This window comes from Abramis brama (genome assembly GCF_963993115.1).
Source record: "Abramis brama genome assembly, chromosome: 16".
NCBI classification, from domain to species: Eukaryota; Metazoa; Chordata; class Actinopteri; order Cypriniformes; family Leuciscidae; genus Abramis; species Abramis brama.
This window is the reverse complement of record NC_139978.1, coordinates 6,790,816-7,079,173: the sequence shown is the minus strand read 5'-3', so window position 1 is coordinate 7,079,173 and position 288,358 is coordinate 6,790,816. Positions and strand designations below refer to the sequence as shown.

The following is a 288,358-nucleotide window of genomic DNA, read 5'->3' as shown; positions in this document are numbered from 1 at the left end:
CGTCACATTACAAACAAACCATAGTTCAAAATAACAGCATTTATCTAAAATAGAAAGCTTTTTTAACATTATACACTAGGCTTACAGTTCAAAAGTTTGGGGTTAGTAAGATTATTTTTTGGGGAAAAAAATAAAGAAAGTAATTGCCTACTTTTATTCAGCAAGGATGCATTACATTAATCAAAAGTGACAGTTAAGATAATGTTACAAAAGCTTTCTATGTACTTTCTAAAAGCTTTAAAACATTAATAATAGCCTAATCAGAAATGTTTTTTGAGCATATTATTCCCTCAGGTAGATTACATGTTTTCTTGCGTGGCTGGATGTTAGACTCATGAACAATAATCACGTTGTTTGCATTCGCCAAAATTGATTAGCCGAAATCAAAACGTGGACAGTGAAAGGAAATTACCGTTAGCGCGAGACGAGTCCGGCTTGAAGCGGAAGCGACCAGACGGCAGAGGATGTTCGCAAATCAAACAATGATTTGTCTCAAAACAGTGATTAAAAAAAGCTGTGATTGGATGATGACAGGTGTCGGTGATCATTCTCAAGTGTCGTGGTCAGCACTGCTGCTGTTGCTGTTGTATCAGTCAGTGGTTTATCAGCTTGTCAAAAAACGGGACACGAGAGGTCACGCACGGGACAAATAAATTAGGCCCAAAATACGGGACGTCCCGCCTAATTCAGGACAGTTGGCAACCTTAGTGACAGTATCATCCTAAACCAGCAATACTTCGCTCAACACCACCATCTACAGGCCGATGCGTGTACAGTCACTAAATGTGCACATAAATGAATTTATTTTATACCCCCCCATGGATGAAATTCTACGAAACTTAGCATACCCCCAGAGGATGTCAAGTTAATCATACACATGAAATATGGTGCAGTTCTGAACATCTCAACTGAAGATAGGGGCGATTAAAGCAGAATAATATTGCATTTTCATTTTTTATGGGAGGGGCGCAAATCACAAATGAGTGATTATGGGCTAGGTTGATGTGGGCCCTTAAGAGCAACATACCATAAAAATGTCTTCATCCTCGGTGCCACGGTTCAGGTAGTTATTTAGGAAAAACTGCATTTTTTGGGTTTGGGGGGGCCCAGCGCTAGCAGCGGTCATAATAATGATTGCAGTTAAACTCTGCAGGACAGTGGCCATGCACAAAGACACCCTTGTTTTATGACCTCTAATTAATTGAAAAACTACTTTTAAAAATATAATACTGATTTGTTACAGGACAAGACTGAAAAATAAAATAGAGGAACCAAAAAGATGATTAAAATTGTAAAAAAATAATAATAATAATAAAACAAATAAAGATATTGTGTTAATAGTTAGGGCATTATAGATACAGTGTCCTTTAAACATTTATCAATTTTGATATTTTACCTAAATATTTGTTTTGCTGCAAAACAACAGAGTGATGAGTAACTCATGATGCTCTAATGAATCATGCACTTGTATTAAAAATGTTAACTTTCTGTTGATATTAAAATACTCTAAAAAGTCTCAGTAGTGCATAACTTATTTTTTCACAATTTGTGAGGAAAAAAATATGGTATTAAAGTATTCGTATTTTCATTTACCTGCTTTTGGAAGTTCACGGAAACAGTAAGAATCGCTTAAAGAGACAAAGGCACAAAACACCAAAACCAGAGCCAAATATGTCTGTAAAAAGAAAACTAGGAACTTATTATAAAAACAATGGTATACAACAGAAAATGTTTATGTGTAGATTGAAATTCTGTATCGATTTGCATATCGATTTGCATATCTATATTTGAAATATAGATATGAAATATAGATATACTCAAATATATATTTCATCACGGCCGGATGAAAACGCTAAATTATCCAAATTGACAGAGTGTGTTAAAGATATAAAAGATTGGATGACGCGTAATTTTCTATTATTAAATCCAGACAAGACAGAGGTAATACTTATCGGTTCAAAAAACCGCCCACAGAACCTCTCACAATACAACTTTGACATCGTAGGATGTCCTGTTACTTTATCCTCTACAGTAAAAGACCTGGGTGTTATATTAGACTGCAACCTGTCTTTTGAAAATCATATTTCGTATGTTACAAAAACAGCCTTTTTCCACCTTAGAAACATTGCTAAGCTACGTAATATGCTATCAGTTTCTGATGCAGAAAAGTTAGTTCATGCATTCATGACCTCAAGACTAGATTACTGTAATGCTTTGTTGGCCGGTTGTCCTGCATCCTCAATAAACAAGCTACAGTTAGTCCAAAATGCAGCTGCTAGAGTTCTTACTAGATCAAGAAAATATGATCATATAACACCAATTTTATCATCACTACATTGGCTACCTATAAAGTTCCGTATTAATTACAAGGTATTGCTACTGACTTATAAAGCCCTAAACGGCTTAGCTCCAGTCTATTTAGCGGATCTTCTATCACCCTATAATCCATCGCGCTCTTTAAGATCAATAAATTCAAGGCTTTTGGTCATACCTAGGATATCCAGATCAACCAAAGGAGGGAGAGCATTTTCACATTTGGCTCCAAAACTCTGGAATAGCCTTCCTGATACTGTTCGTTGCTCGGACTCACTCTCCCAGTTTAAAACTAGATTAAAGACGCATCTTTTCAGCCAGGCATTCATATAATATTGTTAATCTCACAGTTTCAAACTACAATCCGGCCTCTAGTTCATAAATGCCAGAGGAGAACTGGCCCCCGACTGAGCCTGGGTTCTCTCAAGGTTTTTTTTTTCTCCATTAGGTCACCTGATGGAGTTTTAGGACACCATTAGGCCGCTTGATGGAGTTTTTTCGGTTCCTTGCCACTGTTGCCTTTGGCTTGCTCAGTTGGGGATATTTTGGGGATATTTAATTTTATTCTATCAATCAATAAATTCCACTAGAAACAAACTTTGTTGTATTATTTTATTTTAATACTGTGAAGCTGCTTTGATACAATCTGTATTGTGAAAAGCGCTATACAAATATACTTGATTTGATTTGATATAGATATATTGATTTTTACTATATTGAAATTCAGTAGCATTAAACTCACCATTTTTGCAAGTTTAGCAGATGATGGTCTGATGAAATGCAGTCGTAACACATTGGGTCTTTTTAAACAAAACAGAAGAGGGGCGGAACATCTGGCCAAACCAAATGATCACTGATGATCAGCTTCCATGATTATCGATTTTAAAAAGACCTTTGCACTTTTATGCAGCATAATACGTTTCAAGTCTTCAATGTAAGCGTGATGGGCCTCTAAGTTCCTTTACGGATAGGCTATAGAGTATGTGAAATGTATTTTTGTGAATATTTGTAGTGTTATTGTATGGTTATTGGTTGCTGAATTTGTAGTTCATTGTGAAATCGTTATCTAAAGCTAAGTATTTTTCATTGTATCAACAGTAACTTATCATAAGCAGTTTCACAATCTCTTTCACAACACCAGATGTTAACTTCTTACATATTTCTCAATTGTATTATGATTGTGTCAACCCCATGTGATTTCCTCACTGTGTATTTTATGCTCAACTCTTTTTACTCTTTGCATATTCAATAGCCAACATTATGACCTTAAACACAAGCTAGCCCAACCAAGCCAGTCCAAGTTAGTATTTTAATGCTCAATATATGAAAGCAAAACGATGAATACAGAGATAATGTTAGGAAAGTGTCCATACCTAACAAAGGAAAATACACCAGTTCAGTGTAACCCTGAGATCTTAGTACATTCTGCAAAATTTCTCTTCTGTGATCCATGGGAGAAGAAAATTAGGGTAAGTTAATCATGACAGTTTTCATTTGTGAAATGGTTTCCACTAAAGATGCAGAGTGGCATATCCTGGCAAAGCTTTTGGATCTGGACCTCCTTGGCCTAAAAAAATAACTGGAGTGGAACAAACCAAAAAGTAACCTTTCATTGGCCCTCAGGACTGTTGTAGTCAGTAAGATGATTTTATACAGTTTATAAAATAGATTTAGAGGCTTTTAGTGGTGAATAACAAGTATTTTTGATGAATGTTGATTTTTTTTTTTTTTTTGTGACATTGTATGTGTGTTCAGACTGATTACATGTGCTTGACCCTCTGCCTGGTATGGACTATGACCTTAGGTTATGATTGTCAATAAACTGCGTTTGGATTCTCACTCTCTCTGCTGAATGCTGTCATTCCACCAACATCAAATCATTACAGTAAATTGTATTTTGTAAATATAAACAAGTTTTGATTTTGGAGAGTTCACACTTACAAATCCTCAGATAGAGTAAAGAAGTATGCGTATATGCCGTGCTGTCTGAGGAGAGGTCTCTGAGCTCTGTATTTTGGCCCGAACCCAGAATACTTCCCCTATATTCCTGGCTGTTGCAGGAACCAGCCAAGAGTGAGGAGTCGGGGTGGTGGAGGGATGATGAAAACTGTAGAGGAACGTAGATGAGTACGATATTATTGCTGAATATTAAGGGCCTTTCCAAAACCCACACTTGCAGTCTTTGCAAATGACTACTTGTCTACTTACATGATGTATTTCCTGTATTTGGCCCAAGTGTTCAAGTAGGCGTGAAGACTGCAAGTGTGTGTAGAACTTTTCATTACCCGATTGGACACACTTATGGCGCTTTTTCACTACACAGTACCAGCTCGCCTCGGCTCGACTCGGCTCGGCTCGGCTCGGCTTTGTTTGGTTTTCCACTGTGTAAAAGTTGTACCTGTACCTGCTTCCAGGTACTTTTTTTCATACCACCTCTGGCGAGGTTCTAAGTGAGTTGAGGCGATACTAAAATGTGACGTGAAAACACGGCAGACTGCTGATTGGTCAGAGAGAATCGTCACTATTCACTTGCGTCATCATTGCACGCGCCAGACGGAGTATCCTGAATAAAAAAACAGCAAAAACAAAAACAGCATACACTCGATTTCCTCCATTGTCCTGTGTGTGTGGGTAGGGCGGGTGTGTCTCGCGCATAGACAGTAAAATAAAGGTCTCGCGTAGAAAATTAAATCACGGAAGTTTCCTGCGGCGTCACTATGACGACCAGGTACTATCTGCAATGGAAAACGGAGCGAAAATCGAGCGGAGCCGAGACGAGGCGAGTCGAGTTGAGCTGGTACTGGTAATAGAAAAGTGCCATTAGTGGGCCCTATCACACACACGGTGCAATGCAGCGTCAGGCGCGTCACAAGTGTTTTTGGCTAGTTTTAGACCAACACAGTATCATTTTCACGTCCTGCGCCACGTTGTTTCAATAGCAAATGCATTTGCGCCCATTTGTGCACCCATGGGCACTGGTCTGAAAACGAGGTGTGTTCAGACACATTATTGGCACGTTGCTATTCTGAGGCAACTGAAATAGACTGCGCTGAAACTGAAACCTGAAACCTGGTCCAAAGTCAATGGCGCAATATTTTGTTTGGTATTTAAAGAGCATGTTAGTAATGTGCGCCTATATGCGGGTCCACAGCGCGCACACTTTGTCCCTTGTGGCGCGAGCGCAACTGGCTTTTAAAGGGAATGGGAGATGAGACTCTGATCGGTTTATTTCATGTTACGCCTAAAACACACCCATTACTCATTAAGATAATAGGGACAACCCTTTTAGACCATGCGCGGGGTGCGCCGACCATTTTTCCAGTCATTAAACTAGCAAAAGTGGATTTGGACACACACTAAGTGCACTTGCGCCATACGCTTTAGACCATGCTTAGATTGTTAAAATAGGGCCCACTGTGTTGCAAAAATGCAAGTGTTTACAGAGCTTTATTTTGATTTTCAATACTTTGCATTTTAAAATAAACTTCGACATGTCCGTTCAGTAGTCCCTATGTAACAGATATATTGATTTTTACTATACTGAAATTCAGTAGCATTAAACTCACCATTTTTGCAAGTTTAGCAGATGATGGTCTGATGAAATGCAGTCGTAACACATTGGGTCTTTTTAAACAAAACAGAAGAGGGGCGGAACATCTGGCCAAACCAAATGATCACTGATGATCAGCTTCCATGATTATCGATTTTAAAAAGACCTTTGCACTTTTATGCAGCATAATATGTTTCAAGTCTTCAATGTAAGCGTGATGGGCCTCTAAGTTCCTTTACGGATAGGCTATAGAGTATGTGAAATGTATTTTTGTGAATATTTGTAGTGTTATTGTATGGTTATTGGTTGCTGAATTTGTAGCTCATTGTGACATCGTTATCTAAGTATTTTTCATTGTATCAACAGTAACTTATCATAAGCAGTTTCACAATCTCTTTCACAACACGAGATGTTAACTTACTTCTTACATATTTCTCAATTGTATTATGATTTGCATATTCAATAGCCAACATTATGACCTTAAACACAAGCTAGTCCAACCAAGCCAGTCCAAGTTAGTATTTTAATGCTCAATATATGAAAGCAAAACGATGAATACAGAGATAATGTTATAAAGTGTCCATACCTAACAAAGGAAAATACACCAGTTCAGTGTAACCCTGAGATCTTAGTACATTCTGCAAAATTTCTCTTCTGTGATCCATGGGAGAAGAAAATTAGGGTAGTCCCTATGTAACAGAAGACACAATTTAAAATTGTGGTGCTTCTAATTAAGTGACAAAAAGCAGTTGAAAATGTTGTACACAATACACATAGCCTACTCATCTTTGCACCAATAAAAAGACACTTTATTTTTAATTTTTTTCTACCAAATTATTATTCTTTTAATACTTTGTTTATTAAGATGCAACAACCTATGCCAGTATAATACAACAATATCATACTTTAAAAAAGTTAGATCTCTTTTACATAATAATAATAATAATAATAAAAAAACAAAAAAATAAATAAAAAAACAGGCAGAGGTCAATTAGGATAGCTACACATTAAGAAGAGTTGGAAATAATCATGCATACAAGAGAAGCACATCATGATATGAGAGTGGGTAATTTAGGAAAAATAGTAAGTGATTAAATGACTAATGATTTAGCAGTAATAAAATGCGAGTGAAAATAGGTTGAAAATCAAGTTATCTCATCTCTTTCTACCTCATTCATTATATTACTAAAATCAGAATTGAAATAAAGGATATAAAGGGTTTCCCAATAGTCTTTAAAAAAGACAATTTACCTCTCAAAATATATGTAATCTTTTCCATCGACAAACAAAAAGACATATTATTGATCCACTGTACAATAGGTGGCTTTTCCACTTTCTTCCAATCCATAGCTATTAGACACTTTGCTTGAAGTATACACGTCAATGAATCTACGAGTGTACAATATTCTCAGGACAAATCCCCAAAATAAAAATTTCTGGTCTCATTGGGAGATTGACACATACCATCTGAGAAATGAGTAAAATTACCTCTTTCCAAAACTGCACCTTAGGACAATTCCACATGCAGTGCAACAGTGTGCCTGATCAGTTGAGCATTTAATGCATGTGTCTGGAAAATTCTGATTAATTTTATTTAACCTAACTGGAGTAAAATACGTTCTCATAATCCAGTTGTACTGCATTAATTTGATATTACTGTTAATAGTTTGCGATTGAGCATTCATACATATATTTTCCCATATATCTAAGGAAATGTTCATTTTTAAATCTTCTCTCCAGAAGAACAATTTGGATTCTGAAGATTCTTTAGAGTATGACTCTAACAATTTATAAAACATCGATATTAAGCCTTTAGATTGGGAAGACTTTGATAGTAAAATCTCAAAAGAAGTCTTAGTACGTATTGTAAGCTTTGTACCTTGGCAGGAAGAAACATAGCTCCTAAACTGAAGGAATTTAAAGAAATGTTTTTTGGGAATATCAAACTGTACTACAATCTCCACAAAAGATATTAACTCATTTCTATTATAAAAATCCTCAATTTTGCAGCCCTATATCATACCTATAAATTTTGCAGCCCTATATCATACCACAGCTTATATCCTGGGTCTGATGTAGCTGGTTTGAAACTCTCATATTGGGGTATAACATGATAAAGTATTTGACTGACCTACATAATTATGCACATCGCACCAGACTTTAATTGTATTAATGAGAATAGGGTTATGAGATATAGGGCCCTATTTTAACGATCTGAAACGCAAGTATCAAACGCGAAACGCAAGTAACTTTGTGGGCGGATATTTGTGGGCGTAACGTGCAATAAACCAATTAGGGGGCGCAGCGGGGTACAGGAGCTGTGGCAACGAAACGTGGAGTCTCCATTCCCTCCTTCAGGGAACCAGGGTTACCATACGTAATCGAGAAGTTCCCTTTTAGTCAGTCACGTTCGTCACAACGTCGGAGTCCCTACCAAAGTGCCACAGCTGCTGTCAATTTCCAGTGCCCTATGCAAGCCTTCTACCCCTTCTTGCCTGGAAGGACAATAGTAGAGGGCTTACACAGATAGTGTCTGTCACTGTTTTTCCGTGGTAACCCATACAGCAAGACTTTGGATAACACTGGGAAAGCGTGCCCTTTCCATTAGGAGAACGCTGCAGAAGCCACATTCTTCCCCGAAGGAATTATGTGGAGATATACATATGGACAAACCCAAAGGTTGTACTGCATATGAGATACGGGGTGACTTAGGAATGACACAGGCTTCCATTTAGGAGCAACCGTGGAAGAATACACATATGGGATCCCCGCAGGGTCGCACATATGGAACCCAGTCTAAACCTGGTTCAACAGATAAAGGATTCAACAGATAAAGGCCTGGCGCCAGACACTCTCCCACGTCCGGCTCCGAGGGTGGTAGAGGACTCGACAGGTTTTTCACTCTGAAGCAATAAAAGTGCACAGTAGGGCGCCGCAAGCCGACACAGCCAGCCTCTCATTGCTTCTACCAGTTTAGGGTGAGAACACGGGAGGAGACTGGCTCTACATGTAGGCTGTAGAACCTAGTGAACGTGTTAGGTGCCGCAGCTCTACAGATATCTGTTAGTGAGGCACCATGTCCCAGCACCTAGGAAGATGCAATGCCTTTCGTAGTGTGAGCACGCAACCTGAGCGGGCAGGGCACGCCTTTTGCTCTTGCCTTTGACTTTGCCGCCCCTTTTGGCTGGGGCCTGGACAGGCTGGGCGGACAGCCTGTGGCTGGCTCCTTGGCGCCGCTTGGGTGGAGGCTGCTACTGTGGCACGGGAGCAAGGGCAGACGCAGGAGGATGCCCTCGGCGACGAGAAGACTGAGGTGCTGAGGTGCTGCGGGCGGCGGATGGGTGGAGGCAGCAGCTGACCGCTGAGGCAGGATGTGTTTGATGGCCTCAGTCTGCTTCTGTACTGCCAAGAACTGCTGGGCAAAGTTCTCGACCGTGTCGCCGAAGAGGCCGGTCTGGGACACGGGAGAGTTAAGGAACCTGACTTTGTCGGTCTCCCTCATGTCCGCAAACACAGCCAGAGATGGCATTCCTGGACCACCATCGTGCACATCGCACAATCCACCGACCGTGCAGGCACCTTCGTCGCTTGAAGCGCGACGTCCGTCGCGGCACAAAGTTCTTGGAGAACTTGGGGATCATGACCACCCTCGTGCAGGTCCTTCAGTGGCTTGGCCTGATGGACCTGCAACAACGCCATGGTGTGTAAGGAAGAGGTGGCTTCCCCACAGGCCTGGTAAGCATTGCCGGTTAAGTCAGGCGAGTGCTTACAGGCCCGGGAAGGGAAACACGGCCCCCCCAGCCAGGTGGAGTTAGGCCACAGTTGCATAGCAACAGCCCGTTCCACTGGAGGGATGCGCGTGTAACCCTTAGACAGCCTGCCATCGGGGGTGGTGAGGAAGGAGGAGCCACTGAAATGGTTTCTGGCAGTGAAAGGTGCCGTCCATGAAGCAGTGAGCTCCTCATGCACCTACGGGAAGAAAGGAACCGGGGTGGGTGTCTGAGAACCTGCCGTTCCCGAAGGAGGCAATGCAGCCAAATCATCATCCCTGGAGAAGTCTGATTCACCCTCTATCTCACCCTCGGACACCCTCTACTGTTTTAAAAACTTTTGATCTGACTCAGCATGTACATGGACCCACACACAATCGTGGACACACTCTAGATTTACTCATCAGTAAGAGTCTAAACATTTCATCGATTGTTATTAAGGATGTAGCACTGTCTGATCATTTCTGTATTTTCTTTGATATATTGATCTCTCCTGCCACTGAAGCTAGATCTGTGTCTGTCAAGAAGAGATGCTTAAATGAGAACACTAGTGTACTATTTATGAAGGCTATATCCTTAACACCAAGCATATCTGCAGACTCTGTTGATTTTCTCCTTGATTCCTTTAACTCAAAAGTTAAAACTGTAATTGATGATATTGCTCCTGTTAAAGTCAGGAAGAAGAGTGGCAGACAAAAAGCACCTTGGAGAAACTCAACAGCAGTGCAAACTATGAAAAGACAATGCAGAAAAGCAGAGCGCATGTGGCGGAAGACAAAACTTGTAGTCCATTATAACATCTACAAAGACTGCATCCATGCTTTTAATATGGAACTAGGCAAAGCTAGACAGACTTTCTTCTCAAATATTATAAACAGTAATTTAAACAACACACACACTCTTTTTGCTACTGTAGAGAGACTGACAAACCCCCCAAGCCAGATTCCCAGTGAAATGCTCTCAGACAACAAGTGCAGTGAGTTTGCTTCTTTCTTCTCTGAGAAAATCAGTAATATCAGAAAGGTGATCAGCACATCCTTGAGTTGCCCTGGGGTTAGACAGATCAAACCACCTGAGAAATTAGTTACTATGTCTGACTTCAAAGAAATTGATGGCAAAATTTTGGAAGAAACCGTACAGCACCTTAAAACATCAACCTGCGCTCTTGACGCACTTCCCACATCATTTTTCAAAAGTGTGTTAAACAGTTTAGAAGCAGATCTTCTAGAAGTGGTAAATGCCTCACTACTCTCTGGGAGTTTTCCAAACTCCCTGAAAACTGCAGTTGTCAAGCCCCTCCTGAAAAAGAACAATCTGGATAAGACCATATTAAGCAACTATAGGCCGATCTCAAATCTTCCTTTCATAGGCAAGATCATTGAAAAAGTTGTCTTCAATCAGCTGAACAAATTCTTATGCTCGAATGGATACTTTGACAATTTTCAATCTGGTTTTCGACCGCACCACAGCACAGAGACAGCGCTCATAAAGATAATAAACGATATTCGCTTAAATACTGATTCAGGCAAATTATCAGTGCTGGTACTACTCGACCTCAGTGCTGCATTTGACACTGTCGATCATAACATACTTCTGGACAGGCTGGAAAACTGGGTGGGGCTTTCTGGGATAGTCCTAAAATGGTTCAGGTCATACTTAGATGGGAGAGGTTATTATGTGAGTATAGGAGATCATAAGTCTGAGTGGACATCCATGACATGCGGAATCCCTCAAGGCTCAATTCTTGCGCCACTCCTGTTCAACCTGTATATGCTCCCAATGAGCCAAATAATGAGAAAGAACCAAATTGCTTACCACAGCTATGCAGACGACACACAGCTCTACTTAGCCCTATCGCCTAACGATTACAGCCCCATTGACTCCCTGTGCCAATGCATTGATGAAGTCAACAGTTGGATGTGTCAAAACTTTCTTCAGTTAAACAAAGACAAAACTGAAGTCATTGCATTTGGAAACAAAGATGAAGTTCTCAAGGTGAACCCATACCTTCACTCTAGGGGTCAAACAACTAAAGTCAGGAATCTTGGTGTGACACTAGAGTCAGACCTTAGTTTCAGTAGTTATGTCAAAGCAATAACTAAATCAGCATACTATCATCTAAAAAATATTGCAAGAATTAGATGCTTTGTTTCCAGACAAGACTTAGAGAAACTTGTTCATGCTTTCATCACCAGCAGGGTGGATTATTGTAATGGACTCCTCACTGGCCTTCCCAAAAAGACCATAAGACAGTTGCAGCTCATACAGAACGCTGCCGCCAGGATTCTGAGCAGAACCAGAAAATATGAACATATCACACCAGTCCTCAGGTCTTTACACTGGCTCCCAGTTAAATTTAGGATTGATTTTAAAGTATTATTACTGGTATATAAATCATTTAATGGCCTAGGACCTCAATACATTGCAGACATGCTCACAGAATATAAACCCAACAGATCACTCAGATCATTAGGATCATATCAGCTAGAATTACCAAGGGTTCACTCTAAGCATGGCGAGTCCGCTTTTAGCTATTATGCCAGCCGCAGCTGGAACCAGCTTCCAGAGGAGATCAGATGTGCTCCTACAGTAGTCACATTCAAATCCAAACTCAAAACACTTCTGTTTAACTATGCATTTAATGAATGAGCACTGTGCCACTGTTCGTCCGAATGTTTGTACTGTACTGTATTTTATTTTTTTAACTGTTTTAATTATTCTTATTTCTTTTTATTATTTTAATTATTCTTCTTTCTTTTTATTATTTTAATTTCTTCTATGTAAAGCACTTTGAATTGCCACTGTGTATGAAATGTGCTATATAAATAAACTTGCCTTGCCTTGCCTTGCCTCTAATACAGCGATCGACATCCGGTCATCGGGAGGAGCGGCGAAAGATATGGCTGGTACACACCTTGTGGATGGTCCAGCATGCTCTCTCAGTTGCTCAGCTGGCTGCTGAGCACTGGAGGGATGAGGGTTCCTAGGAGGTTGGTTCCCCAAAGGTAGTGCGCTCACCGTAATCCTCAGGTCACCTGCACTACTGCCTGAAGTAACCCTCTGAGGAGGGTTAGATGGCGGCAGAGGCACAGGGACTCCACCCCTTTGCAGGAACAAGAGTCTTGACCGCAGTTCCGAGATGGTCATCCTTCCACAATGGGTACATGACTCATCCATGAACGCTGCCTCAGTGTGTTCAATGCCCAGACATGTGAGGCAGCGATCGTGACCATCCCAGGTAACAACCGCATGCAGAAACACACAAGTAGAATGACAAAAAGATGCAGCACTACTTGTGTATGCTCTTTCAGTGAACTGCTCTCCTTGGTGCTGAAGCATTTGTAATTTTTTTGACAAATGAAAAATAAATAAACTTTTTTTTGTCTTTGCTTATCCCGTTCACTATCAATGTGGGTCATTTGACCCCAAACACCAAGAGTGTGACGATTATTATAATTTTTTTACATACCTTTAGACCAGACCTGGGCATTGTATGGCCCCCGGGGCCACATCAGGCCCTCTTTCTATCCTTGACCGGCCCGCGTGAAGTATTTGGTAAATTAGAGCTGGAGTCCATAACTTTTTTGTTTGTTCAAAATGTACAAAAATTATAAATTGAGCAAGTATATCATGAATACATTTTCCAAACCGTGTTTTTGTCTTATTATGAATAACTACGGTACACCTATAATCATATTCAGACTATTTTAGGCTGGTCGGGTTAACCGCTGCAGAGTAGCCCAGTGCCTGCGTGACTCGTCATAGACATGAGAGAAGTAGCTCCGGCTGCAATGTTCTTCCGCTAGACGCATGCAGTTCTGTTTATTAAGCGCTAGAATACCAAAAGTTATGGACTGCTGCTTTAAAAGTCAAGGCAACTGATTTTTCAACATAAATGCCAACACTGGGGACATTTATTGCTTTTTTATATAGTTATTGTTATGCTGGTCTTTGAAATACTTGCTTTTTTGTATAAAGTTGTGATGCTAGTTTTTGAAACAGCAAAAAAAATTCAAAACTGTTTTTGTGAATGTTCATTAAATAGTGATTGTGTGCTCCACATTTTCATTTCATTAATTTCCTGTTTTTATATAAAGAGAAATAATATATTGGGAAGAACTGAGTTAAGCGTATTGGTCCGGCCCTCTACAACCGGCCAAGTTTCTCATGTGGCCTCTTGGGGAAATTAATTGCCCACCCCTGCTTTAAACCAACCGAATCAAGGCCAGGTTTTTTTTTTTTTGTTTGTTTTTTTGCGTTTGTGTGTGGATAAAAAAAAAAAAAAACAACTAATCTGAGCAACTGATTAACTAAGGAAAAGTCAACTGGGGTTTTACTGATCCCCAAACACCATGAGAGTTCAACAACAACAAAAAAAAAACATCCTGACAAAACCACAGCCCTCTTCACAGTGAACAAATACTTGCAGATAAATAAACAGAACAAATGAAATAGCTTTATTATAAGTTGCATTAATTCAATAGAATTATATAATAGGAAATGGTAAAAGGATACTTTTTCATTTATCAAATTTGAATGGCAATATCAAACCAAAATCAAAACCCGTATCCAAGTTAAGAGAGTGGATCAAAATGTTTTAGATTAGTATGGTTCAGTTGGCTTGAATGCCAAAGTAAACACAGAGACACGAACACATACATTTTAGCCCACATAGCAAAAATTAAAGTTAACTTATTCGATTATATAATCATATTGTTACAGAATAGAGATTTGCATTTAGAAAACTGTAAGTTAAAGTCCCCCTGTGGTGAAAATCAAGCTTTTTATGTTGTTTATATGTCTATGTGGTGTTTTAATGTGCTTTAAGACAAGCCATGTGCAAAGTCATAAGTCAACACCAAAGACAGTCTCAAAAACACGGTTTGAAATCACTAGTGTTTCTGACATCACAAACTACCTTGTAACCAATCAGGTCAACGTGTGCTCGTCAACGAGTGGATCTCTGAGCTGGTGTGAGTGAGTGGAGGCGGGCTAATATGCATATTTAGAGATCTGCATATACTAAATGGTGTACAAATCTACAATGGTGTAGAGTTATATTCAAGCTATTTGAAGGCTTGAAGACATTTTTTTCAAGAAAAAACATTTAAATATGTCATTTTGGTGATCAAAGATAAGTTTTAAGGGATAAAATTATTGACAATAGGGGGATTTTAAGTAGGCTAAGCACGTTTTGGTGCTATTTTCACAATTTCACTATAAGTACTATTTGTATTTTTTCAACTGACTTACCTACTGTATAATACAGTTGCAATCAAAATTATTCAACCCCCTTAACCTGCAAGACATTTTGCTGCCGAGAACAACATTATGAAAACAATTTAACAAAGGCTTCAGTAAACTATTATAGAAAGTTAAATAATACACATTTGAGTTTTTCCGAAAAAGTAAAGTTGATGAAAAATCAAATTGGCTCTAAACATTCATGTACAAAATTATTTAACCCCCAAAAGTCACATTTTGTGCAGAATCTTTTATTCTTCATAACCTCCAATAAACACTTCCTGCAAGTGCTTCTGTCAGCTGTCTACTGCAATCTGGCCCATTCCTCGCTTGAAGAAGCTTCCAGATCACTGATAATCTTTGGTTCCCTTTCGTCAGCAGGGAACTCCGACGCCTCGTCGGGGGAGTTCCCCTGACGAATTGGGATCACGCTAGGGAGACCAATTGCCTTCGAGTGAATTAAAACGAGCCAATGAACATTGGCATGCAATATTTGCATTCCGCAGCCCGCCTACCAGCGCGGGTATAAAGCTCGGAAGCAAACATTGCATCATCGCTTTTTGCTTCGGAGCCGACCAGTTGTGTCCTCTCTGAGTGAATGAGCTTAAGATTGTATCTTTCTTACGCTCTACGAGTCTGCTGTTTCAGGAGGGGATCTCTCTGTGTTGGTGAGACGGCGCTTCAGCGACCACGCGATTCCTGTCTGCCGGCTGCGTCTACACTGTTAATTCAAAAGCTGTTTTCACAGCTGGTAAACGGTTGAGTGCGCACAGCGGGCTTGCAGTTTCCCCGCTGTGTCGCCGCGTTGGATCCCTGTGTGCTTCAGCACAATAAAGAGAGTACTTTCTTCCTGAAAGAGCAACACGAGTGAAGATCGCGTCCTTTTCAGGATGACGTTTCACTCGTGTGTTTCTGGATGCGATCGTTTTCTGTCCTCATTGACGGCCACGACCGCTGTTTCACATGCCTAATCAGTGTGTTGAGGCTGCGTTCGTGGGTGGTTCATGTTCTCTCATGAGTGCATGACCACGTCGGCACGTTGTTCGTCTCCCCTTTTTAAAGGATCGAGCCGTTCAGCGTGCCGTGTGCCGTCGAGCGCCGGCTGACAGCGCGGGTTGTCACGGCAACTCAGCGCGCGTCATTCGGCGCTCTAGATGCGCGGCCGAGACTCGTGTACCTCTACGAGGTTGAGTCCCATTTGCTTGTTCCCCAATTTAGTTCCTTTTCTAAAAAGAGGACTACTTTGGTTAATGAGCATTTGGTGGTCTGAGGGTTACAGTGTGGAACGTCTCGCCAGGTGAAAGACCCTCACGAGCTTCCTACTCCTCTAGCGCGTCACAAACATGCTGAGACTGTGTTCGTGGGTGGTTTATGCTTTCTTATGAGAGCATGACCACGTCGGCACGTTGTTCGCCTTGCCTGCAGGCTTGAGCGCTCAGCGTGCCGTGTGTCATCGAGGCGATGGCCACGTTCACTGTCTTGCATGCCTGGTTGACGGCCACGATCACTGTTTCACATGCCTAATCAGTGTGTTGAGACTGTGTTCGTGGGTGGTTCATGTTCTCTCATGAGTGCATGTCCACGTCGGCACGTTGTTCGTCTCGTCTTTCTCGTAAAGACATCAGCCGCTCAGCGTGCCGTGTGCCGTCGAGGCTTTCGAATGGGGTTCTGGTCCTTCTCATAAGGGACCGAGCATTTCATTCGGGGCTCCAGGGAGGACAGATGTCGATTGCTACATCGGAGAGAGGGCTGTTATACTCTGAAAATGATGCTGAGTTCCTACTATAATGGTGTGTTCTCGTGCTGAAGGTTCAGACTTGACAGCCACACTTTCCTGGGCTATTCTAAAGTGCCTGGATGTGTGTGAAAAATTTTGGCAGTACGGAAGCTTTTTGGTGCCAATATGGCAAGCCAAACATGCCTAAATCTGCAAAAGTTTTTCCTCTCTCACTACCCCTGCACTTTCACTGCACGTGGGTAGTTCTGACTCGGGGTGGAGCTGCGCTTAGTGACTGACCGTGATTAGTCACAACGCTGGCCCTCGGTCAGACGATGTCCACACTAGTGGTCCAGGAGCGCCTCAAAACCAGCCCGCTCAGAGTTGTTTCCCCCTAGCAAAAGGTAGGGAAATAACTCTGAGAGAAGCGACCAGAGTATGTGACGTTCTGCTCTTCCGGAGTGCGTGTCATCACCACTCCTTCCCCCGGGGGAGGGCCGGGTGGAGAATTTTGTTCTGTTCCGCCGCTGGTCATCCAGTCAGCGGTACCCAGTTTGAGCAGTCCACTTCCTCTAAGTCGCTCACGGGCCCCAGCGCTCAGATGGCAGTGAGGGCTTCGGCCTTGTCACTCTCGTCTCTCGCTGGGTGAGGCGGAAACCAGGACTCGATGCCCCCGGGCCTCGCTCCTCGTTTCCCCTCACGGTCGAGACTGGCAGTAAAATAAGACCAGTCTCTTCCGTCCGAGAGGGTCAGAATGGGCATGCGCGCCGCCCCTGAGCTGCGCCGCTCTCGTTCCCCTCTCCCCAGCTCTCAGATAGCAGTGGCGCCACCCCGGTCACGTCACTCCTGTCTGCCGCTGGGCGGGAAGGTACGGAGACCAGCAGCCGCCCTTGGGCCTCGCTCCTCGTCTCCTCCCCTTCTCTCGCCAGGCGACAGCCCGCAGCAGAACACTCTAGGGTCTTCTCTGCCGTCTGTCCCCGGGTGGAAGCAGGTAGGTGTTGTCCAAGCACACAGCCAGGCCCCGCTCTCGGCTGCTACAATGCCACCGGAGCCGTGTCCCTGCCTTCCGCCTCGCTGCCCCTCCGCGGGTACGCCGGCGGTGCGGGTGGGCTCGTTGCGGCGGTTTCTCGGAGCCTGGTTAGAGCTCCTGAGTCCGTCGCGCTGGCTCATCCGCACCATCCGGCTCGGCTATGCAATTCAATTTGCACGCCGGCCTCCCAAGTTCAGGGGCGTCCACTTCACCCATGTGCGTCCAGTGGATGCTCCGGTCTTGCGGAAAGAGATCAACGTCCTGCTGGCGAAGGACGCGATCGAGCCGGTCCCTCCAGCCGATATGAGGTCAGGGTTTTACAGCCCTTACTTCATTGTACCCAAGAAAGGCGGTGGGTTACGGCCAATCCTGGATCTGCGAGTATTGAATCGGGCCCTGCACAAGCTCCCGTTCAAGATGCTCACGCAGAAACGCATTTTCGAGTGCATCCGTCCCCGGGATTGGTTTGCAGCGATCGACCTGAAGGACGCGTACTTTCATGTCTCGATTCTTCCTCGACACAGACCATTTCTTCGGTTTGCTTTCGAGGGTCGAGCATATCAGTACAAGGTCCTACCCTTCGGGCTGGCCCTGTCGCCCCGTGTCTTCACGAAAGTCGCGGAGGCGGCCATTGTTCCCATGAGAGAACAAGGCGTTCGCATTCTCAACTATCTCGACGACTGGCTCATTCTTGCTCACTCGCGAGATGTGTTGTGCGATCACAGGGACATGGTGCTCCGTCACCTCAGTCAGTTGGGGCTTCAGGTCAACTGGGAGAAGAGCAAACTCTGCCCCGTGCAGAGGATCTCTTATCTCGGTATGGAACTGGACTCGGTCGCTCAGACTGCGCGCCTCACAGAGGAGCGCGTCCAGTCAGTGCTCACCTGTCTCAAGTCCTTTCGAGGCAGGACAGCGGTCCCACTGAAACAGTTTCAGAGGCTCCTGGGGCATATGGCAGCCGCAGCCGCAGTAACGCCGCTCGGTTTGTTGCATATGAGACCGCTCCAGCACTGGCTTCACGACCGAGTCCCGAGGTGGGCGTGGCAGAGCGGCACGTTCCGGGTCAAAGTCACCCCGCACTGTCGCCAAACCTTCTCCCCTTGGTCGGATCCTGCGTTTCTACGGGCCGGAGTGCCCCTAGTCCAGGTTTCCAGGCATGCTGTGGTGTTCACAGATGCTTCTGCCAAGGGTTGGGGGGCCACGTACAAAGGGCATGCAGTCTCGGGTCTGTGGACGGGGCCCCAGCTGCATTGGCACATCAATTGCCTAGAGTTGCAAGCAGTACGCTTGGCCTTGTGTCGCCTCAAGGGGTTTCTCAGACACAAGCATGTACTGGTCCGTACGGACAGCACTGCGACCGTTGCGTACATCAACCGACAAGGTGGTCTGCGCTCCCGTCGTATGTCGCGACTCGCCTCCCACCTTCTCCTATGGAGTCAGAAGCATCTGAGGTCGCTTCGTGCCATTCATGTCCCAGGGGAGTTCAATTATGTGGCCGACGAGCTTTCACGTCAGCCTCCCCTTCCGGGAGAGTGGCGACTCCATCCCCAGGCGGTCCAGCTGATTTGGCGAATCTTCGGAGCCGCACAGGTAGACCTGTTTGCCTCTCCGGACACGACCCATTGCCAGTGGTATTACTCCCTGACCGAGGGAACTCTCGGCACGGATGCCCTGGCACACAGCTGGCCCCGGGACTTACGCAAATATGCGTTCCCCCCAGTGAGCCTTCTTGCACAGACACTGTGCAAGGTCAGGGAGGACGAGGAGCAGGTCCTTTTGGTGGCCCCGTATTGGCCAACCCGGACTTGGTTCCCAGAACTCATGCTCCTTGCGACAGCCCCTCCCTGGCCGGTTCCTCTGAGGAAAGACCTTCTCTCTCAGAGACGGGGCACTCTATGGCACCCGCGTCCAGACCTCTGGAAACTCCATGTCTGGTCCCTGGACGGGACGCGGAGGTTCTAGATGGCCTGCCACAGGCAGTGGTAGATACCATCTCTTCAGCTAGAGCCCCCTCTACGAGGCGCCTCTATGCTCTGAAGTGGAACCTGTTTGTCGGCTGGTGTTCTTCCCTTGGGGAGAACCCACGAACTTGCCCGATCAGAGTCGTGCTCTCCTTCCTACAACAGGGGTTGGAGCGAAGGCTGTCTCCCTCCACCCTTAAAGTGTATGTTGCCGCAATAGCCGCACATCACGATGTAGTTGAAGGTAAGTCCGTGGGGAAGCACGACCTGGTCATCAGATTCCTCAAGGGTGCTAGGAGGCTAAATCCACCTCGCGATTTGCACCCTGTACCCTCTTGGGACTTAACTTTAGTGCTTAGAGCGCTCCAAAGTCCTCCTTTTGAGCCTTTGACGACAGTTGAGCTTAATATCCTGTCCATTAAGACAGCGCTCCTGTTAGCATTGGCTTCCTTCAAGAGGGTAGGGGATCTGCAGGCTTTTTCGGTCGACGAATCGTGCCTAGAGTTCGGGCCTGGCCTTTCTCATGTTACATCGAGACCCCGGCTCGGATATGTGCCCAAGGTTCCTACCACTCCCTTCGGACCAGGTAGTGAACCTGCAAGCGCTGCCCCAGGAGGAGGCAGACCCAGCCCTAGCTTTTCTCTGTCCCGTCCGGGCCCTCCGGGGTTATATAGACAGAACGCAAAGCTTCAGGACCTCAGATCAGCTCCTTGTTTGTTATGGAGGCCAGCAGAAGGGGAAGGCTGTCTCCAAGCAGAGGTTAGCCCACAGGCTAGTGGATGCTATTACCAGGGCTTATGAGTCCCAGGGTGAGCCCTGCCCACCCAGGTTGCGGGCTCACTCCACTAGGAGTGTTGCCGCTTCCTGGGCTCTGGCACAAGGCACCTCGCTAACAGACATTTGTAGAGCTGTGGGCTGGGCGACACCGAACACGTTCGCTAGGTTTTATAGCCTACGTGTGGAACCTGTTTCCTCCCGAGTACTTGCTATGGCCAGTAATTAGAGGGAATAGGTGTGTCGGCTTGCGACGCCATTCCGTGAGCGGATACGTGCGTCTTTTTGCTCCGTTGGTTACCCAACAAACGGCTAACCTCGTGAGTTCCTCCATCACCCCCTCCGGTGCCAGGCGTTGCGGACCGCCCGCCACCAGGTCTGCTACCTTCAGTAAGGAGTTGCTAGTAGACTGGGTGCTTTTTCCAGTGGTCCCTGCGGTGACCCGTGATTGCCACGTGCAGTTCAGCCGTGTCTTCCCCTTGACAGACTCATTCTGTCGTCCCTGTTGAGTACGCTCCTCACTCCTCCGGACTGGGACTACCTTCATGGACTGCCATATGTTTCACTACCCTACGTGGTTAGTACATGTGTGTATTTGAGGGCCTTCCTCTAGGCTGCCTCAGCTTCCGCAGCGTTCCCCCCCCCCATTATTTCCTTGGGGTCGGGCACGCTTTCCCAGTGTTATCCAATATCCACTGATTGGGTCTTGCGGAACAGCAGTGTGATTCCCTAGCTAGCTCCCGCAAAATTTCTGAAACTGCTGCAGGGCTGTAGCTTAGCTGGGCGCTGGAAGGGGCCAGCACCATGGCGTTTTGGTAGGGATCCCAATTCGTCAGGGGAACTCCCCCGACGAGGCGTCGGAGTTCCCTGCTGACGAAAGGGAACGTCTCGGTTACGTATGGTAACCCTCGTTCCCTGAGTCCAGGGAACGGAGACGCCTCGTCCCGTCGCCATGTTGCTGTACCTTCGCGGAGGGCTGGACACTGTTCGGCTCCTCAGCGAAAAGCGATGATGCAATGTTTGCTTCCGAGCTTTATACCCGCGCTGGTAGGCGGGCTGCGGAATGCAAATATTGCATGCCAATGTTCATTGGCTCGTTTTAATTCACTCGAAGGCAATTGGTCTCCCTAGCGTGATCCCAATTCGTCAGGGGAACTCCCCCGACGAGGCGTCTCCGTTCCCTGGACTCAGGGAACGAGGGTTACCATACGTAACCAAGACGTTTTCACATTACCACTGCTTTCTTCAAATTCCACCAAATATTTTCAATGAGATGTAAATGTGAAGACTGTACAGGCCACTCAAGAACACTCTATGACTGATCCCTGACCCAAGCTTCGGTAGATTTGGATGTGTACTTTGGGATGTTTGTTCTGCAGGAAAGTCCATTGATCATCAAGCTTCGGTCTCTGCACTGAAGGATCACCATCTTTGCCAAAATGGCTTGATCCTTCAAAGAATTCATGTTGTCCTTCAAAACATTTTAAACTTTTGAATAATGCAGCCAACTGAGTCTAGGGACTTTTAGTGTTTTGGAAATCTTCTTGTAGCCATAGACTTTCTAATGTATAAAACAATTAGTGAGAGCTCTCTTGACTTGGCCATATTTGCTACTCAACTTTAGGGTTAAATGTATGTATGTGTGACAGAACGTACAGTTTTGTTATATAGTTTACAAAGGCTTAATTGTATTTTAACACAATTTTGTACTATACCATACAAATAAGTGACTTAAAATCAACATGGCTGAATAATTGCAGTATATATAGCTGTATTACAAAACAAATCCTATAATTCAAAAGCATTACATTATATATTGACATTATCACTTTTAATTGGACAATAAACTGTTATAGATGCAATTAAAAAAAAAAAAAAAACTGTATCTTTAGGAAAACTTATACATTTGTAAATCATTACAATCCCTGTCCAACTATTCCCATATACAGTTGAATCATTTTGATTGCAAATGTACAGAAAATTACCATGTAAGTTTGTGTAAGTTTTCATTACAAGCGTGTAAAATACCTAATTGTACTTCATTTCTTAAAGTACGTCTTTTTTTTTCTTTTTTTTTTTGGTTTTCAAAAGTGGGGTTAAAAATATTCCTTTCACACAAATTTATTGTGATGTGTAATAAGAACATTTTATTTAATCATTAGAAAAATCAACAATCAAATCATAATTTTACTGTAATTTTACAGTAAAATTGTTTTCCAGCATGCATTGGCCTCTATACATGGACAAATGCTAATGTATAAACTATTTCTACTGATATAAGATGTTCTCTTATTAGCTTTACTTTAAAATAAGAACTTTTTAGCGATACAAATAAGAAGGAAAGCCTTGAATGCCAGACTTTTTGGTTATCAAGATTGAACCTTTTTTAGTTGTTTATTAATTTCAGTTGGCAGCGTAGTCCGGGTTGGATCCAAAAGCAGTTGATATTCATTTTAGTCTAAATACGTACACATCACTGATTTGAATTTTCAATCATTGGAAATTATTTTCCAACAGCAGCATAGGAACAATGAATATTGGGATCATTTGGATGAAACACTTTAAATGTGCATGTGCTGTAATCATACGTCACAGTGCAGCCTTCAGTCTGGGTAATTGCTCTGTGCATCCTGTAACAAAAAGCACATATTACTGTATGGGAAATTTCTTGCCATATAAAACGTTCAAAATACTATCCATAATCACACCAAATGAAATTTAAGCCCATCCCTCAGTTTGCAAACACATAAATGAAAATAATGTGTAAATTCAGCACCTGAAAACTGTGATATGAAGCTGTTTTAAATACAAAAAGGTAAATGCAACATGAACTAACCATGAACAACACTTGTGAAAAGTAAATGTTATTTTGTAATTGAAATGTGTTTATGTTAAAGTTGAAACTTGTATTCAAATATATTTGTAATTCCACATTTGTAATGATGAAGATGCAATTTATATTCACTTTAAATGTAATATCAAATAACACACTACAGTAAACATTATAATCAAGTACTTTACATTTGTTTTAGTATGTTAGTCAACACATTAAAGTGTACTTCTGCATATCAAATGATTATTGAAAGATTGATTTAAAATGTACTTTAAGGTACGAATTACGAAGTGCACTTTTTAAATGTTTATTTAAGTGTGTACTTAAGACAACACTTAAGTTGTCTTTTATTTCATTAATATTATATACAGTATATGCAAGTACAGTTTGTAACAATATACTTTTAAGGTTTGATTCAATATACTTAAGCACACTTATATTCAACAATAAAATAATTTGCCGCATTTTTTAATCTTGGTTATTGTTACTTTTTACATATACCAACACATTTTAAACATTTCAAGTTATTGATAAATTACCAGTTAATGTAATATGAACAATTATGAATAAACAATACATATTAGTATCCTAAATTAATACATTAACATACCCTTGACTACTAAATGATGTTAGTTTGTGATACCAAATGCATTACCTTATGTTCATGAATTAAACCTTGGATTTTTTTAATTCATGTTTTTGATAGATGACTTTCATGAATTTTATTGTTATTATTATTATTTTTTGTTACTGTCTAAAGTTTCCTCTGTGACTGAAACTGAGGGACATGTCTAAATTTGATTTAGTTTTAAAGAACAACATATTTGGTTTTGTAAAGTTTTCACAATAATTAACATGTAAAAACATATTTACCTGTCACAGCATTCCATTCCATTGGAGGCGCACTTGCATCTGATACATCTGTCATTTGTCCAAGTACTTCCAAATGCATGCTTGGATTTATCATGGCGATCTATACAATATGTTGCCCCTATATGAATTCAAACAAATTAAAAGAGTTGTTAATTAGAAATACAGTGTTTATTTACCTAATACGTACATACACCATAATTTAAATAATAGTAGCTGTCGGTGAGTGAATTACAAACATGGTTTATTACAACCTTGTTATTGCTTCAGACGTGCTACGCTGGGGGCATTCCCCAAAGTGTCGTAATCGACGCAGTGTCTCGTTCCCTTCTCAGGGAACATGGGTTACAGTCGTGACCCGAGACGTTTTTTTTCTCAATACTACACATAATAATGATTGCAGTTAAACTCTGCAGGACAGTGGCCATGCACAAAGACACCCTTGTTTTATGACCTCTAATTAATTGAAAAATTACTTTTAAAAATATAATACTGATTTGTTGGGGACAAGACTGAAAAATAAAATAGAGGAACCAAAAAGATGATTAAAATTGTAAAAAAAAAAATTATAATAATAAAACAAATAAAGATATTGTGTTAATAGTTAGGGCATTATAGATACAGTTTCCTTTAAACATTTATCAATTTTGTTATTTTACCTAAATATTTGTTTTGCTGCAAAACAACAGAGTGATGAGTAACTCATGATGCTCTAATGAATCATGCACTTGTATTAAAAATGTTAACTTTTTGTTGATATTAAAATACTCTAAAAAAGTCTCAGTAGTGCATAACTTATTTTTTCACAATTTGTGAGGAAAAAATGTGGTATTAAAGTATGCGTATTTTTATTTACCTGGTTTTCGAAGTTCATGGAAACAGTAAGAATCGCTTAAAGAGACAAAGGCACAAAACACCAAAACCAGAGGCAAATATGTCTGTAAAAAGAAAACTAGGAACTTATTATAAAAACAATGCAACAGTAAATGTTTATGTGTAGACTGAAATTCTGTATCGATTTGCATATCTATATTTGAAATATAGATATGAAATATAGATATAGATATATTGATTTTTACTATATTGAAATTCAGTAGCATTAAACTCACCATTTTTGCAAGTTTAGCAGATGATGGTCTGATGAAATGCAGTCGTAACACATTGGGTCTTTTAAAACAAAACAGAAGAGGGGCGGAACATCTGGCCAAACCACATGATCACTGATGATCAGCTTCCATGATTATCGATTTTAAAAAGACCTTTGCACTTTTATGCAGCATAATATGTTTCAAGTCTTCAATGTAAGCGTGATGGGCCTCTAAGTTCCTTTACGGATAGGCTATAGAGTATGTGAAATGTACTTTTGTGAATATTTGTAGTGTTATTGTATGGTTATTGGTTGCTGAATTTGTAGTTCATTGTGAAATCGTTATCTGAAGCTAATAATTTTTCATTGTATCAACAGTAACTTATCATAAGCAGTTTCACAATCTCTTTCACAACACCAGATGTTAACTTACTTCTTACATATTTCTCAATTGTATTATGATTGTGTCAACCCCATGTGATTTCCTCACTGTGTATTTTATGCTCAACTCTTTTTACTCTTTGCATATTCAATAGCCAACATTATGACCTTAAACACAAGCTAGCCCAACCAAGCCAGTCCAAGTTAGTATTTTAATGCTCAATATATGAAAGGAAAACGATGAATACAGAGATAATGTTAGGAAAGTGTCCATACCTAACATAGGGAAATACACCAGTTCAGTGTAACCCTGAAATCTTAGTACATTCTGCAAAATTTCTCTTCTGTGATCCATGGGAGAAGAAAATTAGGGTAAGTTAATCATGACAGTTTTCATTTGTGAAATGGTTTCCACTAAAGATGCAGAGTGGCATATCCTGGCAAAGCTTTTGGATCTGGACCTCCTTGGCCTAAAAAAATAACTGGAGTGGAACAACCCAAAAAGTAACCTTTCATTGGCCCTCAGGACTGTTGTAGTCAGTAAGATGATTTTATACAGTTTATAAAATAGATTTAGAGGCTTTTAGTGGTGAATAACAAGTATTTTTGATGAATGTTGAATTGTTTTTTTTTTTTTTTTTTTTTTTGTGTGACATTGTATGTGTGTTCAGACTGATTACATGTGCTTGACCCTCTGCCTGGTATGGACTATGACCTTAGGTTATGATTGTCAATAAACTGCGTTTGGATTCTCACTCTCTCTGCTGAATGCTGTCATTCCACCAACATGAAATCATTACAGTAAATTGTATTTTGTAAATATAAACAAGTTTTGATTTTGGAGAGTTCACACTTACAAATCCTCAGATAGAGTAAAGGAGTATGCGTATCTGCCGTGCTGTCTGAGGAGAGGTCTCTGAGCTCTGTATTTTGGCCCGAACCCAGAATACTTCCCCTATATTCCTGGCTGTTGCAGGAACCAGCCAAGAGTGAGGAGTCGGGGTGGTGGAGGGATGATGAAAATTGTAGAGGAACGTAGATGAGTACGATATTATTGCTGAATATTAAGGGCCTTTCCAAAACCCACACTTGCAGTCTTTGCAAATGACTACTTGTCTACTTACATGACGTATTTCCTGTATTTGGCCCAAGTGTTCAAGTAGGCGTGAAGACTGCAAGTGTGTGTAGAACTTTTCATTACCCGATTGGACACACTTATGGAGCTTTTCCACTACACAGTACCAGCTTGCCTCGGCTCGACTCGACTCGGCTCGGCTTTGTTTGGTTTTCCACTGTGTAAAAGTTGTACCTGTACCTGCTTCCAGGTACTTTTTTTCGTACCACCTCCGGCGAGGTTCTAAGTGAGCTGAGACGAGTGAGGCGATACTAAAATGTGACATGAAAACACGGCAGACTGCTGATTGGTCAGAGAGAATCGTCACTATTCACTTGCGTCATCATTGCACGCGCCAGACGGAGTATCCTGAATAAAAAATAGCAAAAACAAAAACAGCATACACTCGATTTCCTCCATTGTCCTGTGTGTGTGGGTAGGGCGGGTGTGTCTCGCGCATAGACAGTAAAATAAAGGTCTCGCGTAGAAAATAAAGTCACGGCAGTTTCCTGTGGCGTCGCTATGACGACCAGGTACTATCTGCAATGGAAAACGGAGCGAAAAGCGAGCTGAGCCGAGACGAGGCGAGTCGAGTTGAGCTGGTACTGGTAATGGAAAACTGCCATTAGTGGGCCCTATCACACACACGGTGCAATGCAGCGTCAGGCGCGTCACGAGTGTTTTTGGCTAGTTTTAGCCCAACACAGTTACAGTGAGGAAAATAAGTATTTGAACACATTTTTACATTTACATTTAGTCATTTAGCAGACACCCTGCTAAATGAACACCCTGCTATTTTGCAAGTTCTCCCACTTAGAAATCATGGAGGGGTCTGAAATTGTCATCGTAGGTGCATGTCCACTGTGAGAGACATAATCAAAAAAAAAATCCAGAAATCACAATGTTCTTTTTCGGACTTCCTGTTTCGAATGCGCATGCGTCGCGTCTGAACGCGTTGTTGTCTTTGGAGCTCCATCGATTGATTTATATCGATTGATTTATAATTCTTGATTTCTCTTTAAACTCACTTACAACGAACATTTTCTATTTTCCTCACCTCATAGTTACAACGCGGACTGTTGAGCAGACGCGTCTCAAGCCTATTAGTGATCCAACGTCGGATACTCTATAGGTTACTCCTGTGGATCACGGCTGAACGCGTCTTCTCCACACTCACTTACAAACAAACATTTTTTTCGCCTATCGTGCGTCTACTCTACACCTGTACCACTAAAAAGACGGATTATATCCAAGACTTCAGTCATAAATTAGTATTAATATTGATAGCATCACTGGTAGCGTCGTTGCTAACTTAACTTACTGTCCATCTGTTAAAATGGCGAATATATCAGATGTAAGTAGTCTACCTTTTGGTGCAGGTGAGGACACATTTGAGCTACACGCGTTGCAGTCTGAGCTGGAAGCTGTTGAGAAACAGATCCACGACCTTTTAGTGAGAAAAGCCGAGCTGATAGACCGGCGGTTAGCTCTTGAAACATCACGCGCCGATGAACACAAATCAGTGATCAACGTTACTAACCCGCTGACTTCGACCTCGTCTACTCCGTGCGTTACTCAGCATCGGTCACGAGCGTCGAGGCCGCGATCAGCTATGGTCTCGTTTACGCCGGCTCCAACATGCCACCACGAAGCCTGGATATTTCCGCAGCGGAAGACGCGAGTCAGGTCTAGACCAAGAAAACTCTCTCCGACCCTCCCGGTTTTCGAGATATCCACACAAAACCGCTTCTCCCCTCTTCGCGAAACAGAACGCGATGCTGTGATCATCGGTGATTCCATCGTTCGACACATACAAGCTACGTTAAATAAAAGTAAGGTGCATAGTCACTGCTTTCCTGGTGCTCGTGTTTCTGAAATCGCTGCTCACGTTCCCGAGATTCTGAACGAGCGCGTCGGAACTGTGGTCCTGCACGCGGGAGGGGCCGACATCAGGCTGCAACAGACAGAGGTTCTGAAGAAAGACTTCAGGAATCTGATCGATACGGTACGCAGCACATCGCCTGATATAACGATCATTGTGTCAGGACCGCTTCCCACGTACCGACTAGGTCATGAAAAGTTTAGTAGATTATTCGCGCTAAATGAATGGTTAATATCATGGTGCAATGAGCAGAAACTGCTCTTTGTAAATAATTGGAATCTGTTTTGGGAGCGTCCTAGGCTTTACCGTGCTGATGGCTTACACCCAAGCAGATTCGGATCGGATCTTCTGTCAGATAACATCTCCAAAATGTATACCTTTTGACTAGTAACCAAAAGTTCAAATCATAGTCTCTGCTGCACAAAATTAACTGATATAAATAGTGTACAACATTGCATAGAAACTGTGTCTATTCCTCGTTTAGTGAGATTAAATAATAAATCTACTGCAGGATCTAGAAAAAATCTAATTGTTATTAAACCAGAAAATGTTGCTATTAGTAACCAAAAACAATTTCTAAAGCTAGGTCTTCTAAACATTAGATCACTCACACCTAAGGCAGTTATTGTAAATGAAATAGTCACGGATAATAGCTTCGATGTACTTTGCCTTACTGAAACTTGGCTTAAACCTAATGATTATTTCGGTCTTAATGAGTCTACTCCATTAGGATACTCCTATAAGCACGAACCCCGTCTGATTGGTCGTGGCGGCGGTGTTGCAGCGGTCTATAGAGATATTCTCAATGTTACTCAGAAAACGGGTTATAAGTTTATTTCGTTTGAAATACTTGTACTAAATGTTACGCTCTTAGATGTTAGAAAAAAATCCATATTATCTCTAGCCTTGGCTACCGTATATAGACCGCCTGGGCCTTACGCTGATTTCCTAAAAGAGTTTGCAGATTTTCTCTCAGATCTATTGGTCAATGTAGATAAAGCATTAATTGTTGGAGATTTTAACATACACGTAGATAATCCAAATGATGCGTTAGGGGCTGCGTTTATAGATTTATTAAATTCCTTTGGGGTCAAACAAAACGTCACCGGACCAACTCATCGTCTTAATCACACACTCGATTTAATTATATCATATGGATCCGATCCAACCGATATAGATATCATTCCACAAAGTGATGATGTCACTGACCATTACTTGGTAACTTGCATATTACGTACTGCTGTAATATGTCATGCGGCGCCGCGTTTTCGACCAGGCAGAACAATCCTTCCATCCACCATAGATAATTTCTCGAGTTGCTTGTCTGATCTGTCTCAGCTGCTGCCTGAACCCAAACAAACAGATGAACTAGAAGAACTAACTAGCACTATGAGCACCATTCTCTCTAGATCATTGGATGTTGTTGCACCCGTTAGATTAAAAAAGGTCACAGAGAAAATTAAAGCACCATGGTACAATAATACTACGCATGTTCTAAACAGAGAAACCCGTAATTTAGAGCGTAAATGGAAACAAACTAATTTAGAGGTCTTTAGAATCGCGTGGAAAGACAGTATGTCACGTTATAAAAAGGCCCTAAAAGCGGCCAGGGCTGAGCACCTCCGCAAACTAATAGAAAACAACCAAAACAATCCTAGGTTTTTATTTAACACCGTGGCTAGACTAACAAATAAACAGACGTCACCCGAACAAAATATCCCGTTACAGTTTAGTAGTAATGATTTCATGAACTTCTTCACTGAGAAAATAGAAAACATCAGAACCACAATTGTAAACGTTCAATCCTCAATCGCACCTTATAATTCAGCCTCAATTTTCCCCCCGCAAGAACAATTACAGTGCTTTACAACTATAGAACAAAAAGAGTTAAATAAACTTATCACTTCATCTAAAACAACAACATGTTTATTAGATCCTATACCAACTAAACTACTGAAGGAAGTGTTACCTGTAGTGGAAGAGCCTCTCCTCAATATTATTAACTCGTCTTTATCTTTAGGTCATGTTCCAAGAACATTTAAACTGGCAATGATAAAACCTCTCATTAAGAAACCACAATTAGACCCGCATAATCTAGCAAATTATAGACCCATTTCAAATCTACCTTTTATGTCTAAAATACTAGAAAAAGTTGTGTCCACTCAACTGGGCTCTTTCTTGCAAGAAAATGATATCTATGAAAAGTTTCAGTCAGGATTCAGGCCGCATCATAGCACTGAAACTGCGCTCGTTAAAATCACAAATGATTTACTCTTAGCTTCTGACCAAGGCTGCATCTCAATACTAGTTTTACTTGATCTAAGTGCTGCGTTCGATACTATAGATCATACAATACTCTTAGATCGACTACAAAATTATACTGGTGTTCAAGGACAAGCATTAAGCTGGTTTAGATCATACTTATCAGACCGCTACCATTTTGTCTATTTAAATGGAGAAAAATCGATCATAATTCCAGTAAACTATGGAGTGCCGCAGGGATCTGTGTTGGGCCCTCTGTTATTCTCAATATATATGCTGCCACTTGGAAATATTATAAGGAAACATGGAATTAGTTTCCATTGTTATGCTGATGACACTCAAATATATATTTCATCACGGCCGGATGAAAACGCTAAATTATCCAAATTGACAGAGTGTGTTAAAGATATAAAAGATTGGATGACGCGTAATTTTCTTTTATTAAATCCAGACAAGACAGAGGTAATACTTATCGGTTCAAAAAACCGCCCACAGAACCTCTCACAATACAACTTTGACATCGTAGGATGTCCTGTTACTTTATCCTCTACAGTAAAAGACCTGGGTGTTATACTCGATTGTAACCTGTCTTTTGAAAATCATATTTCGTATGTTACAAAAACAGCCTTTTTCCACCTTAGAAACATTGCTAAGCTACGTAATATGCTATCAGTTTCTGATGCAGAAAAGTTAGTTCATGCATTCATGACCTCGAGACTAGATTACTGTAATGCTTTATTAGCCGGTTGTCCTGCATCCTCAATAAACAAGCTACAGTTAGTCCAAAATGCAGCCGCTAGAGTTCTTACTAGATCAAGAAAATATGATCATATAACACCAATTTTATCATCACTACATTGGCTACCTATAAAGTTCCGTATTAATTATAAGGTATTGCTATTGACTTATAAAGCCCTAAACGGCTTAGCTCCAGTCTATTTAACGGATCTTCTATCACCCTATAATCCATCACGCTCTTTAAGATCAATAAATTCAAAGCTTTTGGTCATACCTAGGATATCCAGATCAACCAAAGGAGGGAGAGCATTTTCGCATTTGGCTCCAAAACTCTGGAATAGCCTTCCTGATACTGTTCGTTACTCGGACTCACTCTCCCAGTTTAAAACTAGATTAAAGACACATCTTTTCAGCCAGGCATTCATATAATATTGTTAATCTCACAGTTTCAAACTACAATCCGGCCTCTAGTTCATAAATGCCAGAGGAGAACTGGCCCCCGACTGAGCCTGGGTTCTCCCAAGGTTTTTTTTTCTCCATTAGGTCACCTGATGGAGTTTTAGGACACCATTAGGTCACTTGATGGAGTTTTTCGGTTCCTTGCCACTGTTGCCTTTGGCTTGCTCAGTTGGGGATATTTTGGGGATATTTAATTTTATTCTATCAATCAATAAATTCCACTAGAAACAAACTTTGTTGTATTATTTTATTTTAATACTGTGAAGCTGCTTTGATACAATCTGTATTGTGAAAAGCGCTATACAAATATACTTGATTTGATTTGATTTGAATGTATAATTTTTTTAACTATTTATTTGTATGATACAGCTGCTAATAAGTATTTGAACACCTGAGAAAATCAATGTTAATATTTGGTACAGTAGCCTTTGTTTGCAATTACAGAGGTCAAACGTTTCCTGTAGTTTTTCACCAGGTTTGCACACACTGCAGGAGGGATTTTGGCCCACTCCTCCACACAGATCTTCTCTAGATCAGTCAGGTTTCTGGGCTGTCGCTGAGAAGCACGGAGTTTGAGCTCCCTCCAAAGATTCTCTATTGGGTTTAGGTCTGGAGACTGGCTAGGCCACGCCAGAACCTTGAAATGCTTCTTACAGAGCCACTCCTTGGTTATCCTGGCTGTGTGCTTCGGGTCATTGTCATGTTGGAAGACCCAGCCTCGACCCATCTTTAATGCTCTAACTGAGGGAAGGAGGTTGTTCCCCAAAATCTCGCAATACATGGCCCCGGTCATCCTCTCCTTAATACAGTGCAGTCGCCCTGTCCCATGTGCAGAAAAACACCCCCAAAGCATGATGCTTCCACCCCCATGCTTCACAGTAGGGATGGTGTTCTTGGGATGGTACTCATCATTCTTCTTCCTCCAAACACGTTTAGTGGAATTATGACCAAAAAGTTCTATTTTGGTCAAGTCAAGTCAAGTCAAGTCAAGTCATCTTCATTTATATAGCGCTTTTAACAATGTAGATTGTCTCAAAGCAGCTTTACAGAGATAAATGTATAATTTAACGTAAGATTGTTTTGGCTTTATAGCGGTTCTTTAATAAAGTTATTTTCCAGCTAAAGTTAGTTTTGATTGATTCGCTTCCGTCGCAACGATCATTTGTTTTTAAATTAGGGCCGCCAAGACGACACCATTCTCTCTACACAGACTTTAAACGCGAACCTGTGAGAAACGCTGATGGCGTTCAGATGCGCATTAAGAACAGGTTCTATAGTTATGTGCGTTGATGTGTGCAGGTTTGGAATTCCCTAAAAACCAAGCCTAAACAAATTACTGGTGTTTCCTTACAGTTTTGATTCAGAATTTTATTTTATTTTATTAATTCGGGGTAGATACGCAAATTGAGTTTTCCGACGACGGTTTATCTGTAGAGTGGGAAAGGGATCCTCCATAGGGAGAGACTAGTTGGCACTTCAGCACTGCACTGACATCGGGTCCAGGCGAAGGTCCTTCATCAGATCTGGAAACGGCCTGGATCCGGCAGGCTGCGGGAAAACCTTGGGATAAACAAAGACACTAAAATTAGCGTAGATGCCATTCTTCTCATGATGTAACAAGTACATCAGGATTTATGGGAAGTGTTCCCAGTTCCAGCTGACCTAATCTATGCAGCCTAATATTGAATTATAGAAGTCTATAATGTATTATGTGAACGCTATGTCAAAGAGATGTGTCTTTAATCTAGATTTAAACTGACAGAGTGTGTCTGCTTCCCGGACAATGGTAGGAAGGCTGTTCCAAAGTTTTGGTGCTTGCAATATACGTGAAGGACTATAATGCGTTAAGAGCTCGCTCAAGTACTGCGGAGCTAAACCATTTAGTGCTTTGTAAGTAATCAGCAATATTTTAAAATTGATGCGATGTTTAATAGGGAGCCAGTGCAGTTTTGACAGAACCGGGCTAATATGGTCATACTTCCTGGTTCTGGTAAGAACTCGAGCTGCTGCGTTTTGAACCAGCTGTAGTTTGTTTATTAAGCATGCAGGGCAACCACCCAGTAGAGCATTACAATAATCTAGCCTTGAGGTCATGAATGCATGAACTAATTGTTCTGCATTTGTCAATGAGAGCATATGGCGTAATTTAGATATATTTTTAAGATGGAAAAATGCGGTTTTACAGATACTAGACACGTGACTTTCAAATGAAAGATTGGTATCAAAGAGCACACCCAGGTTCCTAACCGATGACGAAGACTTAACAGAGCAGCCATCAAGTGTTAGACAATATTCTAGGTTATTACGTGAGGAAGTTTTTTGTCCAATAATTAGAATCTCTGTTTTTTCAGAATTTAGAAGTAGGAAATTACGAGTCATCCAATTTTTTATATCAGCTATGCATTCTGTTAATTTAGTGAATTGGTAAGTTTCGTTAGGTTTTGAAGAAATATAGAGCTGAGTATCGTCGGCATAACAGTGGAACCTAATTCCATGTTTCCTAATGATATCTCCTAAGGGTAGCATGTACAGAGTGAACAGCAGCGGTCCTAGTACTGAGCCTTGTGGTACGCCATACTGAACTTATGATCGATGAGACATCTCTTCATTTACTGCTACAAACTGATAACGGTCAGATAAGTATGATTTAAACCATGCTAGTGCAATTCCACTAATGCCAACATAGTTTTCTAGTCTATTTAAAAGAATGTTGTGGTCAATGGTGTCAAACGCAGCACTAAGATCGAGTAACACTAATAGAGAGACACAACCACGATCGGATGATAAGAGCAAATCATTTGTTACTCTAACGAGAGCAGTCTCGGTACTATGGTACGGTCTAAATCCGGACTGGAAATCCTTGCAGATATCATTTCTTTCTAGAAAGGAACATAGTTGTGAAGATACTGCCTTTTCTAGTATTTTTGACAGAAAAGGTAGATTCGAGATCGGCCTGTAATTGACTAATTCTGAAGGATCAAGTTGCATTTTTTTAACAAGCGGTTTAATCATAGCCAGCTTAAAGTTTTTTGGTACGTATCCTAGAGACAAAGACGAATTAATGATATTAAGAAGAGGATCTAGGACCTCTGGAAGCATCTCTTTCAGTAGCTTAGTCGGTATAGGGTCTAACATACATGTTGTAGATTTAGATGATTTAACGAGTTTAGTAAATTCTTCCTCTCCTATAGCAACGAATGAATCAAATTTTTCCTCAGGGAGGCTACAATGCACTGCCTGATGCGATACTGTAGTAGACGGTTGCATAGTTATAATTTTATCCCTGATATTATCAATCTTATAAGTGAAGAAGTTCATAAAGTCATTACTGCTGTGCTGCTTGGAAACTTCTGGGCTTGAAGCTTTCTTTTTCGTTAGTTTAGCCACTGTTTCAAATAAATACCTAGGATTATGTTTATTTTCTTCTAATAGGTTTGAAAAATAAGCAGATCTAGCAGCTTTTAAAGCCTCTCTGTAAGCAATCGAGCTCTCTTTCCATGAAATGCGAAATACCTCTAGTTTTGTTTTCTTCCAGTTGCGCTCCATTTTTCTGGCTGCTCTCTTAAGGGCCTGAGTGTGCTCGTTGTACCACGGCGTTGGATTATTTTCTTTAATCTTCTTTAAGCGCAACGGAGCAACTGTGTCTAAAGTGCTGGAAAAGAGAGAGTTAAAAGTTTCTGTTGCAATATCAAGTTTTTCTAAGCTATCCGGGATGCTAAAATTATGAAACTGATCAGGAAGATTATTAATAAAGCAATCTTTAGTAGCAGAAGTGATAGGTCTAACATATTTGTAACACGGAGTTGGCTTTGCAGCCTTGGCTAAATGTAATTTACACGAGACTAGATAATGATCTGAGATGTCATCGCTCTGCTGCAGAATTTCAACGGCATCAACATCTATTCCATGTGATAATATTAGATCTAGAGTATGATTACGACGATGAGTAGGTCCTGACACGTGTTGTCTAACTCCAATTGAGTTTACAATGTCTTTAAATGCCAAACCCAATGCATCTTTTTCATTATCGATGTGTATATTAAAATCACCAACAATTAGTACTTTATCTGCAGCCAATACTAACTCTGATAGAAAGTCCGCAAATTCTTTGATAAAGTCTGTATGGTGCCCTGGTGGCCTGTATACAGTAGCCAGCACAAATCTCAAACGTGATTTATCATTTATACTATATATTTTTACATTAAGCACTAACACTTCAAAAGAGTTATATTCGAAACTTGATTTCTTAGTGGTTTTGAAAATATTACTATAAATTACAGCAACACCACCCCCTTTGCGTTTAAGACGAGGTTCATGTTTATAACAGTAATCTTGCGGGGTGGACTCATTTAAAGTAATGTAATCGTTTGGGTTTAGCCAGGTTTCTGTCAAACACAGCACATCTAGGTTATTATCTGAAATCATATCATTAACAATGAGTGCTTTTGAAGTAAGCGATCGAATATTCAGCAACCCAAGCTTTAGCATTTGTTCATCTGTATTATAGCTGTTTTTTAATTGTTGAACATCAATTAAATTTTTAACCTTAGATAGGTTTAAACATTTTTTGGATTTCCAAATTCGGGGAACAGACACAGTCTCTATATGATAATAGCTAGGTGAAAGAGGCTCTATGTGATAGGATTTATCTGACCTTGGTGACGTGAGGCCGCTAGCAGACGGTCGGTTTAGCCAGTCTGTCTGCTTCCTGACCTGGTGCCCAATTTGTCATGTTTGAGCTCTAAGACTATGAGCCATATTACTAGAGAGAAGAGCAGCACCATCCCAGGAGGGATGAATACCATCTCTTTTCAACAGGTCAGGTTTGCCCCAAAAACTTTTCCAATTGTCTATGAATTCTATATTATTACACGGACACCACTCAGACAGTTAGCGATTCAGTGAACACAATCTACTAACTATCTCATCACTCCTGCGAACAGGAAGGGGGCCAGAGCAGATTACAGTGCCTGACATCGTACTTTCAAGTTCACACACCTCTTTAATATTAATTTTGGTGATCTCCGACTGGCGGAGTCGAACATCATTAGTGCCGACATGAATAATGATCTTAGAGAATTTACGATTAGCATTAGCCAGCACTTTTAAATTTGCTTTGATGTCAGGCGCTCTGGCTCCCGGCAAACATGTGACTATGTTCGCTGGTGTCTCTATTTTCACGTTCCGTGTGATCGAATCACCAATTACTAGGGCACAATCAACAGAATTCTCAGTGGGTGTTTCACTGAGCGGGGCAAATCGATTTGTTGTGGTAATCGGAACGGAAGAGTGTTTTTTTTGATCCGCGACTAGAGCGATCCCTCACTGTCACCCATTTGCCCGGCTGCACAGGCACTACTTCAGCTGGAACCGAATCATGTAAAGAGTTCACTATGCTAGGCACATCCAAAATAGTATCTAAAGCTCTAGCACTCTTACTATCCTCAATTAAGGTTTGGATGCGTGTTTCTAGTTCTGAAATCTTCTCTGTCAGCCTAACTGACTCCTTGCATTTATCACATATAAATCCTACATTGCCAACAGAGAAGCCTATGCTAAACATGTGGCATGAAGTGCAGGTGACAATAACAGGACAAGACATTACTCACCGTGTTTGTTGACTGATTATTACTTACCTGAGCTTTTATTAACTCAAAGGCGCGAGCGCGCGAGAGAAAAATAAATAAATAAAACAGTTGAGCGCACGGGTGGCGCGTTAACAGGCTAGCAGTAGCGAATTAGCGTGTTGTGCTAGTAGTAACGGAAGCTAGCGATGTCAATCTGAGATGTATTTAAACAACTACAAATTGTAGTAAATGATGGTTCAAAACAAAGAAATATGAGGCTAAGACGGAGCTTACAGCACCGAAGCAAACAAACTCACAGCAGGCAGAGAGGCAGACAGGAGCAATCGATCAGCAGAGTTTTGGTCTCATCTGACCACATGACTTTCTCCCATGACTCCTCTGGATCATCCAAATGGTCATTGGCAAACTTAAGACGGGCCTTGACATGTGCTGGTTTAAGCAGGGGAACCTTCCGTGCCATGCATGATTTCAAACCATGACGTCTTAGTGTATTACCAACAGTAACCTTGGAAACTGTGGTCCCAGCTCTTTTCAGGTCATTGACCAGCTCCTCCCGTGTAGTTCTGGGCTGATTTCTCACCTTTCTTAGGATCATTGAGACCCCACGAGGTGAGATCTTGCATGGAGTCCCAGTCCGAGGGAGATTGACAGTCATGTTTAGCTTCTTCCATTTTCTAATGATTGCTCCAACAGTGGACCTTTTTTCACCAAGCTGCTTGGCAAATTCCCCGTAGCCCTTTCCAGCTTTGTGGAGGTGTACAATTTTGTCTCTAGTGTCTTTGGACAGCTCTTTGGTCTTGGCCATGTTAGTAGTTGGATTCTTACTGATTGTATGGAGTGGACAGGTGACTTTATGCAGCTAACGACCTCAAACAGGTGCATCTAATTTAGGATAATAAATGGAGTGGAGGTGGACATTTTAAAGGCAGACTAACAGGTCTTTGAGGGTCAGAATTCTAGCTGATAGACAGGTGTTCAAGTACTTATTTGCAGCCGTATCATACAAATAAATAGTTAAAAAATCATATATTGTGATTTCTGGATTTTTTTTTTTTTAGATTATGTCTCTCACAGTGGACATGCACCTACGATGACAATTTCAGACCCCTTCATGATTTCCAAGTGGGAGAACTTGCAAAATAGCAGGGTGTTCAAATACTTATTTTCCTCACTGTATCATTTTCACGTCCTGCGCCACGTTGTTTCAATAGCAAATGCATTTGCGCCCATTTGTGCACCCATGGTCTGAAAACGAGGTGTGTTCAGACACATTATTGGAACGTTGCTATTCTGAGGCAACTGAAATAGACTGCGCTGAAACTGAAACCTGAAACCTGGTCCAAAGTCAATGGCGCAATATTTTGTTTGGTATTTAAAAAGCATGTTAGTAATGTGCGCCTATATGCGGGTCCACAGCGCGCACACTTTGTCCCTTGTGGCGCGAGCGCAACTGGCTTTTAAAGGGAATGGGAGATGGGACTCTGATCGGTTTATTTCATGTTACACCCAAAACACACCCATTACTCATTAAGATAATAGGGACAACCCTTTTAGACCATGCGCGGGGTGCGCCGACCAGTTTTCCAGTCATTAAACTAGCAAAAGTGGATTCGGACACACACTAAGTGCACTTGCGCCATACGCTTTAGACCATGCGCTTAGATTGTTAAAATAGGGCCCACTGTGTTGCAAAAATGCAAGTGTTTACAGAGCTTTATTTTGATTTTCAATACTTTGCATTTTAAAATAAACTTCGACATGTCCGTTCAGTAGTCCCTATGTAACAGAAGACACAATTTAAAATTGTGGTGCTTCTAATTAAGTGACAAAAAGCAGTTGAAAATGTTGTACACAATACACATAGCCTACTCATCTTTGCACCAATAAAAAGACACTTTATTTTTTATTTTTTTCTACCAAATTATTATTTTTTTAATACTTTGTTTATTAAGATGCAACAACCTATGCCAGTATAATACAACAATATCATACTTTAAAAAACATAAAAATAATAATAATAATAATAATAAAACAAAAAAATAAATAAAAAAAACAGGCAGAGGTCAATTAGGATAGTTACACATTAAGAAGAGTTGGAAATAATCATGCATACAAGAGAAGCACATCATGATATGAGAGTGGGTAATTTAGGAAAAATAGTAAGTGATTAAATGACTAATGATTTAGCAGTAATAAAATGCGAGTGAAAATAGTTTGAAAATCAAGTTATCTTATCTCTTTCTACCTCAATTATTATATTACTAAAATCAGAATTGAAATAAAAGATATAAAGGGTTTCCCAATAGTCTTTAAAAAAGACAATTTACCTCTCAAAATATATGTAATCTTTTCCATCGACAAACAAAAAGACATATTATTGATCCACTGTACAATAGGTGGCTTTTCCACTTTCTTCCAATCCATAGCTATTAGACACTTTGCTTGAAGTATACACGTCAATGAATCTACGAGTGTTGCTACATATTCTCAAGAAAAATCCCCAAAATAAAAATTTCTGGTCTCATTGGGAGATTGACAGATATCATCTGAGAAATGAGTAAAATTACCTCTTTCCAAAACTGCACCTTAGGACAATTCCACATGCAGTGCAACAGTGTGCCTGATCAGTTGAGCATTTAATGCATGTGTCTGGAAAATTCTGATTAATTTTATTTAACCTAACTGGAGTAAAATACGTTCTCTTAATCCAGTTGTTCTGCATTAATTTGATATTACTGTTAATAGTTTGCGATTGAGCATTCATACATATATTTTCCCATATATCTAAGGAAATGTTCATTTTTAAATCTTCTCTCCAGAAGAACAATTTGGATTCTGAAGATTCTTTAGAGTATGACTCTAACAATTTATAAAACATCGATATTAAGCCTTTAGATTGGGAAGACTTTGATAGTAAAATCTCAAAAGAAGTCTTAGTGGGTATTGTAAGCTTTGTACCTTGGCAGGAAGAAACATAGCTCCTAAACTGAAGGAATTTAAAGAAATGTTTTTTGGGAATATCAAACTGTACTACAATCTCCACAAAAGATATTAACTCATTTCTATTATAAAAATCCTCAATTTTGCAGCCCTATATCATACCTATAAATTTTGCAGCCCTATATCATACCACAGCTTATATCCTGGGTCTGATGTAGCCGGTTTGAAACTCTCATATTGGGGTATAACATGATAAAGTATTTGACTGACCTACATAATTATGCACATCGCACCAGACTTTAATTGTATTAATGAGAATAGGGTTATGAGATATAGGGCCCTATTTTAACGATCTGAAATGCAAGTATCAAACGCGAAACGCAAGTAACTTTGTGGGCGGATATTTGTGGGCGTAACGTGCAATAAACCAATTAGGGGGCGCAGCGGGGTACAGGAGCTGTGGCAACGAAACGTGGAGTCTCCATTCCCTCCTTCAGGGAACCAGGGTTACCATACGTAATCGAGAAGTTCCCTTTTAGTCAGTCACGTTCATCACAACGTCGGAGTCCCTACCAAAGTGCCACAGCTGCTGTCAATTTCCAGTGCCCTATGCAAGCCTTCTACCCCTTCTTGCCTGGAAGGACAATAGTAGAGGGCTTACACAGATAGTGTCTGTCACTGTTTTTCCGTGGTAACCCATACAGCGAGACTTTGGATAACACTGGGAAAGCGTGCCCTTTCCATTAAGAGAACGCTGCAGAAGCCACATTCTTTCCCAAAGGTATTATGTGGAGATATACATATGGACAAACCCAAAGGTTGTACTGCATATGAGATACGGGGTGAAGACACAGGCTTCCATTTAGGAGCAACCGTGGAAGAATACACATATGGGATCCACGCAGGGTCGCACATATGGAACCCAGCCTAAACCTGGTTCAACAGATACCGTAAAGGATTCAATAGATAAAGGCCTGGCGCCAGACACTCTCCCACGTCCGGCTCTGAGGGTGGTTAGAGGACTCGACAGGTTTTTCACTCTGAAGCAATAAAAGTGCACAGTAGGGCACCGCAAACCGACACAGCCAGCCTCTCATTGCTTCTACCAGTTTAGGGTGAGAACACGGGAGGAGACTGGCTCTACATGTAGGCTGTATAGTGAATGTGTTAGGTGCCACAGCTCTACAGATATCTGTTAGTGAGGCGCCATGTCCCAGCACCTAGGAAGATGCAATGCCTTTCGTAGTGTGAGCACGCAACCTGAGCGGGCAGGGCATGCCTTTTGCTCTTGCCTTTGACTTTGTCGCCCCTTTTGGTGGGGGCCTGGACAGGCTTGGCGGACAGCCTGTGGTTGGCTCCTTGGCGCCGCTTGGGTGGAGGCTGCTACTGTGGCACGGGAGCAAGGGCAGACGCAGGAGGACGCCCTCGGCGACGAGAAGACTAAGGTGCTGAGGTGCTGCGGGCGGCGGATGGGTGGAGGCAGCAGCTGACCGCTGAGGCAGGATCTGTTTGATGGCCTCAGTCTGCTTCTGTACTGCCAAGAACTGCTGGGCGAAGTTCTCGACCGTGTCGCCGAAGAGGCCGGTCTGGGACACGGGAGAGTTAAAGGAACACTCCACCGTTTTTTTAAATGGGGCTTATTCACCTTCAATCCTACATTTAGATAGATGGGCAAATGCATTTTTGTCTTAGTGCATGCATTGTTTTAGTTTGACAGGGTCGGCGCTAGCTTAGCTTAGCATAATGAATGGAATCCTTTGTTGCCAGCTAGCATGTCCTGAGTAAAAGTGATATAAAAAATAAAAAACCCCACCTAATTACTTCTTGTGGCCTGCGTATTCACAACGAGTACAAATAGCGATGCAGATTAACACTAGGCGATTTCCTAGGCAGATATTGACTTATATATTAAGGACTATATTAGGGGGAAGCACAGGCGAAGCACTGCTACATGGGCGTGACATCTCTGCGTCCAAGTAGCAGTGCTTCGCCTGTGCTTCCCCCTAATATAGTCCCAAGTCAATATCTGCCTAGGAAATCGCCTAGTGTTAATCTGCATCACTATTTGTACTTGTTCTCAATATGAAGGCCACAAGAAGTAATTAGGTGGGGTTTTTTTTTTTTTATGTCACTTTTACTCAGGGCATGCTAGCTGGCAACAAAGGATTCCATTCATTATGCTAAGCTAAGCTAGCGCCGACCCTGTCAAACTAAAACAATGCATGCACTGAGACAAAAATGCATTTGCCTACCTATCTAAATGTAGGAAAGAAGGTGAATAAGCCCTATTTCAAAAAACGGTGGAGTGTTCCTTTAAGGAACCTGACTTTGTCGGTCTCCCTCATGTCCGCAAACACAGCCAGAGATGGCATTCCTGGACCACCATCGTGCACATCGCACAAGCACAATCCACCGACCGTGCAGGCACCTTCGTCGCTTGAAGCGCGAGGTCCGTCACGGCACAGAGTTCTTGGAGAACTTGGGGATCATGACCACCCTCGTGCAGGTCCTTCAGTGGCTTGGCCTGATGGACCTGCAACAACGCCATGGTGTGTAAGGAAGAGGCGGCTTCCCCACAGGCCTGGTAAGCATTGCTGGTTAAGTCAGGCGAGTGCTTACAGGCCCGGGAAGGGAGACACGGCCCCCCAGCCAGGTGGAGTTAGGGCACAGTTGCATAGCAACAGCCCGTTCCACTGGAGGGATGCACGTGTAACCCTTAGACAGCCTGCCATTGGGGGTGGTGAGGGAGGAGGAGCCACTGGAATGGTTTCTGGCAGTGAAAGGTGCCATCCATTAAGCAGTGAGCTCCTCATGCACCTACGGGAAGAAAGGAACCAGGGTGAGTGTCTGAGAACCTGCCGTTCCCGAAGGAGGCAATGCAGCCGAATCATCATCCCTGGAGAAGTCTGATTCACCCTCTAATACAGCGATCGACATCCGGTCATTGGGAGGAGCGCCAAAAGATATGGCTGGTACACACCTTGTAGATGGTCCAGCATGCTCTCTCAGTTGCTCAGCTGGCTGCTGAGCACTGGAGGGATGAGGGTTCCTAGGAGGTTGGTTCCTCGAAGGAAGTGCGCTCACCGTAATCCTCAGGTCACCTGCACTACTGCCTGAAGTAACCCTCTGAGGAGGGTTAGATGGCGGCAGAGGCGCAGGGACTCCACCCCTTTGCAGGAACAAGAGTCTTGACCGCAGTTCCGAGATGGTCATCCTTCCACAATGGGTACATGACTCATCCATGAACGCTGCCTCAGTGTGTTTAATGCCCAGACACGTGAGGCAGCAATCGTGCATGCAGAAACACACAAGTAGAATGACATCTTTAAAAAGACGCAGCACTACTTGTGTATGCTCTTTCAGTGAACTGCTCTCCTTGGTGCTGAAGCATTTGTAATTTTTTTGACAAATGAAAAATAAATAAACTTTTTTTTTTCTTTGCTTATCCCGTTCACTATCAATGTGGGTCATTTGACCCCAAACACCAAGAGTGTGAAGATTATTATAATTTTTTTACATACCTTTAGACCAGACCTGGGCATTGTACGGCCCCCGGGGCCAAATCAGGCCCACTGTCTATCCTTGACCGGCCCGCGTGAAGTATTTGGTAAATTAGAGCTGGAGTCCATAACTTTTTTTGTTTGTTCAAAATGTACAAAAATTATAAATTGAGCAAGTTTTTGTCTTATTATGAATAACTACAGTACACCTATAATCAGTGTTTATATTCAGACTATTTTAGGCTGGTCAGGTTAACCGCTGCAGAGTAGCCCAGTGCCTGCGTGACTCGTCATAGACATGAGACAAGTAGCTCTGGCTGCAATGTTCTTCCTCAAGACGCATGCAGTTCTGTTTATTAACCGCTAGAATGCACAAAAGTTATGGACTGCTGCTTTAAAAGTCAAGGCAACTGATTTTTTGACATAAATGCCAACACTGGGGACATTTATTGCTTTTTTATATAATTAATGTGATGCTGGTCTTTGTAATACTTGCTTTTTTGTATAAAGTTGTGATGCTAGTTTTTGAAACACAGCAAAAAAAATTCAAAACTGTTTTTGTGAATGTTCATTAAATGGTGATTGTGTGCTCCACATTTTCATTTCATTAATTTCCTGTTTTTTTATAAAGAGAAAGAATATATTGGGAAGAACTGAGTTAAAGGGTTAGTTCACCCAAAAATGAAAATTCTGTCAGTAATTACTCACCCTCATGTCACCCCAGAAAAGTTATTATACACATCGTTAATATAGTCCAAGTGACTACAGTGGCTCAATCTTAAGTTTATAAAGAGACGAGAATACTTTTTGTGCGCAAAAACAAACAAACAAAAAAACAACTTTATTCCACTATTCATTTCCTTCTCTCTGGGCCATTTTTTTTTGCGCACAAAAAGTATTTTCGATGCTTCAAAAACTTCTAACTAACCCACTGATGTCACATGGACTACTTTGATGATGTTTTTATTACCTTTCTGGACATGGACATGAGGGTGAGTCATTAATGGCATAATTTTCATTTTTGGGTGAACTAACCCTTTAAGTGTATTGGTCCGGCCCTCTACAACCGGCCAAGTTTCTCATGTGGCCTCTTGGGGAAATGAATTGCCCACCCCTGCTTTAGACCAACCGAATCAAGCCCAGGGTTTTTTTTTTTTTTTTTTTTTTTTGTGTGTGTGTGTGTGTGTGGATAAAAAAAAATAAAAAAAACCCTAATCTGAGCAACTGATTAACTAAGGAAAAGTCAACTGGGGTTTTACTGATCCCCAAACACCATATGAGAGTTAAAAAAAAAACATCCTGACAAAACCACAGCCCTCTTCACAGTGAACAAATACTTGCAGATAAATAAACAGAACCAATGAAATAGCTTTATTATAAATTGCATTAATTCAATAGAATTATATAATAGGAAATGGTAAAAGGATACTTTTTCATTTATCAAATTTGAATGGCAATATCAAACCAAAATCAAAACCCGTATCCAAGTTAAGAGAGTGGATCATAATGTTTTAGATTATATGGTTCAGTTGGCTTGAATGCCAAAGTACACACAGAGACACGAACACATACATTTTAGCCCACATAGCAAAAATTAAAGTTAACTTATTCTATTATATAATCATATTGTTACAGAACAGAGACTTGATGATTTATTATAGTCAGATGGTTGCAAGCATAAGCGGGTGCAGATAAATGAGAATGTCTTTGAGAAATGGTATAAAGACCAAGAAACGCGAGACCACTGTGACTGTCAATATTTTTATTTAATCCAAAGAAATGCATATACATATTTTTTTTTTATTACAGTGTAGCCAATATGTGTTGACATGTTTGAAGTCCCTTTGACCAGACCTGAAGGTTGAGGGCTTAAGTAAATATTTTGTGCTTGCTAAAACTGTTTTGGAGGTTAAGTTTTTATTTTTTTCTCCTGGTTAAACACATGCCTAATTGGAAGATATCAACAAATCACTAAGATTTATGAAAAAAAAAAAATAAATAGGATCTGCATTTAGAAAACTGTAAGTTAAAGTCCCCCTGTGGTGAAAATCCAGCTTTTTATATGTCTATGTGGTGTTTTTAATGTGCTTTAAGACAAGCCATGTGCAAAGTCATAAGTCAACACCAAAGACAGTCTCAAAAACACGGTTTGAAATCACTAGTGTTTCTGACATCACAAACTACCTTGTAACCAATCAGATCAACGTGTGCTCGTCAACGAGTGGATCTCTGAGCTGGTGTGAGTGAGTGGAGGCGGGCTAATATGCATATTTAGAGATCTGCATATACTAAATGGTGTACAAATCTACAATGATGTAGTTACATTCAAGCGGTTTGAAGGCTTGAAGACATTTTTTTTTTTCAAGGAAAAAACATTTAAATATGTCATTTTGGTGATCAAAGATAAGTTTTAAGGGATAAAATTATTGACAACAGGGGGACTTTAAGTAAGTACGTTTTGGTGCTATTTTCACAATTTCACTATAAGTACTATTAAAAAAAAAATCTTCCAAACAGATCACCAAGTTGTTTAGTATTTTTTTCAACTGACTTACCTACTGTATAATACAGTTGCAATCAGAATTATTCAACCCCCTTAACCTGCAAGAGAACAACATATTATGAAAACAATTCAACAAAGGCTTCAGTAAACTATTATAGAAAGTTAAATAAGCTAATACACATTTGAGTTATTGCGAAAAAGTAAAGTTGATGAAAAATCAAACTGGCTCTAAACATTCATGTACAAAATTATTTAACCCCCAAAAGTCACATTTTGTGCAGAATCTTTTATTCTTTATAACCTCCAATAAACACTTCCTGTAGGTGCTTCTGTCAGCTGTCTACTGCAATCTGGCCCATTCCTCGCTTGAAGAAGCGTCCAGATCACTGATAATCTTTGGTTTTCACATTACCACTGTTTTCTTCAAATTCCACCAAATATTTCCAATGGGATGTAAATGTGAAGGCTGTACAGGCCACTCAAGAACACTCTATGACTGATCCCTGACCCAAGCTTCGGTAGATTTGGATGTGTACTTTGGGATGTTTGTTCTGCAGGAAAGTCCATTGATCATCAAGCTTCGGTCTCTGCACTGAAGGATCACCATCTTTGCCAAAATGGCTTGATCCTTCAAAGAATTCATGTTGTCCTTCATACAGTCAAAACATTTTAAACTTGTGAATAATGCAGCCAACTGAGTCTAGGGACTTTTAGTGTTTTGGAAATCTTCTTGTAGCCATAGACTTTCTAATGTAATAAAACAATTAGTGAGAGCACTTTTGACTTGGCCATATTTGCTACTCAACTTTAGGGTTAAATGTATGTATGTGTGACAGAACGTACAGTTTCGTTATATAATTTACAAAGGCTTAATTGTATTTTAACACAATTTTGTACTATATAATTATAATTTTATAATTTATCAATGTTATAATTTTTCAATGTAAATTATTTAATTTGATTGGTAACAGCCTAGTGTCTTATTATTTTAATTGAATATATTGATCAAATTTAAGACTTTGAAATGAAAGATGGAGCAAACATTTAGGAAAAAATTAATGCAAAAAATTATTCCAAGTGTTTTCAAACAGTGATGTAATGAAACATTGACAATTTAAGTTTGAAGGGAGTAAAGCCTCTGTTTAGGCTATTAAGGAAATGTAATTTTGCCAAATGAAGAACTTTTATTTTAAATAAATGTTCTTTTTTAATTAGCCAACTTCAATGTGATATGTTACCATATTATCATGCTTAACACTGAGAATTTGAATAATTGTAATGTGATGATCAGATGCAGATATCTAAATCAAAGAATATAGGTGGTTTGCGGGTGGATTATTTATTTTTAACAGTGGATTCGGGTGACTCAAAGTGCACCAGATTAATGAATTTATCTTTAAAATGTACAAAATTTTCTTACGGGGGGGCATGCCCCCGAACCCCCCTAGGGGTACCAGGCTCCACCCACAAAAATGATGTGGGAAACACATTAGACTATATAATGATCTACGAAAAATACTAATTTAATTAACGTTATTAGGATATACCACCTCCACCTCATTTTGAGCCAGGAAAAACCCTATCCCATACAATTGTTAAATTTGCTACAGCAACACGGTTGTTGCCATGTGTCCTTGCTTGCTCCAGCTTGAGGTGATGCTTCCCCCATAAGATTGGGTCTATAGTGCTCATCATATGCCTCTAAGATCAGGATGTAACCATTCTATCAGCCTCAGTCATGGTTGGGGTAGTGTGTAAAAAATATAATAACAAAATGTATATATTTTTTTCCCCTCTTTTCTACAGAAGTAAACTACAACCAAGTATAACAAGGTTATGACAGGTGACAGTGTATGCAGTGCACGTCAACAAATAACTTGTCTAGTGATTGATTCAAATCTACACATTTGTGACTAAATATATCCAAGCATCAGCGTCACACTTGTTACATTAATCCATCCAGCTGTATTAATGACATGTGTTGCTAATTCTGTGTGAACCAGAAGTTTCCACCAGGATTACTTCAGTATTGTGTACTACTTATTTCCAATGAAAAAGATAATTGAAAAATTAAATCTCCATCTCTCATCTCTAGCTCACAGGCGTCACTCAAAGAAACTGGAACTGGACTGCGAATATACAACAAGCAAGCAGCTGATTCATTTTGATATCTCAATTTTCACTTCTTCATTTCAGGTGGTATGTCATTGCAATATGCATGTTTACTGCTAAGCATTTCGGGTATTGACAACATGCTTGTTGCTATGGCTTATGTGGGTATTGGCAACATACTTGTTTAGGCCATCTAGGTAAGGGTAACATACTTGTAAAGCTTTCTGGTATTGTTGGTAGCATGCTGTTGCTCAAGCTTTTCAGGTATTGGCAACATGCTTGTTGCCTTGGCTCACTCAGGTAACTACAAAAGCATCCAGATTGCGCTGTCAGCTGGATTGGATTGGCATATGGTTTTGTTTTGGGGGGTTATTGCTGCTCTCCCTGCTCTTATCCATGCTAGGCTGAATGGATGTGCAGGGAGTTCTCGCCCAGAACGGAACCATACCGCCAATCCAAACTGTATGCTAATTGTCAATCGTATTTGACGGTAGTGGTCGTGACAGAAATAAAGATTAAGTGGTAATTTTGACTTTATAAAGAAAGATTCAATGTCCAGCCATGATTGGGGTGTTATGAACGAAAGAGAGAAGGCAAAAGCAGGTCAAATCACGTTTATTTGACACACAGGGGCGGGAGACTGACGCAGGGACTTCGACGGACAACCGGGCTGAAGGTGGATGGTGGATGAATGACGAGTCCAGTTCCAGAGAGTGAAGACAAAGAACGGAGATGAAGACACAACGAACAATCCAACAGGAACGGAGACCATGAGAGAATGCCAAACGGGAACAGGAACAAACACCGGAAACACCTCAACGATCTGACAACACAAGACACCAGACACTGAGAATATATATAGCTGAGTAGAGTGGGATCAGCTGGCACTGATGATCAGCGGTAATCAGAGGACACACCCACACTAATCATACACACTACACAATCACACGAGACAAGGAAGAGACGGTGAATTCATGAACCGTGACATGGGTGGGGGCTTCAGAAGAAAAATAGTATGAAGTAAATTGCAATTGTGCTGCCCAATAATACCACTCTAAGTTAGGAAATTGGAGACCACCTTTTATTGTATGGTAAATATAACAATGACAGACGAACACGTGCTCGTTTATTATTCCAGATAACATCAGTGAATAGTTTCCGAAGTGACGTAAAAAAGAAGGATGGAGGACACAGGAATATTTTGAAAGAGGTACAGTATTTTAGGTAATACGGTCATTTTTTATTGCGTTAATACGTCCAATTAACGAAATGGGTAGACTTCTCCATCTGTCTATGAATTTGGAGATGTCGTTTAAAAGGGGTTGGTAATTTACCGAAGATCAATATCTATATTAGCTGTGATTTTAATTCCTAAATAAGTGAAGGAGTCTACTACATTAAAATGAGCAAGAGCTGACAGTTGACAATCAACCTTATTCAATAAAAGAATACAAGATTTAGATTGATTGACTTTATATCCAGAGAAGTTACCAAAAGTTGAAAGACGTTTTATTAGGGAGGGGGTGGAGTGTGCAAAATCTGTTAGGTATAATAAGACATTGTCTGCGTATAAATAAATACTTATATCTGTGGTATTGAATATGATGCCCCATATGTTACTATGAGACCTTACTGCTATGGCAAGTGGCTCGATTGCAAAGACAAAAAGAAGAGGTGATAGGGGGCACCCTTGATGAGTGCCCCTTTGAATATGAAATGTCCTGGAAACTATACTATTAGTAAGTACTTCAGCCAAAGGACGCGTGTAAAGTATCTCAATCCATTTACAAAAAAAAATAAAATAAAAATCCAAATCTTTTCAGGACCTCAAATAGATAGGGCCATTCCACCCTATCAAAGGCCTTTTTTAGCGTCCAGGGATAGAATGGCCGTATCAGAAGCTCCCTTTTTTAAGCTACAAAATGTTAAGCAAAGTTCTAACATTGTGAAGACCTTGCCTACCCTTAATAAATCCATTTTGGTCTTGATATATATTATATCGGGTAAAAGTGCCTCCAAACTCCTTGCCAGAATTTTCCTCAATATCTTGACATCTGTATTAAAAGTGCTCTAAGTTATGTTGGGTGATGTCAGTTCTTGTTGACGTTTATAGTATTGTCAAACAAAACGGAGGCTAGCTAGACCCTCACTCCTACTCATCCGCACACTAACCCCCCAAACCCCACCCCCAAATCCTTCTTGTCTGTTATTGGCTGAAACAGTTTGTTATGTTTCGTGGTGCGGTTTAGCCCAGTTTGTTTTTCTTTCCATATGTGGAGCCTGGGCTGTCTACAGAGACCGCGTTTTTTTACAGTGTGTTCAGGGGACAGGCAGCTAGTGGATGGTGAGAAGATGTTTGCTGGATGTGACAAAAAAAATGTTTGGCCTAAAAAACATGTGACATCGCTTAGAGCACCTTTAAGTAATGAAATCGGCCGGAATGATTCGCATTTGGTATTTATTTTATTCGGTTTAGGGAATAACGTAATGAGAGCGTTTCTTAAGGAGTCTGGGAGCACACCATTTTCAAAAGATTCTTTAAATGTGTCTAAAATTGGTGGAACCAATTTTCATTACATTTTTTTGTAAAAGTCTACATTACAGTTTTTTTACAATCGCTATGACAGTTTTTTCAATACATTTAACAAGTTTCCTAAACTCTTAACGCACCAACACACCTAATGCCGAGTTCAGACTGCACGATTTTAGCCCCGATTTGGGCTCGCCGACAGGTTTTGAGAAATCGCAGACGAATGCCCGAAATCACAGGCAAATCGGAGCTCGACACGCGAGTGACAATCACGCAGTGTGAATGAGCAAAGACGCGATCTGAGAGAATCACCGACGAGTCGCCGACGCTCGTGAGATATTTGGCATGCTAAATATCTGGACCTGTCGGTGATTCAAAATCCTGCTGTGTGAAAGTGTTCTGACTGAAAACTACATCGGCGATGACCGACAGCCAATGAGAGAGCAAGATACAGAGCAGCGGGGAGTTCGGGGAGGAGTTATAGGTCACAATATCAGTATTTTAATAGATATATTTACAATTATATCAAACAGAAACAAAGCACAAACATTTGCTTGACCAGCAGCAACAGCAGCACATTGCAAAATTATTAATTTACCCCCAACTCTCTTTGCAGAACACACAGTCCTTGCTCCCCTTGTCTTCCCAGCCATTTCCTCATACATAATATGTTTTTATTTTTCTCCTCTTCGCTGCAAATCAGTGCACAGACAATTTGGATCGCAAGCTTCTTGCAGGCTATAATTTTTAATAATTTCAATCACGCGCGAGAACTGCGGTCTTACGCACGCGGGATTTTGCGCTATTACCTTATCACTTCTCGCGTGTGTTTGGTTGCGAAACGTAGTTTGCGGACCAGACAGAAGTTGTCGGCGATTCTTCCTCCTGAAAGTCATGCAGTGTGAAACGTCTCGGTTACGTATGGTAACCCTCGTTCCCTGAGTCCAGGGAACGGAGACGCCTCGTCGGGGGAGTTCCCCTGACGAATTGGGATCACGCTAGGGAGACCAATTGCCTTCGAGTGAATTAAAACGAGCCAATGAACATTGGCATGCAACATTTGCATTCCGCAGCCCGCCTACTAGTGCGGGTATAAAGGCGGAAGCAAGCGCATACACAAATGCTTTTCGCTGAGGAGCCAGACGGTGTCCAGTCCTCCGCGAAGGTACAGCAGCATGGCGACGGGACGAGGCGTCTCCGTTCCCTGGACTCAGGGAACGAGGGTTACCATACGTAACCGAGACGTTCCCTTTCGTCAGCAGGGAACTCCGACGCCTCGTCGGGGGAGTTCCCCTGACGAATTGGGATCCCTACCAAAACGCCATGGTGCTGGCCCCTTCCAGCGCCCAGCTAAGCTACAGCCCTGCAGCAGTTTCAGAAATTTTGCGGGAGCTAGCTAGGGAATCACACTGCTGTTCCGCAAGACCCAGTCAGTGGATATTGAATAACACTGGGAAAGCGTGCCCGACCCCAAGGAAATAATGGGGGGGGGGGGGACGCTGCGGAAGCTGAGGCAGCCTAGAGGAAGGCCCTCAAATACACACATGTACTAACCACGTAGGATAGTGAAACATATGGCAGTCCATGAATGTAGTCCCAGTCCGGAGGAGTGAGGAGCGTACTCAACAGGGACGACAGAATGAGTCTGTCAAGGGGAAGACACGGCTGAACTGCACGTGGCAATCACGGGTCGCCGCAGGGACCACTGGAAAAAGCACCCAGTCTACTAGCAACTCCTTACTGAAGGTAGCAGACCTGGTGCCGGGCGGTCCGCAACGCCTGGCACCGGAGGGGGTGATGGAGGAACTCACGAGGTTAGCCGTTTGTTGGGTAACCAAACGGAGCAAAAAGACGCACGTATCCGCTCACGGAATGGCGTCGCAAGCCGACACACCTATTCCCTCTAAATACTGGCCGTAGCAAGTACTCAGGAGGAAACAGGTTCCACACGTAGGCTATAAAACCTAGCGAACGTGTTCGGTGTCGCCCAGCCCACAGCTCTACAAATGTCTGTTAGCGAGGTGCCTTGTGCCAGAGCCCAGGAAGTGGCAACACTCCTAGTGGAGTGAGCCCGCAACCTGGGTGGGCAGGGCTCACCCTGGGACTCATAAGCCCTGGTGATAGCATCCACTAGCCTGTGGGCTAACCTCTGCTTGGAGACAGCCTTCCCCTTCTGCTGGCCTCCATAACAAACAAGGAGCTGGTCTGAGGTCTTCTGTCTATATAAACCCGGAGGGCCCGGACGGGACAGAAAAGTTAGGGCTGGGTCTGCCTCCTCCTGGGGCAGCGCTTGCAGGTTCACTACCTGGTCCGCGAAGGGAGTGGTAGGAACCTTGGGCACATATCCGAGCCGGGGTCTCAATATAACATGAGAAAGGCCAGGCCCGAACTCTAAGCACGATTCGTCGACCGAAAAAGCCTGCAGATCCCCTACCCTCTTGAAGAAAGCCAATGCTAACAGGAGCGCTGTCTTAATGGACAGGATATTAAGCTCAACTGTCGTCAAAGGCTCAAAAGGAGGACTTTGGAGCGCTCTAAGCACTAAAGTTAAGTCCCAAGAGGGTACAGGGTGCAAATCGCGAGGATAGATTTAGCCTCCTAGCACCCTTGAGGAATCTGATGACCAGGTCGTGCTTCCCCACAGACTTACCGTCAACTACTTAGTGATGTGCGGCTATTGCGGCAACATACACTTTTGAGAGTGGAGGGAGACAGCCTTCGCTCCAACCCCTCTTGTAGGAAAGAGAGCACGACTCTGACCGGGCAAGTTCGTGGGTTCTCCCCGTGGGAAGAACACCAGCCGACGAACAGGTTCCACTTCAGAGCGTAGAGGCGCCTCGTAGAGGGGGCTCTAATTGAAGAGATGGTATCTACCACTGCCTGTGGCAGGCCATCTAGAACCTCCGCGTCCCATCCAGGGACCAGACATGGAGTTTCCAAAGGTCTGGACGCGGGTGCACTAGGGTGCCCCTTCTCTGAGAAAGTAGGTCCCTCCTCAGAGGAATCGGCCAAGGAGGGGCTGTCGCGAGGAGCATGAGTTCTGGGAACCAAGTCCGGGTTGGCCAATACGGGGCCAACAAAAGGACCTGCTCCTCGTCCTCCCTGACCTTGCACAGGGTCTGTGCAAGAAGGCTCACTGGGGGAAAGGCATATTTGCGTAAGTCCCGGGGCCAGCTGTGTGCCAGGGCATCCGTGCCGAGAATTCCTTCGGTGAGGGAGTAATCCCACTGGCAATGGGTCGTGTCCGGAGAGGCAAACAGGTCTACCTGTGCGGCTCCGAAGATTCGCCAAATCAGCTGGACCACCTGGGGATGGAGTCACCATTCTCCCGGAAGGGGAGTGAACTCCCCTGGGACATGAACGGCACAAAGCGACCTCAGATGCTTCTGACTCCATAGGAGGAGGTGGGAGGCGATTTGCAACATGCGACGGGAGCGCAGACCACCTTGTCGGTTGATGTACGCAATGGTCGCAGTGCTGTCCGTACGGACCAGTACGTGCTTGTGTTTGAGAAGCCCCTTAAGGCGACACAAGGCTAAGCGTACTGCTTGCAACTCTAGGCAGTTGATGTGCCAATGCAGCTGGGGCCCCGTCCACAGACCCGAGACTGCATGCCCTTTGTACGTGGCCCCCCAACCCTTGGCAGAAGCATTTGTGAACACAGCATGCCTGGAAACCTGGACTAGGGTTACTCCGGCCCGTAGAAACACAGGATCCGACCAAGGGGTGAAGGTTTGGTGACAGTGCGGGGTGACTTTGACCCGGAACGTGCCGCTCTGCCACGCCCACCTCGGGACTCGATCGCGAAGCCAGTGCTGGAGCGGTCTCATATGCAACAGACCGAGCGGCGTTACTGCGGCTGCTATATGCCCCAGGAGCCTCTGAAACTGTTTCAGTGGAACCGCTGACCTGTCCCGAAAAGACTTGAGGCAGTTGAGCACCGACTGGACGCGTTCCTCCGTGAGGCGCGCAGTCTGGGCGACCGAGTCCAGTTCCATACCGAGATAAGAGATCCTCTGCACGGGGCAGAGTTTGCTCTTCTCCCAGTTGACCTGAAGCCCCAACTGGCTGAGGTGCCGGAGCACCATGTCCCAGTGATCGCACAACACATCTCGCGAGTGTGCCAGAATGAGCCAGTCGTCGAGATAGTTGAGAATGCGAACGCCTTGTTCTCTCAAGGGAACAATGGCCGCCTCCGCGACTTTCGTGAAGACACGGGGCGACAGGGCCAGCCCAAAGGGTAGGACCTTGTACTGATATGACCGACCCTCGAAAGCAAACCGAAGAAATGGTCTGTGTCGGGGAAGAATCGAGACATGAAAGTACGCGTCCTTCAGGTCGATCGCTGCAAACCAATCCCGGGGACGAATGCATTCGAAAATGCCTTTCTGCATGAGCATTTTGAACGGGAGTTGTACCACCTTTCTTGGGTACAATGAAGTAAGGGCTGTAAAACCCTGACCTCATATCGGCTGGAGGGACCGGCTCGATCGCGTCCTTCGCCAGCAGGGCGTCGATCTCATTCCGCAAGATAGGAGCATCCACTGGACGCACACGGGCGAAGTGGATGCCCTTGAACTTGGGAGGCCGGTGTGCAAACTGAATTGCATAGCCGAGCCGGATGGTGTGGATGAGCCAGTGCAACGGCCTCGGGAGCGCTAGCCAGGCTCCGAGAAACTGCCGCAACGAGCCCACCCGCACCGCCGGCGTACCCGCGGAGGGGCAGCGAGGCGGAAGGCAGGGACACGGCTCCGGTGGCATTGTAGCGGCCGAGAGCGGGGCCTGGGTGTGTGCTTTTGCTAGGGGGAAACAACTCTGAGCGGGCTGGTTTTGAGGTGCTCCTGGACCACTAGTGTGGACATCGTCTGACCGAGGGCCAGCGTTGTGACTAATCACGGTCAGTCACTAAGCGCAGCTCCACCCCGAGTCAGAACTACCCACGTGCAGTGAAAGTGCAGGGGTAGTGAGAGAGGAAAAACTTCTGCAGATTTAGGCATGTTTGGCTTGCCATATTGGCACCAAAAAGCTTCCGTACTGCCAAAATTTTTCACACACATCCAGGCACTTTAGAATAGCCCAGGAAAGTGTGGCTGTCAAGTCTGAACCTTCAGCATGAGAACACACCATTATAGTAGGAACTCAGCATCATTTTTCAGAGTATAACAGCCCTCTCTCCGATGTAGCAATCAACATCTGTCCTCCCTGGAGCCCCGAATGAAATGCTCGGTCCCTCATGAGAAGGACCAGAACCCCATCCGAAAGCCTCGACGGCACACGGCACGCTGAGCGGCTGAAGTCTTTACGAGAAAGACGAGACGAACAACGTGCCGACGTGGACATGCACTCATGAGAGAACATGAACCACCCACGAACACAGTCTCAACACACTGATTAGGCATGTGAAACAGTGATCGTGGCTGTCAACCAGGCATGCAAGACAGTGAACGTGGCCATCGCCTCAATGACACACGGCACGCTGAGCGCTCAAGCCTGCAGGCAAGGCGAACAACGTGCCGACGTGGTCATGCTCTCATAAGAAAGCATAAACCACTCACGAACACAGTCTCAGCATGTTTGCGATGCGCTAGAGGAGTAGGAAGCTCGTGAGGGTCTTTCACCTGGCGAGACGTTCCGCACTGTAACCCTCAAACCACCAAATGCTCATTAACCAAAGTAGTCCTCTTTTTAGAAAAGGAACTAAATTGGGGAACAAGCAATTGGGACTCAACCTCGTAGAGGTACACGAGTCTTGGCCGCGCATCTAGAGCGCCGAATGACGCGCGCTGAGTTGCCGTGACAACCCGCGCTGTCAGCCAGCGCTCGACGGCACACGGCACGCTGAACGGCTCGATCCTTTAAAAAAGGGGAGACGAACAACGTGCCGACGTGGTCATGCACTCATGAGAGAACATGAACCACCCACGAACGCAGCTTCAACACACTGATTAGGCATGTGAAACAGCGGTCGTGGCCGTCAATGAGGACAGGAAACGATCGCATCCAGAAACACACGAGTGAAACGTCATCCTGAAAAGGACGCGATCTTCACTCGTGTTGCTCTTTCAGGAAGAAAGTACTCTCCTTATTGTGCTGAAGCACACAGGGATCCAACGCGGCAACACAGCGGGGAAACTGCAAGCCCGCTGTCCACACTCAACTGTTTACCAGCTGTGAAAACAGCTTTTGAATTAACAGTGTAGACGCAGCCGGCAGACAGGAATCGCGTGGTCGCTGAAGCACCATCTCACCAACACAGAGAGATCCCCTCCTGAAACAGCAGACTCGTAGAGCATAAGAAAGATACAATCTTAAGCTCATTCACTCATAAACTCAGCAAAAAGCATTTGTGTATGCGCTTGCTTCCGCCTTTATACCCGCACTAGTAGGCGGGCTGCGGAATGCAAATGTTGCATGCCAATGTTCATTGGCTCGTTTTAATTCACTCAAAGGCAATTGGTCTCCCTAGCGTGATCCCAATTCGTCAGGGGAACTCCCCCGACGAGGCGTCGGAGTTCCCTGCTGACGAAAGGGAACCTCCTGTCGCCGATGCATCGTGCAGTGTGAACACACCAGCAACTGAATGTTACCCCAGATAGTCACGCAGTGTGAAAAGAACAGTGACCCGACTACTTTGAAAATCGTGCAATCTGAACTCGGCTTTAAACACACAATTGGCAAAACGGTTAATTTCATGCTCAAAATCACATTGTAAACTAAACTCCAAAAATAATTTTCAAAATACAATAATACACTAACACAATACACTATGTCTAACAAAACACTGCAAACATGTTTCAAAATCAAATAATTATTCAAAACAGTAACACATGTTCTCTTCCAACAGGAACATTTAGTCAATCATAACACAATGACAAAAAACATTATCATCAGCTGAAATTACAGAAACTGCATTATTTTATGTGTCAGGTATGCCCTTATACAACAGACAGTATACACTGTTAGACTTTTCAAGGGTTTTTTTACAGTAACTTACTGGCAACACTGTTGCCAGTAAGTTACTGTAATTAAGAGTTACAGTACCAAACCGTATTTCAGTTTTGTGTAATACAGTGCATTACTGTAAAAACGAAGCTAATCAGTACAGAGCATTACTGTAAAAAATGAAGTTAATCAGTACACTACTGTAATTATTTTTATTTGTACTAAATATAAATTAGATTTGATAATTTTGATATATGATTCATTTTATTTTTTATCCTACATAAGTACTACTTTCATACAAACCAAATACCATTTTTTTATTTAAAACATTTCATATATATCACAAAATAAACATGCCAATGCTGGAAATGATGTGTGAAATTTTTACACATTAATGGGTGAGTTTAGAGACAACATTTTTTGTGTTAATTTTAACTCATTCATTGTGTTAATGATTTTAACAAAGTAAATATGTCAGAGAGGTTAGCACAAAGATGTGTAAACGTGTTAAATTAACACATTATGTGCTGTCCTTCACTGCACACATTTTTGAAAACATACATAAAACCATAAACAAAACATTAGCATTTGACTAAATGAATGTAGAGTCATTGGTTGTTTAGCTTATACAAGTATTATAATGAAATATCAACCATTACATTCATAAAACTGCATAATATAAATACATTAAGCATTCAAAAAGGAAATGTCCAAAACAGGACAAAACAGTTCTTTTCACAATACAACCCCACCTTAAAAATAATTTCACTTATTTCCATAAATGTGTTGGATTCATGTACACTGGTGGCCAAAAGAAGTATTTAAGTGTCTTAATGTTTTTGAAAGAAGTCTCTTTGATGCTCAAGAAACATTTCTTATTATTATCAATGTCTGACTGTCTACTCCTCCATCTTTTCTACAGCATAGGAGTAAAAGTCATCATCAAAATAATCTTTAAAAAGCCAACACAATGTTTTTGTCCACCTTTGTGAATAAATGAACTTCTCCAAAGATTGGTTCCTGTTCAGAACTTGATTGACAACATCAGAGTGTTCCCTGGTCTGCATGCGTGCCCACAAACACAAATGTACTCAGTCCTTCAGAGGAGATCCCGGTTCCAAAACTATATGAGAGAGAGAGAGAGAGAGAGAGAGAGAGAGAGAGAGAGAGAGAGAGAGAGAGAGAGAGAATATTAGTGTCACATTATTTTTAACCTCCTTTTTTGTTAATTTTTATTATTATTTTCTCAAAAACTTATATATATTTGTAAACAGCTTTTGTCAATAAATAGCATACAAAAGAACTAAATTAAATTATGCCAGATTAAATTTTAATACTTACAAATCCTAAATTCTGTCCAAAAATGCTGAGATCCATAGAAAGAAAGACTGAAATCGATGATTTTAGCCCATTTCAGCTTGTCTGCAGTGAAGGAGTACCTGTTTGAGACAAATACACAGTAAGATACATGCAAGAAATCACTGAGTGATGATCGTTCTCCTTCCTACAGTAGTTAACCCACCTGTGCGCTGATATTAGGACCTTCCTAGTCAGGTGGGACTGCAATGGTAGAGTCTTCTGGCTAATAAAATATCAAAATAATGCAAAATATAAACTTAAGTTGTTTAGAATGCTAGATTTGGTATGAATTAATTAGTGAGAGTTTTACTGCAGTGCTTACATTACATTTAATCTGGTGAGACTGAACAAAGATGGTCCATCTTCTGACTGGTTCATTTGCTGTGTAATAAAGTTAGACATAATGCAAAGGTCACTTATTTGATATAAAGTTAGCCAATTTTAAAGAGATTTTATAAGATATTGTAAGCTACCTAGTCTGCACCAGTGGCTCAAAAGCAATTTTCACATAGCGTATGCTAATCATTTCAGCAAACTTATCTCAAAATATATCACAAATGGGCTGGCCTACCTCTGGAATCTTGCTAGAAGTCACTGGCGCGAATTGGCACTTTGTTGCAGTTGCCTTTAAAGTCCCCATGAAATCAAAATTGACCATACTTACTTTGTTTGCCTAAATTGATCGTTTTGTGGTGAACAATTCATCCATGCAAGTCAATCCACACAAAAAAAAATTTTTGGCTTCGTAATCTTTAATCAAAATCTGAAAATGCCCCTCCCCTCTGCGTTGGAGGACCTTCCCTGATGACGTAGGTTTGAGGACTTGGGTTGGGAAACGCTTAACCACTCCCCTCAAACCGTAGTTAGTCTGCTATGAGCAGAGATGGAGAGGAGGAGCGCTAGAGTAAAACCCTGCCCTCTGTTCAATATTCCGTTTCACTGGGAAACACGTCACAACACTGGAGAAAAGTCGTTTGCAACTTCCGGTTCACGGGGACTTTAAACACAAAAAAGGAAGTAAATATTAAATTCCATTAAAAAAAAAAAAAACTATAATATGTTATAGTTTGCAAACTAATGCTAAAACTATAAAGGTTCTCATCAGTAGGCCAACATTAGGCTATAAAAAGAATTTCACATTAGTTTATTCACATTTATTGTTAATGTAAACGCGTTGCTCGTTGGCATATTTTAACTCGACAATTCAATAATCTAACAAAGTGTGTAAAATTAAACGTTAGCTCAGTTTACCATGGTAAAGTTCGTTACCGCCATGTTGACGACGAGTAACGTTAGGCTAACGTTAACGTTATAACAAGGTTAAACTGGGCACAATCCTGTCAACACACACAGAATGTTTTTTTGTTTTTTTTACCTTGCTTGCCGGTCGCTTCGTTGTAGACACGCGGTGTAAGGCAAAAATTAGAAAAAAAAAGCACGGTGGAATGGTGCCAGCCAGAGAGGCAGTTACGTCAAATACAGTATACAGCAAATTTAAAAAATACAGTAAGTCCCAATTCGCCTATGTGGTGTTAGACGTCACAGAAAATTCCCATGATGCAATGGGAATCACAGTTATTTACTGTAAAGAGAAATAGCAGTATAATACTGGGGGATTTGAAGTAAATAACTGTAGAAATTACAGAAAAGTCTAACAGTGTATTGTATTGATCATAGATTGTGTTTTGCACTGCAGTTTTTTTTTTTTTTTTTTTTTTTGAAGTCTCTTTACATTTTTGTTTTGTTTGTAATGTAAATGCATGCATTTTGTTGTTGTTTTTTTGCAGCAGAAATTCAATACAACAAAATAAATGACCCTTCTTAGAGTAGCTTTATAGAATGTATGGTTTATGAAAAAAAGAAGACAGAGACAGAATTGCTGCAGTAACGGCTTTATTTGCAACAGGACATTTCTGCAAGATAACAAAAATATGCAATACAGCTGCCATTTACAGTATTACTGTATGTGAAAATACAAAATATACAAACAGAAAAAGCCATCTTCTAATCTGAGCGGTCTTCTGCATTTGTCCATGTTCTCATCCTCATCACACCTGATATCTTCCCTGGTAAGACATCTTGGGAAGAATCTTTTGGCTTGCCTTAACCTCGTAGTGTTCAGCTGTGATGTCTTAGTATGCAGCATCTTTTGCATACAGGAGGGACATTTGGTCCTGTGGACTATGGTCAAAAACCTTTCATCTCCAGGCTGAGGAAACTCCTCAATGGGGTTGAGGAAAGGGAAGTAAGGATGCAAGGAAAATGGACATCATCCTCTGATGGGCGTCAAACCAGGCTGTGACTGCACGGGAATGGTGGAATGCCACATTGTCCCGTACGGTATTTGCATAACTTCAATCAGCTGTTTCTCAGTAGCAATGGAATAAAATACAGGGGATATATTTGTGTTTCAATTCACAATATAAACAGCTGTTTACCTTGACTTTACTGTAAGGTTAGGTTTAGAACATGGTGTTACTGTTATCTGTTCTGACATACAGTGTTAAAGCATTGGTAAATTTGGCAGTAAAAATCCATTGTTTTGGTCTTGTTTGAGCTCGTGTGTAAAAGAAGTTCAAGCATTTGTATGCATTTTGTGTTAAAGCAACAATAAATGTGTTAATAGTATAGCTTACACAGACGGATGTAGTGCTAACTGTGTTAAGAGTTTTGGAAAATTGTTAAAAGTATTGAAAAATCTGTCATAGCAATCGTAAAAAACTGTAATGTCTATACTCTTTGATGCGTCTGTGTAGATCTGAACATAGCTTTGTACTCATTAATATATGTCTGCACATTACATGAATTAAACTCCTTATCCATGTTTTTTTTCTTTCTTTTTTTTCTAACAATGTAAAATCTACTGTGGCGTCTGAAGTAACAAAGGTTTTATTACTGGTTGGGGTATAGTTGGATTAACTTTTAACTGATTAACTTTAAGTTCTGTTGCTTTCTGTATTACTGTCCATCAGAAGCTTTTCGTTTTCCTCCTCTCTTTTTCCCAACAGGGCTTTAAGGAAAGGTTGAAGGTAAGGTGGCAAAAACAATGGGATATGGAGAAGAAAGGTTGATGGTTTTACAGAATTCAAAGGAAACTGGGAGAGATGAGAAGTGCAGGAAAAAACAGGAGAGATGAGATATTAATATCAAGAATGAGATTTGGACATACAAGACTCAACAGTAGCCTACACTTTATAAAATGGGTAAACATGATATGGGAAGGTGTGAATTTTGTGAGCAAGAAGAAACTGTGGAATATGCTATAGCCTACTGTCAGAAATACGAGCCTGAAAGAAGGATTCTAATTGCAAGGAAAAAAAAAAAAAGCAAAAAAAAAAAAATGCAATTTATACTAGGAGATATTTTACAAAATAACTCGGGAAATGAATGTTATAGTTTTATTTTTCGGGAGAGGATTCTCAGTCCGGGTTTCTCGTATAGTCTCAACAGCTACACTGACTCCGACTGCACTCCAGTCCGTGTTTCTCGCAGTCCCAAACAGCTACACTGACGCCGACTGCACTCCAGTCCGTGTTTCTCGCAGTCCCGACAGCTACACTTACGCCGACTGCACTCCAGTCCGTGTTTCTCGCAGTCCCGACAGCTACACTTACGCCGACTGCACTCCAGTCCGTGTTTCTCGCAGTCCCAAACAGCTACACTTACGCCGACTGCACTCCAGTCCGGGTTTTCCGTTGAGCCGCTGTGGCGCGGTAGTACAACAAAAGACAATCGTCTTAAGCTAAACCTTTATTAGAGTGGATTGGAGTTGATTGTTTCCTCGTCTCATGATCCCGAGTTCTTCAGTATTATTTACAGAAGATTCCGAAGATCGTCCTTTGGACCGAAATGACATGAAAGGAGCCTGATAGCGGACAGTGAGTATTGTGTATTGAGTTAGCCTTAAAGCTAAGAGCCTACCAGACCATAATATAACACCGTAATGACCACACGTAAACGTTTGAGGGTTTCCTACGTATTGCTTCATTGGTCAAGTGACACAGGGGATATTTCAGGTATATTATTGCGATTTAAAAACTCAACTGTATCAAACTGGCATGAATGTGACGGACTGTGTGGCGCGGGCCCTAAACACGCCCATGCGTGAAGCTTCGCGACTGGCGTTGCCACTCATGCACGCGCGTCAGCCACCATCTAAAACTGTTACATTAAATTAACATTTAACGTAATTTAACGAAGCTAAGCACTGCAACACCGTCATCATCCGTATGTTGTATATATTTGCAGCATTTTAGTGGTTGCAACAGTTTATGAGGCTTTCTTGACGTTTAAGAGGCAGGGTCCCCTACAAATTGTATAATAACCTACAAAATTTGACATGATAATAGTTTTCTTCATTGTTAATACATTGTCATTTGAAAAAGTGCAGATTTCACTAACAACATCACATGAGTGCAAATTGGTCATTCCATGTCAAATCACCTAACGTAAATTTCGGAAACTTTATCGTCTCAAATTTTTGATTTTGTTAAGATTTATTTTCTCGAAGAAAGACAAACATAAATAGTCATGAAAGCCAAAATATGAAATGTCATGAATGTATATTGACGGAGTAATTCACTATTTTGTCGAGGGGGTCAAAATGACAATTTTCACCTGAGATTTGGAGCAAAATTTATTCTTCAGACATTCCCCTTTAAATGCAACAAGTATCAGCTGTGTGCAAAGTGTGCCACGTTTGTTTTTTGAAATGTGTATAATTTTTTTTTTAATTAAAAGCCAGAATCTAAGAGGATATTAAGACATCTTTAATAATTTTTGAGTTACAGATGGGCAAAAGTGCTTTTTCCCATTTTTAACTGTCACCGTTGGCATATAATGCAACAAAGATGGCTAAAATAAACAGATTTTACTAATAGACCTACCAGTGTCTAAAAATAAAATAATGATGCTGCTGCCATGCTATGTTTCTAAAGTCATTTTTACCTCCTGTAATTTGGCTCTTATTCTCAGGTGAAAATTGTAATTTTAACCCTCCTCTACAAAACAGCAGATTACTCAGTCAGTGTACATTCATGACATTTAATATTTCGCCTTCCATCTTTATTTATGTATTTATTTCACTAGAGAAAAAAAAAATAGAAATAAATGTTTTTATCCAGGGACCTCTGTTCGAGTTGACACGGAATGACCCAAGTGTTCTGTTTATCAGCATGCTTGATACTGATAGGTTGTTTAATTCTAGGGTTCATGTTTACGGTGCAAGCGTCCCTTTTTTGCGGGAACCGCAGAGCCTCCGTGTGGGGCTAGAGGACCATGTTCCGCCCTGGAGGAGAGAGAGACTTCCAGACGTCGGCCCGAAGGATGGGAACGTCCCTGCTCTTCCAGCTGTCGGTTCATGAGCGCGAGTTGGACCTCGTGTTCCTCGACCACAGCTATGCCAAACCCTGGAACGCCCACCCGGATGCCAGCAGTGCCCGGCCCACCCGCATGCTGTTCGTCACGCCTCGACGGCAACCCGACCCTTCTGTGTGAGTATTCTCTTCTAGAAGATTGCCAGAAGTAGGGATGTGCGCAGCAACTGATTTGACAGTCGTTTAAACTGAAGTTTTGTAACTGAGTAGTCGACAAGTCTACAAATAAGAAACTCTTTAAAGACTTATGTGTATGTATGATCCATTTGAGCCCTTAATCTATGAATCAAACAGTCAGATGCCATAATAAATGCAGCTGAACGCCGCACACTTGGTGAATTATTGAGTTCTTTTTTCAGAGTTGAAGTAAATGCATGACGGGCATTTGCTTGCGTGTCCTGAATATGGTTATGCGTGGCTCTAGTGGAATTGTGCCAGTTTGAAATGGCACAGCTTACATAAAACATTTCCGTTTTATAAAATACTCCCACACCCCGTTTATCTTTTGGTCATTTCTGTGCTCTCTGCGACTGACATGAAGAAAATGCATATGAGGTCAAATAAGTTTAGGCCCTACCTCTTAAGGTATTATTTTTTCTAATGTTTTATTTAAAATGCTTTTAAATATAAATGTAACAAAGTTCAAGGCTCAGGGAAGAATGGGGAACCGGTGAACTGAAGTTTTAAAATAAATAAAACGAAACTAAACGGCAGGTGCTTCATAGCTGACTGCATAGACAAAATTAGGGCTGGGTATTGACACAAATTTCACAGTTTGATTCGATTCCGATTCAATTCAATATTGATTATTTTGGATATCAGGTTCAATGCATGGCACATTTTCTCAAGGAAAACAAATCTCTTAATTAATGTAAACTATGGGAGTCAGTTGTAGCCTATAGGCTTCATTAGCCGACTATAATATTGAAGGTATAAATTAACTGATTTGTATACAAACACTTAAATTACACTTATTTATTTTTATAATAATAAAGTTATATGAAATATAAACATTTAAATGGTGGCTGTCATAAAAACTTGCCAGATTTATTCAAACATGCATTAAATATTGAAGAACATAAAATGAATATGTAATATGGTGCATATTTAGCAAAATGCTCCTCTCTAGAGTTAATTTTTCTAGCTGACTAACGAGTTTATGATCACTGGATATGGTTTTTCTGAGGTAAATGTGACGTTACATGACATTGGTTACAAGCTGTTTTACTGACGTCTTTCCACGGTTGAAACACTGATTGAGTGATTACATGTGACATGATACAGATTTCCATAAGTTGTACTCTACCTTTTAACACACTTTCAGATCCTCATTCATGTTTATTTCGCGCTGTAACTGGTATTAAGGCGGAAGAGAAGGTCATGTGCTGCTGCTCATCTTGAGCTGCGCCAGAGCGATCTCACGCCGCGTCGCCAAAACTGTATTTATGTTTTTGAATTTCGTAAGAAAATGGACGTAATTTGAAATCTTAGACTTTGTTTCATATCAATAGTGACAAAGATTATTGCGATTTATTGGATGGGATGCGCGCTACAATGTTCCGTTCATTCATCAGCTGAAAACAGGATGACTAGCCTAATCGATTCTTGGGATTTAAGAATCGATATCGGTTCGTAAAAATGAGAAATCAATATTTTTTTACCCAGCCCTAGATAAAATGCAACTTAAATGTCCCAAGCCTAGTCTTCTCTCGTCTTCCACTGTCGTCACTCCTCCTCTTATCCTTCGAAACTCCTGGGACTCCAGACTGGTGCAGCGTGCACTGACGTTCATTAACACTCGTGCCACCGGCCTTATTGCTTGTGCCCTGCTCTTCACCATATCATTAAAACGACAGTAATTTGAACGATAAAATCTTGTGTATTGTTGTCAGTGTCGATTAGTAGCAGCTGTACCGTTTAGTCGACTAGCCTTGCACATCCCTAGTCAGAAGCACGGTCTCTTTTACCTTGTTTACACTGGAATTGACATGCGTTACGGGTACATCTCAGATAGCCTGTTTCTTCTTGTGTTCAAATGTGACTGTTAATGGTTTAGCACTGTCCGCTTGTGATCGGATTGCCTGAAACAAATGTTACATCACTGGCTTGTGAGAGTGACATCAACTGTGCAGCAGATTGTCCCCCATTATTATTTAAACATTTTGGGCTCTATCATTTTTTTTTTTCCCTCAAATTCTATTTTTCTGTTATTATAATTTTTCCAGAAATAGTTGTAATCAAATGAAGGCATAAAACAATTTCATGAATATTAAAAAAAACAAACAATTATTCTAGGGCTGTCACGATTCCTCGATTAAATTTGAGAACTCTATTTTTAAAAGAACCTCGATTGCAATTTACTCGTGTCAATGAACTGGCAAAATCCTGTAAGTTTTAATTCCACGGACGTGAATCCATGAACTGCATCATTAAACCATTTTCTAAGGCTGCTCAATGTCTTAAAACCTTTTAAAAACTATTCTATAGCATAGTGCTATTGTGATTTCACAAAGACTGCGATTCAGTTTAATAATTCTATGCCCTGTGGGTTTAATATATATACACTTTAATTATTTTAATTAAAATATTTAATATTTAATTCATAATAATTTTAACTAAAGCGTGTAGTTTACGTGTGTCTCAGAGCGGCTCCGTTCACAGTAAATGCTGCTCCACATGAACTCATTTACACAAGTGAAGCGCGTCTCAAACTCCATCTCTGTGTGCTGTGAGTTTGGGTCGCTTGTTATAACATTAATCTGGAAACGCAATATGCGCCATTTCATCAAAGTTTTAATGTAAAGAAGTTATAAACCTACGCCAACACAGGAGAATGCATCAATGTGTCATATAATATATGTATTTTATAGTAGTCCAGGGCCATTGTTTGCTTAGGTCTATTTTTATTACTACAAAAAAATAATCTGATTACTTGAGTAATCGTCAAAATAATCGACCGATTACTCGATTGCCAAAATAATCGTTGGTGACAGTCCAAAAAAAAAATCCTTTTGTTTTCGAGCAAACGAGGTGCTGCACAGTAGAGGTTTTACTGAATCATAAGACCCTAGACATTTCAAAGCTAGTTATCTATTTATCAGTAAACGTATATCACGTCATAAAATGTATAATTGGTTGTGATGTTGTCCACTACAGTGATTCGGACATTTCCATTGATGTAGAGACGGTCAAACCCACTCCAATGCCTCTCTATGACAATCAGAAAGCTCGTAGTGTGATGAACGAATGTGAACGGCACGTTCTGTTTGCACGAACCGTCGCTGATGGACCACCACCTCCCGATGATTGGGAAGAACACATCAACAAGTAAGAAAAACTTCTCTGTTAATTACAACATCACAGAAGTTTGAGAACGAGGATGTTCATATTTTTGTAGGGTCTTTCAGCAACACAGATCTCCAGTTCTTTAGTTTTTATACGGTCTGACTGTTGCAAGAGATTTACGTGTTCAAAGAAAACGTTTTCTTTTGGCATGGTCATGTTTGAGAGATTGCTGACACGACTGTTTTTGTTCTGTTCTGTTCTGTTCTGTTCTCTTTTAGGGCTGGCTGGTCGTTGGCTCAGAACAAGCTCTTCAATAAAGTATTAAAAGCCCTACAGGCAGAAAGACTCGGCAGACTGGCCAATGATGGTGTGAGTTTTCAAAACTGGGTTTATCTTGCAAGCTCTGTTTTATAATCAGTCAAATCCACGAGATGCTGTTTCTTAAAGATGCTCGCAGTAGTATCATCACTGACAGAGGATAGTAGTCTTAGACTTGCATACTGCTTCATCCTACTTGTATCTATATATATCACAAGGCTTATCACTGAGCAGTAATTTATGCCAATGTTTCTTAAAGTGATACTGTAGTTCACCCAAAAATGAAAATTCTTCCATCATTTACTCAGCTTTATGTCATTCCAAACCTGTGTAATTTTCTGTCTTCTGCAGAGTATAAAAGAAGATATTTTTTAAGCATTTTGGAAAGCACACAGTTTTGGTTACCATTGACTTTGATTGTATGGAACAAAAAAAACAAAAACAAAAACAGAGACATTTCTCAAAATATCTTCTTTTGTTCTCCATTGTAGAAATGAAAATCATAAAGGTTTGGAACAACATCAGTTTGGACTAGTGTTGTCAAAAGACCCGGTACTTCGGTACCAAGTCGGTACTAAAAAAACGTAAACGTCACGGTACCAAGTTTTCTTAAGTACCGGTGGTACCGAGGACCCGTTCAAACCCGGTTCCTTGATGCGCATGCATGCACTGAGCGCGTGCAGTTGCGCGTCCTCTATATTAAAGCGCTGAGACATGGCGACCGGAGGTGCTGCTGATGTGGTGGCTGTAAATCCACTTGTTGATAAAAAAGGAGGAAAGAGACACTTATGGAAATATTTTGGATTAGGCTAATGTCACGTTGCCATAAGTGGCCGTTCACATAGCGCGTTTTTTGCAGATTCGTTATTCCAAATCTCTCATATTAGGAGCGACGCGGAGCGCTCGTTTTTCCCGTTTATATACTGTCTATGGTTTTTCCAGGAGCGCCTATGTTCATGTTTGCATAGCAACGACAGACACCACGGGAGAGAAAGCGCTTGTGGAAAGGAGAAACTTGTCGATCTCCGAATGCAACGTTACGTTACTGTACATGAGGAGAGTAAGATGGAAAGCTTGTAAAGATTATTTCCATATAAATTCACGGATAATTTGTTGTTTTGTCGTTAGTGAAAATCAATATTGACCTTGTATTTGAAAAAGGATCCTCATATAAAAACAATAGGCCTACTAAAATTCAGAGTAAGTTCGTTCGCATTCGGAGATCGACTATTTTTGAAACGGTGCGAACTGCGCTCTCCATGATGACGAGGAAGTATCAGCAAAGAATTTATCGATTTCTAGCACTTTGGTACCGAAATTGGTACAGAGAACCGTGGATTTTCACTGGTATCGGTACCGAATACTGACATTTTGGTACTGTGACAACACTAGTTTGGACTAAAGGCCCCATAATCACAGAGATGCAAACTTGTCACCTTTCGACAAAAATCACTGTTTTGATCCCAAATTTGGTAATTTGTGTAAATACGATAAGTTTTTGAAATTGGCAGTTCATATTCTGGTGTTTTCAGTGACTTTGAGTGGCTCTGCTGCACCACATGAACTCCATCTCTGCATGTGCTGTGAGGTCGGGTCACTTAACATCTTCCCAAATTTGTAATGAGAATCAGTCTCTCTGTGAATTTCCACCAAAATAAAAGCCCTGGTTTAACATTTGAATGCAAATAAATTAGGATACCATAAATATTAGTATTATAATTTTAAAGTAAAATAAAAAAAAATATAGAGAGTATTTAGAGTGACTTTTCCCTCTTTATCCTAATGCTGTAATCGGCTGTAAATCCACGTTGTAAAGCTGATATTTTAAAGTTTTGGACCCCCCTCCCCAGAGGGGTCACGTGTTTGTCACCTTTTATATCACTGATGAGTTTGCCTTTTAAAGATAAGCCTATCTGTTTTTATCATAGCTATATTGTTAGATTTAATTATTTGCATTTTAGCAATGTTTTCTCCCTGCTGTCCACTAACCAATCAACACAACCCACCAGTTTGACAGTTTACTCTTTTATTGATGCATATCTAGTCTAGTGACAGTCTATTAGAGAGAAATAGTTCTGTGAAAGTTGTCAGGTTGTGCTCTCTCTCAGTCTCTGTGTCTCTGGTCTCCACAGGCCTGTAATGAACCTGTCTTACGCAGGATAGCTGTGGATAAATGTGCTCATAAGGTACGCCACGCTCTGTCCAGTGTCAGCTGGGACATAAAGCTGACACAGTGGCTGCATAGCACACTTGTGGAGTCTTTGAGTCTTGCTATGCTGGCGGCTTACCTTGATGTACTGCAAACACTCAAAAGCAAGGTGGGATATCTTATTATCATACCACTGTGTGTTTAGAGTCCATAGCAGGAGGTTACAGGAGACTGTTTCTATTCTTCTCTTTTAGGTACCATCCCTGATTGACCGGATGCTGCTGTCATCCTCTGTAAAAACAGGAGCTGCAGGGGCTGAGGCTCTTTCTCTGCTCCTTAAACGCCCATGGGACCCTGCTGTGGGTGTACTCTCACACAACAAACCAGTACGTACCAGGCTTTATTTTGTTGGTTTATTCATTCCTATTGAGAATGAGAGAGATTTGATTGTGGTAATATTTCTATAATAAAAAGGTCTTTTACAGAAAATGTCTGGTGATGGTCTCTTGATGGACATCTTGATTGCTGTCTGAATCAAATCTGAGTGTTCATGTTTTTATTTTCAGAGTAAACTTCCTGGATCTCCACTGATCCTGTTAGCTCCATCAGGGCCAACCAACCCTGCCTTCTCCACCTCTCGGCGAATGAGATTCTGGCAATCTCAGCTCTCCTGTCTAGGGAAGGTATGCAAAATCATAAGCGAAACACTTTGATTTTAGTGTTCTCCACAATCATTTCTGATGTTGGCTTGGTTACATTGAGAGTAACGGCATTTTGTGAATGAACTATTGCATTAAATGTATCATTCATGCATTTATAGAGTCCCTTCAGTTTCTGATTCCAATAAAACTGCACTTTTCAAAAGGCTGTATTTTGTGTCTGTTTGTTTTGTGATTCAGGTCATTCCCATAAACGTTCATGTGGGCAGTGGAGCCAACATCGGAATCACGCAGTGTTTAGAGCACATGATCGGCACAGTCAGAGGAAAGGTCATTGAGGTACGAAACGACACACAGCACTAGCTAGAAAATGGCACTTTCGCTTTACAGAAAATGATAAATCAGGGATGCGATTTTTGTGTATCTGACAGCCGTAAATATTAGCATTATAATTTTACAGTTGTTTAAAATAAATCATTATTGTATTGTTGCATTGAATGTTCATTTAGATATCCCAAATCCATATGATGTTCTTATAAGAAATTAAAGGGTGTATTCTTATATTACTTGAATGTTTGTACACACAAATGTCTATGGAGAGCATTTATTTGTGGCATGGTGTCACGTACCACAGAAAATAATTTGGACACATACCACAGTTTGTGAAGTGTGAAAAATATGTTTACATAGCAGAACACTAGACATATTTCATATAATGCTGTTTAATATGTATTTATTTTTAGTATCTTTTGTAATAAAATGAGTCATATTTTAACATTGTTCTTCTTTTAATATCACTTGGGAAAACATTTGATTTTAGAAAGTTTTTTAAAAAAAAAATTAAGAAGGACTCACCAGGATTTTTTTATTTTATTATTATTTTAATTGAAAAATTTAAGAAGTATCAAATTAAGGTATCTTGTGTAGTTTCTAAAGTGCTTCAAGTTTTTGTTTATCATTTGCCATTTGTATTGTTAAATGATCATGTTCTTGCCATGGATATTAATCTTTGGTGATGACAGGGAATAAAATTGATTAATTTTTTTGATAAGAATATTTGAAGGTAAATTGTATGTATTTGCTCTCTAGGTTCATAGTCACTTTCCCCATAAACCGATCATCTTGGTGGGCTGGAATTTGGGGTCATTGATCTCTTGTCATGTAAGTCTCTCTCAACAACAGTTTTCTAATTTCTTGTCTATGGTCGGCTTTGAACTGATGATAGATGTCTATTTTTGCGTCCAGGTTTCCCTTATGGAGTACATGACTGCTGTTGTGTGTTTGGGTTTCCCTCTGCAAACTGTCAGCGGGCCACGAGGGGTAAGAGGAAACAGTCCATAGTTTCTCATTCAGTGTAAAGCGCTCTTTGTCATGATGAGCTTCATGAAATCATTTAGCAGATACTTTTAAAATTGCTGGCTGAAATGTAATGTTTGTATTGTGTTTGTCAGGATGTGGATGATCCGCTGTTGGACATGAAGACTCCTGTGCTGTTTGTGGTTGGTCAGAACGCACTACAGTGCAGTCCCGAGAACATGGAGGAGTTCAGGGAAAAGATTCGAGCTGATAACAGCATGGTAGTTGTCGGAGGGGCAGATGACAACTTGAGGTTTGTGTCTTCAGACATTCACTGTGTTTCTGGGGAGTCCCTCTGTATAGACTAGTTGAAAACACTCGGCTTTGTTTACAGGATCAACTCCACTAAGATGAAGACAGAAGGCCTGACCCAGACCATGGTGGATCGCTGCATTCAAGTCAGTACTTTTCACTTGTGTTCCCCACATCGTGATCATTTAAAGGCAAAGTCAATGAAGCATGACTTAAAATCAGTTCCTTGAGAGGGATTTCTTAAGACATTCAGGGAGAGAGACTAAAGTCCAGCACAAGACAAAGTCTATTTTTAGGGAAAGCTGACCTTAAACGTTAGCTCTGATAAATTCATAAAGCTCTATCTTGTGTGACCTCTTTATTCTTTAGCCTTAATCTTTTTTTCCCCCTTTTTTTAGGACGAGATAGTTGATTTTCTGACAGGTGTTTTGACCCGTGCTGAGAGTCATGGTCATGGCTCTGGTGAAACACGAGATTTGGATGCCGAGAAGAAGAAGAAACCACGCCGTGAGCTGCCCTTTGACCTTGAGAGGTCACGACCCTCTTCACCTGCTGTGAGGGTACCCATCTCCCCATCTGGTTCAGAGGCAAGACAAAAAAATGCTCAAACATGTAGGATATAAAGTGCTGAAATAAGGTCTGAGGTTAACACAAGCTTAAGACATTTTCACATTTTATTGAAGTCACGTGACCGTAGTGTAGTTCGTTAATAGCTTACATTTAGCTTTTTGCTTCTGCCGATTGGCTTCAAAATACATAAACGTTAATTTGTGAAGATTATCTTGTTAGTCACAGAACTTCTTTTCTACAATAGTCCAATATATAAAGCCAATGGAAAAAAAAACATATGGGCTTTGTCTCATGGGAACCAGGGTGATGCTAACTTTAAATACATCAGCACTCTATAGCAGCAGATATAAAAGGTTTATCTGTACCTACGTAGAAAAATGAAATGCATAATAATATGGCTAAAACCAATCAAAACATGTAGATAATTAAGTTAATCGAAAATCAATATTGTTTCCCCTCTAGGATATGTCCAGTGTCTGCAGTAGTCCTACCGCCAGTCCCAAACCCAAGACCGTCGGGCTTTCTCCAGCTCAGAAATCCAGTCTCATTACTGCCACACAGCTTCTGAAGACCCACATGCAGCGCTCAGGAACGGTGCTCACACACAAGCAAGCACAAGGTGTGTATCTTTCCAGGTGCAAGTTCACAGATTCGGCCCCAGAACCCTAAGAGAGCTTACATGCAGGATGCTTTTTCATGTTTTGTCTGTGTTGTTATTAATATGCTAAGATTATTTATGCCTTGTGGGAGACAACTGCACGTAACATAACTCGTAACAAAACCAGCAGGGTCATTCCGTGTCTCGTCAAAAATTTTGGAAACTTCCCCGGCTCAAATTTTTTATATGGTTAGTATTTTTGTCTGTAGAAAGACAAACAATCTAGACAGATATTAAGACATCTTGAATACTTTTAGAGTTACAGTCATGATAACTTTAGAAAAATAATATTTATGGCACTCATACATTTGTGTTCTATGCAATTGAGCTGATGGAGAGAAAAAAATAGATACATTTCTAATTTTATCATTGTTTATTCTTTAGATATTGCTAGAAAAAAGTCTCTGCTGTGTGCAAAGTGACCCACATTTGGTTTTTGACCAGTGACAATGTGTACAATTGACCAATTTACTCATGGAGCCACATTAAGATCTCCATATCTCTGGGATTGAACCATCGAGGGCTTTTAAAGTTAAGATACCAAAAGGAAAGTTTAAGAACCAGAATCTAAAAGAATATTATTAAGATATATTTAATACTTCTTGAGTAACAGGCATCCAAACTTGAGGCAAAAAAAAACATAAGAAGTGCTTCTTAGTCACCATTAGCATTTAATGAAACAAAGATTGCTAAAATAAACATATTTTAGTAACAGATCTACCAATCTCTGTGTAAAAATAAAATAATGATGCTTTCTAAAGTCATTTTTACACCCTTCTAATTTTGCTCCAAATTTAAAATTTTGACCCTCCTCTACAAAACAGTGTATTACTCATTATTATACATCCATGACATTTACTATTTTGGCTTTCATCACTATTTACGTTTGTCGTTCTACAGAAATAAATGATCAAAATCATTTGAGCCGGGAAACTCTGGTTGAGTTGACACGGAATGACCCAGTAGTTAAAAATGTGCCTCATGACCCCTGTGTGCTGTTCCATGCTGTTTTTGAAGAGCGTGTCTTATGTGTATCTGCATAACTTGAACACTAAATCATGTTTAAGCCTGATGGGCCTCTTTTAACCCTGAGCTGTTCTGCTGATGCCTGTGCATGTTAAATGACAAGGTCTACACAGTTAACTATCTGGGAATATGTAGTCACATCATCCTCGTATTGAGGAGAATCCCAGATCCCATCAAGCAGTAATGTTGTGTGTGATTCCTGTCTTCTCTATCCCCTGTGCTTTCCTTCTTCACTCTCTCCATCTTTGTCTTCCGTTCGCCACAGCTCAGTTCGCTGCTTTTATGAAACATAATATGCTGGTGAGGAAAAGCATTCCTCCTGGCAGCCCTTCATGTCTCTTTGGTGAGTATCTCTCCCTCTCTTTTTCCTTCATTCTTTTGTCTGTCTGCCCCTTTCATGTCTTTCTTTTAAAGTTGTCTGTCATGTCTGTATCACATACGTCCCTTTAATGTTTCACCAGCTTGTGTTTACAAAAGGCAATAACAATAATTAATGCTTCAAATAATGACTGCTTGCAAATGTATGTTCTTCCTGGCAGAATCCATCTTAAATCAGTGTACATTTTTTCCTGCGTAATAGTTTTAATAATAGTTTTCCCTAACAGAGTAGGTGCATTGTTTACCTTTTCACACGTCAACACAATTAAGGCATTATTTGATCAATACATTGCCTAGGCCTATATTTATTTTTATTTTTTAATTATTGGCATCTGTGCTGAAGTGGAACCTGGAGGGGAAACAGCTTTGAGATCCCAGATTGCCTTGGTTATATTATTTACAGTAATGTTGCAATTGTTGTTTTAATTGAGAATCAAATAAATAAGCATAGCAAATATTAATTTTAATGTTAATACATCATTTTAATAGGCCTTTAAAATCCAAGCTTGCACAAAACATTATCCATATTAGGATACTTTGACTTATTAAAAAGCCAGCAAGGCTTTAAAACTGAACATAATTGCAGGCTGACAGTCAGTGCAGTTACATTGTTACGCCAGCAGGTGGCGGCAAGGGACCGTCGTTATGAGTGCGTCATTATTAAACCATTAATCTAACTAATATGCTTAAATGCTGATTCATTCATGAATTAAACAATGAAATGAACTTTGAGCACCACTTTACAAGGCTCAATCGATGAGCGACACCACCTGGGTAACGCTGATGTTTCATGTCAATAGCATTGATTCCATGCACTGGGCTAAAAATTTGATTTATTTAGATTGAACTTATTGGCTTTTTAATAATATACTAATAAGCAAGAGAGTTTGCCTCACTACTGAGGATGATGCAGAATTACATTATTTGTTTGTAAAAATCGCTTTAGAATTTTTACCACGCTATTCTTCCAAACTCTTTTTGTGTGTGTGTGTGTGTGTGTGTGTGTGTGTGTGTGTTCAGTTGCACTTGCTTGTATGGATTTCTCACCACAAGCTTCTCATCTGAAATCGCAGCCTTTGTTAGTGTCAATATATCATCCATTGATTGTAATTAAACCAGAATCATTTCACGTGAACATTGTTTCCCCATAGCAATGTTCCTTTTATAGTATTTACAATTTCTACTACCAAAACCTAAAGGATCAGTTTGTCGATTTTTAAACCAGGAATGTATTGTTCAAATATCGGTAGTATGGGTAAATGGGGAGATTTTGCACTCATTCTCCATGTTACCTGCATTCAGATATCACCATTTTTATTTGTCAGCAAAGCAAACGTCTTCTGATGAATGATCATTTTGCATTATCTGGCAGAGTTTTTTCCAGCTCCAGGTCTTTTGTTATAACTACAGAACTTTCACTTCTTTAATCCCTGCCGGCGGACAGTGGGATTGACAGAGGGGTGGTGGCACAATCAAAAGTGCATTATGGGTTTTTCGTTTTGAGTTTCTACTGCATAGACAGACCAGATCATCATCAAAGGAAGTTTCTGTCAAGACAAGCAGCAATTAGAAATAAATTATGCTGTAATGGCTAAATTGTACATCATCAATTCCGGTTCACTTTTGCAAATAAGGACAGATTATTTTCATACTATAATTACATATTTATTAGTACTTACCCCTAACCCTACCCCTGTTGTCAAGCTGTCTTCTGTGCGCCTAAGTTCAAAAAGCATCTTTCACACAAACCAAACACTGACGTCAAAATAATTTTGGTTCCAACTCTTTTGCAAGCGTCTTAATCTGTACCCATAGACCTCTGCAGCATTTCATATTAACTGTATCGGCTCCTTGTGAATCCCTGAGTGACCTTGAGACTATAGGAGACTGTTGGAGCTTAACCCCCCCAGCATCATGTGTTTCAGTGCCGGTGCCCAGTGAGCAGGTGGAGGGTTTGGACCGAGACGACATGAGGCTCCACCTCAAGAGAAGACAAACTCCCAGTCCCACTCCCAACAAAGCCTCCAAAAGAGCCAAGATCAAAGTGACCATCGTGTCCCATGGAGACGCGTCAGGAAGTGCTGGCTCCACTGCTCAGGAAGGTACTGAGAACACAACCCGCTCATTAAACAATCTGTGCCACATATTGATGCATTTAGGCGGAAGGAGGAACGTTTTCATTTAAGCAATTTTCAGCCAGATTGATTACTTTAATTTGCTTTATGAGTGAGCCTGTTGTTAAGACATTTCTTTAACTCTTTCCCTGCCAGCATTTAAAAAAAAATCATTTTCACAAAAGTTTCATGGCCCCCAGAATATATTTTTGTATGAACAAATATCTGAACATGCTTTGTAGGAAGAAGGCATTCTGCTTTTAAACAAAAAACTTGTTTTATTCTAGCTTCATGCATCCTTTTTTTTTATCGACACTTGAATGTTTGTAAGCTTCTTTAAAGGTCCCATGACATGAAATTTCTACTTTCTGAGGTTTTTTAACATTAATATGAGTTCCCCTAGCCTGTATATGGTCCCAAAGTTTCTAGAAATTGTAATCGGTGTAAATCGAGCTTTTGCTATTTTTTCTCTGCCTTTGAGGAAATGGAAGCTCAACCGGGCTGATCTTGAATCTCCTCCTTATGACGTTATAAGGAGGAATGTTTCCTCCCCTTTCTCTGGCAACGCGAGTGTTGTACATTTCTTTGTTATTTGGATAACCGTTTTCCTGTTGGTTATATGGCGCACGCGATATCCGCATTTCAAGATCGCAGAGCTTGATGTAATTGTAATAAGATAAATTACAGACGTTACAGATCTCTCATGAAAAGGCAACAGTAGGTTTGCGTTAGCTACATGATAATAACTGTAAACCATCCGAATAAAGTACCGTATCCAGACATAATATTTTAAACTAACCATTCGGAAACGTCCTGCTGGAGCCGCTGAGTTGCAACTTCTTCATCCGTTGCTTCTCCATCTGGATCAGATTCTGGGTCAAACTGAAATGCTTGAACGACTGCGTGTCTTCGTGCCATTGCTATATCCAACATAAACAAACATGCATGGTACCGTTGCGCAAGATGGTCATAGGCCACACCCACCCTCCACCTTGCGCCGCCTTTCTCCTCCTCATTAGTATTTAAAGCTACAGACACCGAAACGCCTGTCTGAAGGAAGCTCATTCTGGGACTGGCTTGTAGTGGCTATAATTCTGCACCGAGGCTGAATTTTTGGAAAGAGATTTCAGATACAGTACTAAGGACCACTAAGGCCTATATTAAAGCCTACAAAAAGTAGCATGTCATGGGACCTTTAAAGCAACAATTTGAGCAAAAAGCTGTTGCGTTAATGGCATGTGAATGTTCATGTCATTCTGAACAAATGCATTAATATTCATTCAAAACATTGCACTTATTTTTTGTTGTTGCATTTTTTCAACTTTATATGGACAGGCTTTTAATCTTGAAGAAACAAGTTCTACTTGTTGTGTGATGAGATTGCTTTCAACCCTGCCCAACGGTTAGCTTTAGATCTGTGTTGTGACATTTGCATGATTTATGCAATATCATGTTGTATCAGATAATGCCCCCACACTTGCATAACTTCATTACCCTGCATTTGCACTATATTTTGTAAGTTTCCATGTATACGTAGAACCTTGTTTTTGTCAAAGACTACGTTAGATCAAAACACAGATGGAGTAGATCGAGTCCATCAACACCCCCAAAGCTTCAAAGATTCAGGACTCTTTCAGAAGATGCCTTGATAGCGCCTCCTACCGTATAACGGTGAAAACACGGAAAGCTGGAAATGTCCGTCAATGGCGGGGAAAGAGTTAATCATTGATGCTTGTATAAGCTAGGTTTAGATATCAGATCCACACAACATGCTAAAACAGTAACTTGTATTAGTTGGGCTGGTTGATGCAGTGACACAACCATTCAAAAGTTTGGGTTAGGGGAGATTTTATGCTCACTAAGGCTGCATTAATGTGATAAATTCATGAAACAGTAATATTTTGAAATATTGTTACAATCTAAAATAACTGTTTTCAATAAATATATATTTAAATTTAATTTGGTCCTGTGATCAAAGCTTTTTTCCCCAGGATTTTTGAAAGGAATAGAAAGTTCAAAAGAACAACATTTATTTGAAATACAAGTCTTTTGCAACATATGTGACCTGATCCAGCAAAATGAGTCACAGTGACCCAAATTTAAAAATTGAGATTTTGGTATTAATGGAAAGAGGAGACCATAAGCTTTCAAATGATATCCAAGTCAAAGTCATACCTTGAATGGTTGTAAAGATATACACATTTGAATTATGGTCGTCTGTCCTCTTTTTACAATTGAAAACCTGAGAAAATCGCTTTTAAAGTTTTTTGCCTGTTTTTTGTTGATATCTTTCAAAATCCATTGCATTTAAAGGGATAAATTATTTATTGTACAGCTTAATTTGACCAAAGACATTAATATATGCTAATAAACCAGGCTGAAGCTCAAATTATTTTAAAGTTTTTATTTTAATAAATAATTTAAAAGGCACTTTTACAAACATTTACTAAAATCAGAAAGATTGAACAGAGGTGCTACAGTTTTCCTTGAGAGAGGGGGTGTGTGTGTGTGTGTGTGTGTGTGTGTGTGTGTGTGTGTGTGTGTGTGTGTCTGTGTGTGTGTGTGTGTGTGTGTGTGTGTGTGAGAGAGAGAGAGAGAGAGAAAAATTGAGAGAGGCAGAGAGACAAGGAAACAGAGAACAAAATAATGTTAGCCTATGCAATCATATCTTTGTGTAGGCTAGTTGACAATAACAGTTTAACACATTCATAACGGAGATACCAACAGTTAAATATTGGGTTAAAATAAATCAAACACATTGTAATGGATTCTCCTTGCAGATAAATACACTCACAGAATAATTGCACTCACTCACATCCATACACAATAAATACCACAAGGCTGTCACTGCTGTCGCTGTCATCAGAGGATGACACGTCTCCATATCCAAAACAATCACTGACTAGCCTTAGCCACTCTTGTTGACCAGCAGCAGAGCTTAGGTTAGAAGCCTCTAGTGATTTCAACGCTTTTGGCGACTTTTTGGCGACTTTGCTCTCTTTTGACAGCGACATTTCTCAAATTAATAATATTAAATCTTTCTGAGGAGATCTGCTAGCTTGTTTACACATAGCGCTACGAGTCTGACAGGAGGATGGCTGGACCAATCGCGTGCCGGTCAGTCGAAACGGGGCTTCCCATTGACAAATGATCAGCGTTTGTGTACATTTCTAAGCTCTTTGATTGGTTCTATACAACGTGAAACACCATATTTGGAGAGCAGAGACGTTTGAGGGGATTCCCGGGAAATGCTCAGAGGTGACGAGACGAGAGGAGTTGAGAAAAGCAATATTCATTTTCAGCGAATTTAGTAAAACTTTGTAAACTTTAATAGTCATTTAAATACCTTTACTCAATTATCTGGACTACGAAACTTTAGGAGATTATTTTTGGATGTCTGTTCTTTGGATTTTAGCAAAAAAAATATTTTTTTTTTAAATCTATTATTTCATTGTTTTTCCACATAATCGGCCTATATCTTAAAATGGAACGTTGCGACTTCCGACTCATTTCGCCAGATCGGGTCACATATGTCTTTACTGTCGCTTTTGATCAATTTAATGCATGCTTGCTGAATAAAGTTATTCATTTTTCAAAAACAACTTACTGACCCCATAGTTTTGAATGTAATGGCTCGTTTCCACTGAGCGGTACGGAACGGAACAGTACGCATTTATTTGCGTTTCCACTATCAAAAGTTGTGAATGGTACCAAAATGTCGAACCGTACCGTACCACTTTTTAGGTACCCTTCCATTGGGGTACCTAGCACAGTGGTACGGTACTAAAAGGTGGAGCTAGACTCACTGCAGGACGTTGATTGGTTGACAGAGAATCGTCACTTGCGCGTGCCACAAGGGGAATGACAACATAATTAAACTTTAATATAGAGTTTAATATAATACTACTGTTACTGTGTCACGAAATGTAATTTTAAGAATTTTTCAGGCGAGAATGTAGTTGTTAAAAGCTCAAATCTGTGGTTTATTTATAAAGATTTTTTTTTTTTCCCGGTTGTGATCCATGGGATCAGCGGGCGCTCGGCGCTCATGTTTCCCGGCTGGATGAGCCTTTCCTCGGCTAGTTCTTCTGACGTTCGCCGCTGACTCCGACGGTAGTGGTTAAACATGAGATATAATTCGTCTTGTGTAGACCTAACGGGCGATCTTTGGTCTCGTGAATATATAATTCGTTCCCTGTCAATCGTTTTGGCTGAGGGCTAAGTTTAGTTTCATATTAACGTTATCTATTTGTATTTAACTTTACTGTTGTAATGTTAGACTAGAGCGCTGCATTTGGATATTTGACTGAATTGTTTGCTTTATTTCTTATTGTATAGCTTCTTGTACCTTTTACTTAAACTTTTATATTGGCTATTATTGATAAAACTGAAATTTTACAAAAAGAAATATGGTTTCTTGTCATTTTTTATTACAAGATTATCACTGATGTTTATTGCAACATTTGTCTGGAATATGTTTAATTTTTTTTTATTTAAACGAAAAGAGGTAACGGTTGTGTTTTAAATTTCGTTTTGTTATACACTGTAAAAAAAAAATTACATCCCCAAGTCAAAAATTTCAAGTGACCGATAACATCTAAATTTTTCAATTAGTCTGACGTATTATTTCTCATTGAGCCAATGTTAACAGACGATTGCAACAAGAATTTCACTTGGGCCAATTGAAAAATTTAGATGTTATCGGTCACTTGAAATTTTTGATTTGGGAGGGTTAGAAATTTTTTACAGTGTAAATAGAATAACGTATAACGTGCAGTGAATAATCAATATGCGTTGCGCATGAACCACATTTGTGTCCCTATAATGTTTAATTTATTTAAATGAAAACGAAAAGAGGCAGAGTGGTGTTTTATAACATATTTCGTTTTATTGTTGCTTAAAATGTACATACAGAGTAACAGAGATAACCGGAGTAGCAGAGCGAGCTGAGCGACGCTTTTAAGAACGCGCTGTACCATTTGCATGTAGGAGTCGCACATGGCATGTACAAACTTTGCGTACTTGATATTGAGAAAAGCCTAATGTCGGCGCTTGCGTCTTCTTGTGACAAACATGTCGAGGAGCAAGAACAAGATCTGCTGTATGTCATCCATTGTAGTTTACTATGTTCTTCTTCGCGCGAAAATGACGTCGATCGAAACACCACGCCTATCAAGTAAGGGCACTGTTGGCAGTGGAAACGCTAGCCAGATCATGGTTAACAGACCCAAACCGTACCGTACTGTCCCGTCCCGTACCGTACCGTACTGCTCAGTGGAAACGAGCCAAGTGTAAGTGTACTTCTCCAGTAAAGCCATTATATAATTAAATCTCGTAATAGCCTACATAATCCCACGTAAAATTTGAAAAAGGTGTCTCTTGCCACCTCACGGTGTTTACGCTTGTATTCCTGTTTTTCTGTGCAGTGGGTTTGTCAGGAAAGCCCCTCGGACTCACAGTGGGCCAGACGGTATCGGGGGCCAAAGAGCTGTCTGAGCTTCTCAGTGCACAAAGGTACCTTTATCTAACACACCAGATAAATTGTACAGAAGAGAAAAAAAGCCTCTTAAGACCTGTTCATACAAACACGACTGTTCAAAAACAGTGCTGTGGCTTTGGGCGTGTGACCAAAAGCGTGAATCTTTCTGGATAGTCAGCTTTATTCGCAGTGTAATTGAAAAGAGATATTAGAACCACAATTTTTTTTTCATGTCATTAATGAACAAATGCATTAATAGGCATTTTTCCACTTCATTTTTTTTCTTTTCTTTTCTTTGTGCATTTTTTTTTAACTTCGTATGGACAGGCCTTTAATCTTTAAGAAATGAGTTCTACTTCTATTCTTGTGTGATGAGATTGCAACCGTGCCCAACGGTTAGCTTTAGATCTGTGTTTTTGTGACATTTGCATGATTTATGCAATATCATGCTGCATCAGATCAGATAATGGCCCCCCACTTGCCTGACTTCATTACACTGCATTTGGACTATATTTTGTACATTTCCACTTTCCAACCTTGTAAACTTGAGGAAAAAATAAATAAATGAATGCTACAAAAGTGTAGAATGTGATTGGTTTAATTTTTTTCTTTTTTTTTTCTTGTGAGTTCATGTCAGCATCTGTTTATGGTGGCTTGATTCTGATCTGGTATCCTCTGCTCTTTTAGGTCAGGAGGTTTGGCAGATGTGTCTGGAGTTTTGGGTTCCAGCGAGGGGTCATTTCACAGCCTTCAGGGCAGCGTGATGTCGGGTTCTTCCTCTCCTGTCCAGGCTCAGGCCCCCGCCACTGCTCAAGGTACCACCACCTTCGAATTCTGCCAGCAGAGGCTGCGTTCACACTTGGCATTAACATGTGATCACCGTGACCTGATGAAGCAGATTGGATCATCAGCCAATCAGGGCACCGTGTGTTTACACTTGGCAGCATCAAGTGGCTTGTCTACCTGGATAACTTATGTGGGCCTGAGTCTTACGATGCGCAGCCCAGATCTGTAATGGTAAAATGACCCCTGTACAAAGTTCAGTGTGTATGTGGACAACATCCGGATACAGGTCGCATGTTAATGCTAAGTGTAAATGATTCCACAGTCATCTGCAAGCTCTTTGTTTAATAAAAATGAGTGTTAATTTTGTTAATGAAAACTGACACAAATGTTTGATTACCTTTTTTTCCAAGACTAAGACGAGACATCAACATTATTGAACATTGACTGTGACTATATCAACATGCAATATTGTTGACCAAAAAGGTGACACTAAAATGCAGTTAAAAAAATACAAATTCAAAATCTCTATCAGGGATGTGATTTTTCCGGATTAATCCGGAATTCCGGATTTTCCGACCTGAAAATGTGACCTACGTGAATCATGCAGATCTGTAAAAAAAAAAAAAAGGGGGGGGGCGGGGGGTAATCTCACAGCCGTCACCATGGTAACCCGGGACGGAACCTCAATCGCCGCGAATCGCGGCCACACCGGGCGGCACGTCAACATGGTTACAGATGGCAGAGAGATGCAATCTTTCCCCGCCCAGCGAGTGCTTGAAGTGCGTCAGAAACAGAGCGCTGCGCGCGATCAGTTGTTGGTAATTTGTTCGACGCCGCATCCAATGTAGACAGCATTGCTTTTTTTTTTGAGGGCGCTTAACACACAGGCTCGTAGAAACGGGCCTGGCAGCTCGCGCCAGTTCTAGACGCGGTGAAAGTTTCCTGATTGTGACGGATGGCTGAATTTACATGACACATTATAAATGAGCATTATAGTCTGCTATAGATACAGTGCCAAAAAGAAGAGAAGAGGATAAAAGGGGATAAAGACAGAGGTAAAGTGATGTAGTGAATGAACAGTTTATCTAATTGCATAGGAGTGAGATACTATAATTTCATGGCAGTTATTTTTACCTTAAACTTAATGTTAGCAGTTGTTCTGACTGAGTTCTCCAGAGTCCCCAGACTGTGTGATTTTGTTACAATCATGTCAGTTTTAAGACGCATTTTTTATTATCACTTTTTTATTAATGTTTTACCCTACAGTTGTGCAGTTTTGGGGGGGATACAGTACAGGCCAAAAGTTTGGAAACATTACTATTTTTAATGTTTTTGAAAGAAGTTTCTTCTGCTCATCAAGCCTGCATTTATTTGATCAAAAATACAGATTTTTTTTTTTTTTTTTAAATTGTGATATATTATTACAATTTAAAATAATTGGTTTTCAATTTATTATACTTTAAATTATAATTTATTTCTGTGATGCAAAGCTGAATTTTCAGGATCATTACTCCAGTCTTCAGCATGTGACATCCGGTCTATCACATGATCCTTTAGAAATCATTCTAATATTCTGATTTATTATAAGTGTTAGAAACAGTTCTGCTGCCTAAAATATTTGATGAATAAAAGGTTAAAAAGAACTGCATTTATTCAAAATAAAAAAAAATATTTTCTAATAATATAAATCTTCTTTACTATCACTTTTTAGCAATTTAACACATCCTTGCTGAATAAAAGTATTGATTTATTTCAAAAAAAGAAAGAAAAAAAATTACTGAACCCAAATTACTGACCAGTAGTGTATATTGTTGTTACAAAAGATTTCTATTTTTTTTTTTTTTAATTCTTCTTCTATTTTTATTTTATTTTAATTTTATTACTTTTTATTCATCAAAGTATCCTAAAAGTATCACAGGTTATTAAAAAATATTAAGCAGCAGAACTGTTTCCAACTTTGATAATGAATCGTCATATTAGAATGATTTCTAAAGGACTGGAGTAATGATCCTGAAAATTCAGCTTTGCATCACAGAAATAAATGATAATTTAAAGTATAGGCTAATAAATGGAAAACCAATTATTTTAAATTGTAATAATATTTCACAATATTGCATTTTTTTGTTATGTTGTTATGTGTCATACTCATGACATAAGTTGGATATTGCACATTAAGCAGTTTAAGTTTGGTGTAAAATTTTTTAAAAAGATATATTTTATTTTTTAAATTCAAATAAGTTGTTGTCATGTGTCATAAAAAGTTGGATGTAGCGCATTTAGCAGTATAGGTTTGGTAAAAAGATATTATTTTTTAAAATTCAAATAAGTTATTGTCATTGTTGTTATAATTATTATTACTACTATTATTATACTATACTATACTATACTATTACTATAGTATAGTAATTACTATTACTATATTACTATACTATTATTATAGAATGGTGTTGATGGCACAGTGGATTAGACACTTGGCTTTGATTTCCACTGCAACACATCCACCAAATAAGTTGTCATTTGTCATACTGTACAAAGAAAGTTGCATGTTGCACAACTAGTTGTAAAATAAATTAAAATGTATTTTTTTTTGGGGGGGGGGGGGGGGGGGGGTCTCTCAGTATATTTTCCTGCTTTTTTGTCCTTAGCCAATCACATGCCTGCTCTATATATTCAACCAAAAAAGGGAGAAGAAATATTAGACAGTTTTTTTTTTTTTTTTTTACAATTCTCCACTACCGTTCATACATGGGGTTGCCAGATGTCAAGAGTTTAAATCCCCCAATCAGAGCGTTTCTCTTAAAAGGGTACATTTTCTGCCGTCTTTTTACTTGATGTTCGCAACCTGCACAATGTGCATGGGATGAAAAATCGAATTATTTTGTATAAAAAAAATAACAAATATAGTGAATGTATCTATGTAGGTTATGCTGTATATGTGCAAAAAAGGGTTAAAATATGAACATTCTAAACCAAAAAAGTGCATTACCGCAGTATGTTAACTTTAGTTTCCTTATGTGTGCTGTGCCAGTACATAATACATTGATTTTATTACTTTTAGTGTTAGTGGCAGTGGATAATAATATATAGAGTCAGTAACGTGTTTTGGTGATTTCCTAGTTAGGCCTATTCATTTTGTTCTGCAGATGAAAAAAGTGAATCTGCATTCAGTTCAAAAATAATAGTATTCTTTTATTTTGATCTGTTGTCTACTAAAAGAAAAATAATGGTAGCTTATACAACTGCACTCATTTCTGAATATTTAATCATTTAAATTGTCTAACGAATAAAACAATTACAAACATAACATTTGTAGATAAAATAATTTTATAAAATTGACGTATTTGAATGCCATTGCAACAGCTGTTTTCTGTCATTTATTATTTTTTTCAACTGATCTCCACACGCCCCGCAAGTTAAGAAACCACTGCTTTAAAGCGTGATGGATTCTGAATGGCTGTTTATGTCCGATTCCAACAACATTGTTTCTCTGTGCCGTTATTGTTATAGTTGTGGTGTGGATTAAATCCATTCTTGTTATAGTTATCGTCCTTTGTGTGAGCAGACCTTTAGACTAAATGGAAAAAATTGCTGAGAAACGTAACTCTAGTTTGAATCCTTTTTGACTGTGTGTGTGTGTGTGTGTTAGGTCCCTCTGCCAGTAGTCTGCTTCAGGGCCTCAGCCTCAGTCTGCAGGAGATCAACACCAAATCCCCAGGCGTTCCCTCCACCACACAGGTGCCGGCCCAGTCACACAGCATATGCTTCTGAAACGCACGTCTTTGTCTAAAATCACCAAGGTTTTGCATCCTTTCTAATAAACATGCTTGTGTGATTCCATCTTGTGGTGTTGTTCAGGTGTCAGGAGGGAAGGCCCAGTGTCAGGGGCAGGTGTTGAGCTCTCTCAGCTCGGGAAGCGGGACGCTAGTGCGCGCGGTGCCGGTCGTGTCTACCAAAACCACAGCGATACACCAGCTCCTCACCAACGGCGGCCTGGCCAAACTAGCCAATAGCCTGCCGGGACTGGCCCACGTCTCCAGTCAGAGCACGGGTACGTCCTCGTCGCCACTGATGACACAGCGCTCCAAACAGAGGCGTCCGCGATGAGTAGCTGACTAGAGTAGCAGTAAGGTCAAAGGTCAAATCCATGAAAAGGATTAGCAGAAAAAAGGTGTCGGACAGGTAAATGTTCCGAAAGAGCAATAAACATCCAGCTGAGCATGTAAATATGTACCATAAACAAACATTGGTGTAGATTTGCAAATTTTTTTATGCATGTAAAAAGATTTATTTGGGTGATCTCCTACAATTATGGGGTTGATTAAGTTCCTCTTTGCAGACTAATGTACTTTTATACAAGTTGTTCATTTGAGTGCGTTCTAGGGGTTGACCTTTAACTCAAACTGCTGTTATGCACAAAGGACCAAAATATTTCTATGGCAGTGCTATACAATGACAGCTGTGATAAATTGCCACATCACCAGCTTCATTCAGTGTGCTTAATGTGACCGCCTCACTGTTGTTTTATGTTTCAGTTTTCTGTTTGCTTTTCTCATTTCTGTTTTTGTTCTGTTGGATGAGGTTTATGTAAATCATAATGCTTGCTCTACTCACAAAGACATTCATTAAATCCCCGACGGCAAAGTATTTCCTACCTCTTCTTTGTGTCATTATTATTGTTTTCTGTTTTCATCTTCTCCCAAATTGCATGCATTAATGTTCTTTATTGTTTGCTGAAGTTATTTAAATGCAGTGCAAATAAAAAACAAAAAGCAAATTATGGATTATTAATCCATAATTGTTTGGTCAAATGCAATACTGGGAGTATTTCTGCAGCGTGTAAACTGTATAGAGTATATACATGTTCTGTAAATTGTATAATTTTTTTAAATGTTAGGCAGTGTCTGCTGTGCATTAAGCAGAATTCTGATTTAGAGAGCTACTGATTTATCTGATGGACAAGATTTAAGGCTTTTTTTTTTTTCTTTTTTTTTTACAATCAGATATTACTAGTGTGGAATTATTCTACAATATTCACTAATGACAGTAAAATAGACCATCCTAAGTCAATTTACTGCAGTAATTCCTCTCTCAACCAGTAGAAAATGCATTGAACACCTGATTATGCATGAAAAAAAAAAAAAAAATGTCATAAACCGGAAAACCGGCATAATTTTGAAAAAAAACCTTGATATTAATTTTTGGTCAAACCGCCCAGCACTAATCGGATTGCAAAAAAGTATTAATTAAATATGCACACTAAGTTTGTGCATACTTAATCACTATTTTAGTAGTATCTAGTATCCAGTATATTGTCAGGGTTTCTGTGGGGCTTAAAGTCTTATTTTGCATGCATTGCAAAAAGTGAATATCTTCCTCAGTATTTTTGTCCTGTTTTCCAACACTAATATTATATTAAGTCTTGAAAAATTAATTTTATCAATATTTTTTATGAAAACTTCCCTTTGAATTAAGTTGATTTTGAGCCCGTTGGCAGGAATGTTTTAGTTAGTTTCAATCATAAACTCAATTCATTTTGATCAATTTCACAGAAAACAAGACTTAAATTTATTTGAAATGCAAAATTACAAAATATTATCTTGATTTAAAGGGATGGTTCACCCAAAAATGAAAATTCTGTCATTATTTACTCACCCTCATGTCATTCTAAACACGTAACACTTCAGTTCATCTTCAGATCTTTATAATGAAATCTGAGAGCTTTCTGTCCCTCCATTGACATTTGAGACATTTGTACTGGAAAACAAGACAAAAATACTGAGGAAGAACATCACTTTTTGCACTGCAATCAGAAGATAGAGTAGAAGTTATTTCCATATTTTACTGTTTGGTAGCAGAGCGGTTCAAGCTGTGTGTGTAAAATGAATTAAAAAGTAATGGATATCTGTTGGAAGTTATCTGTTGAAGAGATCTCTGAAGTGTTGCTAATACAACTCATTGTGTTTATCCCTAGACATTTACATTTAGAGATCATATTGTGTTCCTTTCCATTTATTCCTTGAATTTTCTTTACTTGGTCTTTAAAAGGTCTTTAATGAATTAACTTTCATAAAACCTGCAGAAACCCTGATTGTATGCTATAGGATTCCTTTCCATACACTCATTATTCAACACAAACGTTAGCGCTCCCAGCTGACACCTCATCACAATGCAGTCACACACCCACACATACACTGCTTTATGTGGCCCTCGATTGTTGTTCACAAAATGGTTTATTATACACAACATGAAAAGATAAAAAAATGATGAATGAATGAATGTAATGTAAAAATTCACTGTGATGCCAAATATTATTTTTTAACATTTATTATTTTGCATTTGCATTTCTTTTATGCAGCACACACACATTTCTGAGGTCCGTGGCCATTTAGACCATCGTTTGATCAAGTTTTGGAATGTGATGGATTATAAACTCTAAAATAACTACAGCAGCGCGGATGTATTTTTATTAAGTAAATATTTCAATATTGCTGGAGAATAACTATAGCATTTTTTTTTTTAAATAATAGGTTTGTAATAAGGTGTTTTGTAGTGCGTAGACTAATAGCAATATTTACAGTAGTTCGGTACTTTAATGAGGGAAAAAAATAGTTTGCGGGGTTCCTTTGTAGTAAACAAGATTCATGGCATCGGGTCTTAATATTTTCTTTTTTAATACAAAGGGATTTTTAATGAGGAACAAATGGCCTCATGCACTTGGTGGCTAATTAGTATTCATAAGATCTCATTCATACGTTTTTTTCGTATGATCTTAGGCCTACGCCCGGTGACGGTTATACACTGCCTGGCCAAAAAAAAAAAAAGTCGCTGTTTGGATTTAAATAGGTAAATGCTTAAGAATCATTATTGCAGTGATTATTATGTTTCCATCATGTGATATTTTTGGCAACAGTTCTTCTAACCCGAATTGAGGAGTGTGTAGCTTTTCATTTCTTAAACAACCATGTAGGAAGAAACATCATGGCCATATTCCAGGATGATAATGTACAGATTAATCAGGCTCAGATTGTGAAAGAATGTTTGTGAGGATCATGAAGAATAATTTCCACACATGAATCGACTCCTCTGAGTCCAGATCTTAAATTCATTGAAAGTCTTTGGGATGTGCTGGAGGAGACTTTACAGAGAGCTGGACTCTTGCATTGACAATACAAGATCTTGAGCAAAAAACGGATGCACCTCTTGATGGAAATAACATCACAACAATTTTTACCAAATCACCCCCCGTAAATTAGTTACTTTTTTCATGAAATCGAGTTCAGAGTCACCGCTACTCGGGATAAAAGTGCATATGAACTATGAAATGCATCTATTTAGATAAACAAAAATATGAATGCTGTTATCGATAATTTTGCTTTTGATTATAGGCTTTATAGGAGGTGAAAAAATCTGATTTATTCACCTGCATCATATATAGAGTCATTTTATTCATTAGGCTACTTGTTATCATAGTAAATCTGATTCATCATATAATAAATTATGGACAAAACATAACAGGTTGCATTAAATTGCAATTAATAAGCAACACAGTATAACATGTCTGCATGTATAATAGCAATTATAGCCACAAAATAAGTATTCCACAATCTTACATGTTTCCAAACAACCTGTGATTGTAAAATTGAGGGACAAGAAAAGGCTAACAATATTTCTTGTCTTCAAATATTTTTTCCTGTAATGTGTGTGTCATCTGCAGGGCTGAAAGCTCCCACCACCATCACAGTGACGTTGCGAGGGCAGCCCAGCAGAATTCCCTCTCTCAGCCACACGGGGGCGACAGTGCCCTCTCACAGCGCACCTGACCACCAGGTGTGTGACCCGCTGTCACCAAATTATATTTCACTTCTTTTGCTTGATGTACCAGAACTGAAACAGAACAGTTGGCTTTAGGCTTCTCTTTGTTTTAACTCGCACTCGACAAATTAGAAGAGCTCATCAGTCTTTTAGGATTTTCATTAACATTGATTTAGTCCATTTAGGGTTTTTTCATCCTAACTTTTTTACTCGCAGCCACCACAGTTGGATCAGTGCCTTTAGTGCTCTGCAGTGCGAGCAATCAGTGTTGCTGCAGTAACCGTCTCATTGACCATGCAGAGAAATGAAGTGTAATTATTTGCTTAATCACTCTGAAGAGTGTAATTATATGCTTGTCATTTTTGATTTGGATCACTTAGGTATTAGTAATGGTTTAGTTCATTTAAGAATGCTTATGATTCATAAAAACACTATTGACTAATTGTGTCTAACGTTACTAATTAAATAAACTTAAATAAGCAACATCACACGAGCAAGAGTGCATAGGTTTGGGTGTCAGTAATATATATTTTAAAGAAATGAATACTTTTATTCAGCAAGGATTAATTAAATTGATCAGAAGTGACAGCTAAGACATTTATAATGTTTAAAAATTGCAAACAAATGCTGTTCTTTGGAACTTTCTGTTCATCAAAGAATCCTGGAAATAAATGTATCATGTTTCCCACAAAAGTATTAAGCAGCACAACTCTTTTCATCACTGATAATAAGAAATGTTTCTTGAGAGGCAAAATAGGCTTATTAAGGATCATGCGACACCTGGAGTAACGATGCTCAAAATTCATCTTTACATCACAGGAATAAAATGCATTAAAATATATATTGTAATAATATTTCACAATATTCCTATTTTACTGTATTTTGATCAAATAAATGCAGCCAGATTTTGAAAAACATAAATGGTGGTGGACTTTCTGCAAGTTGCATCTTTGCACCAGTAGGTGGCGACAAATGACTATCTTTATGGGTCATTTCAATAAAAAAACATTCAGGAACGAAACAATCCTGTTTTTAGTGAGCGAGACATTGGGTGCATCTCAATCAGCTCTGTAGTCAGTGCACTGATCAGGGAGTCGGCCATTATAAGGGCTCTCAATCGCAAAACCCATCCAGTGCACTTAGACAATCCCACAATGCAACGCAAAAACTAGGGAGCATCAATGCTCGCTATGCTCCCATTCCTTACATCACATTTCTGAAGCATGAAACATAACACACATGAGCCAACTCAAAAAAATATAATGACAAGCGATAGAAGATTTGAAAAGACAAACTTTTTTTATTATACACAAAAGTATTGGGACACCCCTCCAAATCATTGAATTCAGGTGTTCCAATCACTTCCATGGCCACAGTTGTATAAAATCAAGGACCTAGGCATGCAGACGCTTCTACAAACATCTGTGAAAGAATGGGTCGCTCTCAGGAGTTTAGAGAATTCAAGCGTGGTACGGTGATAGGTTGCCACCTGGGCAATAAGTCCATTCATGAAATTTCCTCACTACTAAATATTCCACGGTCAACTGTTAGTGGTATTATAAAAAAGTGGAAGCAATTGGGAATGACAGAAACTCAGCCACGAAATCACAGAGTGGGGTCAGCGCTTGCTGAGGCTCTCAGTGAGCAGAAGTCGCCAACTTTCTGCAGAGTCAATAGCTACAGACCTCCAAACTGTGTGTGTCCTTCAGATTAGCTCAGGAACAGTGAGTAGAGCTTCATGGAATGGGTTTCAATGGCCGAACATCTGCATCCAAGCCTAATATCACCAAGTGCAATGCAAAGTGTGGGATGCAGTGGAGTAAAGCAGCCGCCACTGGACTCTAGAGCAGTGGAGACGTGTTCTCTGGAGTGACCAATCACGCTTCTCTGTCTGGCAATCCCATGGACGAGTCTGGGTTTGGCGGTTGCCAGGAGAACGGTACTTGCCTGACTGCATTGTGCCAAGTGTAAAGTTTGGTGGAGGGGGGATTATGGTGTGGGTTTTTTTTTTTCAGGGATTGGGCTTGGTCCCTTAGTTCCAGTGAAAGAAACTCTTAATGCTTCAGCATACCAAGACATTTTGGAGATTTCATGCTCCCAACTTTGTGGGAACAGTTTGGGGAATGGTGCCTTCTTATTCCAACATGACTGCACACCAGTGCACACAGCAAGGTCCATAAAGACATGGATGAGCGAGTTTGGTGTGGAGGAACTTGACTGGCCTGCACAGAGTCCCGACCTCAACCCGACAGAACACCTTTAGGATGAATTAGAGCGGAGACTGTATCTAGAAGAATGGTCAAAAATTCCCATAAACATACTCCTAAACCTTGTGGAAAGCCTTCCCAGAAGAGTTGAAGCTGTTATAGCTGGAAAGGGTGGGCCAACTCCATTAAACCCTACGGGTTAAGAATGGGATGTCATTAAAGTTCATGTGCATGTATAGACATACCAAAACTTTTGCCAGTATAGTGTATCTCAGCATAAACACACATCACTAGACAGGTAGTGAACACATGTAGTTAACATTTATAATAAATATTCAGCTAAAATTTTGTAAGGGTATGTAACAACAATGTGTTTAAAGGGTTAGTTCACCCAAACATTTTAATTCTGTTCATCATATAAAGCGATCGAGTCTCTTCAGAAAATTTTGGACTAAACCGCTCAATTCATATGGATTAGTTTTATGATCTCCTTATGAACTTTATGAAGCCTCAAAGTGGTAGTTTTGCGGATGGTCAATGGAAGGACAGAAATCTCTCAGATTTCATTAAAAAGATCTTCATTTGTGTTCTGAAGATGAACAGAAGTCTTATGGGTTTGGAACGAAATGAGGGTGAGTAATTAATGACAGAATTTTCATTTTTGGGTGAACTAACCCTAAACAGCATAAAAAATGATATAAAAAGATATAGGTCTGCCTGTTTGATTAATACCAGCGGTAACGTTCTACAACGTTGTATGTTGACGTCGTTCGTAGTCATGTTGCTGGAAATTGAGTAATCAATGTGCAGTGAACCAAGGTCCTTACCAGTGTACACCATATTGATTGAGACGCACACATTGAATCATTCACTCAACAGATTTGTTCGAAAATCAAATTCATTTGAAAACGAATTACCACTACTGTGTGTTTCTCTGAGATGTGCAACAGCTGATTGCATTGGCTTCATTTAAAACTGTTTGTTGGGAGAGTGAAAACAAAGTGACGATACTGTCTAAAAATCTAAGTAGGTATATATTTAAAACAAAACAATGCATTGCCATCATAAGAAATATGAGCACTTTTGGAACACTACTCATCTAGAGAATTGTATTGTATGTTATGTTCATGTGTTCAATTGATATTTATCTTGCAGTGACCAGAAGCTCATTGAAATGGATATGTGAAGCTGAAATGGCCATCACTGAAATCCAACAGCACAAACAGATGAACCCAGAGGAATCAAATGGATTTAAACCCGGTTTAAAGACTCATTTGCCTCACAACCTGCAAGAGCGCCCTCTGTAGACACTGTCTTGCACACATGGACTGAAGACGTGACTTCACACTCATGCATTTGTCTATTTGTATTATTTTCCTTAATCTGCAGCACTTTGACTGTGCAGTGTCATGAGCAATGTTCCGTTTGTATTTTTTATATTTGCCCCCCCCCCCCCGTTATATATATATTTTTTCCATACAGCACTTCAAAATATATTTATTTGGAAATTTCACAAACACTGTTATTGTTCTTTAGATATAACAGGCTTTTTTTCCCCTTGCCGTCTACTTTAACAAAAAAAAAATGATGTTTTGCCAGTACAGAATATTTGATTCAGTTGATTTTGCAAAAAAATAGTTTGTTGTTAAAATGTTTTGCACAAAACCCCAGCAGAGCCTGAGCGTTATTTCCTTACAGCCATAAAGCGCCTGAGAGAAATGGATCATTAAACTGTAAAAAAAAGATAATAAATTCAAAACGTTTAAAAGATGATGTGAGATTTTTAATTGTTTTTAGATTAACCATGCATCAATCATCCAATGCATTTTTGCACGGCTTTCCTTGTGACAGCATATCGCTGTCCTTCAAATAACCGTTCTGATTATGCCAACAGGGATAATAATGTGTCTGCCTGATTAAGTCACAATTGTTTTGATTGCTGATTGCTGTTTTTGCCTCTAATGAGGGAAACCAGTAGAGGTTGAAACGCTTGAAACCGAATGATAGACACTGATTAATGCAGCGATTTGTGTCCTCAAAACATTATGTTTCTAGAAAGAAGAACAATGCATGGTGATTGTGAAGCGCTTGAACTGATTACATGAGGATGTTCCTAGTTAGTTGCTGGAGGATTCGGAAGGTTCGTAGGGCAGAGGTTAATCATGATGTTTGTTAACGCAAAAGTAAGCTATTTCATGTGAATGTGCAGGCAGGGTCTAAAACTAACTCCTAGGTGGTTGCTAGGCTATTTTGGGTGGTTGCTAAGGTGTTCTGGGTGACGCTTAGGTGGTTGCTTGGGTATTTTGGTTGTTAGATGTCTGCCTACTGGCTCAAAGGTCGAGAGTTTGTTTAACCCTTGTGCACTGGGTTGCACAAATTCATTCAAAGGTGAATTACCTTTGTGTCAATAATAATGACCGTAGCTTTTCAAGAAACTAATACAAATATAAATTGAATAAAATATCAGTGAAACTGAAAAAACAAACAAACGCAGGCACATTTTTTGACTTTGTTTTTAATACACTGCATGTTTTGCTAACTGTTTTCACATCTTTTTTCTTGCACTGATCTGAACTAACAAATGCCCTTTCAGACTTTTAATTTATGCTTCTGAAGTTTTCGTTGACGCTCCCTGAGTTTTCATTCGCCATTCTGGCACATATCTCTCGCGGGGTTGGGGCTAGCAGCAGCGTGTTCTCATTGGCTACTGAGTTTTTGATTGACAGCTTCTTGACCTGGAAGTGAAGACATCAGTGTTGTGTTTACATGTGTGGATGTAAGCATCTGTAAGCACAGTTTTCTATTTCATTTTAGTGATATAAAGTTTATATCTGTATTTATTTGCTGCTTCACTACATTGTTGAGATGATTTCTTATAGAATGAATAGTTCAGACGAATGAAATCATTATCATCAGTCATCGTCGCTATCAGGATACTGGTCAGATTTTTTAAAAAGTTTTAATATACTAATACTATTTATAATACAGTACTCGTTTTTTCAGGTGGAGAGGTGTTTTAGAGCTCAGTGAGAGCCCATAATTATACAGCAGTGTTGTCTTGATTTAGCCCAATCATTACAGGGCCTGTTTATTTACATACGGTTAGGCCGTGTGTCCACCAAAGCGTTTTTTCACGCGGCTGGCGTGTTTTTTCACTTGTTTTCAATGGGAGCGCCACGTTTTTAAAACGCCATGAGCGTAGCGAGGCGCAGAGCGTTTTTTACAGGTCGCCGAGAGTTGAAGAATGTTCAACTTTGGGTAAAACGCAGCGCTCATCACTGTCACTTTTTACCCAACCATCCAATCACAGTGGAGGAGGGGCGGGACTAATACCACACCGACCAACCGCCACATTCTGCTTGTACAACGTCAACAGATGACGTTGTACAAGATCATTTAAATTTTAAAACAAGATAATGGAACAAAATAATTTAAAACAAGAGCCAGAGAAAATACATTACATTGTATCGACATTGTTATGTAGAATCAACACAGAAACAAAATATGTGTGAAATGAGATACTAGTAACACTCACGCGGATATTCCGTATCATAACAAGCAAAGTGTCTCAACTGAAAAAAAATGCAACGCTGCCAAAACGCTCTCAAGCGCCCACAGATAGGCGTTTTCAGCAGAGCGCATAGCGTTTTCAGCTGGCTAAAAACGCTTTGGTGGACACACGGCCTTACAGTCTTCTTATCTCGCGAAACAATCGGTCATTTTCTATAAAAATAAATAAATATATATATATATACTTTTTAACCACAAATGCTCGTCGTGTACCATCTCTGAAATGTGCCACGCATTGCGTCATCACGTTGGAAAGGTCACGCGTCACGTCATCTATCTAAGTTATTTGTCTGTGTACTCCGGTTCAAAAAGGAAGGGAAGGGCGAAAAATTTCATCTCATTTTCTCCTCCAACTTCAAAATCGTCCAACATCTTTGTTTTAATTTATTATTATAAAAAAAAAAAAAAAATTGTGACCTTTCCAATGTGATGACGTAATACGTGGCACATCTCAGAGATGGTACAAGACGGGCATTTGTGGTTAAAAAGTATATATATATATATTTATTTATTTTTTTGAAAATGACCGATCGTTTCGCTAGATAAGACCCATATTTCTCGACTGGGATCGTGTCGAGACTTTGAAGCTGCATTGAGACGGACATTTGAACCTTCTTTGAACATTGGTATAGTGGGTTGCCATTGAAGTCCATTCTGTGTAGAAAAATCCTGGAATGTTTTCCTAAAAAACCTTAATTTCTTTTCGACTGAAGAAAGAAAGACATGGATATCTTGGATGACATCGGGGTGAGTAAATTATCAGCAAAAATTATTTTGAAAGTGAACTAATCCTTTAAGTGGGAATTCAAAGCAGTTTGAATTGTTAGATTATAATACATTTCCTTTCTCATTATCCAGGGAGTGGAGAAACGTACTCGGTTACCTAATGTAACCTCGGTTCTCTCTAGAAGAGGGAACGAGTATTGCGTAAGTAGCTTACGCTTCGGGAAAGTTCTCTTTCTTCGAGATCTGAAGCCAAAAAATTATCCTTAATTTTGCATTTATTGTCAACGCAGTGCAGCGGCAGGCAGACCAAAGCAAGCTGTATAAGCGTGCTCATTGGCTGCCAGGCGGCAACTGCTTAAGCCTACCAGTGAGCCCGGCGTGACGTCACACCCAATGAGGGCGCTTCGCGCCCTCCACACCCTTCTAACCGTCAAGAAGGGTGTGGCCAGTGTGTATATATTAAGGGCTCACAGGCTGAACTCTGGTTTTCATAGTCTGAAGCGCAAAAGCTCGTGGCGTGTCACGGCAGGTTACGCAATACTCGTTCCCTCTTCTAGAGAGAACCGAGGTTACATTAGGTAACCGAGTACGTTCTCTTACGAGAGGTTCTCTCGTATTGCGTAAGTAGCTTACGCTTCGGGAACCCATTGTCAACGCCGTGCGCGCCGAGCATCCAACACATGAATCCCAGGGAGACCGGGGAAAAACATAACGTTGAAACAGGTGGCCGGTCGGGCCCACACCTGTACTAAGCACTTCACTTCACATAAATGATAGAGCGGCATAGCCGGTCTGTATACATTAGTGGAAATGGTGTGGCCGGCAGCGCGGGCCCACACAGTGCATAAACACGTATAGGGAAAGGGAATAGAGCAGAAACACTGGTCTATTTGTGGAAAAGAATCCTTCCCCTGGTGCCAACCAGAAAATTAACCAGTATGTGGACATAGTCTGCGCATAAGCGACTGGGCAGCATACATGCCACTTATACTGATAACAGTTTAGCCTGCAGGGCGGGAACTTCCAGGTTATAAAACCTCACGAATGTAGATGGGGAGGCCCAGCCCGCCGCCATACAAATATCGTGAATAGAAATTCCGCTGGACCAGGCCCACGAAGAGGCCATGCCTCTAGAGGAGTGGGCTCTGACACCCAAAGGACACTGCAGGTGTTTGGAGGCGTAAGCTGCTGCAATCGCGTCCACTATCCACCTGGGCAGGCTCTGTTTCGAGGCGGCGAGACCCTTGGTGCGTCCGCCAAAAGAAACAAAGAGCTGCTCGGACCGCCTGAAAGCGGCGGAACACGTGATGTAAACTCTCAGCGCCCTAACAGGGCATAGGAGGTTATCACTGTCCCCATTATCGGATATTGGCAGAGCCGAGAGGGAGATGATTTGTGCCCTAAAGGGGGTACCAATCGCTTTGGGAATATACCCGTGTCTCGGTCTGAGAATGACTTTAGAGTCATTCGGTCCGAACTCAAGACATGCAGGGCTAATAGATAGCGCGTGCAGATCCCCCACGCGTTTTACTGAAGACAGAGCTATCAGAAAAACGGTTTTGAGCGAAAGGTACTTAGGATCCACAGATTCAAGCGGTTCAAAAGGAAAAGCCTTCAGGGCCTCCAGGACCAAGGACAGATCCCAAATAGGAACCGAGGGGGGCCGCGGGGGATTCATCCGGCTGGCTCCTTTGAGGAAATGGATAATAAGCTCATTCCTTCCGATTGCCCGGCTGCGCGTCGTCTCAGCGAACGCTGCAATAGCCGCCACATACACTTTGAGCGTGGAAGGGGACCTGCCCTTTTCCAACAGCTCCTGTAGGAAGGAGAGCACTTGCGGAACCCCACATGTGGATCAAAGCTCTTAGTAGCGCACCATTTAGAGAACACAGACCACTTAGACGCATAGAGCCGTCTCGTGGAGGGGGCTCTAGACTGCGTGATCGTGTTCACGACCCCTTCTGGCAGGTCAACGGGTATCCGTTGATTACCCATGCATGCAGAGACCATCGCTCCGGATGGGGATGCCAGATTGACCCACCGGCTTGAGAGAGGAGATCCTTTCTCACCGGGATCGGCCATGGGGGTGAGTGCGACAGCCTCACCAGCTCTGGGTACCAAATCTGGTTCTCCCAGCGCGGGGCTATAAGGAGCACTGGGTGCTGTGTTACCCTGATCCTTGTTAAAACCTGTGGTAACAGGGAGATCGGGGGAAAAGCGTACAGCGGGAGGCTGGGCCAGGTCTGGGACAGCACGTCCTCGCTTTTCGAGAAAAATTTCGAGCAATGAGCGTTGTCTCTCGACACAAAGAGGTCGACCTCCGCTCTGCCGAATAGGCGCCAGAGAAACTGGACTGTCTGGGGTTGCAGGGACCATTCTCCCGGGGGAATGATGTCTCTGGACAGTCTGTCTGGACCGACATTCAGGTGGCCCGGCACGTGCGCGGCTCTCAGCGAGCGCAACGAGCGGTGAGCCCACACGAGAAGGCGTTCTGTCAGCTTGCACAGGTTCCTGGATCTGACACCGCCCTGTCGGATCACATAGGATACCACAGACATGTTGTCCGAGCGGACTAGCACATGGTGACCCTGTATGAATGGGAGGAAGCGCTTGAGCGCGTTCTCGACCGCTATCATCTCCAAACAGTTTATGTGGAGGCATTTCTCCTGGTCTGACCACAGGCTAAAGACCGGTTTGCCCTCGAAAGAGCGCCCCAACCTGAGGTGGAAGCGTCCGTCGAGATAACTTTGCGGTGTGAGATGGCTCCCATTGTCACTCCCCACTGGTACCAGTCGGCCGCTAACCAGGGCTTCAGTGCTGAAAACGCAGCTCTGAGTCACTCTGATTCGAATGCCACCGGAAGCCCAGGCTCTGTGAGGCACTCGGGCATTCAGCCAGCGTTGTAGCGGGCGCATACGTAACAGACCCAGCTGAAGCACTGCTGCAGCTGAAGCCATACAACCCAGCATCCTCTGAAATGTCTTGAGAGGTGCGGTGCTGCCCGGCTGGAAGGACGCGGCCAGGTGTCGAATGCAGCGCGCGCGCTGTGTCGACAGGCGGGCCGTCATTGCCACAGTGTCCAGATCCAAACCCAGAAAGAGGTTGATTGACTGGGCACTAATGAGCTCTTGGTCCAGTTGATTGTGAGCCCCAGGCTGTCCAGGTGGCTTAGAAGCACTGTTCTGTGGGCGATGAGTTCGGCCTCTGACTGTGCTAGAATTAACCAATCGTCCAAGTAGTTCAGAATTCGCATTCCCCGACCCCTCAGGGGAGCGAGAGCCGTGTCCATGCACTTCGTAAATGTGCGGGGTGCCAACGACAGGCCGAAAGGCAGGACGGTGTACTGATATACCTGACCGTCGAAGGCGAATCAAGAATGGCCAGTGACGGGGTATTATCTGGATCTGAAAGTACACGTCTTTTAGATCGAGAGATATAAACCAGTCCCTCGGGCGAATTTGCGCGAGAATTTGCCCGGTTGTGAGCATTTTGAACGGTCTTCTCATAAGAGCCTTGTTCAAACATCTTAGATCCAAAATTGGTCTGAGAGCTCCGTCCTTCTTGGGAACGAGGAAATAACGGCTGTAAAAGCCCGACTCGCTCATAGAAGGGGAAACCGGTTCTATAGCCCCTTTGCACAGAAGTGTAGCTATTTCTGCTCGAAGTAGATGTGCTACTTCTCCATTCACTCTCGTCTCGGTACGCGCCAGCGCTTTTGAGTGTGAAGCCAGGGGCAGAATGGCCTCCGGGCTCTGATCGCCGCGCGTCGCGGGCTCGAGAGCTCGAAACGGAGGGGGGGGCGCAGCGCGCGCGCTCTTGGTGCTTAGATACGGCGGATCGCACGCAGCGATAGCTGGCCGTTTTACACACGGTGTCCCGGTGGCTTAGACGGGGAACATATAGTGTGAGGCGCGACGCGCGAGGGCGGCGTCGGGGCGAAATGTTCGTTAGTATGTGTGAGCGCTCGAAGGCGGGCACAGGACTTACATTTAAAACATGACCGGTCGTGAGAGGCCGTGTGACAGAGCGGGCAGTGAGTAGGTGTGGGCACGGTGAGGTGGACACGTGACCTACTTTTAACACTCGAGCGGCTTCTGCCTGCTTTGTGAGAGTGGGCTCTGTGAGAAACACGGGATTTATAGTGCTTGTGTGCAGGGGTGAACACGGAAACGTGGGCACATTCACTGCATTTGAAACACATACGGCGTGAGCCGTGCAACCAGACATAATGCTCATTTGAGATTTCTCTGGGTCGCCGTGAGAACGGTGGTTGCGCGCAGGCGAGCGGGTAGATATACCGGCTCGATGACTGCGAAGTAAACATCTGCAGTAGCCGTGGCAACGGGGACTGACAGAGCGTGAAGCTTATCATTCTGCCACTGAACCACAGGGGAGAACACATTACCTTTCAGTTAGCGCGAAGATATAAGAGAGCGACCTCATGTTCGTTTGCAGGCGTGCGTGTATAAGAACAGGCTCGTTTACTGCAATAGTAATATTTCCAGCCGCCTGAACTTAAGAGGGGACTGAGAAATGTGTGAGAATTGGCGGTTTGTCCGGCCACAGCGGGACTAAAACACTCTCTCTCCTCTTTTCGCCGGTGAGTGAGGCGCGCGCGCTGAACGTTGCTCATGACCGTCCGCTCTGTTATCCCTTGTGAACGGCGCAATCTGCGCGGCCCAACAAGGGGGAGAGCGGGTTCGCTTTCTGTATGTAAGAAAAGCTGGCCGCGAGCTCGGAGAAGCGAACAGCATAAATTATTGACTGCCGCGAGAGCCGGGATCGAACACGGGTCTCTGGCCGCGAAAGCCTAAGATTCCGCCACTGAGCCACAGGGGAGAATACAAAAGCTTTCGGTTAGAGCGAGCATATAAGAGAGCGTCATGTCTGTGACGGCGTTTGCTTGCAGGCGTGCGTGTATTTATAACAGGCTCGTACACTGCGATATGAACAATTCCAGTCGCCTGAACTTAAGAGGGGACTGAGAAATGGAGGTAGGTCCGGCCACAGCGGGACGAAAACACTCTGTTCTCCTTTTCGCCGGTGAGTGACGCGCGAGGACGGAGTAGCTTTCTTGTAACGTAAAGAGAGCTCCAAGACCGTCCGCTTCTGCCATCCCTTGTGAGCGGCGCAGTTTGCGCGGCTCGAACAGAGGGAGAGGAAGCTCGCTCCGAGACCATCCGCTTCTGCCATCCCTTGTGAGCGGCGCAGTAGCGCGGCTCGAACAGAGGGAGAGTGTCTATCTCATTCGCCTCATCCTCTGACGCGGCGGCGGCGCGGGCGAGAGCCGGCGGTCGAGCGGCCGGGAGGGGGGGCGGAGAGGGCGAGAGAGAAGCTCGAGGGAGAGGTTCCGGCGAGCTCCTCAGTCACAACAGTCTCCGGTGGTCTCTGCGAGCGGCGCTTCTTCTTGCGCGGCCCGGCAGGGACAGGCGGAGCGACAGCTTGGTCGAAAACTTCAAGTCGAGCCCGCAGGGTCGACATTGAAAGTTCCTCGCACTCGGGGCAGCCGCCCGTAGAGAGTGCGGTGGCGGCGTGCTCGCGGCCCAGGCAGAGAGCGCAGAAGAGGTGGCGGTCTCCGTTGCTGAGCGGGGTGCGGCACGAGCCGCAGGAAAAACGAGGCATTTTGACAAAAACGCCTCGTGCTCTTTTAGAACAGTGAGAGAAAGTGTGTGTCGCAGTAGGCGAACACACACAGCAGTAATAAAAGGATATGTCGCCGGATAGCGTAGCAGGCACGGATGGCTGAAGGCGGCGAAGGCGGCCGGCTTCCTCAGGCGCTGTCCTAAGCTTGCTGGTCGCTGGTTTCGACGGCGGCGGCTTCTCAAGATCCAGCGATGCGAAGAGCTTCGCTGAAGACAAGAAAATCAGAGTTCAGCCTGTGAGCCCTCAATATATACACACTGGCCACACCCTTCTTGACGGTTAGAAGGGTGTGGAGGGCGCGAAGCACCCTCATTGGGTGTGACGTCACGCCGGGCTCACTGGTAGGCTTAAGCAGTTGCCGCCTGGCAGCCAATGAGCACGCTTATACAGCTTGCTTTGGTCTGCCTGCCGCTGCACTGCGTTGACAATAAATGCAAAATTAAGGATAATTTTTTGGCTTCAGATCTCGAAGAAAGAGAACTTTCCCGAAGCGTAAGCTACTTACGCAATACGAGAGAACCTCTCGTAAGAGAACTAAAAATTCTGATGCCGTCAAAGAGGATGGAGTGGTAGTACTAGAGATCCACTGTTCACATCAGACAAGAATCTTACTTTGTTCAGACACATCATCTTTGAATGACTGGAACCTTGATCTTCAGACACCTGATATTATGCAAATATTTAAATTTCTTTGGAGCTCTATATTAAAACAAACACAGTTCACAAGTACACAAGAGGTTGCACTTTATTCGTATTAGTCTGTGCTGATCTCGGATTAGCATACCAGCACTGAATAGATCTCTTGCACTTGCAATGATGAGAGAATGTTTAGGGGATAGTTCACCCAAAAATAAAGATTCTCATATATTTCACTCACCCTCATGCTGTCCCATATGCATTGTACTTTCTTTTTTACAAATAAACACAAATTAAGATTTTTAGGAAAGTAATCCATCTCTGCAAGTGTGATGAAAGAAAGTCATACACATCTGGAATGGCATGAAGGTGAGTAAACGATGAGAGAATTTAATTTTTTTTGGGTGGACTATCCTTGTACCCACCCAGTCACTGTTTTGTTACTTTTACTCTACCAGGAACTATTTAAAGGATCATTGCATCATTTAAAGTATATGAATTTTAAATATGTATTTTCTTGTTCATTTTGTATAGTAATGTATATCATGATAATACTGTGCATTACATGTATTGTATGCAGTGAATGTTTTGTGGATTCTGGTCTTTCCTGTCACAACATAATTGCATCCAAGACTTTCACTTTGATACTTTTGTATATGCTGTAGTGACAATAAATGTATTTGAATTAATTCATATTTTCAATTACATTCATTCAACTGGTTTTATAAGTCACAATTTAAATTGATGATGATTGTTAAACATGTATTTTCAATTTTAAATGTTAGAAGATAATATTAACTAAATGAAATAACTAAATAAAATTATCGGTATGATAAAAAATGGCAACATGAACATTCTTTGTGTGAAATATATAGCCTAATGAAATGCCCTTAGAGGTATGTGTCATCTGACAGCAAGCCACGATTGTAATTTTCATATTGTTTAAATTCCTCTTAATTAAGTGATCATTAATTGTGATGGTGTAAATGCATATGCTAGCAATGTGTTGTGTGATGGCCATGGTTGCCAACCTTGATTACCTGGCTGAAGTAAGAATTTCTTGACGAATGAATATATCACACACATACTAGTATTCTCTTTTAATTGTAACAGCTCAACCTAATCAGAGCCTACAATGCAGAAGAATCATCAGGAATAAACAAATATTCTCCGAAAACATTGGACACTACACAATATTTTCTGTATTTTATCGAGTACTTTAATGTACAATTACATCTGATGAATAGATCTCTTGCACTCCTAAAAGCTTCTGTTGACAAAGTAGTAGCAGCAGGTAAATACAGATACAATTTTAAAAAACAAAACTCATAACTTAATATCACTAAAATTAAATAGAAAGCTGTGCTTACAAACACTTATGTCCACACATGTAAACACAACACTGACGTCTTCACTTCCAGGTCAAGAAGCTGTCAATCAAAAACTCAGTAGCCAATGAGAATACACTGCTGCTAGCCCCGCCCCCGCGAGAGATATGTGCCAGAATGGCGAACGAAAACTCGGGGAGCGTAAACGAAAACTTCAGAAGGGTAAATGAAAACTATGGGAGCACAAGTTCAGATCAGCGAAAGAAAGATGTGAAAACAGTTAGCAAAACATGCAGTGTATTAAAAACATAGTCAACAAATGTTTCAATTTATATTTGCATTAGTTTCTTGAAAAGTTACGTTCATTATTATTGGCACAAAGGTAATTCCATAGTGCATCCTTATGGACAAATTTGTCTTTTTCAGTTTTTTTTTTAATGCCATTGTGTTAATACCAACTGCATGAATTTTGGCACAGGTGTGTATTTTTATTGGAATTTTACTATTTCACCCCCATTTCCAAAATCTATTTTGCACTAGGTACATAAAACACTTCCTCTCAGCACCATTTGGACAAAAATGTCAGCATTGAAACCCATTAAAACTGCAATTTATAATCCCAGGGCCATTTAACTATAAAATGATGCAATCTTTGTTAAGAGGCTTTCATTCTGTTGGCAGGTATTCAAAATGTAATTTTTTACTATTTTTTTACCAGATGGTGCCATTTTTTCAGGTTTGGCCTATAAAGCAAATACTCGCTTTATTCCTGTTTTCTGCTTCGGCATATTATAGAGCCAACTGGATAAATCATGTAGCAATAATTGTGTGGGTGTGTTGGTATGGATGTCAGAGTGTGGTTTGTATGTGTGTAATAAAAATAATTTGTGTGCTTGTAATATTTGAGAGAGAAAAACTCAACTGCAAATCACAAATCCAACCACTGTGTGCACCAGTGGAGTTTTGCTGGCATCTAATGGGGAAAATTTGGTATTTTTTGAGATATCAATCTCAAATTTGCAACACAACTTGTTTAGATTTATGGCTTTGATTTCAGACCAACATGTTTCATAAAATATTTGAAGATTTTTTTATTTTTTTTTACTTCAACAATAATCTGCCAAGGGTCTTCTTTAAAATTAGACCAAACTTATGACAGTTTTTTGTCTAGGACATTGTTGCCCACTATGGTCCTATTTGTAACTTTTTTTAATTGATGCACGAGTGTGTGTGTGTGTGTGTGTGTGTGTGTGTGTTCGTGTGTGTAGCATCATCCCTGTGTTCATGTTCATGCTTGCATATTCCCTGTTCTCTTCCATCTCTTCAGTCCACAAATTCCCGTGGGCATGCTACTATTAAAAACACCTGTCCTGGTTTTCCATCATGTCCCTCTTAAGTAAATTGAAAGGATATGATATAATGGTGCCATTGTTTCATTTCCAGTCTCTCAACACAGTTTGCCTAGGGACATTTCCGGATGGTCAGGGCAGGACAGGACAGTTTCTCTTCCAAGCATCATATATCCAGTTTGACATCCAGTGATTCTTCTAAGATTATTTACAGGATTGTGTACATAAAAAACGGATTAAACTTTTCAAAGAATTCCTAGTCGTGTTTCCAGTGGGGGATTTGCATAATGAAATTCGAAATGTGACACAAAGATGGTTTTAATCTCAGAAATATCGCAGTCCTTCCTGACTAACAGAGCTTTCTAGACATGAAATTTCCACCTGAAGGATAAAGACGAAACATAAATCAAATCACATGCTCGGTTTGCGTGTGAGAAACGTAACAATCTTTCAGAAGGGGAATAAATCACTATTTTGCTTAATCCTCTGACTCATATCAAACAGGATATACATACTTGGCTACAATCACAAAAAACAAGTTGGGTTATTGTCCAAACACGGACTCAAAGTGGGAATACGCAGAAAACACAAATTGTTTACAATGTCTTTCTTTTCACATCTTTAAAGTCAGTGACATTTCTGACGCACTGAAATCATGATAACATGTTTTCACATTATGACCACGATTTTCCGAGAATTCAAGCCCTTGTTTTGATATCAACTCTATTACACTCGGGACAGACACTCATAAAGTAATGGTTAACTGGCTTTATTTATTCCTTATTCTTCTATGTTCAATCTGAGCTCTGATGACTCTGGGGTAAAAATAATATTTATTTTATTTATATATAGTATTTAATATATTTTATATTAATAAATACTATAATTTAATATTTATGTAAAATAAAAATATATCTGGTTCTACATTTAATAAAACAATCAAAGTGAGTAGCTTAATTTAAGTTTGAATTTTTAATTGATGTATATATATATATATATATATATATATATATATATATATATATATATATATGGTATTATATGGTATATTATGGTATTTGAAATTGATTGGCCAGTAGGTCGCAACAAGGGACTGTCATTATGAGCGAGTCATTGAATCATTCATTCAGCCGATTGGTTCAAATAACTGATTTATTCATTTGTGTGCAGTTTTCTGTGGAAGCTTAAAAAATTAAAATAATAATAATAATAATTGCGACTTTTTAATCAGAATTGCTTGATATAAACTTGAAAACTGCGTGTTTGCGAGTTCTATAGCCAGAAGAGTGATGTCACGGTTGTTAGATCCGCTGTCTCTCTCTCTCGTCTGGTGTGTTTGTGTGCGTACTGATTGTTCGTGTGGGCGTTGCCGCTGATTTGATTCCCTCATCAGCGCCAGCTGTATTCCATCAGACAGCCTATTTAATGCCTTGTCTTTCGTCTTGTGTTTGTCAGATCGTTGTTAGAGCTTCCCCGTGTTGTTTCCTGTTCCTGTTCTCCTCGTGTGTTCTCCATTCTGATTTTGGGATTATCGTGTTGTGCTGTTTCATGTTCCAGTCTCGTTTATGGATTCTACACTTTGATCATCACTCATCACTCCGGAGATTTCAACACTCACTTCACCACTCAGCTGTCCAGGGTTGCCCATCGAAGTCCCTGCGTCACCACTCTCCTGCTGTCTGCAACGTGTTGGACTTTGTTATCTTCTCAATAAAGAGATTTTACTTGCAACTTGCATCCGCGTATATTTACGTAACAGAACGATCTGACCATCATTATGGATGCAGCGAGTTCCGCTTCACTGACTGAGTTCATCAACCACAGTATCTCCCGTATGGATCAGCAGCAGGAGAGTATCACCACCACGGGGCGCACTGTGCAAGTGCTCGTGACGCAGGTGTCCGAGCTCTCCCAACAATTCCAACTCCTGAGAAATCCCACTACGCCGCCCACACCGCCCGTTCCCCCCACACCACCGGAGCTGAGTAACCAACCTGAGCCACGCCTACCTGTTCCTCAGAGCTATGCTGGTTAGCCCAATTTTTGCAGAGCCTTCCTTACACGGTTTTCTATGCACTTCTCCCTACAGCCTAGGACCTTTGAGAGAGAGGAGTCCAAGGTGGCGTTTGTACTCACCCTTCTCATGGGTCAGGCAGCACTATGGGGGACGGCGGTGTGGGAGAACCAAGATCAATGCTGCGCCTCGTTCCAGGCACTCGCCGCTGAGATGAAGAGGGTCTTCGACCGGGCAGTGGCAGTCAGGGACGCTGCAAGACTCCTCGCGGATCTAAGTGGATGCTCGTCTTAATCGCCTGGAGCGGTACACTCGTCCTACCCGCAGACTCGGAGGCGCTGAAGACCGATCGACCAGCGAGGGAGACACGGTCGGCCCCGTCGCTGATCACGAGCCCATGCAGGTAGGGAGAACTCGGCTTGCCCGGGAGGAGAGAGAGAGGCGGAGATCCCGAGGACTATGCCTTTACTGCGGAGGAACGGGCCATTTCTTACATTCGTGTCCGGTAAAAGAGCAAGCCCGATAGTAATGAAGAGGCTACTATCGGGTGGAATCTCCGCCGAGAAGTCCTCACCATCCACTCTCCTTCCGGTAAGACTGAGATGGGCCAACCACACACACACCTGCCAAGCCTTACTGGACTCCGGAGTCGAAGATAATTTCATGGACATTCACTTCGCTCAGAAATTTCATCTTCCCATCACGTCACTCACCAGTCAGGTCTCCGTTAATGCTCTCAATGGACAGGAACTCCCCAGTATCTCCCTTACTACCGGTCCCATAACCCTTATCACGTCAGGCAACCACACAGAAACCATCACGTTTTTCCTCATGGACTCCCCTCTGGCACCCATAGTTCTTGGTCACCCCTGGCTCAATCAACACAACCCCAGGGTGGATTGGCGCCAGCACTCCATCTCCAAATGGAGCACTCAATGTTATGAGTCTTGTCTTGTGTCTGCTTGTCCGTCTGTGTCTGGTTCTGTGTTTCAGGAGAAGGCAGCGGATTTATCAAACGTGCCCGTGGAGTACCTTGATCTGAAGGAAGTGTTCGGTAAGTCCCGTGCTGCTTCTCTTCCTCCGCATCGTCCCTATGACTGTGCTATAGATTTAATGCCAGGTAAGTCTCCGCCTAAAGGCAAACTTTACTCTCTTTCTGTTCCTGAGAGGGAGGCCATGGAGAAATATATTTCTGATTCTCTGGCAGCGGGGTTCATTCGACCTTCCTCTTCTCCAGTGGGGGCGGGGTTCTTTTTTGTGGGGAAGAAGGATGGTTACTTGCGACCTTGTATTGATTACCGAGGGCTGAACAACATCACGGTAAAGAATACCTATCCTTTGCCGTTGATGTCTTCAGCTTTTGAGAGGTTGCAGGGAGCATCCGTTTTCACAAAATTGGATTTACGTAACGCCTATCATTTGGTTCGCATTCGGAAGGGGGATGGATGGAAAACCACCTTTAACACCCCCAGGGGACACTTCAAATACTTGGTCATGCCTTTCGGGCTGTCCAACTCCCCAGCGGTTTTCCAGGCACTCGTTAATGACGTGCTGAGAGATATGGTAGATCAGTTCATATATGTCTACCTGGATGACATATTGATTTTTTCATCTTCTCTCCAGGAAGTACAGCACGTCAGACGAGTGCTTCAGAGACTGCTAGAGAATGGGCTTTTTGTCAAGGCGGAGAAATGCGATTTTCATGCACAGTCTGTTTCTTTTCTAGGATACATCGTCTCATCTGAGTGAGTACGTATGGACCCTGACAAGGTTAAGGCTGTGGTAGATTGGCCAAGTCCAGATTCCCGTAAGGCCCTACAGAGGTTTCTGGGGTTCGCCAATTTTTACCGGCGTTTCATTCGCAATTTCAGCCAACTAGCCGCGCCTCTGACCGCCTTGACCTCCCCCAGAACGACTTTCAGGTGGTCCGATACAGCTGAGGCTGTATTCGCTAAACTTAAAAGCCGCTTCGTTTCGGCCCCCATTCTCATAGCCCCTGATCCTTCACGTCAGTTCGTGGTGGAGGTCGATGCGTCAGAGGTGGGGGTAGGTGCAGTTCTATCCCAACGTTCTTCCACAGACGACAAGATGCATCCCTGCGCATTTTTGTCCCATCGTTTATCACCCGCCGAACGTAATTATGACATTGGTAACAGAGAGTTGTTGGCAGTCAAGTTAGCATTGGAAGAATGGCGTCATTGGTTAGAAGGGTCGGGGGTACCTTTTATCGTTTGGACTGATCACAAGAACCTGGAATATATCAGGTCTGCTAAAAGACTTAACTCCAGGCAGGCTCGGTGGGCACTTTTTTTTCATTTGATTTTTCTCTCTCGTACCGCCCGGGTTCCAAAAATGTCAAACCCGATTCTTTGTCACATATTTTTGATCCTTCCGAACGCCCGTCTACTCCCGAGTGTATTTCACCCGAGACATTAGTGGTCTCCACTCTGACATGGGAGGTCGAATCGAGGGTCAGAACGGCCTTAGAAGGGGTAACGCCTCCGCCCGGTTGCCCACCGAATCGATTATTTGTGCCGGAGGGGTTACGGTCCGACGTTATTCAGTGGGGGCATTGTTCCAACGTTGCGTGTCATCCAGGAGTTAATCGCACCAGTTTTTTGGTCAAGCAATGATTCTGGTGGCCATTGATGGCTCAATTTTGTTTTGGCTTGTTCGGTTTGTGCCACTGGTAAGACTTCCAATCGACCCCCAGATGGGTTACTCCAACCGCTGTCTGTCCCTTCGAGACCCTGGTCCCACATTGCGCTAGATTTCATTACCGCCTCAAACTTCCTCCGGCGTACAGGAGAATACATCCCGCCTTCCATGTATCAAAAATTAAACCCGTGTTTCATTCACACATTAATCCGCCGGCCACGGTTCCCCCACCGCCGCGACTCGTAGATGGGGAACCTACTTATTCGGTAAACCGTATTCTGGACTCGAGACGGAGGGGACGCGGATTCCAGTACTTGGTGGACTGGGAAGGTTACGGTCCGGAGGAGAGAAGTTGGGTGCCTGCTTGGGACATCCTGGATCACTCCCTTATCGATGATTACAATCGGCAGGTAGGTTTGTCGGGGAACGCCAGGAGGCGTTCCTAGGAGGGGGGGTACTGTCACGGTTGTTAGATCCGCTGTCTCTCTCTCTCTCGTCTGGTGTGTGTGTGTGCGTACTGATTGTTCGTGTGGGCGTTGCCGCTGATTGTTTGATCCCCTCATCAGCGCCAGCTGTATTCCATCAGACAGCCTATTTAATGCCTTGTCTTTCGTCTTGTGTTTGTCAGATCGTTGTTGGAGCTTCCCCGTGTTGTTTCCTGTTCCTGTTCTCCTCGTGTGTTCTCCATTCTGATTTTGGGATTATCGTGTTATGCTGTTTCATGTTCCAGTCTCGTTTACGGGTTCTACACTTTGATCATCACTCATCACTCCGGAAATTTCAACACTCACTTCACCACTCAGCTGTCCGGGGTTGCCCATCGAGGTCCCTGCGTCACCACTCTCCTGCTGTCTGCAACGTGTTGGACTTTGTTATCTTCTCAATAAAGAGATTTTACTTGCAACTTGCATCCGCGTATATTTACGTAACAAGTGAGATATAAAATGTCAGAATTGTGAGCTGATTTTTCCCCCGCAGAACTGGACTTTATAACTCGCAATTGCAACTTTATATTTGAACTCGCAATTGTGAGAGTAAAAGTCAGAACTGTGAGATAAAAAAGTCGCAATTATCTTTTAAAAGTTTCCATAGTTTTCTGTTTGACTTCACTTTAAACTATGATCGTGACAGAACAGAAATAGACACCTGGCAACATTGTAACAAATGTAAGTTACTTAATATTAATTTCCTGTTTATTAAACTGTTGTGTAAAAAAAGCAGGGTCACACTTGCAATTATTGTTGTTCCTTTAAGTTATTTTCAAGATCCAAGGTAAATCCTTTGCCACTATTAAAGTTACAAAAAAAAAATGTTATTCGAACTCAAACCTGTGATAATCATTGAGCTGTCAGCCGTGACTACGCAGAAAAAACACATTAAATCCTAATGGAATATATATATTTTTTTTTATCAGCTAAATGATATTACTGTCTTGTTGCAATACTGTATTGATTTCAGAGAGGCAAACATATAGGAATATATATTTTATATATACACACTATATATAATAATAACACTTTTTTCATGGTAAAGGCTACTGGCTATACTAGGTTTGCTCCTCGGGTATCAAACCATGACCTTGCTGTTGTGAGCATGTAGGTCAACATATAAATATGGCAAGATTAACAACATCGATTCTCGAAATATCGATTCTTGACATGAAGTCAAAGGCAGGAGGGATTCTCCTTTGAGTTTCATTATTTTCAAAGAAAGGAAGTGACTAAAGACTTATTTAATGTCATCTGGGATCTCATATTACATCAGATCCATGCAACAATACTGTGAACTCCTTCTGGATTCAGTGAGTAAGCAGAAGTTAACATCATCATTACATTCATAATAGAGAAACTGCAATTATAGCAACAGATGCATGCAGGGGAATTCCACTATTCCACATCACTAAGGCCCAGAGGTTCAAAAAAACACGGAATTCCCCTTTATTAAAAAGAAAAGAAGTGGATACAAATGTAGTAAAGAACACCGTATTCCACTACAAAATCAATGCTAACCAGAGTGTTTATTATATGATAATATGAAGAAAGACTGGAAGTATTCATAACTGTGACTTACATTGTGAGAAAAGCTGTTTAGTGACAATATCTGAACTTGTAACCCTAAATCATTCAGGTTACTACATGAGAGGATCAAAATAAAGAACGGTATTCCTAGACAAAGAGCCAAAGAGGCAATACTAACTAAATGGATCATGTAATATCTGTATAACAAAACAACAAAATTATTGATGGCAAAGACATTCTAAGTAATGGAAAACAACATTCAGCTGGAACAAATTACATGCTTCCCTCCACAGTATGAAATGTGCTGTTAGCTTGTATGTGGACTTGTGTGCTGTTTATGCATGTAATGCCTACTATAACATTGATCACTGAGACGGATCTGCACTGTGATATTGTCAATCTATAGCAATGATTAATATCGGCTAAGTCATTATTTACAAATAAATCAAATGACATAAAAACAGAAATGAGCATAAGAAATAGTGCAAAAATAATTGTGGCTGTGAGCCTTCCACATTTCCCACATTACCGATATCGTCACCCTCTTTCTCCCCCCTTGCGATGGCCCTGGTGACCAGGATATCGTCCATGATGATATACATGAAATTAATTTGCATGTGTCAGTTTAACTATTGACAAAATCACACCGGAACATTCAAATCTGCGTTTGCTCTGCCACTGACCCAGAGAAAGCAGTTTCAAATAACGATTGTATCAATTACATTATTACGTCACTAGGTGGCGACAAGTGACTGTTAAAAATGTGTTCGTCATTGAATCAATCATTCAAGACATTTGTTAAAAATCACTGATTCATCCAGTAATGAAACAGGTGAAGTATTATTGAATCATTCATTCAAACCGACTTAAAAAAAAATCACATTTAAATACACTGAAGCAATTAAAATTTCATCAGAACCTCTAGTAAAATGTTATTTTGTTTAGTTTGTCTGTTCGGAATCATGGGAGAATCATCAAACCAAAAAATGGTGGTTCTCAATTTATCCAGAATTGTGCGGCTCAGCCTATATTTCTTATTCAGAAATATATAGAATATATTCAACATCAAAAACACATTTCCATTTAAAATATTTGCTTTAGGCCTACTATGAATTGTCTACATTTTGTATGTGTCTACACCTTCTTGCCTATGATGTATAGCCTACTAAATATAGATATACCCACAAGTAAATTCAGAAGAGATTTTAGGATAACATCCTGCCATAGTTAATGTTTTTTCACATTAGGCTATGTGAATCGATATTCATATTAAAATAACCTATATTGCTTTGGTTTTTCCACAAAAAGGGCACATTTCCTGAAAAGGAAAATATCAGGAAAATTAAAGATACTTCTCATTTTTGGTAATCACCCTATTGTGGTAAAAATCCATTCACTCCGTTTGTTATTATTTTCCCCATAAATCTAAACAGGAATGTGCTCCAATGTGACCTCACACTGGAAGAGGATTCTTGTATTCTTATTAAAGCTTCTACAGTTATTCAATTAAGAGCAGTGAGTGATTTTCTGCTTTTCTTTTTTTGGTGCTACTATTATATCACAGTGCTTTAATACACAGATCTCATTTACACATGCAATTTCTTTCCCTGCTGTTTACGTTCACAGACATAACTGACTGTTTATGTGAACTTTGTGTGTTTTTGACATAACCTTGTGTGTATTTGACAGCTTAAGCAAAAAGAAAACCTGCTTCGGGTGTGTGCGATCAGAAAACCATTGAAGTTTAAACTGTTATGCCTTTAAGACGCATGCAAAAAATAACTTTCATGATGATGAAAAACTGCAATGCCACGTGAGCGTGATAGCAATAGAGATAATAATCAAAACCAAACCGATGTTTTGTTAGTTTTGGCAGAGTTTCTGAGGCACGAGCTGTAAAGGCACTGCAATATTCTGAAGCAGCAGCTCATTTGCATTTAAAGATACATGCACCAAAACAGTAGCCTGGAAATCCAGACCTAAATCTAAAAGATTAATGGTCTGGCATCGACTAATGAAAATCGGCCAGCTCGAGGGGCGGCACCAAGTATGCATTTGAAAATCTCACTGCACGCAATTGGATAACACTACGACCAATTACAACAATAAACCCCATACGCTTAGCTACCAGCGGAGCTAACTGGTAGATTATACTCTTACCGTATCCGGTCGGCAAAACAGCAAAAACGTCCTTCTTGCAAAGGAACGATTCGAGCGGCGTCTTCTGTTCCTGTTTTAGATAAAAAGTCAAGTCTATCTCGTTCATTGTAGCGGCCAAAGCCGTTTCAAACAACTGGTGTTCATCCATAGCCATCTTGCAATGTTTACTAATGACTTAGACGTCACAGCGCTGTCGTCATCTGTTTAGCTCGCCTCTGGCCCGCCTATATCAGATAACTCGATGTGATTGGTGTAGCTCAGATCGAGGGGCATATTTAATGAGCATCATTACTCGACACTAGAGTAACTCGCTGAGCAAATTCAACTTGTGCTCTCGCGAGAACTCTGGATTACCAGGGTACCAAAACAGCATGTTTTTGCTTTAACTCAAAAATGGGCATTTACAACACGGTGGGGCCTATTACTGCTGTCGATTAATAACATCTAACATAAAAAATTGTGCTAACATAATATGTGTGTATATATGTATTATTATATTTATATGTGTGTGTGTTTGTGTACATACTACTCACACACACACACACACACACATATGTGTGTGTGTGTGTGTGTGAGTGTGTGTGTGTGTGTGTGTAAATATAAATACACACACGCACACACATACATATACTATACTATAATAATATACACACACCCATATAAACACAAACTTTCATGTTAGATGCCATTAATCGCGATTTATTGATTTGACAAAACCAGGTATAATAAATGATCTGTGGAGTTTTTTGAGCTGAAACTTCAGACACATTCTGGGGACACCTGAGACTTATATTAGGCTACATTTTGTAAAAGGGGTAGGCTAAAGTGTTGTTCATTTATATGGCAATAGGCAACACAGTGCACTCACAGCAAACAGAGAGCTCTCAGGGAACAAAATACAGGCACATACGCAGTTAACGGAGACAACACAACACAACACAACACAACACACACAAAGAACAACATACACAAGGAAGCTGTATACACACACACACACACTGGAAACGCAATATAGAGCAACGTATACACCTGGAACTCGGCACACAGAGGCATGTCACAAACCAGTGTGAGAAACACCAACACCTCTCTCCTGCAAAGTTTGTAACCTATGCACTGGCACACAGCCCAGCTGCACAAATCACTTCACCGCTATGGGAACACAATGTGTGTGTGTGCGTGCGTGTGTGTGTGGAGGCAGAGCCGCGCTTAAACCCGCCCTCGAGAGAGATCTCATTTCCCCTAAAACCTCCCATTTTTCCTCCGCCGATGATCTGTCTCGCCTGTACCTCTCTCTATCCTGCTCCACTAGCCCGGTCATGGAGCTCGCAGCGAGGTGTGTGTTCCTGCTCTCCAGCTTCGCCGCGCTCGCAGCGCTCGATCTGGACGCGATTGAGCCCAGCTTCTATGTGGAGACCAGCAGCCCATCAGATGTGATCGACTATAAAGATCCCTGCAAAGCTGGTGAGCACGAAAGACATTTGTTTACACTGCTTTGATAGATGCAAGCTTTCGCGCAAGCCACGTAATGCTGCTGTGAGACTGTGCGAACTATAAAGTGTAGATGACAGCGGAGCCGCGCAAAATAAACACGCGATCCACGGCGTCACTAAACGCAGAAATACTTTGCGCAAAGTGTACTAGTTGTTGACACAACGGTATCTTAAAGATTACGCGATGTTTTGACATCCAACACGAAACTTTATACCTGGAGGTGTTTTCTTTTGTCAGCCGAAAAGTTAAGTTTTTTTTTTTTTTTTGGTATGTTTACAAGAAGTTTCGAGCAAGTTTGAATTTGCTAAAGATTTAATTTCAACATTGACATTGTGCAAATTTTAATACACGTGAAATTGCAATAAAAAAGTATTTGCGAAACTTCTCATTGGGATTTTGGGATGGTTTGCAAAAAAGTTGCAGATTGGATTGCTATAGCTATATATCTTTATACATCTATATTTATTATTCCCGAGATAGTGTTCTCCGTTTTAGTGTTGGAACATCCCCCCTTTGCCATGTCACTTTGCCCCTTTGCCCCCCTTTGTCCATGTTGAATGACGTAGTGACCGGCCGGCTCGATTTTCCTGCACAAGGTGAACTACGTCATCAATCACAATAGTTGCCCTATGACGTAGGGGGATCTATTTTTTCCCGTTACTACCACTAAACTAAGAGTTAATACTGCATACTTTTTTTAATATGTGAAACTGAGTAGTATTCTACATTGCTGTCACATGACCTTATTACATGCCTGTTTAATTCAGTAAGTGGCACCCTGTTGCCATAAATTTGGTAAATTTGTAAATGTGAAAAAAATAAAAAATAAAAAATGAGTTGCTAGACAAATGATTTGAGATAAATACATGTAAAAATCATGGTTCATTTGTTACACAACTGAAAAATATATGCACACATACACTGCAAATATAGTAAGTGCAGTATAGCTGTAGGCTATATCTTGCACGCAACCAAAGTTAGGCTATATAAAGTGCTTTGCCTGATGTCCCTAATTTCATGGCTAGACCAGACTTGTACCGTACACCCACATATTTCTGAGGATAACTTTATCTTGACCTAAAATCAACCAATTATGTTTGATATAATTACGGTTTAGTAGCTCTAGGGAAGTAATTAATTCTTTGGGTCCCAAGAGAAGCAATGACTATTTTCACATGTCCTGTTGTCAGGGCAAGTGCCCTTATTTTGTTGTTAGCCAAAAAGAGGTTACTGAGTTTCACAGCTGAAAATGTTTACTAGGAAGGAATGGCAGGGCAAAACTTTCAGCATCTGACTAGTGCTTGACATTTCTCTGGATTCTTAAAGGTGCCTCCCTCAACTTTATGTTTAGGTGACAAGTGTTCTTTTTTTTTTATGGTAAAGTACTTTCTCCAATCCAAGATTAATATTAAGAGACCGCTTTAAGTAATCCATTGCTTGGTTGATTTCCCTTAAAGGATTAGTTCACGCAAAAATGAAAATTCTGTCACTAATAAACTCGCCCTCATGTCGTTCCAAACCCGTAAGACTGTTGTTCATCTTCGAAACACAAATGAACATCTTAATTTCGGCTTTTATTCACATATAAACATTCAACAACTCACACATCAGTTGTGGTAAACGGAAGCTCAAGCATGTTCGTTTGACGTGCGAGAACCAATGAGGTTTGTTCTTGCGAGTCAAGCAGGTTCGGCTGAGCTTCTGTTTATGTTTGCTGATCAATGTTAATATGTGAATAAAAGCCTAAATTAAATATGTTCATCATATTAAGCGATCAAGTCTTTTCCGAAAATTTGGACTAAACCGCTCAATTCAAAAGGATTAGTTTTATGATCTCTTTATTAACGTTTTGAAGCGTCAAAGTGGTAGTTGCATAGCTGTCAATGGAGGGACAGACTCATTAAAAAAATCTCATTTGTGTTCAGAAGATGAACAAAAGGGTTTGGAACGACGTGAGGGCGAGTAATTATTGACAGAATTTTCATTTTTGGGTGAACCATCCCTTTAAAAGTGTAGATAAACACTGTGCTATAAAAACATTTCTGTTTGTTTGAGCGCCCTGACCCTCAACAGAGAAAAAGTGGCTCAACCAATGGTCAAGATTGGGGCGGCATTATCTCTTTAGCCAACCAATGACAGACGAAGAGAGTTTTCTGAGAAACCAGTTTGTTTTTGCTCTTCCGTGACAGTAGAATTTGAGAGCTGTGATCAATAACTAAAGATTTTAGGTGCTTGTCTGTCCATACAGGTTTGGAACAACATGAGAGCGAGTAAATTATCATTTTCATTTATAGGTTGAACTATCACTTTAAGAGATCTGCAACTGATCTGCTATGAAAATAAAGGAACAGAACTTTAATTTAGCTTTAGGTTTCTACAGAACATTGACTGTAATCTTCAGCTTGTGGTGGGATGTTGTGGATTTCCTTTGTTTTTCCACCTGCAGGATGACTTTTCACTGGTTTTTACGCTGTTGAGTGGATGGATTGAATCCAGATTTCTTAAAGCTCACAGAGGGGTCACTCCGGAGACGTGTAAAACCTCAGAGATCTTGGTCTCTATTAACTTGTCTGCTACTCCTCTCCACCTCCTTCCTAACTCCCTCTCTTTCATCTTCCTCTTTTTCACTCTTTCAGGCCTAGCTTTTTTCCTTGTCCTCATTTGCAGCTGAATGGGGTCCTTGGCTGTTCATTTTTACATTTTCACCCCTCTGAGAGACAGACAAGTGGCTATAGGACAATAACGCAGCCCACCAGCTGAAATTGGTATTCCAGGCAGATTAGGCTGGTTGACCCGCAAAGGCTCAGGGGGCCGTCGATCTCATACTAGGATTAACTTCCCAGATTGTTCCGTCACTCTGTGATTCAGGCTCTCCAGCGACGTTAAGCCAAAGCCATTCTGTTTTGGTGTGTGACTCCTCGCTATCGCATTTCATGCATCATTCGAGTTAGCTTAGCTAAGAGAAGTGGCTATATTTTGGCTTTCTCTACATATTTGTGTTTGTTTGTTCGGTAAATGTGCTTTTCGTAAAAAGGGAGCCATGTATTTACACTGGATGTTGTGAGTCAGAGTTCAGTGGCCGTTATGACGCGATACACCGATTATCCGTTCGTTCACAGCTGTTCATCTCCTGTTTTATAAACATGTTTTCGCAGTTTAATAGTTTGGTCATCACAATCTCCGAACAAACAGATTTTGCAAGGCCAGTGTGGAAGTGATGCCCTTAATTTTTGTCTGTGAAACTTCCTCAGAACATTGGTTTTGGCTGGTCTGGAAAGAGTATTGGCCAATCTTTCATTACCCCTAATACCTTAACTATGATGTCAATACCCATAGTGCCTTGCTCTCTGACCTGATTGGACTGTTAAACATGTCTATAACTTTAGAGAGCACTCGCCTCTCTAAACAACACACCCTTCATCCCTCTCAGATCTGAGTGGTAGAAGAGGACAGGGTTTGGGATTGGTTCTGGATGGGGCCCAAGCGGCCCAGCTGGAGCAGAGATTATGTGAGACGAGAGGTCTGCGTTTACGAGAGAGGAGTAGGAACACAGATGTAATGTGCCTTGTTTACACTTCATCCAAAGAGAACGTTCATGGTAGAACGTTCATGACGCTAAAACTCGCCACTTATCTGATCTGAATTACATTACATTCCTTACATTCACACCAGCAAAACGTGTTATTCGTTTATAAATCTGTCTTTTAAGGGAAATATTCAAATGAATTGATTGCAAATATTTGAGGCATAGTAAAAATATAAAATGATCACCCTCAATTCATTTAAACATGTTTGACTTTCCTCTGTGGAACACAAGAGAAGATATTTTGAAGAACTGATTTTTGTCAACACAATGAAAGTCAATGGGGTCCAAAACAAGGAGACCTTTTTAAAAAAAAAATCTTCTTTTGATGTTCCACTGAAGAAAGTCAAACCAATTTGGAACATGCAGGGTGAGTAACAGATTTTTCTTTTTTGGGTAAACTATCCCAATAAAAATGGGGTATACTTAGTTTTTTCGCTTGCCGTTATATCTCATGCACAGTCTAGCATTGAAGTCTTCAAAATATTCTCAAATTGATCATGAGCCCATCTGTATGTGTTCCACTTCTGATGATTCACTCGACCTTTCAAATGCAAAAGCAAAGTTGTGCCATCTTTATACTGGAGTCGTACAATCATGAGTACCTTCTGACCTCCTCAGATATCAATGGTTGTCATTTCCACCTTTGTCTTCTGTTATTTTCATTTGCGTTGTCCATTTTCCACTAGATTTTGAAAGCTGTGAGTGTTGCCACCTAGTGGACCCACGAATTGGTGCAATAAATAAATTAAGTGCACTTTCGGCTTTAAAGTCAGCATGAAATAGCATGAAATCTATTTTCTAAATGCGTGTTATATCGTGAACACTCATCCGTGTCAATATTTTTAAAATGTCAAAGCTGGACGTTTTCGCTCCGTTGGCGTACGCAGGATTCTCCAATCATTTAATCTGCTTAAACCTGGCCCTTCAAGCTTACCTGCTTTCAATTGTATCCACTTTTTGAGTGCCACACCTGCATCTCAACATCCAGACAACAACTGATGCACAAAACCAAGTCCCCGCCCTACACTTTTTCCTTGTCGATATTCCATTTCGATTGAATGTGCATCACTATATGGAAAAAAAGATCTGTTGCTACTCCTGTGTCATGGCGACTTTTACACTCACTGTGAGGCAAGATTATCATGTCTAATGACTTAAATTATGACACATATTTTTTTTATAGGACTTAAAGGGTTAGTTTACCCAAAAATGATATTGCTGACATCATTTTCTCACCCTCATGTTCCAAACCCATTAGACTTTTGTTCATCTTCGAAACACAATCAATATAAATTGAGCGGTTTAGTTAAAATTTTCTGAAGAGACTCAATCACTTTATATGATGAACAGATTGAATTTAGGCTTTTATTCGCATATTAACATTGATCAGTGAACATATACAGAAGCTCAACCAAACCTGCTTGATGTGACAATGAACCTCATTGGTTGTTGCAGAAGCTCAAACGTGCTGCGTAACACGAGAATGAACCTCATTGGTTGCTGCAGAAGCTCAAAGGTGCTGCGTAACACGAGAATGAACCTCATTGGTTTTTGCAGAATCTCAAACGTGCTGCGTAACACGAGAATGAACCTCATTGGTTCGTGCACATCAAGCAAACATGCTTGAGCTTCTGTTTACCGCAACTGATATGTGCGTTGATGAATATGTGAATAAAAGCCTAAATTAAATTTGTTCATCATATAAAGCGATCAAGTCTCTTCAGAAAATGTGGACTAAACCGCTCAATTCATATGGATTAGTTTTACGATCTCTTTATGAACTTTTTGAACCGAATTTTTATTTTTAGGTGAACTATCCCTTTAACTTATAATTTCCATGAAATACACCAGACAACAAATATACACAGAGGCCGCAAAGCTCTGACTGCTAGCTTGCACTCATCTGTAGCTCTCACATGGCAAATGTTGTTCTCCGTCTCTTTCCCCAGCGTGGTTTTAATAAAGCACTCTTTGACCTGATTCCCTGTTGCACCACTCACCAAGAAATGTGGCGGTGCTTGAATTCCTTCTCTTCGCGTCTTCAGAGTCTGTCTCATAGCTCGGCGCGGAAAACCACAAGCACAGACAGTTCAGCTGGAGCCGCTGGCCAAGCGCAGAGACTGTCATACATGCACAGCTGGTGACATCATACACTCCCATGGTTCATTTTTCTGTGGGGAGGATTTGTGGTTATTTAATGACTTTTCAAGTGATTCCGCATAATTCCAAAGAATTTCACAGTCAGAATCTGTTGGAAAAATGAGTGAAATGTAGTAGTTTTAGGCACGTTTGTGGAATAGAGTGTTTAAACCATCTCACTATATCTTCATGGTGATGTAATATTTTCAATGTCAAAATTCTCTCTCTTATACTGATTATGCACAACTTTAAGTAAGCGACTGGTAAGACACCTGTGGCTCTCTGTTGTTATTAAAACATTGCGCTGTTTGTTTGAGCATCCCGACCAGCCCAGCATAGCAACACTGGCTCAACCAATGGCGTGAATTTGGAGGCGGGGCTATTTTGTTGGCTAACCAATTGTGTTTGGCGATGCAAGTGGCATAGAAACACACTTCCTTGAATATTCCATGTTCAAGAATGTTAGATTTAGATTTAAAAACTACAAAAAACATTACTATGTCTGTTAAAAAGTGTATTATTCAAATTGTAAAGTTTAAGGGTTTTAGGCGTTACATTGTCATGGCAGCCAAACTGTAAAACTGGATAGAAAGGAGAGAATTAAGAAAATATATAATGCTGTTGATTGAGCTTAACTGTTGAACCTGGAATATTCCCTCAAGTAAAATGATTTTTGATCCATGCCGCTTCTTTTGCTTGTGCTTTGTGATGATGATTTAAAAACAAAACAAAAAAAACGCTAAAACACTGGGTCTTAAAGGGATAGTTCACCCAAAAATTAAAATTAGCCCATGATTTACTCACCCTCAAGCCATCCTAGGTGTATATGACATTCTTCTTTCAGATAAATGCAATCAGAGTTATATTAAAAAATGTCCTGGCTCTTCCAAGCTTTATAATGGCAGTGAATGGGTTAATAAAGGCCTTCTGAAGTGAAGCGATGCGTTCGTGTAAGAAAAATATCTAAAATATTTAAAACTTTATCGACTAATATAACTAGCTTCCGGCAGACGGCCATATGCAACGATTTTTACGAAAGACTTTTTCACACCATTTTACGGCAAAAGAGTAACCCTTGAACTTGACGCACAACGTAATGACGAACGCTGTTGCTCAACCCTGTTTGTTTGAACCGCGAGAGGCATCAAAGCTTACGTTACTCCTACATCCTACGTCATACATCGTCAATTATTTTGGCGTAAGTTGACTTGCGCAGGCCATGAGTAAATCATGGGCTAATTTAAATTTTTGGGTGAACTATCCCTTTAATTTTGGCTTTTACAGGACATAGTGACAAATGCACATGACCTGACTGTAAGGAAAATCTCTCTCAGTATTATAGGAATCTCTGGAACTTGAAAGTGAAGTTGTCTGCTTAAAAATATAAGTTTTTTTTTTATAACCTGAAAACCCTCCCGGGAACTTTTGGAGCATTCATCTAGATAAACTCTCCCGTTTATGGAATGAAAAATGAATGAGAAGCAGTCACGCACAATTACTGTACGCCTCTCTGACTGCAGTGTCTTTTTCCTAGAGGGATTGGAGAGCTGTGTGTATTGCGTAACATTTGTCTGTCAACATTATTTCCATAATCTGGCCTCAGGACAACAAATGAGAAAGTTTAATTTGTAAGACCTTTCCCATAAGCTTCAGGATTCACCCAAACTCTCTTAGTGCTGTTGTTTCCTGTCTGTACTAATTGGTTCACTGAACCTGCCACGTCTGGTGTGCAATGGACATTTATAACTGTAACCGAGCCAAGAGATTTCCTCTCTTTCCTCCCCCTCTTGCCCTCTGGGTGAGGATCACAGAAAATGAGGGCTAGATATAGGAGATTGAGATGAGATGAGGTGAGTGTGCCTGCAGACTGTAGGTCATTCAGTGCATGCCAGCATGGCCCAGTCCTGTGGGTTTCTGCGTCTGTCTGCCAGCTGATGTGACTGTGGCACATTCAGACCCCTCTGGCAGCTAAACCGTGAACCATACATCACCCTTCTGCACCTCTGAACCCTAACTATCATGTCAGACTATAGTTTGAATTAATCTAATTGCATTACAGTACAGAATGGCTCTTTCGCCATAATCCTGAACATTGTACAAGCATTCATTTCATGTGTTAATGAACGGAAGAGTGGCTCTCGGGAGCGTGTAACCGTCACATCCTTTGGATTTTCCCTGCAAACTCATCCTGAGTCCTTCACATAAAAATCAGTCTACAGGATAGACAACCTAGGAAGTCTGGGAAGGTCTCGTTTTTTAAGTTTGGTCACAAGCTGTTTACACATTAGCTACGTTTCCATCCAAAGTTGCAAATTTAACTTATGCACAAAATTGGAATATCGCGTAAAACATTTGCAAATAAAGCACCGTTTCCATCCGGTGAGAATGAAATCGTCACTTCCTGATTAACTGGCACTAAATATCACTAAGAAAAGTTGGAGAAGCCACTGTATGTTGCGTCTCAGAGCGTGCAAATGAAACGCAATAAACGTTATCTTGTTTTCGGAGGCGGTATATGGATGCCTGTTTCCACCACAGACTAAAAAATAAAAAAGCTAATTGCGACTTTTTATCTCACAATTCTGACTTTTTATTTCAGAATTGTGTGATATAAAGTCGCAATTGCGTGTTATAAAGTCAGAATTGTGAGATATAAACTCGCAATTCTGACTTCATAACAGGCAATTGTGACTTTATATCTGAGGAAAAAAGTCACTTTTTTCCCTAGGAATTGGACTTTATAACTAGAAATTGCGAGTTTATATCTCACAATTATGAGAAAAGATGTCCTAAACTCGTGAAAAAAAAAAAAAAAAAAAAATGTAAAAAAAGTCTTTATATTTTCACAATTTTGAGATAAAAAGTCGCAATTGTCTTTTAAAATGTTTTATTCTGTGGTGGAAAACAGATTTCAATAGATAGTTTTTTTTTAATGCACATGTTTAGAATTCAGTTTTTAAATCAATATTTCAAAATGCACATAAAATAGGTGGATGGAAACGGCTATTGGCATTGGCAATACAAAAAGCGATTAATACATGAAAATTCTTACATATATGAAAATATCTTATTATTATTGCTGTTATTCAAGTTTTTTGGATATACTTTTATCAGAATAAAAGCACCAATTGAGAGAGAGAGAGAGAGAGAGAGAGAGAGAGAGAGAGAGAGAGAGAGAGAGAGAGAGAGAGAGAGAGAGAGAGAGAGAGAGAGAGAGAGAGAGAGAGAGAGAGAGAGAGAGAGAGAGAGAGAGAGAGAGAGAGAGAGAGAGAGAGAGAGAGAGAGAGAGAGAGAGAGAGAGAGAGAGAGAGAGAGAGAGAGATAGATAGATAGATAGATGCCTCAGTTTGCTCTGTTGTAAGGTTGTGCAATATAATGTAATATACAGTGTGACAGGCTATAATCTTTTGTCACGCTACTCTTGTCTTTTTTGGAAAAAGTAGCTTGTTACTGGAAAAGCTGTGCCATTTTAAAACCGGCTGAACTGCTAACAAATATGTAGGGATATTTAAGGGATATTTGAATTTTTTTTTTTAATTCTGTCATCATTTACTTGCCCTCATGTTATTCACTTTCTTTCTTCCTTGGAGGTCAATACGAGTGTGTGTGTCACTGCTTTTAGATTTTAGTTTTAACCTTCCAGCGATGCTAGCATGAGTGTTTCAAAGCCAGCTGAATGTTAGCACACAGCTTGAGTTTGTACATTTGACTCAGATAAGAGAAGGTCAAGAGAGGTAAGAACATGGAACAATCATGCGGAGGAGGAGGAGGAAGAGGAGGACATCTGGTTTTCATACATCTGCCATTTCTAAGAACCTGTATATGTTGTGATACTGTGCTTTAAAGCCAAGGAGCAGCTTCCTGTTTCTTTTTCTCTTGTCCCAAGATGGGATATATAAACTATGCTACTTTCTGCTGAATGAGTTATAACAATCTAAATCCATTGCCCTGCAGCAAAAACTCCTCTGCCAAGTACAGTGAACTCCAAAAGTCTGTGAAAATGCTTCTATTTTGCACTCTTTTATAATTTAATGTTTTTAATCAAGAATATTTGTAATTTTTAATTTTTCACAAGAATATGTGCAGTGCAGAATCTGAAATATTTCTCATTCATTTACACCATAAGGTGTTAAGTTCTTTGAATTCTTTGAATAATTCTAGAAAATTGCATTTATTCCAGGTTTAAGCTAGTGCTGGCAAATTGCACACACACACACACATACACACACACACACATATTATACAAACACAAACTTTTATGTTAGATGCGATTAATTGATTTGACAGCACTAGTTTAAACATATATATTTTTTACATGTTTGTTGTAGTATATATTTTATTATAGTGTTTTTTTTCTTTCTAATATACATTTTTGAGTCATGAATAATATTATCATTTTCTTGAAATTATACCATTTGAGATAATAATTAGCATTGTAGCAGAGTTTTTATATCACGAGAAACATAAATCTAGTCTGGTAGGTAACGTATTTCGTGTATTAATTGGCCAATAAACACTCACTCTTCCAATTTTCTTCTAAAGCAAATGAGTAGAGCATATGAAAAAAGGAGAGAAACTTCCATCTCAAGATGCTCATCACATAATTCACCAGTACGAGCCTGTTCGCCACCTCCGGCCTTGCACTCCATTTGTTCAAGTTCCATTTGCTGAGCAAGATCCAACAAACAACATGAGCCCTGTAGATGTCTTCAGCATATGTGTGTATACAGAGCGCGAGAGCTTGTACGGATGTTTATATGTGTGTGAAGAGTGCTTTGTGAGCCGTACTGATGTGAGCAGGCAGTGAGTGATGAAGTGATTTGAAGAGTGAGGCATGTTTTCCTCTGGGAAGTGTTTAAGCTGACTTGAGAGCGTTGTGGGTGTTAAATGTGCGGTAAGCAGATTTCATTGTGTGTTTATTGGCATTCTGTAACACTGGGCCACAGGTCAACTTTTATTTTGGTTTCGACAAATTTCAGCACTCGGCCCGAGCTTTATGCTTGGGAAATGTTTTGTTCATGTCGGGGAGATATCTTCCCACACATCTATGCCGTTACATGTAAACATTACAGTACACTACCGTTGTAGTCTACTCTAATGTGCCTTTCATTTCTACAGGTTCTACTATTAGGATCTGTACAGAGTGTTGTAGAGTAGCTAACTAACTAGAAGTAGTGATTAGTACCATCTTAAGCACACTTTTACTAGCATGACAATAGTTCAGCTGTTTAAGGGCTGTGACACACCAAGCTGCTGTTGGTGAGCGTCTTTTGGGTTAGTTTTTGTGCTGTGACCCACACTCTGGTCGGCGTTAGTTTGCCCGACTCAGCATGTTGAATCGGCGTCAGGGCCGTCAGTGAGAGAAATCACTCTGTTCAGTTTAGCGAGCGAAACTGAAGCTGTCAAATGCGCAACTCATAATTTAAATGAGTAAAATCAGCTTGTAGCTAGGCTAGCTACAGTTTCAAAGTAGCTTCCCACGCAAGTTTTTAAAATATATTATATAGTTAAATTATACATTTGAAAAGATATTGCCCCTCAAACAATTTTTTTAGGGTTTTTAAGTATTTAGCAACACTACATGTTGCTAACAACATAACATGCGCAACTTTGAACTTGCATAACTTCGAAACTGTAGCTAGCCAAGCTACAAGCACATTTTACAAAGTAACCTCCCACACATTTAAAAAAAAAAATCAATTATATAGATAAGATATTGCCCCTTAAACAGCTTCACTCTAGTTAGCACAAGTTGCAAACCGCATTGTAGCTTTTAGCTTGGCTAGCTACCGTTTCAAAGTAGCTTCCACAACACTATTACTATTAGCTCCTGGGCACTAGTGGCTCCTGTCCCTGGAGTTTGTCTGTCCACATTCTCTGAAGGTTTCAGCTAATTAGCCTCACAAGAGTGTGCGCATTGTCTTCTAAATAAAGATGAGCCTCGTATGATGCATTAGAGGGAACAATATGCTTTGTTGTTGGTGTGAAACATTTAGAAAACCTTGGGAGTACTCTGTCCAATCATCTCTTTCACACCTAATTAGCCACAATAATGAGAAGGCAAACTGACCATGAAAAGCGAGTGTTCATTTGCTCACTAAGCTACTGACACCTCTGCTACGATTGTGTAGCTCAGAATAATTCATCCCTTCAATCTAGCGGTGACTTTGGAAGGTAAACAAATATAATGTAACCTTTGGCATGTTTTTAAACTGCAGTTCATTCAACTTTAGATTGTTTACATGCACATAACTGTTTAGAGAGCACTAAGTCTAGTAGGTTTAAAAATGCAAATGTGATGAGTGGTTAAGTGTTCGGATGGTTGGAGGAGCCATTATTCACACATTCAGATCGAAACGATGCAGTGAATACAATGAAAAAGGAAAATTTAGTGCAAAAATTGGTCATACAGCCCTCGAAGACATTAATTGCTGTTTTCGCTCATCAGGTGTCATTAATATTGGTGTGTAAAACGAGGGCGGTTTGGCTGATTGTTGGATCAATAGCTCTTTGTAGATAGTAATTGGTTTGTTATGGTTAGACAGACCGCAGCCACTGTTCTGACCCCCTGCTACCCTACAGCAACTGTTTCCATTTAACACAGACACGCACATGTTTGTGTGTGTGTGTTTAATTGTGCACGTGCACAGACCCAACCTGGTGAATATGCTGAAACCTTTACCAAATAATTACTCAAAAGATAAATGGAAAAAATAAGTTCTTATGGGTGATTTTTGTTTTTCCCTGGGTGTTTTTTCATTGGTATGGGTAGATATTGTATATTGGGGTACTAATAGTTTAGTAAAACTATGTGAGTTATGTAATCAACTAGTAAAGTAATGCATTATTTTAAAATTTAAAACAAAATATTTACTTATGGTTAGGCTACTTTTTCAAGCAAGTAACGCAAGTTACTTTGTTTTTCCATTTATTGACTGAAAGCTTTCCTGTCCCCATGTTGAGAGAAATGTTGAGGGAGTGTAGTCAGTTGTAACCGGGCGTAACCAGGCGTAACCGGCGTAACCGGGTCAATCGGTAATTTAACCTATTGGTAAATCAGGAGTAATCGGGAGTAAGCATTGTGTGCGCTATGTGAATGGTGTTATTGTAGGTCTAGACTAAATTTGAGCTGGCATTTACTCATCTCTATTCAGTATTCAGTATTCCTCAAAATGGATAAAAACAGTGACATGCAAACTCAGAATATTATGCAAACCTGCAATAACTGTTAAATAACACAAATATACTTTATGTATTTAATCTCACTTTATTAACCAATGTTTGTGCTTCTGACCTTTGATGATCCAAATCGATCATGCAAATAAGCAAAAATGACTTCGATAGAAATCACATTTGTGTTTTTTTTAATTGCTGAAGCAAGAGTGTTGAACTTTCCTCTCCTGCATCCTATTCTTCTGCAATCCAGAATGGAATATTGTAATGCATTACTATTAACCCTCTGGTGCTCTCCGCGTGTTGGAAAAAATTTAAGATTTCTTTTATATATATATATATATATATATATATATATATATATATATATATATATATATTTTTTTTTTTAGTTTGATAATGCTTTTTCTGTATTTATAGGGGATTTTTTTTATACTAAATTATATTTACGCTGTATTTATAATCCATTTATTCACTTTTTGAGCATAGACCTGAAAATTAAACTTAAACTGTCATAAATCTTGAATGCTTTAGAGCACAGACTTAAGTTTGATCTCTTTTCAAAGACGGCACTTGGCAGTTTTACTCTAAAACTGCAAGAAAATCAAAGCCATAAATCTAAACAAGTTGTGTTCCAAATTTGAGCTTGATCTAAAAAAAATTGCTTTCAGTAAGATTCTGTTTGTGCACAGTACCAAAATTTTCACTGGATACAATTTGTCTCCCATTCATTTCCAATGTGGTCATTTTTGACCGTGAGGAGCAAAAGTGTGACTATTTTTTACAGGACCATTTAACCTTTTCGAATCATGTCGATGATTTTGTTCTTGTGTTCACATAGCAAGTGCCAAAACATTTACCAAGTTTCACACCATTCCAATGAAGTAAAAAATTCCTAACGTAAAATGTTTCGGTCAAAAATGACAGAAAACCACCAGAGTAACTTTCCCAAACACTAGTCATACATATGTGTATGGGGTGTGTTACATTTTACTGACCCAAAACTTTTGAACGATAAAGTATACTGAAAACATGCGACTGCTCTGCGACTAACATGCCGATCAAGAAGGACTATGAGTGCAATGAACGACCTGTTTGTTTTCCAAATGGCAGGCATCTCTTTGGTCGTGTGTCTTCTGAAGTCAACGACCGTTCCCCCCCGGCCGTCTGAGAGTCTAGCCGTCTGAAAACAGTCGCACTTTCTTCATCCCTGGCCTCCCTCTGACAATCCCTGAAGGCAACACAGCTTGTTAGGGAATAAAGCCCATTCCCCATTCCACGGCTGGAGTCTAGTCAGGAACACAAACTATGATTAGCCATCTCAAACGCTGTAGTCGCGTGGGCTTCTGTAGCCTGATAACCAAATTGCAGCGTCAGGAAATGTCAAGGTAAGCATTTGCTAAGGAAGAACAGCTGGAAGTGTTTTTGCAGGAGAGACGAGTGAAGGGGCTGCGGTGTTTACAAGATTCCCTCATCCTCACGATCCTAACACTTATGCTTTACACCATCTGGGTTTGTCCAGAGAAGAAATTTGTTTGTCTTACAAGAAAAGAGATGCCATTTCTTCCAGGGAAATGTTAGTTTATTATTGGATTTGCACATGCATGTAAATATTTCCTCAACACTCTAGTCTAAATCAACAAAATTTCTCTGAACATTTGACTATCTGGGTGAATCTCACTGGTCCATGTCCAGGTCACAAATCACCTCAAAATCAAATAAAATATTATTTTACATAAAGAAAATGAAGCATATCTAGAACCTTTAAATTTTTTGATTTATTTATTTATTTAACAACATTATGGCTTATTTCCCTCCCCAAATTTCCATTACCACAATGCATCTACTTTTATTTATTTTTTTTATTTTTTTTTTTTACTTTTGTGTAAAAATAAACTTTTACTTCACTTTATTATTAAAAATAAAATTCATGGTACTGTAATGCAATATTTTTACTGCATAAAAAAAATCATCACAAATATTTCCATACATTTACAGTCCAAAATGTTTTTGTTTTTTTTAATCATTTGAATAAAAAAAATATATGGCTTATAATAGGCCAATAACCAACCTACATTTAAAATAAAAATCTATCATATATATATTAAAATCTAACATACATAATATACTATAAACAATTAAAACAACACATTTTAATATGACATTGGTGTTGTAATAAAGTAAAGTAAAAAATAAATAAAATGATAGTAAAAAAAGTAATGCAACTTTTTAAAACTTATTTTGCCATATATATACACCCCTAAAGAAGACAGTAAGTGCAACCGGGAACAGAGCAGGCTTCATGAATGTGAATAGTGCGTTAACACTTCAGGAGGTTTCACAGTAGTAGCCATGACAGGTATTATCATTCGCAGTGGGCTTGTAGTCTAACATGCGTCTGCCTTAAGACCCCTAGGCTAGACTTTCCCACCGTTTACCTCAAAGATGCTGAAAGGCTGAAATCTCTGGTATTGTGGGTGGTAACTTTAAGACCTGTCTAGACCTCACATGTTATCCCGTCAGGGCTTTGAATAGAAACCAGTCTAGGTGAAATGGGTGCCAAACTGGCTTTTGTTAATGAAAGTGCTGTTGTATTTGGAGCCAAGGTGATTGTGGAGAGGGGTCAGGCTATGAAAAATGCGTGAGAGAAAGAGTTACCCAGCTGGACCTGGTGTTGCAGCTCAATTAAATGTAGCATTCAAACCTAATGCATCTACAGTAAAACTTCTTTAATTGCTTTTACTCTCTGTCCTAACAACAAATATCTCTTATGGGTGGTGGAGAGTGTGAGTGACAGTCATAATTGCGTATTACTGCAGACGGCAACTGAATTATGCGCAGGAGTCGATGATTAAAAGGCCTTGCGCATATTGAGGTCTTCCTAAATGGAAAATTAAACTTCCTTATTGTCAGTTTTAGACTGATATATCTGTCATTTGGACTTGAAATGAAAAAGAAATGTTTCTTGAGCAGAATGATTTCTGAAGGATCATGTGACACTGAAGACTGTAAGTAATGATGCTGAAAATTCATTCTTAAAGTAGAAAACAATTACTGTAAATTGTAATATATGCATATAATAAATGCAAATAAATGCAGCCTTGCGTGAGCAGAAGAGACCTCTTTCAAAAACATTACAAAATTGTACACTTTTGAACGGTAGTGTAATACATATGTATTTATTATATAAACTGTTTGCTTTTGTGTGATGCGTCATCCACGCCACTAGGTGTCCGTATAGTCCAAGATGATAGTTATATCAGCCAGCACAACATAAACAAAAAAAAGTACTGAGAGCACATTTAAAGGCCAAAATCAACATGACGCTCACATATCCTGGTAGTTTGAACCCTACAAATTGAACAGTCGCATCGATAATTATTCTTTTTTAGGTTGAAATGTTAAATCAAGATCATGCAGTGGCTTCTGAAGTTCTTCTGCAGCTGTTGAGTGTCTCTGTAATGAATGTGTCTGGATAAAGACCAACTGCAAACCCCAATCTGTCACCGCACTCCTTTCTTCCACTTCATCAAATACGCCACATCTTTTCTCAGTGTCATTTATAGACCCTCTTTCGGTGCATCCACTGAAGTTCATTAGTTCATGGCCATTGTGTTCCAGATTTGTAACGCAAAGCCTGCGATGAGATTCTGTGACTGTTTAGGCCTCGCGCTCCGATAAGCTCTTTTTCATTTCGGTGTGTAGAAAGCATGAGGATTGTGATTTCGTCGGTGAGGAGTTCGAGCTAGAGAGACAGAGAGGATTAAAACGGGAATCCCCCAAGGACACACGGATAAAATGTGTCGAAATGAAATGAAACAAGGGAGGTTGGGCTGCACTTGTTCTCGCCAGTTTTGGCATCTGATGGGGCACAATTACACGCTAGATTAAAGGGCTTGTAGAGATATGGAGAATTGCGTCCCTCACTCGGGAGGGTTGAATTCAGGATCTCTATTGGACTGGAGGAGTCTGTTTGTGCCATGTGTCGCTGGCATTCTCTCTTGAGACTGTGGCGCTGGCATTGGTGGTGTTGGTGCCTTTGGAGTCCAGGTTTATGAAGGTGGTGGCCTAGCAACTGTTTGTTTGGGTTTTCTGTCGGCTTTTTCTCGTACAGTTGTTTTGGGTTTCTTTATACACCTTAATGCACTTGAATAGTCTTAAAAACATCTTATTATAAAAAAAAGTCGCTGTTTGGAATTAAATGGGCAAGTCTATAATTGGTAGGGCTGTACTGTCCTAGTCGATTAGTCGATTAATTGGTCGATACATTCTGGTTCGACCAAAATTCTGATTGGTCGATTTTCTGCCGCGTTTATTTCATCAGTTTTGCCGCGCTGAGGCGCGCTCATTTCATCAGGTGGAAAGCACTAACTGCTAATGGGGGTGTTTTCAGAGTACCCTCGTTTCACTGTAACAGTCTGTCTTCAAAACACCCCCCTTGTTTTCACCTTTTTTGGATTAGCCCAACCCAAGAGAGAGCGTCGAGCATAGAAGGTTTGATGCTGAATATTATTTATTTAATTGTGAGAGCGTTTAATAGTCAGTCCTCTTCTAACATGTCAACAACAAAGAAATCGACAGTGTGGCAGCATTTTGTTAAAATTGATAACAGGAAAAAGGTCGAATGCAAAGTTTGCAAGCAACAGTTTTCCACAGCTCGACGACAAACATGACATATCATCTAAAAGTGGTAAGCTCACTTGTCTGCGTTAGCTTGCCCTGTCTGTTTTGAGTAGGCTATATGAACATATCAGAATTTGCATATTTCAATGTTTTAGTGTGATAACCTAACTTTTTTATTTTTTATTTGGAGCCTAATGCGCAATTGCGCTGTGCTGTTGGTTGTGTTAGTTTTGAGCCTAGGATGCTTTATTTTTCAGTTATGCACTTTATTTCGTTTCTGCTCTTGATCTGGTTTGTTTAATAAATATTATTTTTTTATTAAAGTGGACGTGCCTTTTGTGTTTATTAAGAGTAAAAGCTTTAGTTAATAGTCTATTCGTGTCTCAGCTGCGAAGCTGAGCTCATGTTCAGCCTCGCTCGGTGCGAGGACATGCATGGTGAAATGATAGTGTCTGACAGTTATAACTTATTATTATAACATATGACAAAAATAATTGTCTAAATTATGTTGCATATTCCTCAACAGTTCTTGTGATGATATCACTAGTTGACAACATAGTACTATTTTCGGAAATCATAAGCTATGATATTGCGCAGGTGCACGTGATGCAGCGCTGTCAGAGCCGACAGACTCGAGTGTCAAACTCATTTCAGTGCAAAATAATTAGGTCAAAAACGATTTAATATACTGCAAATAGCCTACTAGTTGTTTATGTTTATTTATAATTAATTTAGGCGGACAACAAGGCTACCAAGTACTGCGCACAGTGCGCATCTAATTCATTTAACGTTTTTTTTTTCTAACGTCATTTTTAGTCGATTTTTAGTCGAAAATTTCAGGACTTCAGTCGACCAAGATTTTCTTTGGTTGAGTACAGCCCTAATAATTGGATCATTATTGCAGTGATTATAATGTTTCTAGCATGTTATATGTTTGAAGTTCTTTGTTGTGTTAAGTGTTATGATGTTATTTCCATCAAGAGACGCATCAGTTTTTCATCAGGATCTTGTATTGTCAATGCAAGAGTCCAGCACTCTGTAAAGTCTCCTCCAGCACATCCCAAAGACTTTCAGTGAATTTAAGATCTGGACTCAGAGGAGTCGATTCATGTGTGAAAATTATTCTTCATGATCCTCACAACCATTCTTTCACAATCTGAGCCTGATGAATCTGCACATTATCATCCTGGAATATGGCCATGCTGTGTCTTCCTACATGGTTGTTTAAGAAATGAAAAGCTACACACTCCTCAATTAGGGTTAGAAGAACTTAACCAAACATATAACATGCTAGAAACATAATAATCACTGCAATAATGATCCAATCATAGACTCTTAATCATTTGCCTATTTAAATCCAAACAGCAACCTTTTTGGCCGGGACGTGTATATTAATGATTTATGTATTCTCTGTATCTATCATATAATATATCATATGTGTGTATGGACATTACTGTTCAAAAGTTTGACGTCAGTAAGTTTCAATTTGATAAATGATTTATTGATAAATTATTAATGTGTAAACTATTAGTGAAGCAGCACATAGGCGTTGATGCGTGGGCACCTGTGACTTTTCTCAGCGCTGATCAGGATGGGACAATCTCGGTCATGTTTATGTGTTTGCCAGATGAGAATGAATCATCATTTCACACAGTAAAGAGCGAAAGACTTCTGCCTGCGTCCTCGTCTCTGGAGCGTCTCCATGTGTTCCCTGACATCTGCTAGCTGGATCTTATTAGAACATGTTTTGAAACCATTTGGAGATCTCACACTCTTTTACAGCCTGCTTTATTAATGCCACGCTATATGGCGTAATCACTCGCTGTCCTTCTCTTTCATCCAAACTCTTTTTATCTGTGTATGATAGTGTGTGTGTGTGTGTGTGTGTACTTGCACAACTATCTTTGTGAGGACCAGTTTGAGTTTTAGACCAGTGAAGTGAGGACAAAGAGAGTAAAGTGAGGACATTTTGGCCGGTCCTCACATCTGAGAGCCCTTTAAAGGCCTGTTTGAGGGTCAAGACTTGGTTTTAGGGATACAGTTATAATAAGGTTTAGGGTCAGAGTTTGGGTTAGGAATTTAGTTGTGATGGGTATGGTTAGGGTAAGAAGCTAGAGATTGCATTGTGTCAATGAATGTCCTCGCAAAGAAGGATGTACCTTTGTGTGTGTGTGGGATGTTAGGGTTAGCGAGAGGATCTTTTGTTCTTGGCATGTTCCTCCAGATCTGTCTTCTGAGCTTGTCTGGTCTTGTCAGGGAGAATTTACACCTTTGTTTTTGTTAGAGTGCAACCTCACATAAAGTCATTTGCTAGAATTACCCTCATATAAGACACGCACACACACACACACACGCAGAGAGAGAGAGAGGGCGAGAGAGAGAGAGAGAGAGCACTGCAAAACAATCAGCATTTTCTTGTTTTCCAGTAAATATCTAGTCACTCTTTATAAGGTTTCTTTAACTTCTTTGCACCTAACCATTATTTTTTATGTAGGTACAATGTACTTGTTGCAAAACACTTGCTGAAACATGTACACACTGTTTAGTAAGGCTAGGGACTGGTTTTGTAGTATGGTAGGTTTAAGGGTTGGTTAAGGGTCAAAGGTCAACAGTGTAATATAGATGTCATTACATGCAGGTATTTTTTTTATGTTACACTTTATTTTACAGTGCCCTTGTTACACATTACATGTAGTTATTATAGTAATAACTCTAAATTATACATGCATGCAACTAAACCTAAACCAAACTTAATCCTAACCCTAACCCTAACCCTATAATAAGCATATGCAGTTAATTAATGGGTACCTAAATGTATAATTACACTGTACCAAGGACATCTTAAAATAAAGTGTAAACCTTTAAAAAAATAAAATAATAATAAGTACCATGTAAAAATATGTATTTACACAATAATTGTTTTTACTATGTTTTTACATAGTAGTTGAGGACACTTAACATAATGTAAGGCCAAATATCTAATATTATCTTAAAAACAAAATTATTAACATGTGAAGTAAAATTGCATAAAATATAGAGACCTGTTTGATTATATCTTGTTAAGTTGATTTTATTTTAAGTGTATTATTTCCTGCCTCATTAACAATATTATTTTTAAGCACATCTAAGATTATTTATCTGAATTTATACCTGAATTGTATTCATATTTCAAGTAAATATTTATACTATTATACTAAATTGTGAATTTAAGAGAAAATAATAATTTGCCAATAGTCTAAAAAATAGGGTTTGAAATCCTTTTTATTTCCATAATATCTGTTATCGAGTGAAAGGATTATTCAGCATGAAAAAAATGTATGACAGGACTTTTTTTTTTAATTTTTAATTTAAAATGAACCCGCTCATAAGAGTAATTTCATGACATAATAACAGGTCGTACTGTATGTAGCGTGGCACTAGTGAGGACATCGCGATGAGAAGATTAGTTTTACAATTTACGATACAGTGGAACTGTTGTTCTCGCAGCTGTTTTCTCTGGATTCTCTTCGCTTCTCATGGCCTGTGGTCGTCTGTGTGGATGTGGACTTTGAGAACTAAAACCCTATCATTTCAGCTCTGTCAACTGTTTTTAGTTCTGTTTTTAGATCAGAGTTCAGTGAAGTGTGTCTGCAGACCTAGAGAGCTCAGGAGAGAATGAAATCACATTTAAATAGTGTTTCTAACAGGTACCAGTTTATATTAACAAAATGCTTCTTTAATGTTTATGTCGCGTTCTCTAACACTTGAATATTCTAAAGGAGTGTTAACATTGACTGCGGTTTGTACATGATGAACATGTCATTTATGTTTGAAAATGAGTATATTGAGCCATTGTGACAAAGTTGAGCAGATTTGAACTTTGACAAGAGCCAATGAGAGTGCAGACAGCAATGTGATACTTCAGCTTGATACAGATTGAGTGCTCTGTCCTTAAAGGGATGGTTCATCCAAAAATTTAATCATCATTTAATCACTCTCAAGTTGTTCCAAACCTGTATTAGTTTCTTTCTTCTGTTGAACACAAAAGAAGATATTTTGAAGAATATACAGTTGACGGTAGCCATTGACTGCCCTAGTATTTCTTTTTCCATTCTATGGAAGTCAGTGGTATATTTGTGTTCAACAGAAGAAAGAAACTCGGTAACACTTTATTTTACAGTGTCCTTGTTACATAGGTTACATGTACTTACCATAGCATAATTACATGCAATTAACCCTCAACCAAATCCTAATCCTACCCTAACCCTATAGTAAGTACATTTTGTTAATTATTATTACTCAGTACTTAAATATATAATTACACTGTAACAATGACACCTTAAAATAAAGTGTAACCAGAAACTCATATTGGTTTGGAACAACTTTAGAGTAAATAAGTGATGACAATTAAAATTTTTGGGTGAACTATCCCTTTAAAAATGACTCATGCAGTGGTTCAGTCACTCAAATGACTGCATGAGTCATTTTTAAAGGGATAGTTCACCCAAAAATTTTAATTCATTCACTGTAAAAAAAGTTGCTGCTTTAAATATTTAAGTTCAATCAACTTGGATGTTTAAGTCATTTCAACTTAAATTACATTAAACTGACTTAAAAAATCTTGAATAACTTAAAGGGATACTCCACTTTTTTTGGAAATAGGCTCATTTTACAACTCCCCCAGAGTTAAACAGTTGAGTTTTACCGTTTTCGAATCCATTCAGCCGAACTCCGGGTCTGGCGGTACCACTTTTAGCATAGCTTAGCATAGATCATTGAATCGGACAAGACCATTAGCATCTCTCTCAAAAAAAATGACCAAAGAGTTTCGATATTTTTCCTATTTAAAACTTGACTCTTCTGTAGTTACATCGTGTACTAAGACTGACAGAAAATGTAAAGTTGCGATTTTCTGGGCTGATATGGCTAGGAACTATACTCTCATTCCTGCGTAATAATCAAGAAACTTTGCTGCCGTACCATGAGTGCAGCAGGTGTAATGATATGACGCAGCGCCTGAAAATAGGTCTAATAGGTTAGGCAAACTTAGTCCCGGTCACGTTGGAAGTTACTGAGCTGGGGACTATTTTCAGGCGCTGCGTCATATCATTACGCCTGCTAGAAAGTTTCTTGATTATTACGCAGGAATGAGAGTATAGTTCCTAGTCATATCAGCCTAGAAAATCGCAACTTTACATTTTCCGTCGGTCTTAGTACACGATGTAACTACAGAAGAGTCAAGTTTTAAATAGTAAAAATATCGAAACTCTTTGGTCATTTTTTTGAGAGAGATGCTAATGGTCCTGTCCGATTCAATGATCTATGCTAAGCTATGCTAAAAGTGGTACTGCCAGACCCGGAGATCGGCTGAATGGATTCGAAAACGGTAAAACTCAACTGTTTAACTCTGGGGGAGTTGTAAAATGAGCCTATTTCCAAAAAAAAGTGGAGTATCCCTTTAAAAGAAGAAGTTAAAATTGCTTAACTTATTTTGACGAGTTAAAGCAATGTAAAAACACATGTTATCATTACTTATTGATCATATAATATTTTACAGTTTAGTGTTCCTAGATTTCCCTGTGCAAGATGTTGCATCTTGATTTTTTTTACATTTTTTTATTAATGTTTAATGTTACATTAAATAGTCTACTGCTGTTTATTACTATGCAGTTGTTGTTTTTTTATTGTAGTTGTCCTACATCATTGCCTCATCAGTATTGCACGAGATAAACAGTACATACAATTTAATTTATTCAATCTCCCCTTAAATAGCTAGCTTCTTTTTGTACTTTGTTTTGTAATATACTTTCTGTGTAAATCCAAGCTTTTTTCCTAAGCATTAGTGACAAGCAATGAGCAACAGAACATTGTATTAGTTGTGTTTGGTTTCTATTTCCTGTGTTTCTCTGGTTAGCCACGCCCACTATGATTTCCATTGGTCCAAAATCCCTCTCCACATATATTACTGTTCAAAAGTTTGGGGTCAGTATGAATTTTAAATGTTTTTTTTAAGCTGTCTCTTTTGCTCATCAAGGCTGTATTTATTTGATCAAAGCCACAGCAAACAGTAATATTGTGAAATATTATTACAATTTAAAATAACTGTTTTCTGTTGAAATATTTTTAAAAATGTAATTTATTCCTGTGATCAAAGCTGAATTTTCAGCATGAATACTCTAGTCTTCAGTGTCACATGATCCTTCAGAAATCATTATAGTATGATGATTTGATGCGAAAGAAACATTTCTTCTTATTATCAATGTTGAAAACAGTTGTGCTTCTTCATATATTTTTTTGATACATTTATTGTCAGGATTCTTTGATAAATAGAAAGTTCCAAATAACAGCATATAAATAAAATATAAATTATTTGTAACATTATGCAAGTCTTTACTATAACTTTTTATCAATTTAATGCATCCTTGTTGAATAAAAGTATTAAATATTGCCGTCCCCAAACTTATATCAAACTTATATTTTCTAAATGACATTTATTTTGTGGACAGAAATGCAGACCTACTTGTCTTTGGAAACTGGGTTAGAATAAGGTATTAGTAGATCATAGCTTGGCAAGCTAGAGTTGCAGAGTTGCTTATGTGTGTTATGTGTGTGACGCCAATAAATAAAATATCAAAATACTCTGATACGCCAACACAGTGGCAGCAGAGTGTTTGGTGAACGAATAATTGCTTCATTGTGCGGTGCAGAAAGCTTCAGGTCTGTCTGTCCCACTGACCTCCTGCCTCAGGCTGGGTTATGAGGTGACTGGAGTCTGTTTGATCCGTCTCTCACACACACACACTCACACTTCATGTGCCCTACATCTTTACTAACTGCCTCCTGGAATAGACGGTAAATCTTGAAAACATGCTAATGTTCATAGGCTTTAAAAAAAACAGCCTCAGGCCTCACTCTCTCTCTTCACACACACACACACACACACACACACTCTCTCTCTGTCGCTACCACAACACTTTTCATATAGCAAACAGCCTGTGTTATGAGTCTCGTAAAGTCTTTCTCTTCGGTAATTTCTTTTTTTCAACCCTCATTAAGTAAAAGAATGTGTGCTACTTTCCAGGTGTTGGTTAACTAAACGGTGTGTAGCGTTTTCTTGCCCAAACAAGATACATGCAGTATTTGAAATATACATTACTGCAATTATGACACAGATACACATTTTTTTTAGACATGATACCATTGAAATTCCTTGGGTGTTTAGACACGTGCCATGGTAATACCATGTTTTTTGGGTGAAGTAGCTTGAATACTTGCATATCATTGCTACATAAAAAACTGATAACTTGTATTCGGCATGACTGTCATAAAAATTAAAAGGACAGAAAGATTCTGAAAGTTTCTTATTGTATTGTATTGGGAGTATCATTATGTGTTTACATTAGTAACAATAACTCGTTTTTGGCAGAAATCATGGTTCCATGGTAAGATTGTATAAGGGTTAACCTACCTAGAAGAAATTTCTATTTACTTCTCATTTATTCCTGTGATCAAAGCTGAATTTTCAGCATCATTACTCCAGTCTTCAGTGTCACATGATCCTTCAGAAATCATTCTAATATGATGATATGCTGCTCAAGAAACATTTCTGATTATTATCAGTGTTAAAAACTGCTTCATAAATCTTACTGACCCCTAACTTAATTTAAACAGTAATGTAATCATGTACATGCAGGCAGTTCTGGAAAACCATTCAATGTTTCGAAAGGCTTCATGTGTTTTTCTCAGTGCTTTTAACTGGCAGATATACTGTCACCCTTAGCTTACCCACTGGGTATGTCCTCTGTAAAACCGCTTTAAAGTATATTTATTGTGGGCTGGAAAATGCTTTAAAAGATTTGAATCAGTTTATTGAATTGAATCGTTTCTTTTACAACTCATATAGTTAAAAAGATACAATGTTAACTGAATTGAAAGTGAATATTAACATTTATATATTATTTTTGAATTGCATTAAATGACAAATACATTTTTAACAGTCACTTGTCGCCACCTACTGGTGTAAAGATTTAATCGATACAATCGTTATTTGAAGCGTCAAGTTATACTTTCAAAAGGTGATTTTTGCTCTATTTTGATCGCTACCTTAGACATCACTGTTTATATCCGGACTATAAACAAAGTACTTCTCTGATAATATGAATTATTGTAAGACTGAAATAATGATACTAGTGGCAGCGTCAACACAAATTTTAATGTTCACTTTGATTGTACTTGTCAAAGGTTTAATATACATAGGTGAATCGTTGTAATTTATGAATAAGATCGCGTGTGTGTTTGAATTGAGATTGGAATCTTTTAACGATTAATCGTGCAGCTCTTGTCTCTATACATAACAATTTATAGTTGACATTTTAGGAAGGGGCATCATATTACATCATTTTTGGGAGTGGCATCTCAAGGACTATGGGGGGTTTTCAGGGGGATTGTGTCGTGCTTCATTGGTGTGCGCTCGAATTCAGAAAAACGCTTTCAGAACAACCAAACAGACTGAACTCTAATGACAATCAGACTCTCCTACAAAACCTCTGGTGTGAACGCATTTAAAAATTATAATTCATTTATTCCATCATTTGTGTTAATTAGCTGCCCTTGAATCTGAAGATTCTGTTGAGTCTCAATTCCAATCAAAGTGGCAACGCTACTAAAGATGCAATTAGTCCCCGACGAGCTAATTAAACTCTACAAATGCATCTATTTCCATGTAGGTCACCAGCGTCCTGTTGTGTAGATCATTAGAGGCGTGCAGTCGATATCATAGCTCGCTTAACTTCCTAATGCTAATCAGCTGCTTTCTTTTGAGGGATGATTTATTTATCATAGCACGAGTGATGACCCCAGCTATAAATGGTATCGTAGATGATCATTATAAAATGACGAGGTGTCTATCAGCAGCTCGATGGACCCTGCACGCTTGTAGGGGGTTGTTTTTAAATAACTGTTTGAAGTTTCCCAAAAGCATTGTAAGCCTAAGTTGATCGTAGAACAATTGCTACTAATGGTTCTACAATCAAGTTAGGCTTACAGTGCTTTTAGGAAACGCAGCCCAGGGCAACAGGCAGCAGGACTCGGGGTTTCCATGTCTGCACAACAAAACCTGCCCAATTGCAAATCAAAACTAGGCCAATCACAGCCAAAACTGGCCCAATCACATTCCAGGGAAGTCCCTTGGTAAAAATCGTGTTCCAATTCAAAATTGTCCCGGGGGGGTGGGTTGTGGTTCGCTTCAAGCCACGGACTTGGCAACACTGGCAGGACTGGAGCTTGACAAAACACATGGGCAAGGCATCCATACACAAGGAACATTGACAATGATTTGGCACAGGACAGTCAAAAAAAGGCGTGCTTCTCAATACTCAAATTGATGCTTCCTCGTTTCCATGCTCCTCTGTCCTCCAGCCTGTGACCCGGAAACCGATCGAACTCAGCCATCTTGATGGACATCTCGCTTTCAAGTGACACTTGAGTGATCAAGAATATTCCAATGTACAAATAAGGTTTCCTTTGATTCTTCCATCCTCATTTTCTTTCCTTGCATCCTTTCCTTGCATCCTAGCTGGGTGGGTGGAGTTGTGACGTGAGGAAAGGAAACCAGGATGCACAAATAACATATGAGAAGCACCCAAGGAGTAGAATTTGGGAAGGAAATGAGGAGGGTAATGAGGGAGAGCAGGTGGGACAAATAAACCAATGACAGAAGAGCACATGGCACACAGAAACAAACAAAAGGCGTATAATACCCTCATCTGACATTGGTTTCCAAACAGAAAGCAAGACAGCCATAAGTGCACGGAGCATAGATGTTAGAACCCCGACAGTGAACCTAAACTAAGACTAGACCGAAGTGTCAGGATCCAAACTCCATGACCCGAACACTCTCAACACAGACATAAGAGGGCAAGGCCCAAAGAACCACTCCAAAGCCGTACACTCACACAAACACACGATTTTTGATTCATTTTCCAATCCAATTTTTGCCATAATCATTGCTTGAAAAATTAATCATCTATATAATCATTGCTTTTGAAATTAAAAGCACTCTTTATGTTTGTTGCAGTGGCTTATCTTGGAGACATTGCACTGGATGAGGAAGATATGCGCATGTTTAAAGTGGACCGCATTGTGAATTTAGCCCAGAGAACGGTCACAATTCTGAATCATACCGATACAGGTAAGTGTGTATGTATGTGTGAGTTTGAGTGTATGGGAATGGTTTATATAAACTTTGCGTCAGGTTTTATTGGCACTCAGAGACTCAGGAAGAGAACTTGAAGCCATATGTTATTAAACCAATAGAGAAAGTTCAAGAGAAATCAAGAAACGGTTCCCACATTCCCAAATACAACAACAGGTTGCTGTTAAAATCTGGCAAAATGACAACGATTTTTCTCATAATTAGCCTCTAGTTTTATCATGTTTTCACCCCTGAAGATTGGAAAGATGAGGAAATTGGAACAAGGGACAGAATTCAACTTCAGTTTACAATATTACAATATGTGTGTGTGTTAGAGTTAGCATTCAAAATAAAATAAAAAACAATAGAAATTAGCATGCTATTCTGTGAATGTTGAAACGGATATGAATTAGTGGTTATCACTGAGCTTAGTAGACGATTTAAGATAACTTATTTGTAACTGAAACATACATTGGCCCCAAAAAGTATTTGAACCCACACTAAAAATGATGAATTCATTGATTTAGATCAGGGGCGCCCAATCCTGTTCCCGGAGACCCACCTTCCTGTAAAGTTCTGCTCCAACCCTGATCCAACACACCTGACCCAGCTAATTAAGATCTTGATCTTGATAATTACAGACAGGTGTGTTGGATCAGGGTCGGATCTGAACTCTGCAGGTAAGTAGATCTCTAGGAACAGGATTGGACACCCCTGATTTAGTATACGTTTACACGACAACAATGTACAAAAACGTTTTTCATATATACAGATGACAACATTGTCAGAACGATCCCCGTCCACACGGATCTGCAAAAACTTTTAAAAACACTGTATTCTGCTGCCAGGCCAGTTGTTGGCGATGTCACTTTGTAAAGAAACACTACACGCCTATAGACCAAACACGTAATATGCTTTCACGCGGAGGAGGAGGAAGCAGCACCCACCACTGCATATTGGAGAGACTGCGGTGGAGAAAGTGAGCATTCAAATTCCTTGGTATTCACATATCTGAGGATCTCTCCTGGACTCTCAACATCACACACCTGGTGAGGAAATCCCGACAGCGGTTGTATTTCTTGAGAAGGCTGAGGAAATTTGGCATGCCAGGCAAAATCCTCAGCAGCTTCTACAGATGTGCAATCGAGAGTATCCTCACCAGCTCTATCACTGTCTGGTTCGGCAGTTCTACAGCACGGGACCGCAAGACTCTGCAACAGGTGGTGAGAGCAGCCGAAACCATCACTGGAACAGCCTTAACAACGCTGGAGAAGATCTACCAGATTAGGGTCAACTGGAGGGCCCGCAACATCATTTAGGACAGTAGCCACCCCCAGCATAACCTATTCACACTTCTACCATCAGGAAGACGCTACAGAAGTGTGAAAGCAAGGACAAAAACAGCTTTTACCCACAGGCCATCAGGCTTGTGACTGGCACTCACCCACTGCCCCTTCCCCCAACACTGCAAACTGCCCTCTGATCTTGAGAGGTGCAATGATCCACCCCACCTTACACACACACACACACACACACACACACACACACACACACACACACACACACACACACACACACACACGTGCACAGGAAGCGAACAACTACTGACAACCTACCTCTGCAGACTTTGCACTGACTCCTCATGTTTACAGGGCATATACATGCACAACCACTTACTTTTTGCACATTGTTATTTATGTCTTTTTGTCATTTATGTCACTTGTTATTGATGTCTTAGGGTGTTTAATTGATGTCTGATGTTGCTGGGAGGATTCGCAGAATAAGAATTTCATTGTACTGTTTCATGTACATATGACAATAAAACAGTTTGAAGTTTGAAGTTTGAATCCTGTTTTCAAAAGTTTGCATTTTCAGGCCCCCAGGACACCATTGTCGTGTAAATGAACGGCCAAAACGCATAAAAAGTTTTCTGTTTTTATTTGAAATCAGTGTCATGTAGAAAGTATTTGGGCTGTTTCTGTTTGCCACATGCTAGTGGAACAGGCCCATACAATTTTGCAAAAGTGGATTTGGTAGGACAACTTATTTATTTACATGTAAATGTAAGATGTAGAAGTTTAAATCTAATCTCTCTTTCTCTGAAACTAATCTCTCTTTCTCTGAAACTTGTGATGATGTGATAAGGATGCTCTAGACTAACGGTTTCATAATCAACCATCTGTTCATTTGATGTTGGAAATGGTAGGTTCACTTTCCAATGACACCAGTCCAAACAATACGGCATCCCATCGCAGGAAGAGGGCAGCAACATCCAGACCTGAGAGGGTGTGGCCTGAGGGTGTCATTCCTTATGTCATCAGTGGGAACTTCAGTGGTAAGTCACGTACACATAAACAGTTATTTATAGTGAAAAACAACAGCATATGATTGCATTGTATTGTAGGTTGTTGCAAGCAGGGCGGGGCCGAGAGCCGTGGGAGCGGAGCGAGGCAGGTGGCGCAAGTGCTAATGAGTGTCACCTGCTCGCCACACCGGCCTCGAGTCCCAGGGAGGAGCTCTGGAAGGATAAAAGGAGGATTGACTACAGTGAAGGACTCTCTCCTTTTATCCTTCCAGAGCTCCTCCGTGGGACTCGAGACCGGCTCATTAGCACTCGTGCCACCAGCCCCTCCCTCCTTTCCACATAAGTCCCAGACAGCAACATAGTGTCGGCCCAGATCCGGCCCACATCTGGGCCATGTGGAATCTAGATGTGGGCCGGATCTGGGCTGACACTATGTTGCTGTCTGGGATAGAAAGGGTTTGTGGAAGAAATTACATATTCATGTGTCTCCAATCGAGCCGCACCTTACACACATAATTTGCTTTAGACTAAAGATTATTTTTTACATGAGGGTGAAAGATTCCCCTGCACAGATTTTAAGATGGTCACACGAATTTGTAAAAAATGTAAGGCGGGACGGGACTTGATTTAGTTTTTGGGGAATTGATTGGATGGTTGTAGTTTGCTATTGGTGGAATTCATTTGAGTGACAGGTTGCCCCGCCCTCACACCAGTAAACACGTCATGAGAGAAGAGATGTCGTTTCAAGAAGAATGGGAATTTATTTTGTTTAAAGATTATGAGGTCACATGAATTTAAATAAATAATGGTGTACACAGATACATCATTTATGATAAATACTGCAATATTCCACAAAAATGAGAATGGTCAGTTTTGGTTTCATGGTGACTTTAAAAGTTTGGTCACACTGCTCACTCCTAGTCCATGTGTGTGTATTTGTGTGTTGTACAGGTAGCCAGAGAGCCATATTCAGACAGGCTATGCGACACTGGGAAAAACACACATGTGTGACGTTCATTGAGAGAACAGCAGAGGAGAGCTACATCGTCTTCACCTACCGGCCGTGTGGGTAAGTGTGTGTGTCGTAATGGGCTTGTTAGAGGATGTGTGCAAGCTTCACAGGGGTGTGTATGTGTTGCTGTGTGTGTCCATGTCTTGTGTCAATGTGAGAGAGTTTCCACAGCAGGAGGACGAAACCTTTGACTCTTCCAGGAAGGAATCAAGCTTGCTTCTCTTGCTCATGTGGAGCGTGTGCTTTTCACTCTTTTCTTTCCCTTCTTTTCAGTCTCTTCCTGATTTATCGCTCAAGTGGTTTTCCATCCTCTTCATCCGATCTGTTCCTCTGTTCCTGCTTATCTGCTTTGTGTGCCAACAGACGGATTTGTGTGTATCTGTGTGTGTGTGCCCTCGTGTCTTGACCCTTCGATTACTCTACGCTTCGCTGAGGAAACACCAGCCGTCTGTCTCACACTGTTCGCTACGGGACTGTCACCTGAACGTGTGTTTTATACTTGCACAATGGCTCTCCGTAGATGCTTCAATAGTTCAGACTCCAGCTTGACAATCACATCCGCTGGACACAAATCAGCCGCTGGAGACTGTGTTGGCACGTCGGTGTTGCTCTTAAGCTGCTTCTGTCTGCTGGAAAACTACAAGTTACACTGAAAAGAAAAGCCTACTGTAAAATTCTGACCTTAATTTTGCACCTTGAAGAAATAAGATATTGTTTGAAGGGTAATATTACACAATTTGTTACCTTAAAAGTGCAACATTATTATGACATTGTAGGACACACAGGAGCAGGTGGGATTTTATTGCAACTAATTTTGGAAAGTGTGTTGTTGCACTTCTTGAAATCATGAAAAATGTAGTCTGAAATCTCTAAAGCTTCTAACTTAATGTTCTAATCTCACATACTTGACAAAACAAATCCACTGAATGGATAGACAAATAAAAAGTGCACGTTTTCTTCATTGACTTCTATCAAAGGCAAGTCTTTAATATATATATATTAACTTGTAAACTTGTAAAGCACACTTTCATTCATTCATGCAAGTATAAACTAAAATAGTAATAGTATTTGTACTACTACTATAACTTAAAGCTGCAGTCCGTAACTTTTTTGGGTTAAAAATTATCCAAAATAAATGTTTGAGAAAGTACATAACCAGCCAGTGTTCAAAACTCTCTGCTTGCCTGAGCTCGATTCAAAACGGTAAGCTTGTAATAATGTTTTTAATTCCAGTGGTACTGGTGGATTTCCGCGGGAAATACACACAAAGTACACATAAAGAAGAGTCTCGGCTAGTAGGCTATGAGTGTGAGGATGTTGGAGGTGGAGATTTATAGCCTTTTCTCACAGCACTTGATATAATTAAACTTATCAATTTGATGGCGGATCCAGAAAGGTTCAAACGACAATCACCAGTGACAACTGGAGATTCACCTGTTGTAAAATGTAAAAGAATTCGGACTTCGGATTGGCTACAGAAAAAAAGAGACTGCAACCGGCCCATGCGAAAACAAGGACAAATATCGGAAGGGCATTAAATGTAATCACGCAATGCTGATGCTGTTAACATTAACAATTTGAGAGCAAAGTATAATTTGCACGGTTTGACGTGATATGATAAGCGATCGTTGGATTTAATCAGTGCGATTTACTGCAATGCTTTTTTCCCCTTAGTTGGTCAGAACAAAAGTGGATGTTACTTGTTCAGACGACATTTTCTGGTGAAAATTCTTATGTTGGTCATACAGTACTTCCAAAAAGTAGAATCTGTGATTGCGAATGCCAGGATCCACACCGGCGCGGCGACTGACAACCGCACATTCTCCTCAAAACATTGGATTCATCCGCGCTGTGCTGTGCCGAGGCACAACCCACTTAAGTTGATAATTCCGCGAATAACTGCAGTTGCAGATTTCGAACAGAGATGGCGACAAAGAGGAAAAACTACAGACTGCACCTAATGTATGTAGTAATAATGATAATGCATACAAGATAATGGCCGTTTCTCAATATGCGTTCTTGTCTGTACTTGTGTTCTTGTGGACTTGTGAAACGTCATCAGTCGCTGCCCAAGTACTGTCCCAATACATAAGTTTGAATTTTGGCAAGAACGGTTAAAAATCCCGGAAGTGTTCTTGACACGCCCATTTTACCGAGGATGCATAGGTTGGTAACTTGTGTGAATTTGACGGCAGAAATATCCCGGCATTCATTTCGGCATTCGAGAAAAGAGAGGCAGGTCAATACAGCAAGTCGTTTTTCTACAATTTCGTACGCTATTTCATCACTAAATTCACTTCTGAGAACATTTGATGCGAGAAATCAACTGTGTAGATTTCAAATATTGGCATTTTTAAGAAAATTTATGGCGAATCGAAAATGTGCTCTAACGTTTTCGGAAGTGAGAATCTCTTGTAGCTTTATTGTTATGAATATACGTACAGTTGTAGAGTAATCCCTTGAGCTGAGGGTAGGCTTGGGCGATAAAGCCTGGCTGTTATCGTCAATAATTCTCGTTATGTTTGGGTACTGCAGACGGCGTCTGTGCGGGGGTATTATTGCGCAATACCAGCAAGAACACATCGTCTTAAACTGTCAGCAGCGTTCTGTGTGCTCGTCACCTTGTGAGTTCATTCTTCCAAGAACAACTAGCAAGAGCGTTCTCCCCAAGAACACAAGTCCGTTCTTTGCATTCTTGGTTTTGAGAAACACTCAATGATAATAGATACATATCAGAGATTTTGATATGACCATTTCTCATCATCCTTCAAGAACAAATTATCCTAACTGTGCCATTCATATTCTATTAGTGTTGTAGTTATCATGTATATATTACTGTATATCAGCAATGTCACTGGTGTCAATTTTACTGCTCCCAGTGAATTTTAGGAGAAACAAAGTTGATACCAGAAATGAAATGTGATTTAAAGAGCAACATCTCAGAGCAATAAAAGTTTCCTTTAGGACGTCACATTCAGTTCACATAATAAGAGCATACAATGCTAGAAATTAAAAGTGAGGCAAATGCATAACTAATGATTAATGATTTCCTCAATGAGCTTGTTTGCAAATGAAGAAAGTCAGTCCTACTGACGGAGACAGATGTAGCAGACTGTTTGCTTTCTCACTGTTTAAGTAGATGTGCCATTGCGGTCGGGCAGCGAGGGGAACTTCATAAACTATACCACTGTGCAGGCTTTGCCAGGCGTTTTCAGGTCTGTGGAAGTACTGGTGTGTGTGTGGAGGTGACAGAACATTAAGATTTTTTTCCCCTTTACAGGCAGCATTAGTTGCCAATGTTCTGATGAGCCTGTGTGTGTGTGTGTGTGTGTGTTCAGGCGATTCCTCTCTGTGCTGTGCAAAGTTCAAGGCAGAGTTTCTGGAGCGAGCCGCTGGGTGCTCCATAATTAAAGACTGATCTTTTGCACCCACATGTGGGTTTGTGTGTGTGTGTGTATGTGTGCGCGCAGATCGCAGGCAAGCAAGCTCTCAGCAGTTTTTCTCCCACATATCTATCCCAGCGCTTTCAGAAAGGGATTGTTTGATTGTGTGTTTTGTGTGTCGGTGTGTGTCTTATCGCGCACAGGCACCCCGTTTCTCTCTGGATTTTGCAACACGTAGCTCTAAGCAAACTTACAAAACAAACGATGCATGACATTTTGTTCGAGTTCACTTTGTGTTCTGTGTCAGTTTGTAACTTCGCTTGCTTGTGTGTTGTGATCCAAGATAAGAACAGTATTTCACTTAAAAGGAACATTTTATGTAAATTTTTTTATTATATTATGAATAAAGAAAATGAAGCTTACTATATGCTTCTGTGTAATGTGAAAAAAAATATACTCTAAAAATGCTGGGTCATTTCAACCCAAATATTAGTCAAATATGGACAAACCCAACCGTTGGGTTAAAAAACGGCTAGGTTTGTCCATATTTGACTCAAATTTGAGATTAGAGTGTATGTATTTAAACAATGATTATTACATAAAGTATTTATACATTATGGTACTACTGTATTTGTTTTACACAATGTAATTTATGCAAATTATGTTATACTGTAAGAAAAAAAGTGTGTCCTAGCGGTAATGAAATTAGATTTTTTTCGTTTTATAGTAATGACATTTTTTGTGTGGAAAATATGCTTAATTGTCATGAAAAAAATGCAAAATTGGTCCTAAAATAGGTTTAATTTTATATATGTATTAAATTGAGTAATTATACATTAAATATATGAATATTATATGAATTACAATATGAATATTTATACAGATTAAAAATGAATTGTAATAATATTTATAATAACGATAATAATATAATATTCCCTTTGATTTTTGGATGAAATATAACCCAGACGTATCTGTGTGATATTCAACCAATCATCATGATAAATGCAATACACATCTTATACAATATGACAAACATGACTGAAAGATAATGACAAGGATGTCAGTCACAACAAGACCTTTTATGAGGTTTTACACAAAAAATCATTTTGTGACCAATGAAATGTTTAATATTTCCGTTTGTTTGATTCATGCAGTATTAAGTGGAATATTAATTGTGATGTCGATGAACCTCTGCAGGTGCTGTTCATATGTTGGCCGGAGAGGAGGGGGTCCGCAGGCTATATCCATCGGGAAGAACTGTGATAAGTTTGGAATTGTGGTGCATGAGCTCGGTCACGTGATCGGATTCTGGCATGAGCACACGCGACCCGACAGAGACGAGCATGTCAGTATTATACGGGACAACATTCAGCCAGGTAGGAAAAAACAGTCAAATATTGCTCATGTTTGCCTGAAATGATCCGTATTGGAGGTTCAGATTACACGTGTAACTAAATACTGTCATGGTCATTTGTAGAGGTGAGGTCAGCACTCCACCAACAAGCATAAAAGACGATTTTGTACCATCGTTCAGGGAAAACAACCCGATTGTACAACACGGCCCAAATTCTGCACTGCTGACCTCAGCAAAAATCCACCTGTGTACTCATTTCTTATCATGAATGTTGGGCAAAATATTTGTTAGTTTTACTTAATACAGTTTTACTCTGACTGTTGGTTGCAACATTATGATTAATATACAGTTATACCTCAAATGTACTGACACTCATTTTCAAACCGCGTTTTGAGACTGTCTTTGGTTCACTGCAGTTTTAAAGAGAAAATACTCAGCAATGGTGTCGACTTATGAATTTACACATGGTTTGTCTTAAAGCAAATTAAAAACACCACATAGACATATAAACAACATTCAAATCTTGATTTTCACCACAGAGGGACAGAGTAAATAGTTTAATTTGGGATATTTGGCCAGGCTGTCATACAAAGAAATTATGAACACAAGCAAAAACAAGACAGAACCAGTGATACATACATTATCATACTTTGGGCCAGATTTACGAACAGCCTGCGTCAGCACAAACCCTCTTTTGGCGTTAAAAAACTAGGCTATGTCAGGGTTTACCAAAGACACGCAGTGAAAAATTAGCGCTGAAAAGGCATGAACAGGGTTATTTTTTATGGCTGACCTTCTTGCATATGCAGTACTTAAATGAATCATGGAAGATGATTTACTAAGGATTGTGCTAGTCGAGTTACTGGTATTTGCGCCATTTACCGTCCAAAAAAACACTAGTTTGCCCTGTTTAGTAAATCTGGCCCTTTATATGATAAAGCAATGCATGCATTCCTCTGCATACAGGTTACCTGTATGAACATGAGGAGAACTGACTTCATCCACTAAAAATAGCCAAAACACCACCTTATCAATAGTAACTGAGCTAAAATGATGGAGCAAAGTTAATTTAAAAAAACGATCATTTGTTTGCAGAAGTTATTTGTTTTATGGCATTTTGTATCAAATGCAGTGAAGTTCAGTAGTTTAATGAAGTGTTCAGATATTTCCACGGTCCCTGTACACCTAGAAATATCTCAACAATGGACCAGCTGTGCACCTAGATGTAGATCCCAAAAATCCTTCACAACTTTTTAGGCAGCATTAATGAACAAGATATCCTGAAACGATGACTGTCGTTAGACATCTGTGGAAAAGAATCTCATTACATCCTCATTATACGGCACAAACTGATTCTCAGCAGAGGCATGCATTCAGACATTTGCTTGGAAAATGTCTGTGGCTTTAGAAATTAATGTGGCTTTAGAAAGCTAATGATATAACTTATATTAAATTTATCAGTGTTTTACCCTCTTAATTATATTAAATATTTTAATATAAGAAGAATTTAATATAAGAAGAAATGTGCTTCAGTGTTTCTGGTGTTGCCATGCTAACCACCCAGTATTTGTAAGAACATAAAAAGATTCAACAGCTGAGATGCAAACCAAAGAAGTTCCAAAGACATTTGACGAACAGAACTGGAATAATGTGTCCCTGAACAAAGAGGGAGTCGATATCAAAAGTAGCAGTCAGTATGTGGTGTTTCCACCAGCTGCTTCCAGCGCTACAGTGCATCTCATCCTCATGGACTGCACCGCGCTTGCCAGCTCCTGCTGTGAGACGCTGCTCCACTCTTCCACCAAGACGCTTGTCAGTTCTCCAACACGGTTGGGGGATGTTACAGACATTGCATGTTGTTGCTCTGTTCACATCTGCAGGTCTATGGCACGTTCACACAGGTGATCAGGGACCTCTGTGTCTTAAAGGAGCCGTATGTAAGATTGTGGCCAAAACTGGTACTGCAATCACTTTCAAATTACTGTAGAGCGGTGTATCCCCTCCCCCTCCCCCCTGACTCGAGGTTGCCAGATAGACTGCAGGATCCAGCAGAGCTGAGCTGGCAACCCGGATGCCGAAACACTACTGACTTCGTGATTGGTAGATAGGTGGAGGGTGGAGCATCAGGCCAAAACACAAGATGACAACATCAACATCAGACAATATCCTGGCCGTACTACTGTTGTCAGTGATATAAGTATTTGAAATGAACATGATTTCTTAATGTCTAGTGACATATCAGGGCCATTTTATGATTAATTGAAATACATTTCTTACATACAGCTCCCTTAAAGGGATACTCCACCGTTTTTTCATATTAAACTATGTTATTCCCTTAACTAAGACGAATGAATGAATGAATGAATGAGACATTTATATAGCGCTTTCATATGTACTACTGTACACCCAAAGCGCTTTACAATCATATCAGGGGTCTCTCCTCAACCACCACCAGTGTGCAGCATCCACTTGGATGATGCGACGGCAGCCACAGTACAGCGGCGCCAGTGCGCTCACCACACACCAGCTATAGGTGGAGAGAGAGTGATAGAGCCAATTCAATGTAAGGGGATTATTTGGAGGCCATGATTGGTAAGGGCCAATGTGTGGAATGTGGCCAGGACACCGGGGTTACACCCCTACTCTTTACGAGAAATGCCATGGGATTTTTAATGACCACAGAGAGTCAGGACCTCGGTTTAACGTCTCATCCGAAGGCGAGTTGATACATACCTCTCTCGTCTCAGTGCGTGCACTCAATCGCTCTGTCTTGCGGCGAAACTTTGTTAGCACTTAGCTTAGCCCAGTTCATTCAATATGGGCCAAGCAGAGAAGCTACCAAACACCTCCACGTTTTCCCTATTTAAATACAGTTACTCGCGTAGTGTAACTCGACCTAGGACGGTGACACAAAACAAAACGTTGCGCTTTTCTAAGCGTGTAAAATGGATAACTATATTGTATGGCGGAATACCATAGCAAGTGCTTGTAAGCACTTCGACTTGGCGCAGTAATATCTTCACTCGTGAAAAATCCTCTCACCGGCCCCCGCTCCCTCTAGTGAAGATATTACTGCGCCAAGTCGAAGTGCACGCACTGAGATGAGAGAGGTATGTATCAACTCGTCTTAGTTAAGGGAATAACATAGTTTAATATGAAAAAACGGTGGAGTATCCCTTTAAGTCTGTGAACTTAATTGTCCACCGCCTGTAAGCCTTTAGGGTCTTAAAGGGTTAGTTCACCCAAAAAGAAAACATTCTGTCATTGATTTCTCACCCTCATGTCGTTCCAATCCCGTGAGACATTTGTTTATCTTCGGAACACAAAGATGAAGATCTTTTTAATGAAATCTGAGAGCTTCTGTCCCTCCACTGACAGCTACGCAACTACCACTTTCAAGCCACAGAAAGGTAGTAAAAACATCATTAAAGTAATCCATGTGACTCCAGTGGTTTAATCTCAATTTTATGAAGTGATGCCAGTCTTTGTTTGTACAAAAAAACAACAACAACAAAAAAACATGAATGACCACTTCATTTATAAAATATTAATCTCCAACGCAAGTTGAAAAAATTCCCTATTTAAGGGTATGGGGGGGGCGAGTTCGGATACAGCCATTGGATACAGCCATTGGATACAGCCATTGGTTGCAGATCTTTCCAATAAAGATCTGCAAGTCTTATTTGAATTTTGCATAATTATTTATATACCATGGTCTGTCTGAATATTTGATTCTGATTGGCTGGAAGGTGTGCAGTAAAACTGTTTAATGCACAAGTAGTTCCAAGTCAATTTAATCGCCCTTCTATATTAATGTGTTGTTTTCCTTGAAACGCGCGCACACACACACACACACACACACGTACGTCACTGGCACACAGATTAGAGATTGCGCTGCATGCACACAGAAATATTCAGGAGCACAGAAACTTGTTAATACTGCCCCGCAACTTTTATTAATAAAATAGCTTCGCTATTGAATGGATTACTACTGAATGCATGATATTTCTCTGCAACAAGGGGTTATATCACTGGTTTTGAAGTTATTAAACTCACAGCTTCATTGTTTGTAGAGAGAGATGCTGAACAGACTCACACATACATCTCTCATCTCTCTCTAATTAATTCAAATAAATTCTATAATTAATGAGCCGTAACTGACGAAATTAATCGTAAATTTTATCAACAACAACTTTAACTTGTCAATGCTGGCAAATGATCATGATATAAGCGGGATAATCCACGACTAGCTGTGCATTAAACGATTTTAATGTACTACATGGATGCAAAGATCCTTTCTCTGCGGAGTGCATTAAAATCATGTAATGGACAGCTAGCTGTGGATTATTTCTTACTTAAAATGCAGTATCCTGAAAAGTTGTTTCTTTTTTTCTTGTTGCTGAGTTTATAATAATAAAGAGAATAATGAAATAATCCATAAAATGTGATAATGTAATAATGATGAATCCATAAAAACAATCTTTGAAAAAACAAGCAGACAGCCTCTTTTGTTGACAATGACTGTATGGACTCTTACAGTTCACATCACTTCCTGCCTCAGTCTCATTCTTGGTTTCATCTCATAGGACAGGAGTACAACTTCCTGAAGATGGAGCCTGGTGAGGTGGACTCACTCGGAGAGGTCTATGACTTCGACAGCATCATGCACTATGCAAGAAACACCTTTTCCAGGTTAGAATCTGCTCTTAGGAATATTGTCTTATTGTTCATAATTTCACTCATAATGTCCACTCCTTCACTAATCATATACAATATATAAATGACATAAAAATTATATAGATCATATACATACATGCATGCATACATACATATATACAGTTGTAATCAAAAGTATTCAACCCCATTGCAAATCAGCTTTATTGGCAAAATTTGAATGAATATTTTGCAATGAACAAAAAAAAAAAAAAATTGAAATAATTCAACAGAACAAATGTTTCAAGTGGTTTCCCCAAATTCAACTGAAAATGCATTTGTTAATGACTTCCGCAGTCTCAAAACTACTCATCCCCCTGAATAGAACCCCTCACAATAGCACAAATCTACAAAACAGGTGTTGTCTCAAGCACACCTGATGCAACTAATCAAGGGCTTCATTAGTTTCACCAGGTGTGCTTGAGCAAGAACACATCAAATATCTGAACTGGCTAGGTTTGTTGAGTGTCACGTTTGACTGCATGTTAGAAATATGGCAAAAAAATGGTCCAGAAGATATCATTGCCCTTCATAAACACGAAACAGGATACAAAAAGATGGCGAAGGCACTAAATGTTCCTAGAGACACTGTTGGAAGCATAGTTCACAAGTTCAAAGTTAAAGGAACAGTGGTTACACTACCTGGACAGGGCAGAAAAAGCTCTCAATGGCTGCAAGCAGATTTCTGAGAAGGCATGTTCAGAAAAACCCTCGAGTGACTGCAAAAGACCCTCAGCAAGACTTGGTGGCAACAGGCACTGAGGTTTCAGCTTGCACATTAAGGCGCGTACTAAACACATGAGGTTTCCATGCCAGAACTCCAAGACTTATACCACTACTGACCCAAAAGAACAAGAAAAGTGCTCAAAAACATATATATAAGCCACAGAAGTTTTGGGATTCTGTTTTGTGGAGCGATTAAACTTTTCGGTATATATGGAGGAAGAAGAGTGAAGCTTATGCTGAAATGAACACTCTGTCTACAGTTGAGCAAGTTCTGGGGCTGCTTTGTATCCTCTGGCACTGGAAACCTGCAGCGTGAGGAAGGCAAGATGGATTCATTGAAGTATCATTGGATCTTCCAACAGGACAATGATCCCAATCATACCTCAAATTCCACCAAGGCTTGGTTGCAGAAAAAGTCCTGGAAGATTCTACAGTGGCCATCATAGTCAGCTGGCTTGCACCCCATAGAAAATGGTTATACATCTTGTTTGCAGCAGGACATAACAGCAAAAGGGTGTTCTACTAAGTACTAAAGATGCTTGCCATGAAGGGGTTGAATAATTTTGACACTGCAGATGTCATTAAAAGTTACATTTTCAATTGAATTTGGGGAAACCATGTGAAACATTTGTCATGTTGAATAATTTTGTTTACAACTGTATATATCTCAAATAAATCACATAAAATGAAATAGAAACAATATTAACCACACAATTATTCTTAAATTTTTACATAGCAAATGATAAAAAAGACAAAAATCCAATTGACTTACATTGAAGGAAAAAATAATTAAGAAAAATGGGTCATTATTTACTCACCTTTGGTCCAAGACTGTATGCTGCTATTTTCGTGGAATATATAACTCTTTCAAAATTACAATAGTTCATGGTGACCATGATCTGGACTAGGACATGAGTTTCAGAATGAGGTAATATTATATCAGCTATATAATATCATATAGCTCGGGAATATGGCAGAGTTGTATTTAAGCTATTATATTTCTGCTTCCCCCACCCACCCCCTTTTTTTTTTTTTTTTTTTTTTTTTTTTTTACTTTTTTTTTATCCTTGTCACTGTGAACTGTTTGGCAAGAGCTACATAACAATTCTTCAGAAATGTTTAGTGTTCCAAGCAAAAATATATTAGCACACAGGTTTGGAATGATGAAGGTGAATAAATAACAAAATGATTTTCATTTTTGGGTGAAGAAAATCACTGAGTTCTAATTGTTTTTTTGGAGCAGGTTTTTGCGTTCCACTACACTGCTCTTTAATAGTTTTGTTCATAAACATGTGCTAGACGGATGGCTCTGAAAAAACAGTGGGACCGGATGCAACTGTCAGTTTTATTACACCAGTATGTCAAGTTAAAAGAAGAGCAAATGCTAAAAACGGATCTCAAGACATTGCATTTCTCTGGTCTGCGGCTCTCATTTTTAAATGCAAGAACATGTTGCATTATGAACGGCCCCTTAGGGGTAAGAAACCACCTTGAAATGCCCTAGCATGAAACCAGAACACGCGAGCAACTACATAACAACATGCTGAAAACAATTACCTAACGTGCAACAGAACCTTGGTAAATACCGACAACACTCAGTGAATTTTTCATGGGCAGACAAAACTATAATATAATAATTTTGTCTTTTATACTTGTAATAGTCATAGTTCAATCAGCTATTCACATTGTTTGAATATTAATTATTTTTTGTTGAGGATCCCTCACTTTCCTCAATTATTCCTCATCATGAATAATTAAAGTGTCCCTATTATGCTATTTTAAAGTTTCCTAATTTCCTATAATAGGTTTTCATGCATCCAAGGTCAAAACTTTCATTTTCTTATAATATACATCACAAATCACCTCATTTCTCAAAGAGTCTGAAAACGGTTTGTTCGAAGATTCAGTCTCTCTAAACCCCTCCTTTCTAAGAGCCTCCTCTGCTCTGATTGGTCAGATGGTTCAGTCTGTTATGATCGCTTACAGCGCGTGTCGGAAACCAAATTCTTCCAGTCTCAGCTGCAACTACAGTGTTTGAGGGCGGGGTCAAATTAAACTGTTTGCGGGCAGCCAATGAAGACCATAGGCTGGCATTATGCAAATTTGTTGCATTGTTACATAGGTTTGTAACAGGAAGTAAGACTGGAATTGCTGACGACTAATTTCGTCAGTTCAGAATCGATTCTTTCTTTTAAGAGAAAATAACTTTGACCATTAAAACTTTGCTGACCTTTTACATTCACAAACAGCTATGTTACACACTGCATGAAAGGTTACAGTTGAAAAAGCATAATGGGCCTAGATGCGCAGTTTTATTCACACTCAGACTTCTTATTAGTTTCCTCAGGGTGACCTTTGAATGTGGCATCAGCACTTTGAGGCGGGCATGGATGGCTATCTGAGCATCTCGCTCCTCTTTCACTCGTTCTGCTGAGCTTTCACAACGCCGCTATTGTGCTTCTCGCGTGCCTGTCAGTTGTTCGGAGAGTAATCTGAGCCAGTCCGTTTTTGTGTGTGGAAAGGTTCGGTGCAGACATCATCTAGCTTCAGTTCTGTTGATGATCCGATCTCTCGACGCCAGCTTAATGTAATTAACTTCCTGTTTCTTCTCGTGCCTCTGTGACTATAAAGGTGGGCGGTAGGACAAAACCTCATGGTATGATTTTGTTTCACAGCAACTATATATACATGTCTAAAAGTCTCTTCTGCTCACCAAGGCTGCAAACGTTAGCCGGCTGTTTATTATCATGTTAATTATTGTGCTTTTTAGCCAAGATACCATACTTTTTCTTCCATTATTGAATAACTGTTGCTTTAATTACATTGAACAAAACTGAAAATCATTAACAAGACCTGTGTCTCAATAATTTTAGTGATTTTCATTTGCTACTTAAATCTACAACATTTTAAAAAACATTAGATATTAGATCATATTAGCACAGAATAAACTTTGCGTTGCTGTCTGCGATCGCGTCAAGGATCAGCCAAATTTCCACGCGCATCATCAAGCACGGTTGTTAAAGGTGCAGTATGTGAGATTGACAACTAGCGGTTGAAATGGGTACTGCAGTCTAAATTAAAAATATTGCAGTTCGTTGTTTCACGCCCCCTCCTGCTCAGACTTGACGCTCACACGGGTTGCCAGATTGAGGACACGCAACAGGAACGAGCGCAATTGACAATGGAATGAGAGGAGACTTACACACTGTAAGTTGATGAGTTGATTTATTGATTTATGATGAGTTGATATCACGTTTTAATATGCTCCCTTTCATAGAAATTCTTAGATGGGTGTGGAGGCTTTTTAGGTCGGGTAGTATCTACCATGTTCTCTGGCTACCATGGCTGCAATATGCTGTGTTTTCCGCCCACTGGCAACCCTGAGGTGTCGAAATACTATTGGGTAAATAAGCAACGTGCGGTATCGCACAGACCAAAACAAAAACAGACATTCTGACACAGAACGCACATTTCAAAGTAAAATAACTGGCTTTAGAAGTGTTTTTCAGAGAAAGAGTATGTGAACTATGTTATCTAAATGTCTGCAAACATATTATGGTATTTTTATGCTTTAGTACAGTCAAAAACTTACATACAGCACCTTTAAGAAAAGTGCTGAGGTGAATTTTTTGTGCCATGTAGTGGTTTAATAGAGAATAAAGTAAAATGCGCCTTTAGTTCTGTTGTACCCGATCTATCATGGTATAGATTTATCAAAATCTCTATTGTTAAACATATTTCTACTGTCGCACAGAATAAAACCACCATACTGCCAGTACCATTTGATGGAGCCAATAAACATGGGCAAGGGTTTAAAGATTAGGCTTTATTCAGCTTTCCACCAGATTTACTTTTACTGGGCCAGAGAGAAAAAGAGAAACAGCCTTTCGTTCATGACGTGTGCTGTTTTTGTTTTTTGAGGGTCTAGCATTGGTGACTTGAGCATTGATCCTCACAGAAGTTTAGTTTGACACAGCAGCAGCAGCACAAATATAGACAGATAGCATTAAATATAATTGAAATTTGTGCAGAAAAGATAATTTCTATCACCATTTTAACACTTCTATTCATATGTGACAGGAGGAAATGAGATTTAAATTGGTGGTGTATTTTCAGCATTGATCTTAAGACATTTAACTGAATCATGACGCTATTAATGTAGAAGCATTTTTATTTGTCTGTAAAAAACACTAATGTTTTATCATCTCTGTGTCTGAACTGTCCCCTGTTGGACTGACTGACCTCTTTTTTCATCCTCAGATGAGATCACGCACACGTACATTTATACACGTACACACACACACACACACACACACACACACACTCTCACTCACACTCATTTCTGTTGATGACGTCTGTGAAACCACTCAGAGTTATCCTGTCATTTAGCAAAGTGTACTCTGTTATCACTGTGGCTCTGACTTGGCTAGCTTCATGTTAGACACTATTTGATCATTTTTTTTCGTTTTCAGTTGTTTTTCTGCAGTTCACCTGTTTCTGGAATTGTCTTTTTGACATATCTTTTTAGCAATAGCAAAATCCAAGCGAGAACTAATCCAAATCAAGTTTTACCACACTTTTAGGTATGCTAATTCTAATCTAGACTACAATTTAAAGTGTAACTTTACCGGTTTTCAACCCGTTTTGTGTTATTATTACAGTGTCGGTTGTTTATGTAAATGAACAATGTTTACTTGTTCTCCGTGTTACAGTACCTGGGGAGATAAATTCACGTTTATTTGTCAGCAAAAGTCCACCGGATGATGTAAAGTGATTTCATGAGGACTACAGATTATCCTTCCGCATTTTTGTGTCCCCGCCCACGGACAGTCGGATCGACAGAGGGTTATTAATAGAACAGTTATTGTAAGGGTAGGTTTATCACTGAAAATTGTATTGTAGTTTTTCTGCTCTTTAAACAGCATTATGGTACAAATGGAACACTGTGGCAATAGCTTTCTTACCTTTACGCAATGGCGTTTTGCTTCGGGTGTAACTGACAGAACTACAGTTTCTTTCCCTTCCTAAAACACTGTGTTCGTGGTGATTCAGTTTGAAATGTTGACTACAAACATGGAGGATTTTCAGATTTCCAGTGCTGTCTTCTCTCCATGTTTATGATTCTTCGCAGCCTTAGTAACTAGTAACTTAGTAACAATAGTAACTCACTCCCGCTAAACATTTACTCTTTGAATTCTTGCACCTGGGAATAGTACAAGACGACGCCGTTATGACTAAAAGTTTGCTGAGAAGTATTTCCTACTAAAGCATGGTGGTATTTGACTGATGTAAGCATATCCATAGCAGACTAGTGGGAATGGCCTTGGATGGCAACATGCCTGGTGCATTATGGGTATTGAAGTTTTTCTACCTATTTGGCAAAAGGGAAGACAACAGGCTTTTTTCTCTGTTTTCTCTTTTCAGGCAGCACTGATTTACATTTTTACATTACTGTTTAGCCAGCCAAGTTTTATTGAAAGCCCATTTTGTCAGCGGTGAAGTAACCCTTTAAGTGTGGCTGATTTTCAGTTTGCAAATGTACTTCACTAGTGTTGAGAGTGTACATACTTTTAAGATATATTAGCATGTTATAAAAATGTTATGATACCACAAAGCCCTCATGCTGTAAATTATTGTAACTCATATGTACTATATACACTACTGTTCAAAAGTTTGGGATCAGAAAGTCTTTTTTTAAGATATTAATACTTTTATTCAGCAAAGATTAATTAAAGTGGTCAAAAGTAACAGCATGTTACAAAATATTTTTATTTCTAATAAATGCTGTTCTTTTAAACTATCTATTCTTCAAAGAATCATGAAAAAAAAGAAGTTTTATGTCATGGTTTCCACAAATATAGTAAGCAGCACAACTGTTTTCAACAATAATAATCAGAAATGTTTCTTGAGCAGCAAATTATAAAATATTAGAATGATTTCTGAAGGATCATGTGACACTGAAGACTGGAGTAATGATGCTGAAAATTCAGCTTTGATCACAGGAATAAATTACATTTTATATTTATTTTTATCACAATATTCAAATAGAAAAAAGTTCTTTTAAATTGAAATAATATTTCACAATATTACTGTTTTTACAATATTTTTGATAAATAATTTCAGCCTTGGGGAGCAGAAGAGACTTATTTCACATATACAGTACATCTAGTAACTTTTTACATATATTACTATAATTTAATACACACTAATCATCCCATGTATTTTGGGATTTAGCCTATCTTCTCTTGAAGGATTTTTATATATATATATATATATATATATATATATATATATATATATATACAGGGTGGGCCATTTATATGGATACACCGTAATAACATGGGAATGGTTGGTGATATTAAAGTCCTGTTTGTGGCACATTAGTATATATTAGTACACACCACCCATCTTGAGGAGTTTGTCCCCTCACATATACTAATGTGCCACAAACAGGACTTTAATATCACCAACCATTCCCATGTTATTACGGTGTATCCATATAAATGGCCCACCCTATATATATATATATATATATATATATATATACAGTAGAAGGAAAAGAAATGTGAGCTGTAGATTGAGATGCCTCGTATTATTCTCAAAAGGCTCGGCTAATGGGATTGAGGAATGTTATTCCCATTTCATGTGTTTATCAAAAGGTTTTTTCTGACTAGTTTTGACAGCCTACAGCCAACATTCCCCCAGAGTACGGGTAACATGAGTCGAGGCACACGCAAACGCAGGTCTACACAGTCTCTATATGAGAACCATCTGTTTCCTCTTCTTTTGTTCTCGTTTTCCCCCTTTTACTCCCCCTCTGTATTACTTTTTTGAACAATTTGCAATTCTGTTAATACTTGTAGGATTACAGGTTCCAGTCCAATGTAAGTTCATGTTCCAGTCCCATATGATGTTTACATAGTTTAAGAGTTATTGGGAATATGAAATTGACTTTATTTTAACATATTATTTATTAAAACCAAGTGGAAAGTTGTTGTTGTTGATGTTTTTGTTGAAGTATTGCTTCAAAAAGAACTACAATAATACATTAAACAGCATATTTGTGCAGCTTCATGTAACTAGAAGTTGTTTGGCTTTTTGCATTGCCTCCCTTGCTTAATTACCAGTAAATGAGTCTGTTGTCAAATGTACAACTCTCATTTAGTTTAACATAAATAGATGGAGAGAAAGAGAGGGAGAGACATTGATCCCAGGGGGAATTTAGCGGATAATGTTATTTGATAGACACACTCGATCAGTCCTGTTTTGCATAATCACTTAAGCTCTCATCAAAAAACAAAAGGTTTAATCATAACATCCTGACCAATCAAACTCCTGCTAGTGCACATTTATATAGTAGTTTTACTGCTAAATATTGAACTGCTATTATAAATGAACTATTTAGCTACAAACAGACAAAGCATTTTGCTGCTGATTTACAATTAAGCAACATTATGATTGTGCTGATGTTAATGTGCTTTTTATTTGGCCCTTAAAGGTGCAGTAAGCTTAAACTCTGTTGATATTTGAAATCAACCCAAACAAACACACCCCTCCCTCAATTGCTCCACCCCCCAAATGCACAAGCACACAATCCAAGAGTGAATTTCTCTTTATCATAACAGATGCAAAGCAAAATAAAGCTTTGCAAAAATAATACAAAGCTGATGAACAAACAAGGAAGAACAAAAAATTAACATATAAAAAAATAAAATAAAAGCAAGTATATAAAAGCAAGAGTTGGTTGTCAGTCGCCAGCAGCACACACTCAAAACCAGTGTTACTCCCGTATGGAGCATAAACAAGGCAACATCTGGGTCCGTTTTCAGGCCTTCCCGCTTCAGTCTCTCCAGAACTGGAAAGATTTTCTAATATTAACACTGCCTGATCATAACCCATCTTTTTCCAATGATATTCCTCTGACCTTTTCTTTTTTATAATGTCTCTCAGCCATCTCTCTTTCTACAGTCTTCAAATCTCCCTCTTTCTCACTCTCTCTCCTCCCATGGGTGACACGCCCCCTACTGCTGATTGGCTCACTCTCTCCTCCCCCATCATGGGTGGCACGCCCCCTACTGCTGATTGGCTCACTCTCTCCTCCCCCATCATGGGTGACACGCCCCCTACTGCTGATTGGCTCACTCTCTCCTCCCCCATCATGAGTGTATACACCCCCTACTGCTGATTGGCTACAAGTTTTTTGTGAAGTTCAGTCCGATCCACTTTCAACAGCATTTTTCAGAAATCGCTTACTGCACCTATTTGTAACGAATATGTGTTGGTGACATAATAGGTGGGTGTGGCTTTGAGGCTCTGCCTTCTTTGACGTGGAAATCTGTTCTTATGTTCTTGGGATAACCCCATCTGTTTAAACCGTTTCAGAGTAAAGACAGGGAATGTGAAATAACAGTTTTTAGTAACCTCATTTGCCTTATTTTAGATACGCATCAAGATTTTAGCCCTGATTTTTACTCGCCGACAGTTTTGTGGAAATTGCCGACAAATGCCTGAAATCTGAGGCAAATTGGTGCTTGTTTACGTGACTGACAATCCCGTAGTGTGAATGATCAAAGACGTGATCTGAGAGAAGCGCAGATGTGTTGTTGATGCCTGTAAGATATTTAGCATGCTAAATATCTGGACCTGTCAAGAGTCCAGGAGTGTAAAATGTGTTTTGACTGGATATTACATCAGCGGCGACCTACAGCCAATGAGAGAGCAAGATGCAGGGCAAGGGAAAGTTCAGGGGGAGGAGTCAAAGATCTGCAACCAAACATCAGCAAACATGGCTTCTGCAAGCAACCATTCATAGTAGTATAGTAGTATTCTTCTTTTTTGCTTTTTCGCTGCAAATCAGTGCACATACAACTTGGATCGCAAGCATCTTGCAGGTTATGATTTTAGTATTATGCAAGAACCCTTGTCTCACGTGTGATTTCATGTATCACTCGCATGTGTTTGGTTGTGAAACCAAGTTTGTGGACCAGGCAGAGTTGTCAACGGTTCTTCCTATTAAAATGCTGTGTAATGCGTGATCCACTGTCGCCGATCCGTCGTGTGATGTACACACAACAGCAACTAATGGTACCCCAGACAGTCATGTGGTGTCTAGTGTGAGAAGAACAGCGATCGGACGATTTTGAAAATCTTGCAAATTTCCTGCGGAATTGGGCTACTTTTACACTGTCGGCACGGATTGTTTTTTTTTAGTCCGTGGGTTGAAGCGAACCCGCTCTGCCCAGAAGAGGATCTCCCCTGGATGGGCTAGTTTGGGTTTTTGTATAGCAATTGGGCTGGTTTTGTTACGCAAACCTGGCAACCCTGCTACAAGGACTAGTTTCTTAAACCATTTTCTGGGAGTGTGCTGGAAAACTCAATCCAAGAGTTAAGAATAGCACAACTTGTGGCTTCTTCCCATAATTATTAAATGATTACTAGATTTGGTGTACTTGAGGCATCTGGGTTGTATTTTACTCTTGAGTTTATCATATATTCCTCCTCTCCTGTACCTCCATTTGCTGTCCGTTATACCAGAAATTAAAGGGTAACTTACATGGATTTATTGTTCTATTCAAGAATCTTGACTTTGCAAGAAGGACATCAGAAACTTCACAGCAACTTGAGAGAAGCTAACAGTCCCTGCGTTCTGACTGGCTGCTCTGTTTGTCCACTGTCCTGTTGTCTTTTTTTCCCATCATCCCTGCTGTGTTTGCAGAGTACTCGTACTGTAAATCTCCGTGGGAAGACAGGTTCTTTGATTGCACTTGTATCGGGAGGATTTCATGGCCTTCCCTCAGGTTTTTTTTCTTTGAAACATTTCTCCCCGAGAAGCGGGTGAGCCCTCCTAGCTTTTTGTCTGGGGCATGTTTTCCGACCTCCTCCTTTGTCTCCTGGCCCCCGTTCCACCCACCCTACTCAGGGAAGTTTTTCTTCTTGAAACTGGTACCGGCAAGTTGAGCCAAAAGCAAATAAAGAGCTTGCAGTATGTCTTCAGTGTGAGATGACACCAGCCGAGCGCTAGCGCTCACCCACACATCTACTGTTCTGCTCTATACTCACAGACCGACAACAAGGCTGAAGCTTAGGTCACATTTGACCCCAAAATCAAAAGAGACAAACATTATTTTACATAAATAAAATGAAGCGACAATTGGAAATTACATTTCCTCATTTCCTAATTTTTTTTTTTTAATTCCCATTATTTTTTGTAATTCCCATTATTCTTGTAAAAAAGTGAGTCTCATTACTTGTCTTATTACTGTTATATAAATACTGTAATACAGTTATTTTTTATTTCAATGAGCAGAAAAATGATATATTATAATATCGTATTAATATAGTAAATATTTCATTAAATTTTAAATAATGTATGACATTTGCTTTTTTTGCATTTCAGTGATGATAATTGTATATATGTATATAAGTGTATATATGTGAGTATATAAATAAGCTTATACACACACACATATATCTATCTCCTCTATAATGTATATGTTCTGTACATTAAAAGATAAGATAAATGTATGGTAGAAAAAAAAAATTCTACCCTTTTTATCATTCAATATGTCCTGGAATTCATCTTAAAAGCTTTCATGGGATTCACAGATATGGTATTTTTTATGTTTTGATTCAAATTAGTCTATTTCTTGTAGCTGTAAAAAAATATTTGATGTGTTTGACTTGAATCTGAAGAAAGTAGCCTACATATTTATATCACTAAACTGTTTGTTTACTTGAAATGTGGGTTGCATTTCTCTGCTGGTTCCTTTCATTTAAAGCTTGTAGTTGAGCTCTGGAAATCCATCCTTCCCTATTTGAACATGCCTGCTGTTGACTGGAAGGTTCCCATGGGAACAAACAAATGAGCAGACCCTCACTAGCCACCGCGGAGTGAAAAGCTAGATGATAAACTAGCAAAGAGTGTCAAAGTACGAAAAGAAGTGCGAGAAAAGAGACAGGTTTTTGATACTGAATCACTCTCTGTTGAACTGAGCAAACGTTTTTTTTCAGCCTGAGTTACAGTAGTAGGACTGGAGAACGTGACTTCTCCATATTTTATCCATATTTACTCAACTTCTCTTTTGTTTATAGCTTATTTCCAACACATTCTCATGCTGTCATGGCTTCTTAGGAAGCCTCAACCCTGAAGTGACCAATCAAGAGTCCAGTGTTATAGCCAAATAGAACGTGGATTCAGGTCATGTTTCGGCGGCCACTGTGTCAGGCCTATGAGACCGACCGGATTTAGTGACTGTCCCAGGAGAGGTCATTGTTTTTGTATCAGTGGTAGAGTCATCAGACCATTGGGGTTTTTATGATGTTTTTAAGTCACCATGATCCAGACTACTGTTGGTTGGTTGGATGTTAACAGTTGTAGTTTTGCTGGGTTGGAAAAGTTTGCGATCTGTTCCTTCAAACCACATTCAGAGGTGGTCCAGACAGTTCACAATGCGTCCTGATGTGTAACAAGCTAGGTTATTTGAGAAACTTTTGGAAAAGCCTAAACGTATGCCTGAAACATTTGCGGTCACAGACTCATTTGATACATATTAAAGGGTTCACTTAAAAATGAAAATTCTGTCATCATTTACTCACCCTCAAGTTGTTTCAAACCTGTATGAGTTTCTTTCTTCTGCTGAACACAAAAGAAGATATTTTGAAGAATGTTGATAACCAAAGAGTTGACGTTAGCCACTGACTTCCATAGTATCTTTTTTTCTAACTATGGAAGTCAATGGCTAACGTCAACTGTCTGGTTATCGACATTCTTCAAAATAAATTTGTTTGTGTTCAACAGAAGAAAGAAACTCATACAGGTTTGGAACAACTTGAGGGTGAGTAAATGATGACGGAATTTTCATTTTGAAGTGAACTATTCCTTTAACAAACAGCGATCTGTCTTGTCTGATCATTTGTGATTGAATCACTTGAGACAAATGTTAGTAACCAGTGTAAACTATCATTGTCACAATACCTTTTTTGTCTCATGGAACTATACCAGCTTAAGAAGAATCACCAATGTAAGTAGTATGGCTACTTGCGTATGGCGATAATTATTTTCAGTTTACACAAAATTACAGTAAATTTTGGAACATTATTATACAAAAATTATATAAGATCTTTTTTTAATTCACTTTCACAGAAAATTGAATGGAGAATCTGTAAAGCCAAAACTGGATTTTTGAACTAGTGATGCACCGAAATTTCAGAAACTGAAAATATTTGTCTGAAAACTGCAAACAAAAATGCATTTTCGGTTTGGGCTTCTCCAATTACCCAGTTTGGCTGTGTCAACATCTATTTCGTGCACGTAATGTGGATACGCTACAGCAGCTAAACATGACGCACTTCACTATGATCAAAAAAGGATGCTAGAGTCGCAATATGTTAAATTTGTTCGGTTGAAATATTTAGAGGCGGCTCGTCGTCACTTAAGAACTTTACTACGACTGGATTATAACCTGTGAACATGACACCCAGAACAGAATAGAGTTCAATTAACCAAATGTAATTACCAAAACTTCATTTTCAGTTTTGGTTTTTGGCTGAACGAGAACTTTTGGCGGTTTTGGCGTTTCAGTGAAAAATAAATGTCGGTGCATCACTATTTTATGTCTTCAATAACGAATATGAGCATTATAAACAATCTCAAACCTTTCTAAAGTCCACCAAACTCATCTTCGGAGGTGCTTGTGCAGTTCACTTTCATGTTGTTATATTTCATATCCGCTATTTTCAATTGTTGGCAGATGTGTTATAATTGTTATGTACAGATGCGTCAGACAAATGTTTTTGGCTTTTAAATGTTTGCGTATTCGCTTTATAAGATGCTGTCAAATAACTGTGCTTGCTGCACTGGACTTGCCAATACATATATATGCCAATACTGAGCGAGTACTGCATGTGAAATCATACAGATACTGCAGTGCATCATGGTAGAGGTCTGCATTCCCGCGGCTGTCCCGCGGAACCCGCGGGACCCGACCAGATATTTTGCGCCGCGGGATTAAATTTCCGACTAAAAAACGGTAGCGGTCGGTAACTCTGGTGTAATTTGAACGGTAGCGGTCGGTAACTCTGGTGTAATTTGAACGGGAGCGGTCGGTCATTCAATATCACGTTCCCGACGCCGACGTTCTTTCAGAACAGCATATCTTCGCTTTACCTAATCTTAATCTTCGACCACCCGGTATAGGCTACAGTCTGCCCTACATATTGTTCGGTTAAGGCCTACATATTTTGCTTAATGACATGTCATATTTTCTTTCTTTCTCTGACACTTTTCCTGTGTTGACAGCAAAATGTTACGAATTTTGATAATACGAATAAAAATAATAGCCTACACTTCTTCTTTTTTTCGCTGCGACATTTTTTCCCCTACTGTCTGCAGCAAAATGTTAAATTTTGTATATTGACAAGGCGAATAAAATAATAATAAAAAAATGTTTGTGCAGACTACATTTTTATTTTCTCTGTGAAAATGTACATGTGAAATTCTGGGAGATCTATATTAAGCGGGATGGTCGGGTCGGGAAGAAAATTATTCTAAGCAGACAGCGGGTGAACAAATAGTGTATATATAGCGGGAACGGGTGGGTGCGGGATATAACCCCAGCGGGAGCGGGCGGGAGCGGGACTTAAAAAACAGTCCCGCGCAGACCTCTACATCATGGTACTATCTTTTGAAAAATATGAGTACCTCTGGTATTTTGAGGCTTGGACATTTCAATACAACCAAATGGGAGTCAAAGATGTCAAATGTTTTTCAAACCAAGGCACAGCTCTCTAAGTATAATCAACATTGTACATAGTGTTACACTTAACACAATAACTGAAGAGCAGGCGAGCCACAGGCCGCAACTTCCACGACTGCCTCCACGGATAACGCAGCTTGGCTTGAATTCCCTTTGGATTGTTGTCTGCTCCACAAATGACTATACAGCCTGTTGAGTTCTGTACATCTGCTGAAACTTGCCATCTTAAAATGTGAGATAACGTTTGTGTTTATACAAGTACACGTGATTCTGTGTGTGGGTGTGGAGAGGATTGTTAGACATTCCTGGAAACAAGAGATAGTGAATGAATAAGAGACAGGAGGATTAAAATAACAAGAAGGATTTGTTCATTCTGATTAAAGTGATGCCTTTTTTGTTTTGCTGACAGAGGGATATTTTTGGACACCATTCTGCCACGATATGATGTGAACGGAGTTCGGCCGCCCATCGGTCAGAGGACCAGATTGAGCAAAGGAGACATCGCACAGGCACGCAAACTTTACAAGTGTCCAAGTAAGAAAATAACAGATATGTAAACATAAAAATTGTACAGAATTACAGAAGGGTAATCTGGCAGATCCTTCTGCGTAAGGAAGGTGAAGTTCCTGTCTGACTCAACAAGAATAAAATATGGTGGAGATAGAAAATCTGGGTCATTGGAAACTTTAAGCACATCATGAAATCATCTCTGACTGCGAACTTCACAAGTATTCAGGTCTGGGTGATTTTGTCATGCAAAGTGTATATAAATATATATATATATATATATATATATATATATATATATATAATCAGTATTTTTGCCATTTAAAATATCTAAACATCCTAAAAACTAAATAAATAGTAAAACGTAAAAAAAAAAAAAAATTATATATATATATATATATATATATATATATATATATATATATATATATATATATATATATATATATATATATATATATATATATACACACATACATGACATACATACATACATACATACATACATGCATGTTAGTTTATTTTCTTTTTTGTGAGAAAGTAATTAAGGCATTTTGTTTTCAGCGAATTTATCTTGAATTAGTTTTTTCCTTATTATCCCCAATGGCAAATAGTTTTTTCAAGCATAAATATTACAATATTTAGCTATGTTTAACAAATACAAGTAAATTGGCCTTTTTTAAAGAATATTTAGATTATTTAGATGGAAAACAAGAAAAAAATACTCATGAAAAACACATTTTAAGATCATTCAGTCACATTTGCCCCTATTTCATAGTATAAGGGTGGGACACTAAGTTTATGTAATCTGGAAATAACATTGCATCCACAATTGATGTGGTACGGTATCTTGGCGACAGTCTCCGTTACTCTCAGGCTCGGAAAGGCCGAGTAAACACTGGTCGAGCACAGGAAGTTTGTAATTTGTCTTCTTTCCCTGATAAAACAGAGAAGAGAACAGTTGCTTTGTAGGATACAGCAAATAAATGCGGTAAAGGACATTTTTCATGTAAACTTTACAGAGATGTTCAAACACACACCACCAGAGAGGCAACGAGTGTATCCTCAATGCAAACCAGGGTCTATTAATTGTCTTAAAAAATGTTTTAAATTCAGTTTTATTACATTTGAGGTCATTAAAAAGTAAATCAATAAAATGAAATGAAAATGTTAATAAATAAATAACTGGAATCATGACACGACAACATGTGATGATTAAAATTCAAAAGGCTATGATTTAATTCAATATTTATTTAATTAAATAAATTAAAAAAGTGTAATAAAACAAGTTCAAAGTAAAAAATAAAATAAAACGCAGAACTGTTCTCCAGGCTTGTAGTTTCAGACCAGTTCTCAAGCAATGAATACCTCACATTTCTGCCAAGTGATTGCTGTTAATGAATTATGACTGTTTACTTTATGGTGTTTATGTTACAATTTGTTGTGTATTTTATCTCCCTTGTCTTTTTGAATGAGCAGCTGTAAGTAAAGCATAGGCAATTCAAAATAAGTTTCATGTTAAAAGCTTTTTAAAAGTGTTTTCATAGATATTTTGGTTATAATAAACTGTATTTAGCATTTAGTTCAATGTTAACATTTATAGGTTCTCTTTATTTAAGAATTTAAATAAATAGATTTTTCTTGTAATGGCAAGTGTTGGGTAAGTTACTCTAAAAAAGTAATTAATTACTAGCTACTAATTGACCGTTCGCAAAGACCCGACCCCTTTAGTTACTGTTGCTAATTTTGATATGAAACAATGTCTCATCATTTTTTTTTTTTAAAGAAATTTAAGCAATTAATACCGTTTTGTGGCTCTTTAATGTGTCTAACAGATCTCTGTAGCGCCTCAGTTAAAGCTGCTCGTGAACCGATCATCTCTTCCTTCTAGTTAATTTATAGCATCAAATAAACATGAATGAACATCAGAAGGAATGTTGTTTCAACCGCGGAAAGACGTCAGTACACTCTGATTTTCAAGTTCAAGTCCACCGCCGTTAATCTACTAACTCTCCTGACTGCTTTGTGGGACAAAATGGCTGATTCTGCGGAAAGCGGATTATGATTGGTCAGATCGCCTGTCAATCAAACTCCAGGCGAAGGGTGAATTACATCTTCGACCGTGTAATTAGATTGCTGTACTAATTACTCTCTCTAAAAAGATTCATTTAATTGCATTTCTTATTACTGATTACAGTACTTTCTAAATCCCATACCAACCTAGGCCAATTGAACAACACAAGGATAGACACGAAACGGCTCCTTTGATTCTTTAAAATAAATAATATAAAATTGCATAGGCTACATTATTCTTGAACTGACCAAAGTATTTGAAGAGAGAAGATTTCATTAAAAACATACATTTTAACTTTAGACATTTTTGATGTTAAATCTACTTGTCACGCTGTGTAGTTCAGAAACCATAGGAACAAACAGGGAGAGAACAGAGGAGAACTGAACTAATAAACAACCTAGAAGATTAACAAAGAAACTCAAACATGAACAGAACAGAGAAACGGATAAAAAACAAACTCAAAACGTGACACTACTATTGTTTTATATGTGACCCTGGACCACAAAACCAGTCTTATGGGTAATTTTTTTTAAATTGAGATTTATACATCATCTGAAAGCTGAATACATAATCTTTCCATTGATGTATGGTTTGTTAGGATAGGACAATATTTGGCCTAGATAAAACTATTTAAAAAATCTGGAATCTGAGGGTGCAGAAAAATCAAAATATTGAGAAAATCGCCTTTAAAGTTGTCCATTTCTATTGGCGATAGTGCTGCATCCATTCACAAAAATAAATGTTTTATATATTTAAGGTGGGAAATTTACAAAATATCTTCATGGAACATGATCTTTACTTAATATCCTAATGATTTTTGGCATAAAAGATAAATCTATAATTTTGACCCATACAATGTTTTGTTGGCTATTGCCACAAATATACCCGTGCGACATAAGACTGGTTTTGTGATCTAGGGTCACATATATAGAATTGTTCTATAGTCTATATACAGTATTTAATGCAATTACATCAGAAGTAACTAAATTACAGAAAAAAATAAGAGTAATCTCTTACTTTACTTTTTCAAGGGAAAAGTAATTCAATTACAGTAATTGATTACTTAGTAATGCATTACACCCAACATTGGTAATGTCAAAATAATCTGTTTATTACTTTTCTTTAAACATTATTATTGTATCAGAAAAATACAGTATCAGTCAACCCCTAATACGAATGTATTGATGCACACACCAATTTCAATACATACATTATATATATGTACATATACAACTTGTCTTTAAAACATAGTTACCCTGTTTGCTGATAGCAAGTCCTCACTAAATGTGTGCTGCATAGAGTAAAAAATCTATAATATGATTAATTTTGAGATTGTTTGAGTTGTTGGACATGCAGATGATTTGGATATACAGTATAAATCTTAAAGGTCTTTTAAAAAGTCTTAAATTTGATTTTGAAAAATTCTTGCTAAAAATAATTGACACTCTGTCAAACACGTTGTAGGGCTGTAATGGGAATTTTTTGAAGTTTTATATTGAGATTTGTCTTTAGCATGGCTTTACTGAAAAAACAACAACCCATAAATATTCTCATCTGGGACTGTTGCTCATTTTACAAATATGGCTCTCGGTTTTTAAAGTTCTGACAGGCCTGTTGTGGAGGAGCCTGTGTCACATGACGTATCCATACAGCTGGATGATGTGGCCGTATCACATTCTGGGAAAACAAGGTGTTAGTGTTGCAGATATCTTGCACAGCATTCCTTGCCTGTGTCCGTCACTTGCTGTGGCTTGCCAGACCGCTCGGTAATGGTTCTAAACATTGAAGACACTCCACACTTGGCCTGAAGAATCTCTGCTCTTGCTACTCTAGTTTTACATGACTGACAACTCGTGCGTGCAGAGCACGTGTGGATAATATAAGGACTGTAAACCGTTAAACAAGGTCAATTTTGGGGGGGTGTAAGTAGTCATGTAATAGTCTTGTAATAAGCAGGATAATGTACCATCAGCTGCTCATTATTGCACAATAAAGACTTGAAAGGGTAATCCGGACCCCAGCAAAAGCAGACTGTACATTATCCATTGCACATGTTTAGTTATATGAATATATCATGAAACTGCTGGTATTTTAACATTTAATGCAATGCTGGTTTGCCATGTGTATTTCCACAGTGACCACTAGAGCGTTTAATTACACATTTAATAAAGTACGCTGCCCGTGGTTTCATTTTAATTGCACACCGCACCATATAATTGAAAATCTTTTAGTTCGAATTTTGCACCACTTTTGTTTCCTTCTCTTTGCTGTGAATATTAGGCAGGTGTGTAACATTAGAAGCAGATGTGCTTCATAACATGAAAGTGCTCAAGGCGCACACTGTGAAAGACAATCCAGACTTTTTCGTGGTCTTTGCCTTTGTTGTGTTCTGTGACGCACAGCAATGTTTTATATACAAGGAGCGTACTGTCTTTGTGGGCCGTTGTGTAACTAATCAAATAATTTTGTTTTTGTGTATTGAACTGTTCAACTCCTTTTGAACATTGACAGCTAATGACATTTCTTTCTTTCTCTCTCTCTCTCTCTTTTTCTTTCTTAGGATGTGGAGACAGTTTGCAGGACAGTAGTGGGAACTTCTCTTCTCCTGGTTTTCCGAATGGTTATTCAGCATATATGCACTGCATATGGAGAATTTCTGTCACACCAGGAGAAAAGGTGAAGACACCAGAAGCTCTGATGATTCGCTGATGATTAGTTGTTGTGAGAAATGTTTTAGGCATTAGGATTGTTTATGGAATAAACAATGATATTGGTCCCACATAGAGTTGGGAAGTCAAGATCATTTTGGTTACTCTGTTTTTTCAAACCGTTCTTTTCAATGAGCGAGTTCAAAAAAACTGATTTGTCACTTCTTCACACACCATTTTCAACTACTTTTCACATACATTATCACATTTCACAGTTTTTTAATTAAAGTCCCCTTGTAGTCAATAATTGTATCTTTTAAAACTCATCTTTGATCACCAAAATGACATTTAAAATAGCTTAAATGTAACTCTACTCCCTTGCCTCATTTAGTATATGCGGTTCTATGAATATGCAAATGAGCCCTGCCTCCACTCACTCACAGCAGCTCAGAGATCCACTCATTGACGATCACACGTTGATCTGATCGGTTACAAGGTAGTTTGTGACGTCAGAAACAAAAGAGTTTTAAGGAGAAAATACTCATCAATGGTGTTGACTTGTGAATTTGACTTTATCAAACTGAATTTGCACATAGACATATAAACAACATTAAAAACTTGATTTTCACCACAGAGGTACTTTAAAACATTTTTAAGAGGCCTGACTAAAGAAAATATTCTGTCAAATATGGTTATTTACATTTCTCACCATATAGTTTTACTCCAAAACAAATGTATTGCTCAGAGTGGAGTAATTTACACTCTACAGAATGCTTCGATTGAATCATTAAAAAGAACCAGATCACTGACTTAACTACCTCCACACAGTTTGACTTAACAATTAAAATGAGGTATATTTCAGAATTATGAAGCCTAGTTATAGACAATCAGCCTCCTTGCTTCTAATTCCACATATTGCAATCATTGTAATCATTACACTTGTACAGATTTAAACTTGCTCAAGTAACAATTTACCATTTTTGTTTTATTTCCTAAGATCATTCTGAACTTTACATCTATGGATTTATACCGGAGCCATTTATGCTGGTATGATCATGTGGAAATCAGAGATGGATATTGGAGGAAAGCACCATTGAAAGGTGTGAGATGAACCGCTGACATTTCAGAAGAATATGAATCAAGCAGTAGTGAAGCTTGATAATTAAAGTTGAATAATTTGCTTGTACCTCTGTATGCAGGTCGATTTTGTGGGGATAAATTACCCGAGCCGATCGTCTCTACAGACAGTCGCCTGTGGATTGAGTTTCGCAGTAGCAGCAACTGGGTGGGAAAGGGCTTCTCTGTGGTTTATGAAGGTACCAGCAATCAACCAAATCAACAACCATTAAATGTTCTAAAATATATACTATTGTGCATAGAATAAATTATAAAGAGGAACTATTGTACTTGTGTTATAGTACAGCTTAAGTGCCACCATTCCAATTGAAAAAACATTCCTGCTGATGCCAAAATACACACTTTATAATGTGTATTAAGACATGCCAGTATAGGGACATACAATGTCAAAAAATTGTGCCTTGAGCTCATACTATTGACATTTTCATGTAAACATTCATATATTTATTAATTTGCTGTGGCAGTAGCCTTGGGTTTCTCATATTTTTTTCTAAAATCAAAAGAGTTTTGGACAAAATTAGCTCAAGGCTGCAATTTCATGGTCACTGACTAGGGCGAGTCCAGAGAGCTCAGAATAACCTGTCAACAGAAAACATTGTCAAATTCATATATAATAAGAGTTTGCCCCACAGACCTAAATCCATCCATAACTGATATACTGAGAGTTTCCATTATGCTGGGTACACACCAAAAGATAATCGGGCTGATTTTGGGCCGATTTCCCCCCTTCCGACAATCCTAGCTATGTCCCGAATATCTTGATGGTTCCAAAGATTATCTTATCAGATTTTCCCTTGGTGTGAAGTGTGTTAAGAGAGTCCGAACCTGCTCGGAAGAACGTCGGAGCCGCCCCGATCGCGAAAAATCAGAAATCCTGATGTGTGGGGGGAACCCCGAGGACAAACACACGCACACTCTGGAGATTATCACGTGAAGCGAAACAATATCCAATCAGAAAGCGAGATGATGGAAGACGGAAGCATAACAAACGCAGTCATGGCGCAGCACAAAGTGAAATTGATGTGGACAGCAGAGATGGAGGGATGGAAAAAAAAACTTTTCTTTTTTTTTTCGTGAATTTTCTGTGAAAATCATTCCAAACACTATCATCGCAATTTCTTCCTGCATATCGTCCGCCATGCTTATTCTGAAATCTCGCGAGATTTTGCGAGATTTCCTGTGTTCACCGTCAAGACTCTGGTTGAAAATCTGTTAGTGTGTGGTGTGCTGTCTTTGTCACATCATGGCACACCACACACTATAGGAGCAAAACGGTTCAATCTAGGATTTTCACATTCTATCACATTTTGAAAATCTTATAAGATGTAAAAAATCTTTGGTGTGTACCCAGCAGTAGGAAAACGCCTAACAATATCGTTTTCCTATAGTTTTTGTTGTGAAAGAAGGGATTTTCTTGCTTTACTGTCATGTTTGCAGGCTCACCGTCCCTCTGGTACTTATAGGTCTATATTACAAAAAAAAGAAATGATGATGTTGATTGTTAACAATGAAGTGAACACTGTTGTCTTTTATCTTGCAGCTATTTGCGGTGGGGAGGTGAAGAAAGACAATGGTCAAATTCAGTCCCCGAACTACCCAGATGACTACAGACCTAACAAAGTGTGTGTGTGGAAGGTCACTGTGTCTCAGGGATACCACGTAGGGCTTACCTTCCAGTCTTTTGAGGTATGATTGGAAAAAAGTTCTTATTACTGCATAATAAGCACGTAATCAATTGTTTATACTAGGGCTGTCAAAGCAAAATCCTTAACGCATTCAAATAATTCCACGCAAATAAATTACTGAAGCACGTGATATTGAGTCATTAGTGTAATTTACATCACGCAGTTTAGATGATCTTAGAAGTCGGGAGTTTATCAAACTGAGCATCTATAATGGCGCAAGCACCTGTAACTTTGTGAGGTGGAAATTTCTATTCTAACCCTTAAATCCAAACTCTGTCATATTCTGTGATTGTTAATTGCGATTAATCGCACAAAAAAAAACAGCCCTAGTTTATACACCATGTTTTAATGTTAGAGTGTGTCCTAAAATAAACATAATAGGATTGGAAAAAATCGATCAAAATCCGTTCGAAACAAACTTCGTTTTAGGAATTCGAAACAGCTTGCTAAAGCGAACTTTCTGGAAAAGTGTCGGATTTTCGCTAAAAGTATATCGCTGGTCACGTATTTCGAACTTCGTTTTACCCCTAAACAAAGAACGAAAAAGAACTTTGCCATCAGTATACCGGGGCCTTAACTGACAACAAATGTTGTACACAGTACTTTTTCAATGAAAAGAAAAAAATACACATTTTATTACATTTTTAAAATTTATGGCGTAATTTTTCAATCACTTGCTGATGGGTCAAGCTGCTTTTCAAAATGGAAATGCTCACATTATAAGGATATAACAGATATTATAAGAATATAACAGATGTTCTTATAATGTGAGCATTTCCATTTTGTAACGCAGCTTGACCCATCAGCAAGTGAGTGAAAAAAAAAGCCATCATTGTTCATGCATCTGCATACATATCAATCAAATGTAAAACACTGGGTCTCATTCACTAAATTTACGGAAAAATATAGGAACAACTGAAACCACACGTACGCAAAAAGCACTTACTCTGTACGGCCTTATAATCGTGTAAAGAAGTTATATTTCTTCCTAACATCATCCTGTAATTATATTGACGTATGTTGCATTAATTGTATTACATTATCCATATATAAAATTATATAATAAAATGATTAAATAATACAATTTAATTTAATCTTAAATACATTCCATCATAGACTACAGTTAAAGAGTAAGAAAAGCTGTGTTCCCAGACAGCAACATGGTGTCGGCCCAGATCCGACCCACATCAGGGTTATAGCTTCAGCTGCGAGGTTTCTCTGAATAACGCAGATATAAGCGTGTGTACAGAGCGTATCTGTAATCTGGGTCTGTATTAAAGGTGTTTATTGTGAGAATTGGTGACACTTGGCATTGCTCGAGGATCGGGCGAGAGCGCGTCTGCAAACAGAGCAAGTTTGACGCGAGTGACGAAAGGCTGTAAGGAAGGCGTTTGCGCAAAGCCCTTTTATGGAGATGGTTTGGGCGTGTTTTATGCTAATGACTAACCTTGTGCTCGCAGCCACTCATTTAGAATACTCCAAATTCACTAATTTCAGAACAATGTTAAGAACAAATTAATGTGCGTATAAGCGTGTTGTGAATTAGACAGAGATTTTTCGTGAGAAGATCTCCTGTGCGTACAATTATGAAATAATCCACGCAATTATTAGTGAATGAGACCCATTGACTTTAATGGGAAGTCCATCACATCGTCATACCATTTTTCTTATTTTTTTTTAACTGAATATAGTTGCTACTTGCTAGGTGCTTTCAAACTTTATATTGTAACCTTTAATTGCATTTTAAATTATTTTTTATTTTTGTCTTGCTGATTCTGATATGTCATGGTTCTGAGTTTAGTTTCGATTGTCTCTAACCAGCTGGTGTACATAAACTCAAACTCCCCATGATCTTTGAAATAGAAACACTGATGTTTTAGATCTGTCCATTTAAATGAAAACGGGAAAAACATTCAATTTTGTTTCTGCTTCATTCTTTTCTTAAGATATTCTTGACTTTGATGAAAAGGTTGGTTACAGTTGCAGCTGGTTGCCATCAAATGTAAATGGCACGTCTTGCTTTGAAAGAAAAGAAATACATGTTAGGTCTTTCAGGTTTAAATTTAGTTTTTCCATTCCCTTTTTCTCCATTATCTTTTGTCTTTCCAATCCAAGATTGAGAGGCATGATAACTGCGCGTACGACTACCTGGAGGTTCGAGATGGGAACTCAGAAAGCAGCCCGCTGTTGGGCAGATTCTGTGGTTATGACAAACCTGATGATATTAAATCCAGTTCCAACCAGCTCTGGATGAAATTTGTGTCTGACGGTTCCGTCAACAAGGCTGGATTTGCTGCTAATTTCTTCAAAGGTGAGGTTTGACGTTTGTTGTTCTCTATCAATGGAAATTTCTGAGCTTTGACGATTGGCTTTAAAGCTCGGAATTTTACTTCAATGTATAGCTTGAAAGTTTACATTATAGCTAGTGTTTATTCTTTTTTATATTTTTATTTATTTCCAGTGAAATTCAGGAATGCACATACAACTTTTGGCCAATCACCAAAAAACAAGCCCTGATATTATCCATTTCCAGTTTTGACTTAATCATACAATGCCAATAATGCTAATGCTACACTATTAGCATTAACCCCCAGGGGTCGACGGTATCGCCGGCGATACCAGCTCGCTTTTTTTTTATCAGTGTAAAAGAAACTCATAAATACTCTGTTGACTTTGATTTTCCATAGGAGTTTCATACATCAATCGATTCTGTTAAATGTGTATTATTTTTGTGTATACTCACAATAAAAACAAAGTGTTGTGCTTTTCGCCAAATAAAGAAAAATAAACACGAAGCGAGTTCTGCCTTCTCTCTGTCCGTGTAGTCCATTCTGAAACGCGTCCGAAAATGAATCATAACTCAGCGAATACTTCTCATATATACACGTGATATATGTCTTTATGAAGCTTGAAATCTCTTCTTTTAAATGAAGTAATTTATATAAAAAACAAATGTTTTCAACTCATGTAATCCGTTTGAAAGCAAGGAGAGGTACCGTTTTTCCGTCTCCCTTCATTATCTCTAAATGAGCTGAGGCCGCCCCACCCCCGGCGCTATTCACATGTAAATAGTTAGGTGATCTAGTATGCAGCGCACCCGCCCCCCCGATCAATGCCATAAAAACACAGTTTCTTCATCAGACTTACTGATAGTTCATCGCGTTTTGAGTATGGCACGCTTCTCCAAAGACGCCCTTCAGATGATTCTGGACAGCGAGGAACAATGCACCTTTTCCTCAGAGAAAGATTGTAACTCAGACGACGAACGGCAGCATTTTGAAGAGCGAATTCCGCCGAGGACACAATTTCGGAGTAAGTTTTACTTAAAAGTCTTTTGTCTTTTATTTTTCGTGTTCGCATTTATGAGGAAAAAACAATATTACGTGACAGTTCTCCATTATGGACGCGAGCGCTCTAAAAAAAGCACTAAAAGACTTTCAAACTTTCACAGAGACCTCAAAACAGAAAGTACAAATCCTTTCTTTAAAACGAATTTCGTTTTGTATCAATTGTATCTTAATTTTAATAATTTTTTCATTAACAAATTTCCTGGATTTAAAGTAAATATAAGCTAGCAATCACAACATAAGGTGCTTGAACTGGAGATCATCATGAACCAGACCATAGCCTACTCGCCTCACATGTCTAAAAAATGTGAAATATATTTACAGAAAGCTGGTTCTAAACAAAACCATCCAAAACAAAAAACTATGTAGCCTAATAAATGTGCATTTCTCCGGTGCGTTCACTAGCCTACTGCGAAGATCACGAGTCAATAGCCTATCGTCAACTTCATCTTTGCCAGAAGTTAAATTTAAATCGCGTGTGTGAATGAATGATGATGTTTTAGCAAACTGTATTGCTATACTGAGATGAGTAAAAATCGACTGAAATATGTTGAAATAAAATGTAGGTTATTTGTATAAGCAACGTATTAAACTGCAAATTAACAATATGCCCTAATATTTCATGAAAACAACGTCACAGTCAGGCGAAATATGAAAGACAACATCTTGTTGACTAGATTTGGGTACAGTTTTTACTGTAGAATATACTGCCACGTCAAATAAGCTTTTGTTTAGCAATTTCTATATATAAAATACCATTTTTGTCAAAAATAAAGTCATCAACTAAGATGTTAGCTGTTCCAATGTTGACTAAATTCAAACTAATGAATACATAGATAAAATGTAGGCCTATAATCATTTTTTTTTTTACAAAGAAAGAGTACACTTGAAATATTGTTGAAATTGTAATTATTGTTGTAATTGTAACCTTTTTAATAAAATAGCAAAACATATTTACAAGATAGATGTAAGCAAAATCTTAAATGGTCAATATAAGTCTTCTTCTAAATATATCTTTTGTCCTTGCATTGTGGCTCAGTCAGTTTCACACCTGAGTGAATGGCTCATCATTATGCAGAGTGGGTGGGACATTGTATTCTCAGGTGTAAACCACTCCTCGTTCACGCCCCCCTCGCATATTGGCTTTCCAAGCAAAACCTGTTTTACATCAATTTAAATCAATGTATGGTTTTATGTGAACGATAAAGCAAGACTATTTTCACATAATTTTGAAGAAAAAACTCTAGGCGAGGACATCCATTAGTCAAAAGTCTTATTGACACATATTTACTATGTGTTTTGTGGCCTTATTTCAGAAATTTTAGTTTTTAGTTTTTTCAATAACCATGCATAAACATTATTCTCTCAAAAATGAAAACATGTACATACACGTTGCTCACATATTATGGTAGCCCTGTTTGTGCTTTATAGAGTGAATTTACACCTTTGCCATTAATATGTTTATAAGCAACTGAAAAAAGCACAAATGTCAGGGCATGTCAGAACATCTCAAGGGCCCAGAAAACCGCTCAGACTCCAGAGGGTTAAATATCTCCTCAGATGTTAGCATCACTCCTTTAAGATACAGTAACTCATTAAGTTCTGCTGCTTTTCTTGTTGCAGAAATGGACGAGTGCTCCAGACCCGACAACGGTCGCTGTGAGCAACGCTGTGTCAACACGCTCGGCAGTTACAAGTGTGCCTGTGACCCTGGTTACGAACTGGCGGCGGACAAACGGAGTTGCGAGGGTCAGTATGTGAACAGTGCTTTGCTGGTTACAGGCCAGTGCCATATTTAAAATGTTCATGGTGCCATTATACGGTAGCATCGAGGCGAAGCTGTTCAAACACCCTGTGCGTGGTTATAAAGATTCATTCTAAAATTGTTTTAGGGCAATGACATCACTTTTTTACAGGTTTGTAAGAAAAATTCGTAAGAATTTCTCAAATATTTACTTAAGAACATCTGGGTGTTTTCTGATTGTATGGCAGTCCTTGCCCAAGACTCACTGATCAACGCAAAGGCTGTCTTTTGCGCTGCATGCAGATTAGCATAATAATACTAATCCATCTGAAAATTGTCATAATTATTCAATTTAAAATGAGGTCCCTGTTTTCACTCATTTTCGTTGAGTTGTCGTTGAGTTTCAAATTCAGCAAAAAGTCACGTCACGGATAATTATGACCGATCATTCAGAGTATTAGCGCAGATTCCTAAAAAAAGTTAAATGTATTATATATAGCTAGGGGTTGCACTTTATTTTACAGTATGTGTACATACAGTGTACTTGCCTAAGAAAGTAGTGGTTAATATAAGGTAACTACATGGGTTAAGGTTAGGTTTAGGGTTATTGCACAGTTATTCTAATAACTTTAATAAGTACATAGTATGTACATGCTGAACAGGGCTGTAAAATAAAGTGCTACCATAGCTTATATAATAATGTTTAATATTTGAAACAACCCAAAGAAATTAATTAACTTATAGAGCTTATTTACAGAGATTTTTAAGAACATTCTACTCAGGAATTCAAATTCTTCTTAAGTTTTGTTATAACAACAATCTTTAAAAAAAGATAACAACATTCTTATAAGGTACACCATCGCTGTGTCCGAAATCGCATACTTTGAGTAGGTACTATATTTAAATTTTAATTTACTTCACGGCTGTTAAAAAAGTACGCTCTATATAGTATGAAATTTGGGTAGTATGAATGTAATCTGGACGCACTACATCCGAATGTTCCAAATAAGTGTTTATGTTCAGACTATTTTAGACTGGGCGGGACGGCAACTGCTGTGGAGTATCCCAGTACCTGTGTGACTCGTCGTAGACATAAACAGAGAAAAGTTGCTCTGGGTACAATGTTCTTCTGCAAGACAAATGCAGGGTTTTTTTTTTTAACAGCAAGAGTGCCAAAAGTTAGATAGTGTATCTTTAAGTGTTTTTGGGAATACAAAATATTCTTAACTTGATTTTTAAGTTAGGAAATGAGAAAATAAAAGTAGTTTAATCTTAATCATGTTTGGTGAATTTGACCCCAGGATGCAAGGGAGAACTTTTAAAGATGTAATTTCTGCACCACTAATGTCACCACTTGGAATTGTAAAAAGTATATTTGTAAATGGGTTCCAAGAACACTCCCCTTGCCTTCTATTGGTCAAACAAACAGATAGCCCCGCCCCAAACGTACACCATTGTTTGACCCAATATTACTGTGCTGGTCAGGCTTCTTAAACAGAACAATTCAATAGTTTTAATAGCATGTATACACTTTTGGGGTAATCAACCTACAAAAGGCTTATTTATGCATATTAATGGGTGTAACGGTACATGTATTCGTCCCAAACCGTCATGGTATGGACGTCATAGTTCGGTGCATACAGTCAGATGACGAATACAGTCAGTCACAGGCGATCCACACTCCAATCCAGAAGGGGGCGTGCGCGGTAATGCAACACTGTTTGCTAACCGCCACAATAAGAAAAAGAGCAGAAGAAGAAGACACGTTCTATGCACCAACCCAAAACAAGAGTTCAGATGGCACGCAAGAGCTTGCAAGTAGCCTATATGCTGAGTTTCGACAATTTTTTGTGACGAGCTCCACAAACTTCATGTAAAGGAAACAAAAGCACTATGTTTTGTTTTTATTGTGAGTGTATACAATGTCTTACTCTTATCTGTATAACCATAAATTAGTATTTTAAGTTGTTTCCGCTGTTATATTGAAACAAAATCATTTGGCAGTGTGCCGATTTGTGTCGTGGAAGTCTCACAACAGTCCAGTGATGAAATATGCGTGTCCTGGAAATGGAAAGCCTCAGGTGCCGCTTCACTCGCTGTCTCTTTGTGGAAAGGTGAAGAAGGCTCAGATGTAGACGGCACTTTTTCTCCTTCTCGCTCATCTTTGCATCTCGTGAACTTTGTGCATCCGCCATTGTCACCGCATGTTAATAAACTCTCACGCGCAAAGAAAATGACAGCGTAGACTAAGCGCAACACATTAATCTAACTAACCAATAAGTTTGAACACAGCCGTTGCATTTTACCGTGCAGCATTGGCCAATCTATTTATTAGAGTAACAAATCAACAACTTATTTTTTTAATTTATTTAAAAAATATTACTTTATTACATTATAAAGCTTAGAAGAGCCAGGAAATTTTTTTAAATAACTCCAATTGTATTCGTCTGAAAGAAGAATGTCATATACACCCATCACGGCTTGAGGGTGAGTTAATCATAGGCTAATTTTAATTTTTGGGTGAACTATCCCTTTAAGGCTAACATATTCATACTAAAAGCTAAAAATTTCAGGGGGTCTTTAAGAAACTTCAATGGGACAAGAATTACCTTTAAGCAGCTGGCAGCAGTGTCCTCATTCTGCCTCTAGTGGACAGTCTGTGCTACTGCATCCTCTTAATTACTACTCCTGCTTGCCTGTTGTTGACACACCGCCGACATCTGTTTTGTGCTATTGGCTTGAGGCTGCCAGCAAGTTATGAGCACCTTCCTCACATCGACAGCAGGCTTGCCTGGCTTTCTTTACCCTCCTCCGCACGACACTTACAAAAGCGCTGCTCTGTGTTTCTGAGTGGCTTCAAATAACCGTGAAGTTTGGATCATATTCTTCTTGAACAAAGCACAAAAACAAACAGTTTGGGTTAAAGGTCAAAGCATTCTTAGGTAAATTGTTGTCTAACAGCTAATGCCTCGTGTTATACCATCGGCTGATATCTGTATACGCGAGGCAGTTGCTAGGACAGCACGTACCCTGCAGCTGCTATATTGAGCAAAAATCTGTTTGTTCAGACATGCACTGAGATGACTCAACAGCTCAATCGTGACAGCCTGGAGCGATCGGAAAATGATTCTCCATTAGATAAAAGAAAGACTGGCCGTATCAGTAGTAAATCCAACATTATCATAATGACTGCGCCGCTCTTTCTCACAGAACAGCCAATGTAGAACAGATTTACTGCACGACAGTCCTGTGGGAATAGAGACAGATAGAGCTTAAATGTACACAAAGCTCAAACTTCAAGGGCTGTCCAAAGGCTTCTAAACGGCATGATGGTAGCCATGGAAACATCTCTCCCCGAGCGCATGTGTTCAGTGGAAATCGCTGTAGGGGATCCGTTCCTTCATTTGGATCGTACCGCATTAAACTAAACTACTCTGTCTTTCTGCTTCGTGTTTTGATGAGATATGAACCCTGGGGTTGTTCTCTGTGTATTTTAATTTAAACAGGACTGTTCTTGTTAGTTTATGTGTACCCTCCACCTGTTTAGACAAACCTCAAGCTGTTCAGCTTGATAAATTGAAAGTTTAAGAGTCTAGGTGTGTGCTGCATGAAATATATAAGCATACTTATAGTTTCCAAAGAGTTGTTTGGTGTTTTCTCTTTTTTTAAGGGGCAGTGTTGTACATTGTTGTCTCATTTTTTTTATTTTTTTGTTATGTTAGTCAGGAGCTGAATTAAACCTGAATAATCCAAGTAATTTTTGTTAATTGACCTATAAGACTTCTATACAAACAATGCAGGACACGTGTGAGAGAGATAAATGTACTACTATTATACTATGTAAATATTGATTTACATTAGTTGGAAAGCCTATTTGCCATTACCGCTGGATGATTACATTTTTTCAAATGCCAATAAGCTTTGTTAATTGTGACTGGCACTCAATTTGACCGGGTTCGAGTGATGCAATGTAATTTAATCAGTCTGCTAAATATGGTATAATGAACTGTCTAACAGGCTAGTATAAAATTCCTTAAGTAGCAAGTAGTTTATTTTTCTTTAATAAGCCTATGCAAACATTAAATGCGTTTTGGATTTGGCAGGTTTGATCAGGATGATCTTATCCACTATGTGTCTTGATGAGGTCTTGGCTGGCGTTGCTGTATTTAGCAACTTTTGATGAGGTCCACACTGATTCCTTTGCTCCGTCCAGTTGTCATCAGAGGAGAAATCCCTCTTTACGATTGTGTTGGTTGGTTATTTTCCCTACTCTAACTAGAACATGACAGCTGTACAAATGGATTTTTAAACGCCAGTCACATTTTTTAGTATCATATCATATTTCTTATTGAAATATGAAAAATAATACAGACATAATGAAATGCGGGGACTACTTGCGTCTTGCAGGACGCTGGACAAAGCTTCCAATTTCAGGACTGTTCCCCAAAATGCAGGACAGGTGGTCACCCTAATTAAAGAGGTCATGAGATGAGAAATCAAATTTGCCTTGATCTGTTGACATATTAGAGGTATTTGAACCATTGACACATCCTGCAAGTTTTAGAGATTAAAAAGTCCCTTTTCCCTATACTAGATGTGAGTATCGAATCGCGTCAGAAGCAAATAAACCCATTATAATCACTGACGCTGTCTACACTGGATACATTATAAAGATGGGCGTTTCTGACATGCTCAACGCACTTGAGTCTGTCGACAACAGAACAAATGAAAGAGTGAAAGAACATTTGCTTTGACACAGCTCCAGTTTCAACAGCTCGTTTGTGTCTCTGTACAGACTTCCCAGGATCCCAGCGTCGGAAACAAGTGGATAGTTTATTTTAATGGCGTTCCGGATCTCGTCAGAGGATTACAATTTTGCGCATTTTCTAGCATTTTTTGTAAACTAGGCACAGTGTAAAGGAGAGGTTCTGCAAATCACAAAACATAATTTAAAAAATGTCAATGGTGTTCAGTGTTGTTTGGATGTTTTGACGCCAGAATTAAAATTTTTGGGTTAACTGTTCATTTAAATATATAAACAGTGGTAGAGGGAAAAATGTGTGTGTGTGTGTGTGTGTGTGTGTGTGTGTGTGTGTGTGTGTGTGTGTGTGTGTGTGTGTGTGTGGAGGGGTTGAGTCCACTTGTTGATGCATCAGTCATTATTCAAACGATTCTTGATCGATCAACAGAAATTTAAAATAATCACACATTTGTGCCTTTAGATAAAGTTTAAAGCCAAGGATAACAAGACTTTTCAAAGAAAACAACCAACCAACATTCTATATAAAACAATACTCTGTACATAAACAGAGCATGAGGGGAATTTCATATTCCTTTCATTTTCAAGTAAACCTGAAGACCATGATTATCTGGTTCAGACTGGTTAACAGATCCTGTTGAAATTTGTTTTCGCCGTTTGTCTTAAAGATGTGTTTGTGTTGTCTTTTTCTCTAGCTGCCTGTGGGGGTTTCATCACCAAGCTGAATGGGTCCATCACCAGTCCAGGCTGGCCCAAGGAGTATCCGCCCAACAAGAACTGCATCTGGCAGCTGGTGGCGCCCACGCAGTACCGCATCACCCTGCTCTTCGACGTGTTCGAGACTGAGGGGAACGATGTGAGCACTAGGTTTTTGCCTCTGAGTGGGGTGGGTTTGTCTGGTTCATTTCAGCTCGATAGTGTGAATCACCACAGGGCTTTTGGGACTGACTTCTCCAAATTGCCTTCATGTTTTCTCACTTTTTCACTGCTGATAGCTTAAGGCAATTTTGCCTGGTGCTGCTCACATGACGAATACACTCATGATTTTCTGTTAAGTTGAAGGGTAGTTTTCTGGTTACATGTGTGTTTATTAAAAAGCCTCAGGAAGTTTATAACAGAGCTATTCTGTTACCATAATGGTAATCATATCAGTTACCTTATGGCTTCCAGCCAGTCTTTATATTATTATATTATATATCACTAACATTGCTTTGATATAACAGCAACATCATTAAATGAGTGCTAAATAAAATAGTTGTTTTTTTTGTTTTTTTAGAAAACGAGGCAGTTGGCTCAGGCTGGGTTTTTTAAATAGCTATTAGTCTGTTGAATAAGACGACGCACTAAACCGTGTTTAAATTAGCTGCAAGTTTTCCTGAGCATTTTATAGCTTCAAATTAATAGCCTACCCTAACTGCTGGGTAAATTAAAGCTGGGAATATTTTGGGTCCATACAGGTTTCGCTCTATCGACTAAATCAGTGACATGTTGTCAATTACCACAGAAAATAATTACGACCACAAAAACAAATCTGTTTACAATAATGGACATACATTGAAAGTACTGCAGATAGTTGCATAATGTTCATTCCTGGTATACTTCAGTGCAAAGTACTGTTTACATGGAGCAAACTCTTACTCCATCCACAGGAGTTACGTTGATAACATTTAACCAGATGTTCACCCGCCATTAAAAGGATGATTTACATGCTCAAAAACACGTTTTGTTTGTAAGAATGAACACAAGTGCTTCTAAAATGCGAGCTGCACGTTTCTGCTTTTAAACCCTCTGGAATGTCTTGCCACGTAGACGTCCATTGTAAGTGCATTACTCTGAGTATGGTTTTTGTTTGTTTTGTGGATATTGTCTGTAGTAATGCTGTCAGTAGAACTTAACTGGCACATTCATTCATTGTTCTGGCACTCGTTTAATAGTGAAAGGTGTGAATTGTCTCAGCTTTATCGATTGCCAAAAACAACATTTGTTCCAGAAACGACTGTACAGCTTGTGAACCATTACTGTCAAAATGTGCTGTAAACCACAATGAAAAGCTGTGATCATCAATGAATTATTTGGAGCATTTTGAGCCATTTAAATGGAGGATCCATCCAGTTTCTTACAAAACAAACATGCCCCACTCCTTTTCTCTCTCAATTTTTGATTTATACGTTTACATTTTACATTTATCAAACACTTTTATTCAAAGTGACTAATAATACATGCAGATGTGATTAATACAAAGCAGAAAATAATGCAATAAATGCCACTATTATATTACCCTGCTGAAAAGACAAGTGTTTTGGGTTACTTTGATCAAGAAGGACCTTTCTCAAGACATGTGGTTGACCAGCAATGTTTTAAAGGTGAACTGCAGGCTGCTGTATGACTCCGGTTTGCTTTCTCCTGTGCAGGTGTGCAAGTATGACTTTGTTGAGGTGAGGAGCGGACTCTCTGCCGACTCCAGACTGCATGGGAAATTCTGCGGAGCTGAGAAACCGGAGGCCATCACCTCTCAGTACAACAACATGCGCATTGAGTTTAAATCTGACAACACTGTCTCCAAGAAGGGCTTCAAGGCCCAGTTCTTCTCAGGTGAGTGCGTGCTATGAATTTTAAAAAACAAAACATAGCATGTCCTGGAAAAAGAAAAAACTGACGTAGCTGTTATTTAAATGTGTATTGTGTTTTTTTGATGTTATGTGTGATGTATTATATTAGAATAATTTCTGAAGGATCATGTGACACTAAAGACTGGAGTAATCATGCTGAAAATTCAGCTTTGCCATCAGAGAATTAAATGACATTTTAAACTATATTCAAATAGAAAACAGTTGTTTTAAATTGAAAGAATATTTCACAATATTACGGTTTCTAACTGTATTTTTGATTAAATATATGCCTTTGTGAGAATAAGAGACTTATGTCAAACTTTTGACAGGTAGTGTATATAATATATGTATACAGGGCTTGACATTAACACCCGCCAAATGCGGGTGGATTTTAGCAGAGGTGGACAGAGTACACAGCTGCATTACTTGAGTAAAAGTACAGATACCCCTTGCTAAATTTTACTCAAGTACAAGTAAAAGTACTACAGTCAGATGTCTACTTAAGTAATAGTACTAAAGTACTTGTTTTTTAAAGTACTTGAGTATCAAGAGTACAAGAGTACATTTTCTAAATATTGCATTACTACTGCCACAGTGCTTACATTAACACTTGAAGCGAAAATTATCATTAACTTGTTCAGAAAATTGAAATAGTCTGGAGAGGTAGGGCCACGGCTTGGCACATTCCCGGGATGCAATATTTTTTTTCCCAGGATGGTAGGGGAAGACTCATGAATATTCATAGGGAAGTCATCCCTGATTGGTCTGATGACTTACCCCTAACCCCACCCCTAAACCTACCCGTCACTGGGGTTAAGACCAATCAGGGATGACTTCCCTATGAATATTCATGAGTCTTCCCCTACCATCCTGGGAAAAAAATATTGCTCCCGGGATGGACCTGCTGCGTCTTCATCCATTGTTTTGTCCATGGTTTCGTCTGTTATCTAAATCTGACCATGGAGTTGACTTTGGCGGAAAGCTGAAGGTGATTGCTGATAGGCTGTCCCAATCAGTGGCGCCTGCACAATCCAATCACGTTTGAGAGGGTTTCCGAGATGTTTCTTTTTTCCTTTTTAATTTTTTTTTATTTTATTTTTTTAGAAGAAGTAGTAACGGGTACTCACAGTTATGGATAGAAATGTAGTGGAGTAAAGAGTACAATATTTGCCTCTCAAATGTACTTGAGTAAAGTCATGAGTACTCCCCAAAAATGATACTCGAGTAAAGTACAGATCCCTCAAAATTGTACTTAAGTACTGTACTCAAGTAAATGTACTCTGTTACTGTCTGGCTCTGGATTTTACCATTGGCACGTAACGCAGGCACTCCTATTAGCCACTTTGGCGGATTGAATTTTATATATAATATTCACATTTTTATATTTTAGTCTTTTAAAAAGGCATCTGAATTAATAAACTAAGTGCAATGTAGTTTTGTCAAAAATATCGATTTTTCGAGACATCGATTCTGAAATATCTAAAACGCTTTCAATACTCATTAGATACACGATACCAGCTGCACTTTCTCACTCTCTCATCTCTCCGACAGCGAGTTACACACAAACCCACCTCCCCTCACTCATTCGTTTCATTTGCTGAATATTGTTGGTGTTACAGGGCTTGAATTTCTTGGTTTGTGTGTATTGTGCAAAATTTTACCCATTCCCGTAGATTTTTTGCTCACACCCAAAGTGTGCGCACATAAAGCCGCCTCTCAGCACTACATTGAGTTATTTTTTGCTGCTTATTCAGTCAAATACACACAAAATAATGTCAAAATACTGGTCTTGGCGAGTATTCACATAAACACAGTCAGTTACAGTATGTTATAAGCGAACATAAACAGTTGAGAAAGAAAACGCATGTGTAACAGTATAATGGATCCGTGCGTCAGGTCTTAAAGTGACAGTAAACCTGCTGCCAAATTATGAGATAATATTAAAAATATCTACATAGTAGTTTTCCCCCATGGTATCGATGTCAAAATTGTGGCCAGTGAAAATGCTGAGTGGCTTGTAACTTTGGAAAACCACAAGCCACAGTGGCTGGTGAGCAAAAAAGTTAATGTCAAGCCCAGTGTCTATATAAAAGTGTGTATATATAGCAAAGAATTGTTGGCCTTAGTAGCACTGTCATTGATTCAAACTGTACAAATCACACATACCAAATGAATTTTAAGCTTACAGTTCTTATGAAAAAGTGCAGTGTAAAATTGTCTTGATTTATTGTCTGTTTTTATTTATTATAGAGGGGAATTTAAATGCACTATAATAATATTCTGGCAAATTTAACAATTCAACATTTAAAATTGTGAAAAAATTGTGTAATTCTATTATAATCTGTCCTGTTAAAGTAGAATAAAGTCTTTATTAAAATATATATATTTTTTTTTTTTTACATTCTAGGGGGGAAAAAGTGAGTGTGTTTTGTTGAGATCTGGTCCTTTTTTCACAGATAAAGACGAATGCTCTAAGGAGAACGGCGGATGTCAGCATGAATGTGTGAACACTTTTGGCAGCTACAGTTGTCAGTGCAGAAGTGGCTTTGTACTTCATGAGAATAAACATGACTGCAAGGAAGGTGAGAAAAACACACACACACACACACACACACACTTATCTTGTATGTGGATACACAGAGAGGCAGTGTTGCTTTGAAGCAATAAGCCATGAGTGGCCATGTGAACTTCCTCAAAATCATAGTGTATTGTTTTATAAAATAGTAGCAACAGCTATATGATAAAATAAGCCAAGTTCAATACTTACCCTCATGTTGTTCCAAACCTGTATGACATTTCTCTTCTGTGGAGCACAAAAGAAGATATTTTGAAGAATGCTCATGCTTTTCTTCTTTATACAATGACAGCTGATCACAGCTACAGTACAGCATCAAGTGCTAAAAAGGAAAAATAAGCACCATAAAACAACCATAATCATGTTCAATATGCTTCTTCAGAAGAGATACCATAGCTTTGTGAGGAACAGACAGAAATGTAGAATCTTCCTCTGTGTTAGCTTTCAAGTCTTGTTCTTTATTCCACATAATCAAAATTGCAGCACATTTGATTATGATGCACACAAGATCCATCACGAGGGGAGTAAATTTAAGCAACACGAGGCGAGTAAATGTGCACAGGATTGTCATTCTTGAGTGAACTATCCCTGTACTTTTAATATATTAATATCCAATCAGAGCTGAAACTGTCTATTTTATAATGAAGGATAAGCCACAACCCTAGATTAGGCTTGGAAATTGGTTTTGACAAGTATTTCACTAAATCTAGCAGAATTACATGCTGTATGTATGGAGGATCTCTGTGTTTTCTCTATGAGGAATGAACAGCAGTCTGGTTGTTTTAGATTCCCTATTAGCACAAGAATGCTCAGAAACCTTCACCATTGATTTAAGCTCACTGGCACTAACTAGCGTCTGAATATTTTTAGAGAACGCCTTCCTCTTGCGGGCATAAATAGAAAGCAGTGCTTGGGAGAAAATAAATAAAATGGTGGAGAAAAGGTGTTTGAGAAGGTTATGAAATGCAATGCCGAAAACAACAACGATTCTCAGTGTTTGAAGTTTGAATGTGGCTCATATGATGAGCAAGAGGATGAGACTGGTTGTGAGTGTACTCGAAGTTGGACATCACGTGTTATTGGTATCTCTTGCAGCCGGTTGTGATCACGTTGTGAACAGTGTGAGTGGGACCATCACCAGCCCTAACTGGCCAGATAAATACCCCAGTAAGAAGGCCTGCACCTGGGCCCTGTCCACCACTCCAGGACATCGGATCAAAATAGTATGTGCAATCTCTCTCCTTCCATATTTACAATAGTGGCTCCCCATTACCTTGTGATGTAACCAAACAGAATAGTTAACGATATGGAGAATTGGCTTAAGACACACTCAAAGACACAGATCATAATCAGAGTCGACAAAAAAGATACACCATGGCAGGTGTCGATTTAAAAGTATTCCCATTTTCCTACCATATTTGTAAATGAAATTCGTTCTTTGATCCACCAAGTACCGCTTAAGTTAACTGTCAACGTAGACGCCAAAACTCTTGTGGATCTGCTCACCCAAATCCCTCTGTAACTGGAGTAAATTTGGCAAATGAATAATTTAGGGACAGTTACATACATATTCCCAACAACTTATTATGTTAGCATGTTAATATTAATTAGCCAGTCCCAGAACAGCTTATATGGACTGTATGCCCCTGAATCTCATGTTTTTAAACCCAAAAACACATTCTGTGTTCACGCAATATATTTTTGCATTTCATTGCGCTGCTCTTCTGCTGTTTTTTTATGTAAACTTGTGCTAGACAGACACGTTTGACCTGTTTTTCAATCCACTGCCCTGCATTTCGCCTTTTAAAACTGTGTAAATGGTCCTATAGGGGTTGTTTGCACAGAATGCATTTTTGCATTCTACTGTGCTGCTTTTCCATTTTCCATTGTATAATTCTTGAAAATCTGATGTTTCCCCGTTCAAACTTTGACTTGAGCCGCTTGTTTCAGGCTTTCAATGAAATCGACATGGAGCCTCATCTGGAATGTGCTTATGACCACATTGAGATTTATGATGGTCGGGATGGGAAAGCGCCAAGCCTCGGACGCTACTGCGGCACCAAGAAACCTCAGCCAATCATATCCACCGGAAACAAGATGTTCATCCGCTTCTTCTCTGATAACTCCGTGCAGAAGAAAGGCTTTGAGGCTTCCCATACTGCAGGTGAGCTCACATCTATCTAAATTAAATGTGCATTAACGTTACATACTGGAATCTGTAAGAGACTGGTAGTATTTTATAATATAACCTTATACAAGCTAAACTTATATAATAAAACTATAAGAGACTGTGCAGTGCTTTGTTTTATTCCTAAAAACAGGCTGTGGTAAAATCAAATTAAATGGCTTTTTGCTTTTTAAATCTTTCCCCGACAGCTTTTTTTCTTTTTTTAAGTTGCCAGTCACAAAAATTCCATGGCCCCCAGAATATTTTGTTGTATGAATATCTGAATCTCTGATCAACATAATTGAAAGATTTGGAAATTACTTTCTGGACATTTCATGGTTTGAATGGTTTGTAACACATCATGTAAAGTTCAGATTTTCAAATATATATTTCATTTTCAATATATTTTTAATATATTCATACATCATATTTGAGAGCTAGACCTAATTTTATATTTTACCTTTTATGTTATTTCAGATGTTTGCAAACCCTTGTGGGTTCATGAGGGAACTGTATAATAAAGATGAAATATTTTGTTTACCTGTATGTAATTTGGCCATTAACCAACATTAGAGAAACATGAACATGCAATTGTCTTGTTAAATTATTGAAATGTTATCTTAAAATATTAAGTGTAAAGGCCCGTTCACACATTTAGCACCCACACCAATGTATGATAAAGTTTTTTTTATTATATGCACACACTGCAGTTTTGTCGTCTGCCACTTTAAATGCTTGAGCTCTTTAAAATCAGGTGGATTCTGATTGGCTGTCAATGTTTTTATCACTCATCAGCTGGAAAAAGAATTGTCCAGTGATTTCAACTATATTGTTTCCTTGTGCCGTTTTCGTTACAGTTGTGGTGTGGTGTGGACTAACTCCACATCAATTTTTAATGTAGCATGCTTTTTAAAACTTTATCTTTATCTTATTGTTAGTGTCCTTGGTGTGAACTGGCCTTAACTAATATTTTAGGTCAAAGGTGTTCGGGTGACAAAAGAGTTTGGAAATCCCACATGTATAGCATGTATTAGAGCACTATGTTGTATCTCAATATAATAATGAAAGTTAGTTGCTAAGCTACAGCGCTGTGTTTACACGTCATTGGGTGCTGATCTCAGCCACAAGTCTGGCTACACAAGACTATTGATATACAGTCATATGCTGAGATGCTGAAGTCAGACTCACCTGTGAATTACCTCACATGTTCATTTTCCTCTCTTCTCCAGAGTGTGGAGGTCGTCTGAAAGCGGAGGTGAAAACTAAAGACCTTTACTCTCATGCCCAGTTTGGTGATAATAACTACCCTGGGGCGTCAGACTGTCAGTGGGTGATCACAGCAGAGAAGGGCTACGGTGTGGAGCTCATCTTCCAGACCTTCGAAATCGAGGAGGAAGCCGACTGTGGCTATGATTACATGGAGCTGTTTGATGGGGCGGACACCAAATCACCCAGACTAGGCCGTTACTGCGGATCAGGGGTAAAACACAGATCTAGATTTACTATGTAAAATCTACAAAAATCAAAATGCTTCTACATTGCATGTGAGGAGTTAGTAGTAAAAGTGACCTTTAAAGGGATAGTTCAACCCCCCCCAATCTCATGTCATTCCAAACCCAAAATACCTGTGCTGATCTTTGAAACACAAATGAAGATATTTTTAATAAAACCTATTATAATAAGACCCGAGATATTTCTGTCCCTTCACTTAAAGTCTATTCCACAAAAAGTTCATAAAGAGATTATAAAAGTAATCTATACTGTATGAAACCTGCGTTTTAATCCGAGTCTTCTGAAGAGTAATGATCACTTTATATGATGAACAGATTTAATTTAGGCTTTTATACACATATTGATCCATGCACAAACATAGAGCATATCAAAAATGCTAAACTAAAGCTCAGTCGTACTTGCTTGATGCACGAGAACAAACCTCTTGCAGAAGCTTAAATGTGCTTGTGTGAAACGTGAGAACGGGCGCCTTTGGTTTTCGTGAATCTCGCAAGAAAGTTTGAGCTTCCGTTTACATATTTAATGCTCTTTGTGTGTTGATCAGTGTTTATACTTGAATAAATGCTTAAGCTAAATCTGTTCATCTGATCAAACCATTCGGTTCATATGGATTTCTTTTACAATGATGTTTTTAAATCATTTTGAATGTTTTTATTGACTTTTATTAGAGGGACCGAAATCTCTGAGGTTCCATTAGAAAAACTTAATTTGTGTTTTGAAGATGATTGGAATGCGTGAGGGAGAGTAAATGATGACAGAACTGAAATTTTGGGGTGAACTATTCCTTTAGTAGTTTTAGCCCACATCATCAACTTCTAATTGATAATTTTCCATAGAGAAGCTTTTTAATTAAATAAAAAAATTCGACGTGACTAATCACACAGCACCAGCAGTACTCTGTGTGAATGAATCCAGCTATATGCAGAGCCACATTTCTTTGCCTTCTCTCACTTTTAATGACTTAGTTATGCTTGATTAGTTGCTATGAGCCGTCAGACATTTTGTTCACTGGCCCTTTCAGTCCTGATTTACCCTGCTGTCCATGACCCCATTACAAGAGACCTGTGACGGCGCAACCTGCCCATCGCCTGAGATATTTGTTTGACTTGAACCGAGATGATGTTAAACAGTGTGCATTTGTCTCAATCAAGTTTTGGTAACTTGCCATTTAGCACATGCTTTTAATCCAAAGCAACTGACAATTTACTAACAGCAGGGACTATGTCCCTCGAGCAACATGAGCTTAAGTGTGCTGCCACATTAGGCTGTCACAGCCCAAAATAACCCATTAGGCTTGCTCAGAGAATAATCACACAATCTAACTCTTAACATCTTCTCGACCTTTAGCTACACAGTGAAAACTACTCTGAACTGAATCAAGTTTTTTTTATAGGTTTTAGCCCTAGTAAGCCCTCACTATCCACTGTTCAAGTACGCTAAGGTGTACAGTGTGCATGATGTAAGTTTCATCATCAGCATACCCGATTTTTAAAACCATGCAAACTTCGCATGCCAGGGGTGTCAAATCTTGCTCCTGGAGGGTTCAATCACTGTCCTACGGAGTTCCAACCCCAATTAAACACATCTGAACCAGTTAATCAAGGTCTTACTAGGCATACTAGAAACTTCCAGGCAGCTGTTCTGAGGCAAGTTGGAACTAAACTCTGCAGGACAGTGGCCCTCCAGGACCAAGTTTGGACATGCACATGCGCCTTTAGTTTTGTTTTGCCCTTATAAGTTTGTCCACAAGGTGGCAACACTTTTCCAGCCTTGTTGGTTCACAGTCGAAAAAGAAACGGAAACTCAATGTTTTGGAACAACAACATCAAATATGCTTGACGGCAACAACAACAGAGACCCACGTTGACGTGCACTTGTGTGAGGGGATTAAGAGATCCATACAACTCTAGTTTAAGTACAAAAACATTTTTATTAGTCAGAATTTCTGGAGAGAAATAGCACAGACAATGGAAACTGTAGTGTGCACGCGTTGAGTGCCTGTGTTCGCGCACATCAAATGTAGTATACTTTGAAAGATTTGGCGGTCCAATGTACGCATACTCTAAGCATTTGCAAAAAAACTGAAGTGTACTTTGGGCTTAAGAAAGCATCCTCACAAAATTACTTTGTAAGTGCCATACAAATAACCCAGAAAATATTCAACTGGAACTCCAAAATATTCTGATACTAGCATGTTGTTAAGCGACACGACTTTTAAAATCGGAGAACATTAAAAATAACAATAAAAAATAAAGAGGTGTGTGAACTCTCAAGTACTATGTCAGACACTGTAATTTCCTGTTCACCAGAGTGATGAGATACTTAGCAGACTGTTGACACTCAATGGCTTGCTGTCTAAGTGGTGTCCGCAAAATAATATAGGGTTCATAGACAATTGGAAAAGTTTTTGGGGCAGACCTGACCTGTTGAAAAGAGATGGGATTCATCCCTCCTGGGGTGGTGGCATATTACTCTCTAGTAATATGACACATAGTCTTAGAGTTGTAATGTGACTAACTGGGGCTCAGGTCAGGAAGCAGACAGACTGGCTAAACCGACCGTCTGCTAGCCGCCTCACATCACAGAAGTCAGATAAATCTGTGCAAGTCATGTAGTGTATTCTGGTCTATAGTTTTTTTTTTGGACTCAACATTAATATTTTAGGTTTAAAGTTAAAAATGCATATGAGTTTGTCAGAGCCAATACTTTGTGGGCAGTGCCCAGACAACCTGACTTCAAGTTCTGCCTCATGGGTTTTCCTGCTCTTGTTGACTCAATGTTGGGCACTTACTTTGGGCACTGAGGTACACAAAAAACAATCCTGTTGATTGACATTTTAAAGTATTTGATAATAAGGACGTTGGTTTGAGGTAATAAAAGGGAATTAGTTCTATCTAGTGTGCTCAAATGTTGACATCTGCCTCCGTCTTTGTGTTTCCAGCCTCCAGAGGAGATCTATTCTGCTGGCGACTCCATCGTCATCAAATTTCGCTCAGACGACACCATCAATAAGAAGGGCTTCCACGTGCGTTACACCAGCACCAAATTTCAGGACACACTCCACTCCCGTAAGAAGTGACCCTTAGTGGCCGGGAGGGGCCATGCAGGGCCTAGGGGGAAGCGAAAGGGCCCCAGGGGGAGGGTCTCGCCCATCGCTCGGAGCCCCCCGGCCGCAAAGAACACCAAGACTCGACGGACCAGCCGCAAGAACGCCAACCGCACCTCAGTAGTTCACAGGGGTTCTGGCATCCCCTAATGACTGTGAGGAGTAAAGCCATTCCGCAGTAGACCTTGTTTTTACCTTTTTTTAATTATTACATTCGGGGCAAGATTTGGAGGGGGGAGGGGGGTGGAATGTATTCAGTTGCTGGATACCAATATAGGGGCAAAATCGAAAGGGATTATTGTATGGGAGGGTGGGCGTAGTTGATCGGCTACTGGAACCACCCCATTTTTCATCTTTCATGAGCCAAGAGTGCGTTTGAAAAACACAAATACACTGAGTAACTCCTGCAGGAGAACCAAGCAGTCAACCAAACCAATCATCTGTGCAACAGTGGGATAGAGGAAGTGAGAAATGAGTGGAGCAGGGCATTCAGGACGGGGTTCCTTGCAGGTTTTCCAACCTTGAAATGTGAGATTTACCGCTGCACTGTGTGGAAACAATCATCTCTTCTTGACATTATTGGCATTGCTTGTTCATAACGAGTCTCGTTGGCCATTGTGGGCCAGTTTCATTGTCGTTACTTGAGCAAATGTATGTCAAAGAGATGCATGTGGTACAGCTAGAAGGAAATGTGGAAGTGATGGCACCAGCATTTGTAATAACTCGCTTTTTCCTGGCCACTAGTCCAGAAGGTTCCCTGCCCAATATTATCACTCTCCAGGAGGTTTTCCAGAAACAGTTATCATATTAAAAGACTAATAAACAAAACGTGGCCCATGTCTGATGGCTGTTAATTGTTTTTACATAAAAACAGAATGGTGGAAAGTTCTAAATTTGGTTCAGTTGTCCTTAGTTTAAGCACACATCCATTCCAAGGTCCTGGTAATGTGCTTCTATCCTCAAAACGCTCATTCTCTGCTTTGCCAATCATTAACAAATTAGGCACAATCACATGAAAATTGGTGGACACTCTTGTGTCCCGATGTCCCAACGCTGTTTTCTTATAACACATCCTAGCCTTTTTCCTCTTTCTCAGGCTCTTTACTTGCAGCCCATGACCCAAATTTCAATATTTTTTTGTTTTGTTTTCGTAACAAATTACAAGTCATAGTATGAAAGCTGCATGTATGGACCATAGTCAGGATAGATTCCAAAAAGCTTAAAAATAGACGTGACCTATGACCTTAAAAAGGTAGTTCAACCAAAAATGAAGATTCTGTCATCATTTGCTTTCTCCCATGTCATTTCAAACTTGTATGACATTCTTTCTTCTGCAAAACACAAAAGAAGCAATTTGGAATAACGGATTTGTCCATATAATGAAAGTCACTGGGGTCCAAAACAACATAACATTGAACTCCATTGACTTTCATTCTATGGACAAATCTGTGAACTCTGAAATATTGTTCTTTTGTGTTCCACAGAAGAAAAAAATGTTTGGAATAACTTGAGGGTGAGTAGATGATTATTTTTTTTTTTTTAAATATGGCGTCTACTCTGACTAAGGTCTGTTGTCTGTGCAGCAATCCGATTTTGAGTTAAAACCTGAAATTGTCCTTTTTAGCAGTCTTAAGGTGCCCCATTGCTAGGTGGATGTTGCTCTTACATCGTTGGCTATGGGAAAAACTGTTAAAACTGTGTAATATGTTAATTTGTACCAATAACGTACCTCAGCGTGTGGGAGAGTGGTGGGATGGTGCTATTTCAAATGAGCCCTGCAACCCCAGGCATGTCGGTCGCCTGAAATCGCGCTTTCTCCATTGATGTCCAATGTCACTTGGGAAAAAAAGGATATTAGATGTCAAGTCTGTGCAGAATAGTGCTGAATAGTCTTGTCCCCAGGGTTGATTATTTGATCTAAAGTGTTCCCGCACTCCATTTCCAAGTATGCAGTCTACATCACTGCTCCCTACCTCTCTCTCTCTCTCTCTCTCTCTCTCTCTCTCTCTCTCTCTCTCTCTCTCTCTCCTGCAGAGCTCCTTCAAAGGCTGTCGACTTTTGTCTCCTCCGTTTCAACAGCTCTTTTCATCATATGATATCATTTCACACCTGTTTGCCTTTGTGGATTTACCTAAAGCTCTTTTAAATCTCAGGTTCAGGATATCTGATTGTTGTTAGCCACCAAATCATTTCAAGACACTAGATTTAAATCTTTTCAGGACTTGGCTACTGTTTGACTTGGGTGTGTGGAATCCATTAAGGCAAATGATGAGGATTATGGTTTTTAGAGGAAACATTTTTGGGTTTTTAAGGGTTTTAGACGTTTCTGCAATGCCTTCCATCTGAACTTTGAATCAGTTCACCTCGAGCCACGTGTTCACCTCAAGCCTCAAGTTGCTCAATATTTGTTCTTGCAAGCTAAGGATGGTTACGCTTTATGCTCAAGATCAACTAACTTATATCCTAGTTCTTCAAATGGATTTTATTTTGTGTGTCCAAGAGAACTTCTATAGCCAATTTCGCATCTCTGTATTTGAATATGCTTCCTAGCATAGCTTTTTAGAGTAGTGGAGCACTTGTAGATTTTGCTAAGCAAAGCACATTCTCCTAAGCATTATTAATGTTTTTAATGCCCATGTTATTTCCTGTTAGTAGTGTTTTGTGGCCGAATGTGGGCTTCAAATGATCTGTTTGATCACATTTCTGAAATGTTACCTCAGCATAATAGTGTATATGCTTGATCTGTTCACCCTGACCGGCCTTCCCACACAAGACTTGGTACATGTTTATGCATTTTATCATATGTATGTATGTAAATATGTATTAATGTATTCAAAGTACACTAAACCATAGATAACTTGATGAGAAGTAAGGCTATGTGTAATTGCAGACAAAAGATGCAATTTATTTATATTGTATAGCTAATTTTCACCTATGTATTGCACATAGTGTTAACAAGTGCATCTATTTCATAAAATGTTATTTTCATTTTGAAATGCTTCATGTCACATTTTGTCTTGTAGACTCAGGAATTGTGGACTGACCGTTTAATTAACTGAATAAAATCCCAATTATACCAATTAAATTACAGTAGTTAGCACTATGTAAGAAAGCTAATTAAAGGAAAACAGTAGGCAAGCACTCTATTGTAATTTTGAATGCTTTCAATGATTTTTTTTCTTGATTTCTTTTTTGTAATATAACTGGTGTTTTTCCAAATATAAGCTCAACACTGAAGGGAAAAGTCCTATGTTTTAGAGGCATTTTATTATTTTCTAATGGTTTCAAGGTCTTGAGCTCACATTGAGGATGGAGTTTGGCTTCCTGCTCATCTTGATGACCGGGTGGATTTCTAAATAAACCACATATTGAGTCTGCGAAATAACAGATCATCAATTATGAATGGTCACCACAGTGCATTATTAATGCCTATCTACCATTTCCATCATTAAAAATTAAGCAGAATTGATGGGAAGAGCTAAATAAAGTCAAGCAAGTATTTTAAGCATTTTCACTCTTGCATAAGAAAATGTGCGATTTCGAAATATAGTGAAAAGATGTATTTTTGATTTTACTGTTGTAATGGGAATATGATACTCTATATACCCATAAAGACTGATGTTAGCTCCATCATAAGTCTTTTTGCGGAGAATCTTGTTGAAACTCAAGAATTTTTGGGGACATATTTCACCCCAATATCAAATGAAAAAATGTATTTAGCTAAATATTTTGCATAAAGAAAATGCACATTTAACCAGCCATGCAACCATTGTCAGTATATATTGCCATTGTATATTTGTAATCAGACATCATGCTTATTGTACTAAAATATATATATTTTTATTATTTTTTATTGTGTTGTATATATATAAAAAAGAAATGTACTTAGCTTATAACAACTTGACCAAAAATCCTAAATAGGTTTTATTTTCTTAATGCAAACATAATTTCTCTACATAATTTTAAGGTGAAAATTGACCTGCACATTTCTTTGTGAAATTCACACTTTGTACACAATGTACTGTATAGCATGTTAAAGGGATAGTTCGCCCAAAAATTAAAATTCTGTCATCACTTAGTTGTTCCAAACCTGTATGAGTTTCTTTCTTCTGCTGAACACAAAATAAGATATTTTGAAAAATGTTGGTAATCAAACAGTTGATGATTGCCATTGACTTCCATAGTAGGAAGAAAATACTATGGAAGTCAATGGGGACCAGAAACTGTTTGGTTACCAACATTCTTCAAAATATCATCTTTTGTGTTCAGCAGAAGGAAGAAACTTATACAGGTTTGGAACAACTTGAGGGTGAGTAAATGATGAAATAATATCCCTTTAATATGTTAATATTTCTCTATAATAATCCTTTATCATGAATATTGCAGAAAACCACCAAGTTGAGCAGACAGAACTGTGAAGGTGAATTCTGTGTGGTTTGTATATTCCTGCACATGGAGTGCAGTGGAGAGCTTTTAGGAGGACAGCGAGTGTCTGAAAGTGGATTGCTGCTGAACTGCAGTATTATTTCCAGAGGTCAAATGATCAGGCCGATTGAAGGTTGCATGCGATTATTGTTACTTTGTGTGTCTGAATGTTTTGAAAGACAGATAAATGGCAACAATCAAAAAAGATAAAGACACATCGAGTAAAGTGGGTCCATTTGGTGTGCAGAAACACAAATGCAAACATGGTTTCACTGGGGATTTTAACAAACCACATCAGAAGCACAGCGTTACTCTGCAGAACTCAATGTTTGTTTCACCAGAATCTTACAAAAGCCAGCATGAAATTCACCATGATATTACACTTTCATCTTACAAAATCCAGACACAAAAAATCACTTTTTATCATGTTTACTTTGAAATACAACTAAGAGCCCTAGGCAGTGCGATCGGTACTGCAATCCTCTTCAACGGTTTTCTGACAAATACAAAACAATGTACAGTAACCTCTTACATAAAGGTAGGAAAAATGTTGGCTGTTATAAGAAATAGAGCATCCTATATGTTTGAGAGGTCTGGGGCCTCATTTCCAAAACGTGCATTTGTGCAAAAGCAGACGTACAAACTTTTTGTTTGTACTGCGTACGTTCATTCTCTGAATTTGAGAAATGATCGTAAGATCAAATGTTGGACGGTTTCTATGCAACATTTTAAAAATGAGGGCCTTTGATTCTGTTCCTTAAAGTCAACATGAAATCAAAATGGATCCTATTTACATTCCTGGCCTTATTGAGCATGTTATACGAAGAAAACACACTCGCATGGAAATTCATAACTATTTTATGTATTTGTTGCAACTTCGTATGAGTTTGTACAATCTCATTCATACGTTTTCATGTGATCTTCTTGTGCTCCTCTGAGGGTTGTTTAGGGGTGGACCTTCATGCTTTTTTTCTAAAAATTGTACGCTTTCATATAAATTAAATTGTATGAATTCACCACCAATTCACTAAACTATAAAACAGCTGTTCCCTTTCAGTTGCTCACGTTCGACGTAGTCGACGTTACGACTCATTGGGATCACGCTTAGGGAGCCTGTCATCTTCGAGTATTGTTAAAACGAGCCAATGCACATTAGCGTGAGTGAATTGCATCACACGCTCCGCCCCGCAGCGCGGGTATAAATACAGAAGTGGATGCACGCACCAGTTGTCTTTCACTTCGGAGCCGGTCGATGTCTCTGAAGGGTGTTGTGTGTCACAACGAGCGAGTGTGTCAGTGTTCTTCTGGAAGACTCTCCTAGTGCTGGAGTTTCTACAGCGAGTTGCAGCGGTGATCGCGGGCTACTGAAGCTCTCAACTGCTGTTTTAACAGCATTTCATTTATGAGTTTTTGTTGATGGCCGGTTTAGGGCGGAAGTTGTGAGTGCTTCACTGAAAAGTGTTGCCGCGGTTATTCCCCTTTTTGCTCCGGCACTGGTGACGGGTCCCATTTCCTGAAAGAGCAACATGGGTGTGTTTGCGTCTTTTTCAAGATGCCATTCCATCCGTGCGTTTCTGGGTGCGGTAGGGCTCTGTCCCCCTCTGACAGTCACAATAGATGCATCACGTGTTTGGGCTTACAGCATGCTGAAGCAGCTCTCGTGGATGACTCATGTTCCCACTGCAGGAATATTACCATCTTGGTGTTGAGATCGAGACTCACCTTCATTCGCGAAGGTGGAGTCCCCACTCCCATGCCCCGCTCTAGTGTTTCTTCTGGGCCAACTTCCCAGAAGAAGACTGGAGTGCCGCATGGGTTTGCATATTTGTTACACTTCGGTGTTCAGCGAATGTGCGTCTGTCATGTGTGCGGTCATCGCACTTCTACTGGCGAAGGATGCGATTGGTCTGCAGCGTTCGACCTGAAGGATGCATACTTCAGATCTCTACCCTTCCGCAACGCAGGCCCATGCCTATGTTCTTGCGTTTGAGGGGTCGAGGTCTCAGTACAAGTCACACCCTTCGAGTGCTACATAGCCAGTTGGGTCTTCAGGTCAACTGGAAAAGAGTAAACTCATCCACGGACTGGGGAGGCTCCTGGGGCAGATCAGCTCCATGAAGACCGCTTCAGCACTGGCTTCATGGCCGAGTCCCGAGGTGGCCGTGGTCGAGCGGCACGCTCCGTGTGCCAATCACCCTGGCCTGCCACCAAACTCTCAGCCCGTGATCAGACCTTTTGTTTCTCCGGGCCAGACGCCCCTAGAACAAGTGTCCACTAACACCGGCTAAGGGACCACGTATAATGGGCATGCAGTAACGGGGGTCTGGGCGAGCCTCCAACTGCATTGGCATCCATTGCCTCGAGTTGCTAGCAGTACACCTTGCTTGATGCTGCTGCTCAGCAAGCCTGTACTGCTCAGTACAGCGACCGTTGCGCTACGTTTCCCTCGCATGTCGCAACTCGCCCGCCACCTCCTCCTATGGAGTCAGAAGCTTCTGAGGTCGCTTCATCCATTTTAAGTTCCGGCCTGCTCAATCATGCCGCTGACGAGGCCTCACGACAGCCTGTGGCCTAGGGAGAGTGGAGACTCCATCCCCAGGCGGTCCTCCACTCTAGAGATGCGCGGATGGGCTATTATTTCATCCGCAACCGCATCACAAAACTCATCATCCGTCCGCCATCCATCCGCACCAACGTTTTTGACCAATTTTCAAAACCGCACCCGCCCGCCGATCCGCTGATTGGGCAATGTAAGGCACTGCTGATGACAGCCGCGAGACTTTCATTTGATTGGTTCAACTGCCCGCCACCCGCCCGAATTTAATTAAAATATTATTTTTCGTCACGTCATCCGCCCGATCCGCGGTTTATCCGCGGAGTCCGCGGTTGTAACCGCCAACCGCGCATCTCTACTCCACTCATATCTTGAGTGGAGGTTCTTGGTGATCTACCTCAAGAATGATCATAGATACCATCACTTCTGCGAAAGCACCCTCTTAAAAAAATTAGGCTTGCTTACGACCTGAAGTGGACCCTGTTCGTTGAGTGGTGTTCTTCTCACCGAGAAGACCCCCAAAGGTGTTAGATCACTTCCATGCCTACTTTCCTGCAAGATGGGTCGGAGCGAGGGCTGTCCCCCTCCGCCCACAAAATGTATGTTGCCTTTGTATTAACGCACATCATGATGCAATGGGTCCAAATCCGTGGGAAGGCACGACTTGATCATCAGGTTCCTGAGGGGAGCAAGGAGACTGAATCTGCCTTGCGCCCCCTCTATACCTTCTTGGGACTTATCTCTGGTGCTGCTGCACTCAGCCTGCAGGCAGCTGAGTTAAAAATCCTGTTTTTGAAGAAACAGTTCTCCTGCTTGCTTGCCTCTATCAAGAAGATAGGGGACCTGCACGCATTTTCGGTCGACGAATCGTGCCTGGAAGTTGGGCCGGCCAACTCTCATGATATCCTGAGACCCCAGACTGGATATGGGCCCAAGGTTCCTACCTCTCCCTTAAAACGAGACCAGGTGGTGAGCCTGCAAGCGCTTCCCCGGAGGAGGCAGACCCAGCCCTGGCTTTTCTCTGTTCCTTCTGCTCCTTGCAGTTATAACAGGACAGCATGCAAAGCCTCAGGACCTCAGACCAGCTCTTGTCTGTTACGGAAACCAGCAGAAGGGAAGGCTGTTTCCAAGCAGAGGTTGGCCCACTGGATAGTGGTTGCCATCATCTTGGTGTGTTTACCCAAGGTGCACGTGCCCACCTGGGTAGTGAGCCTCTCCAAGAGAGAGTGTAGCTCCTTCCTGGGCATTGACACAGGGTGCCTCGCTGACAGATGTTTTTAGAGCTGTGGGCTGGGCAACACCAACACATTCGCTAGAAAAATAGCCTATGTGTCGAGCCGGTTGCTTTCCGTGGGCTCCCTTCACATGAAGCCAGTTTCACTGTAAGCCCGGTTCAAAGTGTCGGCTTGCTGCGCCATTCCCCTCCTATGGACTGGATACGTGCGCCATTCTTGCTCCAGTAGAGTTCCTCTTTAGCCGAACACTGTTGAGTTCCTCCACACCCTTCGGCATCGGACATGGCGGAGCGTCCGAGGCCAGGCCTAACACTCGTATGCTCTGGTGGAACCTGTGCTAGGCTGGGTCCATATGTTGTGATCCCTACGGCAATCCCATATGTGTATTCTTCCACGGTACGGCTCCCTGCCATGAGCCCGTGTCTTCCCTTGGCAGAGCCTGCTCTGCCATCACTAACCGGTTGCGTCTCCCCCTGTTAAAGGCTGGAGCCACCTCAGTGACATTCCATATGTTGTACTGCCCGGTAAATCGCCCAGTCCATATGTGTAATCCCCCACATGTTACCTCCCTATGGGCAGGATGTGGCTTCCGCAGCGTATTCCTTCCAACGAAGGTTACCGCTTTCCCCATGGTCTTATGGAACAGCAGTGACTTCCCTGGCCTAAGCCCTGTCCTATCTCTGCCTCAATAATGCGGGGGGATCAGGAGGCTTTTATCTAGGCACAGGAAGGTGGCAGCACTAGTGGCGTTTTAATAGGGATCCCAATCAGTCGTAACGTTGACTACCTCGAACGTGAGCGACTGAAAGGGAACGTCTCGGTTACGGAGACATAGTCCCGTCGCCACTATTGCTGGACCACCGCTGACTCCGGGCTCCGCTCGGCTCCTCAGCGAAAAACAACTGGTGCATGCATCCACTTACGTATTTATACCCGCGTCTTGTTTTAACAATAATCAAAGATGACAGGCTCCCCAAGCTCCCTTAACTAATGCCAATTTTAATTTTGCCATTATTTAAGTTTAGAAATTTAAAATTTCTTTCATTTAAGTTTTTTAAAGTAAAGTTTTTCATCTAATATTTATATTTTATTTCAGCTTTATTTCAGTTAAGTAAAATTATTTTTTAATTGTTTTAGTTAACAAAAACCAAGTGTAACCAAGGCTTTGTGGACTATACAATAGCCAGTTAGCTATTTAGCATTGTTTTACTGTTGTAGCTAACACAGCTTTCTAAAATCTCTATCTGAAGACGAAGTGATACGGTGAAATACACAAGAGGGTAAAATTAACTTTTCACTTTTTACCATCCAATCGATTCCTGATGGATGAAACCAAATCAGGCCTAACCTGATTCCACCAAGTGCATCATGTTCCTGGAACAACATCTTTGTTGATCCTGGATCAACATTCCAATCAACCAATCAGATCTGAGGGACAAGTTTACAGTTAATGTCATGTGTTAGTCACCAATCATTTTCCCTCTGTTTTTAGGGATAAGTTATGTGTAGGGTTAGGTTTAGGGGTAGAGATATAGCTAGGACAAAATTTTCAAACAGGAATTTTGTTCCAGGATCAACAAAAGATGTTGACCCAGGAACGAGTCTAACTCTGCAAACTCTGCAAAAAAATTGTATGTTGCATTGCAAAAGTAAAACAGCTAGTGAATGTCATTTCTTGTTGACTTCAACCAAAATGTACAGTAGGACTTTGACATTTGGGGTTCAAATAATTAAATCTCAAGTTAAACACCAACCCTGTTGCAACATCCCTCAAGGGCGGTGAAAAAGTAGCTTTGTCTTAGACTTTCTCCTTCAGTGTTGTCCTGCTCCCGCACGTGAGATGAATTCACAGAATTCATGTTCTTCTCCTCTGAGACTTCAGGCCTTCATCACATTTGAACCAATGTAAGACATGTCCTCACATCCTCTAAATCTCTTCATTCCATGTTGCGAATAAAACAAAATATCGAGGAATAATCAACACTTTTGGTCATACATTAATGCAAGTCCCTGACAGATCGATTCATGATAGCAAAGACAGTGTCATTCACCTAAATGTGTTCGACGTATTTCCCACGTCTGTCAGGGCTCACTACCTTCATGCAGACTGTTCACTATTCACGTACAGGGTTTCCTAATTTCTAACAGTGTGCCACATATGTTAAATACTTCATTTTCCCCAACTTGCTTCCCAATGAGTTCATGTTCACGTATGTTGTCTCACTGTCACAAACAAATCACAGTTGCACACTTGAAATCCACCTGGAATGAGGTTCCTCGGCCTGAAACGGATGCAGGAGGGATTCGCTGTGTGATTTAGATCAGTGTGTCAGGAGCAAACTGTGATCCAGTCCACCAAAGCAGACCTCCACAGACACCAATAATCAGGACCGCCAGAGCGGCTTTGAGCACGGCTCTGGGTGTCCGTGTGAAGTCGGCGGGTCCCATTGTCGCCAGAAGCGCGGTAGTGACCGTGAGAGTGAATGCGATGGAAATTGCTGTGTTGATGGCCACAATCTGACCAAACTTGGCGAAAGGCACGATGACGCAAAAAAAGAGTGGAATGGTTGAGATCACTGTAGTGACGGCACTAGAAACTATGGCAACACCCACGTGATTAGCTGCTTCAAGGGTCCGTAGCTGCCGCTTGATGGAGGACTCCTGTAAGCCAATGCAGAAGAAATGACACTTGTAAAAACTCTTAACATTAATATTCAACTCACTCTAAAAAACTCTCTCACCTTGTCTTCTTCTTTCTGTTTCACGACTCTAACTTTGGTGTCATGTTTTCAAATTGACTTCCTTGTTTCATAGACCTACTATCCTTTTAATCAAGTGTTAATGGCCCATCATGTTTACTGTAGCTGTTTTGCAATTCTGACATAGGGCTTGAGGAAAGGAATGGTAGGAACAGAGCAGAATATAGGATCAGACGTGTTTATCTCATCAGTATGCTGACATTTCTCCTAGTCACTGGGTTTGTTCTCAGTAACAGCAGGTTTTCTCCATAACACTGCAGTCAGAATGGATCAGTGTTTGTGTTTACACAGTTTTTAGGAAGCACTTGTTTTACAGTCCTGTTTCGCATGAACATACTATTGTAGTAATGACACTAACTGGGTATTAACTAGGTACTAACCCTGAACTTAACCCATGTAGTTACCTTACAGTACTCAGTAAATACATTGAAAGTGCACGTGTTGTAAAATAAAGTGCAAGCAGTTTTTAGTTTTAGCCACAGTTTTCTCGAGTAAAACAGATGTGAGAGATGTGAGTAAAACATCCAGGTAGTCATATAGTAATCATGGCGCGAACACACCTAAAGTTAGCTATGAATCTAATGATTATAAATGCATTATTAATGTGTTATAATATCAATAATCAACAATAATCCATTATTTATACAGGGTTTCATTAAGTTGTTATGTTGTTATGTAAGTTGTTATGCTATTATGTATAATGGCATATAAAATGGCACCTGATGTATACGACTGCGAATATGAACTGTATCATCCAGGATAGCTTATCCTACACCAATATAAATGACTCCCCTAAAGCACGCCAGGGTTCAGTGCCTTGCTCTAGGGCACAATGGTGGGAGGAAATCCCAGCGTCTTAACTGTTCAAGTGATGTCCCAAACCGGGACCCAACTAAGCTTTGGTGTTACGTGCCCAGATCACTACCAATGAAACGGTCAGGGATGTGAATATATCATGAAAACAGTTCCATTTCACCATCACAGGAGATGTATTTTGACACATTTGTTGAGTAATGGATAATTGTAAATCATACCGAACTGTGATTGGCCAGTCCTGAAGTTTCAGGGTCCCTCGCCAGTAGATAGCCTTCCACTAGATGCAAGCAATAGTCCACCGAAGAGCCCACCAATATGGAGAGAGAGATGGCTTCAACCGCACCCATCTCCCACCCGAGCCAATACATCACCGCCACAACCAGACACACCATACCTGCCAGTGCCAAAACACACACACGTTATGAAGTCATTTCAAGATTTAAGATTTATTTTAAAGAGGACCAATTATGCCTATTATAAGTCTTGATTTTGTTTTGGGGCTCTACTAGAATGGGTTTTCATGCTTGGATGTTCAAAAAACCAACTTGTTTTTCAAGTTCAAGTTTCAAGACCAACTATGGTCGGAAGTTACCAATACAGTTCAATGATTTGGCGTTTCTCGAACCATAGTTCTATGAACATAAGCAAACTCCGGAGTATGATGTATAAAGGAATCAAACATCAAATAAAGCAAAAGACATGTAAAAGCATGACTGTTTACACCTGGTATTAAGATGTGTTTTGGGTGATCAGATCACAAATGGACGATGCTAAATACAGGTGTAAACAGGGTCTAAAACGTTTTGAGCTTGTCCACTTTCAACCACTTCCAGGGGTAGTCGAAAACGCATTCGACCGGATTGCTTTCATACTGTAAACACTCTCTCCGCCTACTGTCCTAATTCGTAAACATTATGGGAAGCGCGCTAGCCAGTCGGGATTTAAACTTTGTCGGCTGGAGACCCAAGTTTGGTTTAAAGATGAAAAACATACCAAGCACAATGTTCTCTCAACAATCCTGATTTCTAACACACACTCACAGCGTTTGGCTGATCTCAAAGCTGTCAGAGCAGAAACTAAAGTTTGTGTGTTTTTCTGTCGTCTCCGGGTGCGTTCATATGTAAATTGTGTGAGCTTATTTTGTCCATTTGATCAAAAGATCTGAAAAATCCCATACATTTACCCACCCATAGACCCTCCCCTCGAAGAAATCAGGACAGAAGTAGATGAAAGTGGACAGAAGAGACGGATTAAAACACCAGGTGTAACGGGAATGTGTCTCCCTCATCTACTTGTGATCCGATCGACCAAAACGGATCTTAATACCAGGTGTAAACAAGGCCGAAGTGGTCGAAAGTGGACAGGCTCAAAACATTTTAGATCCTGTTTACACCTGTATTTAGCTTGGTACACTTGTGATCCGATCGCCGAAAGGGGCTTCATTACAGCAGATTCTTGGAGATATTGAATAGATTAATCAGCAGAAGTTATTACTCCTTCACCTGCACCTGACGTCGTTCTCGACAATTAGTTCGGTCTCTATGAAGCCCCTCCTTCTGGAAAGCACAATGTGCTCTGATTGGTCAGCTGCACCAGCGAGTTGGGATTTGTCAACTGCTTCAAGCGTGTTACAGAAATGTCACGCCACGCCATATAACCGTGAGTTTTAACACACTAAATAACTCAAAAAGAGTTTTGCCTTGGGTGGGAATTAGTTAAATAACGAATATTGTGAGGTGTTCGTTCCCGGAAGAAAACTCAAGACTACTATAGAGGAGTTTCAGGGAGTTCAGAAACAGTGACACTAATATAAAGAAGAACTCCCTTTGAAGTGATACTGTGCTTTGTAACTTTGCAGAACTTTTTCATTCTCAAACAGTAACATTACAAACTAAAAAAAAAGAAAAAAATGCATAATAGGTCTTCTTTAAACAGCTCATAAACACTCTGGTTCTGTTTTTGTCCTTTTCACTGTTTTTATTCCTTCCTCTACTTGAATTCAAGCATCATTGCACATTTTTGAAATCTATTTCCTTGTTTAGCTGGACATAAAAGTGGGATGATTTTCAGAGTCTCTTTTCATTTCACATAATTTGTATATTCGTTCAGTCTGAGTAATCACTAGTGATAATATTCCTGGTTGAAAGTTAAATTATGTTCATGTCTGGCATATTGTATTAACATATAAATGAGATGGGAAAAGAGCTGCACATTTCAAAGGCAATGATTTTCACCATCAGTACATATAACATGAGTCAATTAAATTCAACAGAATTAAAGAAAAAGGCATTTGATGACTCCGTCCAAAAGGAGACGCAGCATTTAATTATCCTCAATGAAAATTAGTTGGCCATAAAAAATGGTGGTAAACTATTTCAAGGGGATAATGTAAATCATTTCATGTAAAAATAATGAAATGATCTATCTTAAAAAAAAAATGAATTAATTTTTAGACCTCTTTAGATTTTTTTTTTTTTTAATTGTGACTAATTGCTATTATAAGCACATCTGCAGTAATGCATCTTTTTTTTTTGGAATTCTCATTATTCTCAATGATTCTCATGCACTGTAATCAGTGTTATTTTCCAAGCATGTGTACACTATTACAATATTAGTAAATTGTAGGCTTCATTTTCTTCCTGTGATTTTTGGGCTGAAATGATAAACTAACAAAAATAATATTAATATTAATATTTTGTGCAGTGACTGAATGTTTGCAAAGGTATGACATACCCAGAATGCTCAGTAGGATTGGCAGCAGCAGAAGTGGATGTGCAGTAAACACAGCTACTGCTGCGATGCAGATGGCAAGTGACAGCAGGAGACTGTAGAGGGCGCTCTCTACACCTACAGTAAGTGCATAAAGAGGAGTTCAGGGAGGGAGTCTACCCATGTTAAACGTCATATAAATAGAGAATCTGAATGCAGATTCATTATCGTCATTGGTTGAGAGTGAGGTTAATGAGCACTCATGTTAATGATGTCTGCGCCTAATCACTAATCACTCTTAAATTGCTCATTTGTTCAAGCAGAGCCATTTTTATCAAAGCTGGTTTCTGTCTTTGCCACGTTCTATTTTTGCTCTCTTGCCTATAATTTCCATGAAGATCTGTTTCCAGTGTTGGCAGGTCTGGAAGCCTCGTCTCAAGGCAGACGACGTTGGAAGTGAGGCGAGCTGCTTCTGCAGGAAACTCTCCCATTGCAGGAAATCAGAGTGAGTCTGAAACGAAGACTTTCCCTTGTAGGTGGTCTGAATTATAGAGACAATGAAAATGAAGAAAGAGTTGCATTAAAATTCTTAATAACCTGGAGTATGACATCAAGTATTGAAAATGATGCTGTCACCACGTGTTGCAGGGGTGTTCTGAAATGAGGAGGCGGAGTCCTCACAGTTTTTTTGTTTAGTTTAGTTTTTTTTAATTAAATGACAATATTCATGTCCCATTTACACTTAATGTTGTCACATTCTCCAGCTTAAATAAACATTACATTAGGCCTACATTAAAAAATAAAATAAAAAGAAACTAAATATAATTCTATTTTAGATTTTTACGTTAAAGTATAAATCTCATCAGTTTTGCTTTTTAAGCATTTTTACATCTATTCCAAAATTATAATTAAAGGCGGTAACAATTTATTATTTTTTATTAGTGAATGATGTTCAGCTGTTCTTTTTAATAGTCAACTTATTTTCAGTCATCAAGCTCGATAAACAACTGTTCACAGACATGAAGATGACCTTTAATTTCACCAAGCTGATTGCTTACTAAAAAAAAACCCACAGTCGTCATGTTTTTAGGACATTTCAAGTTTGATTTTGACGTGACATAAAGCAGTGATATCTAAGTGTGTTTGTTTACTTACTTTTTAATCAGTCTTCCATTAACGCCATAATGTTGTTCATTCAGAATGATTTGTGAATGGGCATGAAAACAAGAGGCGAATTTATCGCACAAACCAATCATAACCAATCATATCCAATCATAGTGCGATTGAGGCATTGCCTTCTCTTACGTGACTTTCCCCCATTCAGTCTCAATTACCCCCTGCCAAACCCAGTGCATGGTTTGTTAAAACTCAATGGGCTACTTTAGTGTTACTTTAGAAAAAAACTGTGATTTATACACTTTGTAATGTCACGTTTCGTAATATTTGCATTGTTTTATTTTTATAATATGGATTATTTTCTAATTGTTCTCATTTTTTGAGGAGGCACTGCCTCCCTTGCCTCCTCAGAGGAAACGCCCCTGGCACTTCTTTATTTTAAGTACCCTCACTTTTTCTTGCGTATTAGCACTTCTCACATGTTGCCAGTACTCTGACCACCTGCACCGAAACATAGAATCAGGTTATTAATGAATTGTATACAGCGCTACTTCTGAGCTTTTATAAGCCAAACTGAATGGACCAATTATCTGTGCAATATGACTGAAGCCCAATTGTTTAGTGGAGCACGAATCACCAGCGCGCCCAAGATTTGCGCGAGCCATTTCTCTGATGATCAAATCTGCGACCCATTTGAATTCTTTTTTGTGATCAAAATGACAGTTTAGAAATAACATCCATTCAAACAATCAGACAGGGAAGGGGGAGCAACAGACATATTATCCATAATTTAACAATATGAAAGAGTAAAAAAAAAAAAAACCTTATATAGTCATTCCTTTATATAGTCCAATATGTTGGAAGAAAAACATTGCTATGCATCAATGGTACTAGGTTTAGCCTTGTTAATTCGTGCTGTTGTACATTCACAAGTCACTTTTTATGTAAGCTAGGAATCCAATATGTTTTTGCACACATAAAAAACCAGTAAACCAGTCCTGTATTATTGTCTTCTTTGCAGCTGTAAACCCAGCAAACAACATTCTCTTTTGCAATGAACTTATACAGAGACCAGAATCATCATTGAGAAGACATAAACCCGGATTAGACATATAATCAATTTGTAGTAAAGAGGACAAAACCAAGTTTACATTAGTCCATAGGTTGACAACAATTGGACACTCCCAATGAAGAAAAGTACCTGATGATAAAGTGTTACAGATATGGCAGTTATAGGCTGATTGCAGTTTCATTTTGAACCTCTTGTAAGGATTTATGTATGCCCTATGGATGATTTTGAAATGAATAAAACGATGAGCCAAATTTTTAAAGTTAAGATTAGATTAGACCACACCCTCTCCCAGTCGACAGATAAATTAAAATCAGATAATTCACGATTCCAGATAGATTTAATAGAAAGAGGCTTCGACCCATTTGAGAATGTACCTCTTTAAAACGCTATGGAGAAAGTCAAGCGTGATCTAAAACAGCCAATAACTAAAAAGACTGATGAAAAGGAGAAAACATTGTCCTGCACCAACATAAATTAGAAAGCTTTTTAAACTACTCATGAACAGCTATCCTAGAATGTAGGCCTATCACGTTCTATTGTATTTATCAAAAAGAACTGCACTTCGCCTGCTTCTATTCCCTCTATCTGGACTCACAGATTAAGCACACGGAAGTCATCTTCTACGTACAGACATCGCGGAGCTCGCTTATCCTCTCTAAGGCCACTAGAAAAGATCAGAAATGACTCTGTGCTTAACAAGAGTGTCCAGCAGTGTGGGAATTTTGCCCTACTCAACACTCGTTCATTAACTGGTTCTCCGAGACCTAATTTCTGATAATAACTGTGATATGCTGATGCTCACAGAAGCCTGGCAAACATTAAATGACTTTGTTGAACTCAATTTGCGCTCTCCTCCTGGTTTCAGTATTTTGACTAAGCCCCGAATTGGAGGCGGGGGTGGTGGTCTGGTGGTGGTCTATCATCAGAGTCTTCATATTGAGCTGTCTGCTTTTCATGATGTGACATCATTTGAATATTTGGCATTTAAAATCACGGGTCACTCTCCCCTGCTTATAATACTAGTCTACCGTCTTCCTGAAATTATATATAATACTATATACTTATAATACTTTCTGCCTGTTTCAGTCTTCCCAGTGCAGAATACATTAATGTATATGATGAAAGTATTTCTACTTTGAATCAGTATGCTCCCTTAAAATCAAGATATGTTCCATCCTCTTGCACTTCTCCTCAGTTCAACACTGAGCTTAGGGAAATGAAAACCAAGGGCTGCCATCTAGAAAGCTTTTATAAGAAAACTGGCCTTATTGTTCACTCCTTGGCATATACTGAACACATTCAGCAGTATATGGAAGCTCTTAATGCAGTTCGATCAGCAATTGGAATTACTGGCACAGCCTTTGTCTGGTTTTCCTCCTATTTGACAGGGAGGCAACAATTTGTTACCAGAAGCACAAATCAAGGTTAACTCAAGGTTCTGTCTTGGGCCCTCTTCTTTTCACTATTTATATGTTACCAATTGGAAAAATAATCAAACGCTATGGGTTAATCTTCCACTGCTGATGACATTCAGATTTATTTTAGCACACCTCCCACCTCAGTGTTTCCTCCGCCTACATTAACAACTTGCATCAAGGAACTCAAGCTTTGACTGGAGGCAAATTACCTCAAATTTAACTCAGGTCAAATCTATCAGCAGTTGAAACCATCTGGTCACCTGATAGATTTGGATGGTGACTTGATAATGCCCTCTATGACAGTTCAAAATCTTGGAGTTCTCATTGATTCCACTCTTTCATTTAATAATCACATTGGTTTTCATTTAAAAAGCACATTTTCCACATTTTGCTTTTTTCCACCTATATGTAATACAGTCTCTCTCGTATTCGATTCTTTCTCAGTCAGCAGGGTGCTGAAACTGTTGTACATGGCTTTGTCACATCTCAACTACTGTAACTCACTTCATTATGGCCTTTCAGCTAAAAATATCAAACGATTCCAATATGTTTAAAACTCTGCAGCCCGCTTGATCACTCACACAAGAAAGAATGAGCACATAACTCCAATCCTCTGTCACCTTCATTGGCTTCGGGTTTCTTGCGTATAAACTTCAAGGTACTAATCCTCACTTACAAAACTCTTCATAACCTTGGTCCTGCATCTTGGTCCTACATATTTATCTGATTTACTTCAGCCTTATGCTCCTGTTCACCCCTTATGCTTTGGGATAGTTAGTCACGCCTAAGTTTAGTCTGGTGACTATGGGAGCCAGGTCTTTCAGTGTTGTGGCTCCCAGGTTGTGAAATGCTCTTCCTCAAGACATCCGTCAAGCTGTCAGGTCCGGGTTGAGGAAGGAGACAAGCCAAGCGAAGTACAAAAATAACAAAGGTTTATTAAATGGAGGTAACTCAAAACAAACAAGAAACAGTGTGCTGGTGCACAAACAATAACCGACTAAGACATGAGTGAGGAGGGGAACTAAATACAGACACAGATGAACACAAGACAGGTGATGCAGATGATGATAACGATGAACAGGTGGGTAATTGAGGGAGTGAGTTCAGGTGTGGAAACAAGGAGGATTCTGGGAACTGTAGTGAACAGGACGATGACAGACGGTGAATGTGACATTACTCCCCCCTCCCGCTAGGCGCGACCCGCGCCGTAGAAGGCAGAACACGGGAGGGGGGTTGGGCATGCTGGAGTCTGTGACCGAAGGGTGAACAGAGAGATGACAGACAGGAGACTCCAGGATGGTATCGCCGCCACGGTGGTGCAGGACGAGGAGGTGGCCATGGCGAAGCAGGCCCTTCGGACGGCCATGGCAGTCAAGACCCTTCAGGTGACCATGGCGGTGAGGACCCTTCGGACGGCCATGGCGGTCAAGACCCTTCAGGTGCCCATGGCGGTGAGGACCCTTCGGGCGGCCATGGCGAAGAAGACCCTTCAGGTGACCATGGCGGTGAGGACCCTTCGGGCGGCCATGGCGGAGAAGACCCTTCAGGTGGCCAGGACGGCATTGGGAACCGTGTCGGTGAGGCCTCCACGGTCCCCCCAGAGGACTTATAGCCCCCCCCCCAAAAAAAAAACTTTCTTGGGGAAATTATCAGGCTCTGGTTCAAGACTGGATGAGACGGGGGGTGAAGGCGACTCTGGGCTGGACAGGACCAGGGGTGAAGAAGTCTTTGAGCTGGGCAGGACCAGCGGCGAAGAGGGTTCTGAGCTGGGCAGGATCAGCGGCGAAGAGGGCTCCGTGTTAGACGGGACCAGCGGTGAAAACGCCTTTGGGAAGACTGGCTCTGGCTCTTGCTTGACAGGGCAGGCGGGGACTGGACTCGGGACTGGACTCGGGACTGGACTCGGGACTGGACTCGGGACTGGACTCGGGACTGGACTCGGGACTGGACTCGGGACTGGACTCGGGACTGGACTCGGGACTGGACTCGGGACTGGACTCGGGACTGGACTCGGGACTGGACTCGGGACTGGACTCGGGACTGGACTCGGGACTCTCTGGGCCAACAACTGTCTCAGGCTAGGCGAGCATGACGCGAACTGCCTTGGCTTCGGCAGATCTGGCGTGAAGTGCGGGCTCGGCTGGACTCGGAACTGGACTCGGAACTGGATCTGGCCGCTCTAGGCCAACAACTGGCTCAGGCTCGGCAGGTATGACGCTCTCAATCTCAGGCGCGGCGGGCATGACGCGAACTGCCTTGGCTTCGGCAGATCTGGCGTGAAGTGTGGGCTCGGCTGGACTGGCGTGAAGTACAGGCTCGACTGGACTGGCGTGAAGTGCAAGCGCGGCTGGACTGGCGTGAAGTGCAGGCTCGGCTGGAATGGTGTGAAGTGCAGGCTCGGCTGGAATGGCGTGAAGTGCAGGCTCGGCTGGACTGGTGTGATGCAACAGATCGCGGCTATCCCGAGCCAAAGCCGCGATCTGTCCAGTGAGCTCCCAGCTCATGATGTGGTCGGTTATTCTGTCAGGTCCGGGTTGAGGAAGGAGACAAGCCAAGCGAAGTACAAAAATAACAAAGGTTTATTAAATGGCAGTAACTCAAAACAAACAAGAAACAGTGTGCTGGTGCACAAATAATAACCGACTAAGACATGAGTGAGGAGGGGAACTAAATACAGACACAGATGAACACAAGACAGGTGATGCAGATGATGATAACGATGAACAGGTGGGTAATTGAGGGAGTGAGTTCAGGTGTGGAGACAAGGAGGATTCTGGGAACTGTAGTGAACAGGATGATGACAGACGGTGAATGTGACACAAGCATCCTCCCTTCTCTCCTTCAAAACCTCTTAAAAACAAGTTTTTTTCTCTGAATATTACTCTTCAGCTCTCGGTCTATAAATGGTACCATGTTATGGATATGCTATTTGTTTGAATCCCAAACACAGCATGGCATTCAGTTGTTGAGGGTAGGTATAGGTAATATAACCCGTAATGTTAAAGTCCCCCTGTAGTCAATAATTTTATCCCTTAAAATTCATCTTTGATCACCAAAATGACATATTTAAAAGTTTTTTCCTTGAAAAAAAATTATTCATGCTTAGAATAGCTTGAATGTAACTCTACTCCCTTGCTTCATTTACAGTAGTATACGTGGAAACATGATTATGCTAATTAGCCCCGCCTCCACTCACTCACGCCAGATCACAGATCCATTTGGCCAACCTACTGAGGTAAACGCAGCACAATGTTATTGCTCTTTTTTGAAACGTCGGACACATAACGGTAATTAATATGATTAGCCTTTTGCTTGAGTATGTTATCAAACAGCCAATAATGTGTTGCTAATGTTACACAAACCATGTTCCCGTTCGCCATCTCAGTCTGCCTTCTAACAATCATCAGAAACACTTTGAACAACTTAGAACGTCAGTGGAGAAAGGCATATAGTTCATCATAACATCGTAATATACATCATACACCCGCTATATTGCTAAATCTACCCGATTTTTTCATATCAACAAAAAAATATACTGGGATAACCTGGCATCTCTCGAGACTCCCCTGCTAGTTTGCTGGTAATGATATTCCAAAGCCCGCCGGCATGTTGACCTGATTGGTTATAATGTAGTTTGTGACGTCAGAAACACCAGCGATTTCAAACTGTGTTTTTGAGACTGTCTTTGGTTCACTGCAGTTTTAAGTAGAAAATACTCAGCAATGGTGTTGGTATTGACTTATGAATTTGCACATGGTTTGTCTTAAAGCATATTAAAAACACCACATAGACATATAAACAACATTAAAAAATATTTTACCCCAGGGGGATTTTAAGAGATATTTTGTATGGCGAAGCTGTAGTGGTCAGGAAATATTCTAAGTGGGCAGAATATAATAATATTGTAAATGTGTTTTTAAAAGAAAATCAAGGAGTATGTTATATAGGCTATGTTGTTGAATACATTACTGTGTTAAAATACATTACCAATACAAAGACCTGGAAGCGAGCGAGCGAGTCCAAGTGATAAAAAGTAACACAAAAGTAACATAATATTACTTTTTAAGTAATGTAATTTGTTATACCTTTAAAAATAACTCTCCCCAACACTGGCTGTCACACTCTCTAGAAGGGGAAAATGCACCATAAAATGACACGACATTTTTGTGTAAACTATTGAAATGCCATAGTGAACTTACTGATTCAAAAGCCATAGAGATCCAGTGCACTCTCCCGCCCTGCATGCCCACTGCACCATGGGATAGCTGGCCAGGCAAGAGGTTGGGCTCGGGGAGAGAGTGACACTCCGGGTGAAGTAAGGGCAGAATGGATGTGAGGCTGTTTCCTGAAAGAGAGAAACGCAACGTGGTAAAACTATGACCGACTGAAAGGGTATATGAGAAGAACTCGTGGATGATTCTCCCTCACCTGATGGCAAACACTGAGCTCCACCGGGCTTCACCAGCTTGGCATTGGCACTGATGGCTTTGCACAGCTTGCACAAGTGCCCGATCTCATTAAAAACATCAAAGTCTGGATCATAGATCACACTACCCTTTGAGGGGGAGGAACGTCAATAATCACTCAATTAATAATTCATAAATCAGCTTCAAAGGAAATCAATCAATGTACAATGTGCAGACTGAGACGACATTAAAAATCAGGGGTTTTTTTCCATTCAAACCTGAATATAATTTAAAACAATAATAATAAAAAAAACTGTAAATCCTGACATGTAAAATAAAAGTCCTTTTTTTATATAGAACCATTTAATGAATTTTTAGACAAAGTATTATTTGATACATCAGGCTTTTATGGCTCATATAGTATGATATAGTGAGAATATGAAGCTCAAACTCGAGAAAAACAAAAAACAAGCAAACTAAGTCAAATATTCAATTTAGTGCAGTTGCTGATATTTATATGGCCAAAAAGGAAGATGAAATTCTGATAGCTTGTAATGTAAATCAATAATAACATAATAGAGACTACTTAAAAATTATTATTATTAACTATATAAAATGCATCACTCTGTATCTCCCAATAATATGTCTTAGTAAGATGATATTTAAATGCTTAGTTTTATGATCAAAGCTCTGTAGTTTTAAAACATAATGCAATTTAATATAATGTCTGAGAGATGAACAAATAAATGTTCCTCAAAAGCCTGATGTATTATATTTGATATTCATATTTCCAACAAAAAAAAGATGGATGGATAAACAACTAAACCTAAGTTGTTCATCTTGAAATATTACTTACAATATAAAAGTTATTCCTACATTTACTTTAGAAAAATCTGTAAAGATTTCACAGCAAAAAGACACGTGAACCACGAGCTAAAGTGGGACATTTTTACAATTATACTAAAAGGCCTTTTACATTCTAAAAAAGTCTAAACTATCAATCAGACGACAGAAGGTAGTAGATTGTGTACACCAGGTTATTCAGTAAAGCTATGATCAGGTTCATAATTAAGACATCTTAGAAATCTGTGCATCAAATACAATATACAGTAGGCTTTATAGGGTTAAGGTTCTAAATCACTTTCTAGAGTAAATCTGTGACATTGATCATGATATAAAATAAGAAGCAGTTTTTTGGTGCCCTTCATTCATTGGTATTCAAAGTAATGGGAAATGTTTCAAAGCATGCACAGATTCATACTTTTTACCTGATTTGGGACAAACTAATCCTGATATCAAACTATTTAGCAAGTGTATGTAAATTGGGACGCAGCTACTATGATTCTGATGTTGTTCTGATTATTCTCAAGCATTTTCACAAATGGAGTTTACATTTTAATTTCTGCACTGTAAATAGTGTAAATAGTTTTATTCTGTCATACCAGGTCTCCAATAACATGGTTGTCTGAGCGCTGAGTGCGGTTGACCCCTAGTATGCCGAACACCACAAACACCATGGCTCCGGTATCCACTAGAGGGCGCACTGCTGGTTTCCCACATTCTCCTCCACTGCAGGGGTTAAAGCCTGAAGTCCTGGAGATCTTCATCTGGGCGGGAGCTGATCACATACAGAAGATGCATCTGACACTTAGCAAAGAAAGAACAACTTTCAAATTGTCATAAAATAAATATATCCAGCATCTCCTGCAGAACTTTGGGGCATATCAAAGGAATATTGATTCAGTCACAGCCATATGAATCTACTTTTTTTTTGTTTTTTTTTGAGAACCCAATATTTTTTCAAGAAACACAGTACATTTTAAATTATTTATCAACTACCCATTGCTCACATAAAACAGATCTCAGTTGTAGATATTTTTAAGTTACTGTACTTACAAGGTCATACATGTGTAGACCCTTGTGAAAAAGAAGTACACTTTAGCATACTTATTCAAGAGTTTTTTTTTTAATGCAGAACTAATATACTTTAAAAGAATATACTTAAATGCATTGCAAACTGAATGTAACGCTTTCAGACACTTAATTGCAAGTTAATTACAATGAAATTCAAATGTATTTTAGTTAAATATTATATTAAATGTAATTAGTTGAAATTTAGTGCTTTTTTTGACCCACTCAAGTTGGCCTTAAAGGGATAGTTCACCAAAAATGAAAATTCTGTCATTAATTTCTCACCCTTATATCGTTCCAAACCCGTAAGACCTTCGTTCATCTTCGGAACACAAATGAAGATCTTTTCAATGAAATCTGAGAGCTTTCTGTCCCTCCAATGACAGCAGCGTCATTGCAACTTTCAAGGCCCAGAAAGGTAGTAAAAACATAGTTAAAATAGTCCATGTAACTACAATGGTTCAACCTTAATATTATGAAGCGACGAGAATACTTTTTGTGTGCAAATAAACCCCAAAATAATGACATTATTCAACAATCTCTTCTCTTCCAAGTCATTCTCCTACGCTGTTGAGGTGCACTACGTCTAGAACCATAAGCGGTTCTATGAATATGCAAATGAGCCCCGCCTCCACTCACTCACAGCTCAGAGATCCACTCGTTGACGATCACACGTTGATCTGATTGGTTACAAGGTAGTTTGTGACATCAGAAACACCAGCGATTTCAAACCGTGTTTTTGAGACTGTCTTTGGTTCACTGCAGTTTTAAGGAGAAAATACTCAGCAATGGTGATGACTTATGAATTTACACATGGTTTGTCTTAAAGCAAATTAAAAACACCACATAGACATATAAACAACATTAAAAGCTTGATTTTCACCACAGGGGGACTTTAAGTCTTCACTGAATGAATTAAATAGACACTGATATTTATTAAAGCTACAAAAGTTATTCAGTCAAGAGCAGTGAGGGAATTTCTCTTATTCTTTTGTTGTTTGATTAAGGATCAGTATATCAGTATATTAGGCTGCTGTCACTTTAAGAGCTAATGCATGTACCCTATATATTGATACACATCAAATTCTCCCTTCTGTTTACCTTCACTCAATACATAAACCTACTGTGTTTACGAGAATACTTATTGTATTTAACCATTTAACCGTGCCCAGAAAGCTGCCTGTCAGTGAATGTGCGAATACTGAATATGAGTTCTCTTTTGCGGCATATTGTACTTTTAATAACTCTTTGTAACATCAAGCAAGTCCCACTCTTTCTTACTCATTTGTCCCTTTATCACTCTAATGTGTCAATAACTCCTGCCCACTAAAAGCTGCAGGTAAGACTTTTAATTTGCAAAGTGCACTTTAAGTATACATAAGTGTATTAAGAAAAAGAGTCCTGAAAGTGCACATTCAATAGTTAAGCGCACTTCTTTTTCACAAGGGGATGTTCTGCCACAACCTTAAATTATGCACAACGTCAAATACATTTAAAACCATGCATGTACCAGCAGGAAGTGGGGCGTAAAAGCTGCCATGAGTGGGTCCGTCGGGCCCAGAGCTGAACACACACCCCGGAGGCCCCTCACACACACGACTGGGGTACGGGCTGTTGGTGTGTTGGGCAAAATACAGCTTCCTGTCAAAAATACACAAACAGGAGATCAATTACTGGATTATTATAATCCAAGATCTTTTTCAGGCATTTTGATTTGTTCAAATGGGGCACTGTCGCACTGAGGACTATACAGGGTTAAATGTTGCACAGTTGAGAAGCAATAAAAATGATTTCAATCAGTCACGGCTCATCTGTGAACATCACACTCGCCTGCTGTGCTGCTGCTCAACCGAAGCCACGTAGAACTCAAACTCTGATCTCCAGCGGCGGCTGCCGTCACATGACCGCAGTGTGAGCATCCAGCGAGGGCGGGGGTGATAGGCGTGAGACACACACACGGTCATCCGCGTGCTGAAGTTGCTATGGGGACTGCTGTAGGCCTGTTACCGTGACAACACATCGATCAGTGTTTGTCAGCTCAGATGGAATGGGGCTATAAGGGCAATTGAAGCGTGCTGAGGTGATGCAAACACACGCCAGGACTGATGGCATTCCTGAGGCGCCGCAATAGATTGTGTACATTGAAAGCTTTGTTTTTTCACTGAGGCATTAGCAAACAGGCGGTTATGGTTTTTGTCTGTGTAGTGAAGTAATAAGCAATGTGAAAAACACATTTGCCAACCACAATTATGTTTTCAAGAAAATGGCTTATCACAGCTGTCTGTCGACACAACGGTTTGTGCTCGAGTAAACCATAGTTTCCTTTTCTTTGCTTAGTATAGTAAATATACTGGTCATTGATCTGACTCAAATTTTGTGAAAATCGGACCAACAGTGTAGGAGGATTTCGCAACAGTACGTTTTTGAAGGAAATTCAAAATGGCAGACAGCAAGTTTGACCGACTATGGCATAATGGGTATCATTGTTCTCGGTATGACTTAAGGAATCTATTTAGACCAGTTTCAATAAAATAAGCAAAATAAATTAAAAGCAATTTCATTGTAATTTTTGACCACAAGGTGATGCTGCCCCTAACATTTTCGTACCGTGTTTCGTAATGATTCGCCACTGCGTTCCTGAAATATAGCATTTTACAACAAAATTCAAAATGGTCTATGCCTAAAATGGCCGACATGGGAAAATTAGATATTGTTCAGCATGCTGTCCCAAATCTCAAACTGTTCAGAAGTTCTAAGCAAAAATAGACATTTATTTGTATTTTTCCTGACCACTAGGTGGCACTGTGCCGAAACTGTGCAGGTAGCCTCAGGTTATGGTTGTCATATCACACACCAAGTTTGGTGTGAATATGCTAAAGCATTGCGGACATACAGCCTCACATCCACTTTGATGTACTCTTTGTCAAATTCGTTAGCGAGTTATTAAAAAACAGTAAGACAAATCAACTTGAATTCCATTACTTTTTGTTAGCATGGTCTGATCCAATTTGATTTTCATGAAAATCATAGCAAGGGTCTAGGAGGAGTTCGAAAAGGTTTTTCATAAAATTCAAAATGGCGGAAAAGCAAATAATAAGAACCCTAACAGATACATAAGGTGCCTACACACCTTCTGTGCTTGTCCCCTAATAAAAATTACAAAAGCACTTAAGAAAATTACCAAAACTTAAAATAAAATATTAAAATAAAAGCTCATTCAAAATATGAGTAAATAGTATCTAAATTTTAGATACTATATTTTAGTAGCTATCATAGTATTAATTCATATTTTGAATTAGCTTTTAAAGTAGAATTAAATTAACTCTATGAATTTAAACATCCAAAATACATTTGTGCATTATTTGTCTTAATTCAAATGTAACTCATATTCAGGAACAGAACGTCTCGGTTACGTATGTAGCCCTCGTTCCCTGAAGGAGGGAACGGAGACGTACGTAAAACGTGATCGACTGAAAGGGAACTGGAATTTAAAGGCATTCTCAATTCTCTCCTGAACGGCACGCAGTCCTGGTGTTTGTCTGTGTGTGTGTGTGTGTGTGTGTGTGTGTGTGTGTGTGTGTGTGTGTGTGTGTGTGTGTGTGTGTGTGTGTGTGTGTGTGTGTGTGTGTGTCTGTGAATGTGTGTGGCCATACAGACCTGAAAGAATGGCACATCCCCGTGCCCGGCCGATGATGCTTGCCAGGGTGCAGGTACACTGGCACTGAGTGAATAGCGATATAGAGGAACAGCTGAGCCCATCTCCAGCATAAACACATAGACAGTAAGGAGACCACCTGCAGAATTTTATAAGAGACATCTTTCAAAAACATAAAAACAATCGTAACAACCCTAAACTTTGAAAAGGTAGTGCTTGAGGTCTAAAATAATGTTTTTGCGAAAACTTACTGACAGCTCAACTGACAACCCTTGACCCTTTGTGCTAGGCGGTATTAGCCATTATGTTTTGCATATACTGTATTTCTACTAAAACAGAATTTTGTCAAAGTTTATGAGTGCACTAGCATTTATGACCTCAAAACTAATAGACATGGACACAAAACGTTAATTTGGATTTAATAGATTATTTTATAAACCAATAAAACTTGCAACAGCATGTCAGTGGATGTAGATCAACAATGGGGTGCATTTGTTTGCATCTTATTTTGTGATTTCACAGGAAAAGAGTTAAATGTGAGAGAGCTGTGTGCGCCTCGTAAAAGCGGTGATGTTTTATATGAATATGTTGCCCATGACATGGTCCTCCCAATTTTTTTTGTTTACGACTGGTAAGGGGACGATTCAAAGTGAAATATCTTCAATTAGATACTGCAGCCACTGTTCAGGGAGGAAAGACTGCATAATAACAGACTTTTTTTATTTCAAAAATCCATTGCAGTTAAGAGATCATCCAAACTTCGGTTTTCACAGCACATTAAGTTAATTAATTGTGGGAATATAGACAAAAGAAGATATTTTAAAGAATATGGGTAACCAAACAGTTGATGGGCCCCATTGACTTCCACAGTATAAGGGAAAAAATACTATAGAAGTCAAATGGGGCCCATCAACTCTCTTACCCTACATTCTTAAAAGTATATTTTTGTGATCAGCAGAAGAAAGAAATTCTTGTGGGTGAGTAAATGATGGCAGAATTTTCATTTTTGTGTGAACTATTCCTTTAAAGGGACTGTTATCGTTAAGTTGCAGTATGGTAGATAGCTGATAGTTGATCAGTTGCGAACACCAGGGGCACTGGAAGCAACAGTTAAAGTCCCCCTGTAGTTCAATTAATTTTATCCCTTAAAATTTGATCACCAAAATGACATATTTAAACGTTTTTCCTTGGAAAAAAAAATATTCATGCCTTAAAATAGCTTGAATGTAACTCTACACCCTTGCCTCATTTAGTATAAGTGGTTCTATGAATATGCAAATTAGCCCCGCCTCCACTCACTCACACGGTCTAGAGCCAGAAGCGGTTCTATGAATATGCAAATGAGCCTCCACTCACTCACACCAGCTCAGAGATCCACTCATTGATGATCACACGTTGACCTGATTGGATACAAGGTAGTTTGTGACGTCAGAAACACCAGCGATTTCAAACTGCGTTTTTGAGACTGTCTTTGGTTCACTGCCGTTTTAAGGAGAAAATACTCAGCAATGGTGTCGACTTATGAATTTGCACATGGTTTGTCTTAAAGCATATTAAAACACTTAGACATATAAACAACATTAAAAGCTTGATTTTCACCACATGGGGACTTTAACTAAATATTAACTACTTGTAACGACTTGCAAAAGAATAAGGCCTGCAACATTTAAACATCTACTCTGGCATGGCACAGGATGTAAAACCAAGACAATAACATATTTTATTTGATGGAAGTGTTTTGACCTGGATAATGGATAGGGGATGCTGGACACAAAACATTTTTTGCAAACCACTGTCCATCTTGGCCAACCTGGTTAGAGCCAGTAAAACCCCTTAACTAAGCTGGTGGGGTGAGCAGATTAACCCATGTTCTGAACCCGGTTTACCAGCTTGACAACCTTTTGCTGGTACAGTATGACCTGGTTTTTGCAGCTTGGAACGCATCAAAGACTGATTAAGTTTTGATAAAACAGGTGTTAGTGTTTTTCCACCCGTTCCTCCCAGCAGAGCAGAAAAACAAACCTGCGAGTGTCTGTGCGGTGCTGTTGGATGCTGGTTTGGACTGGTTTGAGGGAATTGTGGGATGGTTCCCTGAGGTAGAGCTTGTGAAATCAGCAGCGCTGTGAAGATTATGAGGTCGCTCCATAAAAACACCTGAGAGACACAGAGAGGTCAGGCATGTCAGTCTGTACCGCTTCATTTTTTGTTATGTCTCAAATATAGAGCTAGTCAGCGGAATTTTTTAGGCATGTACCATTGTAGTATTAACATTAGTATTATTAATATTAATACTAGTATTATTAGTGTTGAATCTGGGTGTACAGTACCACACAACTATGTTAAACATAGCATTTATCACAGCACCATGCTATTCTCATTTGATATCATAATTGTACATGAGCAACATTAGCAGTATGCAACGTACACTACATGTACACTTCTGTTCAAAAGTTTGGGGTCGGTAAGGTTTAATGTTTCTAAATTAAGCCTCTTCTTATCACCAAGGCTGCATTTATTTGATTAATTAGTACAATTAATCTATTCATCTTTATTTTTTTGTGGAAATGATGATGCTTTTGAAGATTTTACCATGAAGATTTTTTGATGAATAGGAAGTTCAAAAGAACAACATTTATGTGAAATATATATTTGTCAATTTCAAAGTCTTTTCATTCACTTTTGATCAATTTAATGCATCTTTGCTGAATTAAAAATATTTATTTCTTAAAAAAAAAAAAAATCGTACTGACTCCAGACCATTGTAAAAAAAAGTTATAAATACACTATTTGGACAAAAGTATTGGGACACACCCCTTGATTAATGGATTCTGATGTTTCATGAGACTCATTGCCACATGTGTAAAATGTCTAAAATCAAGCACCTAACTTTGTAGTCTGCATTTACAAACATTAGTGGAAAAAAATGGGTCATTCTGAAGAGCTCAGTGAATTCAAGCGTGTTATTGTGATAGGATGCCTCCTTTGCAATAAGTCAGTTTGTGAAATGTCATTCCTCAGTTATCAAATGTAATCAGAGTTATATAAAAAAAATATCCTGGCTCTTCAGCTTTATAATGGGAGTGAATGGTACCCTAGATTTTGAAACCCAAAAAGCGCATCCATCCATCATAAAAGTCATTCATACGGCTCCAGGGGGTTAATAAAGACCTTCTGAAGGAAAGAAAAATATCCATAATTTTATACTTTATAAACTGTAATCACTAGCTTCTGATGATGGCCGTATGCAAGTTCACAAGAGAGTCGAGTTCTGGTCGAAGAGTGACCTCAGACCCGATGCAGAAGTAGCGTAAGCTTAGGTGAGAGTCGACGCCTCTCACAGTTCAACAAACAGGGCTGAGAAACAAACTCAAGCTTGTTCCACATTTCTCTTTAAACATTCTCCTTTTAGACTTCTATTTCATGACCGGTGTTTTGTTTTACTCTATCCTCTACGCTTCCGTGTTCGTCAATGCGTCATGTGTCGGGTCAGAGTTCCCTCTTGGCTTGAGGCTTCACTCTTGGTAAATTATGGGATCATTTTCATTTTTGGGTGAATTAACCGTTTAAAAGTCGCCAACACTCTGCTGATTCCACAGCTGAAGAGTTTTATAATTCCACTGGCATTAATATCTGCACAAAAACTGTGCGGCGGGAGCTTCATGGAATGGGTTTCCATGGTCGAGCAGCTGCATGCAAGCTTACATCACCAATTACAATGCCAAGCGTCAGATGGAGTGATGTAAAGCATGCAGCCACTGGACTCTGGAGAAGTGGAAACGTGTTCTGTGGAGCGATCAATCATGCTTTGATTCAGGGAGTTTACCAGATGCCAGGTGAATGTTTCCTGCCTGACTGCATTATGCCAACTGTAAAGTTTGGTGGAGGAGGGATAATGGTATGGAGCTGTTTATAAGAGGTTGGGCTAGACCCCTTATGCTTCCAACTTTGTGGGAACAGTTTGGCCCTTTTCTATTCCAGCATGACTGTGCACCAGTGCACAAAGCAAGGTCCATAAATACATGGTTAGATGAGTTTGGTGTGGAGGAACTTGACTGGCCTGCACAAAGTCCTGAACTCAACCCCATCAAACACCTTTGGGATGAACTGGAACGGAGACTGGGAGCCAGGCCTTCTCGTCCAACATCAGTGCCTGACCTCACAAGTGCTCTACTGGATGAATGGGCAAATATACCCAGAGAAACTTCTTGTGGAAAGCCTTCCCAGAAGAGTGGAAGCTCTAATAGCTGTAGAGGGGCAGTTGTGGCCTAATGGACTTGTAACCTGTAGGTGGTGGATTATATTCTCAATACCGGCAAGAAACGACTGAGGTGCCCTTGAGCAAGACTCCTAACCCCCAATCGCTCCCCGCATGCCAGAGTGAATGGCTGTCCACTGCTCCGTGTGTGTGTGTGCACGGTTTGCAGTGTGTGTGTTTACTACTCAATGCTGCTAATGTGTGTGCACTAACTTGGATGGGTTAAATGCAGAGGACAAATTTCAAGTATAGGTTACCAGCCTTCACTTCAAAGGTGGGACCAACTCCGTGGTGTGTTCGCGCCGCAGGAATTAGGAACGATTTTAGTTCTTGGAACTCCTTTTGGGGGAACTAAATTAGCTCCTACTTCAGAGTACGGTCTAACCCAGCACTATAGGAACTACCAGTGACGTAAGTGTATGTTGATCAGCCGAACGCACGCGAAACACCAGCACCCGCCATTTAAAAAAAAAGCCATGTACACAAACAGTTTATAGCCTATATATTTACTCCACAAACTAACTCTACAAACATGGAAAACAGTGATAGATGGACCTCTCAACCTTTACGCCAAGGAGAAAATCCAACGCAACTTTGGATCAAGCTAAACATGATTATGTACTTCTGCTCAGCTAGCAACATTGGGCATCAACCACACAGCAAATGCTAATATTTTTCATATACTGTCTACTTTCTTTGTATAACAGTTCTATCTAATAATGTATTAGACAGGACTGTTAAACGGAGCGTAAACTTATGAAGATGGAGAATGGGAGCGATGTGTGTTCAGGCTCTGCCGTTCTAAGTGGCGTCAAAATAAAAGTCACATCAACAAGCCCAGCTTGCGTCACTTCAGAGTTCCTACTGGCGGTAAATGGCCATATAAAGAAAATGGCCCTAGGAGAACAGGTAGTTCTCAGGGAACCACCCTGGTGGCTAGTTCCTATAACTAAGCTCCTAGAACTACCCAGTGTGAAAGGAGCTATTGTCTATGTATTTACATTGCAGAAACTGGGATGGGCTCAGCCCTATGACCCTAAAATGTCATATAAGGACCAATCAGTGAATGAATGAATTTAGAATGCAATATCATTACAGTTCCTGTTGGTGTAATGGTCAGGGGTCCCAATACTTTTGTCCATATAGTGTATATTTTTAGGCCTTTTTGCCACTTTAATTTGTCAGGATATAGAGAGACTTAATGGGAAATTATGTGGGGAACAAATAATAACATTTCATTATTTTACATATTTCAAAATCCATGTTCAAGATTTTGAATCTCAGATTTTCAATGTCGAAACTTACGTTTTCATATATTTATGACTGAATATATAACAACTGCTGGTTTAAGCTTTGTAATGTTTTTGTTACATAGGATACTTGATTCTGATTCTGGTCAATTGATGGCATTCTTGTGCTTGAATATTTTTGCTAAACAGTATAATTGATCATTGTTATAAAAAACAATTTCTTCCAAAGCTAGTCTAGTTTCATGTCTCCAGTGATAAATAATGTACAATCAGCCAGTCATAACAACAAAAAATGAAGCCCTTGTGGGCGACACTAGACCCTGGTGCAAAGCAGATATTATTCCTTATGTAATGGCTTATTGATGAAAGCTATTTCCTGACATCCAAATATTGTCTCTACTCATGTTTCGGCTCATTGCCCGCTGCCTTCATCTACTCTATGTATCTTGCCATGAGCAGAAAATCTGTAGTCTAATTAAATAATGCAGCGCAAATGATTCAAGCGATCGTTTTCTATGACCCACGAGAGTGTACTGCACTGTTTAGAAGCCCACCTGAGCACATATGGCAGGAGATCCCCTGAGCGCTCAGGTTACTGCGCAGGTCCAGCAGTCTCTGTAGGTTGGTGTCTCTGTGGAACAGCACAGGCGCGTGACTGGCCGGCCGCAGGAGACAACAGCAACACACCGAGCCCAGCAGAACCAGAACATACACACCTGAAAAACCAGACAGGATTAGACGTGCGATGTGGACGGGGGAGGATGTTTATCACAACAAGCTAATGCTGGGTTTTAAATGCATCCTGCTACATTATGCATGACTGTATTAAGTCTATAATTATACAGCCGTTGTTTCAACACTGCTCAGGCTGCTCACCTAATAAGCAGTGGTGGACTGGGAGAAACCTGGCTCTAATTTAGCTTATTGACATGCATACAGCTGCATAAATATGCATACTGTACACACAATAGGCGTTTGTTGACATTTCTTGGTACACTCCACAAGCTTAATTGCAATATCGCAGACACAAACGTAAGAGATGCAGTTCATAGCTCTTTTGTTTAAACTGTGAATAGACTGACCTTGAGAATAAGAAACAAATTACCGGGAGTCTGAAGCAAAACAGCCAGGACATTTTTTTATCTTACTCATGCAAAAAAGTGTGTACATTAGCAGAAAAATCTGAATCTGACTTGCACGAGTTCACTATTGTACTCTTTGTTCGTTTTTGGATAATCATTTATCAGACATTTATACCTGTGTAAGCATTCTTTAATCAACAATTCTTCTGGTTCTTATAAAGGTATATTCTTAAAATAAATTAAGTAAAGTAACAAAGTAAATACTGGTAATCATTGTTATTTTAGTATTATTTATATACTATTAAAGTATTTGTTAATATTTAATCATTTTAGCTTAAGTTTTAGTCATTTTGTTGTGTGCTTTTGTCATTTTTATTAATAATAAAAATACATTTTATTTGCAATGCGCCTTGCTTATACTCAAAGCAGAAAACAAGCAAATTAATACATAATCAAAATAAATAATACCTAATGCAGCTAGTTGCCAATATAGTTTTAGTTCTGATTTCAGTTTTAGTTAACAATAACAACACTTCTGGTAAGATATTTACAGCATACTAATCACATTATTTTTTGCATAGTAGGTTATGCATAGAATATCTAAATGATGTACTAAATATACGCAGTATACAACCAGAGAACACTTCATCAGTACTGCATCCCACAATGCACTTCATTTCATCAAACTGCCAAAAGGACGTTTACACAAAATTGTATTAAAAATGCTTTAAAAAAAAAGAAAAAAAAAAGAAAACATATAATGTTTATTTCCAAGTCTATCTGTAAATGTTCTTGACTGTGTCAAAAATGTGTCTCAACTATTTTAAGAAAGAGTAGGCATTATACAGTGTTTTGCAGTATGCAGCAAGCAGAATGTTAATAGCCCACATTAAAACTGCACAGTATGTATTATATATTACATACTATTTTTTAAATAATAAGCAAATCAGTATAAGCATTATTCTACACTATTCCACACTAGTATTCCTACACTAGTCCAAGCTCTAGTATGCAAACATTGTAGTCACATGACCTCACTGCATTGCATGTGTAATTCAATAAACGGTGTCCAGTTATTATAGCCTATAAAAATGTCTCCACATTTGGCAGTCTGGTCAAATAATGAGTCAAGGAAGAGATAGCTGATATTATCGGTTCATCAATCACACTGCACATTACACTGCGGTATACAGTATCCCATGCTCTGTTGCACACTGCACATTTTGACAAGTGTAGTAAGTCATCCAATCATTTTATGCATACCGAAAATGTGCATACTATTCATACATACTATATAGAGAGAGAGTATAGAGATTACTTGTTGCAGGAAACAGAATATTATATTCCTAACAGTCTGGATCACACTGCAGCTTATTTTGGCCAAGAACTGTCCATGTAACACTCTTGTGAAAAATAAGTGCATTTAATTGCTAAAGTATAGCCTACTTCTTTTTCACAAGGGCAAAGTAACAAAAAAAATTGTTTTTATGTGATGTGAGTAAATCTGAAGTACTGTAGCACTGCACACAAAGTGATGTGCACTCACAGATATCTATTTTACATGCTATCAAATATCTCAAATTAAAATCTTATATGATATTTTACATGAAACTCACAAACGTTAGCAAATCAAGCAACTAGTTTTTCAGCTGAAGCATTTATTGTACCCTAATTGTACAATACTTTGGGTTCAGACAGACTGATAAAAGCCTGTGCACCACAACTTCAGAAAGTAGCATATAAACCAGCCAATCAGAGTGCAAGGTTCCCGCCAGCTCTTGGTAGTTTTGTGCGTGCCATACATCAGACAGTACAGAACAGAACAGTCTGTGAGGGCATTGTCTGCGCCTGAGAGCAAATGTGTAAAGATGCTTAACTAATGTGAGTATTGTGAAAGCACATCACGTCTTTCGAGGGAGCCACAAATGTTCCTAATTATCACAAATGTTACTGACCTATGATAGTTTTCCGTTTGTCGACGACAGGCTCTGCCACCCAGTGTCTCAGGAGCCTCTGAAGGTGTGCACTGACAACTCCCACGCTGCCCTCAGAGGACACGGACAGAGGAGCTTCTACAGAGAGCGACAGCAGGGCAGCATCCGACTCAGACTCATACACACCTGGACAGAAATCAAGACATCCTACAATTTGAGATAATGCACCAAGGTGTTCATTTTAAAGGGGTCATGTCATGAGAAATCAAATTTGCCTTGATCTTTTGACATATAAGAGGTCTTTATACCATTAAAACATCCTGCATGTTTCAAAGCATCAAGCTCCAAAAACGGCTCATTTTTATATTGGAATCGGTGCGATTTGCATATGACTGCCTCCAGAGCAAGACATCGACGAATAGTTACACATCATTGCATCATAGGCCCCGCCCACTGCCGTTTAGTCACTGACATTTCCCTACACTGGATGTGAGCGTTGCGTCAAAAGCAAATAAACCCATTATAATCACTGACGCTGTCTACAGTATACAGATGAGAGTTCAATTTCTGACATGCTCAACACACTTGAGTCTGCCGATAGCAGGACAAATGGAAGAGTAAAAGAACATTTGTTTTGACACATCCTGTTTCAACAGCTCGTTTGCGTCTCACTTCAGAAGGATCCCAGTGTCGTAAATAAGTGAGTGCTATATTTTAATGGCATCCAAGATTGCATTGGAGGATTGTATGTTTGTTCGGAGCATTTTGTTTTGTTAACGAGGAACAATGTAATGGAGAGTCGCAAAGAAACTTTTGTTGACAGATGAAGCAGCCAACTGATCTAACAGCAGCTGCATCACAAACCATACGTGATGCTTTGTGGGTAAATTACGGGTTTTTTTTATGGATAATGTTTCTAAACACTAACTCACGTGCAATATTGAGTGGGCGTTGATGCTGTTTCCTATGTAGAGACATTAGCCAATCATAAGTGGCCGTTTACTGACTTAAAGGATCCGCCCCTTAAAAACGAATCATTTCAGACAGTGTCACAGAATAAAGGCTGAAAATAATAGTTTTTTCTGCACATATATATATAAAAATAAAATTTAAAATAAACAGACAATTAAAATAGACCCTATTTGCCTCCTAACTTCACATTCCTGGTCTTATAGTAAATGATTCATTGATGCACATTATTCCAAATAAGAAATTGTTTTTGTAATCTTTTATCAAAATAAAGTAATCCTTACCTGGTTCCAGTTCTACAGTTATTAGCGCAACATCATCATCATCTGAGAGGGGACTAGGGTTGGCGGACAGTTTAGTTAGTGTGGTCCACCTGTTAGGTTTAACAATCTCTGTGTTAAAAGGATAATTCACCCAAAAATCACATATATGTCATCACTTACTCACGTTCATGTCATTCCAAATCAGTATGCCTTTGTTTCGCTCTTTTCCATGCAGTTGCAGTGAATGGGGACTCAAGTTTTCAGTCTTCAAAAACAATGTTAAAGAACCATAAAAGTGTCCATGAGATGACTTGTGCAAAAATGTTATTCACCAATAATATTTTCCTCCAGTAAGCTGTCAATGGATCACTCTGTCAGTGAATTTAGCTTGAGAACTGGAGCAGTCTGAATCATGAACAAATCATTCAGACCTGTTTTGTGAACTGGGTCAACTAATTATTTAAAAAGATTCAACTAAAAATAACGATTCGAGTTTGGTTCGTGTTGTTTATGTCAAGAAGACACTGTTTTCTGCACTGCAAATCCACTTTGATGCACTTCTAAAGGATGAGGTTACTGTTCCTATCACTGTGTATCAAGTGCTGAGGAAGATCCGGAGCTGAAATTCAGATATTGTTAATGAGCAATTGGTTTCCGAAACACACTATAATTGGTCGACCAATCACAACAGACTAGGACGTCTGACCAGTCAGTGTAGAGTAAGCTCTCGGAAAAGAGGGGCTTAGAGAAAATGTATTCTCTTATCAAACCGTTTCAGATACTGTGACAAAAGATGTGATGCTACAGTGTATATTATGAGAAAATGAATGTGTTTTTTTAACTTGGATGCATGTAAACCTATTGTAGGAGACCTCTGAAACTAAACGTTTAAAATAGCCTAATGGGGCACTTAAATGTACTGAAATTGCATGGAAAAGAGTGACCAGCACATTACAATTTAAAAAAGTGTGTGTTTTGCAGAAGAAAGAAAGTCATGATTTGGAACAACATAATGTTAATGATGACAGAATTTGCATTTCTTGGTGAACTATGATTTTAAAGGCATAATTCATCCAAAAAAGGAAATTTTATTCACCCTCATTTCATTCCAAACCTTAATGTCTTTCTTTCTTCTGCGGAACATAAAATATATTTTGAAGAATTTTGGTAACCAAAGTGTTTTGTTCACCATTGACTTCCATTGTATGGACATTTCTTAAAATCTTCTTTAGTATTCCATGCACAGAAGGAGAGTCAAGCAATTGTACCTTTAATGAATGATTAATGTGATAAAAGTTGTAAAATTCAAAGAAAAGAACATTTACATTTCTAGACATTTGGAAAGACATAAAAACTCTACCATTTGGGACAGGGGTTGCCATTGGTAGCTCCACACTGGGTCCAGATGCAAAGGGCAGCAGGCATGAGAATCGACACCCAAAGCCAGCAGCAGCTCACAATGAGAGACATGAACAGACCGAAGTCATGAACTGCTGGGATCTAATGACGCATGCAAAACAGATAAAGGTCACACGTCAGGTGTTGGCAGAATTTTTTTCCCTTTGCATGTTTTAAAATAAATTAACCGGCGGGATTCTCATTACGTCAATACGCTACTGAATAAACATGAGATGGTAACAGAAACATAAAAGCCCCATGGGTACAAAAGCTACTGTGAATAAAAATATCTCTTTAAAAATAAAGGTTTGACTTTCTGCTCTACATGTTCTTTCTGCTTATTACATCAGTTGTGTTTATTTTTTGATTGATGTTAGATCCTGAACTTCAAAGAAGGAGGTCATGTACGAATCCGCAAGTTCACTCAGAACTTTGGCTCATTTATCACACCACTTAAAGCTTAAACTTGTTTTGATGGCAGATTAATTGTAATTAATTGTATTACGTTATTGTCTAAAATTGACGGTCCTAGTAAAAATCTTCGGGGTACTGATGTCACGGCCATAAGTACATCGACAATTTCCACTGAAACAGGAAGCAAAGGCGAGACATATTGAATGGCTCCTCCCACTTTTCAAATAGCCAACAGCGTTTAGTTTACCTCACAGACTTCAAGTCGTACTTGACAGCACCATGGAAGCGAATCCGAGCGCTGATGATACGTTTGATTCAATAGTAGAGGTGTGAAAATATTCTAGCCATTTCATTCTTAACCAACGTACAGTTTGAAAATGGAATACAACTCCAGCGTTTGAGCAACCGAACACACATCTCCAACCCATATTGCTCAGTGACGTGTCAACGGTCGCTTTGGCCATGTGGTGTTTATAGCAAAGGGAGCGGGACGCTTTACATTCTAGAGAGCATTTGATTGGACAGAAGATGTGATGAGAAGCTGAAGTCCACGGTGATGTCATAAAAATCCATGATCCATCTTAGCGGAAGTGAGAGACTGTACGTTTTGTGAATTTTGTCATTGATTTGGAACACACCAGCTTATTCATAACCTTAAGGCTAACATATTCATACGAAAAGCTAAAAAACTAAAATTTTGATTTCAGGGGGCATTTAAGCAACCAACTCTGATAAGCATGAATTACGTTAGTACGTTGAGGTTAGCTAATCATAACATAGAGATTTTAAAGGTATAGCAGCAAAAACAGTTTGTTTAATTGCACCAAAGAAGTGGAAAACGGTTTAGAAAAACTAAAATACAACTGTTTTGGGTGCAGGAAACCTTAACTAGCATTGTAAGTGAACTACGAAAGTGTAAATGTGGTCTTAATGGTCTAAATGTTAGCACATCTTTGTTTCGACAATTGATTTTCTGGCCGTGTTTATCCTGCTCCGCTGACTGCACCTGTGAGAAGGTGTTTGCAGCATATGCTGCTGCCGTCGTGAAGGACGTGAGGAACGTCGCTCTGCCGGCTGTCTTTACTGTGTAGATCATACGCTGCATTGAACAAGTCAGGTGGGCTGACTGTCTGAAGGTACTTATGAACACAAACACATCATCCACACCTAGAAGGAAAGACAGAGGAAGACAGTAAGACCAAAGAACATGTTTATTTATAATGTGGAAAGCTCATGGGTTTTTATTATTCTCACCGATGCCGATGATGACGAAGGCTGCTACTCCGTTGAGAATGCCGAGGTATTTCACTCCAAACGCCACATGATACAAGAAGAGCGCCACGAGACAGCTCAGACCAATACTGGCCAAGCCAAAGAACGTCAGAAACACTGAGGAGAAACAAAATGGATATGACGCATAATGCCAAATCAAAACACTTGAGACTTTTAGTGTTCAGCTTTTGTTAACTATACACTACAAGCTACTACCAAAATTACCTATTTACAAGCGCATTTTCTTTTAAAATATACAGTATGTAATTTAATAATTGCATGGGTAATATGAAGAGTATTTATTACAGCATTTATTACTTATAAATTTACACTATACGATTAATAAAACTAGAAAGTAGAAAAATCGAAATTTTTACACCTTAAATAGCCACCGCCTACACCGAAATAAATTAAAATAAATATAAACACTTAAGTTATATGCACTACCATTCCAAAGTTTGGAGTCAGTAAGATTTTTTCTCTGGGTGAAAGAAAATTGTCATTAATTACTCATGCCGTTCCAAACCCGTAAGACTTTCGTTTATCTTCGGAACACAAATGAAGATAACACGAGAACGAACCTCATTGGTTCATTCACGTCAAGCGAACATGCTTAAGCCTCCGTTTACCATAACTAATGTGTGAGCTGATGAATGTTTATATGTGAATAAAAGCCTAAATTAAATCTGTTCATCATATAAAGTGAAAATTTGGACTAAACCACTCAATTCATATTGATTCGTTTTTAAAAATCTCTTTATGAACTTTCTTGAAGCGTCAAAGTGGTAGTGAACTGTCAATGGAGGGACAGAAATCGTTCAGATATCAGTAAAATATTTTCATTTGTGTTTTGAAGATGAACGAAAGTCTTATTGGAACAACATGAGGGTGAAAAATTGGGTGACAAAAAATCTTACCCTGACACCAACCATTTCAATGGTGTAATTCAAAAACAAAAAAAAGTAATGAACAGCACATTTTACTAAATTTTGTTTAGCTACTGCACAATCTTGCTACAAATGCTGCACCGACTCAAAATAATCAGCAAACCTTTTCTTTTGGATCAGTTTATTTAAATCAACTATCCAAATTAGGCGTTTCACTAAAATAAAGGGCTGCATGCACAATAAACTGCTGTAAAAAACCAGCAATGTAGCAACAGTAGCAACAATAGCTTTGTACTGTAAGAACTACGTAAACTTAGCATCAATACTTCAAGCTAATTTCTCCAACACAAGCACCTCTTGACAGGTCTGTTTGAATTCACCAACACATAAATGTCAAATTCAAAATATCTGACACTCTTACAAACCAAAGTTTTCAATTTACCATTAGCAATCGCAAAACTGCCAAGATATTTTTGGCCCACATGCTTTACCGCACTAGGAGATGTTTTCTGTGGTTTCAAGCTTTTATCCCTACAGAGAGTGCTAAAGGTTTTGCAACAAACAGTCACAAACTGGTGTGCAAGCTGAGTGGAACGACAGCATTCGAGAGCTCTCTATTGTTTCTCAAACAAGGTAGCGCATTGCAAGTGCAGCAGACACATTTAGGGAAGGTTATATGATATACAGATAAAGCACAAAGGTCAAGTTACATAACGTGAAAAAGCGTCATTAAGGTTTTTATAAAAATGTCAAATGGAAAAGTGGTGTTCCCTTTTCCATTATCCAGACGGTTGTTGTTGGTGCAGCAGCTGTGAGAAAATAAGCCTCATTTTAGGAATGTCCTGACAAAAATAGTATAACGACCTGAATATACCGAGAAAACCAGCTGTGGAGCTGTGAGACGGCCAAATCAATAAGATTTACTTGATTAATTTCCCAACAAATAAAGTCACAGATAGTACACCTTCAAGTCTGCATCCTCTTGTGCTTTTAATAGACTCATAGCTGAAATACATGTTTACTGCTTATTTAGTCATACTGCAAAATGTGTGGGTAGTTTGTGTAGGTTCAAGGCATCAGTCAGATTTCATTTCAGAAATCATTTGCATCTTGTCTGTTGACACAAATGTTGACACAAAGCATACTGAGGCCATTTATAGATGGCAAAACACAAGTCATAAAAACAAGGCTAAATCAAGGCTTGCATCATATCTTTAACAATATTTTAGCAAGACTGAAACACTGTCTAGATTAATTTGCACTTTACAATAAGACTCAATTTGTTAACATGATCAATACATTTGTCACCATGAACTAACAATTAACAATTTTTACAGCATGTACTAATTTATGTTATTGATAATTTGTGTTTTTTACAAAACACAACTTAAAATTATATACTGTACATATCTCAATTTTGTTTTTAAGAATTCAATCACGATCAGTTCAAGTCATGACGCATTATTCAAACCAAACAGCACAATTGCGGGAGTGACGCTACATTTATAGTTTTAAACTGTTCAATATATATGAGGTTGTGTAACTTACATTGATTTTAGACACAATATCGCCAGATACTTTGTCTGTTTGCTCTGCCAAGGACAATAGCTCCACAGATGTCAAAAGCAGATCCAGCAGTTTCTCTCAGAGCAACAGAAAGCGCCGTTTCCTTGCTGAATTGATCAGTCTGCTTGTACGAATTGTTAGGTGAATAATTCAATGACTGCATCTGAAATCGCATACTCTCTGAGTAGGTACGTCTAGTGAAAAAGTTGCTTATTTTGTTTGCCGTTAAAAAATACATTCTATATAGTATGAATGTGTGTATGATTCATTAGCACTAGGTAAACAACTAGATTAATAACAAAGTGCAGTAAACAGTAAAACTATTTGCACTACAAAAGAGTGTGTGTTTATGATTACAATAATAAATTAAAATAAAAACAAGAAATGCCAGTTTGCAACATCAAGCAGCATTGCATACTGTTTTTGTACAGTTTATAACTGAAAGCAGCTTACTGTTAACTGTTAACTAACTGTGAATTAATTAATTACTTGATAAAACTGTGTATTGGATTGTAAAAGCATTTATATAATGAACATGGGCATCTCTAATCTGTGTTGACTGGGCTAAAACCCCAGTAATGCATGGTATTTTTAGGTTTATTCGATTAGAATGCTTGTCGAGTGTCTTACCAGAAAATGAGGTTAGAACATACACAAGGACAGTAATGCATCCTCCACTGAACAAAGCCAGCAACATGTCACTGTGGAAGGTCTTCCGCACCTCATCATCAAATAACTCTGTACCCCCGTACAACACCTTCACTTTACTAGAGAGAGAATAAAAAAAACCCAGAAAATTGGATGAGAGGAGAGGGTATAGTCAAGATGAGAATGGGTTATGTATGACATCAGACAATATGTAACAAGAGAAGGACCAGATGAGGGGGATGAGAGAGAAAATGGGGCACGTTAGCAGATGGAAAAAGATTATCTTAATTACATCGAGGGGCTCTTAAAGCAGTTAAAACTGTATCAGAGATACAATGAATGTTTATTTTGTGTCTGACCATTGGCTCATTTCTAGGCTTAGTTCCTACCATTGTCATCCCAGCAGTAATGATTGTCATTTGAAGAGCATCTGCATACATTCACTTGACAGCAGTGAGTATAATAGGGTTGTTTTGCAGATGTAATAAAGCTTTGGGTCATTGTCTGTGATTCATAACTGGCGTTGTTTGGTGATCATCCTTGCAAAAATGACTACAACCAAAATCGAAACGGCTGTCTAACTGACTTCTGTCTTTGACACTAAGGAATACTTAGTGGCTTAATAGACTCCCATTTTGTGTTTAATAATTTATATATAACTCATTAGTTTTGCATTAGTAAAGTGAACAGTCTTTCCAGCTGCCACACAGAAGAGCGGGAGGACTGAGCCATGATTCATCACCATCGTGCCACTGAGATCGTCTTTGTAAGTTGATGGCTCAGTTTTATGGACGTAAAATTTGTGAAAGCAAATTCTGCAATATAGCAATTTTCATGCACACTTACATTTTCATTTAATACAAAAAAAATATATATATATATATATGGAATTACAGAAATGTATTTAATAAACAACATTATGCAGAAAAATGATCACAAGAGAATCAAAACTGCAAAATGTATGTTTGATTTATGCTTTAAACAAGTAAAATCCCTGTGGCGTGAGAAATTAAACTCAATATATATTATCTGAAAACACGTCTCTAAATGACTTGCTTCTTTGGTAATTATATATTTAAGGAAGTTTGAAAATGTCTCAATGGCCATATGGATATGGAAATTATATGCAGATGAGGCTATTAATAATAATTTAAAAAAAGATAAGCTCTGTATGGGAGAACAGAGGGTTGGAAATAAAGCTTCTGCTAACTGGGATTTATAAAGTTAATTCTGCACGTTTCCAATGACCATATTTAATGCCCAACAAGCCATAATGAATCTTTTGATGAATCCTCTGGTTTGCATGCTTGTTAAATTGAATTTGCATTTAAGCATACATGGTTTTAGACCAGACAAATAAACAAAAAGCTTTCTTGTTTACGTAACTAATAACAACACCAACTGCAATCTCAACACCCACCTGGTGGATTGTTGTGAAAGGATGTTTGCATACTGCACCACAAATTCTCTGAAGAGACGTCTCTGTTCTAAAGGTCTGTCTTGAAGAGAGTAGAAAGATTGAAGAGGAGCTCCAAAATGGATCTCACTGCGAAGAAGAGAGGACTGAAGCTTGTCTGGTGAGAGAGTCTCATCCACATACCAGTAAAACTGTGGATGGGTGATCGCCAAGCTCAGGGCACCTGAGAATAGAGATACTACAATCAGGGAGTTTTATGAAAAACATTTCAGTTACTGGTTGGATTGATTGTGAAAGAGGCCTTGAACATCATACAGCCACCATTTGTTGTTACTTTTTACAATATATGTCAGGGGAGTTCTTCTCCTGGACATTTATCTGCAAAGTTTAACTCCAACTCTAATTAAACGCACCTAAACTAGCTAATCAAGATCTTGAGGATCACTAGAAATTCACACTGGCCCTCCAGGAGCAGGATTGGACACCCCTGATATCTGTTAACCAGGGCAAATCCAACTGGAAATCCAGGCCATCCCATGTATATTTTGCTTGTCCAAGATGGTCTATCAGCTCAGCCTGATCTTCACCAACTGGTAAACCATCTAAATAAGGGGTGCCCAATCCTGTTCCTGGAGATTTAGCTCCAACCCTGATCCAACACATCTGAAGCAGCTAATTAAGATCTTCAGGAGCTTGATAATTACAGACAGGTGTGTTGGATCAGGGTTGGATCTGAACTCTGCAGGAACGGGATTGGCCACCCCTGATCTAAACAAACTAGAACCAGCTAATGGCCAACTTGGAGACCATGAGAACAGTTAATCAAATAAAACATACTGCTGTTTTAGCAACAGCTGCTACAAATGAGCTTCGTTTTACACTCTTTCTCTATTCAAATTTTATTTACTGAGGATTACTGAATCATTAGTAGAGAGTGGGATAGTTTGCCTCCCCCAACCGACTCACCATGTATATCAGCTAGATCAGGTCCCATTCCATCATAGTAGATCTTCCCTGCACGCTCACTGGGAAAGAGGTAGGACAGGAGGGAGCTTGGAGGAGAGCAGAAGGAAGGTCCCAGGGGCAAGTCTCGCAATGCCTCCAGTGGCTTCCAGCAGAACTGTTGAAACTGAGGGTGCTGCATTAGAAGTCTCTCCACATGGTGTATGGTGTGAAGGCGTTCGGGGGTGAAAATGTTGTTGTCCTTGTCGCCCTGGGCCACAAAAACTAGCTCTATCCTCCAGAGGGCCTGGGTCTGGAGGTAGGAGTAGCCTGAAAATCTTCGCTTCCTCATTAAGGGTGAGTCTGGTTTCCTGTGATCTTCAGCATCACTGGAATTGAGTGCCGCTATCTTAGGGTTTGTCGAGTCTGTCTTTTCCTCTTTCATCTTGTTGTTTTTCTCATTTCCAAACTGTCTGGTGTCATTGTGTACCCCTGTCTCAGTCTCAGCAGGTTCTGTGACATTCGCCATTGCAGAGACGTCCTTCCCTTTTCTGTTTACCATGAGCAACAAAAGGTCCCTCAGAGCATTGGCTTCAAAGTCAAATCCATCTGCATCACGCCTGTGCCTGTCCCAAGACCCCAACTGACTTTTCAGGGCAATGGCAAGAGCGTCAAAACGTTCTGCAGAGGCATGACTCCTGACCTCGAATGCGCTGTAGGAAAGGTCAATGTCTAATGGTTCACAGTGAAGGAACATATAAGCTGAGAGGGTGAAGGGTACCAGAAATCCCACAGCCAGAACCAGCCCGCTGGCCCAGGGCTGCGTATACACCCAGCCCAAAGCCCACCACAACCCCTTACAGACCTGCTCGTCTCCATTTTCCCGTTCTGTTCCTTCTTCTCCTTCCTCCTCCTCATCTTCCTCTTGCTCCTCAAACTCGCTTAGGTTCCAGGTACCTTGGAGCAACAAGGGTTCATCTTCCGAATCCATGGCAGGCACTACAACAAAGACACAAAACACTAACATTAACGCCTTTGGGCCTTTTGTGTGCTCCCACTTGTGCCTGGACAGGTGAATACTGCGATAAAGTGCACTTGATTTACGGAGCATCGATAAGAGAATGCCAGGTTATTTTCAGATGGCCACTGCTAAGACAAGGACAAAGCCGTGAAATCTGTCATTCTGTAAGTGTAATAGTGTAAGGTTTTGGCCTCTGGGTAGTGAGTGGTGAATGGAAATGAGGAAACAGTGAACTGAGTCTCACAGGCCAGCGATCAGGCTGGCAGATGGTTTGGCCTCTGGTATTAGATTCTGAACTCAGATGTGTGTGTGTGTGCGATAATATATTCTTCTCATCGAATTGTGAGGAGATTTCATAGCAGGGGAGCCTAGTGAAACCTATATGGGTGTATGTGCATGAATCTTTTTGGGAGGATTAAAAGTTGTTTTGCATTGCATATTTAAACCTTCCTCCCCCATTAGTCAGTATAGTGTGAATTTTTTTTTAATTCCTGTAAAAATAATAAATGCATCCACTAAGAATCACCTTGACACAGTTATTGTAAATAGTGAAGTTAGTTTTGAGAAAATATCTAAGTACAGATGCCTTACTGAAATTTATTTGCTAATGCAGTGGATTCAAAAGCAAAAAAATATTCATAACCCCTCCCCCACCATATACACTAAGACATTTTTGGTATTTCTTCTGTAATTATGACAAAGCTTAAAAAATGTATTAACTGAAACTGTGAGTATTGATATATTAAATTAACCACGATTCCTTTTGTGATTCCAGAAGTTTAAAGAACTGCAATAGTTACATTCATTCCACACCTTGATTGTATCTATTTTATTAGCATTTTAATTTAGAGTGAGATTTTATAAAAATAAATGTATAATCATTTATTAATTTAAAAACTTTTAAGTCATTAAGTCTGAGGCCCCCTTTGTTGTGACTTTACATTCATAAGTGTAACGTAGCTTTTTCAGAAACATAATAGTTGGATCCAAGTGCAGCAGAAATATTTATTTAAACAAACACAAAAACAGTAAATCCAGGCAGTAACAGAATATTCAATACATGGGCAGAAACAGAACTGAAACAAACACACACATAACATTCATAAAGGACAACACCAGACAAAGAACATGGGAAACACAAGGTAACAAGGGCTGCAACAAGAAACAGGTGAAAGTGATTAGTAGCTATGGAGATTAATGAGGGTTACTATGGAAACATACCAGGACCTAAGAAATCATGGATAAACACAGGAAGTAAAGCACAGGAAACATGAGAACAAAAAACTACATATCAACATACAGGGGTGTAATTTGTGGGGGGGGGGATTTAATATTTAAATCTATGCATTACAACCCCCCCAATATTTATACCATGATCACATGAAAAATATGCAGACCCAAGCTTCAACCCCCCCAATGTTCAAACCAAATCTACGCCCTTGTCAACATAAGAATCCAAGACAGGGGAACATGAAACAGGAATCGTGCTGTAAGTGACAACACAAACAGCATTTACACTGAGAAATAAGAATTTATGCTGATATCGTCAAAAACCCCACTTTGCCTTCCACACACACACACACACACACACACACACACACACATAAAGAGAGACAGAGTGAACTAGTGAGCGAGAGAACAGGGACAAAGAGCCAGAGATAACATGCTATCAGCAGCTGACACACAGTTGGCAGCGTCACTGAAAATTAAATCATTCAACTCGTCTAAGCCTGCCTAATTACTGACAGAGAGAGAGACGGGAGTCCAATGTAAGTCCTGCCTAATGTACAATATAGCCTGGGGCAGCGTGAAACTGAGCTTGTACCATTTCATTTTCAACACAGATTGCCCCCAGAGCCATGTGTGCAAGGGCAAGGCCAGGAAGTCATTGACTTTCACCACAGCGTAGAGCCCAGGAGCAGAGAGAGAGTGAGATAAAAAGGAGGAGAGGCAGAGAGGTACAGATGCTCTGTCTCTATATCTCTGCCCCACAGAGAATCTGAAGATTTTCCTCCTGGGATCAGATGGTCTGTGGTGGATCGATGCTTGATTTAGGAGCTAAATAAACCCTCCTGGAAAACTGATAAGCTGTTGAGGTAATAATTAGCATTCTGAGATAGGAGACATTTAAAAGTCACCTTTCAATGCACAAACACCGTAGGCTGAGCTCAGGTGTACGCTCTAGTGTAAGCTCAATGGGGCTTATGAGATGGGTGCTTCATTTTGAAGTATTTTTTTGTCATCTTAAAAGATTTGTACAGCTTATTTTTAACAAAAAGTTATAGTTCACCCCAAAATGAAACTTCTGTCATCATTTACTACTCACTTTTGTGTTTGTTCCACAATATGATATGCATCAAAAAATGATTATTTATTTGTTATTATTATTATTATTTGTATTGTTAATGCTTGGTAGAAGGTGGCAGTGCTAGAAAACGGGCAAAGGAATCCGTTTAAAATTATGCAAAGATATTGAAAGAAAGGGCTACACTTTATTTTAAGTTGTCCATGTTACAGTGTAATTATGCATTTAAGTACTGTGTAATAATAATTAACCACATGTTCTTACTATAGAGTTAGAGTTAGAGTTTTCAGTTCAGTCATGACAGCATTTTGTGCTTCTCCACAGGAGAAGATGGTTATTTTGAGCAGGATTATTGGTTGGTGGAATCTCAAGAGTGTGGGAACCAACATCTGTCTTCACAGTAGGTTGAGAGCTCAACATCTGCCTCAGCAGAGAACAAATTCATTAGGCTGAGAATACATTTTTGGAAAGAGAGAAACAGATAATCTAAAGCTACATTCACAGTCAATGAACCTTGAATATGTCATCATTATTAAAAAACAATAAAAAAAAAAACACTTTACTTCCACTTTTCGAATAGTTTCTTAATTTTTATTGAAAATAAATGCCTTTCCGATCTGATAGGTGATGGGAAAAGGGAGTTCGGCAAAAGGCAAATTCGAATCTTGGGTGGATTTACGTCAAAACTGTCGCGCCCTATTACTACACTATTGCTGCTGTAAATAATCTAGGGCCAGATTTAATAAACAGGGCAAATTAGTGTGAGAGCGCAATTCCAAAACAGCACCGATGGGAGTGGAAGGTTTGCACGTGACGCAGTCGGATCATTTCTATGACCAACGCACTCTACCAGCTAGCCTCTGGTTTAAGACGTGCATTTTTGGGGCGGTAAATAATGGTAAATTGACTAGCGCAAACCTTAGTTAATCACCTTATTCATTTAAATACCCTTCTTTCCATTAATCTGCAACAGAAACTCCTACAAATGCATATGCAAAAGGTCAGCCGCAAAAATTACTGTCCACGCCTTTTCAGCGCTAATTTATCTCTGCGTGTCTTTAGTAAATCCTGACAGTAATTTTTTAATGCCAAAAGAGGGATATTATTATTTATTAGTTTTTATACCATGGTATGTCTGAATACTCGATTCTGATTGCCTGGAAGGTGTGCAATAAAACCGTTTAATGCACAAGTAGTTCCAAGTCAATTTAATCATCGTTCTATATTAATGCGCTGTAATCGTTATTTTGAAGTAACTGTGTGTCTGATTCAAAGCAGGCAGAGTGCTAAATCTAACGAGCCATAACTGACGAAAATAACCGTCAATTTAGCCCTTCCGGTCAAATTAAATATTGTGCTTTGCGTTGGGTCGTTCTCTGCCTCGAAGTCGTGCATAAAATGGTTTATGCCTTTATACCTTTCATAAATATCATTAGGTTTTGGGAAGTCCCACCACATTTTACAACCTCAACTAACCCTGCCTTGATGGTCTGCAGGGGCCCTCTTTATAAGGACTGTTTTGCCAGTTTTGTCAGTTAAGTAAGTAATAGAATGCAGTTGTTGATCTCTTCTTTCATAACCAAACCAAAACACCCCAAACTGGACTGACAATTGTATTCTTTAGCTGCTGTCTGAACATTTGCAAATATGTTTAGTAGCTATTTTCCTCAATTTAAAACGCTCACATGATATCAAGGCTTTTTCCAACATAATAATAATAATAATAATGTTTAATTTATATAGCGCCTTTCCCAAGCTCAAGAACACTTCACAATAACAGTAAAGAACAAACAATCAGTTCATACATAAATGGACATGTACTTAAGATTTCTGTTTTAGTCAGATTCAAACTGCGAAAATTGCAGTTGAGCCAGGTCTTTAATTCATTAATACATGATGATAGTGATGTAGTCTGGTGAATAGAATCCGGTCGGCAAGCAGTATATATCTGGATATCGTCGGCATAACAGTGGTATTGAAAACCATGGCGGAGAATAATTTGTCCGAGAGGCAAAATGTAGATAATAAACAGTAATGGACCGAGAACTGATCCCTGTGGAACACCTTGTTTGAGAATGACAGTGGGAGATTTATAGTTGTGAATGGTGATATAGTATTTTCTGTCAGTCAGATAGGAGGAAAACCAGGATAGCGCAGCTCCTGAGATACCAATCTCTGAGAGGCGCATGAGTAGGAATTTATGACAGACAGTATCAAAAGCTGAACTGAGGTCGAGTAGTAAAAGTGTGGAAAGGTTTCCCGAGTCACCAGAGAGTAAGAGGTCGTTGATAACCCTTACTAATGCAGTTTCAGTACTGTGGTTTTGGCGAAAACCAGACTGAAATAAATCAAAACTATTGTTGAGATATAGATATGACTGCAATTGAGTGGCAACAACATTTTCCATGATTTTTGAGACATACGGTAGATTGGAGATTGGGCGATAATTAGCATAGTCAGTTAGGTCCAGATTTGTTTGTTTTTTAAGGATAGGAGTTACCGCAGCCGTCTTTAGTGAAACTGGAACAGAGGCAGAGAGAATTAAGGGACATATTTACAAGATGTGAGATGGGAGCAGAAACGACAGAGGTACAGTGTTTCAGAAGGATTGTTGGTGCAGGATCCAACCGGCATGAAGAAGAATTAGATTTCTGTATCATTTCACTAATTAAGATGGGGTTGGTCAGCGTAAAGTTATAAAGTGTTTGTATAGACTGAGCTTGCTCACGAGTAGAAGTGGTCGGTTCATTACCAAAAGTCCCACGTAAAGCATCCGGCTTTCCCTGAAAGTGGTGCAAAAAAGAACAGCACAAGTCATCAGATTCTTGTTGACAGGCATTATGCGCATATAGTAACATAAGTATAGGCTGTACAGGTGGTTTCACAAAGTAAAATCTTCCTCACAAGCTAATGATGGTCACTGTTTCCTAGTTTCACATTGTCAAACTACAGGCTGACACTATTTCTTACAACAATACAGAGCACTGTGAGCCTTTGCAACACAAAAATGTACCAACTGCAAATCTCAGAGCTTTATGTAAGTGCCACAAACCCTGTCCTGCTTTGAAAATCCCACTTCCTATTCCAGATCTGTCACAAAATGATTTGTGAATCTTTCTTACCATGTAAAATGTGGTTGCACCACTTTCTGAGATGTATAGCTTAAGGTTATTGAGAAAGTCCTAGAGAACGAGAGTAGTCATGATTAATTCAATAGCGCCATGTGACCTGCAAACCATTTGTTGGATCAGCCATGATACTAAACAGCTTAAGAGACAATGTAAGATGTTGCATTCTGACACCTCGGGTAATGAGGCCCATTATTTACAGCACAGCACCATTATGCATGCTTTGCACATTTGCTTTACCGCTTAAATAAACATTAGTTGTCCCCAGATCAGAGGGGGGTAATATCTCTTACGGTGTCAAATCAACCAATTTATCATTTACACCACAACACACATCCCTGGTGCTGACCACAGCAGCTCTGAGCAATCCTGGTTAATGTTCATTTTGACAGCTGAGAGCCAGGATGCTTCACTTGGGATATATTTCAGTGCTGAGCAGACACTCATTCGGCACAAAATATTCTGAAATATCAACATGTCAGTTCTAATTTGTTATAATTAGTGCTATATATTTCAAAGTAATCTGCATGGTGCAATAACATAAGAGCAATTACAGCAAGCGAGCTCAAAAATGTTCTATTGCCATCCCTTAAAAATGCACTATTTCAATAACGTTTTACACCTACAGAAATAAATAGATCTTTTGTCAGTTGTAAATGTACCAGTGGCTTAAAAAAGCTGTTGAGGTGGTGGTCCAAAAGTTTAGGGCGGCGAAGGTTAAGTTAAGGTTAAGTTAAGCGATATACCCCCCACTGCAGTCAAGGTCCTACATCACAGTACGGGAAGGAGAATGGCCATTCTGCTTTTGCGTCTCACTCCTTCATTTGTCGCCTCTCCAGTCTATAACCTAGAGGTGATAGTGTGGACATAGTGGGGGACTATGTTAGTACGTTTCCTAACAGTTCATGAGGAGTATCGGGACAGAGCATAAAAGTGGACTAGCTACCCACTCTCTGTCCTTCATTTCACAATTCACTACAACTGTAGGAATGGGCAACCGATAAGGGCCATGTGGTAGGGAGAGTGCTATGGGTCTCTCTCAGAAGCCCCTCTGGTTATACTGGAGGTAGTAGTTGGATGAATTACGTCGACTAGTTCCCTGGGAGACCTGTCTATCAGTCAGAGCACTTCCCTAGAGGCTCAGCGGCAAAGTTTTTCCGTCCTCAGTTGAAAAGAGATTGGGAAAGGGCAATCGGTGATAGAGAGCATGGGGGTGTAGAGCTGATGTAGCACTCCACTCTCAGTGCTCTCTTGCCAGTTCTCCCATGTTCCATTCGCACAACAACAGTGCCTGGCGGCTCGAGAATCCAAACCATTTTCCATTTTCCATTTTGATATTCTAGGTATTATCAACTGGCTGGAATTTTGAGATTGCAATAGACGTGAAGGACTATAATGCGTTAAGAGCTCGCTCAAGTACTGGGGAGCTAAACCATTTAGTGCTTTGTAAGTAATCAGCAATATTTTAAAATGTATACGATGTTTAATAGGGAGGCAATGCAGTGTTGATAAAACCGGTCTAATATGGTCATACTTCCTGGTTCTGGTAAGAACTCGAGCTGCTGCGTTTTGGACCAGCTGTAATTTATTTATTAAGCGTGCAGGGCAACCACCCATTAAAAGCATTTCAATAATCTAGCCTTGATGTGATGAACGTGTGGAAGAAATTTTATCTTTCAATGAATCCGCCACTGGTGGACTGTCAAAAAAATAAAGAGAACTGCTTAGCAGTGGCTCTGTTTACATTCCTGATTGGGACACACTTCTTCAATGGTGTGCAGTAAGTTGGAGCCGTTTGCAAGCTCATGATCAAACTAAAGGCAAGGTGTCTGCTGCTGTAGTTGAGACTGATACGAATCACCAGATGACAGAGAGTGTTTTAATTGTGGTCAGCAGGGCCATTTAGCCTGTAATTTTAAATGCCCACTCAGAAAAGTGTGAAAGTGACAGAAATGTCTGGTGTTAATGTGGGTTTGAAAGTAGATCAGTGTTTAATATAAAGATATTAAAGTTTAAAGTTTTCGTCTTAGATATAACAAGGGATAAAAATAAGGTCAAAAGATTAAAGTCTTAAGGAAATCATTTTGAAGGAAAGATCTATAATAATCATTTTGCTTATGGATAAATACAGGTTTATTTGAAAACGCATGTCATTTCTGGCAAAGATGTTTTAAGCTGGGCTAGAGTTAAAATATAGTAGAATGAAAATGTTACAAGTTTATGAAAAGACAGAGTACCAGTCCTGAATGCCTTTGAGTCTCTCTCATTTAAAGTCAACTGAAAGCTGTTATCTGAGCCTGTGTCATAAGTGATAATAAGCTATTTATAGTAAAGCACAGTGTTTCAGTTGAAAATCAGAGACATGGAGATGTTAAAAGAAACATCAGGGAGCTACAGGGAGCATAAATTTGACAGGGCTCTCTGGATTAATATGTTTAAGAGTATTTATGTAAATTGGAATTGGGAAGTTGAAGATTGAGTCCATCATGGCTTAAAATCCCTTGTCTAGAAATATGAGGAAATATATAGACTAAATTTAAATAGTCAACTATGTGTGATCAGGATGATAATTTAAAATAATAGACTTGACTGCATAGAAAAAGTGACAAATTGGCTAAGTCACCATAAAAATTATCCAGAGAGCCCTGTCAAATTTATGAAAGGCTAGTGGGTGAACAAAGGAGGAGGATGGGAACATCACTGTTGTTTGACTGTCCTTGACTAAGTCTGTACACCACGACCTGACCGGATAGACACAAGATTCGAAAACTGTGAGAATGTGTTGGTTGTAGTTGGCTCTGGCTCCAGAGACAAAACAATAGGCCTGAATTGGGCAAGATAGGCAGTGACCACTGAATTTGAAGTGTTAGTCTTAGGGCCATTGTCCTCAAATTATTCTGCTTAAGGAGCTGAGTTTGTGGCTTTAACTGAAACCTGGAAATGAATGACAGGAAAATGTGTGACGATTAAAAACTATCGTTATTTGTTAGGGTAGCACATGATTTTGGGCCGCTGTGGACATTGAACAATTTTGAAGTCAGATGGTTGACCTTTTTTTCATGCTGAGTTAGTATCAAATTTGCTGGATGCTATTTTGTTGACTGATCAAATTTCTATTTGTAAATGTGCAGCACATACTAACAAAAGATATTTAATTTTTATAGGAAATGCAGGGCAGACGCAGCTGAAAAGCTGATGCCACAGAAACAATGCAGATTGTGTGTACCATGTTATCTGACTCCTTACCGAGCATGCAGTCTTTTGATTAAGACACAGAGAAGTCTGTTTGGAGGAAATATGCCTGCAGTATTAAAGACGTGTTTGGTTTAGTGTTGATGGCAAACCTTGTTTACCGAAACATTTCATCAACCACTATGGTAAATTGATGCACGGGTTGGAAATTGATAACTTTTTTTTGGGGGGGGGGGACTTTTTTTTTTCTCCAGGAAGTAAAAAGTCTGCTTTGGATGTTATTTGGAAGACCCCATTTATGGTAATGGAAGGGTCTTAACAACGAGTGCCATCAACATCAATTGAGTTGTGAGAACATGTTGTAAAGAAATGTCGGTAACACTTTAGAATAATGGTCCGTAGTTAACAAGTAACTATGCAGGAAGTAATAGGTAGTACTGCATTAACACCGAACTTAATACTATTAACTAATATGGAAGCAATATTAACTAAGCAGTAAGTAATATCTAAATTAGTACAAAGGTAGTTCCTTGGTAGGTATTTGATTATTACTAAAGAAATGTATCCTCACTGAGAACTACTTGTGAACTAAGAAAGAATAACCAATTAATTACTAATCACAAAAGTAACATGTCTAAAAAGTGAACAATTGTGGGGTTTTTTTTTAACTCTTAACATGGTCACAACATTTCAGAAGCTTGTGCCTCAAATGGGTTCTTAGTGGAAACCAGTTTATGAATATTATATTTCCCCAAATACATTAGCTACAGGTTGAGATTGTGACTACTACTCTTGCCAAAGGATGGACGCATGTTCTCTGTTTATTTCAAACTTAAACATAGAATAATAATAATAATGATCATTTGTTTAAAATTTTAAACAATTAGGAAGTGATGCTGACACTCATGATTGGATTAGTTCACTATTATGAGCTCTTGAGTGTCAGTTCAATATGTCTCAGACTCCAAAGACCTACCTTTATGGTACAGTAGCCGCCAGAGGAGGACTTCTCTTTAGGATATGAATATAAACATTGATGTTCTCTTGTCAAAAACAATTTGCATCCTTAATGAAGAAATTGGCTGCATTTATGTTGCGATAATCGCAAAACCACATCTTCCAGATTACAATGTTTGTTAGAATATTACTAGTGCCTGTACAGTATGTGTTAAATATAAAATGAAATAACTTGTATTACTTGTGAAAAACATGCTAACTCCTCACTAATTACTCAAGCGTTACCTTGTTATCCCGCAGGAACTACTAGTGATGTGGCCTAGTGATGGGCATTCCGGCTCTTTTTCGTGAGCCGGCTCGTTTGACTCGGCTCACTGAAAAGAGCCGACTCTTTTTGACTCACAAACGGCTCTTTAAAAAATATATGTTTTAACTCGCTGAAAGTCCACCACACAACTGTGCAACGTGAATATTCACATTTTTAATTGTCCATAACAACCCAAAAACTAGCCTGCTTGCCTTGCACATCTAATTAATGGGCAAAGTTATGACTGACTATTTTTCTTACCTTCTTTTTTTACTTTTTAATGTGGATATTATTGAGCTTGTAGAAGTTTAGCTCTTGCGTTCTTCTGAACATCTTGCGCTGCAATTGCCCGATATCATTTCTGAGTCATATCAGACCATAATCTGTCTCTCTTTTAAATGCATATTCCACAGTAGGCTACGATTGGCTGTTTTAAAATATAATTAATATCGAAACAAAATAACAAAATAACCCAGGTGGTCTCATCTAAGAGACGTTTAGGCCTCCTCCAATAGTACTGACAGCTGGGCATAGCTTGCAGGTTTGCTTAGTGGCAAACTTTTTTCATTTGTTTGGTTCAACCGCCACCCGCCCGAATTTAATTAAAATATTATTTTTCGTCACGTCATCCGCCTGATCCGCGGTTTATCCGCATCTCTAGTGTGTGTGTGAGTTTGCTCGGCACTCCCTCATGCAGTTTAATTGGTTGACATCGCGTGTATGATTGACAGGAACAGAATGTGAGGCTGATCAGACAGTCGAAACAAATGTGTGTGCGCCTTTAGGCCTATATAATTATGTTTTTGTTGGTTTTTGAATTAGTCAATTATTTTAAATGCAATTAAAATCATTCATTATTTCATTATTAGCCTACACAATGATTTAATTTCTATAGGCTATATTTTTAAAAATAGAGTCGGCTCTTCAGATATGCGAGCCGGCTCCCGTCGTTCACCTACAAGAGCCGGCTCTTAGATCCGGCTCATTCGCGAACGACCCATCACTAATGTGGCCCATTATTTTAAAGTGAAAAACATGCCAACTCCTCACTAATTACTCAAAATTAATGTTTTGACTCTATTGCATTCAATTGTCTTATCAATTAAATTTTCAGTCACATTTATTAATACAGTTTAACGTTACTCATAAATAATAACATTTCGCTCTGTTCATGCCTTCTGCTGCAAATTCGTTTCGGATGATTAGTCTATATGGTGTTAAACAAGAATACACTTTAAAACCTTAAAAATACCTTCTTTAATCGTTTAACCATTTTGTGTTTTATTTACTGTGAGACACAAAAGGTATTTTCTCCTATAGACCCATAATACACTAAAACACAACATAAATTCACAAAATATATCAATTTTATTAGCTTGATGTAATCCAAATCTTTAGAATCCATACGTTGTTTGCAAGAAACAGATCCAAAATCAGCCCTTTATCCAGTGATCTTCATCTCCATTTCCGCTTCTCCCGAAACGTTACGACATGTTTTACGGCAGTGATATCAGACGCTTATTGGCTCTCGCATGCTTCGTCACAGATTACAACATGCCGTGTTTAAATTGGTGTACTATATTTGAATTGGAGAAGCGCGCGCGCCTTCACAGAGCAAACAGCGAACCGAAACCGGATTAACATTTTCATGGATTAATAATTTATATTCTGCTCTGTAACGTTACCTCATACAATACTGCCAGAGAGGACTGCGACACATCGTCATGTGAACAACCTTTGGTACCGGTTTTGATATTTTCTCAATAAATAAATGATTGTGATTATACCTGTCTGTTGTTTTTCTTTATAATTCTAGCCTACGTAACTTAGTTTACAGAAATTGTTAGGGGTAACGTTAGGGGTAGGATTAGTTTTACTATGTTTTAATGCTATATTGTTAATAAAACTGCCATTTCCCTACACATATCTGTCCATTAAGTTTTATCCTTTTAATTTTGTCAATAAAATGGGTATGTTTAGGTGTGGGAGTAGGGTTAAGAGATCTTACATTTATAATCTATAAAATGGTAAAAGGGAAATTATACAGATATCGTTATGATATGAAATATTAGTAAATAGTTTACATTTTTTAGCTGTAAAATCGTAATAATGTTACGTTTAAACGTTGCAGATACGTCCATATTAACGTTATACGTTTCAGCATCGAAACGTACAAAAAAGTATGTTTTCTATCTTTGAGAAAATTACGTATTAATACCTACGTATTACAATGAGACCAGGCTGCACTAGTAGTTAACAAGGGATACCAAGGTAACGCTTGAGTAATTAGTGAGGAGTTAGCATGTTTTTCACTTTAAAATAATGGGCCACATCACTAGTAGTTCCTGCGGGATAACAAGGTAACGCTTGAGTAATTAGTGAGGAGTTAGCATGTTTTTCACAAGTAATACAAGTTATTTAATTTTATATTTAACACATACTGTACAGGCACTAGTAATATTCTAACAAACATTGTAATCTGGAAGATGTGGTTTTGCGATTATCGCAACATAAATGCAGCCAATTTCTTCATTAAGGATGCAAATTGTTTTTGACAAGAGAACATCAATGTTTATATTCATATCCTAAAGAGAAGTCCTCCTCTGGCGGCTACTGTAACATAAAGGTAGGTCTTTGGAGTCTGAGACATATTGAACTGACACTCAAGAGCTCATAATAGTGAACTAATCCAATCATGAGTGTCAGCATCACTTCCTAATTATTTAAAATTTTAAACAAATTATCATTATTAGTATTATTCTATGTTTAAGTTTGAAATAAACAGAGAACATGCGTCCATCCTTTGGCAAGAGTAGTAGTCACAATCTCAACCTGTAGCTAATGTATTTGGGGGAATATAATATTCATAAACTGGTTTCCACTAAGAACCCATTTGAGGCACAAGCTTCTGAAATGTTATGACCATGTTAAGAGTAAAAAAAAAAAAAAAAACCCACAATTGTTCACTTTTTAGACATGTTACTTTTGTGATTAGTAATTAATTGGTTATTCTTTCTTAGTTCACAAGTAGTTCTCAGTGAGGATACATTTCTTTAGTAATAATCAAATACCTACCAAGGAACTACCTTTGTACTAAATTAGATATTACTTACTGCTTAGTTAATATTGCTTCCATATTAGTTAATAGTATTAAGTTCGGTGTTAATGCAGTACTACCTATTACTTCCTGCATAGCTACTTGTTAACTACGGACCATTATTCTAAAGTGTTACCGAAATGTCTTCTCTCCTATCTAACATTTATGTTTAGGTGAAAGCAGCTCATGGAAAAGCAGCTGATACCACTGCACGACATCAAACTGGGAGATTTATGAAGTTATTAGGGGATTATGAAAATCTGACAGTTCTTGTTTAAATTATAACAATTTTGGTGTAGAGACAAGGCTAATGAGTATTTTAAAAAGTTTAGGCTTATGTTCATTTATGTTTTATTTTATGTTCTATTATTTTCTTTTTTATGTGGGCTATACTGTGTTGGCAATAGCAAACAGCGCTGAGAATGCTTTGACAATGGTTAATGATGAAATGAAACAAATCAGAGATGCTGTTTTACAGAATATAGATTTGTGTTAGACATGGTAACTGCTGAGAAAGGAGGGGTATGTAAAATGTTGGGTACATCATTTTGTTTTTACATTCCAGACTACAGTGACAACATAACCAATATCATGGAGCACAAGAGAATGGCTGTAAAAGAACCGCCCATAAGTAATAACTCATGGTTTGAATGGTTCACCAACCTCTGGGGAGAGTGGGGCTATTGGAAATGACATACAGTTCTGCCAGTGATAGTGATCAGAGTTTTGGTGTTGCTGTGCCTGCCATGTGTAATACAATGTTTTCCCAGCTTTAGTGGAGAATAGTGAAAAGTACAGTTTCATATCAAATGCTTCAAATGTCTGATTATGAGGATCAATTCAAAGATGTATGTCCAAAAACACAGAGTGTTTTCAATCATAAATGTGATGAAGTGACTTAAATTTGCTGTATTATTATATTAGTTATCAATTAATGATAAAAAGGGGGGAATGGTGGAAGAAATTGTATCTTTAAGATGTGTGTGACCATCATATTACAGTTAAAGAGCACAAACAATCCTTATTCTAATATGGAATTGTATTGGAATGGTAAAGAGTGTTGGTACGTGACAGGAGGGCCTCCACTCAAGGATAAAATATAGTGAACAAATCTAAGAATGTTCCACATATGGTTGAAATACCATTATTGGCCTAGAAAGATAACATTCTGGGAGTCAAGACTAGAAAAAAGGAAAGATGTCCTCCCTTCACTGTCACACACTGCAGCCACTCTGTGACTGTACGACTGCTGATCTTTTCTTGCAAGAACATAAACCTCATCAAAAACTATTGGAAATGTTTGTCTCTTATTCAGCGATAGAATTTTGTTTGTATGCCTTTTGATATAATTTTGTTTGTATGCCTTTATGCCTTTTTTATGCCTTTTGTTTGTAATTTTGTTTGCCTTCCTTTATGCCGACAATTTGGATGTTTTGTCGTCGAGATCTTGACTCTAAGTCACAGGTCTTTTCCTTAAGCTTTTCACATTCGGTCTCCAGTTGTGCACAGAGTTTCTCCAGTGATTCGATGCAGGCTTCGTGAACTTTTGCTGCCTCTTCAGTCTCTGCTACTCTAGTGGAAATATTAGCAAGTGATACGTTCACCTCGGATAAAGTAGATGAAAGGACATCAAACTTTCTGTCAAAGGTGCTGCTCAATTTCGCTATTTCGCTCAATTAGCCGGCGACGACTCATAAACTTTATCTGTACCTCCTGGCTCCTCAGTATTCAATTTTTCAGGTTTCTTATTCTTTGTCGGCATTGCTCAGGATGTTCAGAATGAATAACTTGTGATATTTAAGTGGCTACAAGATATTTTAACAGACAATATTACAGACTTGTGGAGAGCTATAAAAAACACGTTCACTCCATTCGGTGCCTGAAGCGCGCCCCCATTCATGTTGGTTTTAAAACTCTCTTGCTATGTTCTGCTGTAAGTGTGTCTGGTTGAAGGGTTAATAGCTTGATTCTAACAGTCCCTAATAATCTCCCACTGAATGCCGCCTGAGACTTCATCCATTTACTGTAAGCATGCATGCTCTGAGAATTGAAAGACTGGCAGATATAGCATATCATGAGCACATTAATTATGGTTGCTTCTTCTGCTGTTACTGTGCTGTCATTGCCGGTCCCCATGCGTGAAAGACATTGTGACTGTAGTAGCAGCTGAGAAATGGGCCAGACCTGCTCATTTCTACCTGTTTGGTTTATTTCTCTCTCCCTCCTGACTTGAGAAAATGAAAGACAGAAAAAAATTGAGAAACGACAATGTAGAAGGCTGTCTAAAGCAAGGTTTTTATGGTTTTGCTTTTCCAAATTTGTCTTTGAATTCTGTTTTAATTATATGTGCATCTTAATACTAGTTTAATTAAAATTTCAGTTTAGTTAATCTTACTTTCAGCAAAGTTAATTTAGGTTGAATTTTTGGTTGATCCAGATCATAATCCCAGTCTGGAGTGCATTTCCCAAATGCACAAGCTCCTTTGTAATCAGCATAGTTTAGCGATTCTTAGTTCCAACAAACATTCACAAACAGCTCTGCAAACTTGTGTGGTTGGAACTACAGCTCTCGACCTGTGGTTAGAAATGATAGCTTTAACGTAGGTTCTACCAGGAAGAATCATATGCCACATCATTTATTCATAACTATTAGGTCTGGTCAATCACTGCTTGACACTATAGCAGAGTATATTCAAGTACTGAACTTTCTCTTTTACATTTGCAGTTGACGTTGAGGTTTCCCTCCATCCTCCCAACCACCACCAGCTTGGTTGCCTTCATCTTCAGACAGGATCAGCCGAATCTGCTTCCCCAGGATTGGGACTAGGACGTATCTAGGACGTATTAAACCGCTTGTTAAAAAAACGCAACCTACAGAATTTGTCAATTACAGGCCGATCTCGAATCTACCTTTTCTGTCAAAGATATTAGAAAAAGCAGTATCTTCACAACTGTGTTCCTTTCTTGAAAGAAATGATATCTGCGAGGATCTTCAGTCCGGATTTAGACCGTACCATAGTACCGAGACAGCTCTCGTTAGAGTCACAAATGATTTGCTCTTATCATCCGATCGTGGTTGTATCTCTCTATTAGTGTTACTTGATCTTAGTGCTGCATTTGACACCATTGACCACAACATTCTTTTAAATAGACTAGAAAACTATGTTGGAATTGCACTAGCATGGTTTAAATCATACTTATCTGACCGTTATCAGTTTGTAGCAGTAAATGAAGAGATGTCTTATCGATCACAAGTTCAGTATGGCGTACCACAAGGCTCAGTACTAGGACCGCTGCTGTTCACCCTGTACATGCTACCATTAGGAGATATCATTAGGAAACATGGAATTAGCTTTCACTGTTATGCCGACGATACTCAGCTGTATATTTCTTCAAAACCTAACGAAACTTACCAATTCACAAAATTAACAGAATGCATAGCTGATATAAAAAATTGGATGACTCGTAATTTCCTACTTCTAAATTCTGAAAAAAAACAGAGATTCTAATTATTGGACAAAAAACTTCCTCACGTAATAACCTAGAATACTGTCTAACACTTGATGGCTGCTCTGTTAAGTCTTCGTCGTCGGTTAGGAACCTGGGTGTGCTCTTTGATACCAACCTTTCATTTGAAAGTCACGTGTCTAGTATCTGTAAAACCACATTTTTCCATCTTAAAAATATATCTAAATTACGACATATGCTCTCATTGACAAATGCGGAACAATTAGTTCATGCGTTTATGACCTCAAGGCTAGATTATTGTAATACTCTACTGGGTGGTTGCCCTGCACGCTTAATAAACAAACTACAGCTAGTCCAAAACGCAGCAGCTTGAGTTCTTACCAGAACCAGGAAGTATGACCATATTAGCCCAGTTCTGTCAACACTGCATTGGCTCCCTATTAAACATCGTATAAATTTTAAAATATTGCTGATTACTTACAAAGCACTAAATGGTTTAGCTCCGCAGTACTTGAGCGAGCTCTTAACGCATTATAGTCCTCACGTCTATATACGACCTCAAAATTCCTAGAATATCAAAATGGACCGCTGGCAGTAGATCCTTTTCCTATTTAGCACCAAAACTTTGGAACAGTCTTCCTAACATTGTCCGGGAAGCAGACACACTCTGTCAGTTCAAAGCTAGATTAAAGACACATCTCTTTGACCTAGCATTCACATAATACATTATAGACTTCTATAATTCAATGTTAGGCTGCATAGATTAGGTCAGCCGGAACCGGCAATACTTCCCATAAATCCTGATGTACTCGTTACATCATAAGAAGAATGGAATCTACACTAATTTTAGTGTCTTTGTTTATCCCGAGGTTTTCCCACAGCCTGCCGGATCTAGGCCGTATCCAGATCTGACGAAGGACCTTCGCCTGGACCCGATGACAACGATGTGCTGAAGTGTCAACTAGTCTCTCCCTATGGAGGATCCCTTTACCACTCTACAGATAAAGCGTTTTAGGAAATTCGTTTCGCGTGACAAAATAAAATAAAATTCTGTATCAAAATTTATAAGGAAAGACCAGTACTTTGTTTAGGCTTGGTTTGTAGGGAATTACAAACCTGCGCACATATATTCAAACGCACATAACTATAGAACCAATTCTTAATGCACATGTGAACGCCATCAGCGTTTCTCACAGGTTCGCGTTTAAAGTTTGTGTAGAGAGAATGGTGTCGTCTTAGCGGCCCCTAATTTAATAACAAATGATCGTTGCGACGGAAGCGAATCAATCAAAACTAACCTTAGCTGGAAAATAACTTTATTAAAGAACCGCTATAAAGCCAAAACAATCTCTGTTACCTTAAATTATACGTTTATCTCTGTAAAGCTGCTTTGAAACAATCTACATTGTTAAAAGCACTATAAATGAAGATGACTTGACTTGACTTGACGGGGCCTACGCCAAATAACCTTTCTATACAACTAGACATGAATCATTGTAGCACGCATGCCATCTGTTAATCCTTTATGGAATAAATGCCATGTAAACTTTCACCTGCCATCTGAGTCTTTCTGGTAGAAACATAGTATGGAAGCTTGTTTCCGCCACAGAATAAAACATTTTAAAAGATAATTGCGACTTTTTATTTCACAATTGCGAGTTTACATCTTGCAATTCTGACTTTATATCTCCGAATTGCGAGATATAAAGTCAGAATTGTGAGATATAAACTCACAATTGCTAGAAATAAACTTGCAACTCTGACATCTTTTCTCAGAATTGTGAGATATAAACTCGCAATTGCGAGTTATAAAGTCCAATTCTAAGAAAAAAAGACTGACTTTTTTCCTCAGAATTGTGAGTTTATATCTCACAATTCTGACTTTATAAAACACAATTGTGACTTTATATCACACAATTTTGACTTTATAACTCGCAATTGTGAGTTTATTTCACACAGTTCTGACTTTATAACACGCAATTGCGACTTTATATCACGCAGTTCTGACTTTATAACACGCAACTGCGACTTTATATCACGCAGTTCTGACTTTATAACTTGCAATTGCAACTTTATATGAGATGTAAACTCGCAATTTATAAAAATAGTCAGAATTGTGAGATAAAGAGTCGCAATTACCTTTTTTATTTTTTATTAGTTATTAGTATTTTTTATTAGTTGTTAGTATGACATGTTGACCTAAAAAGATCATGCCACTGTGGAACAAAAAGCAAACTAACAATCTATATCCTTCATTCCATTTAAATACATATATTTCAATCTATATGTTTTAGGGCAGTGGTATTCAAATGGCAGGACATAATTGCATAATTTTACTGTTTCTGTACGAATTTTGTATCAAAATATCCAAAAACCACTTGTACAGTGTTATATATTTCTTTCAATTGTGTACTTCCATTATCCTAAATGTTTCCAAGAATTTGTAAATTCAGAGAGATTCACAGTTTTAAAAAGTGCCTGTCCCTGTTCACTTGTCGCCTGTCAATGACGTAATATCCGCGTTATCCCTGGTTTCCGCTTGTACAGACATAGTAACCATGGTGACAGACGTGGACAACTGCGTAACGTCTAGCGCCACGCTGTTGTTGTTTCGTTTAAACATTATGGACCATGGCAAGCAGACTTTGGGACAAAAGGAGAACTAAAACGAGGACTAATATCGTTGTGGCGTGTTCGAGATGCCGAGAGCTCCGCGTCCACGACAAACTTGAAAGAAATGTCCTTATTATTTTATATCCGTGGGACTCAGTGTGGCGCTGATATCTGTCTCTCATTAGCAATTGCACCCTGCTTTATACCACAGTCATGTTAAAAAACATGATATTCACTCATCCATAAACATTATTAGATCCATCAGCATGACAGCAAGTCCCATCATTCCGCTTATCACTGCATCATCGATCTACGCCTTTGTTATTGTAAGAGGTTAGCGACCCCTAGCGGTGAAAAAAAATTACATATTGTAGCTTTAAGAGCTGCAGACGACGCAGTTATTTTAACAACATAGCAGAAACATGGTGAGCAGTAAAAGAGATACTTTTGCTTAAACGCTGCAGAAAACAAGAATGCGGCTAATACAATTATCTATTATCTATTATCTATTAACAATTATCTATTATCAATCTGTCATACAGATGACTCTGATCATTTAACTAAACTAGGTTTGTGACAAGTTAACACGTGACGCCTTTAGATGTTTTGTTTTTTCCCATACATTTAGCATTATTAATCAGTATATTAAGAGCATTTCATAATAAACAATTTTATAATTTGGATCATACTTGGTCCTACTTTTTCTAAACCCTGCACCCCCAGTATGTTTTCTCAGTCCCAATGTCTTCTATGTAAATAAGTAATAAAAAAACAAAATTGCCTGATCTACATCTGATCTAACCTTTTTATATTCATATCCAGTTGGGAGAAATAATTACTTTTTTGGTAAATATTGGCTCCCGGGGCCCAAGATTCTCATATTTGATGGCTAATTTGATTGTTTAAGATTTTTTTCTTTTACAAAGTACTACGGATGCCCGATGGAAACGTATAACTGTTCCAGACAAGCACTGTCCAGACCTCCGTTGGGAAGGAAATATAGAGAACAGACCTCTTGGAACTTTAATTGAATACCCCTCTATTAGGGTGTCAACAATCAGTCCCAGACAGCCCAGATCCGGCCCACATCTGGTATGCGTGTTATCCACAACTACCAGATGTGGCCCGAATCTGGGCCGACACTATGTTGCTGTCTGGGGTGCATGTGTATAAATATGTAAACACGTATGATGTAAGAGGGAACATGTGATGTATCAAACATCAAATAAAGCAAAATAATGGAGAACAAAAATAGTGAAGTAGGAGATGCCATGTTCAGAACAGCAGTATCTTGGAGAAATTACATTGTGGAGAAAGCTGCTGACTGAATGAGCTGAAGTGTACGCCAATTATGTAAATGTGATTAAAAAATGAAATGGCTTTCTGTTGTTTGTGTAAATTAACTATAATAATATGACATTAATTGCATCCTCCAATCAATTAATTAGCCAAGCAGAAATTATTACTCCCCCACCTCCAGTGACGTCATTAAGGACAGTCCTATATTGTTGAACTGACGAGATTCAAACTACAGAGGTGTGACCATGTTATACGGTTTCTGGAAACAGTTCTTAGCTATAGTTTCTACAATGATGAATCAAACTACAGTGGTTTAGCAATGAGTTACATTTGTACGGGAAATGCAGCCTTGAATGATTTGTTCACAAGTTAAGTTAATAAAAATACCTTTGCTTATTGTTTGTTGATATTAGCTCAGGTCCATTAAATAATATTAACAGATACAACTTTTAATTGCGTGAAATTAATATCAACTAAGATTAATAAATGCTATAAAAGTATTTTCTCATTATTAGTTTATGTTAACTAATATGCTGTAGTTAATTAATGTTAACAAATTGTTATTTTAATTCTACCAGAAAGACTCGGGAGAATAAATACTGTAACAATTAACATTTATTAACAGCCCAACAAGCAATCAAGTTCTTTGGCGTAGGCCCCGTCCGTAGCTTGCAATCCGAGGGTCCGGATCTGCATATCCTGCCTGAAGATGAAGGCAGGGGCACAGCCAACTCCCTGCGAGGTATAGGAAGGGACCATCCTGGTGGCGGTGGGGTGGATGGAGGGAAGAGACCATCCTGGTGGTATTGGGGAGGATGGAGGTGAATTGAAGCGTCAGCATCTGCGAACTCAGACGTGTGTAAGTACCAATCTTTTATACCATAAGAATAGGAATATGATTGGATAGATGAGAAGGTAATAAGTGATGTAATAATTGAGTCTTCCCGGCAGAACTTATGCTAGAGCTTCATTTCAGTTTATTTTTCAACCACAGGAATTATAATAATCTAGCTTGTTAATGATGTCTTTGTCTATAATATAGGCTACAATATTAACCCTGGCCTAGTTTAAAGGAAACCTATTGCAAGTGGTCCATTTTGTATGCTTCAGTTTCGTGATTTGAACAGCAAACCAAAGTAAACATTCAAAATAACTGTTCAATTTTACGCTATTTGCCTTGATGCTGCACTCATGATCCACTTTATTCAGTTACGAAAATACTCAGTTGACCTAAATTGCCCCGAAAGCGCTGTTGCCAAACTGTTACGAGAAAGTATAGACTCTGTTATTTGCACAGTCCCTGTTTCATCCATAACTGTTTTAATGTCCCTCTCCATCTAAGAAATAAAGAGAATGTAATATTTATGGTGCAGTAGCTTACAGCTGGAGTTCAATACAGTGATAAAAAGCCTTCATACTAAGTGAGGTGAGATTCTAGTTATTTATTTCTCCCCTGCTACCGTGCAAGTGGTGATATCTAAATAGATTCAGCTGTTGATTGACAGCACAGGGATGAGCTGTTATCAGCTAGACCAGTGTTGTGTCTGGTGAGGTTGTGAGGTATAGTCTCCTGTGGCATTGTGTGTTTGCTACACTGTGCAAACCCAGCATGCTCTCTGTCTGTCACATTAGCATTCATGATTGACAGAAAAAAAGGATAGAGGCTTGGCAGACTTTGAGATGGTTTGGTAACATAATGAACATAGATATTTAAGGTAACAGCTGCTCACTAAAAGTGTCTAGTGAGCAGTCCGACATTTACTGTATGTCATATTTTGTTGCATCTTTCAGTATGTTGTTATGATTCTCAACTGGTGGATCATTAAATGAGTCACATGTGCAAATAGTAGTAGGGAGGAAAATGCTAAATCCTATTAATAAAAGGCCATAAAGCTCATCCTTTGCCGTTTTAGTCAGTTTGTGAAACAGGGAAGCTATTTTGAGGGCCATTCACATGGAACGTGTTCTTGCCTTTAAAAACGCGAGATATGTGGACATCTGCGCATGTGCGATTGATTTGAGCACCTGATCAGAAAGGTGAATGTGGGTAAGTTTCACATAAAAAAGAGTTAATAGTGTGTGCAAACACAGGTGTTCGACATCTGCTCACTAGAAGATGTATTCCTTGTCCAGTATCTGTACCGTTTCTCTCCAGAAGTAATGAGCGATAAAACTAGATATTTAAACTTTAATTTAAAGTGGCTATATGTAGAATTCAGAAACCCTTGCTATTAGAGACACCGGTGGCCGTTAAGTGAACTGCAGCCAGCAACTTATTTCTTGTGCTCGCACTAGTGCACACGTAATGTACAATACACTAAACTTCATTCAAGGCCCCGGTATACATTAATTGCAGCAAAGTTTATTTTCATTCTTTGCTTAGGGGTAAAAAGTTGGAAATACCTTTGCAGTAATACACTGTTAGCCAACATCCAAACGCCGTCTGCACTGCTGAGAGCGATGTTTAGATGAATATGCAAATGTGTGCTGCATGCTTTCCTCTCAATAACAAAAATAACACACAACACACAACAGAAATGACAGCTGTGAGAAAGCAGCAGTTAAGAAAGCATTTGGATATGTTCGCAGCAGCTCTGCAATTCACTGCCATTATGTCACTGTTATGATAATTTTATTATAAAGTGAGATTATGCACTAAACAGATCTGGCTCTGTGAGACTATAGTTTGAGTGAATCCATTTTCTTTGCACATTGATATTACTCTTTTGGCATGTATAAGCATTCATTTCATGTATCAGAAGAGTGGCTCTCGGGAGCGCATGTAAACATCACATTCTAATGATTTCCCAGCAAAAACGACAAGTCCTTCACATAAAAATCAGTCTACAGGCTTTCCTAGACATCCTAGGAAGTCAGTGAAGGTCTCGTTTTTAAGTTTTATTACAAGCTGTTCAAACTCCGGCAATAAAAAAGCAATTAATATATGACCATTCTTACTTATAGCCTCTTTAACATGCATGTATCTCATGAGCTCCTCACACAAGCGCTCATCAAAATGGATGTCTAGTTGTCCATGTCTGATCACTGATGTGTAAAAAGATGAGTCAAAACAAGAAATAATTGCAGTGTGTATCCGGTATGTTCACCGGGGAATGCTAAAGAAAAGAGACATTGGTTTTGTGGCCACTGTAGACATGACTGCAGCTGGCATCTCAAAAAAGATTCTGGAAGTGATTGAACCCCTACAGCTGGACCCTTGTCTTTGCGTAGGCTTCAGCTTCGATGAGGCCACATTATGTCTGAAAATAGAGGAGGAGTGCATGTTCTTTTAAAGCTGACCTTTCCCCATGCACTTTACGTGCACTGTAATTCCCATCGCCTAAATCTGGTTCTGGCAGCAGCATTAAGAGTTTCCAGTCACGTCAGCACATTTTTTGACACACTGAATTCTTTACATACATTCATGACGGGAAGCATCCGACACGCCAGGTTTATAGAAATACAGAAACAACTTCATCCAAGTCGGCAGTGTCTTGAGCTTGAGCAATCCATTGACACTCGATGGGGCTCGAAATCAGGGTCTGTAAGCAAGGTGCTTATTTTATTATGACCGCCACTAGCGTAGCTAGCGAACGCGGTCATATAGGGATTGTCAAAGTTTTTTTTTTTTTTTTTTTCGTCATCTACTGAATTTTTTCGTCAACGATACCAGGGACACCGAAACACCGGGGAACATGAAATTTGGTGGGCATGTAGCCCCACTAGACTTTTACGGAAAAATTTCGTTTGGTCCCCGGGAGCCACCCCCCCCCCCGCGCTGGGCCCCCCCAAACCCAAAAAATGCAGTTTTTCCTAAATAACTACCTGAACCGTGGCACCGAGGATGAAGAATTTTTTATGGTATGTTGGTCTACTAGACTTTTACGGAAAAATTTCGTTTGGTCCCCGGGGGCAACTCCCCCCCACCGCGCTGGGCCCCCCGTGAATTTTTCGTCAACGATACCAGGGACACCGAAACACCGGGGAACATGAAATTTGGTGGGCATGTAGCCCCACTAGACTTTTACAGAAAAATTTCGTTTGGTCCCCGGGGGCCACTCCCCCCCCCGCGCTGGGCCCCCTCAAACCCAAAAAATGCAGTTTTTCCTAAATAACTACCTGAACCGTGGCACAGAGGATGAAGAAATTTTTATGGTATGTAGCCCCACTAGACTTTTACGGAAAAATTTCGTTTGGTCCCCGGGGGCCACTCCCCCCCCGCGCTGGGCCCCCCAAGAATTTTTCGTCAACGATACCAGGGACACAGAAACACCGGGGAACATGAAATTTGGTGGGCATGTAGCCCCACTAGACTTTTACGGAAAAATTTCGTTTGGTCCCCGGGGGCCACTCCCCCCCCGCGCTGGGCCCCCCGTGAATTTTTCGTCAACGATACCAGGGACACCGAAACACCGGGGAACATGAAATTTGGTGGGCATGTAGCCCCACTAGACTTTTACGGAAAAATTTCGTTTGGTCCCCGGGGGCCACTTCCCCCCCGCACTGGGCCCCCCGAAACCCCAAAAAATGCAGTTTTTCCTAAATAACTACCTGAACCGTGGCACCGAGGATGAAGAAATTTTTATGGTATGTTGGTCTTAAGGGCCCACATTAACCTAGCCCATAATCACTCATTTGTGATTTGCGCCCCTCCCATAAAAAATGAAAATGCAATATTATTCTGCTTTAATCGCCCCTATCTTCAGTTGAGATGTTCAGAACTGCACCATATTTCATGTGTATGATTAACTTGACATCCTCTGGGGGTACGCTAAGTTTTGTAGAATTTCATCCATGGGGGGGGGGAAATGGATGAAATTCATTTATGTGCACATTTAGTGACTGTACACTCATCGGCCAGTAGATGGTGGTGTTGAGCGAAGGGTTGCTGGTTTAGGATGATACTGTCACACACACACATGCAGGAATACAAACAAACGCAAGCATGCACACACACTGACATCCACACGCACTGACACCCACACATACAAATCCACATGCACAGACACACACTGTTATGTCCAAAGTTATTCTGTGCCCTGTTTTGCAGGTATCTTGGAAGCTCCTCCCATCAGTTCCCTAATTACCTGGCTCTGCTGGCCCGCATTTAAAAGCCCTGTCTAGCTCCACCCATACTCTCTCTCTCACACTGCAGCCTGGAGCAGTAGCACGGACAGCAGCAGCCACCATTATTCTTTGTCTGTTTCATGTTGCGTACAATAAACCTTATTTTGGTAGTAATAGACGTTTGTGACTCCTCTATGTTGCCTCCCTTGAGCCAGGGTCGTAACATATTGGGCGCTCGTCCGAGATTATCGCATCCGGAGGAGTTTTTTGTTGTTTTGTTTCCCCTAGATTGTGTGATTTGGTGTTAGTTTGTGGTGTGCTGTTCAATGCTAGCTGCAGGCTGCTGTGTTCTTTCTTCTGATTATAGAGTATCTGGTGAGTATAGTGTCTGAGTGCTGTTGACTTAAAATACTTGGTGATCTCCCTGGTTAGTTAGACAGAGAAATCTGTCCTTCCATCTGTGCACTCATTTGTTATTTTGCCTTTTTTATTTTTGAGATAACTCTGGGTGGAGACATGTTTCTCTGTTGGGGGCAAGCATTTCAGGTCCTTGGCCAAATGGCTGAGGTTCACTGAAGTTTTGCTTTTAAAGACGCCTCGAGCCCGGCACGTCTCAGAAGATACTTAGGCTTCAGTGTATGATAGGCAGGTACCAGGGGGGTTTGCTTTAAGGGTTGTCAGTGCACTCGGGGGCTTGCTTGCTGTGCTCATCAGAGGGTGATTTTGATAAGTTAGGTGAGTTAGAGGTGCTCTAGTTTACGGGTACCATTGTGGTAACGTGTCCACGATCCTAGCTTTGTGTGTTGTGCAGCTTTTGTTTGTCAAGTAACTGTGACTTGACTTTGTGTAGGCTAGTTCTCCCTGAGTTAGTTGTTGCCTTAGTTATTGATTACCAGCAAGTTCCATTGTGGTAGTGGTATTTGTTTGGGTAATGTTCTGTGCTACATTAGTAGTTTGATGGGTTGGTTCTAGTCCTACTTTTGTGATTATGGTTTTGATGGCCATTGGGTAGAGAGAGCATTAGTGATTTAGCTGTTTTTGTAATATTGGACACTTTGTGTGGTGTGTATGGTGCGCACTGGTTTCATGTTGAAACTTTCTGTAAAGGCTTCAGGTGCAGTCTTGTTCAGAGGTAAGAAAGCTATCGAGTATGGCAACACTTGATGACTTTGTAAGTGCACCTTCAGAAGAGTTGCTTGAGCAACTTACTAAAGATCAGCTTTTAAAACTTGCCAGTTATTATGACATTGAGATTGCCAGTAGTGAGAAACGTTTAAAAGAGAATATTAAGGAGTCTATTAAAACTATCCTAATAGAGCAAGGTATCCTCAAGTTTACGTCTCCACTGGCAGCTCAAAAGAATATACCACCTCAAATGTCACAGAGTGCTGTTGAGTTAAGGTTGAGAGAATTGGCTTTACAAGAACGGCAACTAGAAGAAAAGCAGAAGGAGAGACAGCTAAGAGAGAAGCAAATGCATTTAGAACATGAACGTTTCCTTAAAGACCTGGAATTCAAGCATGCGTCTCTGGTCAGCTCTCCTAGAGTTGAGTCAGCTGGGTTTGATGCAGTTAGAAATATTCGATTGGTTCCCCCTTTTGTGGAGAAAGATGTTGAAAAGTATTTTCCTCATTTTGAACGTGTGGCTACAATTTCAAAGTGGCCTGAGCATGCCTGGACGTTACTTTTGCAGAGTGTTTTGGTGGGAAAAGCACAGGAAGCTTACTCGGCTTTAAGTCTTGAGGAAAGCAAGGACTATGAGATTGTTAAAGGTGCCATATTGAGAGCTTATGAGCTAGTTCCTGAGGCTTACCGCCAATGTTTTAGAAGTCTCTGTAAGCTTGACAAACAAACGTATGTTGAGTTTGCTAAAGAGAAGGAGACCCTTTTTGGTAGATGGTGTAAGTCCTTGAAAGTAGAAACGAAGGAAGATCTTCATCAATTAGTTTTGCTTGAGGAATTTAAAAATTGTTTGCCAGATGTTGTTTGTACATATCTAAATGAACAAAAAGTGACCACTATCTGTAAAGCTGCGGTGTTGGCAGATGAGTTTATGTTGATGCATAAGCTTGATTTTGATAAAGGGCAGAGTGAGCAAAAGGGTGGCAGTGTATTTCATAGAGCTGGTACTGTGAAGCATACTCCCACAGTTTCTGTCCCCTTTGCTAGAAAGTCGGCCACTGGAAATGTTGCTTCTGATAAGGCATGTTTCTATTGTAAGAAACTTGGTCATCTTATTGCCGACTGTCCTGTCTTGAATAAGAAACATAATTCTGTTAAGCCTGTAGCCTTAATTAAAACTGTGAACACAGCTGCGATTCCAGATATCAGAGAGCATCCAACTCGAAAGTTAGAGTTGATTGGCTCTTCGTCTTTCCTTATGGATGGTTTTGTCTCTCTTGCTTCAGATCCTACAGCCAAGCGACCTATTAAAATTTGGAGAGATTCTGGAGCTTTTCAGTCTTTGATCCTCCAGGATTTTCTTCAGTTTAATGACAAGTCTGCATTGGGCTCCAATGCTATTGTTCAAGGGTTTGGTGGCGGTTACATGTCCTTACCCATGCATACTCTAAACCTCCAAACTGCTCTGGTGTCTGGGGAGGTTGTTGTTGCTCTTTGTTCTCATATTCCTATTGAAGGTGTGTCTTTCATTTTAGGCAATGACCTGGCTGGTGGTAGAGTGCTTGCTGCTCCGGAGGTGGTTCCTTTCCCGGTAACATCTAGAAGCCCAGATGAACTTGAAAAGCAGTTTCCAGATACGTTCTCTGTTTGTGTTACTACTCGTGCTAGGGCAAAGAAAAACCAAGCCAAAACTTGTGACTCTGAGATTGTGCAGCCTGACACCTTCATGGTAAATTCTGAGACATTAGGGTTTGGTACAGTGTTCCCCCCTAGTGAAGAGCTAAAAGTGGAACAAGGACAGGATACAACTTTGGTTTCCCTCTTTGAAGAGGCTGTTTCTGAAGATGCAGTTACTGCTGTTTCTTGTGGGTACTTTGTGAATGATGGATTGTTAATGAGAAAGTGGACTTCTCCTAAGATGTCTTGCCATGACGAGTGGAGTAGTGTGTTTCAGGTTGTCGTTCCTAAGGCTTATCGCTGGTGGGATGTTGGTAGGATGCTGATGTTGTTAATTCATAAATGTCTCAAGGTAGGCTGCTAAATTCAAGAATCCTGGCCAGTTAAGATGACCATCTTTCTTATCTGGATTCCCAAATCGTTTTGACATGGAAATAATTCACCAACATCCTGACCTTTTCTCTGATGTGCCAACATGCACCAATGTTCTTCATCATGATATTGATGTAGGTGTTGCTGCTCCATTGACTAACCTTCTCAGCCCAAAGGTCCCGTTTGTTTGGTCCAGCTTGTGTCAATCTGCATTCGAGAACTTGAAAGCATTGTTATAGGATGAAAAACTCAAACCCCCGGCTGATGCGATGGAGTTTATTTTTGCAGGGATTCAATTTGGACATCCAGCACATCCGTGGAAAGGACAATGTGTTTGCAGATGCCCTGTCTAGGTCGTATATGGAGTCAGTTTAGTTTTGTGTTACTCTGTGTGACATTTAACTGAGCGGTTGCTTTAGAGCAACCTACTTATGGAAGGAGGTGTTATGTCCAAAGTTATTCTGTGCCCTGTTTTGCAGGTATCTTGGAAGCTCCTCCCATCAGTTCCCTAATTACCTGGCTCTGCTGGCCCGCATTTAAAAGCCCTGTCTAGCTCCACCCATACTCTCTCTCTCACACTGCAGCCTGGAGCAGTAGCACGGACAGCAGCAGCCACCATTATTCTTTGTCTGTTTCATGTTGCTTACAATAAACCTTATTTTGGTAGTAATAGACGTTTGTGACTCCTCTATGTTGCCTCCCTTGAGCCAGGGTCGTAACACACACACACAAACACACACGCGCACACACATGTACGCACGCATACATACACGCACAGACACACACACACACAGACACACACATACACAAACACACACACACACACAGACAGACATGCACATACTACTACTTTTTTTAGGTATATACATAAACACGCAATACAGCCAGATTGCTCCACGTCATTTCTTTTTGTGGAAAGCCAGTGCAGGCCTGAGCGGCGGTCATATTTTGTACCACCATGCGGTACATCTAGTTGGATTGTATTTTAGAATTACTTGCTGAATGTAGTGGAAGTAGCCATAGCGAGGCAATAATCGAAACACAGGGTCTTCTACAACAGATCCAAACGAAGCGGTTCCTTTTTTTGCTATAGTCATATTTGGGAAACGTTTCAAGTGCAGTGACTTTAGCCCGACGCTGCGTGTTTTGGACTGCATCCACCTTGTTGATGGCTTAAAAGATGCATTTTCTGTCTTCAGGGATATTTCACAGTGTGACTTTGAGAAAGTTCTGAAACTCACAGATGAGTTAATAACAATTACAAACTTTAATGTAACCATCTCCAGACAAAAAAAAGTTGCCTGCCAGGCTCAGTGACTCAGTAGTTGTTTCAAATCTTGGAATAAATAATGTGAGGAACGATGATGATCCACGACGCTTATGGAATGAGATACTGGACCGACAGCTGGCCGAGCTAAAGAGCCGTGTTCATGAGGATCAGAATGGAATAATGAAAGCAGCCGCAGCCTGTCAACCACAGTCTGCGACATTTGCTGACAAAGACATGCTTGAATCACCAAGTCAACATTAAAGCATAAGGATCGAGGATGCTAAGCTGACTGTATTTACACATCAGATGCGTAGGAAAGCTGAGGGAGGACAGACATTCCCATCACTAATGGAAATTATTTTTATCCCATATTGTAAATGATGTAATTTGAGAGTAGGCTTTGAGGTCCACTCTATTTCACCAAGATTCACTCACTTTAAAATTCCTGGCTTCACCGCTGGTTTAGCGGCTTCTTAGCTTTTGTTTCTCGGAACTCCAACTCCCGGAAATTGCACACAGCCAGCCAATCAGATTAGAGCATTCCATTTTGAAACAACTGTTGCCACTTTTGAATATGCATCAGACAGTATGTGGACGTGCCTCCTGAGGTCGTGACTATCAATGCTGTATCTGCTCTCTGTTCATGATGGAGACTCTCAGAGGAGTTTGCAGGAGTGTCCCACTGTATTAGATCTGAGAACTCTAGTCGTTTCTCCAAAAGGTTAAAATGAATCTTTTAGCATTAGAGAGAAACCTCGGGCCATAGCAGACTGATGGATGGTGTGGAATCAAATCTCTGTCAAGGCTGCGGCCCCGCAGAGAGCCTTACATTGACAGGCCGAGCATATTTTTTTCTTTCATATCACAGAAGTTCTGCTTTTGAAGAGTCGTTTTTTTTCCATGTGATATAAGGCTCTGAAATATCTAAGGTTATCTGGGAGTTCACTGTTCGCTACTGCGGTGTTTTAAATAATTAAAGCAAAGCAAAGATAACAGAGACACAGCAAGAGTTGCTGAATCAAACATGGTGAGAGGGCAACATGATCGATGTTTGATGAAAGTACTGCCTGCTATGTAAAAAAAGTTTGCAAAACAGAATACATTAATACACGTTTCAAAGTAAGATGCTACACATGACCTCGCTAGGTTTCTTGTTTAATTCAGTCTCCGATATAAAAACACATTGTAATCCAAATCAATAATGAGGCAAGAAAGAGGTAACAATTGCAGCCAAGGTCAAGTCAGCGGCATTGACTTTTGGAATAAGGACCCAATTCAATGTCCTCCTTTTGCAAAGTGTGTACTATATATATACGATTCTGCAGAAATAGAATGTTATTATGCTATTCTGATAGAGAATATTTTGAATGACTGAATGAATGTATGAATGTATGAATGAATGAATGAATGAATGAATGATGAATTAGGCATTTATATAACGCTTTCATATGTACTACTGTACACCCAAGTGCTTTACATTCACACCAGGGGATCTCTCCTCAACCACCACCAGTAATGTGAAGACAGTAATTTGCGCAGACTCCATCAGGATTTGATTGGCTTGTGAAGTAGCTATTGCTGAAATTTTTTTCAAAGTCCCTCTGAACCCCTCCACCTCCCCCAGCTCCACCTGCCTAGATCTGCTACAGGATTTATGTATGTCTATTGATGCAGCAGAAGCAGCATATCTTACATGCTAACAGCCGCGTGTCTGTGTAGATATTGGCAGCAGCAAGGCCATACTTGCTCAGCAGCAGCAGCAGCGTATCAAGACCATATTCAATAAAATGCAGTGAAATGCAATTCAATGAAATTATTCAGAGAGTGGTCATGATTGAAATTCACACACACACACACACACACACACACACACACACACACACACACACACACACACACACACACACATTTACTTAGCTATCTAAATGGGGACATTCCATAGACGTAAAGGTTTTTATACTGTACATACTGTATATTTTATCCATTTACACTATAACCTTACCCCCTAAATCTACCCATCACACAAAACTTTCTGCATAAAAAAAAAAAAAAAAAACCTTGAGGACATCCCTAAAGGGAGGTTTTTGGAGATTTTGTCAGGATTTTGTCACTTCTGAGCACAAATTTTGTCTCCAAAATATAGTTAAGTAGGTACACACACACACTTTCCCCCCCTTTTTTCTTGTGTTGTCTTTATTTTTTAGATCTGTATAAGGGAAGCAGAATTTTGCCGCCTTCTGTTTTGTCTCGAATGTCCCTCAGGATGATCATCAATAACCAGCTAAACTAAACACCTGAAGCAGGATCATTTCTCTTTAAATTGCTATCGGAGTTGGAGGAACAGCTGAACCAGCCATAGGAATTAAAATAACAAATATGCAGATATTTAGATTAGGCATAACTTTTATAGTCTGCAAACAAATATTAACCAGGGATTTTGTTGGCATTTTCGAAACAGAGTTGGGATTACTTACTGGAATTGCTGTTAGCTAAGAGTGTTGAAACGCTGTTGTTGTTTACTTTTAATTTAACACACTTATCCACATTAGCATTATAATTTTATTTAAACCTCTTCATTTAACAGAATGTATTTCTTATTCTGTTCATGCAGAAACAGATGAATGTGTTCAGAATTCTCAAAGGGCCACACAAAGAGATTTAGTCATATTTTACTCATCCTCATGTCGCTCCAAACCTATATAACTTTTTTCCATAGAACACATAAGGAGATATTTTGTAGAATGTTCAAGCTGCCCTTTACCATACATTAAAAGTCAATGGGAATATGAGCTCCAAAAATGAACAGCACTAAAATGGCATTTAAAGTCTTCTGAAGAGGAACAGATTTCAATTTAAAGTGATAATTCACCCCAAAATGAAAATCTGCCATCATTTACTGATCCTCATGTCATTTCAAAACTTTGTCCATTTTATTAAGAAATTCAAACAATAAATATCGGCAGCACGAAGTGCACGTGAACTGATCATCTCTTTCGCTTTACTACTTGTTACAGCACAAAATAAACATGAATAAACATCAGAAGGTATGTTGAAAGAGACAGTACAGCTTACCAAAATCCGTATCATGTCTCATGTAATCATTCAATCAGTGTTTCAAGACGTCAATAAAACAGCTTTTAGACAATATGTCACGTATTGTTAAAGTTACCTCAGTAAAGCCATTCAATGACCAACTTATTAGTCAGCTAGAAAAGTTAACTCTACAGAGAACCATTTTGATAAATATTTGAACTATATTAGTCATTATATATATATATATATATATATATATATATATATATATATATATATATATATATATATATATATATACATACTGTGTATATGTTATGTGTGTGTGTGTGTGTGTGTGTATATACATATACATATACATATATATACATATAAATAATATATTATTATAAAAATATCCTTGTGTTCGATATCTAATGTCATCCAGATGATTTGATATCGAATAGAATCAATTCCAGCCCTAATTAGAATACTTTTATGCTGATTTTTGGAGCATGAAAACCCCTGGTTACAATAAAAAGTGTAAAAAATAAAAATGTATGAAAAAGAGAAGTATGTACATTCTTCTAAACATTTTCTTTTGTGTTCCAGGAAAGAAAGTAATGCAGGTTTGGAACGACCTGAGCCATAAATCATTGTTGATCATTGTCATTTTTGGGCGAACTAGCCTTTTAAAGGACTCACTTGCAGCACAAACTGATTTAAATGTGATTTAAATCTTCCCGGGGGAGATGCAACCATGCCACTGTGAACATTAATAACATTTCAGTCAAAATTTCAACTTTGAACATGATCAAATATACAGTCAATCCATCTGCCCATCCATAATGAATCAGAAATGACCCTCACTGCATTCATATCGTATATATTCAGAGCAAAATGAATCAGTTTGCACAACATTTTCCACAGCAGTAGGCTACTAGAGTTTATGGATGCTGATGTTTTAAACATTGATTTTTGCACAGTGAAGTCCTTCATAAAGGAATTTCATAAAGGAAATTCAATAAAGTAGCGGCAGAGATCAATATCAATATAATAAGACCCATGCAAAAACCTCATTGTTTTAAATTATTCAAAATGTTTCGTAATACTCTCCCAAGCATTTCCAAGGTATTGTGTTTATATGTGCACATAAACCGAATCTCACGTCTGTGTGGAAGACTATAACCTTCTCATCAGATGGAAGCTAAAAATAGTCAAGCCCCCCTCCCCTTCCTTGTTTCTTTCTTCACCTGCCTCTTCTCACCTTTTTCCTCACCACCTCATGTGTGAATCTCACTCTCCACACACACTGAAGTGTGAAGTGTGCAACACCACAGTTTAAACGAGCATCAATCTCAACCGTGATTAACTGTCTGGAACAGCCGTATTTTATGACTTATGACTGAACAACAGTGACTTATTCGACCAGACTCTCTCCAAAATCAGGAAAGTTCACCAGTATAAATAACCACCCGTCTGTTTCCAGAAGACAGAGACGTACTGGACGCAAAGCTAGTAAAATCTGTCTCCTGTATAGGTCTATTAAATGTTATCAAATGCAGCGTGACAGTGTGAATGTGTGTGTGGCAGAGGAATGAGAGATAAACCGATTGAAGCACCGTGCCAGCGCTTGCTTACGGATGTGTCCACGTCTATTAGATCAAGCGCTCCCGGCTCGCACTGGATGAATGATTCTGCATGAGAGACTGAGAGTTTGCAGATCTGGAGGTGGAGATATTGTGTTTTTAAGGAACTTTCTATTGACCCAATGTCCCCACAAACATGGTAAAACCAGAAATCACCTGCATAATGAGGGACAGCCGACGATTCCCGTCAATAAGGCTCGATAAACCTTCTAAATAAATTGTTTATGAAAATATATAAATGCAGAAAGGTTTCTAGGGTTAGGTTTCGGAAAAAAAAAATCATTAGCTTACTATAAAATAATAGAAGTCAATGAAAAGTGATACGGAAAGTGATGAGAAGCAGTTTTGGAAATGCTGGGTGAGATGAAAACACACCTTGGTGATCCAGGTTTGAGAACATCTGACCAATGTCTTTACTCTGTTGTCTTTTGAACTGAACAAAGCTGAAGTGAATTAAAAAGAGAAGTGTCTTACCTGAGTCACTCTGGATTGATGTGAAGGTTTATGCCAGCGAGTCAGCGCTGCAGTGAAAGCACTTGTCTTTGTTTCTTAATGTAAAGAACACCACAAACTACTTCATCAGATCTTAGTATAACACAAGACTCCTTATATTTCAGTCACTAAAGGGGTTTTGGATTGTCTTTGCGTTATGTTGGCATCTGTTTGTTTGCACCTCTTCTTTTATGTGTCTGTACTGTATGTTGTTGTCCTGGCGACAGCTTCACTGAGTTCGCGCTCTTCCACTCTCCTCAGCACCACTCGTCCGCTCACTCTCTCTCTCCCCGCTTTGTTCATTCCTCCATCCAAGCCGATTCATCAGCACAAGATAGAGAGGGGGAGACAGGAGACATGTTCGTGTACAATGCAGTGGTTGGGAGGGAAAACTAAATGACAAAAGCATGGTTGATGTTACTAGTTTGAACATGCATGAATGGTCTGTTAATTCTAAAGCAAAAGCTGAGGACAATGTGATTCTGTTGTATTAAGAAGACATGTGCACCCCTGTACAGACGAGGATGGTTTGGTCTTACCTAGAGAGAAAGAGAGAGAGAGGCAGACACACTGGAGGAGACATATAACATACAGAAAGACAAGAAAAGTGTTATCAATGATAATGAGGTCATAATTTCACTGTAAAAAGTGATCAGTTGACTTAAAATAATTAAGTAAACTTCATGCGTAATTGAAGAGATTAAGCTATGTGAACTTGACAATTCCATATAACTTATTTTTTTTCAATTACACATGAAGTTTATTTACTTAATAATTCTAAGGGAACGGGTTTCCCCTCTTTTTTTAAGTTAAGTCAACTGATCACGTTTTACAGTGAAACTAAATGTGAACACAGGATAATAGCAAAAGATTTAATATTACTGTCACGATAATGCTTAGTTTTACCCTCATGGACTCTTAGTTTGTTTTTCTTTAGTCACATGTTTCCTTTGTTCTGTTTCCCGCCACTTGTTTGTCTCCTAGGTTTCTCATTGCAATCTTGTTTGTTACTATGGTTACCCATTAGTTCCATCATTTGCAACACCTGTGCTCATTCAATCATCTTTGTTTGGCCTTAGTATTTATATGCCTGTGTTTTAATTCTCATCTGTCGGTTCTTGATAACATTTACGCTGAGTTTGGTTATGTTTTCCTTCTGTTAATAAAGTCTGTTTACATTAATTGTCTTCATCATGTTCCTGCATACACCACACTTTGCTAAAGCGTGACAATTACAAGGCATATTGGCAAGACTTTACATTGTAACATTATTTTCTTGACAATTAAATGTATAGTTCACCCAAAAATGTATGATCTGTACAACTTGCTTTCCTCTGTGGAACACAAAAGAAGATATTCTGAAGAATTTAAAGGTGCAGTGTGTACATTTTAGTGGTGAGGTTGCGAATTGCAACCAACAGAAGCTACGGTGGCCAACAGGAAAAGATCGTTGTCTGAGACAGCAGAGAATGGCCAGTTAAGCAATGAGGTTTCTTTACAAAGATAAATTTAGAAATTATGTTTACTTAATTATTCAGTAAAACGATATGTTATTGCGAATATTATTGTTTCTTGTTCATCATTGTGTCAGTGTTTTATTCGCTGACTTCAGCTAGCTTCTTTGCACGAAGAACAACATAGTGACGAAACGTGTTCTGTAGAGCAGTTTGTCCGTTTAGGGCCACTGTAGAAAAATGTTGACGCAAAATGGCTATTTCAATGTAAGGGGACCTGCAGTGTATGTAGATAGAAATGGCTCATTCTAAGGTAATAAAAACATAACAGTTCATTATGTAAGATCTTTATACACCACTGAAAACATAGTTATGTATATGATTGGATTTCTGGATTTCTTTTTTGGAAATTGGATTTCTGTCAACAGATCCTCCTAAATATTACACAATGCACCTTTAAGCGAACAGTTTTAGTGAGCATTTACAAAAATACACTGAGACATTTCTCAAAATTCCATATCTTATTTTATGTTCCACATGAGGGTGAGTAAATTATGACATGTACATCCATTCATGTACTTTTGCCCCTCATGTAGTTTCAAATCTGTAATTTTTTGAAGAATCATCACAGTTCTTTTCCGTGTATTTACACCATGACTGACCATGATATAGTACCTTTAGAAACCTTGTGTCAGATTGGATGTCAAATTAATGGTTCTTGCATGGCCTAACAAGATGTCACAAATTACAAAATGCCTCTAAACATGAAGATTCTCAGGCTTGGCGGCCATGACATGAAGAGACTCAGGCGTGGAGGCCATCTTAGCTGAAGACTCAGATGTGGCGGCCATCTCGGCTGAAGACTCAGGCATGGAGGGTACTGTGGGATTGTGGGGTACTGTGGGAAAATGGATTGTTTTCCCCTGGCATCCGTGAACGAACGGGTCCATTCAAACCCATGCGAAAAATGTCATTGAGTGCGACATAGTTAAAATCAATCTGGTAACAGAGTCCATAAAAGTCCAAAACAAAGTCCTCAATGGACAAGTCGCCTTGACGAAGGCGAAGGAGGGCAACTACTGGGTTCATGGTTAACGGTCAACTTGACAGAACTTGGCAGGCAACATAGACTTAACATGAATGGTTACAGGGACATCACTACTAGAACAGAGGCTAATGAAAAATGAGGGCTATGTATATATGTTACCGGCAAAGTGTGTAATCCGGCATTCTATAGAATGCCTAGGTAATGTATAGAATTAGGTAATGTATTTTTTGCAAAAAACATCAGGAATTCTATACATTGCCTAGGCATTCTATACCGGGATTTCACACTTTGCCGGTAACATATACACAAGACTAATGAGCAAACAAGGGACACCTTGCATAATCAACCAATGAGAACATGACACATAAGACAAGGGAAGCACAAGACATGATCACATGACAAAGGGAAGCACATGACAAAACCAAGAACATGACAATGAGCATGAATACAAAATAAAAGACATTAACACAAACAAAAACAAACCATGATAAGAACGTAAGGCAACGTAAAGAACCCACACAGGTTACTTAGCTTGGTACTCAGTCTTTATTTCTGTTTTTTGCAGGTCCCAGGACAGAAGAGTATCTCGAGGCTGCCGGACAGGGGAAGAGGACGAAGATAACTGGTAAGTCAGGTTGGCTATTTTCTGGGGAAAGGGAACGAGTGGGGGTAGCTGAGGAGTCTGGCATCTAGGGATTGGAAGGAATCGTGACTCCCCAACGGCAGCTCTCAAGGACCGGTGCGTGCGACGATGTGGACAGCCCCTACCTCTGGGTGTTGCGTGATCTGGGTGTTGAGCGAGGAATTCTTTTAGGAGGGCCGGGTATAGGATGTCGTGACACAGGACCCAAAATCTTTCCTCAGGTCTATAGTCTTCCCAGTCTATTAGGTATTCTAGGCGGCCGCCCCATCGTTGGGAGTCGAGGATGGTATGGACAGCATACACCGGTCCTTCGTCTAACACCAATAGAGCAGGAGGCTCATCTGTAGCGCCAGACCCTGTGGGAATAGGGACAAGAGAAGGATGGTGGCATTGGATGGTGAATGGGCCGATGAACCAAGGACTCAGCTTGCGGCAGGGCAGTCGGAGGCAGATGTCCCGGGTCGAGAGCAAGACCTTTTATCCTGGATGGTATACCGGGGTGTCAGA

At 39.7% G+C, this 288,358-nt stretch overlaps 3 protein-coding genes and 1 long non-coding RNA gene across 5 annotated transcripts; 2 read left to right on the top strand and 2 right to left on the bottom strand.

Annotated features, from left to right (window-relative positions):
* Nucleotides 1–58,341: 58,341 nt before the first annotated feature.
* Nucleotides 58,342–59,695, bottom strand: LOC311066193. Its single transcript, XR_014603037.1, has 3 exons — nucleotides 59,623–59,695; nucleotides 59,442–59,539; nucleotides 58,342–59,223 (listed from the first exon to the last, which is right to left on the bottom strand). It is a non-coding gene; the product is annotated as an uncharacterized lncRNA (long non-coding RNA).
* Nucleotides 59,696–63,134: 3,439 nt separating this feature from the next.
* Nucleotides 63,135–95,656, top strand: kansl3 (KAT8 regulatory NSL complex subunit 3). Of its 2 annotated transcripts, XM_084087622.1 has the most exons (22): nucleotides 63,135–63,337; nucleotides 64,666–64,951; nucleotides 67,991–68,161; nucleotides 68,398–68,488; nucleotides 70,570–70,755; nucleotides 70,841–70,972; nucleotides 71,153–71,269; nucleotides 71,486–71,584; nucleotides 72,335–72,406; nucleotides 72,491–72,565; nucleotides 72,697–72,854; nucleotides 72,936–72,999; nucleotides 73,252–73,440; nucleotides 73,886–74,042; nucleotides 75,373–75,450; nucleotides 77,411–77,587; nucleotides 83,026–83,113; nucleotides 83,766–83,893; nucleotides 87,511–87,599; nucleotides 87,720–87,912; nucleotides 91,579–91,691; nucleotides 95,039–95,656. In XM_084087622.1, the coding sequence occupies exons 2-22, from the start codon at nucleotides 64,737–64,739 to the stop codon at nucleotides 95,039–95,041; spliced, it is 2,595 nt and encodes an 864-aa protein (XP_083943748.1). In that variant the 5' UTR covers nucleotides 63,135–63,337; nucleotides 64,666–64,736; the 3' UTR covers nucleotides 95,042–95,656. The 2 variants fall into 2 exon arrangements, with proteins under 2 accessions (XP_083943748.1, XP_083943749.1); XM_084087623.1 differs by lacking the exon at nucleotides 75,373–75,450 and having other exon boundaries at nucleotides 63,140–63,337.
* A 21,592-nt stretch (nucleotides 95,657–117,248) lies between these two features.
* bmp1a (bone morphogenetic protein 1a) lies at nucleotides 117,249–205,281 on the top strand. The gene is made up of 20 exons (XM_084087304.1): nucleotides 117,249–117,446; nucleotides 145,052–145,165; nucleotides 147,375–147,503; nucleotides 148,425–148,542; nucleotides 153,066–153,244; nucleotides 157,809–157,914; nucleotides 172,825–172,949; nucleotides 177,557–177,672; nucleotides 178,642–178,744; nucleotides 178,844–178,960; nucleotides 180,322–180,467; nucleotides 182,582–182,777; nucleotides 185,437–185,562; nucleotides 191,012–191,172; nucleotides 192,728–192,908; nucleotides 195,382–195,507; nucleotides 196,596–196,723; nucleotides 197,451–197,664; nucleotides 198,897–199,147; nucleotides 202,121–205,281. Exons 1-20 carry the CDS (start codon nucleotides 117,302–117,304, stop codon nucleotides 202,256–202,258), a joined length of 2,919 nt encoding a protein of 972 aa, XP_083943430.1. The 5' UTR covers nucleotides 117,249–117,301; the 3' UTR covers nucleotides 202,259–205,281.
* Nucleotides 205,282–206,508: 1,227 nt separating this feature from the next.
* disp3 (dispatched RND transporter family member 3) lies at nucleotides 206,509–284,949 on the bottom strand. Its single transcript, XM_084086341.1, has 21 exons — nucleotides 284,689–284,949; nucleotides 248,683–249,657; nucleotides 247,720–247,939; nucleotides 246,282–246,418; nucleotides 243,181–243,315; nucleotides 242,933–243,093; nucleotides 241,475–241,614; nucleotides 240,136–240,224; nucleotides 238,904–239,068; nucleotides 236,421–236,582; nucleotides 232,384–232,515; nucleotides 230,364–230,500; nucleotides 228,533–228,706; nucleotides 228,217–228,343; nucleotides 226,238–226,413; nucleotides 224,818–224,944; nucleotides 224,589–224,734; nucleotides 217,165–217,324; nucleotides 216,808–216,921; nucleotides 214,293–214,468; nucleotides 206,509–213,160 (listed from the first exon to the last, which is right to left on the bottom strand). The coding sequence occupies exons 2-21, from the start codon at nucleotides 249,647–249,649 to the stop codon at nucleotides 212,816–212,818; spliced, it is 3,990 nt and encodes a 1,329-aa protein (XP_083942467.1). The 5' UTR covers nucleotides 249,650–249,657; nucleotides 284,689–284,949; the 3' UTR covers nucleotides 206,509–212,815.
* Nucleotides 284,950–288,358: the final 3,409 nt, after the last annotated feature.

Coding starts and splice junctions, on each gene's coding strand:
- disp3 (XM_084086341.1), bottom strand. CDS start 249,649: ATGGATTCGGAAGATGAACCCTTGTTGCTCCAAGGTACCTGGAACCTA. Junction 236,583..238,903: donor CAAACGGAAAACTATCATAG/GTCAGTAACATT, acceptor CTGGTTTTTCAG/GTGTGTATGTTCTGGTTCTG. Junction 224,945..226,237: donor ACCATGTTATTGGAGACCTG/GTATGACAGAAT, acceptor TCCCCCTCAAAG/GGTAGTGTGATCTATGATCC.
- bmp1a (XM_084087304.1), top strand. CDS start 117,302: ATGGAGCTCGCAGCGAGGTGTGTGTTCCTGCTCTCCAGCTTCGCCGCG. Junction 148,543..153,065: donor TTCACCTACCGGCCGTGTGG/GTAAGTGTGTGT, acceptor GAACCTCTGCAG/GTGCTGTTCATATGTTGGCC. Junction 153,245..157,808: donor ACGGGACAACATTCAGCCAG/GTAGGAAAAAAC, acceptor TTCATCTCATAG/GACAGGAGTACAACTTCCTG.
- kansl3 (XM_084087622.1), top strand. CDS start 64,737: ATGTTCCGCCCTGGAGGAGAGAGAGACTTCCAGACGTCGGCCCGAAGG. Junction 71,270..71,485: donor AGCTCTCCTGTCTAGGGAAG/GTATGCAAAATC, acceptor TTTGTGATTCAG/GTCATTCCCATAAACGTTCA. Junction 87,600..87,719: donor GCGTTCCCTCCACCACACAG/GTGCCGGCCCAG, acceptor GGTGTTGTTCAG/GTGTCAGGAGGGAAGGCCCA.